General features: G+C 42.7%; 3 protein-coding genes across 12 annotated transcripts in view; 2 read left to right on the top strand and 1 right to left on the bottom strand.

Moving 5' to 3' along the window:
- NIPA1 (NIPA magnesium transporter 1) overlaps positions 1-4,283 on the bottom strand; it is an 18,363-nt gene extending 14,080 nt beyond the window's left edge. Inside the window, exon 1 of one of the 2 annotated variants that reach the window (XM_083610991.1) lies at positions 3,764-4,283. In XM_083610991.1, coding sequence (XP_083467117.1) covers positions 3,764-3,920 — 157 coding nt within the window. In that variant the 5' untranslated portion in view covers positions 3,921-4,283. The remainder of the gene's footprint in view (positions 1-3,763) is intronic. The other variant, XM_083610990.1, reaches the window with a different exon arrangement.
- Positions 4,284-13,663: 9,380 nt separating this feature from the next.
- Positions 13,664-107,592, top strand: HERC2 (HECT and RLD domain containing E3 ubiquitin protein ligase 2). Of its 8 annotated transcripts, none has more exons than XM_083610263.1 (93): positions 13,664-13,935; positions 15,282-15,393; positions 21,276-21,390; positions 23,253-23,390; positions 30,119-30,338; positions 30,704-30,804; positions 31,692-31,848; positions 32,733-32,843; positions 33,037-33,208; positions 33,412-33,585; positions 33,701-33,889; positions 34,805-34,956; positions 36,081-36,238; positions 36,348-36,461; positions 36,790-37,041; positions 37,504-37,697; positions 37,921-38,121; positions 38,671-38,899; positions 39,027-39,151; positions 40,386-40,564; positions 41,355-41,539; positions 41,748-41,903; positions 41,992-42,177; positions 42,419-42,574; positions 42,669-42,772; positions 43,493-43,643; positions 45,472-45,686; positions 48,498-48,630; positions 48,730-48,857; positions 48,958-49,153; positions 49,903-50,039; positions 50,774-50,947; positions 51,041-51,177; positions 52,148-52,299; positions 52,942-53,133; positions 53,969-54,156; positions 54,269-54,461; positions 56,184-56,363; positions 56,841-57,025; positions 57,691-57,838; positions 57,944-58,140; positions 58,376-58,606; positions 59,067-59,202; positions 60,161-60,304; positions 61,212-61,354; positions 61,935-62,202; positions 62,749-62,891; positions 63,091-63,189; positions 64,449-64,617; positions 64,717-64,842; positions 66,299-66,407; positions 66,673-66,812; positions 67,211-67,401; positions 67,655-67,760; positions 68,583-68,674; positions 69,528-69,703; positions 70,165-70,276; positions 71,292-71,373; positions 71,471-71,614; positions 72,469-72,559; positions 72,705-72,882; positions 73,696-73,777; positions 73,857-74,028; positions 74,177-74,321; positions 76,474-76,699; positions 77,630-77,801; positions 78,499-78,682; positions 79,510-79,650; positions 80,323-80,514; positions 81,628-81,781; positions 82,420-82,527; positions 84,162-84,293; positions 84,595-84,753; positions 84,845-84,963; positions 85,813-85,938; positions 86,230-86,385; positions 86,668-86,783; positions 86,936-87,134; positions 88,332-88,546; positions 88,894-89,071; positions 90,394-90,555; positions 91,731-91,822; positions 92,232-92,371; positions 93,818-94,005; positions 95,240-95,437; positions 96,260-96,343; positions 99,597-99,738; positions 100,982-101,176; positions 101,274-101,386; positions 102,705-102,895; positions 103,821-103,926; positions 105,798-106,010; positions 106,775-107,592. In XM_083610263.1, the coding sequence occupies exons 2-93, from the start codon at positions 15,322-15,324 to the stop codon at positions 107,045-107,047; spliced, it is 14,499 nt and encodes a 4,832-aa protein (XP_083466389.1). In that variant the 5' UTR covers positions 13,664-13,935; positions 15,282-15,321; the 3' UTR covers positions 107,048-107,592. The 8 variants fall into 8 exon arrangements, with proteins under 8 accessions (XP_083466389.1, XP_083466387.1, XP_083466385.1 ...); XM_083610261.1 differs by having other exon boundaries at positions 56,181-56,363; XM_083610259.1 differs by having other exon boundaries at positions 42,404-42,574.
- Positions 107,593-112,676: 5,084 nt separating this feature from the next.
- On the top strand, positions 112,677-280,379 carry OCA2 (OCA2 melanosomal transmembrane protein). 2 transcript variants are annotated; one of them, XM_083610613.1, is made up of 25 exons: positions 112,677-113,163; positions 131,928-132,223; positions 144,657-144,755; positions 144,881-145,072; positions 154,641-154,698; positions 156,585-156,657; positions 163,332-163,489; positions 164,681-164,763; positions 165,745-165,898; positions 184,823-184,894; positions 186,691-186,756; positions 188,002-188,058; positions 188,903-189,027; positions 191,713-191,851; positions 196,560-196,692; positions 206,942-207,089; positions 207,738-207,795; positions 209,959-210,067; positions 225,127-225,254; positions 230,410-230,469; positions 236,214-236,318; positions 241,337-241,430; positions 251,298-251,391; positions 275,483-277,088; positions 277,529-280,379. In XM_083610613.1, the coding sequence occupies exons 2-24, from the start codon at positions 131,961-131,963 to the stop codon at positions 275,565-275,567; spliced, it is 2,553 nt and encodes an 850-aa protein (XP_083466739.1). In that variant the 5' UTR covers positions 112,677-113,163; positions 131,928-131,960; the 3' UTR covers positions 275,568-277,088; positions 277,529-280,379. The 2 variants fall into 2 exon arrangements, with proteins under 2 accessions (XP_083466739.1, XP_083466738.1); XM_083610612.1 differs by having other exon boundaries at positions 112,738-113,163; positions 165,742-165,898.
- The last annotated feature ends 7,979 nt before the right edge of the window (positions 280,380-288,358 follow it).

Here is a 288,358-nt window from a genome sequence, read left to right as displayed (position 1 = left end):
AAGCATTATTATTCTAACAAGCTTACACACATCTACTCAGAGGTAAGTCCTATTGCAGTAAGTGGGGGTTACTCCCAGGTATATGGGTATACGATTGCAGCCCAGCCCTGGTCACTTTAGGGAAAAGAAGCAACCTTGTGCTTCTGGTGTCATCCTCAGTGTTATGACTACAGTGGTACTTTGGGTTACAGACGCTTCAGGTTACAGACTCCACTAACCCAGAAATAGTACCTCAGGTTAAGAACTTTGCTTCAGGATGAGAACAGAAATAGCACAGCAGTGGCAGCAGGAGGCTCCATTAGATAAAGTGGTACCTCAGGTTAAGAACAGTTTGAGGTTAAGAACGGACCTCCAGAACAAATTAAGTTCTTAATCCAAGGTACCATTGTATTAAATTCAAGTTTGTTCACTCTGCATCGTTTTGTAAAACAAAGGAAGAGATTTTGGAAAATAGCCTTTTTGTGCCAATGTCAAACCACATCGCAAAGGATGGTTTTCTCTTTTATTTAAAGGCAGTTTAAGAAAAGGGTGTATTTGAGCTCTTCAAGGGGGGAAGGGGGATAGGATAGGTAAGTTTTGTCCCAGCCTCAGATGAAACATATGAACCAGCAAACTTGTTTTTAAGGTTTTGAATAGAGCAGGAAGTCACCTTCTGTAAACATGAAAGCAGAAACATAACTTTTCTCCCAGCAGTCTTTGAGCAGCATTTGAGCCAAGGATTGGGAGGGGGGGGTACATTACATTATACAACATTCAAAGTTGAAAACCACACCGAAATGAAAGGCTATCTCTTCATGGAAAAGCTGGCCCTATTATATCAGTGTGCAGTTCTAAAAACAATTTCCAGACAAACATCTGAACAGGTCATGTGCTTATTTTAGGATCCCCTCATGCAGAAGAGTGGCAGGAGCTACCAACTGGATCTTTAGAAAAAACAGACCTTTCATCTGATTCTCGTTTCAACTACATTTACAAGAGAGTCTAATAACACAAGTTAAGGATTGCAGGAAATGAAAACTAGACATGTTATATCATACTGTCAGCTGATAGTGCTGCAGTTCAAGTAATCTGCTATATTTCAGGACACCCTGAGCTTAACATTAGCAGGAACAATATGTTCTTAAAGCAGTCAGAAACAGTTTTATGAGGCACACCCAATATTTTTTGGGGAAATTCTAGTTACAGCGGTACCTTGGGTTACATACGCTTCAGGTTACAGACTCCGCTAACCCAGAAATATTACCTCGGGTTAAGAACTTTGCTTCAGGATGAGAACAGAAATCGTGCGGCGGCAGCAGGAGGCCCCATTAGCTAAAGTGGTGCTTCAGGTTAAGAACAGTTTCATGTTAAGAACAGACCTCCAGAATGAATTAAGTTCTTAACCCAAGGTACCACTGTACTCAAGTATTAAAAAAACAACCCTCCTACATCCCAGTTGTTAAAAGAAAGGGTAGTGCAAGCAACCTACAATTATTATGCTGCAGTCTGTTTGTAACAAGGATGGGCAAAACTGTGGCCCTCTGGGTATGACTACAAACTTCTGAACATGCTGGCTATAGCCAATGGGAGTTTGAGCCCAGCAATATGTGGAGGCTAACAGATTCCTCACCTCTGATTTATCAACTTAACAGACCAATCCTACGCAGAGTTGAACATGTCTAAACCCATCCCAAAAAAACCAACCCCAAACTAGTAGCCTTAAGTCCATTTATTTCCACATATTTGGGCCGCTTGGCTGCAATTCTGTGCATACTCTCACTTGGGAGAATCACTTTTCTGAGGCAGGACAAGGCCAATACATTTGGCAGCCTCACATCAACTCCCACTGTGCCCCAATTCTGGCAACCATGTGTGCATGTAGATATATACACCACCTTGGTTCAATCTACTGGTAAATAATATTATTAATGTGGTCTCCGACACCCACCGATGCTTTATGTTGCTTAAGTCAGTGAAATGAAACAAAGTGGATTTTAGTACTTTTTGCCACCTTAGGTCTAATCACACAAAGAACTCGGGTGAGATTCCACTCCCTGCCAATCTTTCAGTCGCTAACACGCTATTAACATAAAAAGAGAGCAATATTGTTTTTAAACTGGACATATTATACATGATAGTTTGAAACATGTGAGTTAATTTGTCTATGTTCTGTGAGCTGCCAGTCATCCTGGTAATTCTTCTTTCTGCCCTTGCGCTTAAGTTATTCATCACAAACACCCAAATAAACTTTATATAACAGATGACAAGCTGCCGCCAGTCAGGAAACCAGGGAAATTTCCTATGTTGTCTTACAGCAAGGTCTTGTTTAGGTAGCAGAATCGGATGGTTTTGTAACAGGACCGGGGGCAGACTGAGGGCAACGATGCCCGTTCAGGCCTAGTTTCTGGAATGGAACAGCTTACATATTAGAAATGCCATGTGCCAGTATCATCCTCCTGCCTGTGTCTGATTTGAGGGTATTGTTTCTGCTCACCTCAGGTGCTCCCACGAGAAAATACAGCAACCACTGGATGACTAAATCTAAGTTACACAAAAATTGCATGCTAATTGCAAAGAGTTGTGCTCTTCAAGTCTGGTTATGCTCATTATACTTGTAGGAGAACTAATTATCACGGCAACAATCCAAAGAATGAAGCAACTAGTTACATTCTCCCACGGGGGTGGGTGGGTGTGCGCGTCCATTTTTCAAACTGTGGCAGCCTGTACATGCCACATGGAAAAACACTCTTAAAATGGAAGGGATGTTCAAAAGCAGTTTTTAATATACTATACGGGCCTGTGGTTTTTGTGTGTGCGAAAGAGTGTGTGTGTGTGAGAGAGAGATCCCACTGGAAATTCTAAAAGTACTTCTCTGAATACCAACCCCTGAGACACCTGTGGATTTTCCTTAGCGTACATACATTGCATTCACGATCATTCAAATTGTTTGCAAGTCCAATGGGGGAGATCAGCCCTCCCTCCCCTTTGTAAAATATGAAAAACGAGGAAATCATAAACACTTAACGCCTAAGCAAGTTGCTAGACCTCAGGGTTACAACTTCCTCCCCACCACTCCTGACATTTAGCTTCTTTATCACTTTCTGGAGGATAAAGCTTTTAAACTCCTCTATGGAGTAAATTCCCTGGATCCATAACTCACAGAGTTTAAAAAACAAAAACAAAACTTTCAAACGGCGACACTGACAACAAAGCAGTTTCCTTTTGGAAGAGAAACCTAATTTGGACTTAAAGGGTCGCCCCAGCCCACGGGGAGGAGTTGCAAAGACTGTAGCTGGAGAGGCTGGGCAGCCGACGGGGTTAAATTCAGGCACTGCCTGCAGCGGCCATGAACCTGCCCACAGGCTCCAAAGATGCTCTTTTTCAAGTGCAGGCGAGGAGCAGTCCTACTGCATTGGACAGAGATTTCTCTCCCCCCCCCCGTCACATTCATGCCCACACACAGCCGCACCCCCTCCCTCCAACACCCAACTCCTAGGTGTGATGGAGCATAGGAATCAAGGAACATGATGCCTGTTGGAGGAGACAGGATCGGATAGCAGGGAAATCATGGAACCCCTGAATAGCAATGGGGTGCTAGGCAGGAACACAGGGGCTGGCGAAGATGTGTTTTGAAGCATGGGGTACGCCCCCCCACGTCCACACTGGTGGGGAGGAAGTGGACCTGGGTGCAAATAATAACCGACCCACAACCGTGGTCCAGGAAGAGGGATCGGGGCGAAAAGGCCCGTAGGAGGTGTCCCCCCCCCGAATGCCCGCCCCCTACCTCGTCCTCTAGCGCGCACGATCCCTTTCTTTTGCAGCACAAACGTGGATCCATTCACCAGGCTGGAGACCACGGCCACACTTAGACCCAGCGACACCGCCGCGGGGCCTGGATTGGGCGAGCCCCCGTCCCCCGCCGCAGCGACCGTCATCCTCATGCCCGGGCGGCGGCGGTGGTGGTGCCAACCCCGAGGAGGACGTCCAGCGCCTCGCCGACCAGGCTCCTTCTCCGCGTTCCTGAAGCCGGCGGCTGATCTCTCTACGGGATCCGCCCTGAACTACGGAGCTCCTCCCCCAGTTGCTGCTGCTGCTGCAACTGAGATCTCAGCGCCCTCTGGCACCAGAAGCCCCGCAGTCCAAAGTTGAGCGGGGCTCCTGGCTCTGCCCCCCGGAGATGGACGGGAGGGGACCACCACGACGAAGAAGGTCCGTTTCCAGCATCAGCGCCCCCTCTGCAAGTTGCTGAGCGGCCCGGGCTCTGCACCATGACATCATGGCGTTGCACCATGACGTCATGCCCATGCGGGTTGGTGACGTCGATGGGGAGCCGCAAGCGAAGCTTCAGCCGCCTGGGAAGGGAGGTTGCCGCCGAGAGAGGGCGTTGCTGGCCGTTGCTCTTTTAGGAATCTGTTTTTTAGGTAGGCTCTGTTGAACTCCATGGGGTTGACCTGCAGGGGATCGCGCTGTTGGTGGTGCATTTTGTTGAAAAGTTTGTGTTGTGGGTGTGTTCATGATTTAGCAGTCAGGCTTACTGAGGGACCAAGCCCCTAAGCATTCAAATAGCCTTATTTTCAGCGGGAATTTCAGCAACTTCAGTGTGATGTATTGAGAGGGTTAAAAATAATAATTCACAGACAGAAATACGTGACACATGCTTTTTTATTTGCATTTTAAAAAACCAACCTTGGTAAAAACAAAACTTTCATTGACCAAAGGTTCGGGGTGGGGGGAGAGGGGTTCCCACGGGTCAACCAGCCGTAAATCAGAAGATTATGCTTATAACATGCTCTACATATCTTAATCAAGTGGGATTCCATTCAGCTACAAAGCTCATTGGGTGACTTTGGATCAGTCGTGGCCTCTTTGCCCCATCATTTTCGCTGAAACTAACCTAATTACAAAGTGCTCACTTCCTGATAGCTTCCCTTGACTGTTGCGGCCTTTTATAATGTCTGAACAAATTGATCTGTATTAAATTTGTCTCACAGTGTTTTCTTTTCTTTTTGTTACTGTACTTCTCGTGCTTTCTTCCAGTGATTAATGTAGGCATTTCTTTCCCTTTATAATATAATAATAATAATAATAATTTATTATTTATACCCCGCCCATCTGGCTGGGCCTCCCCAGCCACTCTGGGCGGCTTCCATAGAAACCAAAAATACAGTAAAATATCACACGTTAAAAACTTCCCTGAACAGGGCTGCCTTTCCTGTATCTTTCCCAATTTGTCAACATCCTTCTTTAATTAATGGTGCTCACAAAATGAATACAATGATATACAGTAGTGGTTAGAGTTTCAGACTAGAACCGAGGAGACCCGAGTTAAAATTCCCACTTAGCCATCAAGTTAACTGTGTGCCTTTGGGCCAGTCACTGTCTCTCAGCCTTACCTGCCTCACATAGCTGCTGTGATGATGAAATAGGGAAGGGAAGGAGAACCATGTTTAACAGGAATGGGAACGTTGTTGGTTTCCTGATGTTGTCTGAATCCAGCTCCCACCAGCCGCAGCCCACATGGCCAATGGTCAAGAATGATGTGAGTTGAAGGGTACCAGGTTCTCCAGCACTGACGTATGTCAGCCTGCTGTCATTCTGATCTACCAGCACAACAGCAAGGGCAAATGCACATGGGCAAGCCTTTCAGACAACTTAGCAATCCCACCAAATATGCATTTGTTCCCTACAAAGTATGGTTGTATGATGCCGTTGCTGCCAAAAAGAAATGATTGCAGTGACGTTTTCTTCCATCAAGCAAATTAATTTGCCTAAAATAAATTAGAGGTCAGAGCACTGATCCCAACATTTGGCAACGGTAATGCATGCACCAGTCCAGACCATTTGGCTGATTTCCATCAGTTCTAGCCACTTAAACACAACCATTTTGAAAAGTATGAAAAAGTTAGATCCTTAGTGCAAACCAGAGCAAAGCAGGTTCCCACAATATTGCAGGTGGAAGTGTTTCTACTTGGTGGCTGTTTCCCACAGTAGCCCCTTCGGTTCTACCAGCATGCACAGATCAGCTTTCACCACAAAGTTAGCCTCCATTAGGCGTTGCTAACAATGTTTGGTGGTGTCAGTGGCATAGAAATGAATCACATCATAGAGAAGGGTCCAGGATACATGAAAAGGTTGCTGTGAATAGCTGCTGAATTAAGAAATTTAAAAAATCACCATACAGTGACCATATTATGAGAAGTGATATTTGGAGCCCAATCTTACACAGGGTTATTTAGAAGTCTCACTAATTTGTTGTTGTTGTTTAGCCGTTTAGTCGTGTCCGACTCTTCGTGACCCCATGGACCACAGCACGCCAGGCACTCCTGTCTTCCACTGCCTCCCGCAGTTTGGTCAAACTCATGCTGGTAGCTTCGAGAACACTATCTGTCGTCCCCTTCTCCTTGTGCCCTCCATCTTTTCCAACATCAGGGTCTTTTCCAGGGAGTCTTCTCTTCTCATGAGGTGGCCAAAGTATTGGAGTCTCAGCTTCAGGATCTGTCCTTCTAGTGAGCACTCAGGGCTGATTTCCTTTAAAATTGATAGGTTTGATCTTCTTGCAGTCCATGGGACTCTCAAGAGTCTTCTCCAGCACCATAATTCAAAAGCATCAATTCTTTGGCGATCAGCTTTCTTTATGGTCCGGCTCTCACTTCCATACATCACTACTGGGAAAACCATAGCTTTAACAATACGGACTTCACCAATTTAAAATACATTAATTCCAAGTAAGTGTGTCTAAAATTGCAGGACTAGTTGAAATCAATAGGACTTTAGAACATAGTTAAGCTAAATCAATCAGTATTAACAGGAATAAGGCGGGTATTATTTTCTCTGCATTGTACCCTATGTGCTTCGCTTGTGCAATTATGGCAAGAAGAGCTAAGTCTTTGACAATCCATCCAGGTGCTACTTTGGAGGCTGGAAAAACAAAGTATTTTACTTACTTAACTGCTCATTCTAGAAGATAGAGCTAATATCGCCTGCCTGGAAGGGGAAGTTAATTAAAATGTTGGCCAGATATCTACCTAGAAGATGCATTTGTATTGCTGCTTTCAGTCTGAAGAGGATTCTGAAATATGTTACATTAAGCACTGTGTCAACAGTGCCAGCCTGTTGGACGAACAAAACATTTGTCCTTGGCACTGGCTGGAGAAGCTATGCAGTCATCTCCTATTCCTCTCCATCTCCAATTGCTTCTTTCCCTGGGGACTCATCCAGTGCTTACATTGGGAGGGGAGTAGAAGTAGGATGGTTTCATTCCAAATTGTGCCAGACTCAGCCATATCCTCTGAAGTGGGATGACAGTTCACACAATCCTACTCCACTTTGAGCAGTGGATTTATTCTCAAGGCCAATAATGATAGTACTGTTACACGCCATCCCAACCCCTGAGTGATGTGAGAATCTATGGGCCCAAGCACTTAGTCAGAGTTTGTGTTTCCTTTGGAAAGACTGTGGTGTCTTTGTGATACATGGTTTATTTTCACATATATACGAGCTTACAGTGGAGGGTTTAAAATCTTACACTCCCAAGAGAGTCCCGTTTCTCCCACCGCTGCAGTCTCTGATTCGAACAGGCAACCCACATTGTGGTCCACCCCCTGCATTTGCTGCATTTAACAGACTGACACCTTTTTCACTAGATCGTGCCACAGCTACCTGAAACTTCCCCCTAACAAAAATTCTGGCATTTCTTACTATATCAGAGCTCTGGGTGGGGCTTCATCCATCTGCTGGCTGGCAGAGAGTCTCTGTTGTGCTGATGGCCATTCTCCCTGTGTTTATTATTCTCTGCTAAAGGTTCACCTCTCAGGCAATCTCCAGCTATTACGAGTCTGACTTCTAGTTTAACTCTTCAAGCATTGATTAAATTCTAACACTTACTAAATTCAGGAATTATAGGTGCCTTGCACCAGCAAACTCTGGCACCCAAACTCATAACAGTACTCTAAGATAAGAATGCAAGAAGAACTGTGCTGAACCAAGGGCTGATATAGTCAAAGAATAATAGAATTGCAGAGTTGAAAGGGACCACAAGGGTCATCTGGTCGAACCCCCTGCAATGTAGGAATCTTTTGCCTGACGCAGGGCTCAAACTGAGCTATCTTCACTGCGTCCAGAATCCTATTCTCACAATGGCAAATTAGATGCCTATGGGATGTCCAGGACACGAACATGATGGAACTCACATCAAAACAACTCGTATTCGGAGGCCATTATTACATCTTGTGATTTCAAATTCCATCACTTAACAATGCTTCAATGTATGAAGTGTTAGGAGCTCAGCCTACACTCGAGTAGGACCCTGGCAGAGACACATGCCCGACTGGTGTGTTCTCTCCCTCCTGGTCGTTAGTTCGGGAGCTTCAATAGCTTTCTTCAGCCTGAACATCACAGCGACCGATGCCAACCAACACCGGCACACTTAGGGATCTGCAGAGTTTGTGCAGTTTGCGTAACAGACCTCAGCAACTCAGCATTTTGGCTAATCTACTTTATTTACATATAAACACACACAGAGCACTACAACATGGCTCCTTCTTTCTCTAGCATCAGACAGCAAAGAGAAAAAGAACAAAGGACAATAGTTCCACTTCACGGAACACAGTAACACAAACATCCTCTCTCCGTCACTTACCACTCTGTGGAGTCAAAACATATACCATCATGTGATAGACAAAAATCCCATGACTGCAATCATGGAGCAGGAATTCTAACATGAAGTAGCATTTCCGTTTGTCCTAAATCTTCCAACACTGCACTGAGGTTTCATAAGTAGAATGTGATCCTAGAAATAAAAGGAAAAGCAACACTGTAGAAAAACCCAATCTGAGTTTAAAAAGTAATTCTTGAAAGATGCAGAAACATCTTTATAACTAACAAACCAGGAACCATAATTCTTCAACAGTTGAAGAGTGGCTGTATCATCAAAAAGTTCTCAGTGCATCTCAGACTGGGACGCCTATTAAAATGAATGGAAATTGCCCAGCAGACAGCTTGGTGGATTGATCCCTCAGACTTTTATCATCATCAGTAAACAATCCAATACACAAATTGAGTCATTTTTCACTCCAGAAATGTGTTTTAAGATTTAGTCAGCTTGTTTTCATGACTCAGGGAATTTCTCCCTGTTATTTGTCATGGTATTTTTTGAAAGTCACCCAGATGGTTATGCAGTATGTGCAATTTGTGTGTCCTTCACTATTTTACCAAGCTACAAAAATACAGTATCATAATTTGTAGAAGTTTTGTCTCTGACACAGAAACTCCAGTCATCTTGAAAACATCCTTAATGTGAATCAAAATAAATAATGCAATGCAAAAAACAGGTTTTTTCTCCAAACAGGACAAGAACAGCATATTGAAAAAATATTCTCTTGAGTTTTTCATATCTGTCTTAGAAATGCTCATGGGCTTACTCTTATTTAATTTACTGTGCCATAGTCTGATTTTCCATCCTTAAAAGGAAGTTCAAAGTTTATTGCAACTTCAGAAATATATGCAACACAAAAATTATCCCAACCAAACAATACATCTCCATTTACCCCCTGGTAGTTACTGTCAAGCCTTTAAATCATATGTCACGAATTAAAAGTGAACGCTGTCCTAAACCGTTCAGTTTTCACATGCTTCCTGAGTAGAAAGTATATACTCTGGAAAACTTCCTTGCAGATAGTGCTCCACTCAAATTATTGTGCACTGTTCAAAATTCCCAGCTCTGTATCTTCATGCATATATGGAACTTGAAGATGGTCTTACCCAGGGGTCAGCAATCTTTTTCAGCTGTGGGCCGGTCCACCGTCCCTCAGACTATATTTTGAAAAATAAATAAATGAACGAATTCCTATGCCCCACAAATAACCCAGAGATGCATTTTTAAATAAAAGCACACGTTCTTCTCATGTAAAAACACCAGGCAGGCCCCACAAATAACCCAGAGATGCATTTTAAATAAAAGGACACATTCTACTCATGTAAAAACATGCTGATTCTGGGACCATCCACGGGCTGGATTGAGAAGGCGATTAGGCCACATCCGGCCCCCAGGCCTTAGGTTGCCTAACCTTGGTCTTACCCACTTGATATTGCCATGAGGGTTTTTTTTGGGTGGAGGAGTAGACTGTATGCCAAGATTCTTGTAATTTCTGGGAGGCAACAGGCTGGGAAACAATAGAGTTAGAGTGATGTTTGATTTTTTTTTTTTTTTAATCCAAGGCTCTCTTGGAATATGAAAGCTGTGAATCCCTCCATTGTAGGCTCAGGTTGTATATATGTGTAAATAAACTATATATTGTAAAGATACCAGTATCTATGCTGTTTCTCAGTCCAAAGGAAATATGAACCCAGGGTAAGCACCTAGTACTTAGTAGCAGTAGTAGTAATAATAGTAATAGTAATACTCTTACATTCTTGAAGATTTCAAGGGTTTTGTAGGGTTTTGTAATTCTAAAGTTTTACAGATCTATTTGTTCATTTATTGATATACTCTGTTACCTAATTTATTTTGATACTGGTTTTGTATTTTTATGGCTTTGGATTGAACTTTAATGCAGAATTTTTATTGGAAGCTGTCCAATAAATGTTTAACTAAACAATGCTAAATCTATCTCTGCTCCTTCAGTTAGTTTCATATTTTATTACTTTGATACTTTGTCAGTATCCTCCTAGGGTCCAAAACCTATTTGTTTGCAGTGTTTTTTGGTAGCACTTAGGGCGTTAATAAATTAACATATTTCCGCATGCTTTAACAGGAGAAGGTGTTTGTTAAGGTATGTGGATCCCAGACTGTTTTGTTCCTGATGCTATCAGTTCCAGTAAAATTTTGTGTTTTATCTGAGAACAGATTTGTGGCCTGCAAATTGTAGAGTCACAGAATTTAACACAATAGTGGGCAGGGAGCCTGGAGAGACTCACTGGTAGGTTCCATCTGTCGAGAGACAAAGAGCGAGAGAGAGAGAGTGTTAGGGAAGCAAATAATATTTTGATTCATAAGGATCAGCATGAACTAAAAACTACAGAACTGACATCAGGTAAATGCCATGGAAGATTGCACCAGATTTTAATTATCACCAAGGTGGATTTCCAATGTTCCAAGTCAAATGCCATTTTCTTTCAAATGCTCTAGACTTTAGAGTTTAAAATGGCAAAATGGTCCTAAACAAGAGAACAATGACTGCCTTGTTCTGGAATGAATAGTTCTGCCTTGCTGTTGCAGAAGTTGCTTTGTTTTGCCTTCATGCACCATATAATTATCAGTACCCTCTGCTAAAGCAAAAGAGATTATCTATACTTTGGTCCTATTTCATAATTTCAATGCTTGTTTCTGGTACATCCGTTAGCGTGGCCTCTAAGCACCATTTCACTGTCAATAAAAATAGCTTGTTAATCTATAAAAATTATTCTCGGAACCTTAGCTTCCATTACAAACACTGGTGAACACTCATGTGATTTAAGGTAAGTTAAAAATTAATATTCTTTATTTCAGGTGAAAGCAAACAACAAGCAGCTATTCTATCCATGCTTACTCAGAAGTAAGTCCCATATAGGGCTGAAACAGACATGCAGATATACTGTAATTTGTACGTAAGACCAAGGAGAATACTTTCAGGGCAAGGACCAGTGTGTGTGAGAGTGGAGCATTTAACTCCTCACTGATTATTTCCTGTAAATGCCCCCTAAAGTTATTTCCCTCAGCCCCAGCCATAATTAAATAAATTTCAGGGTTTAAGGGAGTGGAAATATCAACTAAATATCATTTGGAGAAGCTATCTACAGTACAAATTAGCAAGAGAAGAAAAGGGTTCAAGCAATCCCCTCCCATTTAACAATTCTCTTCTGCAAGTGCCCCCGCCCACCAACAGTATTGGGGGGAACCCAGGAGTTGGGGTGTGTGTGTGTGAGAGAGAGCATTTCCTCTGTTCTGCCTTACTCAGTTTACTCTCAAGGATGAACAGGACTGCAGCCTCAGCAAAACTTTTTTTTATAGTTCCACCATATGTATACCTGCTTGGGAATGGGACCTTCTTCTGAGTAAATATGAATACAGCCACATATAGTTGTAATAGCACAGAAAGAGGCTTAAGGAAACACAACTACAGCATCATATTATATGGCAGAGAGCCTTCTCGGTAGTGGTGCCCTCCCATCATATGTCAAGGAAATAAACAACTATCTGACTTTTAGAAAACATCTGAAGGCAGCCCTGTTTAGGGAAGTTTTTAATGTTTGATGCTTTATTGTATTTTTAATATTTTGTTGGGAGTCACCCAGAGTGGCTGGGTATAAACAATATTATTATTATTATTATTATTATTAGTGAGGACAGTGGGTGAGTCCAAACATGTGTACTGTCAGTTCTCCAGTTCTATTATACATAATGGCTTTCTGCAATAGTGTCAGACGATTCTATGTTTCTATGTGTAGGTTTACAATGATATAGCTAGCTGTGCAAGCAGACACAGGAACTACATATGAGTTGTTGTCTCCAGTTCTGTCTCACACACCTTCCTCTCCCATTTTGCTTTCTGCATGAGCTGTGTACTGCACTCAGCAAACGTGGCTGTTCTTGCTGCAGCAGGTGGATCTATGCTCCTACACCAATGCAGTATCCTGGGTTAGCTTGCAAAACCAGTACAGTACTACTCTTGGGCAACAAGCTGCCCTAATCCCCAGCCCTGCATAGTGATATAGATTTGACTCTAATATTTTGTAATTTCTTGACATTTTAATGAAACGTTGAAAGGCAACATTTTAATTCCACTGGTAAATCAAAGAGCTATTTGTGTGGTCCTTTAGCACCTCACTGATCTGTTCAGCAAGCATCTGGTTGGCCACTTTTGCGAACAGGATGCTGGACTAGATGGGCCATTGGCCTGATCCAATTCTCCCACCTCTACACAAGTTAAGTCCATTCTCAGTTTATCTTCTTGCTTCAAAGATTTTATGGGAGATGCATCTCTCTCTTATTTATCCTGATGGGGGCAAGTAAGAGGCAGTTGGCAAGAGCAAGAGTTGGCATCATGGTACTGAAGGTGGATAGAACACCTTTTTTTTATTTTGGCGGGGTGGTGATGGTAGTACATATATTTGCTGAGTGTGAAAAATAACCCCTAAATGTAGCCTTTCGCCGTTTTGCTCTTGCAATTTGTGTTAAATGGCATACTAAACGTTAGCCACCAAAAATGGGAGAAATTAGAGGACTTCGGTGATGAAACAACTTGCATCTGGGAGGATCACTGCTACCATCAAGACTAACTGTTCTATATAATAATTGTGGAGCGTTCTTTTCTCTTTGCCTGTTCAGAATTATACATGCAATGCCTTCTGCGCTTAGCATGCAATGGGGATTTTTCCTCCCCATTTTCTTGGGCTGAAATATGCGCCTCCATTGTCCCACAATCCGCCCTATGGGAAAGGCAAGCCCGATATATATAATATATCAACACGAGAGTGCTATTCCGACGTAAAATCCGCAGAACTGGAGGCAGCACTGGAGAAAGCCACCGCAATACACCTCAAAAGAAAGACCCGCCATCGGAAAACTAGCACCGAACGGGCGCTCCTGCAGCCGCTCCCCTACCCGCCTTCGCCCCCTGCTGCCGCCGGAAAAGCAAGCAACTTCTATGGTAACCGGAGCCCTTCTCGCCATTTCCTCTCTATGGCTTCCCCCACCCGCTGTGCTCCCGAGAGGAAAGGCGAAGTATCCCTGGGAGCGGATTGGCTGGAGCTTGCCCGGCAGCTGCGACCTGATTGGGCGGAAGGGGGACTAAGCGGTGTTTCCCGTTTAGCCCGCCCCCTAGCTCCATCCGGTTTGGCCAGGGATGTGGGGAGGGGGAGAGCGGACAAGGAGGAGGAAGGGGGGGGATTAGTTGGAGCTGCGCGGGGGCCTGACAGGACAGCTGGAGCCGCCGCCGCCGCCGCCAACTCCCGCGCGGCGCAGGCGAGGCTGCTGGGCAGGTGAGTGTAGGGGCTGCGGGTTCCGGGGGCGGCGGCAGCGCCGCCAGGAGGCCCCCGTAGACACCCCCGCCGTCTCCCTGGAGCCCGAAAAGCAGCAGCTAGAGAGGGAGGGGTGAGCTGGGCCTCTGTGCATCGATAGAGGTTGGGAGGGCGGCCAATTCACCTCCCTGTTCGGAGGCTGGGGGCGTCCTTGGGATGGAAGAGAGGAGGAGGTCTGTGCATGATTTAGGTACGTGCATGTGTGGCTTCGGTGTATTTAGAGATAACCTCCGCATGCATGCAAGCAGTGATCCCCGTTCCTCCACGGACCCCTTGTGTCTCTCCTGACACGCGCAACATGAAATATCTCGCATAAGCAACGCGTGGGGGGGGGGACGGACGCTTGAACGTGGTGGCTCCCCTTTTCGAAGGGAGCTTGGGCAGGGTCGCATGTCGGGCTCCTTTTTTATGGTGGGTGGGCGTGCGGGGAATGGATGCAAGGAGGGCTTTTGCGCCTGTGTGTGTGTGTGTGTGTGTGTGTGTATGTTTATGGCTTCCTCTTAGAGAAGAGAGAGGGGCTTTGGTGCATATTGATCCACAAACCACCCCCTCCTCCTCCGGCCCGCCGGTGTTGGTTTTATTGTTTTGTTTTCAGAGATGGCCTCGGAGCAGGCAAGCAGAAAACTGTTAAATTGTAGCCTTGCTGGTTGATGTCCAGGGTTTTAGGGTTTCATTCCCCCCCACAACAACACATTTTTGGTTAGTTTCTGGCTAGCAGAGAGGCAACTGGAGACAGACAGCAAAATGTGTGTTTATGATGACAGTAGGTCCTGCTTGTCATGGAAGTTCGTTGGTGTAGTTGGGAAAATAATTGGGTGGTGGGGGGAGACATGGAGAGTTTTTTTCTTCGTCTTGCCATGTAAACTGGCTAGCTCCCTTTCCTTCAACATGCTTTTTTTTCAGGGTGTGGAGGGATGAATGGTTTGGGTTGGTTGGCTTGTATAATCGTAGATCAATTATTTATTTCATGCACCAGTCACAAGTCTGAAAGATAGCAGCAGCACAGGTCTATCATAGTGTAGCATGGTGCAATAGCGGAGGATGTTTTCGACTTCTGGTCTGGGAGGAGGCTTGTATGGTGTAAACAGCACTCTTGTAAACAGAGTACTAATGCTCTTGATTCCCTACATATAAATGCTTTGTATTTCATAGCTCCAGCCTGTTGTAGTGAGTCTTCTCTTTCTGTGAATAATGTTTGTTAAAGGAAGATGGAAACCATATGGTTGTGTGTGTGCAGATACAGTTATATGTAGATACTGCACTTTCATTGCTTTTAGTAACACACACACACAAACATTTTGTGACAGGTTGTCCAGCCAGCTGAAAAGACTGATTTGAAAAGGGAAGATGTCTTCTGAATCATTTTGCTTGGCTGCTCAGACCCGGTTTGATTCCAAATGGCTGAAGACAGACTTACAGGTAGGAACTCCTCTTTAGTGTATATAATATGATGTGTGTCTGTGTAACTTGATACTCTCTGTTCAAATACAATGCAATCTATTCTGCTAATAAAAAACACACAAAGCCAGGAGATTGTGTATAATTTGCTTGTTAATTTCATACTGACCTGACAATTGCACAATAGAGGTGAAATATCTTTTTGTGATATTGGATATGTAGAATTTTGTTTACAGCTGGATTGAATTACATTTTATGTTTTCTGCTGAAATGTTTCAAATGGCTAGTTCTTTCCAAAGTAGACGGTATCTTAAGGTATGCATCATAAGATTACTATAAATAGTTTTGGTGTATTGCTCACTTGATTTATATATAGAAACTCTATGCTACTCTAAGACTATGGAAATCCGATGAATTGCTATAGTTAGTGGTAAGAGACTTCAACTGTCTAAACGTGAGTCTTTTGAGTGATCCACATTAGAACTGAGTAGTCTTGGATGGGCTGTGAATTTGGGTGGGTTAAGAAACCTGGAATATTGCCCCACTAGAGACCCCCTCTTTCTGTGTTAGTTGATATTTGGTCTTCTTAAAAATTTGACGAAAACTGAGATGGCTGGAATGCTATGGATTTACACAATAAGAAAAGTCTTGCTGAATATCTGTTTTTATTTTTTATTTGTATTGTTTCATTATATTCCATGTAACAGTGATTGGGTTGTATCCAATGCTGCTTTTGCACTCACACAGCAGACTTCCACTTGTACAGTGGGGTTTTCCCTACTTTGCTGCCTTCTGTGCACGCCCAAAATCTGCTCCAGGGGGTTTGGGGAGATTCTGAGGCAGATTTTGGGGACACGTGAGATGAGAGGAAGGGGAAGTTATGTTGCACAAATGGAACTCTGTTCATGCATTATTGGATACAACCCTCCTTTTAGTCCTTTCCTCACCCCCATTGCATAAAATTAGAAGAGTGAGATTGGGGATTGGGCGAGTGCTTTTTAAATTAAGTTGAACAGAACTTAAAAGTTGCATTGTGCTCCTCTATTCTATGCATTTTTAGCTTTCTGAGTAGAGGCTGGGTCAGTTTCTACAGCAATGGACATCACTTTTGTTGTTGTTTAGTCATTTAGTCATGATGGATAAATTGCCATAGTCCTTTCTACTTAGTACTTCCATGTATCTTGGACAGGATAGGAGGAAATTTTCCTTCTAATAAAGGATGCAAGGTGTACTGTAACCTGAATGGTGTCTGAATGTGATGTCTGTCCTGAATGCAAACTGTAGGTTTTGAATCTTAAATCAAGTTTAGTGTGACCTGCTTGAGAATGAAAGAGAGTCCATTGATGTCCTCTGTATTTTTGTGTTTGATAGCATCCTGATGACTTTTTGGTAGCTAAAATGAGATAGGTTTCACTTTTCTGGGCTTGTGGGATGAAGCAAATCCATTTTCAGCGATAGAATGTTTTACAATGGGTCCTCCTTATCTCTTTTGTTTATGAAGGAAAATATTAGTGTGAGCATGAAATTAATGAGATGTGCGAAGTTCATTCAGATTTGTTATTAGATTTCAGGTTTGATGATAAGAAGATTAAAGGTCAGATGAGAGACCTTGACAAACTATGACAAACTATATCTTTTGTGTACAGAAGATCCCAAGTTCAGTCTCTGGTATCTCCAGGTAGAAAGAAGGATGGAAAAGCAGGTGGCGAAAGAGATCCTGGATAAACAATTCCAGTGAAGTAGATAATACTGAGTTGGAACTGTGGGGTGTTAGACGAGGAGTAATACCTCTAGTGGGGGACATGTTGTTCTGCTTCTGGGGTAGTTTGTCCACCTTTGGTCCCCTCCCTGCACTCTGCTCTCCCCTGTAGCTCCTAGAAGCTGTCAGCGTGTGACAGCAGCCACACCCTGGCAATAGCTTCAACAGACTGGCTAAACCAGGGTAGCCAATGGGTCCCAAACCCTCGGTGAGCTAGGGACTGCATGTGAAGACAGGCTCTGGCATATTGAGTGGATGAGATCAGTGGTGGTTCCAACAATCAGAAGGTGGTTTCTGCACATGCTGTAGAGGGAAGTGATGGGCAAATGAGGCTTGTAAACTTGGGAAGGTAGTCCATCTAGGAGAATGAAAACTCTGCTCCTAAACCTCCTCTGAGTTATCTTTGAGAGAAGGTCACTTGCTCTGCTTTCCTTTGGAGGCTGAGAGGGGGAGGTCTTGTTGTCTGGGCAGCTCAGGACCTTCATACACTCTGGCCAGGGTCGTGCCCTGAGAAGGTCACCTTGGTGCAGCTAATGTAGCACTTTGACTCCATCCCTGGAGGCGCACTCCATTTATCGAGACAGATGGATGCCAACAATAACAAGTTTGACCTGTAATAAGAAAGTGTACTATGTTCCTCAAGTAAGAAAGCCTACTGCTGATAGTCAAGCTTACCATATGGTGAGGGCTACTTTCTTGGTAGGTTTTAAACTGGAAGCATTTGGGTCTCTTAAATAAAACCCAGATTGGTCTTAAGTAGACAAATGGAGATTCAAAAATCATTGAGGGAATTAATGCATTACCGCGCAGTCTGAGACTATAGGCCGCAATCCTATAGGACTTCCTCATCGGCTTTGTGGCCTCAGAATTGCATGCACTGCCCCATTCACAGCCACGAATGGGTTAGACTTTTATTTTGCTGCGTAGCCTTAAAGATTCCGTAGCATTTTCAGGTTAGAAGGGAAAATGAGGTGCATATGCCTTAATCCCCTGTAACTTGCTTCAACATAGTCAGACAATTTTCATCCATCGTGGATGACCAGGCAAGTTGGTTAATTACCAACCTGCTGAGGATGATAAAGGACTGATAGTTGCATCATAACTTAAGGTAGGCTTGGCCATGTGTCCCTGAATAAGAATAGAGATGCCAATATATCTATTACATTAAGCAGGAGAGAGCTTTATTGCCCAGCTACAGTAATTATCTGGCAGGGATGAATTTTGGACAACCAAGTCAGTGCATAGAAGCTCACAAATGATGTAGAAAATTGATTTCAAGTTGATTTGGAAGGCTCATTTGGGTAGAGACATAGGCAAATATGTTACATTTGAATGGACTGTAAACACTAATGTAAAATATTGTGCTTTTCTGTTTGATCACTTGCCCTGTTTCCTGCAGAAGAAACAACATTTCTTAGTTCTCAGATGCACTAGGAAGTATAAAACCCTTGAAAAATAAAGCTGAAGCTATTGTAATGTGGTTAAGTAATAGGGGTGAACATGCAAGGCCTCACAACGAACTGTTGCAATGTATCTGTGGCAAATGTGTGTTTGTTTGTTACCCAAGGGGGTCGAAATAAAACCCAGATGTTACCTTCAAAGACAGGCGTCCCTGCTCTAATGTAGGTTTACTTCTTGTGTCTGGTTTTTTTCTTTGAATTTTTAAAAATGTGATCATTTAAAGGTGCTTGCGAGTCAATAGAGCATGAGGCCTCTGTATGCAATTGATGGCTTGATTTAGTCAGAGGGGGACCATTTTTCAATTGACCTTTGTTGCAACCTAAGAGGTTTGCAATCTGGCTCTGAAACAATTCCCTTTCTCAGCTCAGAGAGAAAGTGAAGGACTCACATTTCTCAAGGAAGAGAAAATGAGTCAATTCATTTGTGTATTGCTTCTGTGTGTGTATGTGTGTGTGTGTGTGTGTGTGTGTGTAAGAGCGAGTGAGCGGGGGGAGGGCATGAATGTGTGTGAGAATGGCTTGTATGAATTTTGGTTCTCCCTATTATGGATATTGTCCCCATTCACTTTGTACATTTTTTGAGGGGGCAGGGAGACTTTCAATTATGGGATCTTTCATCTGCACACTGGTGGTACAGTTGAGACACAGGTTTATCACCTCATTTGCTGCTTGTAAAAGTAAGCTTAGCTGCTGCTACATCTGCCATAACGCATTTATTTTTAAATTCTTCATATCGCTGAGGTTAGTGGAACACCGATGACTCCTGTGGTGTAGATTGACAGCTCAGTTCTAAATTTAACTTATTTTACTATAGCCTTGTTTTTGAAATGTAACAATTCAAGATTCTAAACTTTGCATCCGTCTTGTATCACAGGCTCTAAAAATGTTAGAACAGTGATGCCTAATGAGCTTACAGTGGTACCTCAGGTTACATACGCTTCAGGTTACAGACTCCGCTAACCCAGAAATAGTGCTTCAGGTTAAGAACTTTGCTTCAGGATGAGAACGGAAATCGTGCTCCGGTGGCGCAGCGGCAGCAGGAGGCCCCATTAGCTAAAGTGGTGCTTCAGGTTAAGAACAGTTTCAGGTTAAGTACGGACCTCTGGAACGAATTAAGTACTTAACCAGAGGTACCACTGTATTCTCATTGTAGAAAGCTTTAATGTTCTTGAGTATTGAGAGGCATGTAAATATCAGCTTGACTTCTAGATTCCCTCCATGAACAAGGTGACCAGGTAAAGCAGCTTTTGTAAATAGGAAGAGATTTGTTTCTCTTTCAGGCTAGCAGTGTGTTGCAAACAAGTGAGAAAGTGGGCTGATAATTTTTGTGGATTTATTTGTTATAGTGAAAATGCCTATATCCTGTACATATTTCTGACGTGTAATTTTCTTGTGTGTAGGGCAGTTGTTCCCAATTAGCTAAGTACTGCAGAGCCCTGTTTTTCAAAGCCGAGTCATGGACTTTTGAAAATGTTGGTATCTCTTCGGTAGTTTTTGTTATGTGGGTGGTTCCACCTTGCCCTCTAATGTGTTCCAGTACAAAACTGGCATGTGCGTTTTTGGGTGCTGTGGTCTCACATGAGACGTGCGTCTAGCTGCAATTTCTCATTTTTTCTCAAGATTGGAAATTTAAGGACTATTTACAGAAATATTGCAAAATTAATGAACTTTGAAAGATGCTGGATTGAATTCATGTGGTCTCTAGCTGTTATGATAAAAAGAAATGGAATAAATGTTGTTTAAGTTATAAAATTCAAAAAAAGTTGATTGGAAAATAAGGTGTTAGTTAAAAGGAATGTTAAGAGATTAGGATTTGCTGGATAATCATTTTGAGCTAGAAAACAAGAAGGGGAGGTATGAGGAAGTCAAAGAAACATGTTATTGAAAAATTGTTATCGAAATTGATTTGTTTTTAATATTTTTCTTTTTCTTTTTCTTTATTGTTTGTATAAAATTGGAAAATTGAATAAATATTTATTTAAAAAAATTTCTCATGTTTTGGGGCACTGTGCTCTTGAGTGAGAGCACAGACCCCCAAAATGGGATATCCCCGACAACTGATGGGTGTGTGCCATGAATCCCCTGGGTGGGTTACATAGACCCCCAGTTGAGAACTGCTGGTGTAGAGCATTCTGTGTATCTCATGTTTATACTATCCATACCATGTGATGTGATGAGTGTGCATGGGTCCGTTTTGCTACTGTACCTGCTCTGGAAATCAGTCGCTGGAAGTCATTCATTGGAGTTTTGTACCATCTATTTGCATAATGTAGGAAATTGCTTGCACACAGATAAAATCTGTGTAACGAAATTGCCACATGTGGTGGCCCTCATAGGCATTTGTGTTGCAGCCTTGCCAGTAGATGATCTAGGCTGGATGTACTCATCGAAATCGTTAGCATGCTTGAATTCTTGGTGCTATTTCAAAAGGGGAGGTGGAACTACACCGACTAGACTTGAATCTTTAAATTTCTATAGATAAATGTCTTTCCAGCCCTTTGAATTGCAGGCAGACAAAGTTTAAAACAGTTGCTTTTATTGATGATTTTATGTGCCTTTTTTATTCTCTTGAGCTTTTATGGTATTGTTTGTATCATTGTTAGTCACCTTGAACACTATTTGGTGGAAAGGGTAAAAAAAAATCATGTTTATGATACCGCATCCCCCCCCCCTTCCTCTAAAAGCTTGCTTTCACCCGAGATGGACTCTGTGGCCTTTGGAATGAAATGGTCAAAGATGGGGAAATCGTATACACTGGAACAGAACCCTCCCAAAATGGTGAAGCTTCTCCACGGAAAGGTGAGTTTCATTGTGTTGTGTATCTGTATAGCTCAGTAAAGACAAATGTGCCTAAATTTTTATTGAGGGTTTATTTGTAATGAATTCAAAGGGTTTGGGGGCTATGCCTTCCTGCTCCCTAAATTGCACTCTTTGTATGGTGGCTTTGTAATCCATCTCTTACTTTTGGTATGCATGCCAACCATAACTTTTTAGTTTGAAGATCGTGACATTTCTAACGAATGACAACAGTGTCAATCATCTACCTAGCATCTATCTATCTATCATCTATCTATCTATCTATCTATCTATCATCTATCTATCTATCTATCTATTGGGTGCTGAGACAGACTTGAAATCCCCTCTCTGACAACAGTATAAGATTAAGATTGCAATCCTGTGCTCACTTATGTGGGAGTAAGCCCCACGGAAATGAATGGGACTTCTGAGTAAATGTGCATCAAATTACACAGTCGGTGTCAGAGCTTTATCAACTAATGGGATTTGCAGATCAAAGTGGGTAAGATGCTGCTGCATAAAATAGAAAATATGCTCATTTAAGTTAGACTTATGTGAGATAAACTTTACTGAAGCATGCCCACAGTACTGCTTCATTTCTCAGATCCATACCAACATTGGCAAGCAAGCCTACTGAATTTTGTATGGTTGTATGTCCTGAAGACTTGTCCTTCAGTTACTAATCCCTTAAATGCTTGCACTATTGTGACTCTAATGACAAATGGTATAACTATGATTTAAGAGCATATTAAATCATGTGGGGAGGGGGCATACCAAGTTTTTGATCAGAAATAAATCCTTTCTGGGAATGATGCTATTAACATTTTGGCAATAGAGTAGAACTGCTATTTTGCCCTTTAGGTAGAGGTTAAATTAAAAAAACACCTCCTTTGCCAGTAAGAAGTCCATTCCTACTTATTATCATGGTTTATCATTTCTAAACATTATAATTCCTACAAACGTCTTCAGTATTTCTGATTGTGGTAATTTTTTTCTGGGAGCTGAAGTAAAAGAATTTTCTTTCCTAGTGTCATAGATGTTTGCAGCCATACATGATATGGTAATGTCATTCTCGTTGCATTCTGATTTTATGCCTATCTGCAGTTATTTATATTATTCAAGATCAAAATGATTTGCAAGTAGTCCAGTGTAATCTTCTGCCTTTGTGTGTGGGTGAAGGAGCAGATCCCCCCAATGCCATATTGAAAACTACTTTTGATGGCACCCTCGGTTTCAAAACCAACTGGGTCTTGTGGTTTCTTGTCCCCCAAAACCCACAATCAGTATCCAAGGTTTGTTCTCTGCTTACTGTATCAGGAATTTTTTAATGTCTGATGTGCTATAATTTTATATATATATGCTGTAAGCTGCCCAGAGTGGCCATGGAAATCCAGCCAGACGGTTGGGATATAATAATAATAGTAAAAATAATAACAACAATAATTGTTATTATTATTGCAGTTTTTTGGTGCAGCAAACCATGAGCCTGGGTTGGAGCAACATGACAAGCCAGCTCTGGCTTGTTTTGTCTGTGACATGGTAGCAGCAAGAACAGGAGAGAAACAAGTCTTTCTCATTAAACCAGAGTTTGTTTTAAACTATGGTTTAATGTGACGTGCAAACTAGGCCAATGAAGCCTCTGGTTTCTAAGTAGAAGAGGTCACAATGTGACCCAGTAAAACAAGAGCTATAACATCTGTGGCAGTGTTTTCCTTTCTTCTCCATATAACTATAATATTAGAGTGAATCTGAGAGCGTAAGATGACCTTTTTCAATACAGGGGCTCAGAATTCTGATGCAAAAGGAATGGCTTTACAAAAATGATTTACTCAGTTGCATTTATGGTTCTTTTTTTTGTTCTATAGATGAAAGCATTGAAGGTCAGACTGGATCAAAGAAAGAAGATCAGAATGACAAAGAGAGGAAAGATGAAGAAGATGCACCATTACCTACATATAGAGCCAAATCAATTGTTGAAAGTTGGGTTTGGGGCAAGCAGCCAGGTAAGGTCTTTCTGGTTTTCTTTCAACATGGCATTTACTGTTGTATTACTGTGTGATATGGTGCCCAATATATATTCCACGAATATATTGTTTCTTAATAAAGTCTTAGAATTTTGCTGATAAGTTTTTACCGGACCATTAAAAAAAATCCTTTAATTTACAAACTTCTATACATCTTCATTTAAATGCTTGTGTAGCAGTTTGTTTCCTTTCAGTTAATATGCAGAAGGCAGCTAATACTGTTGGTGTTGTGCAAAGAGATTAATAAATCAATACAAAACAGAAAATTGACAACTGGCTGTCAATTGATGATGGCAGTCGGGAGTGATGAGAGGTAGCAGAAGGGATGCAGACAGTCTTTGGCCCTGACAGTTGTTTGAATAAAATTAAAGCTTCTTCTTTATTTAAGCAGACAGAAATTTGGTTGCTCTGCTCTGGGGTGTGTCAGTTATGACTTGGCCAAGATTTCTGGAAGCATTGAAGTATGTGGTCTTGTTGCCAGGGTGAGATGTTTTAGGATTCTGTCTGATGGGTGAACAGGTAATCAAGGAGCTGGTATGCCTTAAGACCCTGATGTGAGCATCATCTTGAACTCTTGAGATGTGGCCTGAACCAAGACCTATTGCAACAGTAAAGTCTCCAGTCATGCTTAAAACTGCCACCTAAGACAACCTGTGAAGACCCTGTGCCTAAATTATTTATTTTGCTACATGTTAAACTAGTTTACTTCTCTGTTAAAAAGCACTTTGGTTTTACTGAGTCCTAAGGGCATCAACTTTACGCACATCTTTTATGAAAGAGACTACTTGATAACATACTTCCTGTAAAACGGCTTCGTGTACAAGTTAGCAAGGAAAGGTGACCATTGACTTTGAAGGAGTAGTACTAGCAGCAGATATTATTTCATGCTCAGTTTTGTGGTGTCCGAGTAGCCCTTAATAGTAGTTGAACAATGACAGTTTTGGGAAAAGCCCTTGCTACCTGATGAAATGACAAAAAATGGGTTTGGGCTCAGTGTTTTTCTTCTCTGCAGGCTTTAATGGACAGTACAGTGGAGATAAAATTCTCAGTACATGGCTACATAGTCAGAATTGGTTTTGTTAATTAATAAAATGCAGGTTTTGTTGTTAGTGTTTCAACACAGCAGCTCATGAAGTCTTCTATTTGACAGGATAGAAGTGGGCTTTCTTTTGGCTACATAGTATTTTGATGTCTTCCTGTTGCTAAACAAAACAAATAGTGTCAGAAAATCACTGTAAGCACCCCATTTTAACAAAGTAGTTCTATGAAGGCATTGTAAGCAATTAGCATACCATCTGTAATTGAAATATTTTAAGGCTACCTTGAAGCAATTTTTCTGGAAGGTCCTTAGGTTGTAGCCTATATTCAATAGATTGGGGCTACATTTTCTACTACAACCAGTGGGTTCAAGTAAATGTTTTTAGAATTGGGATCCCAGTTAAAAACAGCTTATATATAAATACATGGTCACTAAGAACAAATTTAGGACGCGGGTGGTGCTGTGGTCTAAACCACAGAGCCAAGGGCTTGCAAATCAGTAGGTTGGCGGTTCGAATCCCCGTGATGGGGTGAGCTCCCGTTGCTCGGTCCCTGCTCCTGCCTACCTAGCAGTTCGAAAGCACGTCAAAGTGCAAGTAGATAAATAGGTACCACTCCAGTGGGAAGGTAAACGGCGCTTCTGTGCGCTGCTCTGATTTCGCCAGAAGTGGCTTAGTCATGCTGGCCACATGACTCAGAAGCTGTCTGCGGACAAACCCCCGCTCCATCGGCCTGTAGAGCGAGATGAGTGCCGCAACCCGAGTCGTCTGCGACTGGACCTAAAGGTCAGGGGGTACCTTTACCTTTTAAGAACAAATTTATGAATTAAACGGTATTATTTTCCCAATTAAATTATTGTATTATTTTATCTTGCCCAGGAATAGGTTACATAGGTTTTTTTTTAAAAAAGACATTACTAATCTGATGTCAGAGGTAGGTATGACTACCGTTAATGATTCTAGTATGACAAAGCACATCAATTAAAGTATTCAATACAAATACATTATGTTGAAGTGAAATTATCCGATTCTCATCATTGCCATTTAAAAGTCCAAACCCACCAATACAGTGGCTATTTATGTAATTTTTTGTGCTCTGTTGCTAGGAAATGGGCATGTTGTACTCTGGGCTTTAGTTAGGTTGTAGGGCCGATCTGGGAAGAGGGCCAAATTTTGTATCCTGGCAGTAACAAGTGAGATGCTCCTCCATATTGCTAGAGCAACTGGTCGATGCTTCTTCAAGCCAAAATAACCAGGGCTACAACAACGTAATGTAGAGGTTTGGTAGAGGCTGAGCTCAACTTTAAAAAAAACAACAACTGCAGAAGGTCCTGCTCCCAGGTACCCCACGTTATGTCTAGTTGCATCCTGTGGTAGACAAGAAATCAATTATGTAGAACCTTAAAAAAAAATTTTTTTTAACATAATCTCAATAACCTGACAAAAATAAATATAAAACAGTATTCAAATAATTGGAGGTTGTAGTCTATCTCTTGTATGCATAAGCATGAATTAAGAGTTCCAGATGGAGTCATACTGTGTGGGTGGCTCTCTGTTGTTGTCTCTTGCTAACATAGGTGATGAAATTGTACCAGACGGGCATAAATTTATCCAATTCGGTTTGACCCTTAACCTGCTTCAGTTTATACATCAGCTTTTCTGCCAGTGGTTGTGTAGAACCTCTTCTAACATATAAAAAATGACATACTTAGTAATTTTTCGTCTCACATCTTTGGTTGCTTGCTAGGTTGGGCTTTTTTTGTTTTTTTTTTTGCAACTAACTGAAAATAAATTGAATTGCTTTTCTTTTGCTGTTCACTTTTGAAGGGTTCACTTTTGAGCTTGGCATCCTATGTGTACCACACAGGAACTTTGAGTCAGCAATTATTAGGTTGCAGTGGTGCGGACCAGTCCATTTTCTTCACTTCCTAAAACAAATGTGGAGGCTGCTTCACTTGTGATGTTTATGCAGCTCTGCTTTGAAAATATTGGATGGAATTCATCATAGCACTAAGGAGATTGTTCTGTCAGTGGAAGCATGTCTGCATGCCCGATTTTTAGTGATCTCCCCTTTTCTCCCCTTGTATACTGTTCTGGAGGTTGCCCTGACCCTCCAGATAGGATTTGGGGGGAGGCACCTTTCAATCCCATGAGTACAAGTAAATAGTTTTCAGTGAGGGCAACCAAGGGTTGCTAGCTTGGTTGCAAAGTGTCTGTCCTCATTGCAGAGTCCCCAGTTGACTGAAGTGAAAGGAGTCACTGCACTTTGCCGTGGCATGTTCAGAGTGCCGGCTGAATCGAGCTCTTGAGTAACAATAGTAGGTAGCGCTTGGTGTCTATAGTATGCCAGGTGATGCCCACTACATTGAATTGACCTGCATTTGAATTCTCAGACAGGTTTATAGTCTAAGGCAGTGTTCTTCAGTCTTGAGTACCCAGGTGTTGGATCACAACTCCTATCATGCCTGACTATTGTCTAAGTTGGCTGGGCATGTAAAACTGAGCAACTTATGTGGACCCAAGGTAGACCAACACAAGTCTAAGACTTTTGCCTGGGTTTTAATGCAGTGATAGTTTTCCATGCTGGAGTGATATGCCTGCTTTAGCTAAGAAACATGCTTCTCTTTGATGGTCTTTAGTGACCTGGAAAATGGTTGGTAATACTTCAGGTAGGGTCTACCTGATTTGTCATACTTTGAGCAGACCTTTGGAAATCAATGGGATTGCATTAATCTATTGATTTCAATTGGTTTGCTCTGAATATGACTTAGTAGGAAGCAACCTCTTGTAAATAGCTCCTAAAATCATGAGAGTAGAGACTGGCGTTTGCAGCTATGTTTTCAATACATACTGCAAATGGTTAGGTTTTTAAAAATTTTTTTGAGGGGGCAAGGCGAGTCAATGCTGATACAGCTGGGCTGCTCGCAGTAGATTTGGAGCAAAACCAGGCCTGCTGCTGATACCGGACAGGAATCAACTGTTACGAAACACTGACATGCAGAAGGCCATGTGCTGCACTCTGTTCCCTTGGGATTCTGTTTACAAAATAAAGTCTGCTGATGCTATGGCTACAGCAACAAATAAACTGGCTCTGTTCTTTCATGCAGTCACACAGTTAAATTTCACTGGATGTTTTGAAATGTCCCTTAACAAAGGACTTGCATCAGTTTTAATGTTTACTATGCTAAATTCAAGGAAAATCTCATGTTCTTCCTGATCTGGTTTCAGTGTGGATGCCTCACACCTTATCTTGTACTTTCCATTAAGCTCAGTCATGTGTCTTGGAATCCAGGAATCGGGTTTACAGCACATTGCAGTCAGTGTGACTGCGAATAATTCTGAGTATACAATTCTGGTTTCGTTTTTGGGGCCACGGTTGTAAAAAGACAGTCTATAGCTAAACACAGCAGTGGAAAGGACAAATTGAAAGTGACTTGAGCAGAAAAATCCTGTTGCAAGGGGTTCCCCTGCATAAATTGACATTGAATAGTTTGCTTCATTTCACAAGATAGGAAATATGAGCGGCATTGCATAAGTCTTGGGTGCTGAACAATGAGATAAAAGTCCTTCAGTCACTTGACAAATTTTGGTAGAGAACTCAATCAGCATGACTGGAAATTCCCCCTGGAAACATAATTTGTGTAATCTGAAGAGCTATATTTAAAGTTGCAAGAGAAGCAGTTTTAATTGTTCAATGAGCCATTTTTAGCTTCAGATGAATCATGTAACTGTTCTAGACTAATATTTTGAGGTGTGGAGTTTTTCCAAAATATGGATCAGTTGGTCAGGATTAACTAAAATGATGTTTAATGTTTTTCCGATAGCAAGTGCTTCTGGGGTCAAGCTAAATGAAACAGAAGCTCCTGTCTCTCTTTAATTTATTTCTTAAGATGTGGTGGTGGTGGGAGAGCTGGCCTTCATATATAAATGACGAGTCCCCTCTGGTTTCTTTTCCGTAATGTCTTCAGGTTTAAACTTAAATTATGAATATGTTTGTGTAGTCTTCAATCTTGGGCTCTGTTCTGCAGCTTTTTAGAGTTGCCTTTTAAGTAACAGAGAACTTAAGATAATTAACATCGGCATATAAAATGCAAGTAATGCTTATTGTCCCCACATAAGCAGTGTCTTTTAGTGTCTGCCAGTGATAAAAAAACCCTGCTGTGTTTTTTTTAGAGTGCTTGAATGCTGGAGGAGATGGTCACAAACAGAAATCATAAGTGAAATGAGAAAGGTCTAGTCTTAAGGATTTACTGTGTGTGTCATTGCTGAATTGAAATTGATCAGTCATTCAGTATCTACGTTGAAGAGCACCTGGGAATTGATATAAATGCCATTTGGACCTATTTTTGTTTCAAATTATACCACTTGAAGTAGGGCCAACTTTGCTGTTACAGCTTGCTATAGCGCAAAGATTTGAAATGGCAGCAGCCTTGATGGTAAAATTGCACTCACCCATCATGTGTTGGCGTCCTGGCCGCCTGTATGCCCTCTTGTCCCTCCTTCTCAAAGAGTAGCTCAAATATCCCATTCAGGGCAGAGAAAATATAAATGTGAACACACTAAATGACCTCTTGGAAGTGGTAAACAGCTTTCCTTTAGCAACCCCTTTAAAAGAACAAGCAAATTTTCTCACAGGTGGCCAAGTCGCAGCATGGGTGCTACAAGATACAAGGCAAGTAGATGCTTATGGGACACCTCGAGAGCAGATGGCAAGTCCTTGCTGGCTGTGGCAGGGAATCAGGCCCATATTTCTGCCTACCCAGCCAATGCTACTTGGCTCAATTACTCTGAGCTGGGAGAGGGGGCACATATGTACTGCAGCTTGCTTGTAAGTGGCCCAGTCTCATTCCTTGCCTTGCTAAAATGATTAACGTTCTAGTTAAATTGGTAAGAACCTCTATGGCACGTCTTTCGCAAACCACCTTTACTGGATTTGAAGTACCTGAACGCTGCAGATCAACAAACCGTAATAGATTGGGGAAAGCATAAAAATGATAATCAAACAAAACAAATTGCTTTTGTTCTTGTGTAGTGGTTTTTCTGGTACTTTGAGCCTGCCAGATATCCTTATATCTTGAGTGGATTGCTTGTCACTAATGGGGAGCAGACCTCTAGTGTGTTTGGTGTCCATAGGAGCTATTAAAATACACTTCTTAATTTGTCTAGACGGGGAAAAAATTAGCTAATATGAAAGGCAGTTACTATACCTGACTCATCCTGGCGTTCAGTACCTACGATTAAGATTAGTTGGGGAGTGCATGTCAAGTACGTCATGCAACATCTACTCACATATTTCCAAATATACATGGAGTCCTATTGAAACTTTCTCTTGAGATGTGTGTAATCCTTTTTTATAAAGGAGTGAGTAGTATTAATGAAGGCAGATACTGAAGCTAAGCAGGTTTGCATCTGGACAGTGCCTGAATGAAAAATGTCCCATAACTTCCTGTGCTGCAGCTTGCTGGAAGAAATGTAGGATATAAATGAAAACAATGAAGTATGTGCCCTTTCAGAATTTTGGCTGTATATTGTACTGCATTGTACATCAAATGTGAAAAATTGCTGTTCCTAAAATGGAGGGTGTATTATTTCTTTCCCTTGCCATCAAACAGTTGTATGCATCATGCCGAATGTTTCAGATGAGTAATATAGTTCTTCTGTTTCTTCTAGATGCGAATGAGCTGAAAGAGTGCCTTTATGTACTTGTGAAGGAGCAGCAAGCTCTAGCCAAGAAAACAGCCACCACCACACTCTCTGCTCTGAAGCTGAAACAGAGGCTTGCTATCTTAGAGCGCTATTTTATTGCATTAAATAGGACTGTTCTTCAGGAGAATGTCAAGGTTAAGTGGAAGAGCAGCAATATTCCCCTGCCTACAGTGGACAAGAAAAGGTAGTGTCTTTCTCAAAGAAATCTCTTCCCCTTGTAGTATTGCCTGCCTTTTCCCCTTTGCTTATTGGTTACTATATCGCTACAGTTTTGGTTCCTCAGTGTGGGGAAATATCAGTTGCTTATAATCTTTATTTTTGTATAGACAAGAACATGAATGCATTATGCAGCTGTTGAAGCCAAATTGGTTGCAGAGTGGTAGAGCGGCAGTTTCCTAGCCGTATACCAAAGATGTTAGTGCACTGTTTGGATATTTTGGGGTAGTCAGGATTGATTTCTGGGTCTTAACATTTTGAAGAACATTTGTATAGATGCTTAGTTGAAGCAAGAGGTACGCTATTCTCTAATCATCTTTTTGTTGGTTACAGTCCCAGACCTGTAGGCAAAGGTGTAGAAGGTCTTGCCCGGGTAGGATCCAGAGCTGCCCTTTCATTTGCTTTTGCATTCCTTCGGAGAGCTTGGAGATCAGGTATTGTTGGAAGATGCTGTATATCTTATTAGGCTGATAAACATTTTGCCATCTAACTGTTGTGTTGCATTTAGGTATTTTTCAGGGCTATCTATATCTGTCTGTCGGACTGTCTGTCTGTTTGTCATCTGCTCAGAGTAATTTCCATTGTGTTTAATCAGATTTACCCCCAGTTAAGTTCATTCTCATTAGCAGACCCCGAACAATGACTACTTGAGAAGTTGTGCACACTCATGGTTTGGGCAGTGGTGGAGCTTCATGCTCCGGCACAGGTGGTGGAGAGCAGGCAGGGCTGGTGCGTGTCCTGGGGGCGGGGCGCCCAGCGTGGGTGAGGGGGCAGCTGCGATGGCACCCTACTGGAATCACGCTGCTGGGGGCGGTGCACGCTCCTCTTCCTCTGCCAGTGGGTTTGGGGACATCTCTCAAGTTGCAGAATGAGTGTAGGAACAGAGGAAGCGGACTTAAAATTGAGTCAGACCAGTGATCCATCTAGCTCAGTGTTGTCTAGCAGCAGCTTTCCAGGGTTTCAGATGGGGTTCTCTCCCAGCCCGGCCCATACATGCTGCCAATTGAAACTGGGACCTTATGCATCCCATTGAGCTACAGTTCTGCTTTGACAAGCACAAGCCTTGCATATGCAGAACTGGTTGCTTTGGCTCCTTAGCCTTGTTTGCAAAGTGGTTTGTGGGTGATCTTCATTCTCTCAGCTTCCCGGAAAGAAGATTTATATAACTTCCATTTTATAGATTCAGGGTTATAGCAATGATGTGGCGATTCAATTTATGGTCTGGATTTCCACTGCGTATGTGCAGATCAGTTGTGAGGGATTGCCATTAACCTGAGTTGCACTGTACTATGAAACACCCTAACATGGCTAATGTTGTTAGGTGAGGATGCAGATCTTTGCAGTGAACTGCTACAAGAATCCCTTGATGCCCTACGAGCACTTCCAGAAGCATCCCTCTTTGATGAAGGAACCGTATCATCTGTATGGCTGGAAGTTGTGGAACGAGCAACCAAATTTCTAAGGTCTGTTGTAACTGGGTAAGTCTTTCTCTAAAGAGTGCTTGAACTTTTTTTTTTTAAGCCATATTCAAGGTTTCATACTGAACAATAGTTCTTGTGTTCTTTTCTTGAATACCTATATAGCTCAGTTGGTTAGTGCATCTGTCAGCCTAGAAAGCTCAGTTGGTTTGAGCATGATGCTGATAACTCCAAGGTTGTAGGTTCAATCCCTGTATGGGACTGGTGCATGCATTGCAGGGGGTTGGACTAGATGATCCTCAGTGTCCCTTCCAACCCTACAATTCTATGATCTCTATGACCTATAAGGAAACTAGAGTTAAGCATTTAGGCTTTTTTAATGTCTTGAAATGGCAATACGGTGAATATGAACTCTGGCTTATACTTCTTTTTTAAATGGCGTACCCTTGGCTTATTCATAGAAAATATCTATCTATCTATCTATATCTATCTATCTATCTATCTATCTATCTATCTATCTATCATCTATCTATCTATAAATAAATAAATGCAGGTCAGTGTGGAGTAATAGCCTTGCTGCATTTAAAGTTTGCGTATAAAGAAATTAGTAATGGAGGAATGAAAAAAACAACAACCCCTGCCTTACACCAAATCAGACCTTTAATCTATCTGATTCAGTATTGCCTACACTGACTGGCAGTGGCTTTGAAGAAGGGTATTTCCTTTTAGTACCTGATGAATGCCGGGATTAAACCTGGGGCCTGCTGCATGTGCTCCGTGGCCTGAGCTGTGGCCCTTTCTCTAAACAGGGGAAGAATAAAATCAGCGAAGTCGCTTAATTATGTTGTGAAAGGTGTCTTCTGTCAAAGCACGGAATACAAACTGGTTTTTTACTTTCATATATTGGAATATTTGCCTTTAAAATTTTCCCCCTTTTAAATTAGGGACATCCATGGAGCTCCAGGAACAAAAGGATCTGGAAACATTCCGTTGCAAGACCAGCACTTAGCACTTGCTATTCTACTAGAATTGGCTGTCCAGAGAGGCACACTAAGGTGAGTAATGCAAGGATTTCATCAGTTCAAAATCTGTTCGTAAGTTACATCAACACTACAGTCTTTATTTCATCATTGTTAAAATTTGGTAGCAGTGGGGAGTTCTTCGTGAAATAGGAGCAAGGTGACAATGGTAGCAATGTGAGGTTTCTTCTACAACATTTCCAACTTTGGTCATTTCCCCCCTTCTCAGCCAAATGCTGTCTGCTGTCATGCTATTGCTCCAACTCTGGGACAGTGGTACACGGGAAACGGATAATGAGCGATCAGCGCAGGGAACCAGTGCCCCCCTCCTTCCTTTGCTGCAAAGGTTTCAGAGCATCATTTGCAATAAAGAGATCAGCAATACCGAAGAAGAGCTTCAGGTATGTACCTTTATGATGAGTTCATTTAGCCTGTGAGTCTGCACGCCCAGAGCCGTGCAACGTGGAACAATTTTTAATTGATGTTAAGGGAACATATTTATGTAGCTTTCCTTTACGGGGATCGAACCTGCAGCCTTGGCGTTATTAGCACTGCACTCTAGCCAACTGAGCTATTCAGCTGACTTTTCATTGTTTTGCTTTAGATGCTGTCCTACCCGTTGAGTCCAAACGAAAACTTCTTAAGGTATCTAATATTGCCACAGGACAATGAGCTGGCCATTGATTTAAGGCAAACGGCAGTTGTGATTATGGCTCACTTAGACCGCCTGGCTACTCCCTGTATGCCTCCACAGTGCAGTTCTCCAACATCACATAAGGTAACCATCACATAAGGAGCCAATTGAAAAATTAGTTGAAGCACTGTAATTTCTAGAGATTCTAAGTTTAGACAGATGTTTGATAAAAGTTCTTAAATTATGAATTGCTTTCCAGGGCTCTTTGCAAGAAGTTATTGCGTGGGGTTTAATAGGATGGAAATATTATGCCAACGTGAGTGGTCCAATTCAGTGTGAAGGACTTGCCAATCTTGGAGTGATGCAAGTTGCTTGCGCAGAAAAGCGCTTCTTAATCTTATCTAGAAATGGACGTGTTTACACACAAGCATACAATAGTGATACACTGGTAGGTGACTTCTGATTACTTCCTAATTTATTTTTTTAAAAAATAACTTGTAGCTATTAATGTAATGTTCTTGTTGCAGGTATGATGGAGCTCATGATAGCAAAATCTGCTTTTTTCACTTTGCCTGGCAATGCAGTATTCATATCTGTTTTTAAAGAAACTCCATTGTTTCATTTCTGGTGTTAATGAATACTGCCCTGAACTGTTTCCTGGACACAGCTTACTGTCTCATTTCTGCCTTTGTAATTGAGTATATGAAATGCCTTTTGCAAAGCTGATTTTGATCAGTGGATGTGTTTTCTTCCTTCCAAGCTTGACATGATGTGGAAGAAATGTACATTATTACTAATACCATTATTATTACTATTATTTATTTATTACCTTCATGCATCTCCAGTCTCCCCATTTGTAAAAAAGCAGCTGTGGGAACTCCCAATAGGGGAGGGAAGGAGGTGTGACCTTCCCCTTCACTTTCCAGTTATGTAAACCCTCCTGCTGCTGCCAGTACTCTACGCTTAGCTATGGGAAGGATCAAAGATGCAATATTATACATACCCGTCTTCTCATTAGTGGTGAATAGCAGGCGTGAAATAAGGAAAGCAGTTTTTTTTTTAACTGAACAAACAGTATTCCCCAGTGGTGCAGTCCTGATCCAGTTTGAGGCTTGGGTTCATGGATTTCCCATGTAGTTTGGATCTTAAGGTTTCTAAATATAATAGTTTCTCAGAACGTTCAGCTATTGAAACTTCTCACCTTATTAATTCAATTGAAACCTATTTTCTAAAAAAACAAAACACCAAAAAAGATATGACCTATAACTTCTTTGTATAAAGTTTCTTAATGCTCGTCTGTTTGCTTCCATTTTTCTGTAAGTCATAACATGTATGCATGTTTTGTTGTTGTTGAACTTCATAGGGACCTCAGCTGGTGCAGAGTCTTGCTTCTAGAAACATTGTCAAGATTGCTGCACATTCAGACGGCCACCACTACCTTGCCCTGGCAGCAAGTGGTGAAGTTTTCTCTTGGGGGTGTGGAGATGGTGGGCGACTCGGCCATGGAGACACTGTGTAAGTATCCTAGAATAATGGTGACTTATATGCATAATGAAATAAAATAGAGTAGGATATTTGTTCTGCTTCTGCTGTGAATTGGGTGGCATTCCTTTTAAAACTTCATTTTACTTGGCCCCCCCCCTCTTGTCACCCCTTTCCCCGTGTCTTTTCTGTATTGAGCATGCTAAATTGCAGCTGTCTCTTTCTTTTGTGGTTCTGATGCATATTGATCTACAGTAGACTCACCAGGAAGCCTTCATTCTGAATGGTTCAATAATCCAGTAGCTATCAAATTTCTATTTTCTTTGTAGAGAAGAGGTAACAGTCTGGAAGACAGCTAGCCAGACAGAGAGTGAGTGAATGAATGCGTGTTTGTGTGTGTATGACTAAGTGATTTTGATGGCTCAGTTGATATTTCAGCTTGATAGTTCTGCATTCATGGGTTGTTCTGATACCACCTTTGGCATCCTTCCCTTCCTTCCTTCCTTCCTTCCTTCCTTCCTTCCTTCCTTCCTTAATATTTGTTAATTATATTTCTATTCTGCCTTTTCTCCATGAAGCTCAAAGCAGTGTACATGGGGTCCCCCACCCATTTATTTTCATATCAACTCTGTGAGGTATTTTAGGCTGAGACTGAGTGACTGGCTCAAGATTGAGTAGGAATTTGAATTTGGTCTCCTCATTCTAAAACTTGCTCCCTTCTTTGCACACTGTGTTTAATCTCAGGAGTCTTCAGTCAATTGTGTTTTTCTGTTACATCCAAACCATAAAATGATGCTTCCTGGGTTTGGAACAAGCTAGAATCCTTGCCTGTTCTGAACCCAGGTACTATAGTTTCTTGGTTCAGACATAATGGGAAACTATGTTTAACTGAAATCTTCTGGAGCTAAACGTCTCGTGCTAAGGAAGGAAAAGAGACTCCCTATGCAAGCATGAGACTTCTTTATGTCTTAGCTTCTAAAGCCAAAATAGGGTCATTGGCCCATTTGTCTGGGCATCTCAGTGGCCTGGTTCAGACGTCACTGTAAATTGGGGTGGGTTGATTTTTCTGTACCTGGCACTTGTGTACATAGTATATATTGCCTTCTTACAATAATGACTTTCAATTCTTTCCTGGTCCCCCCCCTCCTTCCCCACAGACCTTTAGAAGAACCGAAGATGATTTCTGCTTTGTCTGGGAAGCAAGCTGGAAAGCATGTTGTACACATTGCCTGTGGAAGTACCTATAGTGCTGCCATCACTGCTGAAGGAGAGTTGTACACATGGGGGCGAGGAAACTATGGCAGACTAGGTCATGGTATGTGCTCTTCTTTCTTTAAATTGTTTAAGTTGTGAAGTCCCAAGGTTTAAACCTTTCTTGGTATATAACTAGCACAGAAGCATCTAATTTTTATTTTGTTCCAAAGGCTCCAGTGAAGACCAAACGATCCCAATGTTGGTTACTGGGCTGAAAGGACTGAAAGTCATTGATGTCTCTTGTGGGAGTGGCGATGCTCAGACTCTGGCTGTGACTGAAAATGGTTAGTGGAACAACCAATAGCATCATTAGCCTTGCCAGCTTTTAGTTACATGTGGGATATTTGGGAAGCCATGTGTCTCTTTCCTGTTTCTATTTGGATTTGTGTGCTAGCTTGAACTGTGTGCCCAACTGTTAATAAAATTGTTAGCCAAATATGCACAATGGGTGCCAGATTAATTATCTCTATTCTCAGAATATTGTGAAGCCAGGTGTGCAGTATTAATTTCTAGCTGTCTATCTGGGTAGATTATTTCTGTTTTTTATCCCCCCCCCCGGTATGTTTATTTTGTTACGGCTGTTTTTATGTCTAATGCAACCTACTTTTCCAGGTCAGGTGTGGTCTTGGGGCGACGGAGATTATGGGAAGCTGGGGAGAGGCGGCAGCGATGGTTGCAAAACTCCAAAACTGATAGAAAAACTTCAAGATTTGGATGTTGTCAAAGTTCGCTGTGGGAGCCAGTTTTCCGTTGCGCTTACGAAAGACGGGCAGGTCTACTCTTGGGGAAAGGGTGACAATCAGAGGCTTGGGCATGGAACAGAGGAACACGTTCGGTATCCCAAACTGCTAGAAGGTTTGCAAGGTAGGTGAAGAGGCAACTACCAGCCGTGTTAACTAGAATATTGTAATTTTGAGAAAATGATGAGTTTAGCACCCATTCTGTGCAAATTGGTGGGGAAAATATTTTTAATATTTGAACCTTGGTCTCCCAGATCCTAATCCTGTGCTTGAAGCACCTACACCACATTGTTTTGTGGGCTTCTTGCTGGCATTTGATTGGCTTCTGTGAGAACAGAATGCCGGACTAGGTAGGCTTTTGACCTGATGGAGAAGGGCTGCCCTTATGTGAACTTATTTTTTTAAAAAGGGAGACACTTGGAAATTTTGGTTACTGCTGCAACAAACACCACCATCCCTTGCTGATTTCCTGTTTTGTAGACATTGCTAAAGAGAGAGCTCTCCTCTTCTAGCCAGGCTTTCAGATGCGGCTGCAACACTGATCTTTCTCATTATCTGTATGTGTGTTTCCTCCCCCACCCCCCAGGAAAAAAAGTAATAGATGTAGCAGCTGGATCCACCCACTGTTTAGCACTCACAGAAGACAGTGAAGTATATAGCTGGGGAAGCAATGATCAGTGCCAGCATTTTGATACCTTGAGGATCACTAAACCCGAGCCTACTGCTCTTCCTGGACTAGATTCTAAGCACATTGTTGGCATCGCTTGTGGGCCAGCCCAGGTAGGCTTCAATTTTACTGGTTTTTTATATATCTTTAGATATATAAAAATATAACATAAAATATAAAAATATCTTTAGATATTCCCATTAGAGTGGGAATCCTTGATTGTGATGCAGTTTCTCTTCTCAGTTACTATTTGCCTTTAATTCTAGCGCCCCCCCCCCCCCCCCGGCTTGGTCTTAAGTGTAACATTGCTGCATATCTTTCTGTATTTCCTTGTAGAGCTTTGCTTGGTCATCTTGTTCTGAATGGTCTATCGGTTTACGAGTGCCTTTTGTGGTAGATGTTTGCCCAATGACGTTCGAACAACTGGATCTCTTACTGAGACAAGTGACGGAAGGAATGGATGGCACTTCGGACTGGCCCCCTCCACAAGAGAAAGAATGTATGGCTGTGGCTACTCTGAACCTTTTGAGACTTCAGGTATCTTAATGGTTGCTGAACTAAGACTGAAATTACAAAATCTGAAACAATTGTGCGGATCACATTGACTTTTAAAAGTGCAATGGCCATTGTATTTTGTGTTGACTGTTGATTCATTTGTTAGGAAAAAACAACAACCCCTGTAATTTGCCAAATACTTTGCAGTGCTGATCAAATCAGAAAGCGTTGGTTGTTACTCCAGTTTTCCTTTCTGCAGACTGCAGTTTAATTAGCAGTGAGTCTATGTTCAGCCAGGGAATTTATTACTGAGCTGGGATTGGAAGCTGAACCTAGATCTGCATAGCTCAAGGATAACACTACGTTTGCTTTACCATGCCTTACTGGACAGTTTGGAGATATTTTGCTTTTGTTTGCTAAGTAACTTTTACAGACGAAGGAAATATATATTTGGTGCTGCCAAACTGTGGTGCTTCAGCAAGTGTATGGAACTTGGAAATAGAAAATGCTTCAGAATACTATTTCGTTCCTCCCTGGATGGGTTTCAGCTTTATCACTGATAAAGAAGCCTCTCTGTGTTTTGTCTTTCAGCTTCATGCTGCAATCAGCCACCAAGTGGACCCCGAATGCCTTGGTTTGGGATTGGGCAGTGTCTTACTCAACAGCTTGAAGCAGACAGTAGTGACTTTAGCAAGTAATGCAGGTGTGCTCAACACCGTTCAGACAGCTGCCCAAGCAGTGTTGCAAAGTGGGTGGTCTGTGTTGCTGCCAACAGCCGAGGAACGAGCGAGGGCTCTTTCGGCGCTTCTACCCAGTGCAGGTATGTTTTGTGCATGATCACGTGGGTGGAGAAGGAAGATGTTGCCTAAGCCGTTTTGCACTCTCTCATATGCAAGTGTATGTGTGTGTTGGCGTTCTAGTCAAGTAAGAGTTCTGTCAATGTTTAGTTTCAGGGAATGAAACAAATGTAAGTCCAGGCCGTAGATTCATGATTGATCTTCTGGTTGGAAGCTTAATGGCCGATGGGGGTCTTGAGTCTGCACTTAATGCTGCGATCACTGCAGAAATCCAGGTATGCTTACTTTGTACAACTTGTACATTCTGATGAAATGGAAAAGATTACTGTTGGAAACCAGTTAGTTTCAAACAAGCCCCTGTTCTTTGTTTAACGGTCGTAATATAAATGTGAATATTTATTTTGTTTTGAAAGGATTAGAAAAGATTGCGTAAATAGGTGGGCATTTCATGTAGTAGATTAGAAAGCTGGCTGTGTCATTCCAGATCAACCTTTCTTTTCTGTTGATTGAAAATATCCAGAGGTAACTGTATCACTTGTAACTTTTTGTTTAAGAGTAGTCTGTGTAGAGTAGTCTCTGTGTAGTCTGACCCTGCCTAGAATTTGGTGCCTCAAGCCCTCAAAAGTTTAGACTTGTGCATGAGGGTAATCGCCATGTAATAGCTGCATATTACACATAGCAGAGCCTCTTCTGTAGCTGCTTTGAAATCTATGAAAATATCACTGGCATTGCTGTGTCTTGTGAGGAGGGAAATGGCATCTCAGCTCTATCCTGCTGCTTTCTTCCTGAATAGAAGAACTTGGTCATGACTAATAATAATAATAATAATAATAATAATAATAATAATAATAACAACAACAACAAAAAACATGGATAGTAGATCAGTAATTCTGAAAATCTTAACTTCTTATGGCCTGGATAGTTGATGTTGCCCTATAGTGGAAGGCTGTTTTCCATTTTCACACCTCTTGTTGATATTGAGAAATGTGTGGCTTATAAAACCATAGCCATCATTCTTCAGATGAAGAAATTAATGCAGCTATCTTTTTGGACACGTTTCTCCATTAGGTCCATATAGTTCACTTTGAGGAAGTGATGGGAAAAGATGGGACAGCATCTTTTCAATGACAAATAGTTCCTTTGTGCCTGATGCTTTCATTTCCACATTTATCCAACCTACATGGGTTCAGGATTCTTTTAGCAGCAACTTATTCATTATTTTTGTGTCGTTGGGTTCAGCTGCTCATTCTACTCAAATTATTTCCAGTGCAGTCTCTATTGCTTTCTGTTCCATGAACCAGCCATATGGTCCCAATACCAGTGCCGGACTGCTAACTTTACTGCAGAAGGAAAAATCCAATAGAATATACTGTAGTGTGCAGGAATGCCATTAATTCAGGCTTACGTGGCAGAACATTCTGTGTCTTTTTTTAGCGGACACGACTCCCAATCGTTTCAGCTACAGTATAGAATGTTTGCTGGTTTCACTTTCAACTTTTCATTTTGTAGGATATAGAGGCAAAAAAAGAAGCCCAGAAAGAAAAAGAAATTGATGAACAGGAGGCAAATGCATCAACACTTCACAGGAGTAGAACACCATTGGACAAAGACCTCATTAATACTGGGATCTATGAATCTGCAGGAAAGCAGAGCTTACCTCTGGTTCAGCTAATTCAGCAATTGCTAAGGTAGCTTTTCAGCAAGGCTGTTTACTGAATCATTACCCCTTTCCACATTTTATTCTTTTAAAAAACAAAATAGAAAACCTCTGTTCTCTGTTTCCTCCTATGCTGCTTTTTTGTTCCTGGGCAGTCTTTTTTCTTCTTTTTTTAAAAAAATGTTTACTGTGTGGTAATAATCAAGGTATAAGAAACTTAGCACGGAGAAACAGCAGACACATTTGTGAGCACATATTTAAGGGAGTATGTGCTAGCCTGCCATTTTGAGTGGCAAAACCGCATGGACAGTTTTCTTGCTGCTTTTGAAACAGAGGATTTTCAAAAGCAGATTGTAATATGGTATCAGGGTTAGCCGTTTTAAAATGGAAGAACTGTTCTGAGAATAGCCAAGCCCTTAAGCATACCTAAAGTAGCTTTTTGGCTTTTGGCCAGTGTGCTTTATATTTTCTAGTTTGATACTATTTTATACCTAAGAACACATATCCTACATTAATGCAGTAGATTTAAGTAAGAATATCATATTGCCCAACACTTCAGCATAGTACTTCTTTTACAGCAGCTTATTTTGTCAACACCGATGGAACTGGGGATGATGTAGAAAAATAGATAATCTTCATTTTTTGGAATACGAAACAAATTGCTGTTCAGAGACTGTCATGGTGCCAACGTAGCCAATCAAAATGCATGAGCTTCCTGACTCCCAAGAATCACAACAAAATCTTAGTTCATGCCTAGTTAGTTGTTACCTGTTTATTCAAGATGTCTTTTAAAACCTTCTTTAAAACATTATTCCCATCAGGAACATTGCTTCCCAGACAATAGCTAAACTGAAAGATGTGGCTCGCCGTATTTCTTCCTGCTTAGATCATGAACATTACAATAAAGAGAGGTCTGCTTCTCTAGACTTGCTGCTGCGTTTTCAGCGTTTGCTTGTGAGTAAGCTGTATCCAGGCGATAGTGTTGGCCAGATCCCGAATACATACAGTAAGTAGTACTTCTTTTTGGCTATTGCTAGCATTCTGTTGACATAAAAACTGTATGAAATAGCTTTTTCAAATTGCTACTTTACCCTGCAAGTTAGCTGTGTTTAAATGCTTTAATAGTTAATAATAACAAGCCTTTTTCAGGTTTTGACTTTCCAGATGTTGCTTATGATCTTTAAAAATAAAATGGTTCTTTTATTTTTTGACAGGTCCTGAGCTTTTAGGAGTTGGTTCTCTGTTGAAGAAATACACAGCCCTTTTGTGTACACATATTGGAGACATACTGCCTGTAGCTACTAGCATTGCATCCACCAGTCACAGGCATTTTGCAGAAGTATCTCGCATTGTGGATGGAGACCTAACAGGTACTGACTCGTCTTGTCCTTTGTTTTGGAGCCTGTCTACAGGGTTAACGCTTCCAGAGTTTTGCTGAACATCTCTATTTCTCCTTAGGTGTCCTCCTTCCAGAGTTGGTCGTATCTATAGTACTTCTTCTCAGTAAGAATGCTGGGCTCATCCAGGAAGCCGGTGCGATTCCTTTGCTGGCTGGTCTACTAGAGCATTTGGACAGATTCAACCATTTAGCTCCTGGTAAAGAGAGAGATGACAATGAAGACTTGGCCTGGCCAGGAATAATGGGTATGTTCTTTCTTGCAAACGTTTAGAATACTTGCTGGATCTTTCTAGCAGAGCTCCTAGCTTGTCTTTGCAGGTAGGCTTCAAAAGCTTTGTCTTGGCACAAAAACCACTTTGGACAGGTCACACAATTACGTAGTATTTTCCTTGCTCTTCGATTCCTCACTCTTTTGGTTGGACCTTTTGGTTGTGAACCATAGCAATAACATGTATTTTTTTCACCTGTTAGGTTCATTTTTTACAGGACAGAATTGCAGGAACAACGAGGAAGTGACACTAATACGGAAAGCCGACTTGGAGAACCACAATAAAGATGGCGGCTTCTGGACAGTGATTGATGGCAAAGTGTACGATATAAAGGATTTCCAAACCCAGTCCTTAACAGGAAGCAGTATACTCGGTGAGACGTCACTTTGCGAACAAAACATATACCAAACAGAGTCCTATCTTGTTCGGTTGCCTCCTTTAACAGTTTGTTCCCTGGTTTCTTTTAGCTCAGTTTGCTGGAGAGGACCCAGTTGTAGCTTTGGAAGCAGCTCTGCAGTTTGAGGATACAAGAGAATCGATGCATGCCTTCTGTGTCGGCCAATATATGGAGGTAAGAGGGTTTTCCAAACAACTGCTAGCGGGCACAAAGGACACCACGAGGTGGAATTGTGTTCCTCCTGTTGCTTGAGGCAGGGTCTTCACACCTACTCACTCTTAATCAGGGCTTTTTTCAGCCGGAACTCACCGGAACTCAGTTCCGGCACCTCTCAGGTGGGCGCCATTTCCGTTATAAGAGAACAAGGGAAGCGTTCATGGTGAGTTCCGGCACCTCTTTTTCTAGAAAAATAGCACTGCTCTTAATTAATTACCTTTGTGATTCGACAACCTATCCAGTTTTTATGAATTCCTGATGTTGAGGTCTGGTTTTTTTCTTAGTTTTTAAGAAAGGAAAGACCCGCCCACCTCAGCCTTTCCCACCCTTTTCCAAGCCGCTTGTTGATTTCCCTCATAGGCCTGTACAAAGACAACAGAGCTACATTTCTAGCGTTCAGCTGTGACTGTGGGGTAGGACAGTTATTAGTCTTTTTCTGTGGTTGGATCCCTTCCAGTCCTTTGCCCTTCGTGTGTCTCTCTCACATTACAATTGAATACCATCTTCAGGTTCCTGATGATGTTTTTGTTAAACTCAAAACTCTTCAAGTAGCTGCACATCACTTGTTTATGAAGAGGTTGTTTTTTTTCATGGATCGGGAAATTTGGTATTAGTCTTTAAATCTGTCATTCAGTATGATATCACAGCTCTTTTGTTCTTTTTCTTTCTTTGTTCTAGCCTGACCAAGAAGTGATTACTACGCCAGATACTGGTAGTCTATCATCGCCTCTCATAGACACTGAAAGAAATTTAGGCCTACTTCTTGGTCTACATGCTTCATATCTGGCAATGAGTACACCCCTTTCTCCTGTGGAGGTTGAATGTGCCAGTAAGAATATCTTTATTCCAATTAAATGTAACTAACATGAAATTGGGAATGTGCTCATAGTTTTAGGTCCCTGTTTTAATGTTAACCCTCTAACCACAGTGAGTGATTTAATGCTGTACATCAGAGGTTTTCAACCTTTTTGAGTCCATGGCTCCTTGGACCAACTACATTCTTTCTGCAGCACCCCTGTGGGGCTCAGGAGCCCAGTTATGTCACCCCTTGCCTGCAGAGCTGGCAACCTCTCACCTCTTTTTGAGCACCCTCCCTTGTGGAGTGTTCCTTTTACCTCCTCTCCTCTCTCCTTAGGTGAGAGGTCCAGTGCCGAGGGCCTTCTGGCGGTTCCCTCGCTGCGAGAAGCCATGTTACAGGGAACCAGGCAGAGGGCCTTCTCTGTAGTGGCACCCTCCCTGTGGAACACCCTCCTACCAGATGTCAAAGAGAAAAATAACTACCAAACTTTTAGAAGACATCTGAAGGCAGCCCTGTTTAGGAAAGCTTTTAATGTTTAATAGGTTATTGTATTTTAGTGTTTTATTGGAAGCCGCCCAGAGTGGCTGGGGAAACCCAGCCAGATGGGCGGGGTATAAATAAATAAATAAATAAATTATTATTATTATTATTATTATCCAGACAGCTGCTGCAGCTGTCCCTGGTCTCTGAGCTGCCCCCCCCCCCACCCCATGCCAAAGAGAAGCTTATAGCCTGAGAAGCCTATAGCCAGGGCAGCTGCAATAAACAGCTGTGCAAGCCTTGGGGAGGCAGAGATGCAAGAGGGCATCAGAGGAGGGAGGCAAAGAAAGAGGGACAGAGGGCAGTGTTGCCTGCGACACCCCTGACCATCATTCAGGGTGCCATTGAACACTGGTTGAAAACCGCTGATATGCATGCTTACTCAAAAATAAGCCCCACTGAGTTCAGTGGAACTTACTCTGGGGTAAGTGTTTATAGGATTGCAGCCTTTATAACACAACTTGCCCATCATTTCTGTGGGCCAGTATGTAAAGCTGCAAAACAATTTCTGTTCGAAGCATAATTCAGTTCAGTATTTTTTTGGATAGAACTCTGTGTATGTGCAACAAGTTATGTACTTATGTAATGAAGTGAAAGCAAGAAGCAAACAATCTTGGAGAAGGATAATTCTTCCATAAACTGTTAGTATACTACTTTGTTTCAAAACTGGCAGATGGTCTGACTTGGGAGAAATTATTGCTTTCCATGCATGAGTAAATGCATGGGCAAGGCTGAATAATGAAATAACAGGTGTCTGATCCCCAAAAGTAGCTTAGTTAGAGTACAGTTTGATGTGCATTGCTGCTGTCTTAACATTTTTTAAAACGATAGTTTGCTGTTATTGTATTTTAAATTTTGTGTGCCACTTTTTACGCTCAAGGTGGAGTAAAATAATGTGCTAAAATTTGTTGAAAATATGGGGCTAAATTACATCTATTGATTAAGATGAACTATATCAAGGTGTGGCTGAAGCTCAGTAATGCATTTGCTTTGCTTGCAAAAGGTCCCAGTTCAGTCTTTAGCATTTCTGTTTTCAATAAAACTTGCGTTCAGGTGGTAGGGAAAAGACCTGCTGCCCAAGATTTCCACAAAAAAAAAGGGAGCTTCCACAAAACTGTTTCTGAAGGAATCCTTTAAAACATACATGCATCAAATATTGCCTATAACTTCAGGGTAGACCACTGAATCCTCTTTTCTTAAGCAGAAGAATTACTGCAAAAGCAATGTGCTTCAATGGCCTCCTATTCCTTTCAAACTATTCCCTTAAAAAAATATGCTTGTAACACACTATTTTAATGTATTTCTGTTCTTCTTGTAGAATGGTTGAAGTCTTCCATTTTCTCTGGAGGCTTGCAAACCAGTCAAATACATTACAGTTACAACGAGGAGAAGGATGAAGACCACTGCAGCTCTCCTGGCAATACCACCCCAAACAAATCAAAGCTGTATTCCCATCGACTGACCTTGAGTGACCACTCACAGCCATTTCTGCAAGCGATTGCAGACAACAACATCCAGGACCACACGGTGAAGGTAACAGTGCACTGTGTGAAGGACATAGGCTGATGTTTCCTACCCTTCCCAGTGGCCATAGCTCTCTAAGTAGACAAAGTTGGATGGATTATCTCACTCTAGGTAGTGAAATGGTCAGTGGGATTCTTGGCAGTTGGGAACCTCGAGTCTCTTAGTTTATAGGAATACCAGGGATTTTTATGCAGTTGACCTCTGTACTCCTGTCCAGGGTCCCAAGGCAAGAGCTCATTGGGTGCATTGGGCCAGGATCTGCACTTTATCAACCGGCAGTGGACTTTGTATTTGGGAACATTTGACTCTCACTATTTTTTTATTAACCAGAGATGGGGAGCCTGTAGCCCTCCAGTTGTTATTTAGCTGCCTTTATCACTGACAGTTGGCTTTGCTGGCTGAGGCTTATGGGAGTCCAACAGTCTCAGGGGAGGGCATGATTTTCCACACCTGCTAATACAGATTTTTGTTACCTCTCTCTGCATTGTGAGCTGAGTAGTTCCTGGCCTCCTTGTCAATAAATCATAACAGGGCAAAGTGTTACCTTGCTAATAGGAATAGGAACACCTGAATAATTCAAATAGTGTATGTGTAGCAAATCATATAAAATGGCCTAATGCCTTTGGTTGGGTTTTTCTTCTTCCTGTTTCTCCTCAGGGCATTTTTCAGTTCTCTTTTTGGCTGGCGGCTGCTTTTAGTTTTGCTGATTGTTGCCTTGATCCATACTACACATTGAGGGTGTTGGAGTTACTGCAGCAGCTCTAATTCATCTCTCCTCCCTCCCACCCCCAAACCCTTTCTCTTCTATGCCAGGAAAATAGCATCTGCCTTCTTAAAAAAACCCAACAACACCAAACCAACCACCTCTGCAAAATTCTGCCGAATAGCAAAAATAAAACCATGTGTGAAATATGCAGTACGCTGTTCATCTAGCTGCCACTTTTTCCTTATGTTCGGTGTCTTTGTGTATTATATGAAGGAATGCAGTATCTTTTTATCCTAATTGGTTACCAGTGTGGCTTGCTTTGGGTGAGGAAAAATGGATTGTGGGTTCCCCACAGATGGAGAAATGCATCTAAGAAGGCTTCTTAAGTAACGCCTCGAAGAAATATTATTTCTTGGGATTATGCCATGGGTAGGCAAACTAAGGCCTGGGGGCCGGATCTGGCCCAATCGCCTTCTAAATCCGGCACGCAGACTGTCCAGGAGTCAGTGTGTTTTTACATGAGTAGAATGTGCCCTTTTATTTAAAATGCATCTCTGGGTTGTTTGTGGGACCTGCCTGGTGTTTTTACATGAGCTTTTATTTAAAATGCATCTCTGGGCTATTTGTGGGGCATAGGAATTCGTCCATACATTTTTTTCAAAATACAGTCTGGCCCCCCACAAGGTATGAGGGACGGTGGACCGGCCCCCCTGCTGAAAAAGTTTGCTGACCCCTGGATTATGCCATAGAAGGCAAAGGAAACTAGCATCATGTGGCTTACGAGGGATGGGTTATAATTAGTAACTTTTGGAGAAGCTTTGCCTGTTAAGACTTGTAGCTTTGTGGAGCCTTTATTTGAAATGATCTTATTCGAAAGTATAGTATACAGAAAATGTAAGGAGAGGAGCTGATATTTTTGGCTTCAGGACCAGGCCTGACTTTGGCCATCCATGTTCAAGTGACCTCCAGGTTTTACTTCTGTAATGCAGCATAAGTGCACTGCCTCTTGAAGACAATCCAGAAACCTAGATGGTTTCCAAATTTGGCTTCCAGCTTTTTGACTCCTTGCCCACTTGCTCCTGGGTTCAGTCAGCTCGTCAAAGTCCTAAATCGGGTTGGGGGTGAAAGAGACTTTGGTTCTCCAGAGGTTGCTGAACCACAACCATCAGCCCCAGCAAGCACAGCCATTCAGTGGTAGGGACTCTGGGAGTCATAGCTCAGCGACATTCAGAGGGGCCAAGGGTGCCCACACATGATGAAAGGTTTGGGGCAAAATATTAAAAGAATCTCCTCCTCCTATATGAAATTGCCTGAGCGCTTCATTCTTCATTTAAGGCCTTGCTTCAGGTAGTGTCGTGATCAGAAATGTGTCAGGTGGGTTACCCAAATCTTGAGAGCTACCACTGGAAACACCTATCACTCTCTGTATTTCATCATCCTGTTAGAAAAATTTGGGGCTGTTACAGAATACTGCCTTTTGGGGGGCGGGAGACCTGTGGCCCTCCAGATGGGCTCCATCTCTCAACAGACACCTTCAGTGCTGCCCATACTCATGAATGATGAGACTTGTAGTGCAGCTACATTTGGAGGGCCAAAAGTTCTCCACATCTGCTTTTATAGTGGTTTGATGTTGCTCCTGTTTTCAGTTCTTTCCCCTCCTTTTCTTAAGCTTGCGTTGTTTGCAATAGGGTTTCTTTTTTGCCCCACTGTTTTACAGTATTTTCTCTCTCTGCATGTGTCTACCTGTGGAGGATAATATAGATATCTATATAGAACTAGATCTATATATCTCTATAGCTGTCTCGAAATCTATCTCTCTACTCTCTATACTGTATCTCTCTCTCTCTCTCTCTCTCTCTCTCTGTATATCCCACGGTAAATCTTCAGAATGCCACAACTCTTTGCTCAGGTTTTTCTTGTGCAGCGTACACACAGCATTATAGCACTATCAGGGACTCTTAGTAGCTCATAGGGACAGAGTTTGAAATGGTTATCAGTCAGAACAAGCTAGCAAATATTTGTTAATTTTTTATTATTGTTATAAAAAGTAACGTCTGCTGCAATGCATGGATACTGCAGTGATATCTTGACTAAACGTGTTCATTTTTGTGCAGGACTTCTTATGTCAAGTGGAGAGGTATTGCAAACAGTGCCACTTGACAACACCAATTACGTTCCCTCCAGAGCACCCAGTGGAGGAAGTAGGACGTCTGTTGCTATGTTGCCTTCTAAAGCATGAGGATTTAGGTATCTACATTTGACACACAATTGTTCTAAAATTCTTACTGTATTATTTTGATTTTTTTTTCTCCAATGAGATCTCCTCTCTCGTTCCCCCTCTTAAAGGTCATATAGCACTCTCACTTGTTCATCCTGCTATGCTAGGAGTTGACCAAGTTAAACATCGTGTACTTCCAAAATCTGTAGCAGATGTGTGTCGTGTTGTCTACCAAGCAAAATGCTCGCTGATCAAGGTAAGCATCAGACCAAGGAATCACTGGTACCCTTTCTTAAGACATTAGGTGTTACTGTTACCTTACTAACAGAGGGATCTGTTTGCATTGTCGTTTTAAGACTCACCAGGAACAAGGAAGATCTTACAAAGAGGTTTGTGCCCCTGTTATTGAGCGTTTGAGGTTCCTCTTCAATGAATTGCGTCCGGCAGTGTGTAATGACCTCTCCATTATGTCCAAGCTTAAAAGTCTAAGTTCTTTGCCCCGATGGAGAAGGGTAGTTCAGAAGATAATTAGAGAGCGAAGAAAAAAGAGAGGTAAATGTTTTGAAATACAATTTCTTGTTGAAGGGAAAGAGACTATTATGCATTTTGTCAGTTTGCTTGTGAGGTAGAATACAACAGATGCTTGCTTGCTTCATTCTCAAGCAAGACTTTTGCATCCCATTAAAAAAAAAAATCCATAAATATATATCTTGCTAGATCTCACTTAGTACTATGTGGGCTCTATCTAATTGCAAAAGACATAGTGTAATTAGGAATTGGAGGGGCACAGTTCAGGGAGAGGGGAAAAGAAGGGGTGTCTGCTTGCAGTTGTGTGTCACTCTGAATTCTTAACATTTTCGTAAAGCAGTGTTTTCTACGGAAGCTACCATTTTTCTTGGTAATTAAAAAAAATAGTTTTGCTCATGCTTTTGGAAGTGGATAAAGGTGACACAAATTTGATGTACAGTGGCACCTTGGTTCTGGAACAGCTTAGTTGTCGAACAAATCGGTGTTCCAGTTTGTGAACGTTTTTCGGAAGCCAAACATCCTACGTGGCTTCTGCTTGAGTTCAGGAAGCTCTTTCAACCAATCAGAAGCCGCGCCTTGGTTTCCGAATGGTTTTGGGAGTCAAATGGACTCCCAGAATGGATTAAGTTTGAGAACCAAGGTACCACTGTGTTGAAGTAACATTTTAACTATTTTGAAACTGTATGTAACCCACCCTGGGGCCCAAGGGTGAAGGGAGCACACTATAAAGAGATAAATAAATATAGTATGTTTGCTTTATGTCTCGCTGCTAGTCCCTAAAAAATCCGAGCCGTCTGATGTGGAAGAGTCCAAAATTGGGAATGAGGAAAGTGATTTGGAAGAGCCCTGTGTCATACCTCACAGCCCTGTGACAACTGATAAAAGGCCCTTGTCAGCCAAATCACCCAAGGTATGCAGAGTATCAGGTACTAAATATGGGCCAGCTGCACAGTAGCTAACAACCATTCAGAATATGTGAATGTGGCAGCTGAGTGTCAGGCGGTATGTTTATCAGAGTGGTAGTCATGTTAGTTTGTCGCTGCGAAAACAAGCACATGAGTCTGTTGCTGCAAAAGCAGCTGCGCAAAGAGAGAAATGAATTACATTATTAACAGTGGTCGTTCACAAAACAGTAGATAACACAATATGTATGCATCTTTGTGGCATATGTGCTATACTAATACCCAGTGATTTCACAGGCGCTCTCTGTAGAGGAAAGTTGTGCATTTGGATATCCTTACTGAACCTTACTTTGTATATACATGATAAGCAAGTGTGTAAGACCTTCCTCACAGTCGCACAGAGAGGATCTCTAGTTGGGTGTTTAAGTGAACTGGCTCCAAGCCTTGGATGAACTTCCTTTGTGTCATAAATGTAGATTTTAAATGTCAGCATTGGCCTTCCTTTGTAGCTAAAGGTAATTCCTTCTACCTGTTGAATCCTACCTTTTTAAGTTAAAAAGTGTCGCACATGAATAAATGCAGTGTACTTAATTGGTCACATTTGTAAAACCTTTCTTGGTCGTAGAACTTAGTGCTCTAAATTTTTCTATATTAACGTGCCACTGTGGGGCGAGCACTATTTTCAGACTGATTTCTTAGGTTATTAATTTGAGTGTAAATGTGCATTTTGTTTTTTTTCTAGGATAAATGGCAGCCGCTGATCAACACAGTTACGGGTGTTCACAAATACAAATGGCTGAAACAGAACGTCCAGGGCTTATATCCCCAGTCTGCTCTTCTCAATACCATAGTTGAATTTGCTTTAAAAGAAGAGCCCATTGATGTTGAAAAGATGCGGAAGTGCTTACTAAAGCAGGTAAGGCATGGCTCACTTCATATGGCGGGGACTTGCTTGCGTAAAGAACTTACATAGATAAAATATTTACCCCCTTTCTCTCTTGTTTTGCAGCTGGAAAGAGCTGAGGTTCGTTTAGAGGGCATTGATACAATCCTAAAGCTGGCAACCAAGAGTTTCCTGTTGCCTTCTGCACAATACGCTATATTCTGTGGATGGCAAAGACTTATTCCAGAAGGAACCAACATAGGGTAATTTTTGTTCTCCCTTGCATCTCACACTTTTGCTTCTTCATACCTAATCTGGCTCTTTGTTGTGCTGTTTAGGTGAAACATAGGGGTTTCACAGGGGGACCTTGGAAGCTTTGATGGTGAACAAAAGCTCCTGTATGGCACAGGTGGAGCACTAGGTGATGATGTTCATGGTCCTGGTGTAGCATTTATGTGTCATAGGAGCACCTTGTTTCTTATAGTAGTAGTGGTGGGATATCTCCAGCCTGCCAGGCACCCCCCATTTGGCCTGCATTATATTTTGGCTCAAACTATAGCCCCTTTCCCATCACTTTGACATCATATAATGTCAGGCGCAGGACAGGTAAAGCCGCAGCACCAAATTCCAAAGTAAGAGTCTGCACCCCCACTTCTTCCTTTACAGTCGCGGGTTTAAATTTGAATCACCAGATGTCATATGACATTAGGTGATGGTCAGATGGGGGCAGCTGCATGCAGCGTGGTCCAGATCTGGGTTCAGCCCCCTGTCCAGATCCTACCCTTCTCCTTGAGCTAATGCAAATGTGTATAGTGGTACCTCAGGTTAAGTATTTAATTCGTTCCGGAGGTCCGTACTTAACCTGAAACTGTTCTTAACCTGAAGCACCACTTTAGCTAATGGGGCCTCCTGCTGCTGCCGGAGCACGATTTCTGTTCTCATCCTGAAGCAAAGTTCTTAACCTGAAGCACTATTTCTGGGTTAGCGGAGTCTGTACCCTGAAGCGTATGTAACTTGAGGTACCACTGTACTGGGAAAGTCTTGCAAAGGCACAGAAGGTGGGGTTCTAAGAGGTTTTGAACAGCAGGTGGGCAGCTTTTTCTGGCTTGCGTGTGGCCCCCAACCCTGTTGTTGCACTTTGTAGCAGTATCCGCTTGTGATGCAAAATAGGTGTTAAGGTAGGTTACCATTCTGAAAACACTGGAAATCATGGCTTGCTTGTTATCCACATAGGGAACCCTTAACGGACTGCTTAAAGGATGTGGATCTGATTCCGCCCTTCAATCGTATGCTCCTGGAAGTTACTTTTGGGAAGTTGTACTCATGGGCTATTCAGAACGTTCGGAACATCTTGCTTGATGCTAACAACAGATTCAAAGAACTAGGTGAGTATTACCAATACTCTTCTGTAATTTAAAATAAAAACTCCAATTCATTTACTTTTCTTTTGTGCCTGTTAGTTGAGTGCAAGTTGTTGAATTTCCACGAAGTTTCAAAAGTATTTTTTGCACATCTTGCAGCCACCAAATCATGCCTGTGTATTTGATGCTCCTTTCTCCCCCTAACCACCTATCCAAAGCTGGCTGTGAGACATGGCATATTCAGGGATGTCGTTAGGGTTGTTCTTAACGCTCTTCCATGTTGCTTCTGGGGAGTTTAATTTCTTTGGAGGAAGATGGAAGGAAGTGAGTCCTCTCTCCTGAGGTGCACATTCTGGGTGGTACTTGTCGCTTTGGCTCATAATCTCGTTCCTCCTTTGAAGATTTGGCTATCAAGCAAATCTTGTTAGTGACCATACATCCAGTGAAATGTAGTTTTGTATTTGCAAACCTTACTTAGATGAAGTGCTGTCAGGTGAATCTGTTCTTTCCTTGGGGAGCCTGCTGGGAATGTCGGAAAACAGAGGCAACTTAACTAGTAAACCAGTTCCAGAAGCAAACTAACAGTCATCTCAAGGTCATTTACTTGAGCCGATAAGCAGCCATTGCCTTGCGTGTGTCTGTTAAAATATATCCTATTTCTTCTAGGAATCCAACCTGTTCCCCTGCAAACCATTACCAATGAGAACCCTGCGGGACCAAGCCTTGGGACTATTCCACAAGCACGTTTCTTATTAGTCATGCTTAATATGCTAACCCTACAGCATGGTGCAAACACCATGAACCTTCTTCTCAATTCTGGCATGTTGGCACTGACGCAAACCACGTTGCGACTGATAGGTACGTTTGCTACTTGGGAAAGACCCATCTTACCTGTCATTTCACTGTTGGGAATAGAATGTTTGGTCTGCTTTAGAACCCTTAGAATATCTTCTACCAGAGGTGGTCTTGTAGTAAGGTTAAAGCTTACTGGGAAATGATGTACAATGAATTGAAAAGGATGTTCAAAATACCTTTTGTAAAAAAACCCCAGAAGCTTTTCTTTTGGGAATTATAGGGACAGAACTATGTAAATTGTATAGAAACTTATTCATGTATGCTACTACAGCAGCAAGAATGCTACTTGCCCAAAGGTGGAAAGAAGCAGAAGTCCCAGTAAAGAAAGAATGGATACCAAAACTTATGGAAATGACGAAACTTATCGGAATAAGAAATCAAGATAACAAACATTTTATAAAAGAATGTGGAAATGGTTTATAGAATATTTACAGATAAATTGCAAACAGATAAAAACATTAGCAGGATTATTGTAATAACTTGCAGTTTCATAAAAGTATATATTTGAAGTAGATCATTAAACAAGAAAATTAAATGAATTTGGATATGCAGAAGATATTAAAAAGTAAATTTAAGGAAGTCAAACTTTGAAATGTTAAATTGATTGGAAAACTAATGAAATGTATAAACTTGAAAAGTATAAATAAAAACTTTTAAAAAATAATTTTAAAAATAGAATATTTCCTACCGCTGAACTATGCCTCTTCGGCTTTGCACTTTGAACAAAAGTATTACATTCTTGTGGAGACTGCTTTGGAAAGCTGGAATAAGTTACTACTTTTGATATTAGTTATCTCTTAACGACTGCAAGATCTCAAGATACCTCTCATTAAATTAGGGCCTAGTTCGGACAACGTCGAGGAAGATATGCTTGCTTCGTCGCGTGGCGTTTCTGCTACAGTCCTAGAAGAGTCCAGGAAGGAGACCACTCCAGTTCAACTTCCTGTATCAGGGCCAGAGTTGGCAGCCATGATGAAGATTGGCACCAGAGTGATGAGGGGGGTGGACTGGAAGTGGGGAGATCAGGTACTGCTTGACTATGTCTGCCATATTTGCTGGATTTCAGTTCACTCTATGATCTTAATTATTGGCCATATGTTTTTAAACTTTCCTGTATTTCTGCTGCTCTTCCCTTCAGGATGGCCCTCCTCCAGGCTTGGGGCGTGTGATTGGAGAATTGGGTGAAGACGGCTGGATTCGAGTTCAGTGGGACACTGGCAGCACCAATTCTTACAGGATGGGGAAAGAGGGAAAATACGATCTCAAGCTGGCTGAGCCACCACCTGCTTCTCAGCCTACAACAGAAGACTCAGACACAGAGGATGATTCTGGTAAGGCGTTTTTCTGCTGAACAAGTGGTAATGTAGCTACCAAGCAGTAAGTGGTTTGAACAAATAGGCCTTGTTCTACTATCACCTCATTTTTCAAGAAAGAGATCCAACTTATTTAAAGAAGCCGGACACTTGGTAGTTTTGTAGTTATAGTACCTATTCCTAGAATATGCATTCTCCTCTTCCAATCATAAGACATAAGGGATGTAGAGAGAGGTTAAAAACCTAGCTATTCTGGGAATTGACATTATAAGAGTGGACGGGGCAACCCAGCCAGATTGGTAGGGTTTAAATATTATTATTATTATTATTATTATTATTATTATTATTATTATTATTATTATTAATTGACTACCTTTTAACTTTCTGAACTTACTAACATTGCTCCAGCTGCTGGGAACAGAATGTGGGGTTTAATTTATTTTGGGTTAATTTCACTTCCAGTACTGGTATGTGAGTGGCGTGTTGGTATACAGTAGCACCACCTCTTGCATGCAATTAACCCGTGCAATTTCAACCTTGCTCAGTTGAAATCTTGCAGATTAATTGCACACAAGGCAGAGAGCTCAAAAAGCTTCTTTTGCACCAGGTGTTCCTGGTGCTCAAAGAGCTTTTAACCTCTTAGGCTTGCTTACCAAGCTCTGAAAGGCTCTCGCGAGAACTTGTGGAAATGTGGACAGCCCTGCAACATCTTGTGAGAGAACATTCCAGAACCCAGTAAGCTCTTGAAAGCTCTCCGCCTTGCTTGGAAAGTAAGGATGGCTGCATGGTAGCAGTTTGGGTGTATGCATTTCTGTGTATGCATGTCATCCCTGCAATGTAAACTCCCACTCAATACTGTAATATTAGTCCAGTTATGATTTTTCCTCATCATGCCATTCTGAAGCTGTGGAAGATTAATTTGCTCGGAAAAACATTAAATTGGATATTTCCAATTTCCTTTTTTTTTTACTGGTTTTTCCAACGTTAAGGAAATTCTGGCATTTATTAAAATACTCGTAGGTTTAAAGTGAAAGTCAATATCCAGGGGTGTCTATCCACCAGTGGAACAGGCACAATTAGTGGAATGGATTCTCTCCTCCCTCTTCAGCCTCTGTGTGCCTTCCAAATATGCACACGGGAGGGTTGGGAGGGGACCCTCTAGAACAGATTTGGGAGCAGTCGGGTAGGGCTGTACTGGGAGGGAGGGAGAGAGAGAAAAGGGAATCCCTGAGCTGAAATCACCTTGCACAGTGCTTGCTGTCACCCAGCGTTAAAGGTAAAGGTAAAGGGACCCCTGACCATTAGGTCCAGTCGTGGCCGACTCTGGGGTTGCAGCGCTCATCTCGTTTTACTGGCCGAGGGAGCCGGCGTACAGCTTCCGGGTCATGTGGCCAGCATGACTAAGCCGCTTCTGGCGAACCGGAGCAGCACACGGAAATGCTGTTTACCTTCCCGCTGGAGCGGTACCTATTTATCTACTTGCACTTTGACGTGCTTTCAAACTGCTAGGTTGGCAGGAGCTGGGACTGAGCAACGGGAGCTCACCCCATCGCGGGGATTTGAACCGCCAACCTTCTGATCAGCAAGTCCTAGGCTCTGTGGTTTAGACCACAGTGCCACCCACGTCCCCACCCAGCGTTAGGAGACCTGAATTAATTTGATTGTGAAAATAAGTAGCTTGCAATGGAGCGCATCAATTTCATTGTCTTCTGTCATTTATTTTGACTCTTGTTTCAGAAGGAGAACAAGTTGAAAGAAATCTCCACCCCACTTCCATGATGCTGACAAGCACAGTGAATCTGCTGCAGACTCTCTGCCTCTCGGCTGGAGTCCATGCTGAAGTTATGCAGAATGAAGCAACAAGAACTTTGTGTGGACTGCTGCGCATGCTAGTCGAGAGTGGGACCGTAGACAAATCAGGTAGATACCTGCACCGGATCAGAGTCTTGTTTTGTGTGCCGAGTCCTTCATCCTCATATCAGTGTAACCTATTGTGGCACCTCAAATTAGAATGATTTGCCTCATCCCATGTCTGCAGCAGTGCATTTTAAAAAGTATATTTAAAAGAGCTTCACCATTTGTTAATAGAGCAAACAGGCCTTTGTTGCAGAGCGATTTTTGGTGCTTCGCTTTCTCATGTGTTTTGTTGTTTTCCTTAGGTTTTCATAGTTATCCTGTTGTGTTCAACTAAAACAGGCAAAAGTACATGATACTGCACACGCTGATAAATAAAATGAGCTATCGTTCTATTCTGCAACATGAAAACTGTTTATTCTAAAAAGCCAGTTTAACTTTAGGTGCTTTGAGGCAAATAATTCAGGTCTAAATGCACAAATGTAGTAATTTTAGGCAACTAAGAGCACTTAAGAGTGTTTCTTTTTTTAAAATAAATTCCAGCTTCTGTACCAAATACATTGGTTAATAAAGAACAGCACAGGAGCTGGTGTTCACTGGGATTCATCCGAAGTATAGCCCTCATGCCTCAGATGTGCAGCACTCTTAGTACGTCGCAATGGATAACTCTCCTAATGAAAATCGTCGAGGGACATGAATCGTTTACTGCTGCATCTCTACAACGACAGGTAATGCCTTTCAGTGCTGGAGATATCCAGTGGGGTTTTTAACCCACTACAGCTGAGTCATAATAGGGTTTGAAAGCCACACTTCATGTCTGTGGCTCGATTCAAGATCAGACACCTTTCTCTTGAAAGCGATGAAGCAGGAAGAAGACGCAGAATGGTTTCGTTGCTGCATTTTGCCTAGATGTGAAAGAGGAAGTGGAAATGTGGTTTGTTGGGTCCCTAGCAGGGGATTATTTTGTTTCACACAGTGGGTTGACATTAGGCAGTTATTTACAGCTTATATACATAACATTACAGCTTACATTTTAGGGAAGCTTTTAATGTTTGATGTATTACAGTATTTTAATGTTTTTTTGGAAGCCGCCCAGAGTGGCTGGGGAAGCCCAGTCAGATGGGCGGGGTATAAATAATAAATTATTATTATTATTATTATTATTATTATTATTATTATTATTATTATTACTACATACCTAAAGTCTTTTTTAATAAACCATTTTGAATTGTAACGAAATGAGAAAGTGGCTCCATATTTTTTTAGAAAGAGGAGCATTGGTGGTTATTTTGTGCATAAGAGTGTCTTCCTACTTGTAGAATTAAGGGGTTTTTTTCCTAGTAGCTCGAGAGACTTCTCTAAAATAGATATGTTTTCTCCTTTCATCTTTTAGATCCTTGCAGTGCACTTACTGCAAGCAGTTCTTCCTTCCTGGGATAAAAGCGAAAGGTCAAGGGATATGAAATTCCTGGTGGAAAAATTGTTTGGTTTCCTTGGCTGTCTGCTTACCACTTGCTCTTCAGATATCCCACTGCTCAGAGGTAGGAGAATATTATGCCTTCAGTGTTGTATTCTTATATTTTTAACCATATTGATGTCTGTCTATGAGTTTTCCTCTTTTTCAAATTTCCCCTTTTTTTTGGCAGAATCTACTCTGAGGAGGAGGAAGGCAAGGCCTCAGGCCTCTCTCACGGCCACTCACAGCAGTACTTTGGCAGAGGAGATAGTGGCACTGCTGAGGACATTGCATTCACTGAGCCAGTGGAATGGACTCATAAACAAGTACATCAACTCTCAGCTAACCTCCATCACCCACATCTTTGCAGGAAAACAGTCAGAAGGGGTAGTTCCCGCATCTTAAAATTAACTCATTTTTGTTTTAAATCTAGTAATCGTTAATGGATTCTGTCAAACTATTTAAAAGCTATGATATATTTTTGTGAAGTGATTGCCTTCTTTAATGTAAAATTGGCTGCAATATAAAATATTATTGCATGTTGTTTTTCTTGAACTGCGAATATTTTCCAAAGGGAAGTCCTTGCTACAGTTTCATTATGCCTGTTCTCTTTTTCCCCTAGGCTGTTTTGGAAGACTTCTTTCCTGACTCTGAGAATCCAGAAGTGGGAGGCTTGATGGCTGTCCTGGCAGTCATTGGCGGAATAGATAGTCGCTTGCGGTTAGGTGGCCAAGTCATCCATGATGAATTTGGAGAAGGCACAGTGACACGAATCACCCCGAAAGGAAAAATCACAGTTCAGTTTTATGACATGAGAACCTGTAGAGTCTGTCCCCTCAGTCAGCTAAAACCAGTAAGTGTATTAAAGTGACGTCTTGCTTAAGGTGTAAGCTGAGTACGATGCATTATACGTGGACTGTTTGTTTGTTCGTTTTGGGAAATATTCTAATATTCTCCTGGCTGATGAGCAGCAATTTGTGCATCCCAAAAAAGCTGATTTTTTTTCTTTCGAGTGTCATGCATCACTGCTCAGATAAGGTAATATGTTACCAATATTTGAGCAGCTCTTGTACAAGTCACCTTCAGTTCCACATCTTTTGGGTAGAACTTTTCTGTTTGCTTTACCTCACTGTTGTTTCACCCTGGGAAAGCAAATTTTGACAGCCCCTTCTGCATTGGTCTAGGAGTGCTTCTACCTTTTACAAGTACCCGGAGAAGGGAGGGAATTCTCTCAGGTTGGAAGCAAAGAAATGAACACAATTTACAAGGAATTTATACTAAAATATATATTTAAAATGTCTGTTTATCTATAGCTCCCGGTCATTCCTTTTAATGTCAATAATTTGCCATTCACTGAACCAATGCTGTCTGTCTGGGCTCAGCTGGTGAACTTGGCTGGAAGTAAAGTTGAAAAACACAGAATAAAGACTCCAAATCAGGGTGTTTCGGGTATGTTTTTCTTGATTTATAAATACTATGCTCACTCTAAAAGGATGCTACTCTTAAACAGATGATGTCAAAGTGTGCTGATTTGAAGAATGTTTCTTAATTGGTAGGTGTTTTATGTTTAATTTTATCCCTATTGTACCTTTATTGCACACCACTTGGAGACTTGAAAACATCTGTTTTCAGTCAATAGAGCCATAAGTTTGTATGCTGAATGATAAGAATGCATGGAAGAAGTGAATGGCATTAATGATGAATATATAAAACTAACACTGGGCTAAAGCAGTAGTGCCTCTTGGATATGATAAAAATACAGTCCAGTATTTATTTTTTCCTTTTCTTCATATCTTCAAGCTTTATTTTAACTGTGTGTTAAAATATAAAGAGTTTCTACTAATAAGCATTCCAGCAGGAATGGGAAGAAACAAAAAAGCACTAGTGATTTTTAAATGAACAGTGTAATTTGTGAGTTTTAGGGCTGTACACTCCAACCCAGTGGTCCAACCTGACCTGGGGAACACTTGACTTGGCCCCAAGTCAATGGGGGTGTGTGTGAGAGAGTGAAGTCATGCCAAAGCCATGTTTCAGCCTACCATCTTGATTCAAAATGGTGCCCAGCATCCAAATGCCAACCAAGACTGCTCCCCACACCTTGGGATCTCTTGTGTCAAGTTTGGTAATGATATATTGAGAGCTGGCAGAAACTATGCCCCCAAATGGGCAAAGTCATGCCAAAGCGATGTTTCAGTCCACCATCTTTGATTCAAAATGCTGCCCGGTGTCCAAACACCAATAAAGTCTGCTGCCCCCACATCGAGAACCCTTGTGCAGAGTTTGGTGATGTTATCTCAAGAGGGCGGCTGAGCAGACAGGCGTACAAACCACTTTCTAAAATAGATATTTGTAGATCAATTCTTCCTATTTATTTTGCTAAGAAATGCCTATCATATGTTTTGGACAGGCCAAATAGACTTGGATCTGCTCAGATGCCAGCAGTTAAAACTGTACATACTAAAAGCAGGTCGAGCTCTGCTTTCTCACCAGGATAAATTAAGACAAATCCTGTCTCAGCCTGCAGTGCAAGATGGCGGCTCACTTCCCACAGGTAATAATATTCTGCTTGATTACAAGGTTGATAAGGATTCTCTTGCTTTTTTCTACTGTTGAAGTAGGCAGACGAACAGAGGAAAGGACCGGTTTTTTGTGCACGATTGTCTTGACTTACCGTGAGTTCCTTTCTGGCAGGACATACATGGGTGTTTTTTTTAATGTTGAAAGTCAAAAAGGTGAAAGAAGAAGCATTTTCTGTCTGTAACAAGCAATTTCTTCCCAGCAGTAACGTTCTCTATATATTTTCATATGGTTTAATAATTGCATCTGAAAGCAGATACCCTGAAAGGATAGAGCAATAAAGAGAGCCACGCAGGGTCCATTTTACTTCTAGGGAATTGATATTCTTGTGTTTTATGTGGAGAGTATACAGCAATGAGTTACCCTGTTCCACTGAAACTAGGAAATTAATATGTCTTCAAGAAATCTGATACTTACCCAGTGTTAGTGATGATCGTCTCATTGCCTGTTAATTGCCCTAGATTATTATTTTTTTTTAAAAAATAATTGCATAAAATCTCAGATGGTATAAATCCATCAGTGGTTATGTGAAATCTTCCTCAAGCTTTTGCTGTGCTTAGCAATTTCAGTCACTCTTAAGTAGATGTTATAAGCGAGTTGAAGCCCTTTTTCCATTTCAGTTTAAACATTTTTATGTAATGACATAATAAAAAGAGATAATGGTAGTTCTGGAGGTAGACATTTAAATACAAAACATCTTCTCAGAATTCAAAGCTTCATTTCTTTGGAACAGAGAATGTGATGTACATGTTCCTTTTTTAAAAAAGAAGAAGAGGTGTTTACATTTGAAGTGAGACACCATTGAAAAGTAATCTGTTATTGGAAGTGTATTTCGGTTTCTGGTTGTTTCTGAAACTTAAATCCACTTTCCTTGGCTTAAGATGATGGCGTAGTGACATCACCTGATGTTGGAGACTTGTCTCCTGAGGGACCTCAGCCACCCATGATCCTCTTACAACAACTGCTGACGGCAGCAACACAGCCATCACCTGTGAAGGCGATTTTTGATAAGCAAGAACTTGAGGTAAGATCTTAGCTTTCTCCCATTAAGGAGAAACAGTTACTGTTTTATTTAGATAGACAACAATAGAATAAAAACTTTCTGCCAAGGCAATTCATAGTTTAAAGCAGTGGCTTGTAATATAATAGGCTTTTCCTTCCTGATCATGTTTATTTCAGAGACTGCCTACTGCCTCTAATCACAGCGTCCAATGCTGGTCACAGCTTCAGACTACAAGGTTCCTGGGTCAAGCCCTAGATCTCCTGGTGCTTTGTTAGTTTGAATGTGCCACAAGACCTGGCGTAAATAATAAATCTTATTAATGTTGTACAGTGGTACCTCGGAAGTCAAACGGAATCTCTTCTGGAAGTCCGTTCGACTTTCAAAACGTTCAGAAACCAAGGTGCAGTTCCTACAGCCAATCGGAAGCCATGTCGGACATTCAGATTCCAAAGAACGTTCGCAAACCAGAACACTCACTTCTGGGTTTGCGGCGTTTGGGAGCCAAAACGTTTGACTCGCAAGGCGTTCAGGATCCAAGATACGAACTGTACTTTGTAAATGTATTACAGTTGCAAAAAGATTTGTGTATATCTTCTTATAGGCTGCTGCACTGGCTGTGTGTCAGTACCTGGCAGTCGAGTCTGCACATCCCTCAACTCCAGTCTTTGAAGACTGCAGCTCCAGTGAAGCCACAACCCCTGTTACAGTCCAGCACATCAGACCTGCAAAAGTGAAAAAACGCAAAGTATCCCCTATTCCACCGCTTCCTATTGTGGTGCAGCTTATGGAAATGGGTTTCCCCAGGAAGAATATTGAGTTTGCACTGAAATCACTTTCGGGGACCTCTGGAAGTGCTTCTGGGTTACCAGGTACTTTGCTTTTGTTTGTTTGAGGTTCAAGGAAGAACACGTTGCATTAAGATTTTGAGAAGCTGGAAAGTGCTTTGACGTTCAGTGAATGAGATATTGTGGAAATAGGGCAATATGATGGAAAAGAGAATGTGAGAAAGGGAAAAGGCAGCAAAAAGGACTAAATTGCAGGTAGCCAGAAGGAAGGAAAGAAAAACAGATGACCCCCAAGGTTGCATACCTGAGAAACTGAACTATAAGGGTTAACCAACAGTGAAAAGGGATAGGAGGATATCACAGAAAATGCACAGGGCTACACCTTCCCCACATTTTTGATGTTGAATGATTGCCAAATGGTCTTAAGAGATGAAATTGAAGAGAGGTTGTGAAAAATCGCCTGAAAAACAAGAATTGAATATTTTGTTTTTTAAATCTGGGGGAATGATTTGGTGCAGCCAAAGTTGACTGTAGGGTCAGTGAAGCACAAGGAGAAAAGTTATTTTTTCTTGAACGTCAGGTCAAGTGAATAATACTGTTGATGTCTGTATTTATTACGTCTTGCTGTAGGAGTAGAAGCCTTGGTGGGCTGGCTTTTGGACCACCCAGATGTCCAAATTACTGACCTCTCAGATGGTGACACTATATCTGATGAGTATTCAGATGAAGAAGTGGTAGAGGATGTCGAAGAAGCAGAAGCTGCATATCCCGTGGTAAGCGTTAGGAATGGGATCTTAGGATTCTGAAACAACATGTAGAGAGGCCAGTGTTCCTGATATGTCAGTCACAACTTTGGGCCAGGAAACCAAAATGAACATTCTTTGCAATCATTTCGGGAGTCTACATTGCAGAGCACTTAGCATTTATAATGTGCGTCAGAGTTATGGATTTTTTAATTTTATTTTATTGCAGTCTACTGGTGCCGTTGTAACAGAAAGCCAGACTTACAAGAAGCGAGCTGATTTCTTAAGTAATGATGATTATGCTGTGTATGTGCGAGAGAACATTCAGGTAAGCTTGACTATGAAGTCTGCATTTGAACTGTAATGTTCTCTATTTGAAAAGGATGATATTGATGCAGCTGAAATGCTGACGTGGATGCACGTGGGAGGAGGAGATAAACACGGAAGCTGCAAATTGCTTTGATAACTGCAAAAAGCTGCTTTATTTAATCTCCCAGCTGTTGCAATCTGTTGTTGCTTTGCTCTATTCATAGAAGGCATTGATGTTCTTTGTTTCATGGTAACGTCAAGGGGCTACTTCCTCCTTCCACAGTGTGTTTTCAGGGATGTAACTGACTTGTACAGCATCTGTTTTACATGCAAAAGGTTCCAGTTTCAATCACAGACATCTCCTGGCAGAGCTGGAAAAGACTCATGCCTGTAATCCTGAGCGCCACTACCAATCAGTATAAAACGTACTAAGCTGTATGGACCAGCGGCCTCTGACTCTGAATAAGGCAGCTTCCCGTGTTCCTAACATTTTCATTGGATTAGAAAGCCATTAGCTTACGATCATCATAGTATTGTGTGAGGTGCTCTCGCTGGGCAGCAAGTATAGGCCTGGACTGATCCCATTTGGCTCTCCACCTTTGGAATTTGGATGAAATCTTCAACCCAAACTCAGAGCTGGAGTCTTCCTTTTTGCCCTCCAGCATGTGGTGTGGTTTATAGACTGAAGCCACATTGGGATGATTCACACAATGCTCCAAAGGCGTTTGCTTGTGCAGAGAGGGCATGTCTGACTTGCAGACATTGGATGCATTGTTGTACGTGTGAACTATAATCCAATACATGATTGTCCCCTATTTCTTTTCCAGTTTTGTTTTTTTAGAGCAGTGATTGTGTGGATCATTGCAGTTTACTTGTGCAGCCCTGGTTCAAAATAATAGAAGCAAACCATGCCCCCAGTTTGCTTGTATAAGCCAGGAATCGTGTGCCCCCCCCCCCAATGCACTAGCAGGGAGGAGTACAGAAGGCAAAATTACAGACTGTCTTCAGATGTCTTTAGAAGGTTTTGTGGTTGTTTATCTGTTTGACATCTGATGAGAGGATGTTCCACAGGGCAGGTGCTACTACTGAGAAGGCCCTCTGCCTGGTTCCCTGTAACTTCACTTCTTGCATGTTCACGGCAAGCCATTAAATGGGCCAGTGATTGCAAATTCTCCTAAATCACAGGGTAGTCTGTCTTGTTCAGGGTAGTTACTTTGATACTGCATTTCTGTTGAAGCTTCAGGTGGTAAATATTGATCCAGTTTTTCCTCCTCCTAGGTGGGAATGATGGTTAGATGCTGCAGGACATATGAGGAGGTTTGTGAGGGCGACGTGGGCAAAGTTATCAAATTGGACCGCGATGGACTGCATGATCTCAATGTGCAATGCGATTGGCAACAGAAAGGTGGCACTTACTGGGTCAGATATATCCACGTTGAACTTATAGGCAAGTCAGTTGCTTCATTCATTCATTATTCTAATGCTATCTTTTACACGCTCAAAATCCAAAGACATTAATTTCATTGCTTTTGCATTTTTTAAATAGGATTCCCACCACAGAGCTCTCCATCACACATAAAGATTGGCGACAAAGTGCGAGTAAAAACCTCCGTGACTACACCCAAGTACAAGTGGGGCTCTGTTACCCACAGGAGCGTGGGAGTTGTGAAAGGTAATGTGTATTCATTAAAAGAAAAAGTTTGTTGGGTTGGTTGCACAGAATTACGGACTTCGTTGTTTGTAGAATTGTAGTGTTGCCTGCAAGATTAATATTGAACTGTTGGAATGCTTTGCCTTTTTATAGCAAATTCTGGAAGTACAGTTGTAACTTGGTTGTTGAATGAAATCCATTCTGGAAGTCTGTTCGAATTCCGGAAATGTTCAAAAACCAAGGCGTGGCCTCCAATTGGCTGCAGGAGCTTCCTGCACTCAATCGGAACCTGCGTTGGACATTCGGGTTCCAAAGAACGTTCACAAACCATAACACTCGTTTCTGGGTTTGCGGCGTTTGGGAGCCAAAATGGACGAGTGCCAAGGTTTTCGACAACCAGGGTACGACTGTATTGGCTTGGCTCTAAGTATGTCGTTGTGCGAGCGGGAGGCACTTCTGCCCATGTAAGGTGGCAAATGTCAACATTATTTGCCAGTTATGCTTTCCCATTGCAGCTCTTCATGGCATCCCTTGCACTGTCCCAAAGACCTGGTTCACATGTCGCTCTAAGCCAAACTATGGCTTAGTGTGAATGCGTGCGTTCCCAGGAAAGAGGTCCTAGAAACTTTGCTCCTCCCTTATCAGTTTGCTGCCTCGCTATTATGAGCTAAGCCATCGCTTAATGTGGATTGAATTAGGGTTCATGGTTGAGCTCTCTGCATAACAAAGAGCAAACTTCCCCAGGAGCCTGTCTGTTCATGCTAAGTCATAGTATGGCTTAGTGTCACATATGGACTAGGCCACTGTGTCTCTGAATCCTCAGGAACAGGGTGTTTTTTGGGGGTGGGGAATGGGGACCAGCAGCAGGAAGCAGGGAGGTTGGAAAGCCCTGTTTTGTGAGCAATGCTTCAGTCACAGAATTTAGGGTCAAAGTTTTTTGGTAAACAATCCTGACATAAGACATACCTGTTTGGCGGGTTGGGGGGGATGTAATGGAATGGAGCTTGCTATTTCCATAAATTGATATTCCATTTTCATATGAAGGAGCTGTTAATAAGGAACACTATAGCTTTAAAAGTTACTTGGTCATTCTGAAAGTCATGTTGTGCTTTCCTCCACCTGACAGTTCAGATTGCATCAGGAAAGGGAGGGCAGTTTGTTGTGTTTTTGACACGAGCTTTCAAATAGAGGCAGAGTGTCACATATGCCTGCTTCACATTTTGGGTTTGATTTATTTTCAGGATAAAGCAATAGCTATTACACTTGTTCTCGAGTTAGAAGTGGTCTAAAAATCTGGATTAAATACTGGTTTTCAGGTTCACAGAAAGCTCGTTGTTTTAAAGCAAGGAATTGAGTACACCACTAAATATTTTATACCAGAAGTTTCATAAGTAGGAAATATCAGTACAGCAGTCACTGAAGTATGTGTATATCTCACAAATACTTTTTATATTTCCCATTTCTTCTCTTGTCACAGCTTTTAGTGCCAATGGTAAAGATGTCATTGTTGACTTTCCTCAGCAGTCTCATTGGACTGGATTACTGTCAGAAATGGAACTTGTTCCCAGTATTCATCCAGGGGTTACGTGAGTGTGTTTTTTTAAAAAATAAAAAACCCTTTAACCATTTTATTGTGGCTTTTTCTTTAAGTTGCATCTTTTTTCTTGTAGTGTTTCTATAACATAAAACATGGCCTGATTCCCCCCTCCCCTCAAAGATGCAACAGGTTAAAAAAACCTGAAAGAGTAGGCATCTTTGTAGTAGACGGTATAGAATGAGAATTTGTTTGGATTAAATTATGTGAACGGAATAGAAAAGCTAATGTGATAATTGAATTTTTGTTTCAATTAGGTGTGATGGCTGTCAGATGTTTCCCATCAATGGACCCAGATTTAAATGCAGAAACTGTGATGACTTTGATTTCTGTGAAACCTGTTTCAAAACCAGGAAACATAACACACGACACACTTTTGGAAGAATAAATGAGCCAGGTATTATACGTTATAGCTTAATGAAGTCTGAGACGTTTCTGCATAACTCTTTGTTGTGGGTAAAGTTTTTGGAAACCCCATTTTCTGAAACTGCTTCTGATTAACTTTCATTGGACCTCCTCTTTCTAATAAACTCAGCAGAATTCTTTATTGTGAACAAAGCTTGTAGGAAGAGCTTTGTGCTGTGTTTTAGTGTTTTTTATTGTATTTTAGTGTTTTGTTGGAAGCCGCCCAGAGTGGCTGGGGAAACCCAGCCAGATTGGCGAGGTATAAATAATAAATTATTATTATTATTAACTCTACAAATACAGTTCAGTATAATGCTCCAGCCTTTAGGACAGCATGCTCCTGAATTAAATAGTTGTCTTCAAATCTACAACACTAACTATTTACAATAGGTCAATCTCCAGTATTTTGTGGCCGCTCCGGAAAGCAACTGAAGAGGCGTCACAGTAGCCAGAGAGGGATGCTACTGGATGATTGGTCAAGAATCGTTAAAAATTTGAATGTGTCGTCTTCCGTGAATCAGGCCTCACGTTTGATTGATGGTGGGGACCAGTGCTGGCAGTCTTCTGGCTCCCAAGGAAAGGTGAGTTTTAAAGAAGTCGTTCGCGGGCTTCCCTCACATTTCAGTGTAATCTTCTCATTGCTGTCACCATCATTTGATAAAAGTAGAACTATACCTGCAGATATATATTTTTTAAAAGCAATACTGTTTTTATTATCTGAAACTACTTGCAAGTATTGTATTCTAAGAAGTAGTAGTCATGTTCACATGTAACTGTAGTCCACCGTGCCTCCAGAGAATTTTAGATAATTGCAGTCATTCCCCCCCCCCCCAGCACTGGATCCGTTTGGAGATTTTCCCTGACGTCCTTGTACACAGACTGAAAATGATTGTGGATCCTGCAGACAGCAGCTACATGCCCTCGTTGGTTGTGGTTTCAGGTATGGAACTGTCAGGGAATTGGTTTCATTATTGAGCAGCTTGTTTTGTTTTCTTGCAGTATGGTAATACAGGCAGTGTCTGCTTTAGGTGCATCTGATACGTGTATTCCAAACTTGGAAGTGACCTGAAAATATCACAAAAAGGGGTGGAGCAGGGCTTGGGCAGATCAGGGTGTTTAATATAATATTAATAATAATAATAATAGTAGTAGTAGTAATAATAATAATAATAATAATAATAAATTTTTATTTATATCCTGCCCTCCCCAGCCGAAGCCGGGCTCAGAGTGGCTAACAACAGTCAAATAATGCAACATTCTAAAATCATTTCATTATAAAATTAATTCAAATCAGATCAATGGCTAGAGTTCTGTGAGGACTGCCAAAAGAGGGAGTCAGGCTGTGCCCTGGCCAAAGGCCTGGTGGAACAGCTCTGTCTTGCAGGCCCTGCGGAAATATGTCAAGTCCCACAAGGCCCTAGTCTCTTGTGGCAGAGCGTTCCACCAGATCGGAGCCACAGCCAAAAAAGCCCTAGCTCTGGTTGAGGCCAGCCTAACCTCTCTGTGGCCTGGGACCTCCAAGATGTTTTTGTTTGAAGACCGTAAGTTTCTCTGTGGGACATAACAGGAGAAGCGGTCCCGTAGGTACGAGGGTCCTAGGCCGTTTGCTGGCTTTTACAATGGTTTCAAATATACATGATTTCACTTAACATGCGGTGCCTTGGAACATAACACCTGCATAAATTGAGAGTTGCCTGTACTGAAAAACAACAACTCCCAAATTAAAAATAATCCAGCATGCGTCTCTTTCCTTATGCTGCAGGTGGAAGTTCTTTAAACAATCTCATAGAGCTGAAGACAATCAACATTAATCCTACAGACACCACAGTTCCTCTTCTCGGTGATTGCACAGAGGTAGGTTATTGCTGGTTATAGGGAAGACTAATTAAGAAAGTTGTGCGTTGAACCCATGTAAGATGAATATTCTCTATGTTTTCCCCATGGCTTTCCGCTACAAGGTGTCAGATTTAAATGCCCGCTGTTATTGTGAAGAGTTCCTTTGTCACTTACTTTTTCGGGCGCATGAGGAATTTTTTTTTGTTTGCCAAGAAACCATGCTGTGATCTCTCCACAGCAATGTTGCTTAATGAGGACACTGGCTGGAGTTTATGTGTCTGTTGTTTAAATCTTGACATTAATGAACAAAATTAATGTTTTTGTGAGCCCCATCCCCTCCTTTTGTTGGGTATAGTTGCATATGCAGACAACGCAGATGCTGTGTCTAAAGAAAAAGTAAAAATCCATTGGAATGCAGGAAGTCGCTTGTCAGAACCCCAAGGGTCTGTCAGAGGTTAGACCTCCTATGTGGTTGAGGGTCTCTCTGTGAAAAGTAAGAGTGCCTCAGGTTTTCCCAAAGCAATAAAGGTCTTACCAAGTTAGGATGGCTCATTACAGAGCACACCTGAGCAGAATTAAGAACAGGAGTGGTTCTTTCATTTATTCAGGCTTTTTATTATTAAAAAGATTCCCTTTTATATTAATAAAACAGGAGGGAGAAGAAAGGTCAGAAGTAGGTAAAAATGGATACAAGTCCATACATATATAATTAATTCGTTTCCCTTTTCATAGTCTCAATCATAATATTAAAGCAGGCAGGCAGGTAGGCAGTTCTCTAGAGTCTTCCATCCTTTTGTCGCGTATTTTCTTATATTTGTGGCATTAAGTATATTAAGAACCAACACATAAACTTAATCCTTTTTAATTTCAGTATCATAGGTATATTGAAGTGGCTATAAAGCAGTGCAGGAGCTCTGGCATTGATTGCAAAATACACGGTCTCAGCATTTTGGGGCGTATTCGGGCAGAGGATGAAGACTTGGCTGCAGTCCCCTTTCTTGCTTCGGATAACGAAGAAGATGAAGATGATAAAGCTAACACTGGGAGGTATGGAATATTAGAGCAAAGATCTCTTGTAAAACACCACATGTAATTGCACACTGCTAAACTTGTTGGGACTTTCAAGTTCAGGATTAGGAATACTTTGTACCAAACGTTCCTTATTTTTATTTTCTTTAACAGATTATTTATTGATTTGATTGATTGATTGATTGATTGATTTCTATACTGCTTGATATATTTAAAAATATCTCTGAGTGGTGTACCAAAAACTGACGCAACAACCAGAAACTTAAATTTTTAAAAATACAGTGTTACGTAGTAATATGTTACATTAGTACAAAGCTACTACATCTATCTCAAATTCAATTCGTTATTTTCACAAAAATAGTTGTGTTGCAATTGTTGCAAATAAATAGTGAATAGATGGGTGACCATTAAAATCCTAGGGACAATCCCAATATATAAATTGGAAAGTTAACTCATTGCTTGCTTGCTTGCTTGCTTAGCCTTGTTAGAAAGAAGACGACAGGCCTGGAATCAGCAGCGACAATAAGGACCAAAGTTTTTGTTTGGGGCCTGAATGACAAAGACCAACTAGGAGGATTAAAAGGTTCTAAGGTATTGGGTGTTTTGTTTTTTTTAAATTGAAATACATGAAAACAATGTTGTGCTTCCTTTCTTCTTTGTGTGACTCTGCGTGTGTTGCAAGGCAATACCACCTTAAATGTCTTGTCATGCCTCTTTTTTTCTGGATCATTTGTTTATTTATTAAATTTACATACAGCCCTTCAGCCAAGGATTAGGCCTCTTCTTAACAGCTGCCAGTTGCTGCGGATTTAACATCCATCCAGCAGCTTCAGCCGTGTTATGCAGGAGGCCATCCTTGTTAAAAAAAACTTGTTTCTATGCAGTGGTCAGGACCGGAACACCTAAAATCCTATAAGCAATATGACATAGTAGAACGTTGTCTCCTGTCAGAAGCAGTATGGCTCTGAATCTCAGCTGCTGGGAAGGACAAGCAGGGAGAGCACTTGTATTCACTCACTGCTCGTGGGCTTGGCCAATATGAGTACAGGATGCTGCACATAGATATACTTTGGTCTCATCTGGCAGGACTTCTGTTCTTAACAGACTTGCAAAGATGGGTTGTTGCGGTTTTATTCTTGGGCTTCTTTCGGAAAGCATTGGCTTCCATTACTTGAAAGCATATGACCCAAACTTGAAAGGTATTTCAACTAGCAACTTATTTCTACCTTGATTAAGGAACAGCTGTTCAATAGCTAGTCAATACATTGTGTGGAGTGGCTTACAGGGTCCTAGTAATGTAAACAAGATTAGCATATATCGTGTCAAGCTGGCAACTGTGCATATTTCCTGGCGGCCAGGAAATAAGCCTTTGGTCAAAAGGGAGATGTGAATGCTGGTGCTAAATGAGATGCAGGGACACTTAATTCATAACTTAAAAACCTTTTGAATATAAAGAGTATTCTTTGAACGTGCGGTAAACATTCACTCGATGATCAGAAGATGACTTGCTAAGATTGGGAGAACAGTTTTAGGTATGCCATAGGCAAACCAGTGCTTTTGAAACGCCTTATGCTTGTTTATTTTCTGTATAATTTGCGTTTTACAGATAAAGGTTCCTTCGTTTTCCGAGACCCTCTCTGCCTTGAATGTGGTGCAGGTAGCTGGGGGATCCAAAAGCCTTTTTGCAGGTAGGGGAGCTCTCTGTCACGCAACTTAAAAAACGAAGCTGCTTTCGGCTGTCCCAATTTCTCCGTAATGGAACTCTGAGTTTCTCCTGTCTTTTAGTGACTGTGGAGGGTAAAGTGTATGCCTGCGGAGAGGCCACCAATGGAAGACTGGGATTAGGCTTATCGAGTGGAACCGTTCCCATTCCCCGGCAGATTACTGCTCTCAGTAATTATGTAGTCAAGAAAGTTGCTGTTCACTCAGGTACCAAATCTGTCCTTTCCTATCTCTGGGAATCAGTAAGATTATTATGTCAAATTGAAATAGGCTTCTTATCCAAACTACTTTGGAAGTCAAAATTACTTTGCATGTCAGTATTCTTCATGCTTTCTCTCTGCACAGGACTTTGCATAGGGAAGTGTTATGGGTGAAAGGGCAAGTGCCGTATCTAGTCTTAGAAACTTGTGTTAGCGGGGCTCTTTCTCTGTGCTAATACTGCGATGAATATTGCGAAATTAACTGCTGAGGTTTTATCAATAGCATCTCTTACAGTGGTGAATGGCACTATTTAGCGGGAAGGAAGCTCCATTGAAAATCCTTGTTATTGCATATTTTTACATGGCTCTTTATTTGTATATATTTTAAAATTTTACATACGGATGTTTTATGATAGCCTATATTTGTAATGCCTAATAAAAGTTTGGTGAAGTAAATAAGTAATATTGTGAAATGTAGATTAGGGTTTGAATGTGTGCCGCCATGTGATGGGGTGAAAGTACAGAGTGAAAATAAGCTAATTGAGTTGTTGTTTTGAGTTCCCCCCATTTCCTCATTTAGCAGGGTGGGAAATACTTAAATGTATTGTAATTACATTGTGGTGTTTGTTAGCAAACTGAGATGCTGCACGCAGTGGTCTCTAGTTCCTTAGACTTGCCTGATACATAATTTAATATTAGAGATATACACAAGGCATTTTGTCACAGAAGGGAGTGCAGGGAAGCCACTGTTGCTACCAACTTTTCTGAAGAGGTTTCTTTCTACTGTTTGATTCTCCCTTTCCCCCCCTCTAATCTTGGTGTGTTACCTTGTCAACCTTCTCATATTCTTATCCATTCCAGGTGGCCGCCATGCTATGGCTTTAACTGTTGATGGGAAGGTATTCTCTTGGGGCGAAGGAGATGATGGGAAACTTGGACACTTCAGTAGAATGTAAGGATGCCATTTTTGCTGCTGCTCTGAGCTTGCTGGATATTGGACACTCAGTTCATTTAGCTTGTGATACCTAATTTAAAGTTTAATTAAATAACCCGACTAAACAAACACAATGTATTTTGGGTTTTGTTTTTGTTTTCAGGAACTGTGATAAACCAAGGCTGATAGAAGCATTGAAAACAAAGCGTATCCGAGATATTGCCTGTGGAAGTTCTCACAGTGCTGCCATCACCTCCAGTGGTGAATTGTATACATGGGGCCTCGGAGAATATGGTCGACTGGGACACGGAGACAACACTACGCAGCTTAAGCCAAAGATGGTAAAATCAGAATATGTTTTCCCACCTTAGGTCACTTCAGTGCATAGGCTTGCTGAAATACAGCAAAAGTAGGAAAACAGCCCAAATGCCCTCATTTGTATATAGTAGAGGTGACATTTTAAAATAATGCTCTGGGTATCTGGATCAGAGATGGGCCTACCTAATGAGGTGTGTGAACTGTACACCCCCATTTATTGAATACCCTCCCCTCTGAGATCTGGCTGGTGCCAACGTTCTTTCCCTTTCTGTCACATTGCCTTTTGGGAGGGGGTTAATTTAACAAGTACAGCTGCTGATGGATGCATTGCCTGCTACATGAATATATTGGGTAAGGAATTCTTTTATCAACATTGGCTATTAAACTTCGGATCTCTTACCTATGTGTTATTTTGAAATCCACCCTGAGATAATGAATAAATAAAATGGTAAGTTTCTTTCTTCTTCATTGGATCAGGAGATGACTCAGTCAGTGTTGTTGCTTTCTTTAATTAATTGCAGCTTACACAGACCCAAGTTTTTGGATTGCTTTATTGTTGGTTAGCAGCAATCACAGATATCAAAGCACTCAGCCACTCTTCCTTCTTCCTCTCTTAGTCTTCCGTTCTTGAGATCTGGAATGGGAGCATGCAGACCTTCTTTTTGGGTGTGGGTGGGGTGGGGCTTAAATCAACTTTTTTCTCTTAAGTTCACTGTGCCAAATTGAATTTCTGGCCTAAGCTGGTATCCGTAGATCAACTGTATTTCTTAAATTGTGAGCAAATTGCACACAGTTCAAAATGAATGAATGAACCTCCTGTGTTTTGTGCCTTGTAGGTCAAAGTGCTCCTTGGTCATAGGGTCATTCAGGTTGCTTGTGGGAGCAGAGACGCTCAGACGCTGGCCTTGACCGATGAGGGTAAGTAACCTCTCCTCCTTATTGCCGCTTTAATAACGTATGGCTGTTGCAGCAATTAACACAAGCCTGTTTTCCTTAGGGCTCGTATTTTCCTGGGGAGATGGAGACTTTGGAAAACTCGGTCGAGGAGGAAGCGAAGGATGTAACATTCCTCAGAACATTGAAAGGCTGAATGGCCAGGGAGTCTGCCAGATAGAGTGCGGAGCTCAGTTCTCTTTGGCTCTAACCAAGTCTGGGGTGGTTTGGACATGGTATGTCGCGTTTAACAAATTGCACCCCCCCCCCAATTGTCATAAAACCAGCCAAACTGATAGGAAGAATGGAATCGTAGGGTTGCATCCTGATCAGTCGTCAGAGACACACATAATCATCCTATCAATGTTATTGTTTCATCTTCAGGGGCAAAGGCGACTACTTCAGACTAGGACACGGAACAGATGTCCATGTACGAAAACCCCAAGTGGTAGAAGGGTTGAGGGCGAAGAAGATCGTGCACGTGGCTGTAGGTGCACTCCATTGCCTAGCAGTCACTGACACAGGGCAGGTAAGAACCATTTGTCAGTCCATCACAAGACCATTACATGGCAGTAAGTTCCATGGGATCTACTTGCCATAACTTGTTCTGGACTGAATTTTGAGCTCCTGGCAATGAATAAGTAAGTGCTGGAGCACGGAATACAGCAATGTATTTGTGTGATGAATCACTTAAAACCATTGCCATTATTGGCTCTTCTTTGGTTGTGCCTCTTTCCAACAGTGCTGCAGGATGTTTTCCAGTGCAATTTACATTTCACAGTTTTTGCCACATTGTCCATTATATTAAGTGGTTCTATCTCAGCAAATGGAATAATGTTTGTCCTCTTCCTCTTCCCCTTCCCTTAAGCCAGTAAGAAAGAACAAACAGTGTGTTTTGTTTACAGTCTTCATTTAGCAAATGCAGCTATTGTAAAATGATTATCTTTGTTTGCTTAGAATATTTATGCCACCCTCTTAATCAGTGGAATTTATGAGGCACTCGGCAAATACAAAACCACAGAAAACTTCCACAAAGGTGACATTTGGCAACAGAAACCAAATACAGTAGAAGCATCAAATCATCTTAGAAGAGTAATATGTTTGGGTGCTGTGATGGGATGGTGAGCTGCTTGTGCGTAAAATCCTGATCCCTCAGAGTTTGGCTAAGTCCCCAAACCTCTGTCTGTGATGGAGCTCCTTAAGCATGGCTCCATCAATCGCTCGTTGAATCGGACAGTGGGCGTTTACGGAACTTCTTCCAGCATAAAAGCTCCTTAACGGAAACGCGTCTTCTGGACTCTCGGCGTGACAGTTTCCGCCGAGGAGTGGGTGTCCCTACGGGAGGTCCTGAAACCTCCCCACTGTTCTCGCTTGAAGTGTCTCTGAGCCCTCCCTCCGACTCACTTTCCCTTGGAACTCCACTTCTCCCCCTGCTGGTCCCCTCCTCCGCTGAGTGGTCTCTCTCACCCTCCATGAGCCCTTTCACCTCCTTTGTCTCAGATGACAGTTCCCTGACAGGTGCCTTAGAAAGTCAGCAACGAGGGAGCCTAATGAAGGAATAAGAATTATTTTCCAGAGGCATGTGCCAGTCAATTTGCTTCAAAAATAGCCACCAGGAGGCTACACTTTATGAAATTATTTTGCCAAGAATTTTAATTGCATTTGGAAACACTAGAATAAATATATCAACATTGCTAGTGAAGCAGTCAGGGAAGTAGATGCTAAAGTGGCTCACCTGCTTTTTTTGTTCCTAAAATTATTTTCATAATTGTTTGGCCTGTATTGGGACTTCATAGCGGCTAGTGATCATTGGTCTAGTTCACATGTACACTAAGCTAGTCTGTGGCTTAGCATGAATGATTAAACATGCGCACTGCACATTAGGAAAGAATTGTGGCTGCTTCACTCTTTCCCTGCTGCTGCTGCTGCTGCACTGCCAAGAGTTAAATCGGGACTTGGGCTTGTCTCCCCCAACAAGCTACAAGCAGTAAGCAAAAACCAAACCTTGCGTTGAAGTGAGACACTCCAGTAGCCCGGGTTTGGAGGTAATAGTAAGCCAAACTGTGATGTAGCTCTTGATAGCAAGGCAGCAGAACCAGCAGGAGGAGGGGAGGAGGAGCATAATAGTTCCAGAAACAAAAGTGCACTCCTTGTTCACTCTTAGCCATGCTATAACTTGAGCCACTATGTAAAATTTTTACTACGCTGTATTTCTTTTTAGTGTAGTAGCATGTGCGATGAACTGTGCCTTTCTGGAATCATTATTCAAGCCGTTTGCTCCAGTTCCATTTAGACTGAAACTTAACCTCCATTGGGTTGAATTTCAGCAAAGATAATGGGGTGTATGGATACAAGCAACAGCTTATTTAGGCGGGTCTGGATGACATGTGACCGCGGATGTGCGCACAGTGCAGAAACTGAAAATAGCCCCAAAATATCATAAAGACATCACAAAATGGGGTGGAACGGGCTTTCGTTTGCTCTTCTGATGCGTGTGGGGGTCCAGAATGTAACCCACACACAAAATGAGGATTACCTCTACACAACTGAGTTCAGAGCAAGATTCTGCATCTGTTAGATATTCCGTGGCTCAATCATTTATCCTTATTACTTTGAGTGTGCTGTATGTGAAATTTTCACTGAAAAAGAGAGATGCACAGAATGATTTGATTTATTGGCAGGTTTATGCTTGGGGAGATAATGATCACGGACAGCAAGGCAATGGGACAACTACAGTCAACAGAAAGCCCACTCTGGTGCAAGGTTTGGAAGGCCAGAAAATCACCCGTGTTGCTTGTGGGTCTTCCCATAGCGTGGCTTGGACAACCATGGACGTAGCTACACCCTCTGTGCACGAACCCGTTCTCTTTCAAACAGCGAGAGACCCTTTAGGAGCATCCTATTTGGGTAATATAAATAAATAAATGACAAATAAGCGTAAGAGAGGAAAGCGGTGTGGTGGCATTGTTGCTGTTGTGTGTGCTTAGCAAAATAGTATCGCCATAGAGAGAAAGCTAGTGGCCAGACCTCAGCCTTGTGGGATCTACTGGACCCAAGAACAAAAGACATGACACTTGAGGTTGAAGAATTCTGAGCCCAGGAATTAGTTTTGAGGAGCCAAACTGTGAATGGTGTTCACCCGCCTGCCACACAAAAATCCACTCCTAGTTATCTGGTTTTAATTCCTCCCTACTTTCTTCATTTAAACCATATAATTCTTTTTTTTTGGGGGGGGGGAGGAAGGGGGGGTGTCTGCAAGGTTTCTGACTCTCAAGTTCTTGTTCAGTTTCAAATAAGGCCTCTGCTAAAAGAGGAATGCTAACCAGGGCCATAGAGAAAGAAAGGAGTGCCAGTGCCAGCATAGTGTGGGTGTGGGTGTGTGGGTGTGTACACACACCCACACACACACACACACACATATGTAAGGATGCAGTTGATGTAAAAAAATTTTTGTGTAGTCTTCCCCCCCGCCTGGCCTTCTGGTACTAACTTGAACTGAAATTTGACATGCAAAACAGGACTGAATTAATTGAAGAGTCATTCTAATGGTAAAATATAAGTTTTCTCCACAGTGTCATCTTAAAAACACTGAACGCAGCAAAACAAAGGTGTGTGTGAGAGAGAAAGGAAGGGAGAAGGAGATTGTATGTGTATGAGGGGGCAGGGAGACAGGGAATGGAAATCTATAAACAATGAAGGAAGGAGCCAAATATCTTTCCTAGTTTATATTTGGTCCCAAACTAGCTTTGGGCTTCCCTGCTTGTTCTTCTGTGGCTGAGAAGTCTGTGTGTAAATTTGTCCTAATGGGAAACCTGGAAATCTTTTTATTTCCTGTAGGTGTCCCATCAGATGCCGATTCTTCTGCTGCTAGTAACAAAATCAATGGTGCAAACACCTCTAAACCTAACCGGCCTTCTCTTGCCAAGATCCTTTTGTCACTAGATGGCAACCTTGCCAAACAGCAGGCATTGTCTCATATACTGACAGCATTACAGATCATGTATGCCAGGTAAGCTTGGGCATAAGGATACATGGTTAAGTACATTTTCTTTTAGTATCTAATTGGGCTTGGCTCTTACACTCAGATTTTCTGATGCCTGTTGGATGCTGTGAAAGGAAATTGCTCATTTCACAAATCATATAAGTACACCATTTGGTTCAGAAGTTTGTCGGTCACTTTTCATCTGGAGTATAGTTGGTTTTTTGGGTGTGTGATGCAGATGTCCATGCAGATTGGACAGTTCATATAATAAGAGTTTTCTGTTGGGTGTTAAATAAACTTGTTAACAGGTCAGCTTTGAGTGGGTTGCGGGGGGGAAAGCAACACATGTATGTATAATTTTTCATAGCCAAAGCAGACCTGGCGAAGATATTGCTAACTTACTTAGGGTATCTTTGTTACAAGTTTTGAAATGTTTTACTTTTCCTCAGTCTCTTCTGACTTAGTCTTTCCTGCTTATCGTGTATTTAATTTTTAATTTTTAAAAAGAATTATAGGCTATATTCTGTTTTGTGGCCTTTCCTGTTAGGGATGCTTGAACTAAGAGGGTTCTTTATTTGTGCTGGATCAGGTGCCATGATTCTGTGCGACTTTATCACATTGTAATTTTTAATAAGGCTAATAATGAATCTGATGTCTTTTTTGCCCAGTGAGGCAAGTGTAATGTAACACAATAATATTCTGAATGCTTTCCTTTTGATTTTAGGGATGCTGTGGTTGGAGCACTAATGCCTGCAAGTATGATTGCACCAGTGGAATGTTTGTCTTCCTCGCCTGCTCCTCCAGACCTTTCTTCTACGGGCAGTGCACCCAATGGAGAAGATAGTATGCTAGTGGTAGATGTAGAAGAGAGACTGAGCCCAACCCCATGGCAAGACAGGAGAGTGGAGGTAATTCCCCCCCCCCCAACTCCCCACCCCCTCGACTGAATTATTAGAAAGATGGGTAGTAGAAAACTTTCAATTGATCGTCTAGATTTGTTTGCTTGCATAGAAGGTTTTGTATTGTTTGCAATCCAGCTCGCGAGATTTAAAAATACAGTGGTACCTTGGTTCTTGAACTTAATCCGTTTCGGGACTCCCAAAACCTTTCAAAAACCAAGGCACAGCTTCCGATTGGCTGTGGGAGCTTCTTGCACTCAAGCGGAAGCCGCGTCGGATGTTTGGCTTCCGAAAAACGTTCACAAACTGGAACACTTACTTACGGGTTTGCCGCATTTGGGAGCCAAGCCGTTCGAGAACCACTGTAGTCACTTGTGGGCTGAATCGCACTACACCCGGAAAAGTAAACTAGCAAGATTTTTAAGACACTAAGAGTTAGCTCACATAGCAGATGCTAAGGATACAAATTTAAATTTCTACATCTTACATAATTGTTTGAAAATGGCCATCTCAAGCATTTATCTTATGGAAGGACTCCAGAAGGGAATTTTTAGTGGAAGAAAGGCCACTGCAGAAGCTGGCAAGCCCAGCTGTGCATGTTTGGCTTGCATTTTAGTTAGTAAGCTCTTGCCATGGCAACGATCCTTTGGAGCAATGAAAATAATTGGGCAAAGGTGAACTTCTGGAAAATGTTAATTTAGGGTAGTTGTGTATGGTACTGTTGTGGTTATTGACTTGTTTTTTATACTGCTTAAACGGGATGCAAATGCTTTGCAAAGTCCTGCTGTATCTGATTCAATAAGCTTTCTTACTGTCATGCAACTCTGCTTGGCTAGGTGGCTTCTACAGACGATGCTGTGACTCCTTCAGCTGTAACTCCTTCGGCTTCTGCAGCCTCATCTCGTCCTTTTATTCCTGTTACCGATGATCCCGGAGCAGCCAGTATAATAGCAGAGACCATGACCAAAACCAAAGAGGTACCGTTTCTGTTTTTTCCACTGATGTATTGCATTTCCCTGAAAGTAACTGAACGTGGGTGGTGCTTGAGAGAGTTTATGCAGAACATGCTGCAGGATGCACCATGTGCAGGCTGGGTTGTTGGGTTGCCAGATGCTCCTATGATCATCACATTAATCTACCTCTTTATGCACTAGTCTGTATTTATGCAAAATACCAATTTTTAGTTAATGGCATTCCGTAGACCCTAGAGCAGGCATAGGCAAACTCGGCCCTCCAGATGTTTTGAGACTACAGTTCCCATAATCCCTGACCACTGGTCCTGTTAGCTAGGGATGATGGGAGTTGTATTCCCAAAACATATGGAGGGCCAAGTTTGCCTATGCCTGCCCTAGAGATAAATGCAACTTAGAATTGTTGGGACAATAATGCAATACACCACAATCTAACAGTATTATCTGTTTTGGATCCCTGAACTTGTCCCCTTCTAAAACCTTTGCCACGTCTGTCATTTTTGAAGTGTTAAAAATACGGATTTAGCAGGTAGGCTGAAAATAAGCCTGTGAGACCACAGAATCCAGGCCCAGAGATTTGCTTTCTTGATGGGCTTGTCCAGTGTGTGCTTCTGTCTTTGGGCACCTCCTTTAGGCTTCTGTGTATTCTCTTCATCTGCCTTTTCTTTTGTTTTGAAGGATGCAGAAAGCCAAAGCAAAGTCTCTGGTCCGGAGCCCCAGTACTTGGATGAGTTCACTGGTCTTCTGGTGCCAGATGACACCCGAGTCATGGTGGACCTCTTGAAGCTGGCCGTGTCCAGCCGCGCTGGAGAGAAGGGCAAGGATGTCCTTTCAGCTGTGCTGTCCGGCATGGGCACTGCTTACCCTCAGGTGACCTTGGGTTTTGCTTCATCAGTTGCTCTGTACTTGTAATGCTTCTTAAGTATACTGACATTCCTAATGTTGTTAATATACAGCTGAGAAGTCAAAGACTGCTGCAGATATCTAGGAATATCAGTGAACATTTGTATACACACACGCACACACCTGAGATGGCTAAAGATGTTTACAGAGTATTCTTCAGCAGCCCTTGCAATCTGTAACTGAATTGAGATGAAACTTTAGAACTGGAAAGAAGTTAATTTATTGAACGAGCTGGCAAGGTTGAAATTTTGTAGGGCAGGTGCATACATGCATAGCAAGTCGGTGGGGAAACCTGGTCCTTGTCTCCTCTGTTTTATTTAAAATTTATTTGTTTACATTATTTGTAGCCCACTCTTCACAGAACGTTTTCAGTCCCAGAGCAAGGGAACACAGTAATACAAATAAACTGAAAAAGAATATACAAAATCCCATAAACAGGGCCAATAAACAATGAAACAGTTCTGCCATAAGGTAAACAAGCAAAATTGCAACAGCATAAATTAGTATTTCCAATTTAACAATACTGAAAGTCAGTAAGGGCTGCTGGGTAATGATGTCCAGGTGGATTTGCTGGCCACCCCCATCTCTCTTCAATGTGATTTATTTATTTAGCGTTTCCTTTATTCTGCACCTTTTTCTTGTTGCCAGCAAATTACCTCTCAGAGGCAGCTTCACTCCTGGACTGAAGGATCAGTTTGCCTCCTACCCAATGCCACCTCGACATTTAGGCACTGGCATAGCAATGGGGGGGGGCAAGGGGACTGCGGCCCTAGACCCAGAAGCTTGGGGGGTTGGCTAGCACCTAGCCATCAGCAGCAAGGGTTGGGTAAGTGCACTCCTGCCCCAGGCGCTGGCACACAGCACTATGCCCCTGCATCTAGGGACTGTTTCACCTTCTTTTCTACTATAGATCTTGCTTGAAACAACTATTGCAAATTTTTAAAATTTACATGCCACTTCTGATAGCAACCTTAATGTTTGTTTTAAGCTTGCTATTGTTGGAACATTGATTGACCTGCAAAAAGAATGAGGAGCATCTATGTATGCAAAAAATAAATCTCATGAGATTTGTATTTTCAGGTTGCTGATATGCTGCTGGAGCTGTGCGTTACGGAGCTGGAAGATGTGGCAACGGATTCTCAAAGCGGTCGCCTGTCTTCACAACCGGTGGTGGTGGAAAGTAGTCATCCGTATACAGATGATACTTCTACCAGTGGCACTGTTAAAATACCAGGTACTAAATTCTCATAAGGTGTACACTCAAAGGTGGAAATGGATTCTACACCTTCACTAAAATTTATACAGCAAATGAATAGGGGCTACTGAAAAAGTGTGTGGTTTTATCAAGTTTTGTTAAGGTAGTAAATCATGCATGTTTGTAGCTGCTGACGTGGCTTAAATTTCCCTAATGTATATAAACAACAACAACAGAAGCAATGCAGTTTGTCCTTAAGTTTGTGCAAAGATTGCTTGATTATCCCTGGGCACACAGATGTAATGATAGAGGGCAATACTTCCATCATAGTTTCACTAATGTTTTTTGCAACACAATGGCTTTTATATCTGTTAGGATATAACTGTTTGGTGGATATTTTAGATTCATTCAGAAGTAACTGTGTCCATATTTTCCATTGAAATCATAGCATATTTCTTTAGTAAAATAATAATTTTTGTTGCAAGTGCTAGTATGCTCAGCTAAACAGCTGAAGTTCAGGTTTGGAGTTGTAAAAGGTACACACAAGCCTATGAATGCTTTGTACTTCAGATGCTTATCCTGCAGGGTTTTAAATTAACCTGTCAGAAAGATGATGCTCTTTTTTAAAAAAAGAAAAGAAAAGAAGGGGCTTTACTTCTGTGGCTTTCACCCTTTAGGTGCTGAAGGGCTTCGAGTAGAATTTGACCGTCAGTGTTCCACAGAAAGACGCCATGACCCTCTCACTGTCATGGATGGAGTCAACCGGATAGTTTCTGTCCGATCAGGTAATGAGACAATATATCAGATTGAGCGTTGTGCCAAACGCTTTATTGTTCTTTGTGTTTTATCAGCAAAAAAAGGTATTACAGATTGGTCTCTTAACAGGGGTGAGAAACCTTTATATAAGAAGGGTGGTAAGTCTATGGGAAAGCTACATTGGGGACTACAGCTGATGGAAGGCAAAGCCAAGAACCAAAAATGGGCAGACGCACCTCTTCTCTCCCCCATTCTGTTCTTTCTGACACCCCTTTCTCTTTCTTCGTTGCTGCTTTTCCGACTTCCAGGCAGTTAGCGCTCCAGCTGCCCAACAGGGATACACCTCTATCCTTCCTCTGCAGATGGGAAGGCATAAGAGCTTGTCTCTGTGCCTGCTGCGTAGTTTGCAGCTCCCAGGGGAAAAGTTGGGCGACCGGAAGCACACTGGCCGCTGTTTCCCAAGGAGCTGGGAGAGTGCCTTTAGGCAACAACACCCAATGCTCGCACTGCACCCAGAGGGAAAGACTGGGTGTAGGGAGCACGTCTTTGTTAGTCCTAGATCCCAAAGCTGCACAGAATGCATTTGGGCTTTCAGCCTTTGCTGACCTTTCTCATGCGTTCCATTGGATAGGGTGGCTGTGTGGATCGGACACAGCAGATCCCATAGGATTTGGCTGTTGGCCACATTCATCACTTGAGCCTCACATTCCTCACTACTAGATGATAGGTTGATTTTTTGGGAACAACAGCCTGGGAAGCTAACAACATAAATGGTGTTACAGAAGCATGATAATAATCATTAATCACAATCAATTTGATTGATTGTGAGCACTGGAGTTGAATATTTCCACCCAATCCTTCTGGCGTGTGCAGGTGGCGCTGTGGTCTAAACCACTTCTTGTTGATCAGAAGGTTGGCGGTTCGAATCCACGTGGTGGTGGTGAGCTCCTGTTGCTCTGTCCCAGCTTCTGCCAACCTAGCAGTTCAAAAGCACACCAGTGCAAGTAGATAAATAGACCACTGCGGCAGGAAGGTAAATAGCATTTGTGTGCGCTCTGGTTTCCGTCATGATGTTCTTTTGCGCCAGAAGCAGTTTAGTCATGCTAGCCACATGACATGGAAAGCTGTCTGTGGACAATTGCTGGCTCCCTCGGCCTGAAACCATTATTAGCGCCACACCCCATAGTAACCTTTGACTGGATTTAACCTTCCAGGAGTCCTTTACCTTTTACCTTACTATTTTTATTAATATTTTTGGGCAATTTGTATTAGCTTTTAGTTTCTAGTTTCATTCTTCATGCTCTCATTGTGCTTTGTGAAACTCAGAGTGTAGTTGGGAAACAAAACAACCACTTGGATCCGAGGACAACTTTCAGGCTTTGTAAGGCTGTTTCCCTTGCATCTCTGGTGACAGAACCAGTAATAACAGATTCTGGGTTCATATTAATTCTTACTGATCTGCTGCAGATAGAGCCGCAGTGCCACTTTGTTCAACAGCCACATTGTGTTTTAGTAGTAGCAGATACTAGTTGTTCGTAATAGTCCCCAGTGAATTTGAATTTTGTTGGCAGTGGGTACCATCATTGTGTGTGGCGCTTTAGTGAGTGACATACAGCAAACTCTGCAGCCGTTTGTTAACTCTTTGTCTCATCCAAACTTGTAGGTCGCGAATGGTCTGACTGGTCTAGTGAACTGCGCATTCCAGGCGATGAATTAAAATGGAAATTCATCAGCGACGGTTCTGTGAATGGATGGGGCTGGCGCTTCACAGTTTATCCCATCATGCCGGCGGCCGGTGAATGTTTTAATTGCTTAATTGCACTAGTATATTTGTTCCTTTGTTTTTCACAGGGATCAGGGATAGTTGTGCTAGCAAGCTAAGAAACAACTTAAGCTAGGAGGAAAGAGAGAGCTTGAGTTAAGTTTGTGTTAAAGAAAATCTGGATTCCAGGTTGAGCTGATGATTGTCTATTTTTTAAGTTGTAAGGTGCCTCAGGGTGGTTTATTTACACCAGAAGGCCAGGTCTCAAATAAATAGTACAAGCCCAAGTGTTAGACAGAGGAATGGCTAATATTATTCCTGTTTCTGCCTGTAGGTCCCAAAGACCTTCTTTCAGATCGCTGCATCCTTTCTTGCCCATCAATGGATTTGGTAACATGTTTGCTGGATTTCCGTTTGAATTTCGCTTCCAACAGGAGCATAGTTCCTCGCTTGGCAGCCTCGCTGGCAGCATGTGCTCAGCTGAGTGCTCTGGGTAGGTGCAGTTTTGGAAAAGTTTCTGATCTGTATGTTTAATGGATTGCTAAGCCAATCTGCTTATATATATGTATCTTACGCATTTTTAGCTGCTGGTCACAGAATGTGGGCCTTACAGAGACTGCGGAAGTTGCTAACTACTGAATTCGGCCAATCAATTAACATCAACCGAATACTGGGAGACAACGATGGCGAAGCACGAGCTATGGTAAGAAGCTCAGATTTCCAGTGGCAACGTGAGTTCTTGAGATTGCTCTAATGCTGGCGTAAATTGTAAGACACGAATAGCTCACAGCAACCTTCCTGTCATTAATCAAACATGTAATACCACACCACCTGGGGCTTTTTAAAGCTCTAGCAATGCTTTGAGTAATGTTTCGCTTGTCTTTTAGATACTTGACAGATGGTTTTAACACCATTTAGCAAGTAGCAGTCAGGAGAATTTCCTTCCTCTTGTACAAATCATGATGAATTTTGTGATAGCAGCCATGTAACTGGGGGCGGGGGAGAGAAATACTATTATTGATATGTTTTATTATATTACTGATATTTATAAGCTGCTCTGGGAGCCTTTTGTTTTCTAGAGTGGTGTAAAAACACTTTAAACAGGAAACAAAAATGCATTAGAGTTGGTTAGGCAGTACCAGCAAATCTTCTATAGTTACACAGATGAGTTCATTCACGACCCCCACCCCCAATCTAGTGATGTTTGGCAGTACAGTGGTACCTTGGGTTACATACGCTTCAGGTTACATACGCTTCAGGTTACAGACTCCGCTAACCCAGAAATAGTACCTCAGGTTAAGAACTTTGCTTCAGGATGAGAACAGAAATCATGCTCTAGCGGCGCGGCAGCAGCAGGAGGCCCCATTAGCTAAAGTGGTGCTTCAGGTTAAGAACAGTTTCAGGTTAAGAACGGACCTTCAGAACGAATTAAGTACTTAACCTGAGGTACCACTGTATAGGTTTACAACTTCTTCATTACAAAAGTGCAACCATTGTCAAGTGCCGCTTAGAAACTAATACTACTTTATTCTGCTTCTCCCCCCCGCCCTAGAGTTTCACAGGCAGTGCCTTAGCTGCTCTTGTTAAAGGCCTTCCTGAAGCATTGCAGCGGCAGTTTGATTACGAAGATCCCATTGTCAGAGGTGGCAAACAACTTCTCCACAGTCCTTTCTTTAAGGTAGGATGACATGGGGTACAAACCGTAGAAGCCCAGAGTGGGGTCTCCTTAGCATTACTTAAGGGGAAATTTGTCATTACAATCCTAACTGTGCTACGTGGATAAAGGGGGGGGGAGAGGGGGAGAGATGTTCCTACAAGAAAAGAAGAAAGCCATATCTTTTAAAGAGAACTTAAAAAAAAAATTAACTTGAAGAACAGCCAGAAAATATTTTAATTTGAATAGCCATCATATTACTGCCTGGTCTGGCTGAAGCCTTGTGCTTTCAAACTATGTTGTTTTTATTTGTAGGTGCTTGTAGCTCTTGCTTGTGATCTGGAACTGGATACCCTTCCCTGCTGTGCAGAGACACACAAATGGGCTTGGTTTAGGAGATACTGCATGGCTTCGAGAGTTGCTGTAGCCCTTGATAAGAGGACACCATTGCCTCGCCTCTTCCTTGATGAGGTACTTGGAGAACTGGTTCAACTTCATGCTAAAGTGTGTGTGTGTGTACACACACATAAAAAAAAAATATTATCATGGACAATGGTGCAGCATGCAGACATTTAAGTACATGTGCCAAATAAGACCACCAGGATATATCGTTTGAGAACTAACAGCTCCTTCACTCTTTCAGTGGAGATTCCAGTGCCTCATTGGCTGCTGTTACTGTCAAGGAAAATTCAAACCATGAAGAAAACTGCACTTTCTTTAACCAATCATTAAATTGTGCGGTTTATATCGCAGGTGGCCAAGAAAATTCGAGAACTAATGGCAGATAATGAAAATATGGATGTTCTGCACGAGAGCCATGATGTTTTTAAGCGAGAGCAAGATGAACAGCTTGTACAGTGGATGAACAGGTAACCTGAAAACATTATAGGTTTTTTGGGGGGGTGGGGTGGGGTGGGGTAGGGTGTTAAAGTGTTGGTACTGCATTTCTTCTTTGGAATATATGAAAAGTTTGAGGGAACACGGAATTTCAGCCCATTCACAGGACTTCTCTTCTCAACAGGCGACCGGATGATTGGACGCTTTCTGCTGGAGGCAGCGGGACTATTTATGGCTGGGGCCATAATCACAGAGGACAGCTTGGAGGCATAGAAGGTGCTAAGGTCAAAGTTCCTACTCCCTGTGAAGCCCTTGCCACGCTTCGGCCAGTGCAGTTGATTGGCGGAGAGCAGACACTTTTTGCAGTGACTGCTGATGGAAAGGTAAGACGATGTTAATGTCAAGCTGAGCCACTGACATTGAAATTGTCTGTGAAGCGGGACGGGAACATGCTCAGTGAATGAAAAGAAAGATTTGCAAGCTTGTAAAGAAAAACGTTAGCTTATTTGGGCAAAATTTGTTATGTGAGATCAGAGCTACAAAGCCAGTGACAATCACAGGAAACCCCTCTAGGTTCCAAGCTCTGCAGCAATATTGGCAATTAAGCATGAGGCACAAATCACCACACAATTCGTTTAGAGCTTTCGTTGTATCATGAATATGCAGATTGTATATTGAAAACTCTAATCTGCTAGAACTATAGTCATAGTTTTTTTGTTTTGTTTTGTTTAGACAGGCCACAAGCCACTAACTGGTTGTTGTGGCAGGGTCTTATGAGGGTGGATGTAATGCATTTTATCTTCTTTTTATGTTTTTAAATGGTTTTAAGTGTTCAAATTCAGTGCTGTTTTAAAAGGGTAACTTATTTGGTTTAAAAATAATTATATTGATGAGTGTGTTTTTAGTTGTACGTGCTTTAATTCACGTGAGCTGCCTTGAGTTCTGTGCTGGGAGAAAGGTGGGATATAAACAAACAAATGCACCATAAAAGCGGTTTCATGAGAACTACAAAAAGAGGAAAGCTGGTTCATAGCACATAAGAACAAATTCTTATTGTTGCCTGTGCGGTGTGATTGCACATTCTGTGTGATTTAATTCCCTTGCTGTATCAATTCATATTTTTAAAAAAGCAATCAGGTGAATGGCAAAGTTATTTTCTTGAAATCCCCCCTGTAGCAGTGTTGTGGGGAAGAACTAAATACTCCCTCTATTCCTTACGGTTTCTGTCTGAAACTTGACCATGCAGAAGAGTTGAGTGTGCTCCACAGAGAACCTAAGAATCAACCCAGAATATGTAGCGTAAGAAGGCTGAGAGCATCTGCACAACACAGATAATTTTTGCAAACAAATAGCTACAAAGCTCATCCTTTCCATGTGACTAATAATGCAGGTCTCCATAGAACTGTATTCATGCAAGTAGGGTTTCCTCAACCCCACCTTAAGCCTCTTGATCCCCTCTTCTTGTGCATAGGTTGTGCTGATTTTGCTGCATAAACAACGACACTCAAAGCATGAATAGCAGAAACAGAATGAATGATACAACAAACTCATATGATTGACAGATCCTTTTTTTTTTTTAGTTATATGCCACAGGATACGGGGCAGGTGGAAGGCTTGGAATTGGGGGGACAGAGTCTGTTTCTACTCCAACATTACTGGAGTCCATTCAGCACGTGTTTATAAAGAAAGTTGCTGTGAATTCTGGAGGAAAGCACTGTCTGGCGCTGTCTTCTGAAGGAGAAGTCTATTCCTGGGGAGAGGCAGAGGATGGCAAGCTGGGTCATGGCAACCGAAGGTAAACACAGTAAATTTTTAACCGGAGAATATATTTAAGTACATAGGAGGCATTGCAGAATCATAAAACAGAGGAAAACGTGTGCCTCTGTCTGGAACTTTGGCTGAATGGACTCCTGCTCCACGCAGTCTCTCATGCCATTTCACAGGATGGGAATGGAATGAAACATTTGACCTCTGTGTTACGATCCTCTATTTGCAGACAAAACGCTTGTTTAGGGGGGTGGTTTATGCTGTGAGATTTTCTCAAGCTATGATTTAATGATTCCCATCACCGTCAGTTACTTTGCTATATTTACACTATATAAATAAGCTGTGTACTCATTTTCATTTTGTTTTCTTTTTTAGTCCTTGCGATCGTCCTCGAGTCATTGAATCCCTGCGGGGCATAGAAGTTGTTGACATTGCAGCGGGCGGAGCGCACAGTGCATGCATTACTGCCGCAGGGGATCTTTACACGTGGGGCAAGGGAAGATACGGACGACTTGGCCATGGGGATAGTGAGGATCAGCTGAAACCGAAATTGGTGAGATGGTGTCATATGCTTCAGTCATTTTTTAAAAAAATGGTTACAAAAGCCTCCTATTTATTACGGTGGATGATGAAGTTTTCAGATTGGGCTATTCCTCTTGCACAAGACTGAGGCAGGAGCAGAGAATTATGGGAGGTAGACTGCTTCTCCTCAGTTTTTTTCTTCCTGCCTGGATGGAGCAGTTTGACACTCCCGGCTCTCAGTGTTTTACTGTTTTCTGATCAGTTAAGTCTTCTCATTTTCTGATATTCCTCTTTATTTATTTATCTCTCTGTTACTTTGCCTGTATTGTGGTTCCCTTCTGTGTCTTTCCTTACATTGGTCCACCGCTGAGGTAAAATTAAACAACAGCAACAAATATTTCCTCCTCCTCTTTCACTGTCCTGGGTTCATTGATTTCCTCTCGTTTCTTACTTATTTCAGTTCCTTTATCATTTCTTTTATTTTTTTCTTCATTCCTTCTCCTTCTTTGTTGGCCATCGCCACTTTGGCACTTAAACAGCCATTTACTTCAGTGAAAAAGCCTGCTGACTTTTGGGTGTGTGGGAACCACAGGCCTGTTCTCAGCACTTTGGGGAATAATGCGTCTTCTAGTCTCGGCCAAGCTGAGCAGGGTTTTTCTCCTGCACATAGCTGCCAAGTGGGGGTTAAATCCTTCTGCTTGGGCTGCCCCTTGCTGGGAACAGGCACCCTCCCACCCACCCTCCCACCCACCCACCAGCTGACATAAGTGACACCAGCTTTTCATAGATAGCAGAGTTTGTTCAGTGTCCAAGACCCTGAGGTGGCATGAGGCATATTTGGGGGGAGGGGATCCTTACTTTGATTCATGACATTTTGTACAGCTCTTTGCTTATTATTCATTATTCCTAGTATAAACTTGCCTTACTAGAAAGACCTAATGATATAACAACAACAACAAATTATTTATACCCCGCTGATCTAGCTGGGTTTCCCCAGCCACTCTGGGCGGCTTCCAACAAATATTAAAAATACATTAAAACATCAGTCATTAAAAACTTCCCTGAACAGGGCTGCCTTCAGATGTCTTATGAACGTCAGATAGTTGTTTATCTCTTTGACATCTGGTGGGAGGGCGTTCCACAGGGCGGGTGCCACTACCGAGAAGGCCCTCTGCCTGGTTCTCTGTAACTTGGCTTCTCGCAGTGAGGGAACCGCCAGAAGGCCCTCGGCGCTGGCCTACATAAGGATGAGCGGACCTACATAAGTTAGTGTACGTTTTGTTTTATTTTTTGCTGCCTAAAGCTCAGGTTATCGAGATTTCTTTCCTAAAAAACCTCTTGCCTATCTTCTAGGTGGAAGCACTCCAGGGCTACCGTGTGATTGACATAGCCTGTGGCAGTGGAGATGCACAGACACTCTGCTTGACGGATGATGATACTGTTTGGTCATGGGGAGATGGAGACTATGGGAAACTTGGGAGAGGGGGCAGTGATGGCTGCAAAGTACCGATGAAGGTATTTTGAGTTTCAAACTTCTGTAATAAGAGAGACAGAACTCGACAACCTGAAATAGAACAGATTTTATTTTACGTTTGGCATAAGCTAGCTGAGTTAGGGAATTATAGTGAATGCTAAGACTTTTATATGTGCTGTTGAGTTAAAAGTATTCCATGAAAATATTTTAATTTTTTTGAGATTCTTTGCTGACATTTCAAAATTTCCTATTAGTGTTTGAGTATGAAATTGCCATGCCCTTGATAAAAGGGACCATAATTTTTGCACCATGATTAAGAATCACTCTGCTATATATTACTTTTTAGGTTAGAATGATCCATTAGCTGTTACAAATCAAAAGTTATGCAAGTGTCTTAACAGCATGAATTTTGACATACTGACATGCAGTGGGGATTTATTGTTCCACCAGCATAGTTACCAAGATATTTCCTTCCATTTCTTAAACAATACACATAAGAGGAAGTCTTAAGAGAGGCGCAATGTCATTTCCATCCAAAAAACATCTGTATACCAATCTGTTACTATTTCAACAAATTCTAAGACTTTGACAGATTGATTCTCAAAATGTGATTTATAAGAGTATGCAGAAGTCTCTTGAGGGTTTCATCCTCCTTTTTTTGTTATTAAAATATTTTGTCCCTTTGGGCCTGTACATCCCTCTCCAAAAAGTTTAAATCAAAATTTCAAAATCCACCATAGTGTCCAGTTAAAGTAGTCAGAAAATTTTCCTCGTTTTTGGTATATTTTGCTTGTTATATTCCCACTACTTCAGTAAAGTCAAGCGTATCCTTCTCTTTCCAAATCTCTAATGCACTTCTTGTCAAGTTTCTTTGTGAGATTTTACCATATGCTATCGCCAACCTGCTTGGAGATCACTTTGGGAGAACAACATTGGCAGTTAGTCTCCAGATGTTGATTTCATTTGCTTAGTTTATTTTTTCTGTGGATGTTTGAATAGTACCTCTTTAAAACAAGCCCTCAGGAGAAAATAGAGTGGTGAGAATCAGATCGTTTAAAATTATTTCTCTTAAGTTACTATAATAAAAACTTATTTTAGTCAACATTAAAATCATTATCTGACTAAGAATTCCAGTTTATTTTTAAGCTGTGTCTATATGCTGTGGGCTATGAAGCTGTCCTATCCTTTGAGTTACGTTCAAACATTTCTTCCCTAGATCGATTCTCTCACTGGAGTTGGAGTTGTCAAAGTAGAATGTGGCTCACAGTTTTCTGTAGCCCTTACTAAGTCTGGAGCAGTCTATACCTGGTAAGTGAGCCAGTGATTGCGGATGAATTCATATGAGAAATGTAAAAACAGTTCTTTGTGGTTCTTGGTTTTCTTTCTGCAAAAGCACCATCAGGTTATACTGGTTTTGATTTCACTTAACTTTAATTTTAAAAATGCTATTTTGAAAAAAAAAACCTTAAAGAACAAGTGCTACTTTATCTTAAATTTGTTCCCAACAGATACTGCATTGCAAAGCCACATTTATTTAATACGAAAACTAAGAGGCTTTTGTGAACAACCTATCTAGCATTTTGCTGGTTAATTCTAGGAGAGGAAACTTAAGATCTGAGTGCCCTAATTCACCCACGTCAGGCTAGTCTGACTAAGAATTGCCAATTGATTGAAGAAAAAACAAATGCACTGATTGAAACTTGTGTTGCAATTACAGGGGCAAAGGAGATTACCATCGATTAGGGCATGGATCAGATGATCACGTCCGGAGACCTCGCCAGGTCCAGGGGTTGCAAGGAAAGAAAGTCATTGCTATTGCAACTGGCTCTTTACACTGTGTCTGTTGCACTGAAGATGGTATGTAAAAAACCAAACAAACCCCACCCTCTTCCGTCCTGTCTCCCATGACTGCTTTTATTTTGAACGTGCTAGCGAGAAAGGAAAAGATGTTCCAATTATGAATAATGAAGCATCTTTGATGCAAATATATAATTGTGATATAAGAGAACAGTGTACCTCTGATCAACAGTTGCTACGAGATAAAATGTTGGAAGCAAGCCTTCAAGTCTTGCTTTATAGGCTTCCCAGCAACATGCCAGATTTGACTGAGATATTCCTTGCTCTGATCTAGTAGGTTCCCTAAGCTCTCAAGGGGGACCAAAGCCATTACATGGCAAGTTTTGTATAAACATCTTAATGGGTTGGGGTTGGCTTTTTAAATTAAAAGCAGCATTAGGAGGCTGCGACAGGAAAGAGGAGGATGGCTGTTTAACAAGCGTACATGGGATGCTGTTTTATACTGATCCAGACCAACTGTCCATGTAGCTCAGTATTGCCCACACGAACTGGCAGGACATGTCCGTGGCTTTTGGGCAGGAATCCCTCCCAAATTTACCTGGAGACACCAGGGATTGAGTCTAGGACCTTTTGCATGCAAAGCAGGTGCTCTGTCATTGAATGGAGGCTCTTCCACATACTCACAAGCACAAATAAGTAAAACAGATGTGGCCCATTTGAACATTTCACACCCAGATTATCTCTCAATGACTTTGTATGCAAACTCCATTACGTTATTCCCACTCGATTAGCACTCTCCCAGCACAGTCCAAACCTGGGCTCCACGGGGGTAATAAAGTTTGGAGTCAGCAGTTCTTGTGCTTTCTTGGCTGAGCTGTTATATGTCCCTCCCCCCAGTTCAGCAGGGACTTAGCCACTAGAACAGAAGTTGCAGGAACTTTACACCAATATAAGTCCCCAAAAAGAAGTGCCCTGGGACATGGCAAAGAGAGATGTACACCAATTCCAAATGTGGTTCAGTTCAGTCATGCAACTTATGACCGTATCAGCAAAATTTGGACCCACACTCAGCTGCTGATGGTAGCTCCTCCTGGAGGCTCTTGCATGGAGTTTTGAGTTAAGGGCAAAAGCCTAAGTTACACCAGCTTCCTGTAGTTAGCATTGCTCTGCAAATCCTTTCTCTGCATTCAACGATTTATTTCAGTTTGTTTTCCACATAGGAATATAATAGCACTAAGTAGCTCTAAGTACCTTTTAAAAGTAAATATAATAGCACTTTTAAAAGTAAATATAAAAGTAAAATAATAGCACTAAGTAAATAAAAAGTAAATATAATAGCACTAAGTAGCTACTAAGTACCTTTTAAAAGATTGTGCTTTTTAAAATAATAATAAAAAACATTTAAATGTTGATATTGGTATGTTGAACTGATCTACATTGTCTATTCTTGTGACTTTTTATACTGGTCATGATTTGGTGGCGAAATAACGATCTTGATTGTCTTAGGTGAAGTATATACTTGGGGAGATAACGATGAAGGGCAGCTTGGAGATGGAACAACTAATGCTATCCAAAGGCCACGCCTGGTTGCAGCACTTCAGGGCAAAAAAATCAATAGAGTGGCCTGTGGCTCAGCACACACCTTAGCCTGGTCCACCAGCAAGCCTGCTAATGCAGGCAAGCTCCCTACCCAGGTAAAATTATGCTTTTTAAACCATATGTCTAAGCCAGGTGTGGGGACCCTTTGTCTATCCATTTGTTGCTGCACTGCAATTCCCATCAGTCCCAGTAAGCATGGCCCAATGGCCAGGGATGGAGTGGGTTCAGCAACATCTGGGCGACCAAATATTCTCCACATCTGGTTCAAACTCTTGGGGAAATGTATAAACTGTTAGCACTCAATGGCTCTGTGTAATTATTGGTTCCCACCCCCACCCCCACTTACCCATCGGTAACATCTTCTTAGCGGTTGCCTACCGTGATGGTTAAGGCTACGCCGAGTATTTTCCTGTTTCAGCTTTTTTGGTCAAAAGTAGATTTTCTTTTTAAGTGGTTGAAAAGCCTAGGAGTGAGGCGGCACCATGTTGCTACGTCGGTATGAGATGTGGTTTTGTTACACCACTGAGGACAAAGCCGTTTGAAAATGAGAGCAGCGCACCGTTGTTCCAAGTCAGGAGACACATGCCTAACAGGATACAATTGCAGTGCTCCAATAGTCAATCATATCTGGCTTTGTGGTGACTTCACTGAGGGGCAAGTGAAGCTGAGGGTAAATGAACTAGTTAAGAATTTTGGAGACATTGTTGAAAAACCACTGAAAGGTTGTGCATGGGTTGGGTTTTTTTTACATTGCAATAATAGGTGCAGTGAATAGCTTGGGCTCTGCTGTGTCTTCCCTGAGGCCCCTCTTGTGAGTTTTATACCTGTTCACACTGTAAAGCCATGGAAACTTCCTGAAAACTTGCATAAATCAAATGTGAGCTTTTGTCAATCCAAACTGCTTTGCAATGACTAATATGATGGGAGGAGCAACATCCGTGCCCTTGGATATCAAGAAATTAGAAAAGTGCCAGAAGGATGTTTAAGTTTTACAACAAGAGCCATGAATATATCGATGAAATATGGGATGGATATTGTGAGGGAGGGCAGAAGGATTGTTTTTTGATTTTTTAAAACATTCTGTGTATTATGCAGTGTAGTCGTAATTTCACCAACACTGATAGGATACCTTTCCTGGCCCCTAACAGTATTCAAAAATTCCTTCTTGGCTATGCCACGTATAAACCTTTGGAGATAACAAATCTCAAGCAAAGGCAATATCTGGATATTCAGTAGATAGGCTAGCTAAATGGACTGTGCCTGATACTATCTCATTTAGCGTATGACTTATTCAGTGCTCATTAAACCCTAACAATGTGCTTGTTCCAGGTTCCTATGGAGTACAACCATCTGCAGGAAATTCCTATAATTGCTTTAAGAAACAGATTGCTGCTCCTTCACCACATCTCCGAACTCTTTTGTCCTTGCATTCCCATGTTTGATCTCGAGGGACGCCTTGATGAAACTGGCCAGGGTCCTTCCGTGGGCTTTGATACGTTACGTGGAATTTTGATCTCTCAAGGAAAGGTATCTATCCCAACTTCAGCTTCTCCACTAAAAATGACCTTCTAAGAAAAATATGTCACAGTAATGACATGCAAACGGTGCCCTAAGTTCTCTTCAGGTCTTCTGTACAGACCCAATTATCTTCTGTATGAACTTCACAGGTACAGACGCAGGGAATCTAATGACAAAGTTTTTCCCTGTTGTGTTTCTGTCCATATCCGCTTAACAGCATTTCACATTTTTACCAGAAAGCAGACTGCATCTTTTCCTCCTGAGTGAGTCAGACGCTAAGGGGAAATTTACATCTTCAGAATGTGATTGCCATTGCTTTGCTTACTTACTTAGGGTACGTGAAATCAAAATTGTAACGGTTGAGGTATCTTGTGGGTGTTCGTGTCCAGAGTCCTGAGACAGGGTGCCTGTAAGGATTCTGAGAAATGAAGTGTTGTTCACATGCTGCTCCTTTTTGTTTTGTTTTCCACTCTCACATGTTGGCTGTTTGGAGATGGAACCCTTGTCGCTATATCTTTTGTCACTGAGTTCCTATCTGCTTGCTCCTTGTTTTTTCCTGACACATGGGGACAGGGACATCGGGACAGTCATTTGTGGCTGCACAGTTGGGATGAGGGCAGTTGTATGGAGCTTCCAATTGAACAATGGGAGTTATTTTTTATTTAAAAAAACCACGTTTGCTACCTCTTTTGCCGACATAATGTTTATGCTGCTTGAAAATGGCTGTGGACTGATCCCAAGGAAGTTTCAGTAGCAATGCCAACCCCACCCGGCAAACATAACTCAAGAATAGGATTGCATTCTCAACACCTTATTTTCTCCTTTTTCTAGGAGGCGGCTTTCAGAAAGGTTGTGCAAGCAACTATGGTGAGAGATCGCCAACATGGGCCTGTGGTAGAACTCAACAGAATTCAGGTCAGAATGCTGTGCTCTCTGAGTGCCTTGAATATGAATCTGTTGTTGTGCAAAAACTTTGCAGGGCTTTGTGCTCAGGCAATAGGCATGGTAGTTGTTATCATAACTGATTAGAAAAAAGACGGCCCAAGAAGTTATTAGCATTACAAGTGCTAACTTCGTGTGCTGCTCTCTTCTAACAAATTATGATGACAGCAGCCACATTATGGTCCTTTGGAAAAGCTCCAAGTTGTATATTAAAAAATGTTTTGGAGGCAATCAGACACCTACGCAGATGCGATTCCAGCTCCATTTATGCGTGATAAAGGACTGAAATTGTGGCTACCTGATGCCCCATAAACAGGGTTTTATGTACATATACGGCCTGAACTTAATTCATTTTGTTAAAATATTCTCATCTGCTGTTCATTGTACAACAGGCCCAGAGCAGGGTACACAAAGCATTATGAAATAAAACACCTATAGTAAAATCCCAACAAATATATTCCCAGCCTTAACCAGCTGGTAAATGGCTGGGCCAACAAAGGCTTCGTCAGCTGGTGAAACTGAGAAAAGTGAAGCCCATCTTTATAAGTGATGCACCTCAATGGTTGTGAATGGTAAAGATTGTGCAGATCAGGCTTTCTAAAGTTAGGTTGTGTGCCTGGGTATCTCCTCAAAAGTGATGTTCAACAGACATGTGGCACCAAGTGGGCTGTGGCAGGTGAATGCAGACCTGATCTTTCACCAAATAGGATTTCAGTGTTTGTGAGATGAAACCTTTTCTTCCAAGCCTAATTATGACCTCCTCTTTGAAAATCTCTCCCCTGCATGGCTATTAGGCTTTTAAGAAAAAGCTTCCTTAGTGCCAATAGGAATTTTTTCAATGACTAATGGTTGTATAAGTGTTAGAGTGTGTGTGTGTGTGTGTGTGTGTGTGTGTGTGTGTGTGTGTGTGTTACAGCTGGGGAAGGTTATCCTTCTACATGCCCTCCAAATCCCTCCCCAATGCAGCAATTAGATTTGTTTGGAGGAAAACTATGTGCTCCCCACACCCCCAAAGCTTAATTATTATACAAGGAGAGGTGAATGTCAGGAACAGTGATAGAGAATGGAATGGATTGATGGGGATGTGAGAGAGGGGTGGGATGGCTGTGTCCCCTACCACCATTGGTATGCTGCCCCCACAACAGATTTCTTCTGAGGAAATGCAGCCATTTTTTTGTGGGGGTGGGGAAGGGTCCCAAGCCTGACTTATAAAGTACTTAACGCTTTGAGTTAACATGCTGAAGAGAGTGCTTCTTAACTAATATCCAGTGAATGGCTTCGATCTTAAAATATAAGTGAACAAGGGCAAGTCGATGTAACAAAAGCTTGCCATTCCTTCCTCTCCCATGCAGCCATTTTGCTCCCTGAGGTACAGGGGATGAGGGGTATCCTGGAAAATATGCAGTTGGGTAGACAATAATAATCATTATTTTATTATTTATATCCCGTCCGTCTGGCTGGGTTTCTCCAGCCACTCTGGCGGTGGCTTACAGAATATGTTCACAACACGTGATGAGGTGGATCAAGAGGGAGTTGCCCCCAAATCTCATGGGGCTGCTCCTAATTTTGAATAGTTCCTCCCTCTGTCAGCAACCTCTAAAATCTCACAGCAGGGAGGAGCAAATGGGCAAACTTTTCTTCCATGAATTTTCTACTGTTCGTGTAATATTCTTTACTTATTTGTGAAGATCATTTGTCGTGTTGGCTTTTATAGTGTGCTTGTTCTTTGTTTTGTTTTAAAAAAGGAAAGCTAACCTGAAAAGAACCAGGGAAGCCATCAAACGGCCACTCCTGTACTCTGTGTGTAGCTTTTTTTTTGTTAAAGCCCTGGAGTCGGATATGATATAAAAAATGTGCATTCTCTCATCTTTGTACGTTTTATTCCCACATGATCTTGGGCTGCCTTTGCTTACATAGCTCGGGAGAACTTCAAATTGCCTTGAGTACTCTTAAGGCCCAGGAAACAAACATTTGGGCATCACATGGGGTCACATTGAGGAGGATGTGGGTTAGGAGAAGAACTTCCAGTGACGCGGGAAAGCTGAATGCCAAGCCTCAGGCCAAATGTGCCTTTTCAAAAGAAATTTCTTCAAAGGCTGAATATGAAGTATTGTTTTAATACACTGACTAAAACATAGAAAGGAAGCTTGGCTTACTTTTGTGATAATGTGGAGTATATTGCCAGGTCTACCTGAATGACAGAGTGGCCAGTCTGCCTGCCTGCCTGCCTTTGTGTCATAGGGAGGGGTGGGAGGACTGAATTTATGGCAGGGGTATGTTGGGAAATGCTCTAAATTTCGCATATGCTGTTAAGCGTAGAGGAATATTTTAACACCAACACTGCATTGGGATTTGGTCTGTCATGAAGTTTAAACATTGTAATAGCCTTACTGTGGTTTTCAAAGAGAGGTCTAAGATATGAGATGGAAAAAGCGTTTTTCCATAGGAAAACGTGAATGTTCTAAGGAACTGCAGAACACTAAATATCTCTACCTCTGTCCGTATCCCTCTACAGTCGTACCTTGGTTTTCGAACAGCTTAGTTCTCGAATGTTTTGACTCCTTAACGCCATAAACCCGGAAGTGACTGTTCTGGTTTGTGAACTATTTTTGGAAGGTGAACGCCCGATGGGGCTTCTGCGACTTCCGATTGGCTGCAGGAGCTTCCTGCAGGAGCTAATCAGAAGCCACACTTTGGTTTTCGAACGTTTTGGAAATCGAACGGACTTTCGGAACAGATTCCGTTCGACTTCCAAGGTACGACTGTATAAGTATTGTTGACTCTATCCAGAAGTGATGCTCCTGAATCTCAGGCAGAGTGTTCAATCCATCTCTGGAGCCATCTTTCTTAACTGGGAATGCTGAATCTGGGATCCAAGCAATTGCGGAGCATTTATTGCAGAAAAACAGTTCAGGGGAAGTTGCAAGATTGAAAAGCAACTCTTGTACTCTCCTAAAAGAAGTTCTAGGGGTCATCATTTCACTACCTCTTTTTGGTCACAATTTCCTCTATGTAGGTGCTGAGCTGTTTGTTATTTTTTTTTCCATAACATGTATGCCTTCAAAAATTCCTTCTGAAATAAAGTCACTCCCTTGAGATGCACGCGCACACACAGAGATTCCACATTGCTACAAGTATCCCAGTACTGTTCATTAAGCATCAAGTGTTTGGTCTGTGAAATTTGAATTGTGTGATTAAGGTGTGCTTTCTTTCCTTTTACTATCAGGTAAAGCGTTCCAGAAGTAAAGGCGGATTGGCTGGCCCAGATGGCACAAAATCTGTTTTTGGACAGATGTGTGCTAAAATGAGCTCCTTCAGCCCAGACAGTCTTCTCCTACCTCATCGTGTTTGGAAAGTCAAATTTGTGGGTAAGTATTCCCTCCCCCCCAATATGTCTTAACTTGTCCAGCATTTTTTCCCCTTTTTCTTCAATAGTGTGTTTTGCAATAGAAGAGAAAAGTAGAAACGTAAAAAATGCATGAACAAGCCCTGGCAATTATACTGGCAATTGTACTGGCAATTGTACTAAAATTTTGTAAACTAGTTATCAATCAAAATGCTTCCATACTTGTCATATTCAAATGGAAAGACATGCCAGCTAAACAATAGTTGTATAAATCATACTCGTAGCACAAATGTGCAGTGCCTTATGAATTGTATTTCACTTTGTACTAACGGTGGGAAAAAATGAATTTCAGATTAAATCTGAAATTAATTTAATTTAGGGCTGAACTTGGATTCTTATAGCCATGATGAAATCAATTATGCATATTGTAAAGTTTTCCTTTGGTATTTTATTTAATATGTTGATCTGGTTCATGCAATGCAGAAAGCTGCATGAAAGTGCAAACTCTTGGAGAGGAGCTTGCAACTGCTTTGCTCCCAATCCCCCTAACCTGCCCTTCTTTCTGCAACCCTATGTTTAGCTAAACCAAGGATTGGCTTAACATGTTGTCCCAACCATTGTGGATAAGCCTTTTCCTCATTAACTGTGGGCTATACCTAAGGCTTGTTGACAGTTACAGCTTGTTGTTGTTGTTTTGTTTTATGGGAAGCTATTTGCTAATTAAATAAATAATAACCCCTATTTGGGGACTTCCCTGACTTTTCTGGCCCAGTCTGGATAGTTGGTCTTGGTGAAGATTTGACGTTTTCTCCCCCCAAACAGTTTTTGATCTGGGCTTCCACTGAAATGAGGCTGCATTTTAAGTAGTATTTTAATCTTGTTTTTAAGTTGTATTTTAATCAATTGTTTTTAAAGCTGATGTTAGCCGCCCTGAGCCTGGTCTTGGCCAGGGAGGGTGGGGTATAAATAAAATAAAATAAATAAAATAACAGAAAACAAATACTTCTGCAACATATGAGTCCTGGCAGGACTAATGCATTCCTATGGCCAATAAATTCTTTGAAATATGTGACCTGTTCTGTCCCTGGAGATTGGAAGTGAGGCCACAACAAACCAAAAAAACAACACATTTGGGAATTATTCATTTGCACTCCATGTAATCCCCACCTGCAACCTGACATAGCTGTAAGTGGCTCTCAGGTTAGTTTATCCTTAACACTGAAGTTTATGCCGCTTCCTCCCTCTTCTTCTTTTTTTTGCCTTAGGTGAATCTGTAGATGATTGCGGTGGAGGCTACAGCGAATCAATAGCAGAAATGTGTGAGGAACTTCAGAACGGGCTGACGCCGCTTCTGATTGTGACTCCCAACGGACGCGATGAGTCGGGAGCAAACAGAGATTGCTTTCTCTTAAACCCTGCAGCAAAGTCTTTGTTGCACATGAACATGTTTCGTTTCCTGGGTAATTGCCACATCGACATTGCAACATCTTTAAAGTCTGTGCAAAGCTTTCGTTGAATAACATGTACAAACTTCTCTCTTTGTCTTAAAAAAAATAGGGGTTTTGCTGGGGATTGCCATTCGGACCGGGAGTCCCCTGAGCCTCAACCTTGCAGAACCTGTGTGGAAACAGTTGGCAGGAATGAACTTAACCATCGCTGATCTCAGTGAGGCAAGCATAAGTTTATGTTCATCCGTGTAAATATTAGTGAAATGTAAGACCTTTGCTTGGTCTGGTTATTGCTACAGCTAGGGGAGCATGTTTATTGCCAGAAGCCTACTCTGTATTTGAATGGGTAAGATCCTTCTTTCCAGCTGTGATAAGAGATGGGGTAGGAAAAGAGGGAGGGAGCGACGGGCGAGTGAATGTGAGTCAGTGGCACACCCCACCTTAAATCACGTTGACAAGTTAATGTCTGACTAGTGTGTAATTGCAGTTCACATTTGTGGATCTTGGTTACCCTTAGTGTGTAGCCTAATACAGCTGAGTAGGGTGTGTGTGTGTGTGTGTGTGTGTGTGTGTGTAAGAATAAATTTCTGCTCTGCCACAGGTCAGCCCTCAGTTAAATTGAATTTAACTTAATCCAGACTTGAATGTTTCTGCTGGTGGTTCTGCCACTGGTGGCTTTCTGGGTGGAGAAGATGGTAGCTGCACACCAACTTTTATAACACAAAATGGCTGCCATGGAGAATGTAGGATTGCACAAAATTGGACAACTTTATGCTTACCGTGGGAAGTCAGTTATGCCCTGTTGTTCTGATTATGGAGATATCACACACACACACGCGCGCACACACACACGCACACACACACACACACACACACACACACACACACACACACCCTTGCTGCTGCTGCTGTCGTCTTAACGACAACGGGAAGCATTCCTTAGTAACGGGAAATATATACAAGGTGTCCATGCCACTCCCATTTTACAGATGTTGCTTAAAAAGGACCCGCACATCTTGTCCCATAGCTTTCTTTCTAGGAGGACTAAAGGCTCGCTGGTTTTTTTTTTTGAAGAAAATAAAATTCAGAATCTGGGGCGCCCTTCCAGGGGCAGTATGTGGTGCTTGGCAACCCTTGCTGAACACACATCCACTGTGTCTTCTGGATGTCATTTCTTAGAAAATAACTTCCTTACGAAATAATTTCTTTTTGGAGATTTTTTGTTTTGCTCATATCTATGTGTATTTTCATTCTCCTATTATACTTAACAATTGCTGGAGCCCAGAATAGCTCTCCTGTAATCTTCTGTACTTCAGTGACTGTCTGTGTGCCAATACTTCCCGGGTAGGAATCTTCAGGTGACTCGCAAAAACAGGGTTTTATAACATCTCTGGCTGGTTTTTAGAAATACTTTCCCACTATCTCCTGTGATTCTGCAAGCGTGCAAGCTTGCTTACAGAACCATGAAGAGCCCATGTTGGATTTAGAAGTATTTTGTGGGAAAGGTTTTACGTGGGTTTGTTTTTTTTTCGTTTGAAAGGTTGATAAGGATTTCATTCCTGGGCTTATGTACATCCGAGACAACGAAGCTACTTCCGAAGAATTTGAAGCCATGAGCCTGCCTTTCACAGTGCCAAATGCGAGCGGTCAAGACATTCAGCTTAGTTCCAAATATGCCCATATTACCCTGGATAATCGTGCGGAGTATGTGAGGCTGGCGATAAACTATAGGTTTGTGGAACACTACTATTCTCCTGCTTTCCTCCCGTGATCATTTGCATTTCCCCTAGAGCCCTGATCATGAGTTATCATGGGGGAAGTCTGTAGCTCAGTGGCAAAGCCTCGTGTCTTGCATGCGAAGAGACAGAGATTCAGTCACTGTCATCTCCGTGTGGCGCTGAGACACTCCTGCCTGGAATCATGGAGAACTGCTGTCAATCAGTGTAAATAACGCTCACCTAGGTGGACCATTGATCTTACCCAGAGTTTCTCAAACTTGGGTCTCCAGCTACAGTTCCCAACATCCCTGACCACTGGTCCTGCTAGCTAGGGATGTTGGAAGTTGTAGTCCCAAAACAGCTGGAGACTGAAGTTTGGGAAACCCTGACCTGACCTGATATATAAGGCACCTTCCTATGTTCCTAAAAGCTCTCGGGATCATAGACCAGTTTATTATGAGTACTTGCTCTAGAATTCTTTTAAGCCTCTTTTCATTCCTCCTATAAGGTAAAGGGACCCCTGACCATTAGGTCCACTTGTGACCGACTCTGCGGTTGCGGCGCTCATCTCGCTTTACTGGCTGAGGGAGCCAGCGTACAGCTTCCGGGTCATGTGGCCAACATGACTAAGCCGCTTCTGGCAAACCAGAGCAGTGCACGGAAACGCTGTTTACCTTCCCGCCAGAGCGGTACCTATTTATCTACTTGCACTTTGAAGTGCTTTCGAATTGCTAGGTTGGCAGGAGCAGGGACTGTGCAACGGGAGCTCACCCTGTCGCGGGGATTCGAACCACCAACCTTCTGATCGGCAAGCCCTAGGCTCTGTGGTTTAACCCACTGCGCCACCCCCGTCCCTTTATTCCTCCTATAGATCCATATAATTAACAAGCATATCTATGACTATCCCTTTCACTCATAAAATGTGTGTATTTTGGCAGACTTCATGAATTTGATGAGCAAGTCGCGGCAGTTCGGGAAGGGATGGCCCGTGTTGTTCCCGTTCCTCTTCTTTCCCTTTTCACAGGATACGAACTGGAAACAATGGTATGTATGTGCAGCCATCACTACTTTGGGGCAGCTTAGTAAAAAAGCAGAAGGCAAAAGCACAGGCCAAATATTAGTACAGGTGACTCCCTATTTACATGGGGTTTACATTCCGGCCTTCGTACAAAAGTGAAATCTGTGTAAATGAGGAGCACCTTCTGTACCTCTCGTGCAAGAGATCTTCCTCAGAGCCCAAACGGGACATCGTCTTTGGGCTCTGAGGAAGGTCTCCTCATGGACTGGAGGCGTAGCGGAGCTTTGTTGAGGCTCTTCAAGTCTCCCCTCCGCACCTCCAGCCTCCTGGTATGGCACATGACTTGAACGCACGTAAATTGGAGGCTGGGCTGCCTATATGTGCAGAGGCGGTTTTAGGGCTGCACGACTACTTCAGCTGCAGGGGGCGGCACAACATCGCTGGTGGAGCAGAGCGTGAGACGGGGGGGGGTGCAGAATTTAACGGTGCACAGGGTGCCAATGAAATTTGAGAGCCCAAAGTATGTGAATCGGGACATTTCCTTGAACTTGTTATGTAGCAAAAGAGTTGCAGTAGGTTATGCCTTGTTATTGGCCAAAGGTTAAGATTACTCTGACTTACACAATTGCCCCATCGGCATGTGCTACAAGGGTTGCTTTGTGCACTTTTTTTTTTTTTTTAAAAAGCATGGATTAAACTTTGGGCCAAGTCATTGGCTTGCAGTCTTAGCGGTTGCTATATAATAGAGTGGGGGGGAGAATTGGCACAAGTCATCTGTTACTTCTGTCGGGAACAGTGAATTCCTTTTTGCTCCTTTTGGTTTGTAGGCCATCCTCAAAGGTGGGGTATGCTTATGGCTGTAAAGCCAGGCTCTCCTGTGCAGTGCTAGTATGGCTACTGTGTAATACAGCTTTGCAGATACGTTTAAAAATGGCAACAACATATAGCTCTAAATATGCACTAGCTTGAACATACTTGCACACAGGTGAGGTGAGGAACTAAAACTGAGGACCTGGTAGGACTAACGGCAGCAATCCACTCCACGTTTTTCAATTCCTGGGCTCTAAAAATGGAATATGACATTCCAGCTTCAGGAAAAAATGCAAAATGTGAAGAGTAAAATTGAGTTAGGCTAGATGCTACTTTGAACTCTGATCCCACATATTTTCACATGCAGTATTAAGAATATGCATTCTCTGTTCAGTGGTCCTAAAAATCCATGTTTACCTTTAACATTACAGGATTTCAGGAAATAGTGGGGCACTTTTTTTAAATAGAAGACTCTCTTGTTTTTGCTATATTTTGAGCGATTACAAATTAAGAAACTTTTTTTTAAAAAAAATCCCAAATACAGACAACCCCCCATTCACACAGGGGTGTCAGTGAAATTGTGTACGTTTGAGCCACCATTGGAAAAGCCTGCAAACACCTTGTTCTGTCCCTGCTCCATTCCACCCCTTTTTGTGATGTTTCCTGGACGCTTGTGGGTTCAGTGTGATGTGTGTTTGCGCACATGTGTAAATGTGCGTACACAATTCGAATGCTTAGACACATAAAAAAATACAATATAAATGCATTGGTTATTTAATGCATTCGTTGAAAAAGAATTCTTCCTCTACCGAGGGTTTGTAGACATGGCTCCAAATTTTGGGGACTGGGGGAATTTCATATACACAACATTATCACTCATACTCACCTGATCTTAATGCATCACTGCAGACTAATCATTGTTATCAGTTGCTAAAAGCTCTCCATTTCTAATGTGCTTTAAAACACAGTCGTGATGATGCATAATAGTAAGCAGTAATGTTCTCACTGGGAAAAAACCAACATGAGCACACACTCATTTATGATAGATTCCCTTGGCATTATTCTGTTCTCTGCTTCCCCCCCGCAGGTCTGTGGAAGTCCAGATATCCCTCTTCATCTTCTTAAATCTGTGGCCACATATAAAGGGATCGAGCCCACCGCTTCTCTTATACAGTGGTTCTGGGAGGTGATGGAGTCCTTTTCCAACACAGAACGTTCTCTCTTTCTGCGCTTTGTGTGGGGCAGGACCAGGCTACCCCGAACAATTGCAGATTTCAGAGGCAGGGACTTTGTCATCCAGGTACGACATGGAGAATTCCAGATGGATTGTGGACTGCAATGAGCGCTAATGAAATTCCAGCCTGTACCATTTTTATTTATTTATTTTATTACCATTGCTCCTTTTTCTCTTGGATTCCGCATGTACTGTATGAAATCCTTGTGTGTGCGTGGTGCTCTACAAGAAAAGAGCAGGCAACTCTTAACCTCCAGAATTGCCTGGAAAATTTGTACTTTTAGAGATTTTCTTGCTACAGTTGCAGTTTGCCCTTTCCTCTATAACTGCTGTTTAAATTTAGCCTGAATGCACTAGCTGGCTCCAAACTTACTGTACAATGCATTGTTTGTGATTACAGCATTAACAGACATTTCTTGATCTTATGATTTTTCTACTGAATAGGTGACTTGTGTTTCCACTGGCAACAGTTGCCTACTTTGAGGTGAACTTAAAAAGTTAAATATTTTTCGTGAAGGATTATTATTTTTTCATATTAATGGCTTCAGTCAGCCAATGACAAGGAGAGAGAGAGAGAGAGAGAGAGAGAGAGAGAAAAGGATGGCAAGATAGCATAGGCCGAAAAAGTTCAGTTTTTCAAACAATGTTTAAGAAGGCATGTGATGCACATAATAAGGAAGTGAAAATACAAATTGTAAGGGGCTTGCTTTTCTTGGCGAGAGGGTGAGGAAAAAACACCCAAGTGTGTTCATATGATTTGCTGCAAAGGTGCTGTTTGTGGTGGCTGATTCAGCAAAACTGACATTTCCATTTCTCTTTTGACCTGACAGGTTCTCGATAAATACAATCCTCCAGACCACTTCCTCCCAGAGTCTTATACGTGCTTCTTTCTGCTGAAGCTGCCTAGGTATTCTTGCAAACAGGTGTTGGAAGAGAAACTGAAATACGCCATCCATTTCTGTAAATCTATAGACACTGACGACTATGCCCGAATAGCGCTGACGGGAGAGCCGACCGCTGACGATAGTAGCGATGACTCGGACAACGAGGATGCAGACTCTTTTGCTTCGGATTCAACACAGGACTACCTGACAGGCCACTGAGCAGGGGGAATGCTCCTTGCCGGAGCTTGATGTTACGAGCACTGAGGCCAAAGCGCCACAACACGTAGCATTGAGCGGCGGGCCGTCGTAGTGAAGAGAGCAGAGAGGCATATAATAACCAGAGAACTACTAATTATTAACTGACCACAGGGAGCTTGCGTTACTCATTGTAGGAATGATGGCTGATAAATGAAGTAACTTCCTTTTAGAGTAAATGGGTGCCGTGAACGGGCACTGAACTGTCTATTTTGATAGCTGAAGGGTCCCCTTCTCTCCCCCCCCCTTTATGCTGCACTGCAGGTAGAACTTTGTGTTTACTGATGTGTTGTAAATGTTTATAAAATATTACTAGAGTAGAATTCCAAAAAAATTGAAAAAATTTAAATTGTGGGTGCAATAGGTTTTTTTTTCTTCCAAATTAAGTGTTGTGTTCTCTGCATCTTCTTGATTGTATATTGGAACTACTGTGCAATGACTGAATAGTATTATAAATATTTCAATTAACTTTACTAGTTGTTTTGTTTATTAAAAGAAACTTTTTGGAACACTCCGTTATCAGTATTCCTTACGTTCACAAACTCGACGCCTCATTAACCTCACTCCACTTTTCAGTGTCTATATTTTAGCTTCTAAATATATACATAAATATATATAATGTATCTTGGACTGATAACTTTCTGTGCACTCCAGAATTCTTAACATGGGAAATTTACTGTACATAATTGTGCAATGTATATGCAAAAATTATAATTTCCCGCTGAATAAAACATCTGTCACAAACAGTTTAGTAGGGCTTTTTAATGTGAGAAACCTTCCATGGGATTTTGAGGTACCTAAAGATGGCTTCTAAAGAATCACTAGGTGCCTACATGAGACAAGTCAGATTGCTCAGCTAAAACTTAAAAGAATGAGACAAATCCAAGCTTATTCCTGAGGTTAGCTCCGAGACTAAAAGGTTGTGGTAGGCTTAGCTGTGAACTGGTGAGCTCCCATTCCCCAATTGTTTTTACTGGTTCTAAAACAGAGTTTTTAAGGGAGCACTGTTTGGGAAAAATTGCTATTAAAATTTCTTATCCCTACGGCTACTACTTTGTACTTCCCAGATAGTGTCTGGATTAATCTTTCACCAAGGTTTATTCAGCTAAATTTGAGGCGATTGTGCTCCTAAGCTATGATTTTGCGTGTTTCTTTTTAAGTCTTGCACATCAGTCACATGGCAAAATCAAATCTTCTACTTACTCCATGTTTTAAGTTTTTCTTTTTGGTTTTTTATGGAACTGTAATTTGGCCATTATCAGTGATTTGCCTAGAGCTGTCAAATGGACACTTAGCTGGTATATAAATCACACTGTTCTGGCTTCATCATCTCAATTGTTTCTGAACCCGTGCTTTCACTAACAATTTCTCTTAATTTTCTGTAGTTCAGGCACAGGAATATTGGACTGCTGTTCTGATGAACTAAACAATTTTTCTTTTTAGACTCTTTGGATAAACAAGCTGTGATTGTTGATCAGGAGTCTGATCTCTATAGTAGAATGTATTTTATTGTACTCTATAGTATTATGGGAATGGTAGGTTTGCGGAATGTAGGTTACTATGTTTTCATACTCAGAGTAGACCCACTGAATGAAAGGTCATGGCTTATTAAGGTCCATTCATTTGAATTGGCCTACACTGAGTATAACTTAGTTGGATACAACCCATGGTAATCTTGCATATTTTTTTCCAATTAACTCTGAAATTGTTGACAAAAGGGTATTATTTATAAAATTTATTATATCTTGTCCTTCCAGAGGAAGCCCGGGTGGCAAGCACACATGTAATAAAAACATAATCAAAACTTTTAAAACGTTTAAAACCACCTGAAAACAATGAAATGCATAAGACATTTAGTCAAAGTGAATTCTTGTGAATGCACCCTAAAATGTGTTGCAATTGTAGCATGTGCTAAAGATAAAAGAATTTTTTTAAAAAACTGGCTCCCACGGCTTCAAAAAATTATATATACACAAAGCAGTGCATCTGCCATCTGTCAAAGTCGTGATTTGTAATTTTTTTTTAATATCAAAGACAACCTCAAAGAAATATGCTGTCAGGTCAGTTAGAACTCAGCATTGTTGGAAAATAAAAAAGGATCCCTTGATTATTTGAAAAGTGGAACAGTGTTTTAATCTTGGTGAGAGTTCTTCTTTTTTATTGTTAAAATTTGCCTTATCTGAAAACAAACAGCCTTATCGTATCCCAGGCCAATCCTTAATTAGGGCTCATTGACAAAGTTCTGCTTTAATAATTCTTGCCTTGTTCACTTCTGGTACATTGCAATGAGCTTCCTAAGAGCTCCTTTAAAGCTTGCTAATCAGTGCCTATCATTTGACTTTCACTGTGTTGGATTATTTTGCAAGAAGGGGTGCCGTTATTTTGAGGCAAAACTGGAAGCCATGCAGTAAGATTTTCCTTAACCATCTTAGATTATCACATTCTCTCTCTCTCTCTCTCTCTCTCTCTCTCTCTCTCTCACACACACACACACACACACACACACACTTTGATATTGGGCCAAGCAATGTGAGGCCCCTGCATTCACTATAAGGGCAAATTCCTCTGGCTTTTCAAATGCATTAACTTAAAAAACAAAACAAAACAATGCCTGTTCAGTTTCCGCCTTGCAAAGGAAACTTCCGGGCCTTAAATTGTGGAAGACTTAGTTGAAAATTCAAAGTGGCACAGAAGGGAGAGAGATGACCATTTTGGTAGCAGCTGGATCTGCTGCAGACATTGCTATTGGAAGAAATGTTTCTAATATCAGTCATAATACCACTTCCTGGCGGATTAGTCCAAAGGCGGTGTGCTTTTAAGAGCGTCTGGCTGGGAAGCTCGTAAACTGGGCATTGTGGGCAAAGCTACCCTGTGTGTCTGCAACGTCTGGTAATGGAAATGTAACCCAATGAAAGCAGGAGACAAGTTTTAGATAGCATGGCAAATAACTATTTGTAGGCCTACTTTTCATTATTTGTCTAATTTCTTCTTTAAAGCTATTTAAGTGAGTAAACATCACTTAAGCAGGGCTGGGGAGCCCGTGGCTCTAGATGCTGGACTCACAACTCCCATCAGGCCTAGATAGCATGATCAATGGTTGGGGATGATGGGAGTTGTAATCTAGCAACCACCCCTTCCCAAACCTCATTTCAGAGTGATCATAGAATTGTATGAATTCTGTGAACTCGATGTGTGTTGTAATGTGCTTCCTTTATCTTGCCTTGAATTTCCTGTCACTTCATGAGGAGACCTTTGAATGCTGTATTATTATTATTATTATTATTATTATTATTACTACTACTACTACTACTACTACAGTGGTACCTTGGGTTACAGATGCTTCAGGTTACAGACTCTGCTAACCCAGAAATAGTACCTCGGATTAAGAACTTTGCTTCAGGATGAGAACAGAAATCGTGCGGCAGTGGCACGGCAGCAGTGGGAGACCCCATTAGCTAAAGTGGTACCTCAGGTTAAGAACAGTTTCAGGTTACGAACGGACCACCAGAACGAATTAAGTTCTTAACCCGAGCTACCACTGTATTATTATTGCAAGATAATCTTTTATTAGTTTTGCAAATTTCATACTACACATACATATATTCTATTACATTTTACATTTATACTTGCTCCTAGGAGCTGACTTCCCTCCTTCCTTCTTCTGACTTCTTTATATCGCCTCTGATGCTGTATTATTATTGTGATTATTACTGTTTTTGTATATGGCACATTGATCCATGAAAGGAGGTACCTTTTAATATTGTTATTTACTTATTTATTGCATTTTTATGCCAGCTTTTTCTCCAAAGAGCTCAAGGCGGCATACATGGTTCTTCACCTCCTCATTTAATTCCCAAAATAATGCTGTGAAGTAGGTTCGTGCCCCAAAATCACCCAGTGAGCTTCAAGGCTGAGTGGGGATTTGAGCCCTAGTCTTCCAGGTCCTAGTCTGACACTTTTAACCACTACACAACACTGGTGGTTAATGGAGTTCAGTTAGAGAACTGAAAAAGGGCCATGTAGCCATCTTGTTGTTGTAATGTTTGAACTAGGCGAATGCATCCCATCTGCACCCAGAGTTCAGGTAGGTGTTTTATCACCCCAGAGTTTCTGGTGACCTACTAGTGGAGGAGAGGAGGGAGTTTGCAAGTTGGAAGAGACAGGCCTGGGCTTTAGTTGTAGGCTATAGCTGAAGTGTGAAATGTTGCAGGCAGAAAATACTAGCAAGGGTATTGAGAGACCAGGCTCTGGATATTTTTTATACCTGATCTGGCTACACCTGAAACAGCATGCCCCTATTCTGTTCCTGAAGATACCTAAGCACACACATTCATAGGCAGCTCTCATAAAGTCTATCCATAACTAACTGGAGTAAGTTATAAGCTAAGCCCTATTCCTTCTATATTTGAGAATACTGATGTGTAGGAAGATGTATCACCTTTCTATCCAAATTTTGTTATATGTCCAAATAATTCCATTTTGTATGAGATTTTCTTTAAGGTTGGCAGACGCAATGTGGGCCCATGGTTTCCCCAAGGTCACTCCCATGGGAAACTTTCAGGGCTTAGCAGCTGCTTTATTCACTTTCTGCCACTTTGGTCTTATTTCTAGTCCGTTGACTGTAATAAATTGACCATGACGACTTCCTGCATATAAAGAAGCCTTATGCACAGAAATTTTTCCTGGTAGTTATAGGGACCAGCTACTGCCTCTAACATAACTGCCTAGGGGACATGGGGACTTTGACCCCCAAAATAAAATATTTGAGGTGGCTGTCCCCCCCTCCAAGTTAAAGGGTATTCCCATTCAAATGGTGTGTGCTCGCTGCATCATGTGATTAATTATGTGGGGCAGGGCTTACCTGAGCCCCCACAATATTTTATTCAGGTGGGCACCCCTGGCCTCTAACTAGCCTAGACCGTTTAATTTCCTAAGACAGGTGCAAAGCCATGCCTGCCACTCATCAGGAAAATGACAAACTCACACCTCCAGCCATGAAAATACTTTAATCCGACTGCCAACCATTGATGTGTGCTTTGATGAGACTGTCCTATGAAGTTGCTCTCGAACACGTGCATATTCAGTAATAATAATAATTATTAATTTTCTGGAAGGATGTAAACATGATGGGGCCTGTAGGTTTTTCTGCTTCTCTCCTCCCTTCTTATCCTTCCTGCTTCAAGGCACAGAACTCAAAAGTCTCTCAGGAATGCAGACAAAGTGTTTTCACTCCACCCCCTGGCATGTTTGCCATAAGGTACAATTGGGACCAGTTCACAGTGAGCCTCGCTCCCTGTTCCCTCCTCTTACATTTCACCATTTCTGACAGGGCTCAGTCATTCTCTGCTGATCTAGCCCAGGAAGTTTTATCAACCATCCCTCAAGACCAAATAATACACTCTTCTTTGGGAAATTATCCTCACAGCTTGTCCTGATTTAAGAACTGAGCACAGACCTTAGAACTGTCCCAGGTGAAAAAAATTACAGGAGAATTAAGCACACTCATGCTGGCCCCCCTAATTTACCTCAGGTTTTTGTTCTTACTCAAACAGCTGCTGTCAAAAGAATATTTGCTCAGAACTTCAGTTAAGATGGATACTCTGAAGGTACTATTGTGTGCTGTTCAGTACTTTCTCCTAAAGTACAATCGTATCATGAACCTAAGTTGGGTGTGGGGTTTCTCCACCTCCTGACAGAACTAGCGTCAATCCATTTGCTCTTTTCCTCCCTTACCCTTTGTAGCAACTGAGGGAGGATTAAAAAGAGCCTTGTTAATGCAGTGAAAATTGCTAATAGCAGTCAAAGCAAGCGCCAGCGTCTATGTTTGGTGTCACATGATGGTGAACCTAGGAATTTTTGTTTCATTCCTGTGTGCAGTGCATGGAATGGACACTTGTAGAATCACAGATGCTGAACCCAGTTCTTCTGCGAGCCATTTCATTTAGACACAGCCTTTACACGAATGGAAAGTTTTGTGCTGCTTATTGCTCTTTTAATTGACGAAATCTGATAATGAACTTACGACCTCCATTTTTTTGTGGCATTTTTTGAGAAGACGGCAAGAAATCTACAGGTTGCAGGTAAAACACCATTTTTTGTTTTGTTATCTCACTGATAGCATATTCTTTAAAATGTACTGTTGAATATTCTGAGACAACTACTCACCGGTAAAGGTTGCCCTGATACAAACACTTGAAAGTGCATGTTATGTTTACTGTTTGATAGTTGGAATGTACTTATAAATGTGTTCCACTTCTTTGAGCGAAACGAAGGGAATTAATTTTTTCATCCCCAAGGCAACTCAAACTTAATTTGAGAAAAATTAGGCAGCAATGTTCCTTGAAAAACATGGTTATGATAACTATTTGGAGTTACTCTGAAATAGCTGGATTGGAACAATCAGCTTTAGACTTTTTTATTGAAATGCTGTATAGTAGAGGTCAATGGAGCTTTGGGAACGTTAGCGCTTTCTTTTTAGGTTTTCAAAGTCAATGACTCAAATCTGATGTTGTGTGTGGCTCATTGAAACCAATATGACATACTTTAGAGTAGACTTGTATAGGATTGTATTTGCACTGCAGACACTCTACCACTGAGCTGCAGATAAATGATTGTGTCGGAGATATTTTTTGGCATAGAAGGCATCCCTTGTGTCACAATTGGGTTTGAAAAATGCCACCTAGCTAACAGAAAAGTCCTAACTTGTGTCCACTCAGAAGGAAGTCCTATTGACTTGGAGTTATTTATTTCTTTTGTTGCATTTATATCCCAACTTTTTCTCCAAGGAGCTCAAAGTTGGCATACATGATTATCTTCCCTCTCTGTTTTGTCCTTGAAACAACCCTGTGAGGTAGGTTAGGCTGAGAGACTAGGAATGGCCCAAGGTCACCCAGGGAGTTGCATGGCTGAGTGGGGATTTGAACTCTGGTCTCCCAGATCCTAGTCTGACACTCTAACCACTACACCACCCTGCCTTTCAGTTCAGTGGGGCTTACACACAGGTAAATGGGGCAAGGATTGCAGCCCCAGCCTGCATGCCATGTCCTATGTTTGTCAGTTTAAAATATTTAGAACTGGTCTTTTGATTACAAATTTCCACAGCAGTTGAAAATATAGTGTTATGACAAGCTTTAAGATATAAGCCAGGCTAGCTTCCTGAGTTGAGCTGAGTGCTTGGGTCATTAAGGGAAGCAGAGGAATGGAGTCTCTGAGGCGGCAAATGGATGGAGCCCCTCTCTCAACTCAGAGATAGTGAGAAGGACAAAGCATGAGTTTAGAGTTGGGAGTTTGCAGTGATGTGAACTAGCGGAGAAAGAGAGTCGGAACAGTATTTGAGATTTGTGTTTGAATCCAAGGCTGTGGCTAAGGGAGAAACAAGATCCTTTTGGTGCATTGATGCCTTGAACATCTCAGGCTCAGGTTGCAGATATGTGTAAATAAACCAGATATTAGAAAGACACCACAGTCTCTGCTCTCCCTCATTTCCAAAAGGAAACACGAACCCTAGGTAATCACTTTGAACCCCAGGAATCTCATACCACTCAGAGATTGGAGTGAAACAATATTAACAATAATGGGTGGGTCCAATGTATATGAATGGAAACAGTTTCTTTTCACAGAAATGTTTCACTCCATTGTGCTTGCGTTTCTAAAAATTACGCCTTTTTTTTTTGGGTCAAACTTTTGTGCTCCAGGCGTATTGTGGAATAAATTTGTCACCTCCTATATTTTCCTTTACCATTTAGGTGGGTAAAGGCCACAGAGCATTAATTTTATACTCTAAAGGACTGCAGTTGGTGAGATAAGGAAAAAACAACAGCACCCCGCTGTTTAAATGGGAAGCAATGCTTGGAACTTGTGTCAGCCCCAAATTACCCCTATTTGATTGTTTCCAGGTAGCTATTAGCCTGAGTGCAAAACGGGAAGCTAGTGTTAGCGTATTACTCTGGGTTTTGTGTCAGTTGCCTTTCTAATCTGGTTTTTAAAGAAACATCCCTGGTGTGCTTGAACAGGAGTTGAGTAATTACTTTGCTAGGATACCTGGTTTCCATGACAGCGATGCATGCTTTCCTGAGCAGAAGATCAGGGAAGTGACCGAATACACTAGTAAGCTTATAAAACACCTGTGTATGATGTATAGCCATGACAGACTGAAGCACTGGTGGTGGAAAACATGATTGCTGGTCTGGATTGAGATCTAGCCACCAGATTTGGATGTGTAATTCTTGTTGTTGTTGCATCATTTTTGGAGCCCTGATCAAGGGCCCAAATTGGGTCTATTGAAATGGCTCAGATTTCCCTCACCCCAAGGGATTGGAAACCAAGGCACGGCTGCCGATTGACTGCAGGAAGCTCCTGCAGCCAATCGGAAGCCATGGAAGCTGCCTCGGATGTTCAGGTTCCAAAGAACATTCACAAACTGGAACACTCATTTCCAAATTTATGGCATTTGGGAGCCAAAACATTCAACTCGCAAGGTGTTTGGGATCCAATGTACGACTGTATAGTGTTATGAGTTTGGGGGTGGGGGAGGAAGTTGGCTGTATGTGAGATTCTTCTAACCCCTGTGATCTCTGAAGCATTCTATCTTCCAACCACCTACACTCTGAAGCATTCTATCACTTTGTTACTTGCTGTAGGTGGAGACAAGGCCTGTTAGATGGGATCATTACATGGATCCTGAAGAGGCAGGGAGAAAAGTCCACTGGGCAGACCCCTTAGGAAGAAGTTTATGAGCTACTGCTTCTGAAAAGTTGTGGTATTTTAGGACAGTACAGCAAATATTTTAACACTTTTTAAGTGCATGCATCAAGTGTACAGAAAGAAGAGCAAGTAGGAGTGGCAAGGATATGTTTTCCCCTTCCCTTTTAACTCAGGTGATTAACTCTGAACCACCAATTAAAAGTTAGTGCTAAATCCCATTAACGGCAGAAAGTGGTTAGGGATTAATCCTGAAGATTTAAAAACATCTGTTTCACATAGCAGAGGGTTTTTTTTTTAATCTGTAATATTTTGACCCAAGGTTGCTGCATAGCTTCTGCACTTCAAATTGGATTGTATGGTGAAATGTGAGCAGAGTGCTTGCAGGCACCTAGCTGCTGTTTCAAACCGAAAGAAGTAAAAAAGCGTAGCTAAAAAACCCAAAATATGCACTGTACAGCCCATTTGCTAATCACATTGCTTCTTTCTCAGTATTATTTCAAATCCTTGCAACCCTAACATGCCTTGAGAAAATTTTCAAGCAGCAACATTTGCACAGTCAAAGCCGAAACAATGGCCTTACCAGCTTATTTTTGTCTTCTCCTTAGCACTCCTTAAGACACATTTTGCTTTCCCAACCACTAGATATTGAAATATAAACCAATGCTTCCAACTGCATCTACTCATGTCAGCATCACTCCCCGCCCCGTTTATATGTGATTGTGATATTAGCTTCTGTTCACACTTGCATTATTAACCTGGGATTTAATTCTGTGGTTTTTAAAAATTATATTATTTGTTTATTAAAATTCCTGGGCAGTGCCAGGAGCTCCCCACTAGTCTTTCAATGAAACAGTAGTATAAAAGCCAATATAATCTTTGCATATATCGGTGTCACAGGAGCTGGTCAGTAATCACACAGTTTAAAGATGGAGTTAACTCTTATTAGCAAAAGCACAATCTCCACACTCGATGACTGCCTAATGAGCAGAGCAGCTCATTCCCGGTGGTCTTCCTCCATAAAAATCAGTTGCTGAGACTCCCATCTCCTCAGGGCTTTCCCTGAGCAATTGGAGACTATGCCTGCATGCAGCCAACCTCTCCTTTGCTCTTTTCATGCCTCTTCTGGTTTTGGGAGACAAGTGGGGGAGGGGAGATTGTCACAGCAGGAGGGGGAGACATCAGTGACTCTTCACCAGCGTAACCCATCTCTGCCTCTTGGCCTCCCTCATCTCACTTGCCAGCTTCTGCCTCTGATTCTGGCCTGCTCTTTGCACATACTCTCCAAGCTCACTTTGCCAGTTTAGTTTTTGACACCTCATCTCCTCAGTCGTCTCCCTCTTTTCACTCTGACCACTCATTGTTGTCCCACCACCACTCCGGGGGCTCTGAGCCTTCTTCTTTCGGAGGTTACCCAACTGTTTCCTTCCACCATTCCTCTGCGTCCAACCAGTCCATGACATCAGGCCTCCTGAGTTTTTCTGCTCTGATTACTTTCCCTCTTTTTATTTAGATTATGCTTATTTAGCTTTATTAATGTGGACAGATACTTTATGGAGAGTTAGAGCTAACTCACTTGAAACAGGAATCTTGTGATCAAAGCATGGTCTTAATTCATTCATGGGCATATGTTTTCCTTTGTTTTGTGCACAAAACTTCCATTGATATCCATGAAATTTCTGTTGTGTGATTTTTTTTTTTTAAATTCCGTTCATTCTTGCCTAGAAATTAAGTTTGGGTTGTAACCTATAGAAAATAGTTGTATAACTCTTAAGAACAGGACAGAGAGCAATGAATTGCAGCATGTATAGTGAAGGCATCGCCCCATTGCTATGACCTGTAGGGAATGCATTCGAGGAGTTCAATATGCCTTTGTGCCCTGTGGGGTTACCAGCACAAGGGTTTGAGTATAGATTTTTCCCTCCTTGCTCAGCTGTGTTTCCATGGGCTACATGGAATGTAGGAATTATAGGGATGCGGGTGATGCTGTGGTCTAAACCACTGAGTCTCTTGGATTTGCCAATCGGAAGGTCGGCGGTTCGAATCCCCGCAATGGAGTGAGCTCCTGTTGCTTGGTCCCTGCTCCTGCCAACCTAGCAGTTCGAAAGCATGTCCAGGGGTCCTTTAACTTTACCTTTTTTTACATGGAATGAAATAAACTCAATGTAATTGGAGACAGCAGCAACTCAGCTTCCACCTATGACAACAAGGTCATCAAAGACTGGCTGCATCGCGATCAATGTTCCTTCATAGCAAAAAGAGGGCAAATGTTGTGTGCAAAAGGTCTCTGGTCCAACCCTTGACATCTCCAGTTAAAAGGAATGGCTAATGTGAGAGACCTTTTGCTGTGAGGCAATCAAAGTGTGGGAATATTAGGATAGATAAGACAACCTGCCCAATCTAGTAGTAGTCAGCTCCACATGTTCCTATGCACACGCTTGTAAACTCACATCACGCTTTGCATTTTAGCTTGCTACATTCACACTGAACGTCCTACTTGAAAAGTGGCCCTTACACACCAAGCTTAAACCACAGGGAATAATGTTTTAGTAATGTTAATAGAACACACTTGCCAGATAAGAATGCTTATATGATCACAATTAATTTTAATGGAAAACTTTAATGGAAACTTCAGTTTAGTTTAGGAACGCTGGAAACATTGGAAATAGAATTGTTTAGGAACGCTGGCAATACTGGCTCAGAATTGCCTACACCAGGGTTTCCCAAACTTGGGTCTCCATTGGTTTTTTGGACTACAACTCCCATTATCCCTAGCTAGCAGGACCAGTGGTGAGGGATGATGGGAGTTGTAGTCCAACAACAGCTAGAGATCCAAGATTGGGAAACCCTGATCTACACTGACTGGCAACACCTCTCCAGGATTTCAGGCAAGAGACTTTCACAACTCTACTTGGGATGCAATCCAGAGTCTTTTTCATGCAAACCAGACAGAGCATGCCCTACTGAGCTATAGCCCTTCCCTTAATCCATATGCAAACAATCACATTCTAAAGAGTGATCACCCAAAATGGGTTTCACTATATTTGTACTTTTAGATTATCAGCCTCGGTTAAATTAATAAATTTGACATTCACTATTTTTAACTGGCGCATTTAAGTGAATACTTGGAAAGCTGGTTTCAAGGGGCTTAAACAACTCACTGGGATAATTAAAGAACAATCCCATTCTTTTGGATTTTTGTTTTATCCCAGTTAGTTTGTTTTACAATGCCACGCTCAGTCAGCTAATGTATGTTTAACACGGCAAATACAATTTTCTGCTGCAAATTATTTTTCCATGGCAAATTAAAACTAAGAAGTGAAGTGGTACAACACACACACACAATTACATCTGAATTGAATGTGGAGATGAACAATCTGCCTTCTCTGAACTGATAGCTGGCAGGTCTTCCTGTTTTTTGGATGACTCTTCATGTGACAAATTTTTACAACTATGCTAGTGGAAGACAGCAACTGGTTTTCAGTTTTGGGGAAACGTAGATGCAAGGCAGGTTAGCTAACCCTCTCATGAAGCAGTATGAATAGCCAGCTGTTATTCAGAGCACTCCCTTGTCTGTCTGGGAATTCTAATTAAAATCTCTGGCAACTTTATTTAAGCCCCAAGTCAGTCAGCTGAGAGACACGGGAAGCCAAAATATGTGGTATCTACACTACTATCAAAGCTCTGGATAAATCTTTCTCTTTTAGTGTGCTTTGATATCAGTCTTCTAGACACTTTTTGTACTCTAAATAGGGCCCCAACAGATTACCTCCCAACCCATGATTTCTTTCCTTTTTTTTTAACCCTCTATTAGAAGGATGTGGAAACTGTATCTCTCCAGATGACAGGGATGATGGGAGCTGGAGATGGGGTAAAAATTAAATCCAGTTTACATTTAATGGGAAATCTACCTAATTCACTCTTTTTTTGGGAAAACTGAAACACAGCGATCTTCCAAAATTTGCACAACTCTGAATTTTGCAATGAAGTTCGCCAGCCAAGTAATGTGCACACAAATTCATAGACTGTGGGAAAGTGTGCGTAGACATACATATATGGTGAAAATAACATGTAAGAAGCATTCTACCAGGGGGAATTGCTTTACTAAAAAAAAAAAGCAAGCTTATTAAGCAAAATTGAATACAAATGTGTATATTATGAAAAATTAGCACTAAAATGCTGATGAATTTTCAGGAGGACTTTTAAGAAACAAATCAAGAAGAAATGTGGGAATCACCAGAATGTGATACTGGAGAAACCAAAATGGATAGATTTGCCCATCACTCACTGTAGTTCAGGAGCACCTTGAAGGGCCACAGACTGGTTTATGTCATATTATCCTATAACACTAACAGCAAACTCAGGGCACTTTCAGGTTGCTGCTATTTTGGGGTGGGATTTCAATCACACACCTGCAAATTGCAGCTTACTGGCAGGTCTTGCACAACAAAGCCATTTCCTCGCAAATATTGTTTATTATTATTTATGATAAGGAAAATGTAGCCAAAAGTTTGGGAAAAGACTTGCTTTGATGCAACATTGCCGAGCCTCCCCACAAACAAATCAGACAGGGTGCTCATTAAACAGCCAACATCATGGGATCTCCCTGCAAAATCAGGATGAACACGTAATTAATAGGTCTTCTCGTTCTCCAGGCCAGAGCTAAAATGTCACCACCCGTGTGCAAGAGGGGAGATGTCAGCAGGCTTGTTTGGAACTTGAGGTGTGCAGGAGGCGAGACCCTACAGACCCTACCAAAACAGGACAGGGCTTGGGATGGTGACTGGTTTGGGTCGGTGGTGGAATGGGAACCTGGGTGGAGCAGAAAGAGCTGTGGCTTGGTAGTAGAGCCTCTGCACTACACACAGAATGTCCCAGGTCCAACCCCAGGAATCTTAAGGTAGGGCTGGGAATGTGACCTGTCTGAAACCTTTGAGAGATGCTGCCAGTCCGTGTAAGCATTACTGAGCTGGATAGAACCCTGCACGAGGCAGCTTCCTTGGTTTCTATCCTGGAAGGAGGGCAACATAGCTAGGTAGCTGGCTGGTTGGTAAGCTGAACAAAAACACTCCAAATGGCAACATTTTGTTGCAGGGCCCACTTGTAGTGTTGTTTTCTTATTTAAAAGAGAAACAGAAGGAAGAAGAGGAAAAAAGCAAATTCATGAAGTATGTGTGTACAATTAGCCATGACAAAGGATTGGTGTGGGTGGGTGTGGGGAGGGTGTTGGAAAAACGCCCTGGGAAGGCTGAAACTTCCCCAAGTCTCCGGAGCGTCCCCTGGTGGCTCTCTCTGGCTGTAAATCTTCTTCGGTCCAGAGTGGCCAGTAATAAGCGACTCTTCTCTTCTGAAAAGAGCATGCCAGTCTTCTGGCATATCATAGCAGAAGAAAGACTCAATCGTAGTTCTAAAACTACTTTATTTACAGTCTTATATACAGAGACTCGATCAGTATATCTGTGCTCTCTGAACACCAGTACAGAACTGCGACACACACAGAAGTGAAACCAACTTCCAATAGTACTCAGAAGGAAGAGATAACACAGACTTCCTTTCTCACGCTCACTCAGACACTCACATGATGTATACAAATCATGGTACCACTTGCTGGAGCAGCTCGGATAGATAAAAATCCTAACGGGGAGGGGGGGACTGGGCCCTGCCCTCACCAAGCCTTGCTAGTGAGCTTCTAGAAGCATTTGGTTGGCTGTTGATGGGAGCCATTGTAGTGCAGTAGAGTGTTGGAGTGGGAATTGGGAGACCAGCATTCAAATTCTCACTGAGTTGTGAAGCTCATTGTGTGACCTTGGGCCAGTTACTTCCTCTCAGCATGTACGTTTTGAGCTCTTTGAGCTCCTTAGAGGAAAGGTGGCAATTCAAATAATATAATATAATGCTGGACTAAATGGATCTTGATATGAAACAGCAAGGCATTTCTTATGATTATATTTGTATCAAATGGGCAATATTTGCTCCAGTTTTCAAAGTGCAATCTGAACTGAACTGAACTGAACTGCAACACAGTCATGGAATATTCCTGAGTTCTCTTTAATGCGGAGCATCCCTGCAATTTAGGATCACATGCTGATGGAGGTGATTAGTCTTGCATTCCAATTCTGTAGCAAGATCGTTTTCCTGCCCATCACTACTCATTCCGGCTGTTTGGAAAGGAAGTTCAGCAGTCGTGCGGTTCTGCTCAACCGAGCAACTTTGCCCCAGAACTTCTTCCAGCTTATTATTCATTTCCTCTGATAGAGAATTGGTGCAGAAAGGATTCCTTACTTACGTTAAAATGACTATTTCAAAGTAGTGGTGGGGAGTGAGTTTAATAAACAATGCCAGAATGCAATTCCTCCTCAAGAGAAGTTAAGGCTATGTCCCACCCCCCTTCATGAATTTAAAAAAGAAACACACCTAAAAATGAAGAAGGAAAACTCAGGAATGTAAACCCCAACCACGTGGTGTTTTTACTTGGCCCCATCAGGCTGACCATTTTCATAGTTCTGCTGTACCAGCAGCTCTTACACCAGCATAATGCAATGTTCTTGTGTTCTTCTGCTTACCCCATGGTAAACTGAAATGAACCTAAGCATGGACTGGCTCTTTCAGAAGAGAGGTTATTACTCTCTGTGGCTGACCCCCTCCACTAGCCCAGATGTGTAGAACAAAGTGATCTGACTCCTGCTCCACCCACATCACTAACCAAGGCATAATGTATATGTACATTTACATATATATACATGTATATGGTGAAGTGTATGTCTTGAAAGCAGATTTTCCTATAAGATAGCAAGGAGTCAGCCATGAAACTTGAGAAAAGTCTAAAGGAGCTGTAGACAAGTGGCATGACTTAAATTTAAGCTAACAGAAAGTGAAATCTTGTCCCAGTATGTGACATCTGGATGAATAAAAAAAAGGTGAGATTACCAGAAGTATATAATTGCCTTCCATTGCAAAGAGTGAACCAAGCAAGACTTGACAAGCAAGACTTTACAACAGATCTTTCCAAACTGTGTGTCACGATGCCTTAGTGTGTCGGCTGCAGTGTGTAGGTGTGTTGTGCAAACGCTCCCTGTGCTCCTTCTGGGGCTGGAAAGGGGTTAGTTAAACCTCTGGTTTGCCAGTAAAACTGAATTACCCTGTTGTGAAATGATGTATGTCTAAAAAGTGTGTCACCAGCTTGAAAAGTTTGAAAAGCTCTGCTTTACAAGAATAATAAACAGATATATTGTCAAGGGAAGAAAGCAAGGCTGGCTACATCTGTAGGGAGAGAGAATTGTGGGAGCTATGGACTGGATATCCTCAACTTAGAAGGCTATTATGGACAAGCATCTCAAACCTTCTATAGGTGTCCAAGAAAGAATAGGAAGAGTTGGTACAGTGGACAAAGTTAAATAGTTAATGTTGGATTAACAATATGGGATAATCAAAGCACATTTCTAGCACCCAGTACATTGCTTATAGCAGGCATAGGCAAACTTGGCCCTCCAGATGTTTTGGGACTACAACTCCCATCATCCCTAGCTAACAGGACTGGTGGTCAGGGATGATGGGAGTTGTAGTCCCAAAACATCTGGAGGGCCGAGTTTGCCTATGCCTGGCCTATAGCATTTGTAACAATGACAGAAGACAAAACCGATGAATACACTTGCGACGACCCTTGCAGCCCTCAGGATTGAACCCTCTGGTCATCAGCTGGAGAGCAGAAGTTTCAATCCTGATGGTATCTGCTCCACCAGAACATTCCCTGTGGGGAGTGCACTGGCAAAGCAGACCCTGCAGTCAGCAGATTTGCACTCTTCACTCACCAGCTGATGAGCAGAAGCTTCAGTGCTGCTGGGGGCTGCTTTGCCAGTGGGATTGAACCCTCAGTCTGGAGGTTTGAAGAACAGTAGTTCAAAGAAAACCAGAGATTCAAGGAAAGCCCTTTTGCAAACAGCAATCTTGGGCTGCCTCCTGAACAACAAGAAAAACAATGTGCTGCCCCCCCTATAAATTATAATAGCCCCTTAAAGATTGACTATGGAAACATGGTATTAACAGCAGAACAACATAACTGGTTCCATCAGCATATGATGGGATGGCCCATGAAAAAGATGGGAAATCACTCTGTGAATTGAATCTTTTGGGGATAAAGAGTTCGTCTCCAAACATCACTTCTGTGAAAAGGGAAGAGCTCTAGCTGTGGTCAAGTATAGTTCTTGGTATCTCCAGCTATTACTGTACTAGGAGTGACACCTGCCTGAAACCCTGAGAGCTGTTACCAGTCAGTATACGAAGCTAGGTGGACCAATGGTCTGACTCTGCACAAAACTGCAAACACACTATACCTTTAAAACATATCTGAAGCACATTTCCCCTCCTCAAAGAATTTTGGGCACTGTCGTTTGCTTCTCACGGAGTTACAGTTCCAAGCAACCATTAGCAAACTACAGTACCCAGAGTTCTTTGAGGTGGGGAATGTGTTTTGAGTATGCTTTAAAGGTATAGTGCATGTTCAGCCAAAGACAGATCCTGTGTTCCTACACTCCTGAAAAGGAAACATAGCCTCTATCAGGCTAGGGATGTGCAATGTGAACCGTTGCTATTCATTAGTATGCTGCTGTGGAGCTGCAAACTTGAAGCACCTGCCGTTTATCAACTTAGACATAAGAAAGATTGACATCACTGAATAACAATAATCTGGAGATGTCACTCTGGGTACAATAATACATTTTTCTGAGATGTGTTTTAGAAAGCTTGGTTCTCAGCTTGAAAGGCTGCTGGGTAGCTTCTAGACAGGTTTTAAAGCCATTGTTCTCTTGGAAGCCTAACGCATTAAAAACAAAACGGGTGGGAGGGAACTGACACTGATTTTATATTTCTGCAGAGCTTAACTTCTAGAAGAAGAGAATGGCAGGGCTCAAGCCTGCCTGGCAATAAGTTAAACCCCCCCCTGACCTGGAAGTCATTTTCTCTACTCCCTGATGTTGAGGGACCTCAATGGTGCACTTTTGGGATGAGGTTCAGGGCCTCATTCAGCAGAACGAGCAGTTTGGGTCTGTGGGTTCACTAGATTTGTGTATGAAGTAATACACATTACCACATACAGGAGTGGCTTCAAGCCCACCCAGTGAGCTTTGTAGCTGATGATCGATTCACACCAAGATCTCCCTAGACTAAGTCTGGTGTTCTAGCCCTGGGATGGGGAACCTGTCCAGATGATGTTGGACTTCAACTTCCATTGTTCCCAGCCAGCCTGGCCAATGGTCAGGGTTGATGGAGAGTTGTGGTCCAGCAGTATCCAGAAGGCCACAACTTCTCCATCTATGCTCTAGCTGCTCTGGCACACTGGGTTCCCAACGCGAGTATCCTTGGCAGGATGTAGAAGTCTGTGTGCACATAGAAATTGCAAACACAGTTCTCTCTGCCAGGGCTGCTTATAAAAGTGATAAAGACTTAACTGTTGGATGCACAGGAGGAGAATGAAGGGTTGGCATCAGCCCCTGCTGCTTCCTCTTTTCATACTGAGAGATACTTCTTAGGGCTTTAGTTTATTATTATTAAGCTCCCTTCATCTGTAGCCCAGACTGCTGCTTTGCATGTATCTATCTTAATAGCAAGAAGGCTCTAAGCAGTTCACAAAATACAAATTACATAGCATTGTAAAAACACATTGGGTCAGGGTGTTTAATGTATTTTATTTTAGCTAGTGTTCGCAAGGCGAGGTGGATGTTCTCTTCATAAGTCTTACTGCTTCTTCTGCTGTGTTGCGTTATCTTGTTTTATGAGGTGTAATTTAAACCACGGATTGAGATCTTATTGAAATCCATACTTTTCTCAACCAGTTTTAGCTCTTTAACTATGCAGGCAGTCCAGGGAGTCCATGCAGACTACATGGCAGAACAGAAATCAGAGAAACAAACAAACAAACATCTCTAACACAAAGTTACAAGGAGAGGGTGGGGTGTGGGGAAGAGAAGAAGCTAACCTTACTGATTTCTAGATTCAAGATCCAATTTTAACATCTACTGACAAGATATGAACCACTTTTATTTGTTAATTTTGTATATTATTTTTACCTTTGCTGTGTCTATCTGTTTAGCCCACCTGCTTGCTCAAGGGTTTTCTCTCTCCAAAAAGATGATTATGGGACAGACAATGTGACCCATCTCCGCTAAGATTGCCACTTAGTTGTAGCTTGTGAGGGTGACCCACCAGTTGAAGACCAGTGCTTTGTGATGGTTGTGCAAAACTGAACTTAGTTGGCAAAGTGGCTGTTCACATTAATATACCCACAAGGCAGAGAGATCATGCCATTTTGGTATTTTGTACAACTTCCCAACAAACCATGGGAGCAGCAGTAGCAGCCGGCCGCATTGCTGCTGTGGCAATTGGGCAGTTGATTGGTGGCTGCTGGCAGCTAGCGGGCAGATGATTGGTGGGTTTGTCGATGTGTGTGACTGACAGTGGTGGTCAGGCAGGTGAGCAATTGTCATCAATTCCCTCCGAAGAAAGCTCAACAAAGTCTGGGCAATCTCCCCCCATTTCCATTTTGAGTCCCCCCAAAATAGGGGTCATCTTATACACAGGGGCGTGTTATACACGGAAAAACATGGTATGTAGTGGTGGAAATAGATCTGACCCACATGTTGGTAGTTAACAAAAGAATTAGCTGGGTCCCTAGATTCAAAATGCAGGGCTTTGTGCCGCCAGCAGAGTTAAAAACACTCTCAGAATTATGTAGCAGTATAGCGTGGAACAAGACATGGGTGGCGCTGTGGGTTAAACCACAGAGCCTAGGACTTGCTGATCAGAAGGTCGGTGGTTCAAATCCCTGCGACAGGGTGAGCTCCTGTTGCTCAGTCCCTGCTCCTGCCAACCTAGCAGTTCAAAAGCACATCAAAGTGCAAGTAGATAAATAGGTACTGCTCCGGCAGGAAGGTAAACAGCGTTTCCATGCGCTGCTCTGGTTTCACCAGAAGCGGCTTAGTCATGCTGGCCACATGACCTGGAATCTGTACATTGGCTCCCTCGGCCAATAAAGCGAGATAAGCGCCACAACACCAGAGTTGTCCACGACTGGACCCAACGGTCAGGGGTCCCTTTACCTTATAGCATGGAACATAGGTTGTTAAACCCTTTCACATATCCCATTTAGTCTGCTTTAAAGCTCTTGCCCCATCTCTTTACCCCCTTGCAATGAACAGACCACACATTGTTAAGTAAGTGACTTACTAAATCCAAAGGTCTGGTTCATGTGTTATTCCATGTAGCAGTAAGGAGAACACAGGTAGATTACTGTTGGGTGCAAAATACAGCATGTAGTTTCAAACACGAGACTGTATCAAGTTCAGACATGTCCATCCTGGTGGATTACATGGCTGGAAAAGAGTGAGGAACAGTAAGAGAAGCAGCTTCGTTTCCTCCTTCATGGAGGTAAGGTTGTGTGACCTAGCTGAGTCTAGGAACAGACCTCTCTGGTCTTAACCCCTTGATGCACTATCTAGCATTTACACACAGTTATGCTTGACTGCAATTTCCCACAGGAACAGGGAGCAGGGGAAATGCATTTTTCCAGTTCTAGCAATGTCTGGGCTACAGTAAGGTTTACAGATACTAGAGACGGTATTTCATAGCTATTTATTTGAAATTTCATAGCTGACATGGGCAAGGCCAGAGTCCTGTCCGCCCAATAAACAAGGCAAACTTTATCTTGTTTCAATGTTGTGTTTTTATGGTGCTACTTTTTAGGACTTATTTTTATTTGTTCTTGGGCCTGGGGATGATTCCAGGAAACAGTGCTGCTCATGTCCATGATGCCAAAAAACCCCACAGCCGACACTTTTTTTAAAAAAGAAGTTTAATCCAGATTTCACTTTACAGTAGAAAATCTGAAAAGTCAAAGTAACTGTGAAATGTCTGCCGTCAGTCACTGCTGGTGAGGAAGCTACATAGTGCAAAGCTGTTTGGATGGCCATTTGTCATGTGGCTGATCTCTAATGCCACAGCCCTACTTCTATTTGCTCCTCACCTGAGCACAACATAGCTGCTTTCTTTCCAGAGAGCCAGTGTGGTGTAGTGGTTAAGAGCGATAGACTTGTAATCTGGGGAACCGGGTTCGCGTCTCCGCTCCTCCACATGCAACTGCTGGGTGACCTTGGGCCAGTCACACTTCCTTGAAGTCTCTCAGCCCCACTCACCTCACAAAGTGTTTGTTGTGGGGGAGGAAGGGAAAGGAGAATGTTAGCTGCTTTGAGACTCCTTCGGGTAGTGATAAGGCGGGACATCAAATCCAAACTCCTCCTCCTCCTCCTCCTCCTCCTCCTCCTCTTCTTCTTCTTCTTCCAGAAGTCTCCAATGCCAAACACAAGGCACTTGTTTCCACTGATTGTTGCATGCCCCATTTGGAGGAGAAATTTCCAAAAGTAAATACCACCAGCCTTATCTGAAGTTGCCATGTTTTACTATGGGCAAACCAGAGGCGGGTGCAATATCTATTCCCATTTGCTTTTTTGTTTTTAAATCCTGTCTTATGTTATATCTCTCTATATTATTATTTTTAAAAGCCCAAAGTATATACTGTGTTCATGTTCTCCCAAGTACGGTGGTACCTCGGGTTACAGACACTTCAGGTTACAGACACTTCAGGTTATAGACTCCGCTAACCCAGAAATAGTACCTCGGGATAAGAACTTTGCTTCAGGATGAGAACAGAAATGGTGCGGCGGCAGTGGGAGGCCCCATTATCTAAAGTGGTACCTCAGGTTAAGAACAGTTTTAGGTTAAGAATGGTCCTCCAGAACGAAGGAACGTTCCTCAGCCGATCCTGAGGAACGGCTAAGGGAGCTGGGCATGTTTAGCCTGGAGAAGAGGAGGTTAAGGGGTGATATGATAGCCATGTTCAAATATATAAAAGGATGTCACATAGAGGAGGGAGAAAGGTTGTTTTCTGCTGCTCCAGAGAAGTGGACACAGAGCAATGGATCCAAACTACAAGAAAGAAGATTCCACCTAAACATTAGGAAGAACTTCCTGACAGTAAGAGCTGTTCGACAGTGGAATTTGCTGCCAAGGAGTGTGGTGGAGTCTCCTTCTTTGGAGGTCTTTAAGCAGAGGCTTGACAACCATATGTCAGGAGTGCTCTGATGGTGTTTCCTGCTTGGCAGGGGGTTGGACTCGATTGCCCTTGTGGTCTCTTCCAACTCTATGATTTTATGATTCTATGATTCTATGAATTAAGTTCTCAACCCGAGGTACCACTGTAATTATTTCTCTGCATGCAAAGTATGGTTCCCTCCACCAAAATATGATCTCTTCCACGAGTTTCTTTCTAAGATTTATACCTCTGCACAATGTAAGATCTCTCAACCCAGTAATTTAAAGTCCAAAATGAATTCAAAAAGTGCCCTGCAGATCTGGATCAGTAGAGGGGCTGGGCAAAAGTCTTCTGCTAAGCCAAACACAGGGACATCTTTTCGCCTTCCCCCATCCCATCTAAAATTTAAATTGTCAGCTTGTCAGGGTAGGCACCTGCCCTTTGCTGTTGTTATTGTGGAAAAGCACTACAAACATCAAGCTATAATTTTAATGCATGCTTACCTTGGAGTAAACCCCACTGAACACTGTGGAGTTTTGCTTTGATTAAACATGTGCATGTAAATGTTATTATTGAACCCATTTCGCAGAGAAACATTTTACACATGCCCCTTACCGGGAGTGGGGAGTTAAAGAAACCTCTGCTTATTTGCCACAAGAGGTCAGTGTGTGCTTGTGTGTGTGTGTGTGTGTTTATTTAAAAATCACATTGCTACAGTGTATGATGACATTAATGAACGACACACACTGCGAGGTGGGTGAAAAACATCACAGTTCCAAATTTATAGCATTTCATGCCTTTCAGAATGCCACTGTGCCTGGAAGCCCTTTCTGTGAATCATTGCTTAAATGTGTATTTAATGCTGCCTTGTAAAATGGACAAGCTTAATAAAATACTACTTAGCTGTGGCAATCAGTTTACGCGCCCACACAGGCACATCTGTTAAGCATTGTATGTGCCCTCAGATATACTGACAGGCACACACACAGACACACACATTTCTCATACAACACAACTCCTTGTTAAGCAATCCATTCCCAACATTTTGCGTGTGCATGTGTGAAAGAGAGAAAAGAAAGTGAGCATTTCATCAGCATATGCATACATAGATCCAACTACTTCTGGTTTCAGGGAGTGGGGACATTGATTCAGCTAAGATCTACAAGAGTGAGCCAGCCCTGATAGCTATTGAGGCATGGCACACAGGGCCAGCATTGACTATACGATCCATATGGCCAGCTTCCCTCACTCTGGGGTCCTGCTCACCTCCTGGGCAACTTCATTCCTTTTCATTTTCCCTGTGAATAATCAATACAGGAATATTGCCAGATTATGTGTGAACCGGGAGCTTCCTTAAGTCATTTTCAGACGTGATCTTAACACTTTGCAACCGCCCGTGCTTTCCTCGGAGGGAATAAGTCCCATTGAGCTTGTGGCCTCTATTACAAGGAATGGGTAGCATTTGCTGTCCTACAACAGCCAAGAAACTGGAGTTGGATCAAGGAAATGCTGTATGTGATTCTGTCTTTCTTGCTACTACATGCTACCATGGGGGTGATAGGGACTGACAGAAGCGACACATTCCCCATAATGTTTCCTTTTACCCCGAGGGAACATAAATAGAAGGGGGAACCAACATGGTGCCTTCTTGATGTTGTTGGACTATAATTCTCATCATCCCTGACCGTTGTCCATGCTGGCTGGTGCTGATGGGACTTACAGTTCTAGAGGGCCCTGGCCTATTCCTGATACATAAGGGTTAGGCTATGAAATCGTGCTAGGCAGTTATTTTGTGCTTTCCCCCTCAAAGTTGAAGGTGGTATGATAAAGCCATCGTTGTCCAGGACTTGCACATCCATTTGTTTTGTTCAGCTATCATCTCAGACCAAACAGGCTTTGAAGGTTTTCATGCATGGTCAAATCTTGCAAAATCTATTTGGTTGGAGATGATAGTGGAAGGAAACCCTTACATTTCTATAGCCTATGCTAAAATCAGATTACTTGCAAATGCACCGACATCATTGTCCTCAAGATGTACCTGCCAAAGCATCCACTGTGCATTGCTTCTGTACCAAGGAATCCAGACTTGGCCAGAACCAAAGCATAGGAACATAGGACTGCCTTATATTGAGTCAGGCCATTGGTCTAGTTCAGTATTGTCTACATGGGTTGGCGGTACATCTCCAGGATTTCAGGGATTTCTCTAAGTTCTGGCTACTGGAGATGCCACAGGATGAACTTGGGAACTTCTGTATGCACGCAGATGATCTACCTCTAAGTGATGGTCGTAGTCCAAGCACTTAACTCCAGATCTGCACTTATAGCGTGTAGTAAATATCTGTTGCCTTCCATGAGAATGGTCATACATGCAAGTTGTGTGACCTGCAACTTGCATTATCCAGTTGAACAGGCTTACCTGAGGAAGGAGGTGATTGCATGACACATGCTGACTGGCAAGAAGCACATTCAAGTCCAATGTGAGATTTCAGTTCTAAAAGCAATACTAGACATCCTGGAACTGGTCAACTCCCCACCTGATGATGGCCCTAATATCTTTTTTGATGTTCTATAATTGCAGTGCAACACTTTATTTATGGTTTACCAATGCACATCACAACTTATGTCTACAAAGGCAATGCAGCCTTAATTCACATGCACCACTTGTACATTTTGGTACAAATGGATATGCAAAGGAATGGATATCCAAAGGAATATTAATAGGTTAAATGTAGATAAATGGCTCATCTATGTGCAAATGCTTGTTCTGTTTTAGACATCAGATCTCAGGGAAGCCTTGGAGTTTTTGAAGCCTGTAGGAATTCTACACAGCCACTGATTTTAGTGAAAATGGATCAAACATGACAAGCAGGTAGCAAACTGATGATACCATGACTTTCTCTTGACTAGGGTGTATGCAAAGGTACTCTGCACTTGGCTTCGGGAAGGTGATGGATCATTTTTAAGAACTGCACAGTCTCATGCAGGCACAACACTTTAGATTTCTGTACTTGCAACAGACTTCTGTATTTATTGACTCCTGCTTGTTTTATTTTTGTTGCTTTTCAGGCAAGAACACAGAATTCATCAGGCAACAGAGCTATGTACTTGGACAACAAAGATGACAGCGCCATGTCTAGAAAAGTAGATATGGAGCTGACCCAGGCCCCTATCCCACACCACGTGGACTTGCTCGGAGGTGTAGCAGCAGAACCGATTCCGAACAATTTCAGTGAGCTGGAGCTGTTGAAGGAGATGATGGCTGTTCAGGGAGAACCACACAAGCCCTACCCAAGCAGTGCTCCGGAACAGGAATGTTGCATTACCCTGGGGAAAGATTTCAGCCCACTCTCCATGCAGGGAAGGTAAGGAAAACCAGAGTCAACAGATTCTGCTTCAACTGATGGCATATTGGTGTGGTTGTTTTTATTCTCTGACTCAGTCAATAAATGTTTTATTTAATGTCTTCCTGCAATATAATTAATGGGGAAGAGGCTTAGTTAGGAGGTTGGAGTGGCCAATTGCTGGGAAAGGATATTCTCTCAGCAGGTTTCAGAACTAATACCTGCTTTTATAGCAGCTGTGTTGCATGCATTTTTTTTTGGGGGGGAGCAATGTTTTCTGATATCTTGTTTTCCTTACTGATGTTTTATTTAAACCAAATGCTCACAAAAAGGATGCCTTTGTACTGCTTAAAGTTGAAACATAAATGGCCAAAGTAAAGGAATTAACTCTCTAATTATGGTTGACTGCTCTAGTTGTAAAAATGATGCATTGTACTCCTGTTACGAAAGTTTGAACAACAGCCATTCTTTCAGAGTTTGATTACATGGGGCAAAGTGCACCTATGGTGCCTCCCCTTGGGGCTGATTGGTGTGGTAGCCAAGTTCGTCAATGACACCAAATTAGTCAGATTGATGAAAATCCAATGAGACTGTGAGGTGCTCCAAAGGATCTCTCCCAACTGGATGAATAAATATTTCTATTTATTTATTTACTAACTAATTAATTAAATTTATATACCACCCTTCAACCAAAGGTCACAGGGTGGCTTACAGCATAAAAATTCAAACTGAAAATACAAAATGCATATCATAATAAAAAGCCTGGTTATAGAATTGCTGCTTAATACACATCAGCACCAAATACATTCTGCTGTCACCTGGCTATTGCCACTTAACTGGTCTCTGATGCAGAAGTGGAAGAGCCTCCAGGTAAAGTCAACCAGTGGAAGATGGGAGAGCAGGTGGATCTCGTTCCCCCTGGCAAGTGATGCCCAGTGTACGTGAATGCCAAGCAATACATAATGGGGCAAACAAATAAGGAAACCATAACTTCACAAATAGATGAGTGGGATATGAAAAGGAAAAAAAGATACTAAAAGGAAAAAGATAGTGGTGTCATGTGGGATAACTTAATATAAGCAGCAATTCCACGTCTACCAGTGAACAGAAAGAAGGCAATTTGCTATTTGAAAAGGGAGTGGAATGCTAAACCAGTGAAGGTCCTGTGTGAGTGTCCGGAGGCGGTTGGAGGATGGATGGTGGCTAACAGATTGAGGTTGAATCCTGACAAGACAGAAGTACTGTTTTTGGGGGACAGGAGGCGGGCAGGTGTGGAGGACTCCCTGGTCCTGAATGGGGTAACTGTGCCCCTGAAGGACCAGGTGCGCAGCCTGGGAGTGATTCTGGACTCACAGCTGTCTATGGAGGTGCAGGTCAATTCTGTGTCCAGGGCAGCTGTTTATCGGCTCCATCTGGTACGCAGGCTGAGACCCTATCTGCCCGTGGACTGTCTCGCCAGAGTGGTGCACGCTCTAGTTATCTCTCGCTTGGATTACTGCAATGCGCTCTATGTGGGGCTACCTTTGAAGGTGACCCGGAAACTACAACTAATCCAGAATGCGGCAGCTAGACTGGTGACTGGGAGTGGCTGCCGAGACCACATGACACTGGTCTTGAAAGATCTACATTGGCTCCAGTACGTTTCCGAGCACAATTCAAAGTGTTGGTGCTGACCTTTAAAGCCCTAAACGGCTTCGGTCCAGTATACCTGAAGGAGCATCTCCACCCCCATTGTTCTGCCCGGACACTGAGGTCCAGCACCAAGGGCCTTCTGAAGGTTCGCTCACTGTGAGAAACCAAGTTACAGGGAACCAGGCAGAGGGCCTTCTCGGTAGTGGCGCCCGCCCTGTGGAACGCCCTCCCACCAGATGTCAAAGAGAAGAACAATGACCAGACTTTTAGAAGACATCTGAAGGCAGCCCTGTTCAGGGAAGCTTTTAATGTTTAACAGACCACTGTATTTTAATATTTTGTTGGAAGCCACCCAGAGTGGCTGGGGGAAATCCAGCCAGATGGGCGGGGTATAAATAATAAATTTATTGTTATTAAATACGTAGTACCTTGAAAGAAATCTGAGGTACAGAGTCACAATCAGAACATCTGAAGATAGGAGGCAGGCTTGTAAATGCCTCTGCTCCCCCAGGCTCTCTTGCCTCTGTCACCAGGAGGAGCAGCAGCAGCCCTGGCAAGGGTGTCCCACTTTCTGAGGGACTAGTCCCCTGGCTAGTCTCACAAGCATTTCCAGGATGGGGCTCTTTCCTTCGTGTAGCCCTGCAATTCAGGAGGAGGATGGCAGTTTGAACACCTGAGGACTTGGAGAGGATGCTAAACCCTTTTGCTCTCCTAGCTTCTCTTGGGTCTTCCACCAAGGGACAGAAACTGCATGGACAGTGACAGTCTAAGGATGCACCCACTCAGTCCTAAAAATCCCAGCACCCTTAACAAACTAGAATTCCCAGGATTCTCTGGGGGAGAAGCCATGTGCTAGAAATGTGCTTTAAATGTATGGTGGGATGCAGTCTTAAAGTGAGAAAGCCTTGCTGTGTGAAATACTAGTATCTGTCTGATCTAGCAACCATCTTCTTTGAGATCAGCTATTCTCTTGGAGCCATAGCTCAGAAATTCATAAATTGCCCAAGTACATCTGAAAATCTGAGGATTTGTGTATGTGTGTGGAAACTTGCACACATCCTTCCCCACTGCCTAGTAAGTCTTGCCTGTTTTATTATTTACTACAGCCGTTACAAACCTGGTACCCTCCAGATATTTTGGAGTTGTGAACTTCCACCAGACTGCTGGGAGTTGTAGTCTAAAACAGCTGAAAGACACCAGGTTGCTGAAGGCTGGCATTTTGAACTTGGCTTGAAAACTTGGGTTAGTAAGCATTGATGTGCCTATATCTGAAACCATCTGAGCCTTCCATCTCACAAAGGAAGATACTGTAGAGTTCAAACATTTTGTGAAAGATGCGAAAAAGGGGGAACACAAAATGTTCACCTTCTTTATGAGAAACGTTAAGTCCCTTGAGCCTTTTTTTTCAGTTTTAGACAAGGCAACCAAATGGCGCTGCTATCATCATCATTATCAGCCTCTTGAACTTCTGACACCATTTTGGTGTCCAACGCTGCCCCTCTGTACTGACTGCCTCTGTCCATGTTTGATCCCTGGCAGCTCCAGATTAAAGGATTGGGAGCAAGAGACTGAAAAGGCCTCTCTCTGGCACAGAGCCTGGAAAGCCAGAATAGACAATACTGGACTGGATGGACAAACATTTTGGTTTGATATACGGCAGCTTCTTGTGTTAGTAAGAAGGATCCACAACACATAATGAACTTACAGAATTTACTGCCACAAGATGTGGTATTGACAAAAGATTTACACGGACTTAAAAGGGGATTACAACTAGATTTTGAGCCATTGCCTTGCCATTCAAAGGAGGCAAAAGCAAGAGCAAAAAGTGTTTTGTTGGCTTCAGTAATAAATGAATGTTTTGTTTCGTATTTTCCTGCAACGTAAGGAGTGGGAAAGTGACATTGCGAAGGAGATCTAACAGTCAAGTGCCTGGAGAGACACATTCTCCTAGCAGTGCTCAGAACTATCTCTCTCACAAACATGCCATATACCAGGAGCTGTGCCCCTGATTTCTTCCCTTGCCACCCCCTGCTACTCGCACCGGCTCAACAATGCCCCCATTCCCCATAGATCTTTTCCAGCTTCCCTTAGACCTCATAAAAGCCCCCACCCCCTTACTGACCTCACCAGCTTCCTTTAGACCTACTCCCCTTAGACTTGGCAGCAGAAGGGTTGGATGAGAAGTTGGCCAACATGCAATGGTGGCGAGGAAGAAGCATGACTTTCCTGTGCCCACCTTGGGTCTCAGCAGTCAGTCAGCAAAAGGCTGTGGAGGGGCTGAAGTGTGGCCTAGGGACTTTGGGGGTGTCCCTTCAGGCAGAGGTGCCACTCCAGAGACACGCTCCCTTTCCATGCATGCTGCTGACTTATGTGTGCTGTTTGGGATGTGGTAGCAGTGCCCACTGTTTCTGGTCACCTTCCTAATTGTCTTCTTGGGACGAGGTGACAAAAACAGCAGTGGATCACCACACTGGCCAGGGAGGAGGAAGGTGACCAGTGACAATGCTAGCCACTCTGGGACACTGGATCTTGGGGGCAGTAGCACCTGGGCTGGCAAGTGGAGAAATGGAGCAAAATCTCCATGCCTTCTGCAGAGACGATTTATTTGCTTTGTGAGCATTTGAGAGGCATTCAGAAGGATATATGAGAGAATAAAACGCCAGTTGCTTTAATTCATCGGTTTGCCAAACCTAATATGTTTCCTGCGTGCAACTTTTCTTCTTTGCGCTCAAATACATACGTATCTAACAAATAGGTTTGCTAACCTTGATTCTTTTCTGTGAAGAAAATCTGACTATTTATGTTTCTCTCTCTGTGACGACAACAGAAATGCAAAGCTGTATTTTCCAGCATTTCACTGCGGCTGTGTGCCCGCCCCCCCCCCCAGCCTCCCTAAAGATATCTGGCTGCTCATGTTGGGAGACTGACTGCATGGCTAGATGGTCCTGCATGGCAGTTCTTATGCAACAGATGCCAGTAGCATCACCAAAGAGACATTTCCCCAATGGGTTTTTTTGTTTTTTACTTGCATGTGAGGTGAGCCATTACTCTTGTCCCTTGTGAAGAATGTTCTATGTAGTAGAAAACTCCAGCAAAGGATCTGCAAGCCTGAATTGATTCATCTTTTCTATATTCTTAGGATGAGTACTTCAGCCGCTATTGTTGATTTACGTAATGTGCATTTCCCAAGGTTCTAAAGAAATAATAATAATAATAATAATAATAATAATAATAATAATAATACCAGCAGCCTCGGATAGATCCAGACATTAATCTTTATAGGAGCAACTTCACCCGCTTCAGTCATGCCACCGACATGTGAGCACCAATCCTCTTTAGGGTTTTATTGACAGCTGTTTCATCATGTAAACCTCTTAGAGTGAAAACCATGAACGTGATTTTAATGAATATGTCTGATAAAAGGAATGGTAAAGCCAAGGTGGGGTGGGAGGAGGAGAGTTGGAAAAGCAGTTTTCCTTTGAATTATTAGTTGTATTTATGTTGGGGGTTTTTTTTAATGATCAGCGCTGCAAGGAATATGCAGATTGGATCAGCAAAGATCCAGAGGATCTCTCTCTCTCTCTCTCTCTCTCTCTCTCTCTCTCTCTCTCTCTCTCTCTCTCTCTCTCGTGTGTGTGTGTGTTTTACACATTGCTAGGGCATTTCCCCTCATGATACAGGATAGTTACATTTGCTTCAATTTTCAAGAGAAAATGCAGAGTGGGTGCTACTAATGCTGGCCAAATCAGAGTGTGATTTTGAAAGCTTGTCCTCTTTTATCCAAAGAAGTTGGATTAAATTAAAAAGAGAATCCTTTCCCCTCTTTTCACGTCTCTTGTCTGGATTCAACATAGCAGCCCCATTATTATTACTATTACTATTACTATTATTATTATTATTATTATTATTATTATTAGCCCCAGTTTGGTTTCTGCTTTTTTAATTACTCTTTTTTCTTTAATGGATTATGAAGTGCATTGGAAACTGCAGTACCTATACCCCAAACGTGTTGGGTAAGCTTACAGGGGAAAAAGAAAAGAAAATTTTAAATGGCAAATCTTTAGAGAAACCTTTTAAGGAGCTTCTGTTTCTTTTACCACAGGTTGAATAGCAATGTGTATCCAGAAGGTTGCTATTCCAAATCTGTTCATAGTTGTATAACAGTTTTAAAGAGGATTATAGAGCCAGAAATATTTTCTCTAGTCTATTTAGTTAGAAATCAGAATATCTCATAGCCCATATTTCAAGAAATATGGCCAATTTTATATACATTTCACATGTTTAATCTATAGACAACACCTCTCCCCTGCCTTGCAACACACATAGGTTACATTAGACAGCCAATCTTGCATTTGTTTTGGAGCATCACCTTTCACATATATGTAAACCTAATTGAGTTGTGTGAAGTCACGGGAAAGACTCTGGATCCAGAGCTTAGCTGAGCCCTGTGACATGAGTATGTGCAGAGTGCATTTCTTTTCATTTGCATTAGTATTACAACTAGTTCCAATTCATCTAATTGTAAAGGCTTCCTGGGCAGGCTGTGGCTTCCAGTGCAGCTTGATCTTTGCAACTTCTCATTTTAGAATTGACGACTGTGCTGTGTTACGTATAATCCTGGCTTGCTTAACTACTTATTGGCTATAATGCAGAAGCTGGTGACTCACCCAGGATCATCTGCTGTGTTTAGGGACTTTGGCGGGATTTGAGTGCCAGTGTTGTTGGCCTCCCTCGGACCTAACTCTGATTTTGTTTACAGTTGCCCCAGTTTGAGACAATGCTCTCTATAAAATGGCATTACCATTGCATCATTTAATTTCATTTATAATGGTATTTATAAACCACCAACTAATAAGAAAAAACATGAGGGTTCATTGGATGAACTGTGTCTAGTCAATCAAAATGCTGCTTTGGATCTGATTTCTTCACTTAGTGCTCCATTGCTTGAGGATTCCCAGGTAAGATCCTCCCTCTATTGTGTGGGCAGGTAATCCCTCCCCTACCTGGCCTGGTCTCCTTGGCAACGCTTCCCCCAGGTGGGATTGGACAACTGACTGAGGTAGGCGGAGACCTCCAGGTATCCCACCTGAGGGAAGGCAAAGCCAAGCCTATGCTGTTGGAGCCGTTCCAGATCTAGGGGCTGCACGCGTCCACGCAAAGGGCGCCCCCCGTTTTAAGCGGGGAGTGGTCATTGCTTTCACATCATTCCAGATGTGAGGAATGGTACATGGGATGTTTTCGAATAATTCAGCCAACATGGCAGGGTGGGGGAACAAACATGGAAACTGAATGGTTGGAAAGCTGGTGGCACTGCACATATCCCATCTACTGGGTGTGCGAATGCATTTTGGTGAATGGTAGATGAAATTGGGAACAGAGGACTGTGAATTATGAATATTTTAGAGCTGGCACATTTTGTAACATTGAACACCTGCTTTGCCAACTCTCCATTTACTCTATAAATAAATTCCCAATATTGTGTTGAGCCAGTTTGCTGCTTAGTCTCGTTCCCACCTGACCTCTTTAGCTCACTCTTCAATGACTTCCAGAGACATTAATTAGATTTGTGTCACTGATACTGCAGAGGTGACATTAAAGCAATGACCTGTGATTTAGATCAACATCTTGTGCCTCATCTGAGAGGAGCATATAACTTTTGCTTGGCACCAAATTATTAACAGCAACAACAGTGTATCTTGGGCTCAACTTTTAAATCGTCTTTTAAGAGGTTGTTGAGTTTCCTTATGCACCTCAGCGCAACGGCTGATATTCAACTGTAAACTTGGCTTGAAAGTGCATGTGTGACCCACCAAGCCATCCACATTGGGCAGCTAAGTGCTTGGTTAGCCCCATTTTTGCTGTCACACAGAAGCAGAAAAACCATACATGAAATGGGCTTGTTTGCTTTGCTACAGAAACGGTACAGGTTAGCTGTGCACCTTTCCCCTATCTAATAATAATAATAATAATAATAATAATAATAATAATAATAATTTATACCCCTTCCATCTGGCTGGCTTTCCCCAGCAACTCTGTGTGGCTTCAAGCACTTATAAAAACATAATAAAACATCAAACATTAAAAACTTCCCAATACAGGGCTGCCTTCAGATGTCTTCTAAAAGTTGTGTAGTTATTTATAACCAGGTTGGGATGGCTGGGATAGCAGGCTTGTTGGTTTTTGAATGTCTTATGTAGATTTTTCAATTTCGTTGTTCTGTATGGGACAATGACAATAAAGATTATCGTATCGCATTTATCTCCTTGACATCTGATCGGAGGCTGTTTCACAGGCTGGGAACCACTGCCTGGTTCCCTGTAGCTTCACTTCTCGCAGTGAGGGAACAGTCAGAAGACCTTTGGAGGTTCTATATAGTCATGTAAAAGTCATGTGGATAATGGATATATATCTGTTTGTATAAAACTGGGCTTGGAATGGGTCCCTGTTAAGTTTTTTAAGGGGAAGGTCTGTAGTCTTGTATGCAGAATGTCCCAGAATCTATCCTTCAGCTGGGGCTGGGGAATGTCTCCTGTCAGAATCACTGAAAAACTTCTGCCGGTCAGTGTAGACAACTAGATGGAACTAGTGATCTGACTCAATATGAGGCAATTTCCCGTGCTCACATTAGGAATTGATTTTTGCCTTTGTCTGTTTAGCCCAAGTGGCAAGTGTTACAGCCACAATAAAGAACTCTAGTTTAGCCTTGTGTTTTGCCCTGGAGGAAGTATGGATTGATTTTATGCCACAAGGCAATACTCTCACTTTAAATGTGACAGCTACAATTATAATTAACGGTTGTTTCTTGTCATATGTTCTCTCACCCCCCACCCCTTATCTGCTACAAAGTTGTAGGGAGAGAATCACCTATCTCTGATGAATTTGTAATCCGAACAGTGTAATATTTACTGAACAACCCTACACATCAGTTACACTGAGGAGATGCACTCGCTGGTGCAATGGTCACCACATTCTATTGTTATATGCCACTCCCAATCTCTGAGCGGTGCATGATTCCTGAGAGCTCCAGAAGTGGTTCACCCAGGGTCTGTGTTTCCTTTTGGCACAGCAGAGACTGTAGTATCTTTATAATAAATGGTTTATTTACACATATATACAACTTGAGCCTCCGATGGAGGGGTCCCCAGCATCCTGCTCCAAGAGGATCTGTGCAGGGACATGACTGTGATTTCATAGAATCATAGAGTTGGAGGAGACTTCCAGGGTCATCTACTACAACTCCCTGCTATGCAGGAATCTCAACTAAAGCACCCAAGACTGATGGCCATCCAACCTCTGCTTTAAAATCTCCAGTGAAGGAGAGTCAACAACCTCTCAAAGGAGTCCATTCCACTGCCAAACAGCTCTTACTGTCGGAAAGTTATTCCTGATTTCACTGCCCCCCACAACATTGTGGATGTCCTCAAAAGCACACATGCAACCCAGAAACATGCTCCCGAGATTGCTGGTTTGAGTTCCTACAGAAGACAAGACCTTCCCTCCCTCCTCTCTGTCCAGAGAACTGGAAAAATGATCACAGCAGCAACTTCCCAAAGAAGCCGAAGCATAAGACAATACATAGTTGTCTTCACACAAAGTTTCAAGTCCTGCCAGAGGCTGGGAACCCTCCCTACTCCCAAGACTGAGAGACAAAGTTCCTGGTCTCCCATTTGGTCTGCATAGCTTTAACACGACCCCAGATGTAGGATAAGGTTCTCAAGCTGCCTGTAGGATTCATCTAAAATGGAGTGGGAAAGTTTTGAAGATTTCCAGTCCTCTTGAATTTCCTTTCTGCTTTCTAGTTTCATCCAGCTGCCCTTCAAGTCAACAGAACACTGTGCAGATTGTCAGTGAGCTTTATCAAGGCTTGTGTTTCCTAGGTACTTGAATCTTACCCCATCCCCTCAGTCCAAACAACAGCCCTAGCGATTCTGAGTGTAGCGAAAAGGTCTCTGGCTCCATCTCCCAGGGAACAAAGGCTCTGAATATGATTAATGTTCTGTCAGAATCCTTGAACCAGTTTGTTGAATAAGCATTTTAAAAGGTAATGTTATAAAGCCGAGGAGCAGACTCTGTGCTGAGGTTGTGTTTAGGGTTTTTGTTCACGCTCAGGCAGTTTCTGAGTTCTGACATGTGAAGAATGCTGGATTAATTTATAAGGCCTGCAAATGACCAGCTCATGATCAGATGGTTTTCATATATTAGGAGTTGTAATGCAAACTCCATTAAGGTCTTTTCAAATGATTCATTTGGAGGAGGAGGGCTTGAAAACACACCTGGCGCAACTGGACGAGCAACGAAACAACCAAGCCATCTGCCTGCCCCCTCTTCCAAGGGGAATAATAGATGGCTTCATGTAGCTAATGTTAACACGGAGAAGCAAGAAAAACATTATCCCACCCTGCAGAGTCTGGAAAGTCTCTTCTTCACTGCTCTCCAAGACCAAGGGCTGACGGCGATTACTTAATTTCAGCAAGCCAATGCTCAAAATTGCCTTCAAATGGATCAATATTCTGAAACCAAGTTTCGAACACATTTTCTGGTGTTTTTTTAAAAAATGTATGCATATTATTTAAAAATATATTTTATGGTAAATATATTACAAATTCAGTAAAGCATATAGAATTGAATTCGTATGTTTTGCATGTTTATCCAGCTGAATAGGTCCTCGGCCTGAAACTGCAACCCCATAGTCACCTCTGACTGGACTTAGCTGTCCAGGGGTCCTTTACCTTTACCAGGTGAATGAAATGGGTTTTTAGCTTAGTTTTAGAGCAATGGATAGGAAGCACAGGGTGAGATATTATCTCCATTTTTGTCATTCTAAAAATGTATAAATAAAGCCCACCTTCAGTAAAAGTTTGGGGGTGTACCAAAAAAGTAAGAGGGCGGTTTATCCCTAGGTAGACATTTATCTTTTGCCTGTATTCATTAACTCTTTATTAATACTAATAATGATCATTATTAGTGTTCCTTGTGCAGGTCCTGCAGCAGCAGTGCACCAAGTAGGAGGGGGTCTATTTCTAGGGTTGCCAGGGGGCACAGCATCCTCCTACTGCCCCCCCGGTTACCTTTCCTGTCTCCTCTCTTTTCTCTTCCTCAGCTTCCCTTAGCTCCATTTAATTCCTTGCTCCCTCCATCTCACGCTTACCCTTCAATTACCCCTCTTTCCTCCCTTCTCCTCCACCTCTTTCTTTCGCCACTTCTTTCCAGCCACTGTCCCTCCCCTCTGCATACTTCTATCAAAAGCGGGAAAAGCTGTAACCCTAAATTCTAAAATTTCCCAATAGTGAATGTGTGGAGGGGAAATGAAGAGGCGGGCGAGTCAAATCGGATAGCCTTTGTAGCACCTTTGACCTAGGCAAGCTGCTTTGCAAAGTGCCAATTCTGGATCCGTACAGGAGTGCCAACCTGGCCCCACAACAGCCTGTGGGTGCCATGCAGCGTGCATGGCCCTGGCACCAAAATTTGTGGGTGCTTGGGCCCCAGGGAAGTTGGCACCTATGCTGTATCTTCTGATCAGTTCACACCCCTAGTACACATACCTTGAAATTCCCTGATGCAGTAGGATACAAAGGCAAATGCCGCTCCCTTTTGTGATTCTTTTGTGCATTGTCTCTTCTCCTGTCAGTGATAATGAGCAGGATTCCAGGTGTGCAGCACAGCAGGTAAGGGAGAAGTCTGGGGACAGAATAAGCTGCTACTGCCTTGTCCTTCACTGTACTGGGAAATTAAAAGCTACCCCCTTGTTCTCCAGTGTGTGACTGGACAACTCTAGTGTCTTGTCTGCCCCAATTGCTCCCTCATTTCAACAGAAATGAACAAACAGGTATTTAAAACTATGTCTGGTAATTTTATGAATATCTCAGTGGGTGGCTTTTTGTAGCATCTGAACGCCTGCAAGAAAGATTAGTTTCACATATAACAAGAATTCAGTTAGGTCCAATAATGAGCTGGGCTCTGCATAGTTAATGTGTTTCTGAGTCCAAATATTTTGAACCTTGATCTGCTGGGAAGCTCTTATGACATTGACCTCTGATTTCATCCGAGTCCTCCTCCTTGCATCTGAGGACAATAATTGTCTGGGGATGTGCTCTTTAAGTGCACTTAACATCCGGAGAAGTTCCAAAGTGAACAATGGAGATGATTTTGCTTGCCTGCTGTAACACACACCTTAGGTGAATTCATTAACTTCGTCTAGCATCTAATTGGCCTGGTTTGCACAACTTAGTAAACCAAGCTATGGGACTGAAGGAATGTATGGGCTCACTTCTTTTCCACAGTCCTTTTGGCTGCTGCTCTGCAATGAGTTAGGCTAAGATTTGGGTTCGTGTGCTTTTAGGTGTGGCAAAATCTGACAATTCTAGTTCCTCATTTTTTCCAAACATAAGTTCAGCCCTCTACATTTTCACATCAGTTTGCCTTAAAAAAAAATAAAAAATTGTTCTCTGGAAAATTTACCAGCATTTTGGTGCAAAGCAATTTCTCCATGTGTATTCATTTCTAGGTGCACCTTATTCTACTGTATACATTTTTGTACACATTGCTTGCCTGGAGAACTTGCATTGCAAGATTAAGAGAACTGTGCATTTTGAATGATGGCTGTGTTTCGGTTTCATGCATTGTTTCAGTAAAAATTATAGGTTTACCTTTCACTGCGAACCAAATGTTTTCCCTATTCTTAGGTGTCATCTAAACCAGGACTAGTGGTTAAGTTCTCTGCTCACTAACCACAAGCAATGGTTTAAAAAAACAACCATTTGTACAGCTTTGTGGAGGTGAAATTGAAATTAACTACTTGTTTTTCCTCGTTGTTTTTTTTTAGGTATCACTTCTCTTTGCCCAAATTCTTCAGCACAAGATCCAAAGATAATTGCTTTACGGAGAGGACGCCTCTGCTGAAAGTTTCCCCAGAAGAAAATGGGTGGGTAGGAGATCAGCTTTTTGCTGTTGCTCGATGTCTCAGGATTCGCATCCTACCAATGGCATGGAATCTTGGAACAGTAGAGTCTATGGTGTGTGTTGATATTTGTCAATGGTGTTTTTCAGGTTAAGATGCATGGCTGTTCATAACACAGATTTCACCACAGATGATGACTCTTGGGAAAACAGCTCTGCTGAGTTTGAGCAAAGGTCCCATCTGGGAAGTGAAATGCCCAGCTTGTCCAGATCTGCTTCCTCCTCAGAGAAATGTGAAATGTTGGACAACTTCCATGTCAAATTCAATTTAACCAAGATGAGGTATGAGCCAAACCTTTTGTTTTGTTTTGCCAGTATTGAGGGCTAAGGGAAATTGCCAAGAAATGGATCCCCCCCCCCCGGTTTCAACAAATGAGTAAAATAACACTCCATATTTTTGTGTCATATCTTGCCATTGATTTCAAGGATATTGCACCAATGAAACTGATGATAAAATCTGTTCAGATTTATAGGTCCATGCAACAGTAGAGGCTAAGCAGGCAATCACTTCTAAGCCATGATAGTTTATGTGACTAGAAAACCTGGTTCTCTGCAGATTTTCATGTTTGGAACTAGTGCTGTCTGTATTTCATCTTGTGATCTGTCACTTTATGCTTCTGTTTAAAACTCAGCTTCTTAGCTTTCTTGCACAAAAGCATCTGTAACTCATGAAGGGAGGAGATACATGTGTAAGACAAAGTGAACAGTCTTTTGAAGTAGGAAGTTTTTGTGCATCTAGTTCAGAGATGGGGGCAGGGGAACCTGTGGTCTTCCAGATGTAATTGGAGCTTCCATCATCCTTGACCATTGGCCATGATGGCTGAGTCTGGTGAGAGATGGGGTTGTATCCAATGCTGGCTTTCTGCTTGCACAACAGGCTCCTGCTCTCTCAACAAAACTTTGCCCTGCTCTCCTCTTCCATGCTGCCCCCACTAAAAATCTGCTCCAGGTGGTTGGGGGACCCTTTGGAGCAGATTTGGGTAATGGTGGTTGTGCAGGGAGACAAGGGGAGGTGGAATGCTGCTCACTCCCTATTGGATACATACAATCCATGGAGTGTTATGCATTCAGTGGTCTGTGTTTGCCTGAGCTTGAGTTTGGACTAAAGATTCTGAGCTCCTGGGTTCTGATTTGATACATGATGCCTAATCACAGAACATTTCAAGATTTGGGCCTCTGCCATTGGCCCTTGAACTCTTGAGTCATGATTCACAGCCAATCACATTTGGAGTGGGAGTGGCCCAGGCTTTCAGGAATGTATATAAGCAGTTTCTTTGCCCCAGTTTCCCAGTTATGTAGTTCAATAAAGGTTCTTGCTGTTATCACCATGTCTTGCCTCATGGGAACCCACCTACACTTCAGAAAGCCACAGACTTCCCATCCTTGATATAGTGGGATGGTTCCAAACAATACACCCCCTCATTTTTAATCTGAGCAGTAAGAGTGGTAAAGGTAAAGGTAAAGGGACCCTTGACCATTAGGTCCAGTCGTGACCGACTCTGGAGTTGCGGCGCTCATCTCGCTTTATTGGCCGAGGGAGCCGGCGTACACCTTCCGGGTCATGTGGCCAGCATGACTAAGCCACTTCTGGCAAACCAGAGCAGTGCATGGAAACGCTGTTTACCTTCCCTTCAGAGCGGTACCTATTTATCTACTTTGATGTGCTTTCAAACTACTAGGTTGGCAGGAGTAGGGACCGAGCAATGGGAGCTCACCCCGTCAAGGGGATTCGAACTGCTGACCTTCTGATCGGCAAGTCCTAGGTTCTGTGGTTTAACCCACAGAGCCACTCTACCACATCTGATGAACTAACCGGAATACAGTCCATACTCCATTCAGATATAATAAATGCAGCAGCTAATATTTAATTTGGTTAATTGCTGATACACACGCACGCACACACTAGCCCAGTTATCCAGAAGGAAGATTAAAACCCTTAGTATTTGCTAATGATATGTATTGTGCCCAATATTTGTGTGTGTTGGTACCTTTCCTTCTTAACCTTCGCTTTTCTATTTTCATTATGGATATATGAATGCATTGGAAGCAGCAGGCTATTTCCTTGTTCTGTATCATTGCTGTGTAAGCACAGTGAGATGCAATTGCCCTAGTTACATAGAGCAGTTGGCAGCTACACCGGCATTGTTTCCTTTATGCTGCAGCAGAAAGGTGCTTCTGACAAATTGCTCCCCAAAATATTTTCGATCCCGTATTATTGAATAAACATACTAGAGCTGCCAGTTGCTGAGATGGCCTAAATCTGCAAAACTCGATTGAGTGCTTTGAGGCATGCATGCTGAAGGCCTAAAGAACAAGAATATTAGCTAGAGATCAGAGGCCTTGAAGGAGCAGAGCAAGCAGAGTGAATGCCTGACCCCAAACACCTCAGATGAGCAGCCGTGTGCTTTTCTGCGGAGAACAGTTCAATGGGAAGGGCAAGGGAACAATTCCTACCTGTTATAGGAGGCTCAGGAGAACTACACCCGCACAAATGGGAAAAGAAAAGATGGGGAAACATGTATTGGTTGGTGTGCAAGGATAAGGGTGACTTGGACATCTGTTCATATCTCTCCTGCAGGTTTAATGTCTTGCTGGCTCAGATTTTGAGGTCTAAAGTAGTACTTTCAGGAGAGGAAAGAGCCCCAAACCTCTTAAAAGTGCTGCCATGGATATTAGAGAAAAATAGATTTGCTATTATGATCCCAGAAGTCTCTCTGCTCATGCTTAATGCATCATTCCATTTTGTTAAAATGAACCTTGGAACATTCTTTGCTTCTTAAACAACTTGCCTAGTCAACATAGATATTTATTTATCTGCAATTCACTTGTTTTATTCCTATCCCTGGAAGAGTAAGGAAAGACTTTTAAGGAGCTTAAGTATTGTCAATAAGACTGCTTGCTAGCATGATCACATAGCGACAATAATTTTATATCTTCAAGGCTGTTACGGTAAGCATCACAAATAAGAAACTCATTCCTGACCTAAAGTGAAGCATTTTGTTTTGAACCTTGTTTCTAAACTAATTGTTTAGAAAATGCTGGCATGTATGTGATAAATGGAACTTTACATGGTGCGTTATGCATGATGATCCAATATATTTTTTTTAAAAAAAGAGAGAGATTCTGGCTTATCTATATCATATAATTTCAAGGTTATAAAATTTAGAGCCAGTTCAGACAAAAATTGAGGAAACCATTGACACCTTAGCACCCCCCTCCAATCATCTTGGCTTCTTCCCTTTTCCTTTTTTAGGAAAGACTTTTAGGTTAGGGTTTTTCCTAATCCTTCTTAAAGCAATCCCAGCCAATCAGGGATCGCATGATGAATGTGGTGGTGTCACAATACTGCACAGATGTTCAGATTTGGCTACATGGTAATGCTACCAAAGGCAAACAAATTCAATTTAGAAGTTGAGGGCTTCCCCCACCATATTCTTAAATTCATATACAAATACGCTGCTCAGCAGAAAACATTATTCAGACTTCTTGCTCAAGAACACAGTTCTTACTTACAGATTACAGCGGTACCTCGGGTTACAGACGCTTCAGGTTACAGACGCTTCAGGTTACAAGCTCTGCTAACCCAGAAATAGTACCTCAGGTTAAGAACTTTGCTTCAGGATGAGAACAGAAATCGTGTGGCGGCAGTGGTAGGCCCCATTAGCTAAAGTGGTACCTCAGGTTAAGAACAGTTTCAGGTTAAGAACGGATCTCCAGAACAAATTAAGTTCTTAACCCGAGGTACCACTGTACTGTTCTTTTAGCTTATCATTTGTTGTTGTTTTTTGCAGGGGCATACATGCAATTTCAATAGAAAAGCTGACTAGTGTATTCCAAAGCAGGACACAAGTTGGTGCTAGAAATATGAACAACTGTATATTGACTTCATTCTGCAGTGGAATACTTTGAATAAAGCTGGTCAAGTTTGTTTATAACAGATGAGAACTCTGCCTGCTTGCCTCCACATTTCCCTGTGGAGGTCTGAAGAAGAGACACTTTCTGCGGTTGGACGTCCTGTTGTGGAGAGTCATTCAAGTTGCCAACTTGCACTTAACTTGGTGAAATATACTCAGAGTCGCAAAGTGATTTCAGGCTCTTTATTCAGCTCATAGTGGTGAGGAGGAATGAATGAAAGTCCCCTCAAAGTATCTGCTTTATATACATTATTTACACAATGGGCTGCACATGATTGGCTAATTCCGGAATTCTACTGTAAGCCAACCAGGTTGTGGATTCACTTCTATCTGGAGCATGATTGGGTGGTTCCTGCCAACCAATCATACTGCTGCATTGTTCTAGGACCAATCAGACTGCTGCATTCTGAATCCTATTGTTCTAGGACCAATCAGACTGCTGCCTTTTGAATCCTATTGTTCTAGGACCAATCAGACTGCTGCAGTTTGGATCCTATTCAACTCAGTACATAACACCCCTCCCCTCTAAGTTCCAGTCCTGCCCGGGAGGTCGCATTCATAGTCCTCGAGGTACGCCGGCGGCCTACGTGTGCGTTGCGGCCTGGGGTGTTCCCTGGTCCGGGGTTCAGGTTCTGGCTCGTGTTCCAAGGATGCTGGCTGTGATAGGGCTGTTTGGTCTGGCGCAACCGGCTCGCTCTGTCGTGGTTCTGGTTCCGGTGTCCTTTCGGCCTCACGGGTCCCCTCTGTATTTACTGATTCTGCCTCTCCTGCTTGCCCCTGCTGCTCTATGGGCCTCACTGCCCCACTGTTCCCTGACCTGTCCTCTTCCTCCTGGTTTTCTCCCGGGAATCGTCGCCGTATCTGGTCACAGTGGCGGCGCCAGCATTGCCCCCCATCTGTTAGCACCTCGTACGACACGGGGCCAGTGACCCTGGTGACTGTGGCGGGTACCCATGCAGGGCCTGCCCCAAAATTCTTTGCGTACACTGGGTCCTGGGCCTCGAAGGTCCGGGGGTTCCTGCCTTTCCCCACCACTAGCTCATCCTGAGCTCTATCGGGGTGAAGGCGGTCCAATCTGATTGCAAGGCGCCGACCCATTAGTAGTTCAGCGGGGCTCCGGCCAGTCGTTGAGCTGGGGGTGCTGTGCTGTGCTAGAAGGAATGTGGCAAGGCGGTACTCCCAATCCCCTTGCGTCATGCGGCGAAGGGTGTCCTTGGTGGTCCGCACCATGCGTTCTGCTTGGCCATTGGTGGCAGGGTGGAATGGCGCCGAACGGATGTGGCGGATGGCGTTCTGCGCTGTGAAGGTTTGGAATTCTCCTGACGTAAATGCAGTCCCGTTGTCTGAGACGAGAGTGTCAGGGAGCCCGTGGGTTGCAAACAGCCTGCGTAGTACCCGGATGGCTGCGGACGTAGAAGTGGACGGTACCAGTGCGACTTCCAGCCATTTGGTGTAGGAGTCCACCACTATGAAGAATGTTTTCCCCTGAAAGGGGCCAGCGAAGTCCACATGCAGGCGTGACCATGGTGCTCGGGCGGACTCCCAGGACTGGACTGGGGCCCTTGGGGGATCTGGGCGGGATTCTTGGCAGGCCTGGCAGTGTTTGACCCAGGCCTCTATCTCTCCGTCGATCCCCGGCCACCACACATAACTCCTGGCAAGGGCCTTCATTCTTACTACCCCTGGGTGTGTCTCGTGTAGGGCTGTGAGGACCCTTTTGCGGAGGGGCTGGGGAACAACGACCCTGCTTCCCCATAACAGGCACCCCTTGTGGGCCGACAGTTCATGTCTGCGGGTTGTGTAACCGGCGAATTCTGGCCCGGGGCTGCTGCTGGGCCATCCCCTCCACACCCAGTCCAGGACCCGGGAGATGACCCTATCTTTCTTGGAATGGTGTGCAACTTCTTGTGCCTGAATGGGGCGGTCAGGAAGCAGCTCCAGGCTCATAACCTCTTGTGCAGGTGCTGGGTCAGGGCCTGTTTCCGGTAGTGGTAGCCTGCTGAGGGCATCTGCATGGCCCATCGCCTTCCCAGGGCGGTGAATCAGTGCATACTGGTAGCTGGCAAGGAAAATTGACCACCTGAGGACGCGAGGAGACAGCACTTGGGGGGTCTGCTTTTCGGGGGCAAACAAGCCAAGCAACGGCTTGTGGTCAGTCACCACGGTGAAGGGCCGCCCGTACAAGAAATCATGGAATTTTTTTACTCCCTTCACGACTGCCAGACCCTCCTTGTCGATTTGCGAGTAGTTCCGCTCGGTTGCGTTGAGTGTCTGGGAAAAGTATGCCACCGGTACCTCTCTTCCATCCGGGAGTTGGTGTCCCAGGACAGCGCCAATGCCATAGGGCGAGGCGTCGCATGCTAGCACCACTGGCAGCCTCTCGTCGAAGTGTGCCAAGACCGAGTTTGAGACCAGCAAGTCCTTGACTGCCTGGAATGCGGCCTCCTGGCGCTGGCCCCACACCCAAGGGGCCCGCTTGTCCAGGAGTCTGTGTAGGGGCTCCGCTACCGCCGCCTTGTGGGGAAGGAAGGAATGGTAAAAGTTCAATAGTCCCAAGAAGGCCTGAAGTTCAGTCTTGTTCTTGGGTGCTGGGGCATCACAAATGGCCCGTACCTTGTCCCCAGTCGGGTGAACCCCTTCTGCGTCCACCATAAATCCCAGAAAGTCCACCTGAGGCACTCCTAGTAGACATTTTTCACGCTTCACCTTGAGACCCGCCGTCTGGAAACGGTGCAGAACGGTGCGGAGGCGGTCCTCAAACTCCTCTGGTGTGGGCCCGGCAATCAACACATCATCGAAGAAGGGGGTGACACCAGGAATCCCTTTAAGGAGAGAGTCCATTAGATTCTGTAATATGCCTGGTGCCACGCTGACACCGAATTGCAGCCGCTTTACCCTGAACGCTCCTCTGTGCGTCACAATCGTCTGTGCCTCTGCTGTGGCCTCATCTACTGGCAGCTGTTGATATGCTTGGGCCAAGTCCAGCTTGCCAAAAATTTTCGACCCAGCCAGGGTGGCAAGGACATGGCTGACCACTGGCACTGGGTATGCATGGGCCGTGAGGGCCTTGTTTATGGTACATTTGTAGTCTGCGCAGATGCGGACCGAACCATTAGGCTTGACGGGTGTGACGATTGGGGTTTCCCAGGGGGCATTAGGCACCGGCTCCAGCACTCCTTGCTCCACGAGTCGGTCCAATTCCTCGTCTATACGGGGTTTCAGAGCGAATGGGACCCGGCGGGCCTTGAGCCTGACTGGTCGTACTGTGGGGTCAAGCTGTAGAGCAATGGGGGGGCCCGTATACTGTCCCAATTTCCCATCGAAAACCCCCGGAAATTCCTTGCATATGGCGTCCACGTCCACTTGTAAGCTTGTGTGGTTCACCCCGGTGACGGCTAGCCCCAGTGGTCCAAACCATGCCAATCCCAGTAAGCTAATGTAGGGGCCCTTGACCACAAGCAAGTCCAGTTGCCGCGTCCGCCCTCGGTATTGCACCCTGAAGGTCCCCACCCCCATTGTGGGGACCTTACGTTTCTGGAAGTCCCGGAGGGTGAATGGGGCCGGCCTGAGTTTGGGACCCCCAGTAGGACACAGTTTCCTTAAGGTCCTTGCCGAGATTATGGATAGAGTTGAACCCGTGTCAAGCTCCATGCGGCATGGGGCCCCCTCTATCTGTACCTCTACATAAATTTTCTCTACGTTGGGGTGGGGCAACTGGTATACCTGGAAGTCCGTGAGCTCCGTCGAGTTGCCTTGGTGTGTTGGGCCCCGGGACCTGGGGCTCTTGGATTGGTCATCTGATGCCTGGCGTCGGGTGGGCCGAGCTCGACACACCCGGGCGATGTGTCCCAATTTTCTGCACTGTCTGCACTCTGCGTTGCGGAAACGGCAGGTCCTCCTCTCGTGACTTTCCCCGCAGCTTGCGCAGTTCCCTCCTTCTCGTCGAGGCAGCTGTGGTATGTGGGCTGCTTGAGTGCGCTGCTGTACTCGGTGCACCTCCTCCTTGTCAGATCCTGAGTCGTCGGTGAGGTCTTTGTGGTGGACCCTCGGTTGGGACGGCTGGCTCGGCCGTGCCTCTTGCGTCGACCTCTCGGCAGCTTCCGTTGCCAGGGCCTCCTCCAGAGCGACCTGGAACGTTAGGTCCTTCTTAGCGTAGAGGCGTCGTTGCAGCTTCTCATCCTTCAGGCCACCGACGAGGCGGTCACGAAGCATGTTCTCCAGCTCTGAGAAGCTGCAGAACCGGGCAGCTTGGCGGAGAGAGGTCACAAACCCAGTTATGGTTTCCCCAGGGGCTTGCCGCTTTGCGTAGAAGGCATTTCGACAAGCCACCACTGAGGGCTGTGGCGAAAAGTGCCCCTTCAGCTGTTCCATTATTGTTTTGTATGGAACAGTAGCAACGTCTTCAGGCGCAAGGAGAGCCCGGGCGATTTCAAACGTCTCCTCTCCGCAGACGCTGAAGAATATTGCCCTCTTCTTGGCATCTTCTTCATCGGTGACCCCTTTGGCTTCTAGGAGGAAGGTGAAACGGGAGGCGTATGCTTCCCAGTCTCCAGATGCTGGGTTGAATGGCGAGAAGCTGCTGTCGGTTGCCATTCTGAGTTCCTTGTGTCCCGGAGCTGAAGCCTGGATACACGGTGCGAGGCAGCGGTGCGGCAGGTGGCGGTGCTGCGGTGCTGTGTGTGGCAGTCAGCTCAGCGGGATCCCACCTTCGTCACCAGTGAAATATACTCAGAGTCGCAAAGTGATTTCAGGCTCTTTATTCAGCTCATAGTGGTGAGGAGGAATGAATGAAAGTCCCCTCAAAGTATCTGCTTTATATACATTATTTACACAATGGGCTGCACATGATTGGCTAATTCCGGAATTCTACTGTAAGCCAACCAGGTTGTGGATTCACTTCTATCTGGAGCATGATTGGGTGGTTCCTGCCAACCAATCATACTGCTGCATTGTTCTAGGACCAATCAGACTGCTGCATTCTGAATCCTATTGTTCTAGGACCAATCAGACTGCTGCCTTTTGAATCCTATTGTTCTAGGACCAATCAGACTGCTGCAGTTTGGATCCTATTCAACTCAGTACATAACACTTGGAAATTAAAAAAATGTGGATGTGCAACCCCTTTTTTGCCACATCTCACTTAAACTGCAGATGCTCCGTTGGCTTTTTAAATTTCCCTAGCTTTTGTCACAGGGTTGCAATGCTATGTCAGATGAAAATTGCTGTGAGGGTCATGGGGACAGCAAACGTGTGCAAGTCAAGGTCTGACCATGGCTAGTTTGCTAAGCTGTTAAAAGCACAGAATCCATAAAAGTCTAAGCACCAAAGGGTGGTGGTTGTTGTTGGGGGGGGGGAAATGCTCTAAGTGCTACAGTTTATTAATAAAATTGCATTCCCCTCTCCCAGTGTGAGCTCTGCACGGCATTGTGTCAATTTGCCAAGATGACTTAGTTGTTTAAGGACAAGCGCTTCTGGACTTTTAAAGGATTAATGTAATGGTTCCTCATTTTGGGTGCCTCTTTTAGTAACCATAATTTTAATCTTATTTGGAAAAGATTAAGTCAGCCTTGTATTTAATATACTGCATGCAGTTGTAGTTCACATAATGACATTTGTAAAATAAATACGTTAAATGTGGGGAAAAAAACCCATACAATTATAATAAAAGCAGATGCTTAAATATATGATAGGGAACCTTCACATAAAGTGAAGGCAAGTAACTCTATAACTCTATAACTCTATACAGTAACTCTGTAATTTTAATATATGGCTGCATACACCCCACACATTTAAAACATTTCTTTCCCCAAAGAATCCTTTGTATGACTTAAACTCTGTCTGCTGGCCTTACAAGTTTGTGATTAATAGAATTATACCCGCATCTCGTAATCTTTCTCTGTGAAACTCTTCTCCATTGTTTCTTTTCTTTTTTTCAGATGCTGTTTAAGATTCCTAAAAGTTTCTGGGCTTTTCATCTTTGTAGTTGTATGCTCTGTAAGTACTGGGTCTCCAAAGTTTCAGAGTAATTTGGTGGGACTTACCAAAGTTGAATCTGATAATACAATGGGGCATACAGCAAAAACGTTGCAGTGTGCTCTTGCTATAGTCAGTCAGCAGTGCCCATCTCTGTGATACTCCATTCAATTCCCCCTTTCCACCCACTCTTCCATTCCATTCTTCCCTGCCCTAGTGGGCATGCTCAGTTCCCATTGGTCTGTGCTTGAGTTTCTCCTTAGGGTTCTCCCCCCCCCTACATCTGCAAAACTTGGGGTTTCCCCAAGCCTGTAAATGTTCTCTTTTGTGCATGGTTGGTGCTGTTTTGGCTATTCAAAGGCATCTGCACTCATCCTGAACATTGGAAGTAGGACCATGATTTTAAATAGGATATACCATGTCATATGAAACCTAGGAGCATGCCCATCTGTTCTTCACACTCCCAGTTGATGCTGGAAAAGTGTTCCTTTACCAATGCAGTGCCCTTTCCCCTTGGCTTTCAGATCTCTCTGAACCGATGCAAGTTAAGATTAACCACACAGAAGAATTGGATGTCTCAATTCCCCTAAAGGCAGACAACCTAAAATGGAGGTACCAAATGTGATGCCCTCCAGATGTTGTTGAACTCCAATTCCCCTCCCCCCCAGCCAAGATGACCAACAATGAGGGATCATGGGAGTTGTAGTCCAACATCATCTGAAGGGCACTGTGTTGGTTAACCCTGGTCTGAAACATCCTTTTAGCTCTTTCCCCCTAATTTATATCTTTCCAAACATCTGGTTTGGACTAGGGGATAGGGATGACAAGCTAAATTAGGCTGAAACATCCAGCAAGGGTAAAGCTATGGTGACTTGGGTGGAATATACACACACATTAAAAAACCTGTTGTGAAAATGGGTTGTTGGTTTTTTTAAAAAAAAGTTTTGAAAAATACATTGACTTTGCCATAGCTCACTTCGCCATCTAGTGTCATATTTGTATATTGTGCTTTACAACACACTTGAAACGTTTTATTTGCAGCTGTATAGCTGAATCCCTGGTACAGGACGGTACAACTGATTAATTTAAAATGCATTTCAAAAGACTGAACTGCTAGATTCAACTGATACTTTATTAGATGTGTAAGTTAAGATAAATTTTCAAGTGACACAAGAGATTAGTTGCAAGCCAGTTCAGATAAGAATTACAAATACAAAAAAAAAAAATCTGTATATAAAATGCAATGTATAGTTCCCTCTGCTTTTCCTTTAAACATAGCATTAGGAACTTTATACAGATAATATCAAAATGGCTTTTCTAACTTCCTGTACTTTAATGTTACTAAGGGATTATAAAGGAAGGGAGAAAATGAGATCTGGGAGTGTTTTCATGCACGACACTGAAATCCACTTTGCTTTTCCGGATTCTGTCATTTGAACATAAAAACTTTATTGGCTAGAATATATAAAAATGACTATCCTCTGCTTTTAATCCCTTGTTCGTAAGACTCATGTGTGAACTCAAGAGTGTGTATGCAAGAGGCTCAAAGGTGCTCTTAATGTTATATAGAAAGTTAACTAACAATGATGATAAAAGTAAATAATGTGTGCAATCCTTCATTCATATGCCAATTTGGTATGCATGGGTTGCACTTCTGTTCAGAACAGACCCACTGAAATTAACAGACCTAATTTAGTTCTATCTATTTATTTCAATAGGTCTTCTCTGTGTATGACTAATATTGGATACAATCTTGTAAGTTTGGGATGTAAGGCTAAGCAACAGGACCCTGACTTTAGGAGTTTATAATAAAAGCAACAACTCCTTTTTGCAGGTCTTAACTTTTTTAGAGGCAGATTGTTTAACAGTTCGGCAGTTTCCCACATAACCTTTTAATGTGCCCTCAGATTTTATTTAGCATTCACCCTGAAAATGGAGCACCTTGGCAGATGCTGGCTGTGTCACCTATGGACGTCTACAGTATCCTTTACCAATTACTTTTGTTGTTGTTTTTAAAACAAAACGGTGGAGCAGCTTAGTAAAGAATCACTGACAGTAGGCTGATTTCAAGATGGTTGATACGAAATGGCTGACTCGTTGCTTGCTAAATTAAATCCTGACAGTGATTTATTTCTTGTGAGGCCCTGACGCTGCCTCGTGGGACCGCTTCTAAACCAGCAAATTAATTCATTTGCAAATCTGTTTCCCAAGTTTGCTATCCAAGTGATAATGAAGACTGCAAAGGTCTGTTTTTTCTGTTATATCTCCTTTAGATGCCTCCTGCATCTCTGTGGGAAAGTAAAGTGGGTGAAAACTGAAGTGAAATTCCAGAAGTGTAAATTTTGTGAGGTTGTTTGTAAGTGTGGGTGAGAGCAACGAAACAAATGGGAACAGCATGCAGTTTTTGTCTATGCTTATGTAACACTGGTTATTTTATCTTGAACAATGCTTTCCACCAGTTTTCTTGGGACAGATGTTAAGCTAACCAGAATCCTATGAACGATGCTCCTGAATAGGCTACTCTCACATCAGGCACAAGATTTACATGGCTACAGTCTCTGCATATGGGTTGACTACTGGTAGCAGGGCTGCCATTGCTAAGTCGTGGCGGGTGATGGGGAAAAAGAAGAGAGTTTGTGCACATCCCGGAGGCTGAACAGTTATGGGGAACTGGGACAGCCAAGCCATGAAACACATGTGTTGCATCTGTGTAGTGACTTCTAATGATTTGATTGGAATACTGGCTCCCCCCCCCCCCTTGGCTGCTGGATCCAGTGACTTGGATGTGTGGTCAACATGGCACTGTAAAGTTTATCCCTCTTCCTCCTTGCCCCTTCACTCACTAATTAGCAATGGCAACCTGCCAGTCTGATAGGAATCTGAGCAGGCTGTGGTGGGGCTGGTGCAGGACCCAAATCCAGTTTCGACATGTGAAAGGGCAAGTTCATAAGCATACTGAATGTCTTCATTTTGAACAAAAGTGTTTTGTAAAGTTAGGCCCACAGGGGACAGGCTTCCTCTCGATACAGTGATCTATACTGAGTTTTGCTGTCTTCCACCCTACCTTGTGTTCCCCATAGAGTTTGAGGATCTGACGCATCCCTCCATCGGAGCCAACTCCTAGGGGTTGAGGTCCCTTCACCCTCTCATGAAATATTTGAGGTCCAACCCCCACTAACGGGCTTTGCCATTCAAATGGTGTTCATGTGCCATGCTTTAGTGATTGATTATGTGTTGTGGAGCTTACCTGCCCCACCCCCAATATTCATGTTGGCATCCCAGCATTCCTCTATGCTAAACCAACAGTTTCTTTCACTCATAACTAATCCTCTCCATACATACTTTTAATGTTATTGTTTCTCCCTCTTCTTCTGTTTTGTGAATCAGTGTGGTTGGGTAGTTGAATTGAGGAAGCCAATATCCTTGTGCTACATAAAAGAATAAGGGACGCGGATGGCACTGTGGGTTAAACCACAGAGCCTAGGACTTGCCAATCAGAAGGTTGGCGGTTCGAATCCCCACCACAGGATGAGCTCCTGTTGCTCAGTCCCTGTTCCTGTCAACCTAGCAGTTCAAAAGCACATCAAAGTGCAAGTAGATAAATAGGTACCACTCTGGCGGGAAGGTAAATGGCATTTCCGTGCGCTGCTCTGGTTTGCCAGAAGCGGCTTAGTCATGCTGGCCACATGACCTGGAAGCTGTACGCCGGCTCCCTCGGCCAATAAAGCGAGATGAGCGCCGCAACCCCAGAGTCAGCCACGACTGGACCTAATGGTCAGGGGTCCCTTTACCTTTACATAAAGGAATGGTGAGAATAATTCAGAGAGGTGGAACCGCCAAAGTGTCTTATGACACCTTAAAGACTAACATGGCTTGTGGGCTTCCCACAGGGATCTGATTGGCCACTGTGAGAACAGGATGCTGGATCAGGTAGGCCCTTGACCTGATCCAGCAGGCTCTTCTTATGTTCTTATATGGATGCTCTACGACATGTTATTATGGCATAAGCATCCAGGGACTACTGTAATAAAGTTTGTTAATGGTGTCAACAAACCACTTCATTGCTTTAGCTGCAACTGGCCAACATAGCTACCGCTCTCGAAATGGTTACATACAGAGAAACGTGTTGGCCGAACATTTTTAAAAAATGTTTGCTAATCACTGTTCTGTTTTTAACCGAGAGTGATCTTCTGGAACATTTCCCTTCAGCCAACATCACTGTGGGAGATGGTCCATTTGTGCCATGATTAATCTGGCACGGCATCAAATCACCTTGTTCTCTTCCTCTCCTCCCTCCCCCCACTATTATCAATCTTCATTGATTTGCCATCCCTTTAATGCATGCTTGGTCCTCTGTGCTGAGGTGGCTTGGCTGCTGCTCTCCAATGTGAAGCCAGCCAGCCACGCCTCCTCCGACTCTGGCCTACAAATGCTACCTTGAACCGATGGGAATTTTCCATGTCTATTAAGATTTTGCTCTGAATCTATTTTGGTCACAAATGCATTTGAGTTCCACCTTGGCAGTGATTCAAATTAAATAGCTTTAGTGTAATTTTCTGAAATGGCGAGGTTGCTGTTGTTCCTCTTTTCATCTGTGACTTATTGGCTTAAAAGCTCAAAGACTTTATGATGGGAAGTGTTTGGTTCCAGTGTGCACAATTGCAAGAAAACGCTTTTACTGGACAGAGAGCTTGCGCTAGGAGTGTTATTTGCAAAGTATTTTTGGACAGATCAATCCAAGTATCTATGCTGAACATGAAGCACCAGTAACTGAGAAAGGAAGCATCTCTGAGAATTGGAAGGAGATCCAAATTCTCCCCTTTAGTCAAGAGCAGATTTTCCCTCATATAGGACCACCAGGATATAATCACCTGATAATTCTCAGTGATCTCGGGGCTGGTAGATTTAAAATCACCACCAGTGCCTCAAATGCTTTGGGCAAATGAATTAGAGGAGACTGTAAAATATCTCTGCTTTCTGCCATAATGAAAGCAATTTTTAGTTTTATTGGCTTGTTCGGAATTACTTGGTCTACTTTCCTATCCATTACCGCACTTCCTTTCATGCTGTGTCCCTAATAACTTCTGCTCTAATCTATGCTAAATTATAATATTTTATGCAGGCAAATGGAGGACCGAGGGCTGGAACAAGCCAAATTGCCATATTAGAAATAGACTCTCTGAAAAGAGAAGGTAATAAGGATTCTTGTTTGTTCATAACGCCTGACTGTATGTGCAGACTTACGGACTTGTTTGCAGGGTTAGGGATTCTGCTTTTTGCAGTCTGTATGTTAAGCAAATAAATGCTAGCCTTCAGGGATGGGGCTGTTTGTTCCACTTCTATATGCACTCAGTGAACCTACCTTGATTGTCTGAAAAGCCCTCCTGTACACAATCACCAAGCACAGTGATGCATGCATAGGTTGTATCCAGCCCTTCAGCCGAATATGTCAAAGTAAAGGTGCAAGGACACCATGTAGGATCCTGTTCCCTCCCTCCATGTGTGAAGGTCTGAGAGGTGATTAAATATCTTGGGGTTATAAGGAAGCAGGACAATGGGGAATGCAAAGGTTATGTCCCATAGTGTCATGAATGCAAAACAATACATCATTCACCTTTCTCTGTGCAAACCCTGCAAGAATAATTGTGCAGAAATACAGTATACTGAAAAGAAATAATTAGAGGTGTGGGAGAATTTGCATACGTATTTACACACAGAGATTGATGCTTTTGCATGAGCCACTTGCATGTGGAACCTAGTTAAGCTTGTCTAGGCTTGCCATACGTCAGGAATTTTCCTGACATGTCCTGGTTTCCGGGTGTAAAAATGGCGCCGGGGGAATTTTGCCGAAGTGGCAAAATGCCAGGGGAAACCTGGATGTATGGAAAAGCTCAACAATTTTGCAGGTATCAGGAATTTAACTTTTTGAACTATGGCAACCCGAAGCTTGTCTCATTTACCACTTAACCAAAAGGCCTACTGGTTAAGCATTTCAAAGTAGGTCTGCAAAGGACAGACCATTTTATATGTGTTACAAGGTAAGAGCTTTCAGCTCACTCTGTATTGACCACTTTGTTTTATATGCGTAAGACATTGTAAAAATGAAGTTTGCTTTTCCTTCTGTAATTTTAAGTTTCCTTTGTTATGGTTTCTGAACATGGCATTTGTGTAATTACAGGGTATATTTTAGTCATATTGTGAAAAAGGAAGCGGCTGTAATTATGTGCACCTGAAGCTTTTTGCAGATACAAATTATTGGCTGTACTCATAAAACTGGCTACAGGCTGTCAAAGTGTCCCAGGCCATTAGGTTAATTAATATAGGCCAGTGAACCATTCTGAAGCACAATTCAAAGTTGAGATAGGATTTGAACCGTGGAGTCTCCAACTCATCTGGCCCTGGAAAATGTAGCAATTATTCCTACCCCTCTTAAATATTGCAAGATTAAACTTTTATAGTGGACAGTTTTTCAAAATGGGTATAATTATTACTGCCTGGCTGCATTCTTAATCTTTTTTTTATATAGCAATTCAATTTTTCAGAATGAAAATACATGACTACATCTACATAATACATTTAAAGTGCATAGCTTTATATAAGATGTGTGTGCATTATATATGCTTTAAATATACAGTCTAATTCTGTGCTCCACACTCCTCTGGTGGTACTTTTAAACAGATTTTGTTGAATATAATGGAAAAGAGGTGGCATAAAAAAATGATAATAACAGAATGATTTCCCACCATATTATTGTACAAATAAGGACTCAGTGAAATTCAGACAGGACTGTTTGGAATTTATTGCTTTACTAATTTTCTCACCCAGGCTAACATCATGGTGTTTCATAGTGGATATTGTTTTGATCTTTTTTGACTTGAAGAAGCAAAATAAATAGCTTGAAAACTTTAAAAAGCATCACTTACCAGCAATATAGCTCAATAAGGAAGAGACTGTTTTAAATTGTTTTTTGTCTTATTTAGGCAACTTTGGGACATGCATCATGAGACTCCACTCCACACAGCTGGTGGTTTTATTTTTGACATTTATATCCCACTTTTCACTCTCAGGAGCTTAAGGCCATGTTGGCTGGGACTGGTGGGAGCTGGAGTTTGGGATGTTGGAGAATTCTGACAAAAATGGAAATGGGAGAGGAAATTGCCAGTGTTCACCTACTTGTCTCATGTCTGGGATAGAAATGAATCTGGAGAATACGAGTAGTGTTCACAGACCCTCCAAGTGTCCCTATTTTCCAGGGATGTCCCTGATTTAGAAAAGCTGTCCCAGTTTCTGATCTGATCCCGGAATGTTCCACTTTTCTGTAAGATGTCCCTATTTCATTGGAGATATGTTGGAGGGTATGGAGTTATCCAACCCCCAAGCCACCTGAAGGCAATCCTGTATAGGGATTTTAAAAAAATGTTTAATGTTTTATGATGTTTTTATACATGTCGGAAGCTGCCTGCAGTGGCTGGGGCAACCCAGTGAGATGTGTGGGGTATAAATAGTAAAATTATCATTATGGAATGGGACATCCCTATTTTGATTGGAGAAATGTTGGAGGGTATGTGTTCACTGTCATTGCTTATAATCTGCAAATGATACATAATTATATTCCCACCCCCGAATCTGCATTGCTTTTGATTTGCATTGAAATGGATGGGGTGGAACTATGCAATTACATACCGTATTTTTCGCCCCATAGGACGCACTTTTTCCCCTCCAAAAATGAAGGGGAAATGTGTGTGCGTCCTATGGGGCGAATGCAGGCTTTCACTGAAGCCTGGAGAGCGAGAGGCATCGGTGTGCACCGACCCCTCTCGCTCTCCAGGCTTCAGGAAGCTATCCGCAAACCTTGCGCGCCCGGGGGGAGTTCCCGTGGGCTCACAAGGCTTGCGGGCAGCACCCTGCAGCCTGAAGCACTGGGCGCCCCGTGCTTCGGGCGGGTGTGCGCAAGCCTTGTGCGCCCGGCGGGAGGTCCCACCGGGCGTGCGAGGCTTGGGGCGGCAGCCTGCCGCCCAAAGCACGGGGAGCCCTCCGGAGTGCTTGGGGCGGCAGCCACAGCTGGGGGGGGGAGAAATAATTTTTTTTATTCACCCCCCCCAAACGAGGTGCGTCCTATGGGCCGGTGCGCCCTATAGGATGAAAAATACGGTAATTTACTGAATCAGTTATGGAAATTACATAAGGTATGTAATTTTACCACAACAGACAGCAAGACAAATAGCGTAGTTTTTGAAGGAAGATGAATTGCAGCGGAATGGAAGCAGTGCTGCAAGTAACAAACATTGGACGAAACTGAAAATGATCCCTCCAAATTATCTCTAGTTGGATTCCAATAACACGAGAACCAGGCTGCAAACACATGCTTTAAATGTTTATATCCAATCATCAAGGATTGGTCAATAAGGTTTGGCATAGCATGTTTTTATATAGGCCTTTTAGGATGTTCTTATTTTGAATCCTTTGAAACGAGAGCTCTTTGGTTTTTCAACCTCTTAGCTACATAGGTATTCAAGCCATGTTGAATTAGTTGGCATTACTGTAGAATGCTGGCACTGCTGTTGTTTTTAATTGTGGCATCATGGATGAGATAATCCCCCAAAGGCTCTTCCCTTCAGAGACAAAATTGCAGTCCTTAACTGTCTTGCCAACAGCTATGAACTTCAGCAATATTCGCGATTCTGCCCTTCTAAAGGTAGAACTGGCAGGGCCCTTTGTGGCAGATGTGGCTGGTCGGCAACCAGAGGATTACGTTGTAGTTCAGATAGGACAGGTAGAAGACTCTGGTCCAAGAAGGAGACGTCAGCAGCAGGTAAAGTTCAAATACCCTGGACTGCTTTCATTTTATGGTTATAAGACAAAAGGAAATCTTTCTTATTTCACTATTATGTTTAAACTCCCTTTGCAAGACAGTGCAGAGCAGGTTAAAATCTATATCTATTTCAGAGGAAGGTTTGTGTGTTCTGCATCCAAGGTTTGTTTGTTTTTTGCTTACTAATCATGGACTGCTTGCATGAAACAAATCATGATCCCTGGTTTGGAGAGAATTCTAAGCCAGGGGTCATGGTTCTGTTTCTCCCACACACAAGCGAGGAGGAGTCAGTGGCGTAGCAGGGGTCGCACAGAGGCAGTTGCCCCAGGTGCAAGATTGTTAGGGGCGCAAAATTGCAACACCCAGCGCTGCCTCTGTGTGCTTCTGTTGAAAATGGCTTCTCCGTGCAGACCAGGAAGTAGCTTCTCCAGACAACGTAACAACTCTTCTTCTTTTATCTCTGTGGCTGCAATCTCCTGGGTGATGTGGATGCTGTTTGGTAGTTGAATGTGCATGCACACCCTGTCCATTTCCCTCCCAACCACCTTCTGTGTGCCCCTGGACACTGGCAACCCACGCTATGTCACTGGGAGGAGCAACGTAGCTGAGATTAGCACATTTGCAACAAGCCATTAACTATGGTCACATCTGCACACGATATGCCTAAAGCCCTCCTATGGCCATTTGCCAGCCATGGCTTCCCCCAACAGATCCTGGGAACTATACCTCATCACCATTGCTGTACCTCATCACCATATTTGGCTTTGTTAAGATGTTGTCCTCCAGCCTAGTTCACTTCCAGGCTTGGGAAAAAGTTACTTAGATGGTGTCAAGTTAAAACAGAGGAGGTCAGGGTTCATTCCTCTCCCCTGCACGCTGCTTTTGATATAAAAGGTAGACCTCACCCATGTTTTATAGAGCAGCAAGAAAACAGATGTTTAATGAACACGCATAAGTGTTTGGCCCTTTGACATACTGTACCTTGTATCTCCCTTTGTGCTAACAATAATCCTTGTGATAGAACAAAAAGCTGAATAACACCCAGTGGTTGAAAAGTTCTCCAAAAGTGTCCATTTATAAAGAATCTCCCCCATCAAATTAGCAACTCGTAAAAATACATTGTGGTAGTGGAAATCAAGCAACAGCATTGATCTCTAACTTATTCATGCTATGTCTTTTCTTTTTTTGCAGATCTTATACAATTGGACCCTGCCTTTAAATCTGAGAAAAAATGAACAAGTTATTGTGTCACGAACTTTTGAGATGTTAAGCAGGTTGGTTTGTGAATCCAGAAAAAAAACCACTTGATTTTTTTTTTAATGTTCATTTACTTGGTGCTCAAATCATGGAAACAGTGGGGGATATCCAATTGTGGATCCCTGCTTGCACAATGGACTTCCTCATGTAGCAATCTGTTCTGCACCCCCAAAATCTGTTTTGGAGAGTTGAGGGGGGAATCATCATCCAGAGTAGATTGTAAGAAGTGTGAGATGTTGAGGAAGAGAGGTACGGAAGGGAAATCTCATTGCATCTCACAGAGTGACATTGGATTTCACCCATGGGTCTTGCCTTTCACTTTTGCATAATACTACTGCACAGCCATAATAGCCCATCCAATCATATGTACAGCAACTTTTCAGAGCAGGCTTCCTCAACCTCGGCCCTCCAGATGTTTTGAGACTACAATTCCCACCATCCCTGACCACTGGTCCTGCTAGCTAGGGATCATGGGAGTTGTAGGTCACAAACATCTGGAGGGCCAAGGTTGAGGAAGCCTGCTTCAGAGGGAATTCAGTCCAGGTAACCAGTTGTAGCAGAACCCTGTCTTATGGGACCTTTCCTCCACTGTTCTTCCTCTTGGGAAGAAGATTTGCCACCCAGGCACCTTCTTCTATTTCCCTAACCCAATAATAGCAAATGCTTCAGGTAAGAGAAAAAGAAAAGAAATCTATCTTCATGAGTGATGCTTAAAGTGTATGTATGTGTTTGCATTTTCTATATGACTTCTATCCCACATTTGTGACTTTCAGAAGTTTTGTGTTCTGGACTAAGAGGTGTTTGCATCGTTTGTGAAAGTGAACTAAATCAAATTCTTAATATTTTATGATCTCAGTTTAAGTCATGATGTTGCCTGTAATAGCTTTGAGAAAGCTATCTGAAAGTAAAGTGTAAAAAAAATATGATAATGCTTTCTAGCATTTCCACTTCGTTCTGTCAAATAGTGTTGTTTTTTTTTTTTAAATATCTTTCAGCAGTAAAGAAACATCCATAAGTATTCAAGCTTTTCTCCAGGAATTGGAAACCGTTCCTCTTTCCATGACTCATCAATATCTTCATGCAAATGTAGAGGCTCAAGTCACAATTGCTTCAGTCATTTTAGCAGGTGTTTATGTGCTCATCATATTTGAGGTAAGAATATTTTTTTTAATATAAAAAAACTCCAAATAGTCGAGATGAGAAATAGGAATAGAATTGTTTTGAATAGTTAATGTATTTCAGAAATACCAAGAAGAAAACTTGCCTGTCAGTTCGTTGCTACTAAGCACATCTACTGCGTTGTATCGGGCTCAGTCAATTTTCATCGTAGCTCCAATTCAATTCCAGTAACCATTCAGTTTTTAAATCCGCCATTTCTATGGGATTTGAAACTTGAATGTAATATCAGGTCTCAATTCCATGACAAATTATACTCAACTTAAAAAGCATTGATTGAGTCCCGGCATAATCCCACACATCTTTGACAGGAACACAGTGACTAAATGAGAATTTGCTTAAACACCTCTGCCTGCTTATAGTCACACTGGAATCTGTTTTGGTTTTAGCGCTGTGGTCTAAACCACAGAGCCGAGGGCTTGCCGATCAGAAGGTTGCCAGTTCGAATCCCCGCAACGGGATGAGCTCCTGTTGCTCAGTCCCAGCTCCTGCCAACCTAGCAGTTCGAAAGCACGTCTAAGTGCAAGTAGATAAAGAGGTACCACTCTGGCAGGAAGGTAAACGGCGTTTCCATGTGCTGCTCTGGTTTTCCAGAAGCAGCTTAGTCATGCTGGCCACATGACCTGGAAGCTGTACGCAGGATCCCTCGGCCTATAGAGCGAGATGAGCGCCGCAACCCCAGAGTCGTCCACAACTGGACCTAATGGTCAGGGGTCCTTTACCTTTACCTTTTATGGATCAGAAGGGTGTCAAAGTTGTAGTGCAAGTCCGTGAGGAGAGCAACCGAAGGTACCTGCCTCAAGAAACCATGTTGCTTGTGCCTTCCCTCTCTGCTCATAGCATGTCATAATCTACTTGATGTAGGGAGCTATGGCTTTCCTCTGGTACCTGCATGAGGCTTGAAGCTGAGGTATCCAGAGCACAGATTTCCATTTTGAACACTTTTCCATCAAGGCAGGACAAGTAGATCAGGGATAGCCAACATGGTGACCTCCAGAAATTGTGGGACTACAAATCCCATCATCCCAACCAGCATGACCAATGCACAGATACTATTTAATGATTTAAGTACTGCTATAACATAAGGAGAAGAATATTGAAGCAGTTCACAGCAGTAATACATAATGCATGCCATAAAAACTATACAAAAAAGAGGGCAAAAACGGACACCATTTAACCATTGTGGATTATGGGAATTGTAGTCCCATAACTCAGTTAGCTCAGTTGGTTAGAGTGTGGTGCTGATAATGCCAAGGCCATGAGTTTGGTTCCCATACGGGCGACCTCTGTATTCCTCCATTGTAGGGGTTTGAACCAGATGACCCTTGGGGTCTCTTCCAATGCCACAATTTGATGATATTGAGGGCACCATGTTGGCCAGCCCTGCAGTACAGCATAAGAGGAGGCTTGACTAGGCTTTTAGGAAGCTATGTGAAGATGAACTACCCATCAGTATCTGGGAAACAACTGTGGGAGAAGGCTTGTGTCTTGCTTGTGGGCTTCTCCTAGGACTGAGGAACCTCTGGCTCTTCCTATATTGTTGGAATACAACTCCCATCATCACTGATCATTGGCCATGTTGTCCGAGGCTGATGGGAAGTGGAGTCCAACAACGTCTGGAGGGATGCTGGTTCCCTATCCCTGCTGTGGATGTTTGAATATCTGCTACGGTGTATAGGATGCTGCATCTGGCGGGGGCTGCCTTTTTGTTTCATTACCACAATAAGGGGTAGATCTTCTACTAAATACACCTACGGGCCGAAATGAAATAAATGGGTAGCTGGCCAGAATCTGCCGAAATTGCCCCCCTGAACAGTAGTGAAGCAGCGCCTGGTTTCTTTTTTGGTTTCAAAATTAAAATCTCCTCCTTCAACTCTGTACAGTACAGTGGTACCTCGGGTTACAGATGCTTCAGGTTACAGATGTTTCAGGTTACAGACTCTGCTAACCCAGAAATAGTACCTCAGGTTAAGAACTTTGCTTCAGGATGAGAACAGAAATCGTGTGGCAGTGGTGCAGCGGCGGCAGCAGGAGGCCCCATTAGCCTAAAGTGGTGCTTCAGGTTAAGAACAGTTTCAGGTTAAGAACGGACCTCCAGAACAAATTAAGTTCTTAACCCAAGGTACCATCCTTCACCTTATATCAATTAACCCCCAGCTTCTATCAGCTTCTATCAGCAAAAGGACACTGGAAGCTGACGGAAGACCTCTCAAACCTTCCTCCCTTCCTCCCTTTTCCTGCACCACCAAAGAAACATATTGAGAATCAGTGCTTGCTGATGAGGTAAGCAGGAGAAAGCTGCAGATATTCCCACATTCATCCATCGGTCCTATAAATTAGGTAGAAACACTTGGGGACAACTGGCTTTCTAATTGGAAGACAACTACCCAACATGGTTCTCACCAGAAAGATATGTAAGGAGTTGGGTATCTTGCCAGATATGCCACTTAGCCCCCCGGGACCCGGAAAGAGACAAAGTAAAATTATAAACTATTTCCCTAAGAGAGAGGAATGCTTGAGCGAACAAATTGAACTAATTATTGACGAAGTCACTCCTCCCCCCCCTACTTATCTCGAATGGTCGCATTACCTCAAAGAGCTTCAACAAAACTCTGGAAATACAAATTCCCCAAGAAGCTTGGCGCAAGAGCTAGCTCTAGCGGAGAAACTTGAGGAAAATATTTCTGTCACCTGTAATCAGCGGCCCCTGGCAGAATTAACAACACGCCACCAAGACCAGGCGCCCACTTCTAAATATACTCAAACTGAACCGAGTGATGGCCATTTTCAGGCCCACCTCCAAGATATAAATATAGACCTTTTCAACATAAAAAATTACTTGTCAATAACAAATGGGTTATTGCTGACCCTTGTGGAAAATTTTATTCCCCAACCAAAAGAGACAACAGCAACTGATGCACCCCAAGTGCATAAACCAGATGAGCTTGTGAACAACCCAGATGAACCTGTGAAGATGAGACAAGCAGTAACAACCAAGAAATTGCAAAAAAATAGACCAAAAGCCAGGGAAAAGAAAACTAAGAATATTAAAGCATCAAGGAAAGTAAAGATAAGCCGACATAAACAATGGCAGAAATTATTTAATCTACTCCCATCGGACTCAAACAAATCTGCTGCACGAGATAAAAAAGAGAAAGGCAGGAAGGGGAAAAAGAAGTCATCGCCACAGCTAATGGCCAAGATGGCATCTCCGAGCCATAGTTCAGAACTAAATGGGAGGATGGAAGCAACGTCCCACAGCTCTGGTAACAGTTCACTCAGTGAGCTAGAATCTGGGAGAGAAGTGGTCCCCAACAATGAAGGCAGCAAACCGCTTAGCAAACAGAGAAATGGGGACGATGCAATGCCCAATCGCAATGACAACATTATACAAGATGGGCAAGCCTCTACTCAGGCAAGATGTTGGAACTTGACTTTAAATCCCCAAAAATTGGTATTTACAAACTTCCCAAAATCAAAGGGCTTCCTTTCAGGGAAAGAGCGAAGAATGAGCTCCTTGAACATTCTGAATGATATATTGCCAGGAGCAGTAAAGCCTTATGACATTACTTCTGTAGATTATTTGCATCACGATGGTTGCTCAATGAGAGCAATGATTACATTTAGAGATCAGAACCTGGCCAGGTTTATCTACAGATCAAGATATATATTCTTAAAGGCCCAGATAAAAATTCTCAGATTTTTTGAAAACAAGGCTCCACCGAATCCCCTTCTGGAAACTAAACATGCAAACCATAGTAAGGAGAAACAACCTCCCAGAACCTGGCCCGGTCTCCAGAAACAAGAGCCTCAAAAACTAAAAAGGAAAGATGCTCACCTGCAAGATCTGCGATTTCAAGAGAATGAAGATGAGGACTTTTTTTCCGTGGAAGAAAATACCTTAATTAGGCAATTTTGCCATTTTCCATCTCCAATACAAACTGAAATATTAGAAAGACTAGATTTGCTAAGAGTTAAGCTGGCTGGGAGAGATATAAATAAGGAAATTAATGTGGACGCCCACAATAAGGACCAGACTTCCTATAATTTGAACCATATACAAGAACAAAACCCAGCGGCCTGTCGGCCACATTACCTTCAGACAATGGCTGAGATTAACCTACCTCCAATCAAGGAAGCCCAGCACACTGAAGAGAACACTACACCACCTCCAACAAGGAGAACCATCCCCAAGGTGAACTCACCAGGCTCTTGGGACAAGCTGAGGTACCTAGACGAGGCAGAATTAGGCCATAATCAGGTACCGGAAGAATACTTACGGAAAGAGACTTTAAAGGCCCGGTGACCTCTAATGTCAGTATTCAACACTTAACAGCCGAAACTATAGAACACTTGGCTAGTTTGCCATGTATGGAGAGTAATGGGCCGGCTCGTATAAGAGTAATCCCTAAAAGCACCTTGGGAAATAATTGACAAAGATCAGACCAGAGGCAAACACCAGCCGGCTCTCTATCTCCGCGGAAATTCGACATCATTAGGTATAAACAGACTCAATCCTTACCCACAAATCAAGAAAAAGCAGTTCCTTCCTTTAAAGATGCATCCAATCCTTCCCAGAGCCTCAAAATTGTCTCCTGGAATGTTAACGGCTGGGCGACAAAGCGAATGGATCCTGAGGCAATAAACTTCATCTCCTCTTTTGATATTGTGTGCCTTCAAGAGACCTGGTCCCAACAAAGTATCGCTCTCCCTAATTATTGCTCCTTTAGCTCCTGTGCTCGTAAACTAACCAACAGGGGTCGCCCCCAAGTTGGCCTCGCCTGTCTTATTTCAACCAACTTATCCCTCACTATTTGCGAGGAAATTAAATCTTCCCCTTACTTTCTCACTATAAAGATCCATCTTCCAAAGACCAAAAGCCCATGGTTGATAACTACAGTATATCTGCCCCCAGTAATCAATGATTTCGACCGCAATGAAAGGTGGTCTGAACTTTCGTCTTGGCTCCATGACCTCCAAATAACTAACCCAGGACTTCCCCAAATCCTCTTAGGTGACTTTAATGCAAGAATAGGTCCTAACGACGATGATATATTATCTCCCGCAGCACTCTTGGACAATCCCCTGCAGCCCCCCTGGGGAAACAGATGCTCTCTTGATCCTGTAACAAATGCGTCGGGGAGGCTGATGGCCCAATTGGCCATGGAAAATGATCTTTGCATTGCGAATGGTAACATCACTCCCTTGTCCTCGCAGCAGTTAACGTGCATCACTTCCCGGGGAACCAGTGTGGTCGACTATATTTTATTGTCGCCGGAGCTATTCTCAATTTCTACAAAAATGGAAGTGGCTGAATACTTTGGTGGTGACCACCTCCCATTGACTCTATTGTTAAACCTAATAGAGCCATTTTCAGCCCCCTCAAACTATAGTTCCACGGCACAAAGTCACCCAGTATACAAAACAAAGAAATGGACAAGCCTCAGTTCCTCTCTAGCCCTGGACATACAAAAATCATTTGATATGTCTGCTGTTCTTTCTGACCCAATTCTGCCCGCTGACCAATATCGGAAATTAATTGATGCTTTCTCAACAACTTTCACAACCACCACCTCGCCTATCCACCAACGCCTCTTCTCTGAATCACCTTGGTTTGACAAGGAATGTAAAGCCCTCAGAAGGCGAATTAGGAAAATGGTCAGAATCATCAAATTTTCCAACGACCCCCAAACCCGTGTAAAGCTCATAGATATTAAAAGGACATACAGAAACATGATCCATTGCAAGAAACAGCAGCACATCTTAGAGGCTTGGTCCACTCTTCGTTCGGCTGTAGAGAGGCATGACTCCCGCTCCTTTTGGCGCTTAGTTAGACCTTCGGCACCACTCAATTCAGCTACCCAGATCTCCGCTGACGAATGGATTGCCTATTATTCAACCAGTTTCGCCTCTCCAAATCATCTCGTAGATCTCCTTCACCCCCCGTCGGACTTCTGTTCCAGTTCTCTTAGTCCCACTTCTTCAATAAACTTTACCTCAACTCGCATCTTCAACATCATAATGTCCATGCGAAGGAATAAGGCCCCCGGCCCAGACATGGTCCCGTTGGACCTTTTCCTGACTGATCCTATTTGGTGGAGCGAACAGCTGACTCCTGTATTCTCCGCTATCTCCTCCGCCCTAGACATCCCCGACTCCTGGAGAGAAGCTATAATAGTTCCGATCTTCAAAGGCGGCCAGCCAAACATCCCTAGGAACTATCGCCCCATTAGTTTATTATCTATTCCGGGAAAAATATTTGCCGCTGTTTTACTGGAAGAACTTCTTTCATGGGTCCAGGAGAGGAATATTCTACCGCTAGAACAGATTGGCTTCCGAAAGTCAGCATCAACCATGGACCACTGTCTAACTCTTTATCACCTTGCCAGTAAATACACTGCACCAAGGCAAGGCCACTTATTTGCCGCTTTCATGGACCTGGAGGCCGCCTTTGACTCCATTCCTAGGCAGAGATTATGGTCCAAACTTGCCCGTCTGGGAATTGATCCACACCTCCTCTCCCTAATTATTTCCCTTTATTCAAACACCACAGCTTGCGTCCGAAGTGGTCCCAACGGCTCCCTTACCACCCCATTCCCAACGGCCAAGGGCGTCCGACAAGGTTGTCTCTTGGCCCCTTTACTGTTTAATCTCTATCTTCATGATGCAATTTCCCCTTTGAAGCTAGCAACTAAGTATCCACCTCACTTAGCAGGTCACCCCATTGCTTCCCTTTTCTATGCAGATGATGCTGTCATCTTATCCAGAACAGCTGCGGACCTAGCAAATGCAGTTAATGCATTTATCGCCTATTGTAAGGCGGAAGCTCTTAATATTAATTATAAAAAATCAAAAGTCCTTCACTTCACTCGTTCTCGCAAACTCAAGCTGGAGCCGCTTAAGATCACAGGTGGCTACTTAGAAAAGGTAAAAGCCTTTAAATATCTAGGCTTAATATTCACTTATAATCTCTCCTGGACTACCCATCTACAATCTGCCTTTTTCGCCGCAACCACGACCTCCAATGCCATTGTCCGATTTTACCACCAGAAGGGCGGCAAACACCTTCCAGCAGCAATTCAAATATTTAATGCTAAAGTTGTTCCTAAACTATTATATGGCTGTGAAGTATGGACTACAGCAATATCAGGTAATTTGGATCACCCACTTCATATGTTTCTGAGATCTCTTTCCGGTGTCCCGAGATGCGTCTCAGGTGCAGCCCTACGACTTGAGTTCGCCCAGCCCTCAATTGTAAAACGAGCATGGTGTCGAGCCATTTCCTATAGCTCCCACCTACTAGCATCGGATGCTCGAATTAGAGGTGGTTTTTCCAACCTGATCCTAAGAGATATTCATAATTCCCCTTGGAAAACTACAATCAACCTCAAACTCCGCTCTCTTTCTAATCTGAATTGCAAAACTGTTCTTAAATTAGAGTGTATCAGTCCGGCGGCCCTACCTTCAATTAAAAAGAAGTTACAGCTACTTGACTTCTCTAACACAGCTGCCGATGCAAGAGGGCCGTGTTCAGGCCTAGCCCTAGCTATTCCTCCCCCTGAAGGAATCCCTCTATACTGCTTCACAATTTCTTCGGAGGCTAAGCGAAGGGCCTTTACCTGTGCCCGTCTCAACTGTTTTCCTACAGCAGTTCTGTCGGGTCGTTATTCCAGAGTCCCCATCGCAAACAGAACATGCAACTGTAATGACTCGGCCCTGGAGACTATGGAACATGTAATGCTCTTCTGTCCCAACTGGACAGATGAAAGATCTCGGTTTTTAACTCCTCTCATGAACAAGCTTCATCTCCCAATCCAGCCCTGGATAGTGTCCCTCTTTTTGCAAGATTCTGATTGTTGGATCACCGAGATGACAGCTAACTTCCTGCTCAGTGTGATGAGGAGGAAGGCTGCACTGGCTTCTTTTTCGGCACCACAGCTGTAGTCGATACTCTGCACAGTCGGATGAGGTTCCAGGTAGCTTTGTAGTGCAAGGACGGTGGAGCTGGGACGGATCCGGGGAGCTGAAGGACCCCTTTGATGATCCTCCTCCAGCCTCGGCAGTTTTTTGTCTTTTTGTTCTTGAACTATCGGTCATTCGGTGTTTTGGATCCCCTGTTGTTTCTGTTATCTCCTTTCCCCCCCCTTTGGGTATTTGCCCAGGACGATGTCTGCCTTTGCCTCCCCACCCCCATTTTATGTTATGCTGTTATTTCTATGTATGTTGTGCTATGGCCACACGGCTAATGCAATAAAATCTATATATATAAAACCCAAGGTACCACTGTATCAAGCAATTCTCCTTTTTTGGCTGAAGAGACTTTGGAAAACATGGAATCTGGTCCCTGACCTCTGAGAGGTGTTTGGATTACAGGGGCAGTAGGGGAAGGGAATGTTAAATTACCGTATTTTTCGCTCTATAAGATGCACCAGACCACAAGACGCACCTAGTTTTTGGAGGAGGAAAACAAGAAAAAAAATATTCTGAATCTCAGAAGCCAGAACAGCAAGATGGATCACTGCGCAGTGAAAACAGCAATCCCTCTTGCTGTTCTGGCTTCTGGGATAGCTGTGCAGCCTGCATTCGCTCCATAAGACGCACACACATTTCCCCTTACTTTTTAGGAGCGAAAAAGTGAGTCTTATAGAGCAAAAAATACGGGTTGATGCTGTTTCACTTATACCTACCTACCTACCTAGTGCCCCTCTAAGTTTTACATTCCCCCTCCCCACCCTGGTTGTGTTATTTTTTGTCTGGGCACTTCACAACTTTTTCAGCAGCCCATCCTCCTGACTCTATAAGTAGATGCAAGATTTTTCTGCTCTATAATTAGGATGGCAGCCCTGACTCGGGCTGAAAATTCAGAATGCATTTAACCACTGGGTGGCGCTGCTTGCTGTTCTTAAATCTTGGATGCTGCTTTCAGATCTCGCTGTAAGCTTTAGCTGGGCTTTCTCACACAGAGGCTGTTGTTTTCTGGCAATAATCAGCAAGGTGCCATTTCTTTGTGCCGGGAAGCTGAAAACCAACTTTCAAGAGTGTCCCATTTTTATATCTTCTCCTGCCTTATAAAATATTGAAAAGGGCCACGTTTCAGTATGAGCTGTGCTCGTATCAAAACGTGACCCATCTTGCATCATATTTGTGTTTTCTTGTTCTGATGGAGGCAGCTGTGGAATATTAGGCTGGGTTAATTGAATGCTACTGTACTCCTTCCAGCCTGCCCAAGGCTGCCTAGGGGAAAGGGAGCTGCAAAGTCTTAAAAACGTAACAAAGCGCAAGAATACTCTTCGGCCCATGCGCTTGCATGTGCATATGGATGCATGCTTGTGTGGTATTCATTCCCATGCATCCAAACTTTCAGAACTTGTTTATTTGGCAGCATAGGTTTTCTGGGGTAGAAGAATAAACGGTAGTAAAATGAATAGCTGTGGAGGAAATGAGATGATAAAAGACTTAACAATAAAGCTAAAAGGTACATAGGCAAACTGGTTGAATTGAAGAAAGGCAATACATTAAAAAACAGAGAGCAGGCATTTCATGTAAAGCTGAATATAAGAGAGAACAACGTTGCATCTGTTGTAGCTCAGTAGAACACACAGCATTCCAAAGGAACTACTAAAATTGCGTGCCTTGATGATACAGATTAATTAAATACAGATGTTTAGCTTTTTGAAAGCCTGTTGTTGTTGTTTTTTTGCCAAAGATGCATACTTGGTATGTAGCTGTGCTTGATGTATTTTAATACATTTTTTGGGGGGGAGGGGGGAGTGAGGTTGGGGTTGCTTTTTTAAATTTAGGTCCTCTATTTTCATTTATTAGGAAGCAGTTTTATTTTGCAATTTCCTTGAATACCCTTCCTTGTAGCTTGGATCTTGGCCAGCTTGTATTTTTCTGTCCACTCTTGCTTACAAGCGCAGCCAGCTGAGTTTTGACCCAGAAGTGTTTCAGTAGCTTAGGCTACCCAAAGCAGAAAAACACAAAACAAAACAAACAAAACTGAGGTGCCAGTTCAGCTTTATATACTGGCCTGCTTGTCACAAAGAGTTGTGCTTTTATTGAAGTGGCTCTGACAGAACAAAGGTTCACCCCACCACCAAATATGGTAGACCTGAACAACTTGTTTTACCCACCCAACTGCAGCCCACCAGCCAAGGATTTTGGCTCACCAGGTGATTGACAATTCAGGGAAGGGCTGCAGCTCAGTGGTAGGGCAGCTGCTTTGCATGCAGAAGGTCCCAAGTTCAACTCCTGACATTTCCAGGTAGGACTGGGAATGTCCCTTGCCTGAAACCCAGGAGAGTCACTGTCAGTGCAGAAGGCACTGATTTGGGTGGACCTGGTCCAATTGACTCAGTATAAGGCACATTCCTCTTTTTCCTCCTTTTTTTTCAACCTTAGGCCTTTTATCAGCTGCCACATGTGGGTAGTAGATTGCCTGTTGTATAAACCTGAAATATGGTGATTGGCAGTGCTTTTTTCTGGGGGGATGCAGGGGTACACATACCCCTAAACATTTTGTGAATCTATGTTTGGCTTCATTGAGGGGCAGTATTTCAATATGAGTAGGAAAATGAGAGTACAGTGGTACCTTGGGTTACATACGCTTCAGGTTACATACACTTCAGGTTACAGACTCCGCTAACCCAGAAATAGTACCTCGGGTTAAGAACTTTGCTTCAGGATGAGAACAGAAATCGTGCTATGGCGGCGCAGTGGCAGAAGGAGGCCCCATAAGCTAAAGTGATGCTTCAGGTTAAGAACAGTTTCAGGTTAAGTACGGACCTCTGGAATGATTTAAGTACTTAACCCGAGGTACGACTGTACCCCTAAACATTTTTGTAGAAGAAAAGCACTGATGATTGGTAGAATGAGGATTGACGGCCTAGTTCAGGCTTCCTCAACCTCGGCCTTCCAGATGTTTTGAGACTACAAATCCCATCATCCCTGACCACTGGTCGTGCTAGCTAGGGATCATGGGAGTTGTAGGCCAAAAACATCTGGAGGGCTGAGGTTGAGGAAGCCTGGCCTAGTTGGATGTAGCTGCAGCAATAGCCTCCCAGCAGGAGTGTTGCTGAGTTTGGGACTGTGTGAGCACACCAGCAGAGCCAATCGGGTGCTTGTTCGGGGGACACTTGTTCAACCCCCCAACCATTTGTCAGGAGCTCGTCTTACTCTTGAGTAGGACCCTGGCAGAGACACATGCCCGACTGGCATGTTCTCTCCCTCCTGGTCTTTCGTTCGGGAGCTTCAAAAGCTTTCTTTTGCCCGAACATCACAGCGACCGATGCCAACAGACATCGGCACACTTAGGGATCCACAGAGTTTGCGCAGTTCGCGTGACAGATGTCAGCAAAACATTTTGGCTAATCTACTTTATTTACATATAAACACACACGGAGCACTGCAACATGCTTCCCCCTCTCTCTAGCATCAGACAGCAAAGAGAAAGAGCAAAGGACAATAGTCCCACTTCATGGAACACAGTAACACAAACATCCTGTCTCCGTCACTTCCCACTTTGTGGAGTCAAAACATACACCGTCATGTGATAGACAAAAATCCCATGACTGCAATCATGGAGCAGGAATTCTAACACCCTTCCTCCTCCTGGTAAGTGACAGCAGTGCAGCTGCCAGAGTCTGCTGCCCCACTGGATGAGCTTCTCTTGGTGATCAGTCAAACTTTGGAGTAAATCCCATGAACCAAGTCTCTCCAGCAGAACTGTTATTGATCACAAGCAGGGCTGCCTAGCTGTTTTTTCAGCTGGATGTTGCTCAAATGTTCACTGATGAAATTCTCCTTTAACAGCTTTTGTTTGTGCTCCTGTTGCAAGCAAATGAAACTTTGGGTTCTGAATGTTTGATGATAGCTCTGAATGAGTCTGAAAATGGGTTTTTCCTCAAGATATATTTGGTTAGTGAGACTTGCTTCTCTTCCCCCCTAAAGGTTCGCCCCCTTTGTCCAAAGCAATCTGAAGCTGCAATATTGACTATAGTGTTCTTTTTATGTGGAATTTGGTGGGTTGAGCCTGCTTTATGGAGATGAGTTGAACATAATTGTCAGTTCCTCCATTGAACTAGTGCTTTTACAATCTGTTGTAAATGAAGTAAAGCTCCCTTATGAATTTGGAAGGGTTTTGCATTCTTGCAATTAATCTTTTTCACTATTGCATAGTAACCTGGTAATGTTTTAGATCTGGGATTATGATCACTCTTAAGAGGGATCACCAACCCTATCAGTGGCATTTACAGCACTTTCTCCAAATTCAAAATGTGCCCACTGGTCCAAAAAGGTTCACAACCCCTGGGATATAATATGACAGTCCATTGAACAGTGCAATGAGGTGATGAAGATTCTCTGGAAGAATTTTTACCAAGTTGCTTAAGATTGTTGCAGAATATAATCAAAACATGTTCAGTTTGTGGTCTCTGTGTGGGAACTGGTAAACTGGTCATTCACATTATTTGACTGTTGTTGTTGTTGGGGACAGTATCTTTCAGCCTTCAAATGTCAGAGTGAACAGGAATGATTTTTTAATTCCTCCTGAAAGCCAATAATGATGGTAACAGATATACCTCACCAGGGAGGGCATTCTACAAATGGGGAACTGCCACTGAAAAGGCCCTGCCATGGGTCAAGGCCAACCAGGGATTTGTAGGACCCCTAAATTATTGCTGCAGTTTTAAGCAAGGCTGCTAGGAAGCAGGGACTCAGCTACCTTAGTCAAAAAACAGTGTTTTGAATGTGTTATAAACATGCAGCACCAGATGGCGCTGTAGAGCAGAAAACTCTATGCAATTTTAAATGGCGCTTCCCCCCCTTTCGTTATAACAATTTAATTTCTAGCTGTTTCCCCCCCTGTGTGTAGATCCACCCTAAGTCACACTGAATTCATTGGCCACATTATCATTGCTCACAAGTCTCATTTCCTTCAGTGGTATTTCCAAAGCAACATTCAAAGGATAGTTCTATAGGCTGGTCAGGACATGTTTCTGCTTCATATATGTGACCTATAAGAACTTTGGCTCTTTGGGGCACAAATTGACATTAATAACCTTCACTTTTTGTTCCATTAAACTTCTTTTTAGCACATACATTGCACTCGGAATGTGACAAACCTTTGCCTTCTCTGCATTTTTCTTCAGGCAGAGGTTTGACTGATATTGAGTGTGAGTAACTTGGTATGAATTCTGAGCAGGAATTTAAATTCTCTAGATGGAATACATCTATGGTTCTTTGTTTGAGAATTGCTCAAGTCTTGCTTATTTTTGCCCCCCCCCCCCAACAATCCATTGAATGCATTCTTACTTGTTAAAAGGGACCCCGACCATTAGGTCCAGTCGCGGACGACTCTGGGGTTGCGGTGCTCATCTCGCTTTATTGGCCGAGGGAGCCGGTGGCCACCATGACTAAGCCACTTCTGGCAAACCAGAGCAGCGCACGGAAACGCCGTTTACCTTCCCGCCGGAGCGGTACCTATTTATCTACTTGTACTTTGATGTGCTTTTGAACTGCTAGGTTGGCAGGAGCAGGGACCAAGCAACGGGAGCTCACCCCGTCGCGGGGATTCGAACCACCAACCTTCCGATTGGCAAGTCCTAGGCTCTGTGGTTTAACACACAGCGCCACTCGCGTCCATTCTTACTTGTTAGTCAGTCCCAATGGGCTCAATGGGGCTTATTCCCGAGAAAATATGTTTTCTGTGAATTCTGTTACAAAGATAAATTTCTATCAGAGCTTCAGTCATTAGATTTCCTGAATAAATTAAGTTATAAAGAATAAACCTTGAGGGATCAGCTGCTTTTTTCTTTATGGTGAAAGAGCATTGAACAAACAACATAAAATGTATAGAATGTAAGCTGACATTGTTGGTTTAGAAATTTCCGTCCTGATTGCTTAGTCCTCTATAATTTCCCCCCATTATTTTTTAAAAATCATTACACACCTACCAGAGACCAGTTCTGCTTTGACCTTTTGCAGGCTCATTCTCACAGAAAGGGCTTCATGTGAGTGTATTTGTGAGAGGGGTAATTTTATTTTTCTTAATATACAGCAGTGGTTCTCAAACTTTTTTCCTCTGAGCCACAGTTTCAGAATAAAAATTTGCTTGTACCACACCATTTTTTTTAATTGATAAGAAATACATTGGAAAAGAAAAAAGAAACAACTATCAGTGCTCGTTTATATCACAGAACACAACTACTTTATAATACGATTGTGGAACATCCATAATATGGGTCACGGGACACGGTCACAACACAAGAAAATATATTGTCTGGGCAACTGAATAATACTCACTGTACTTTGCAGTACAGCACAGGAAGTTAGGGAGACTCACACTATTATCTAAATGAGTGATAACATTGTCTTTTATGCTGTGTGGTGAATACAGTGCTAGAACATATGGAAATCCACCCCCCTTTGTTTTCTGTGGCTGCAGTATTTGTAAAAAGTAACAGAAGAAGTAAACAAAATATGTTTCTGAGTGAGCTCAAGGGGTTCCCAACATTTGCTCAAAATTCAGCCCAAAGTGTCAGTTTGGTAATACTTCAACTCAGCCTTGTGGGTATACTACAGTGATTTTCAGTTAATATAAATACTGCATAGATGTTATTACTGCCCAGACAATTCTTTTTTGTTTGTTTGTGCGGGATCTCAATTTTTTGTTTGAAAAGGGCTCTGTATTTATATGAGTACTGTACATGAAACCCTTGTCAGAGCAAAACAACAGGATCTTCTCAGGTTTTGTTTCTATGACTACTTTCTCAAGAGTACCTCTTTTGTGTCTGGGGTCATCCACTTAGGTTGTTTTATTTATTTATTTCCTGGGACATGTCTTAAGGTACTTTTATATACCATGCTCCACTGCTTGTAATAGAGAAACAAAATGAATAAAACATAGTATGTTATTTATTCATACTCTACCAAAAGAAGCCTAATACGATGTTCATTAGAAAATGTTCTCTATGAATAGGTTTGCCATATTCCCCAAAGTGAAAATCTGGACAAAGTTGTTGAGCTTTTATTTTTTAGGAGCATCTCACAAAAAATTAAGTTTTGGGGCTTTTGGGAGATTTCTTAATTGCCCTATTTGTCATACGTCCGGGTTTTCCGCCTGGACGCCATTTTTCAGCTCGATTCCCAGATGTGTCCGGGGAAACCTGGATGTATGGCAGCCTTATCTATATCTGCCTGAGGCAAAGGACAACAAGGCAACTAGGCTAGCAGTTGACTTTTACTTCAACTGGTGATTGGACAGAGTGCTCCACCATGACTGAAGAAACCAGTCTAGCTTAGTGGGTCTGGTGGTACACACAGTTCCTTTCTGCTAACATCCTGGTGTTGCTCCCTGCCCCCTAGTATTTGCTGCCTGAAGCTGCTGCACTCTGTTTAACAGTAGGGCTGGCGCTGTTAATTTCCTCATTAAGTACAGTGGTACTTCAGGTTACAGATGCTTCAGGTTACCAGCTAACCCAGAAATAGTATCTTGGGTTAAGAACTTTGCTTCAGGATGAGAACAGAACTCACTCGCCGGTGGCACGGCGGCAGCGAGATGCCCCATTAGCTAAAAGTGGTACCTCAGGTTAAGAACAGTTTCAGGTTAAGAACGGACCTCCAGAGCGAATTAAGTTCTTAATCCGAGGTACCACTGTAAATGGATATAGGGTAGAAGATTGAAAAAGAGCAAACAGGAGAGCTTTCCTTAAATACTAATTGTCAAAAATCCATTGAACCTCTTGCATTACTTTCTCTTTAGTAATGGCAAATACAATCATAAATGAGGGGGAAATGTTCTTTTTTAAATCGCCTTCTGGATTATCTCATATATCTCAGAGTACTGGTGCTTATGTAGTCAAAATGGAACAATCCATGTTCAAGTACACTATATGCCACAATGTGTAACATTTTTTCAGTTTTGTTGCTATCAGCAACTGTTTTGACCCCTTCTGGTGTCCTCTGCCAGATGGCACAGTATAGCATACTTCTTCAACATAGTGCAGACTTAAAGCATAAATTCAGAAATCAGCAATCAACTTCCTTATAGTTCTTAGTCTTTGAATAAAAAACTGAGTGGACTATCAAAAACATATATTTTCTGGATTTGGGTTGGGAAGGCATTCATTGTTTTAAATTATGAGACTATTCTTGGTTTGGTTCTTAAACAGCCCTTTACCACCTGGGACTCCCCAGTGCTACAGCCTTAGAACAATGAATTTTAGAATGAAACACCCCCAACAATGTATGGAATTGTCTAACGAAATCCACTCAAGCTCTTTCTCAAAAGGAGTAGGAAGCTGATTCTAGATTATCTGAATTTCTGCTTCAGTCAGTCCTATTTTTTTAGAAACTATGTAATCCCACACTGTCTGGCAGAAGTCACCAGAAAAGAATAAATTAGCTGTTGATAACAAAACACTGCAAAACTTTACATAGAGTGGACAAAACAATAACAGCACAGTAGCTTTCAGACATTTGAAATCTTACCTTACTGCAAGTGATTTATGGCATGTTAAATATCCATTTCAAATTCCTGTTCTGTTCCTCAGAAGGCCTTGTGAGAAGATGTTTCTTCGTCTCAGGGAATTTCGCTTGAGGAGAGGTTTAAAAGTAGATCTTTACAGTATTTTTTTTACAATGAAAGAACTAGCTGTTGATGGTTATCCTAGGTAAAGGTAAAGGGACCCCTGACCATTAGGTCCAGTTGTGGCCGACTCTGGGGTTGCGGCGCTCATCTCGCTTTATTGGCTGAGGGAGCCGGCATACAGCTTCCAGGTCATGTGGCGCTTCTGGCGAACCAGAGCAGCACACGGAAACGCCGTTTACCTTCCCGCTGGAGCGATACCTATTTATCTACTTGCACTTTGACGTGCTTTTGAACTGCTAGGTTGGCAGGAGCAGGGACTGAGCAACAGGAGCTCACCCCGTCGCGGGGATTCGAACCGCCAACCTTCTGATCGGCAAGTCCTAGGCTCTGTGGTTTAACCTACAGTGTCACCCGCGTCCCGATGGTTATCCTAGACAATCGATATACCAGTGAATTCTGAAATAGCAAAGGAAATGCTGTGGATGATGTAGGATGTCTGACACCGTATCTTTATCATTATGTTACTGCCATACTAAGTCAAACCCTTGGTGCATCTAGTTTGGTATTGTGTGTAAGTCTGCTCAGCCTCCTCTGTGAGATGGCAGTTGCAGCACAGCACCGCCCTGCTCCCATTGCCGGGATCCTTGGGCCAGTTCTCAATGCCTGGTGGGAGATGTCCCAACCTCTCCCTCTGGCCATGGACATTTGAATTTGGCCTGCCTGCAAACTGGCCAATCACAGGAGGGCCTTGAGGCAGGTTTTGGATGGGTAGAGCTGACTGGGACTCCTGCTGGAGCCTTCACTCAGGTGCATTCCATGGGCTTAAATAAGGACCACCTCCTGGACCCGGCACCACAGTCATCTTTGGATCTCCCAGCCACCCTCCTTGGCTATATGACTCACACCACTCACTATTGAGGGTGTTGTCTTTGGTATGACCTTGCTATGGAACTTTCGTATTGCTGTATTTAGGGCCAGGGAGGAATTTATTCCTCATACTAACTTGGGATTGCAGGGTTCATGAGCCCATGGAGGGAGCTTGTGGTGTACAACAGACTGGTGCTATGCGTGCATATACAAGTTCAAAGAGCCATGGCCATTGTGTGTATTGGTGTTTAGGGGGCAGAGATAACCCCTACAATGCCTTTTGTACCCATGCTTGTGTGTAATGAGTTTAGGGAGTCTGCGTTGAGTTCAGCTGCTGTGCATTCTGTGATAGGTCTCTGTCTAGGATTAAAATGGAATACTGCTGAAATCTGAATTCAGATAAAACGAGCAACAGAAGCTAAACCTTTTATCAAGTTTTCACCCTATTGTGACAGAAACAAAAAAAAAGAGTCACAGGGGTTGCTTTATTACTTTCCGTTCAGCCAAAGACATTCTAATGAAATTAGAAGTGAATGAGCTTTTGTGGAATGATGCTTTCATCAGAAAATAAATCTGAGTAATATTTTAAGTATTGCTAACTCATTTGAAGGTGATTCGGTGATAACTGTAAATTCTTTCAATTATATTAAACCTTTTGCAATTGCATTTCGTTTAACGCAATTACCCACTTGATGGCTAAAGAAGAAGAAGAAGATTGTTTGTAGAACCAATCTTGTGGACATCCTTAATCAAGTTGGCATGGAGGCCTTAAACATTTATTGAGATATTCCATCTTGCCACTTCCCTCTTAAATATTTGCAAACAGGCGGCAAAGTAATGAAAACTGAATGAAATGCTTTATCTTGGTTTCCACAGGGGGGACATCTATGTAAAAGTGTTGCGATTGTTGCAATTACAACACTCCAGCCACTAGAATGTGGTTGAGAGAGAGGAAATTGTGTCTCCTCACAATTCAAGGTTTCGTCAAAAGTAGGGGGATTTGACATTCTTCCAATGTGGGGACAAAACATGCATGTCCTTGTAGATCTAAGGATGAAACCCTAAAGCATGGCAGAACTAAATTATGTTTCCTCTCTCACAACTTCATTTGAACTCAGTTGGTTACTAGTTAGTAAATTAAATTGTAAACACGAACCCTAAGCTACCAAATAAGTGATTCAGGACCCTCAGGGTGGGGCTGCATGTTGAAGTGGGTGTGGCCAAAGCATTAAAATAGGTGTGGCCAAAGTGTAAAAGCAGGCAGTAGAACCCTTCCAGATGGACTTCTGATGTTGACGTGCCAGTATTTGCCTTGAAGACGTCTCTAAGCAGTGTGTTCAAAGGACCAAGATGGGGAAGATGTGACTAGATCTTTACATCATATGGAATAAGAGTTAAAAGGACAACAACTGGACTAATAGGGTTGGTCCCTCCTGTTGTTGCAGATTGTTCACAGGACATTAGCGGCGATGCTGGGCTCCCTGGCTGCCTTAGCTGCCCTTGCTGTGATCGGTGATGTAAGTAGCAAAATCTCATATGTTCCTTTTACAAACTCCCAATTCCTAAATCCACTTACAACCTTGCCATGATCAGCAGCCGTCTTTGGAGGGAAGGAAACATTTCAGTGAAAGTGTCTGTAGTCATCCACACTATTTAGCATAGGCACAAAATGGCTTGTGTTGTGTGTTTGCATGTGTGAATCAGGACAGGGACCCTGAGAGTTCTTTGCAGGTGTAAGAACTACACACACACACACACACACACACACACACACACACTTATAGTTATATAGTTCTTAAGTGTGCCATCTATATATATATGATTGCCTCATATAGATGATACACTTAAGTAGGCTTCTTAAATTCATTATGCATAATGATGGGGCATAGGAGGAAAGCATCTCTGAGATGTGCTGGCCACAAGCTGTTAAGGTCTTGATAGCCATGTGACAGTGGATAACTAATTTAGATTTCTTTAAAATGGGATTAGACAAATTCATTGTCAGGAGCTGGAGTCAGGCGTAGGTCAGCAATAAAACAATAAAACATCGGATGGCAGTGAAGTTAACTCTTTATTCAAAGAAACAAAATAGCTCATCCCTAGTGGTCACAGCAACCTTTCCCAGTAGGTCTTGCCCCAATGAGGCAGCTGCAAGGCCTGAAGGCCCTCACCTTCCCACTGCTCTCTAAGGCTCTTCCCCTGATTAATTCCCCAGCAGCCTAAGGCTTCATCATCTTGTCTCACGTTGCTCCACCCTCTTCATTTCTCTCTGTGTTCTGTGAGACTGGCGAGGGGGGGGGGAGATGGTTGCAGCAGGACTGGGAGACCCCTAGGATTCTTCAGCAGCCTGCCTCATCTCTGTCTCCTGAACCTCCTCCTCTCCTGCCTTTGAGTCTGGACTGCCCTCTGCCACAGCCTCTTCCTGCTCACTAAAACCTGTTGCCTCTTCAGTTTCTGACACCTCCTCCCCCTAGTCTGCTCCCTCTTTCCCCTCTGACCCTTCACTGCTGTCCAACCACCAATCCCCTGGCTCTGAGCCTTCTTCCCCAAAGGTTCCCCAGCTGGTGCCTCCCACCATTCTTCTGCATCCACCATGGCATTCATGGTGGATGAGGCTATCAGTGCTCATAATAGCTCTATAACACTTCCAGGCAGCATGCCTCAGAATTCCTGTTACTGGGTAACGGAAGTGGAAGCCCACAGGTTTCTGTCTGGTCACTGTGGGAAAGAGGATGCTGGACTAGAAAAGCCTTTGGTCTGATCCAGCAGGAGTGCTCTTATGTTCTTAACAATACACTTTTTGTTGTGATTTTCTTCTTCCTCTTCATTATCTGTTCAGTTCTTTAAATTATTATAAACATTCTTAGCACAGCACAGCGGACAAATCCTTGCCAAATCAACATTGTTTTTAAGAAAAACTGTTCAGTTTTGTCTCTTGGTTCTTAAACTTGAAAATTGTTTCTCCCTGAACTGTCCACAGAAAGAACCTGCACGATATTATCTCATCAGCAAAACAGCAACCAAAGGAGCCCAGTATTTCAGTTTTCATTTATGTCTATAAAGGTGCAGTAAGGTGTAGAAAAACAAAAATAATAAGACAATAGAAAATGCTTAATGTAGGCACCTTGTAAATGAGCCCTTCAAGATGTCTGCGTTTTACAGTGCCAACAGAGAAATTCTTGCAAAAAGACTAACTAATTTCCGTCAAAGTGCATTTTAATAGTGTGTTTTTTTAAAGAGTTTGCATTTGCAGAGCTAATCGCTAGGTAGGAGATCTATGGGATTAAATGATAATTGCACTCTCTAATTGCAGAAGCCGAGCCTGGTCAAAGTAGTGGCATGGATTGATTATGAAACTCTGGCGCTTTTGTTCGGAATGGTAATTAAAAACTTCTATATATACACCTTGTGCCTTAAGTGTTCTGGAATTATATCAAACTTAATTGTTGCTAAACGTTAAAAAAATATGCTACATTTGAGAGCAGCTACAGTCATATTAGTTCCCTTTGAAGCTTTTCCAGTGTAGGAATTTGGAAATTTAATGCCTCTTAATGTCACTGGAAGCTTCTGGGCAAATTTAGGGTTGGCAGATTTTGAAATCATTTTGGTATCCTCCATTGGCTTTTGGGGTAGGAGAAATAATTTCATAATGCAGAGGAGCATGCATTCCAACAGATATGACTTCAAATTTTTGCTTTGTTAGTACTGACCAGGGCTTTTTTCCAGCCAGAACTCACCAAAACTGAGTTCCGGCATCTCTTTGGTGTGTTCCAGCACCTCTGTAGCGTGGCAGCATGCTGGCATATCAGCACGTCGCTGGGGGCTGCGCGACAGAAGCTGCGGGTGGCATGGTATTCTGTGTTGCGTGACGGAGGCTGCGGGTGGTATTGCAGAAGGCAGCATAAGTCTCCCCCCTTTAAAAACAAGCTCAACAAGTTCTAGCACCTCTTTTTCTAGAAAAAAAGCCCTGGTACTGACTATCAAGTGACAAGCAATAAATAGATCCTTAACAAACTGGGAAGCAGTTTGCACTGAATCTCTGATCATTTTTGATCTAGTAAAGATTAAGTTTTGGGGCCCCTCCAGATGTTTTTTTTTTTTAAAAAATATATTGTGCATCCATGATTACTTGTGCACTTGCAAAATATTTGGACTGGATATACTGCTTCATTTCCGACGAGTGCATGTCCTTTAATTTCCTGGTTACATTCTGTAGCTTTTTATACCACAAACATCGTGGTTTATTTTTATTTTTGTTGCACTGTGGTTCCAGAGTTCAAGTAATACAGTGACACTGGGGAAGCATATCAGAACAACTACTAAAATGGAAAAATGTGTGGATGGTCCAGTATAAATTGACCTGCGCTATTATTGCATCTGTGGCACGCTGCAGGATACACCCATAAAAATACCTCAGTGTGGAGGGTGCCCTGGTGAATCCCTCTATTCCAAATGAAAACTTGTGCATTCCCTTTTAAGTTTAGTAAGGGAAAATATATGTGCAAATTTGAACAGAAGGATTCTCCAAAAATGGGAAGGGGTGGGTGCATTAAACCATTCTTTATTGATGAAAACTAACTGTATAGATAGTAAAATATTTTCTTTTTTTTTAAAACCTCCATAGATGCTTTTAGTTGCCATCTTTTCTGAAACTGGGTTTTTTGATTATTGTGCAGTAAAGGTAGGTCTGTTCCTCCCTTCTTTTTACTGGAAAGCATTTATATACTATTTAGCACTAGAATTTAATAATACTTTGCCATCTGTGCTATACAGAATAAAAAAAAAGCATGCTTGAGTCCATTTGACTGTCTCCCTTCCCCTCTCAGGTCAATTACTTATTTCTAGCCTATTCGTGCTTTGATCCTTACTGGCAGACCTTGCAAAAAAAGCAGCAACATTCATCCTGTAATTTTCTAAAGGTTTTAGCAGATGGATGACGCTTTTGGCAAAATTATCTTAGAAGTGATGGGTAAGGGCTATAGGCACAGTGCTCAACTCTCTTAAACCCTCTTTAAATTAATGGTACTTAAATGCCATTAGTATCAATAAGGCAAAGACGACCACTTCTCACATTAAGTAGTGGCAAATGGTGAATGCCTGCCGCAGCATGTACTATCAGTGAACGTGCATTGCTATAATATAAAATGGACTCCTTGGGAGGAAGAGCGGAATATGTATTTGATTTTTAAGAAATGACAATAAAACACACCTTTGCAGCATTTTACATGTACTCATAAATTTTAATGTTAGGCACGATTTGCTTTGGCTTCATTGTATCTTAGGGAATGTATGATAACACTGGCTTTTGTCTTCTGAAATACTTAGATTCGTAAGGTTCCCCCCCCCCTTTTCCCATTTTGAAAAACTGGCAAAAGTCACTTTACCACAGCTTAATAAACACTGTACCTCTTGGTATGAGGTGATGCTGAATGACAGCCCCACATCTAGTTGCTTAGCAAGAACTGTGATGTTGTCCATTGTGCTAATCAATTCCATCATATTTCCTCTGTGTCTGTTTTTATTAGGCTTACAGACTCTCTCGAGGCAAAGTGTGGGCCATGATTATCATTCTCTGTCTTATTGCTGCAATCCTCTCAGCCTTCTTGGACAACGTTACTACAATGCTCCTCTTTACCCCAGTCACCATAAGGTAGTTCTTCAAAAAGCAAGCAAGCAAGCAAGCAAACAAACAAAACCTCATGAAGGTGGAATGGGCAGGGGATTCAAACCATTTTGAGTGTCCTAATATGCCGTCTGAACACAGGCAGGTGGGAGGTCACCCCTGACCATGTGTTCACTCAGGTCGCCTCACCTCTCTCTTGACTTTAGCCAGGCAACCCATATGGTCAGCTCCAATGTGGGCTGTTTTCTTACAGTCCCAAGAGGCTGGGATTGTGTTTGTCTTTATTGGAGGAGGGAAGGAGGGAAGGAACGAGGAAGATAGACCTAACAGGCAGCCTGTGGGTCACCAGGATTTTTGCGACAAAGCAATGGTTGGGAGAAAACAGACCCAGGGAGGGATTTACCTGGAGATCTTCCAGAGAGAGATGAGTCATGATGAGAGAGATGGTGTGGGCAGCAATGTTTATTGATTCATGTGCTTGCCCCATTCATGCATAAAGGTGGAGGCGGAGGCTTGACCTTAGACTACCAGGCATTTGTATGTGTCATGGTAGCTGAACCCAACCTTATCTCTCCATGCTTTATTCTTTCAGACAGTTCTGCTTTATTCTTGCTTCAGTTCTGAAGTGCAGCCCACTTCAAAACTGAAGCAAAGTGCCTGCAATGATGGGTTTTCAGTTGCCCTCACCACTGCGTAATAAAAACTTGACTTTCCACCCCTAGCTTTATTTGAGGACTGACATATAGATGCACACCCTCAATATACTGACACTCCTTTCTCCTGCCTGCTGGTTTGTGAGTTTTCAGCTGGAAATTAGTCTTGAAGCCCAAACAAAAGTAATTGTACTTTTCCCTCTCTCTGATATTTTATTAGGCAGAGCTCCACCTTTCAGCCCATAATGGTAGAATTGTCCCTGAGTAAAATAAATATTGCCAAGGTATTGGTTGTTTCAGATATGCTGCAAAATGTGGAAGTTGACTTAACTGGTAATAATTTATGTGCGCATATATTTTTCATATGCAGATGTCATGGCGACATGACTTTTAAATTTCCTTATCTGGAACCTCTCTCTCTCTCTCTCTCTCTCTCTCTCTCTCTCACACACACACACACACTGTTTTTAAACAAGCTCTGTTTCCTCCCCTCCCCTCTCTCACTGCTGTGTTAGTCATTCACTTTATTTTGTTGCTGTCTTCCTCAGACTTCTTCAGTCCAATTTTAAAATGGTATTCTAAGCTGCTATTACCATGGTGATGCAGCTTAGTAGAAAATTCTCCTGATTCCTTGACAATAAGGCTTTAGCCCTTTACCAGCGGTGCATGAAATATGATCTTATTTTCTTGTCACATTTTGTGGCAAACTCAGTATTTTGCAGGCGTTACCAAGATGAATCCCAATCATCTTACTAGGGGTGGACAACCTCAGGCCCAGGAGCCAGATGTGGCCCTCCAGGCATTTCTGTCTGGCCCCTGGGTTTGTCCCCAGCCAGTGTCCCTTTCCTGGGCCACACCAGTCAACATTCCTGCTCTACACCCTTCTCAAGTGCTTTTATGCACTTGGCGGGGCTAAGTGTCCTTAAACTATGTGACTGCGTCCTGTTTGCCTGGATGGATGTGTAGAGTAGAAACCTTTAGCTTTTTCTGTGGCTGGAATGTAGCTCCCATCAGTTGCTCTGTTATGTACTGAAGTTCTCACCCTGGGCCAGCAGTGGAATACTGTAGATAGTTTTCACTCAGGTCCGCATATGCAAATAAGGAATTGAAAGTGACATTCAGTGATCGGTTACAGAAAGTTGTTACTGTTGCGTTGTAGTTGAGCTCTATATAAGCAGGTTGGCTGAACCCTTCAGCCCAGTTCTGTTCTGGCCTGTGAATAAACAAGAGCTGTCTGAAGAATCACTGTGTCGTCTGATATGTTCACCCACAACTTAACACGCTCTGTTTACTTTTGCATTTGACCCCATCACATTTGCCTCTGGCCTCGCCTACCACTGGCTTGTGGCCTCTCTGCTGTAAAATGGTCCTCACCCCTGTTATACACCAACCCATTCTCTAAGGGGGGGCGGTCCTCCATATAGCTAGAACAGCACCATCCATGCACAAAGCAAGCTGGTTTGCAGAAATACAAACAAACACCAAACCAGTCCAGTTAGGCCTGAGCATGGAATACTGACTTGTCTGTTGAGAGGAAAACATGGGGCAGGTTTGGGAGGAAATGGAATGGAGTGCCTCGGAAAAGGCATGGCTGGCTGGAACCCTGGAACAGGAGCACTCCACTTCGCAACATATTGTCGCAGGGCCTGCTTGTGAATACTAGTCGTCTTGCTTTTGTCAATAGGAAAAGGGATTTAAGGAGAGGAAGTGGAGGAGCAACCCAAGCAAACTGCAAGCAGATCTGCATCTATTATAATTTCCGCTAGATTCCACTGTTTGAACTGTTTGTCTGTTCTTTGCAAATCAGGTCTGTACAAGAAAGCTGCAATCTAATATTCAGCAAAGTGAGGGACTATTATGTGAATGCTCTTCTTATGATAAGAGCGAAAAATGATTTGCTCATTGGGGTGTGGGACACGATATTTATTTTTATCTATCACAAATACTAATGGGCTCTCTTTCTGGCGCATAGTTTGAGCTAGCTTTGGAAACATAAACCAGCGATTTTAGAAATCATATGAAAAGGATCAGATTGTATTTTTGATCTGTGTCTTTGCAGGTTATGTGAGGTGCTTAACCTAGATCCCAGGCATGTCCTGATTGCTGAAGTAATCTTCACAAACATTGGAGGGGCCTCTACAGCTATTGGGGACCCACCCAATGTGATTATTGTTTCAAAGCAGGAGCTCAGGAACGAGGTATGTATTGCTGCCTATTGTGCAAATGGAAAATAAATACAGATGCTCTATTCAGCAGTGCTTATCTGTTCTTCCCACTGTGCTGAAAGATAAAAGACTGCACCTGTTCTGGCACAGAACCAGTTGTTATTTTTTTTTCCAGGCTGATGCTGTAAGGGATAATGCAAACCTGAGGAAAGAAAGAAAAACACCCCACACTAATACATAATACATATGCATCTCATCTCTGATTAATATAAATTCTACTTTACTATAAAGGCTGCAGTTCCAGATACACACTTACCTGGAAGTAAGTTCTATTGAATTCACTGGAACTTACTTCTGAGTAGATACACATAGGTTTGCACTGTAAGTGATGGAAATTATGGGATTTGCAGCTGGGTAATTGGTTTGTTTGTTTGTGATTTTGCCATCCATTTAATCAGGCTTTTTAGTTGTATTGACCATTGCCTTGTTTTCTCCCTGGGCACTCCCTGTGTGCTCTCTGGGCACACACACACACACACACACACACACACACACACACACACAGAGAGAGAGAGAGAGAGAGAGAGAGATTTAATTTTTCAAGCATACAAATCCAAAACAACAAACAACAAACGACATTATGGATGCAGTATTGATATGGGAACAGTTTAAAATATATATTTTCCTCAAACATTTTATACTTAATGTACAGAATACACTTTCCCCTTAAACATCAGATACTCTGTATGCTTTCCATATGCACCTTCTGGTTTTTATAAACGTAACAGTAGCTTTAATATATCACCAGTATTATAACTTCTGGTTTGTTGCGTTTGCACAGAGACGCACTTTTATTGCCATGTCATGAACACGGATGGAGGGATTTGTTGCTGTCCTGGGATTTTCCCTTCTCTTTCTTTCCCACAGTTGAGCTTTGTATGACTTGTGAAATGTTAAGACTCGTCTCCTTTACTTGAGGATATCCCCTTCTTTTAATGTTTAAAACATGACTTTTGAAGACCAGTGACTCCCCAAAATATCTCAACTTGATGTCATTTATACTTGAAAAAGGTCTATCATGGTCGTTGACATTTTTATTGGCTACTGAAGCTTCTTCCAGTGTTAACCTCAGTTTGCACTGACACTGTGTGAACAACATGGTGGATAATGGCTGCTTACCTGGTCACAGGGTGGGCAGCAGATGTGGTCCATCATATCAAACTCCTTCCTTTTAGGAGCAATGCCAGGGCTAGGCAGTCGGTGGTTAGGGAATTCCCAGGCCGGCCACTGGAGATTGGCGGGCTTTCCCGCCATCTGTTATTTGAATCCTGGCCAATCCGGCTGGACTATGTGGGTGGGGCTTGGGACCCGATAAAGGCTGGCTGCACTGACCTCCAGTGACACAGTGCATTAATTTAATACAACCCCAACTGATTTTGGGGGGAGTCACTTCTCTATGTATGTGTGGCACATGAATATATATACAGTGGTACCTCGGGTTAAGTACTTAATTTGTTCTGGAGGTCCATTCTTAACCTGAAACTGTTCTTAACCTGAAGCAACACTTTAGCTAATGGGGCCTCCCGCTGCCGCCGTGCCACCGGAGCACAATTTCTGTTCTCATCCTGAAGCAAAGTTCTTAACCTGAAGCACTATTTCTGAGTTAGAGGAGTCTGTAACTTGAAGTGTATGTAACCTGAAGCATATGTAACCCGAGGTACTACTGTATATACTTCTCCTGGAGATCCTGATTGCTCCAAGGTGATACTTTCTAGAAATACATTGGGTTCTCGCTCTGTGTGTGTTTTTTAAAATGTTTTCCTCAGACAGATGAAATACAGTCTTCAAGTCTAGATTTTTAAACATTGGGAATGGAAATCTGAAAAGCAGCTTATTGCCTCAAACAGAAATAAAATAATACAAAAGCTGTATTTTATGTTAGGCATCGGTTTACTGTGCTTGATAGATCTCTTTCTCTCCTTTATAGACTTCATCTCTTGCTCGGCTCAAAGACTGTTTGAATGCATTTAGACTTGCCACAATTTGTTCATTAAAAACACAGAGATAAGGATGTACTTTGTAGGAAAATGCAAGTAAACTAAAACGGGAAATATTTCCCAGCAGTGATTAATAGCCCTTCACTCCCACTCTGCAAAGGAATAAAAATTATTGGTACCCTCTTTACGTAACAGAAGAGGTATATTTCTTGTTCTCTTTGTTCTTCATTGCTTAGATGGGGAATATGCATTAACAATAAGTCTATCAGCTTGATCTTCTAGAGTCAGCAATGGCGGCTTACCCAGTCACGGAGGTGGGCAGCTATTGCGGCCCGTCGTGGGTCCCTCAACCCCCTATGGGACCAATGTCAGGGGGCTAGGTGGCTACTCATGGGTAATTCCCTGGCCGGCCACTGTGGATTGTTGGCCTTGCCTGCCACAGGCATATTTTGAATCCTGGCCAATCCGGCCGGGCCATGTTTTAAGACTCTGGAAGCAGGGACTGCTAGAACACAGTTGCCCTGACATTCCAAGCCAATCAAGGATGACATACTACGACAACATTTTACTTAGTTACAGAGTCATTTAAAATACAAGCTATCCAGATTCCTGGGAAAATAAAATGTTTTAACCTGACCATGCCCAAACTGTAATCCAGTGTGCACCAGCCCAGCCAACATTAACTAGATGGGGCGTAAGATCGGTCTTCAGTGTTGTTGTGTGGCACCCAATTGGGCAGATGCCAGGACCTCTGCTGTAAAAGGTTATGAAAAGGATGGTCACATCCTTTCGTTTCTCGCCACCATTTAGCATTAAGAGCTGTAAGAGACCCAGTGTAGGTAAAAAAATCAAGCACCTGGTAGTAGTCCTCTGTATATGGCTGTGGGCTGCATATGTCTTGGAAAACCACAAGTCTATTATTTATTTATTTCAACATCTTCTCAAAGGAGCTCAAGGTGATGTACTACATTTTTCAATGTAGTATTGGAATGCTGCACAGTTTATTTCTGTAACACTTTAAAACATTTCCCCAGGAATCTTAGGTAAAAAGTTGCCCGGTTTAATTATTTTTTAAAAAAACACACAACCAAATGTTTTTATTTTTGTGGTGCAGGATTGACTACCTTTGTACCCATAAATTTTCAACATTTGTGACTTTGAGGCTTCAGAGATTATAACAGTTTCCTATCTTAGCTTTACACTGCCTGAGAGGTCATAAACTAGCAGACCATAAAGTAAAAATGTCGCCTAAAGTTTCAGAGCACCCCCTCCCGATAACTCCATAAAGTTTTCTGAAACCTTTTAAAGCTTAAGCTCTGTTATTGCGTTTTTAAAATGTTCTTGTCTTGTGTAGTCTTGTCTTGCTTGTCATGATTTCCATTTTCGCAAAAAGCAATGACTCTGATTTTTAGCTCATTTCAATACGTTTCCTTTTCAAATTAAGCATATTTCTGGAACATTTCCAGTTCTGTTCCACATGGAAGCAAGAATGTTTTCCTAATATTAGCAGCCACCTCTATATAGCCGAAGGACTGTCACACACAAGATGGGATTATCTTACTTATCTTATGTATGTAGTATATGGCTCTTGAAGTAATTGTGGAAAGAATAAGTTACAAAATCTTGGCAGATGCTCCTTTCTTAGGTGATGTAAAGGGAAGCACTGACTTCAGAGAATGCTGGATGCTTGAAATCGTGTAACACATCTTAATCAGCAAGAGATTCACGTGCCAGCAAGAGTTCAAAAGTTTAATTTAGTGCTACATGAATGAGACTTTGCTGGGTGAGTCTTCCCTTCCGCTGGTGCAGCCTCCAGAAGATCAGAAGCTTCTGCTTCTAGGGATGGAGAAGAAATTCAGTTCAGCATGCATTTCAAGATGAATGCAACAAATTCACACTTTCTGAAAGCTGATCGAAAACACAAAAAGGAGGGAAATGAATTAATTATAAATTATATATTTATTTGAAGTTAGTCATTTTATATCAAAAATAAGTTTTACAATCGGAACCATCCGCCTTTGACTCGTAGGTGTGGTCCAGAAACCACCTGTCAAAAAATTATTTAGTTGAGATTCCTGCATTGCAGGGGGTTGGACTAGATGACCCTTGGGGTCCTTTCCAACTCTACAATTCTATGATTCTGTGATTAATCATTACTACCTTCATCCCCCTCACCATGCATTGAAGAGCTATTTAGGTCGGAAGACAGGAAGAGAAACATAATAATAAATGTTAATTGCTATCATCATCACCTCAATAAAACAGAGTTCAGTGGAATACCAAGTTTGATTATTGCAAATAAAATAAAATAAATTCCACCATCCTTTCTGGTCACATCCACACCATACATATAAAACATGTTTAATGCACATGGCTTTCCCCCAAAGAATGCTGGGAGCTGTAGTTTGTTAAGGCTCCTAGGAATTGTAGCTCTGTGAGGGTTAGACTACAGTTCCCAAGATTCTTTGGAGGACGCCATGAATGTTTTAAGTGGTATAAATGTACTTCAAATGTATGGGGTTTATGTCAGTGGAAATTTGCTGAGCATACACCTAACTTCTCAACTGAAATCAAGGAGCTAAACGTAGTGCTATATTTTGGCTGGATTATATTGCCAAGTACAGAAGGAGACCTGCACTGTTCTGCTAAGAAGAAAACTACAATAATATTCAGTGCCGTTTTATGTATCGCACTGAGAGTTGCTGTAATTGATTCTACTTCAATTATATATCTTTTATTCCCAGGGAGTGGACTTTGCAGGATTTACAGGGCACATGTTTGTTGGGATCTGCCTCGTGCTTCTTGTCTCCATTCCTTTCCTAAGACTTCTCTACTGGAACAAAAAGCTTTACAACAAAGAGCCAAGTGAAATTGTTGGTGAGTTTGAGCTTCAGATTATATATTGGGGAAGGGGAATAGATGCAATAACCAAATGAACTCATATAACACCCTTGTGTTTTTAATTGTATGAAAATGCCTTAGTCTAGCTGCCAAGTCCCTTTCCCTCTTTGTTATACTAATGGACCATTGCTTGTTTTCTTTAGCCCTCAAGCCATTATTTCCCCTTCTTACATCAGAGATTTGTTGCGGAGAGCATATGGTGCAAAGTGTATCAGATATAATGAATCAGGGTCTTGGGAACTGGACCTGTTCCAGTCTATTTTGTTAAATTTATTTAATGCTTAATAGAGTTCTAAGCAGTTTCTAAAATACAAAGCTAGTTATACGAACATTAAAATATGAACATTCAGAATTAATCCCACGTAGAATTCTTCCTGTCATAGGCTGCCTTGGTTATTGAATGGAAAAGCGGAACAGAAGTTCTGAAAATAAACACATAAAAATCTGTGTGTGGGTCTCTTCAACAACAACCAGATTGAAGAAGACTTCATAAAAGGCCATTAAGCCTTTTTAATATAAGGCTGAGAATCTCTAGCTGAGATTCTTTCATTGCAGGGAGTTGAGACTAGATGACTTTCGGGGTCCTTTCCAACTCAACAGAGTGGCTGGCTAATAATAATAATAATAATAATAATAATAATAATAATAATAATAATAATTCCAACTCTAGGTTGTAGAAAACATCTTTTCCAATCAGTACCTTCAGATCTTTTCTAACTTAAAATTCTGGTTATTTCACTGCAAGTTTTAAAAAATGCCTTTAATAGTAAATACCATTTTTTCCCGTGTATAAGACTAGGGTTTTCCCCTAAAAAGAATGTCAAAAATTAGGGGGCATCTTAAACATGGGGCCATCTCCCCTCATTTTCTTAAATCTGAGTCCCCCAAAATAGGGGGCGTCTTATACACGGGGGTATCTTATAGACGGAAAAATATGGCAAACTTTAAAAGCTGGCAAATCGCTAGAGCCCAGGTCACACAATTGTAGATCTTTAAATACTGTACTGTACATTGAGTGAAACAAGGGGCTAATGATGCCCCTCCCCCACATATGAGGATGCAATATGTGATGGAGTTATATGTGCATACATCCGGCAAAAAATAATAGATTTCCGTGGTCCTCGTAAACCTTTCATAAGGATTGTGGGGATTAGTTGTACATACCCATTGATGGGTATATAATATGCACAGGATTTTAGTGCCTTAACGCGATTGGGGGCCACTCTTATTTAAGGTTTTCTTCTTAGAGGTTTTTCACTGCTTTAAGGTTTGTTTGTTTGTTTGTTTACAATTTTCTGAAATAAACAATTTTTTTTGAATAAATGGTATTGTAAAATGACTGGTAAAGGTAAAGGGACCCCTGACCGTTAGGTCCAGTTGCGGACGACTCTGGGGTTGTGGCGCTCATCTTGCTTTACTGGCCTCGGGAGCCGGCGTACAGCTTCCGGGTCATGTGGCCAGCATGACTAAGCCACTTCTGGCGAACCAGAGCAGCACACGGAAACACCGTTTACCTTCCCGCCGGAGCGGTACCTATTTATCTACTTGCACTTTGATGTGCTTTCAAACTGCTAGGTTGGCAGAAGCAGGGACCGAGCAACGGGAGCTCACCCCGTCGCGGGGATTCGAATTGCCAACCTTCTGATCGGCAAGTTCTAGGCTCTGTGGTTTAACCCACAGCGCCACCCGCGTCCCTAAAATGACTGGTAAGGATGAGCAAATCTGCCAATTTTGGTTTCTCTCAGTTTCTTGTTTTTCCCCAACATTAAATTCAGTCCTCCACATTTCCACATCAGTATGCATTTTTAATAGAAAAATCCTCATGAAAACTCCTCATCATTTTAGTGCAAATTTCTCTGAATATACACATTTTTGTATGTGATATATTACAATGTGCACATTTTTGCAAAGCAAATTTCCCTAATAGGGTGCATATTTGCATGTTAGATTTATTAATATATGCATACTTTGGTATACACGCTTTCGTACACTTGACTTGCAATTTGGCATTAACAGTGTGAATTTCAAAAGATGCCTGTGTTATTGTTTGTGTATTGTTTCAGAAAGCACAAATTTGACAGGCTTGCCTTTCAACGCAAACTGAATTTAATTCAGTCTCCAGTGGCTAGCATAGATTTTGACACACATGCAGCCTTCATATCTGATTTTCCATATGCAAATTTTGCACTGGGGATCTGTACCCGAGTACAAGGCATTGTAAGAAACGACATTCATTTAATTGGTAATGAGACACAAGGCTAAAATCCCAAGGCATTTACTTGGAAGCAAATCCCCCTGGAAACAAAGGGAGGGTTGAACTCTTCCTCAAGCTTGGGTTATTTATTGAAAAACAGAAGAGAAATGGAAGGACATGCTGTTGTTTAAAAATAGCATAATCATCCATACAAAAATGGTATATTTAACTAGCCAAAATTCTGCTGCCCTTGAAGAAACAAGCATATTCAGGCTCAAATTAGACTTGTCATCTGTGGTACTCTGCTGCCTACTATAGTCAGATTCAGCAGTTCTCGTAATTAGCAAGCAATCTCCTTTTTTCCCTATAATCAGCAACAAGCTACATCATGATGGAGCCAATCAGTACCTGCTCAATAAAAGCAAATACTAAAGTACTAGATCTATTAACATTTTCTGTAAAATGGGATGGGAGAGGTGATCAAAGAACATTTCATTAAAAGGGAGCTGGGGCAATTTGGCTTCAGAGAAGTAACAGAATGTCTGCAAGATGTTTTAATGGGTCTTTTCGATCTCTAATTGCTGTGGTTTTGCGATAACCTTCAATAGATTGTTTGAAGCAGCTGTTTCAATCAGCTTGGTGTCTGCTATGTTGCCCTCTGATTACCAATCAAACAAGCACTGAATGTATATATAAAGAACCAGTTTACTGTTCTCTGCTGCTTTGATTTCCTTCCTTGTCATATCCTTTTGAGTACTGCGTGTTGCTATTCAGCTGCTTAAATTAGAAAGGATTCACAAGACTGATCTTTCCCACTGTAATGAGACTACTTGCACTCTGTAGGGATGTTCATATGTATTGCAGACTTTTCTTTTTTAATTAACTGTTTATTGAAGGCTTTTCAAGTTTTGACAGAGTATAGAATCATAGAATCGTAGAGTTGGAAGGGACAACAAGGGTCTTTTGTACACTTGACTTGCAATTTGGCATTAACAGTGTGAATTTCAAAAGATGCCTGTGTTATTGTTTGTGTATTGTTTCAGAAAGTGCAACACACTTAAGAGCAGTTGATTCATAATCTGGTGAACCGGGTTCGCGTCTCCGCTCCTCCACATGCAGCTGCTGGGTGACCTTGGGCTAGTCACACTTCTCTGAAGTCTCTCAGCCCCACTCACCTCAGAGTGTTTGTTGTGGGGGAGGAAGGGAAAGGAGAATGTTAGCCGCTTTGAGACTCCTTTGGGTAGTGATAAAGTGGGATATCAAATCCAAATCCAAACTCTTCTTCTAGCACATCAGATTGCCACCGAACTTCTGCTTAAAAACCTCCAAGGAAGGAGAGTCCACAACTTCCCAAGTCGGAGACCGTTCCACTGTCAAACAGCTCTTACTGTCAGAAAGTTCATCTTGATGTTTAGTTGGAATCTCCTTTCTTGTAATTTGAAGCCATTGGTTCGAGTCCTACCCTTCAGAGAAGGAGAAAACAAGCTTCCATGTGACAGCCCTTGAGATATCTGAAGATAGCTATCATATCTCCTCTCAGTCTCTTAGCCTCTTTTCCAGGCTAAGCATATCCAGCTCCTTCAACCGTTCTTCATAAGGCTTGGGTTCCAGACCCTTGATCATCTTGGTTGCCCTCCTCTGCACACGTTCCAGCTTGTCAACATCTTTCTTAAATTGCAGTGCCCAGAATTGGACACAGTATTCCAAGTGTGGTCTAACCAAGGCAGAATAGAATGGTACAATTGCTTCCCTTGATCTGGGCACAAGGCTTCTGTTGATGCAGCCTAGAATAGCATTAGATTTTTGTTTGTTTGTTGCTGCTTCTGCATCACATTGTTGACTTGTGTTAAGCTTGTGGCCCCTAAGACCCCCCAGTACTCCATGGTTGCCCCACCTTTGCAGCAAGTTGGCTGTATTTCCACAGCTGCCTTTCCCCTCTTGTCCTAATCCAACAATTTTATTTATGGGGTTTTGTACCTGGTAGGCCACCTGCATGCAGATGGTCACTGGTTCAGTTCCTGGCATTTTCAGATAGGGCTGGAGACCCACCACCAGTCAGTGTAGATCAGGGTGGGGAACATCCTTTGGCCAGTGGACCAGATCCTTACCCCTGCTACCCCTTGTGCATGGAGAGGCCCACCTGTCAACCATCTGATGTAACAATGACACCAGGACTTCAAAGCACCACCCAAGATATGCCAAGAGCCCTGAGTATTGCTTTGAAGCGTCGCTGATCAGCAGGGTTGAAATCACTACCTGTCAGATGACTGGTGGTGAATTCAAGCCTGCTTTGTTCAGTAGATCTGATGCATAAATCAAGTTCCCCATGGGGAACGATGATGCAATTTAGAATCGAATGAAACCAATACTTAACACAGCACCAAAAATACAGTTTAAAGCAGAGAGTAAGCATATATAGTACCTAATGGGACATGCTCCCTCAAGAACTGAGTCTCAGACAGAACGGCGGTGCTGCTTCTGCATTAGATGTAGCAAAACAGCTAAAAGAGGAAGCGGGTTCTTCAGCGGTAGGAGGAGAGGGAGGTGGCGGCAGTGGCAGCAACCTGCCACCTTGTGTAACGCCAGGTCTTGTGCCAACCCTGGTTCTGGTGCCAGGGATCAGTGTTTAAAGGGTGCTAGCATATACTTAATATACATGCAGGCATGTCTGGCTATAAATACAGATCAGGCATCGAGGTATTTTGGGAGCTGAAGCAGGTGGAACTAAAAGAAACTAAAGGGACCTCTAATATTTCAAAACAGACAAGTGATTGGTGGTGGTGGTGGAGAGAAGGGGGCCATGTTACAAGTTTGTATTGGCCCCTGAGAGATGATGATTGGGCACTGTTTGTGCTGCAGAACATATGGCAACTCTGTTGAAATTAATGAGCTTCAAATAAATGCTCTGATTTCCCCACTGAACGTTCTTGTTTGCTCAGCTGAAGGCTGCAGCTTTGCAATCATCTCGAAATCTGAGGATCTGGCACTACTGCAGTTCACAGTCTCTTTTACCCCCCCCCCCCCGCATCCTTCAGCTGCTTTAGTGAGCTGATAATGATGGGTACATCTCTTTTTCCTGTGATGTTTCCAAATTCCGCCAGGGATACATAGCCGCCTTTTGAAAAAAAATAACAACTTCTCTTTTGCAAGAGGACAACTGAGCAGCTATAGAGATCCTTCAGATTTCATCCTAATTCTGTCATGGATGAAAAATAATTTGACAAGGTGGGACACAGGGAAATTCACTGGATAATGAGAGAGAACTGGTTTTATGTGAAGCCTGCCCTGTGCATCTAGGTTCTCTCAGATTCTTCCAGTGATGTAGAAGCTGCCCCCTTCACCTGCAAAATGCCCTGACAAGCATAGTGGAAAGAGTAGAAATATGAGTTGTGAATCCACTCTTTGTGTTTCTGGTGTAAACTTCTGAAGGAGGAATTTTAGGTGTAGAGAAAGGTCATAGACATCAGCACGCCAGGACGATGTTAACTTTCTTTCTTTCTTCAGACACTGTGTGAAGAATGGAGGTCTGTGACACTAATCCAGGGATGGGGAAGATGTGCCCCTCCCAATGTCACTGGGTTCCAGCTCCCATTATCCCTGACCATTGGTCATGCTGGGCTGGGTTTGATGGGAGTTCAAGGTAGGCATCAGACAGGGACGCTGTGGTTGTGTTCTGGATTGTAGATTCTGAAAAGAGAGTTGGACTAGAACAGTCTTTCCCAAAGTGGCCAACACCCCTGGGGGGGGGGGCACTGGGATGATCCAGGGAGCAGTAGTAGCCTCAGATGCATTGAATAATAATAAGGGGGTGGTGGTGGAAGCATAAAGAAGAGAAGAAAATTTTGAAAAACCATTTGTACATGTATGGGTGTAGCCAAGGGGGGCGGCAGGGATGGGCAGCTGCTCCCCCCCCCCAATCAGTAAAAATACTTAGCTAACTGAGGTTCTGCCCCCCTAACAAAAATCCTGGCTACACCCATGTGTACATGTGTCATCTGTTGTGTAATGACATTTACTGCCAGGTTGGGCACCATTTTGGGATGGCAACACCTCCCCTGGACCCGGCAGTCATGCTGGAGGAAAGGGCTTTTCTGGGCTTGAGTGAACCCCTTTTAGCTTCACCTAGGACTGGGAAGTGGATCACAGCTTGTCCGCTTGGCCAATGGCAGGTGAGCTGTGGTGCTGGCTCCACCCCTGGGGCAGATCAGATTGATCCGGCAGGTTTTTTATTCCAGTGCCTAGTCCACCTCCTTGTCTATTTTATAATTTCAAGCTTCAAGGTGTCTTCTTTACAACAACATCTTTCTTCACTAGGTTGTAGGATGTAGGTAGAAATATAGAAACATAAAAGAACGGAAGTTTGTCACTGCATCTTTCTGTTTGCTTGCTTAAAGAAAGTAGATTTCCAGGGGAGCGCTGATTAATTTCCCCCCCTGAAAAGTGGGCGGAAGGCCAAATAAGTTTGGGAACCTCTGGTCTAGAGGATCCCAGGTTCCTTCCAAGTCGATCATCCTGATTCTGTTCAACACATACATCCCTGTATTTGTGTTTCCACTATAATTAATTTCATTAATGTTATTTATATCCCAAAGAAATGTCAATATTAACAAGGTATAGTTACACTAAAAGCATTAAGTGAAATATTAATTTCTCAAGATATTACTAAAATGATTTTCGAACTCTCCTTCTGAGAGCAATTCCACACTTCATAATAGGCTATTGGCTATTGTGTATATCAATTGCAGACAGCTGGTTGCATCAATCATTCTTTACCTGACCCCATCAGTTTTAATTGTGATTTTTTTTAAAGAAAGAAAGAAAGAAAGCAGGGTGAAAAATGTATATGTGCTTCTGAAATGAGTATAATGAATTGCGGAGAGATTTCTTTTTCTCTGGACAGTTGGCAAAGCGTAAGCTTATCCTTTAATGAAAAATGTTGGCTAACTTGATTTTGGAAATGTTGTTGACCTAGAAGCCTGACACTCTGAGTTACGGTGTCTTCGTAGGGAGTAAATGGAAATTGTTTTGATAGATTTCAAAGCTGATGCAATTTTCTCAGCAACAAATTACATTGTCAGGACTTTAGTTGAGTGAAGAGCAGTAATTTGTGATTTTGAACTTGCTCTTCTGACGATGTAAAAGGACATTAAATATACAATACTATTGTGAATAGAAGTGATTGGTAGGTAAATAGGTGGTGAAGCAGTCTGCTTTTTCTTTTATCCACAGATATTTCCTGGCTGAGGTAAATATTCAGTGGCAATAGGAATTAGGTACATAATAGGCATGCCTTCAAACATGAATGGACAACAGATATTGCATTACTGATACTATATTGGAGTTTTATAAACCAAAGAATGGAAAATTATGTATACAGTGGAACCTCGGTTGCCGAATGTAATCCGTTTTGGAAGACCGTTCGACTTCTGAAATGTTTGACAAACGAGGTGCAATTGCTGGCCGGCAATTGCAATGGAGAAAATGGAGAAACGTGCCTTGGGAGCCGTTCGATTTCTGAGGTGCGTTCGAAAACGGAAGCATTCACTTCCGGGTTGTCGGCATTCAACTTCTGAAGCGTTCGACGACTGAGGTTCCACTGTAGTGCATTAAGTTAGGGATGGGGAACCTACCAGATGTTGTCAAAGTCCAGCTCCCATTATCCCTGACTATAGACCATGTTAGCTGAGGCAGATGAGAGTTGGAGTCCCACAACATCCTCAGTCCTGAATGAAAGTGCCGCCCACAACTCTATGGGAGACTATGGGGAAAGGCTGGCAGCAGTTACAATTCTTTGTAATGTCCCCCCTTTCCTCATTAGAAACATTTAATCCCAAAAAGTCTAGAAATGTGACATATTGCTACATTTGTCCATGGTAAACCCAGAGTCCCCACAGGCATCCTTTTTATTGTGCGTTCATGATGATGCTATTGGAGCGGTTATATGTGATCTTGCTTCCATATGCTGTTTGTGCAGGAGAAGTTTTGAAGCAGTCACATCTCTTGATTCCCAATCAGTATTTATCCCATACCTTCCTGCTGAAATCCTGTAGCTTAGCTTAGAATACTGGAATTATACCCCAGAAGGCCCATGTCTATACATTGAAGGGGTGGGATTTTGAAGCAGGCAGATTTATATGGGAAGAGCTGCATGCGTGCGCTAAACCATTTTTACAGGTCAAAACCAGTGTCTTGAATTGTGCCGAACTGGAAACCAGCACTGCTTGCTTAGTAATAATAGTGGGTCTATTGATTCAGGAGACACGCTGCAACTCCTTTTTTTCCAGCTGGTTGGTATTAATTCCATCATATTGAGGATTTTATTTTAAAAAAAATCAATTCCTGTTTTAGAACATATCTAAATTCTCTGCAATATGTGGAAAACACATTGAAGGGCTTCATGCCAGACAAGTTAATATGACAAGGGTGCCTTGAAGGCAGAAAGCTTGAAAAATCACTGGCAGAATATATACAGACTATTTATAAAAGACCTTATCTATCACAGCTTCTAACATAAAGATAGTTAGCCACATTTTTTTTTAATAAAAAGGATCCATTTATGTATTGGGTAGTTTTGCTGATTCTAACAGTGCAATACTATACATGTCTATTCAGAAGTTAGCTTCACTGAGTTCAGTGGGACTTTCAGATAATAGGACAGCATCTTAAAAGTCATAGCTGAAGCAATTTTTTTAAAAAATACACACAACCCAAGTCTAATGCTTATATGCGACCTTATTATATTGACAATGGCATTATATTTGATTAACCAAGGATAGATCTGTGTTAGACTAAACTGCACATTAATCTTTTATACATTGGAATGATCAGGTGCTGGGAGAAAGACAGGGATTTAAATGTTGAATAAGATTTCAGAGTCTCAGTGCTCTCTTGGTAAAGTAATTACACAAGTTGACATAGCTAAGAATAATGGTTCCATGAATATTTAACCTATCTGAGATTATGAATTAAGTATACCTATGAGCAAAATGCCTGTCAGAGCATATTAGTGCTGAAAATGCTCTAAACCAGCTTCAAAATTTTCCTAGATGTACATTTGAATTTCTGTACATGTGATCCCTTGAAATGGACCCCAGTGTTTGGCAACTGAGTGCAGAACACCCTTATGGTGTAGTGGTTAAGAGCGGTGGACTCGTAATCTGGGTAACCGGGTTCGCGTCTCCGCTCCTCCACATGCAGCTGCTGGGTGATCTTGGGCCAGTCACACTTCTTTGAAGTCTCTCAGCCCCACTCACCTCACAGAGTGTTTGTTGTGGGGGAGGAAGGGAAAAGGAGATTGTTAGCCGCTTTGAGACTCCTGAAGGGGAGTGAAAGGCGGGATATCAAATCCAAACTCTTCTTCTTCTTCTTCTTATAAAATGGTTTATAGACACAGTGGGGAAGGGCAGCCTTTGCCCTTCTCCTTTGTCTGAAAGGTGCTGTGAACCTCTAGGCAATCAACTAGTCTGTACTGGATGAATTGGTCTATGCCCTACCACTTGATATCTAACTCCAAAGCCTTGGTTGTGTATAGAAAGTGAGAGTGAGCCAAACCACTTTACCGTGGCCTTACTGACATATATTATTGATATAACAGTTTGCGTTCACACGGGGAAGTAAGAAGGCAAGACACAAGGGCTGGGTGAATTCAGCCACATTTTAAAAACTTAACATAAGGTCTGCAGAAGGGAACTTAGGTGCGGGATAGTAAATTGCACATAACAAACTGGGCGAGCTAACCCTATCAAGGGGAAGAGGCAATGTGTCATCTACCACTTCCTCTAAGACCCATCCTTTCAGGTGAGTAGGAAGGTCTTACTGCTTCACTCCTCCTCTGCTGAGTGCAACTCTGGATCTGACCCCTGATGCATAAATCTTTCAGTGAACGATGTTAGCCACTATACAATTTTGTTTTAGAAGCTTCACTTTTTGACCCAGGATACCGTGTGTGTGCGTGCCATCAGATATTTTGCTGTGATTTAATATGTCGTGTCTTCACTTTCAGCTAAATAATTATATTCCCCCCCCCCTTAGAGCTGAAACATGAAATCCACGTTTGGAGACTGACAGCACAGAGGATTAACCCTGCCAGCAGAGAAGAAACAGCTGTAAAGTGCCTCCTAATGCAAAAAGTTCTTACTCTGGAGATTTTGCTGAGGAAAAAGCTGAAAACATTCCACAGGTAGGTCCATGACACTTAACGCGACATTTTACAAAAGGTCACTGAGCTCATGGGAGGTCATGCGTAGCAACGTGGTTTAGACATGCAATATCTTGCATATAAGAAAAAGTAAGGCTGTTGTCACAATCTCCCCTTCCTCTGTTTTCTCCTTTGCCAAAAATTAGATTGTAATTTCCCCTGGGGAGGGGACCTGTCCCCTTGTACTTTGTGAAGTGCCATGCACATTGACGGCACTAAACACATAAAGTATCATTATTTAGTGATAATGGTGATGATAAAAATCATTACCATGCTTTGATTATTTTTTTATAATTGGCTGCAAATTGGCAACATTACCACTTTTAAGCAAATCTCATTTCTCTTATGCTTTGCTTGTATAACTTAGGAATACCCAGATTTTCCAAGACCAGCTTAAGTCTCCATTGAGGGCTCCCTCTCTCTCTTTGGAAGAAAACAGATGCAGTTAACAGACCCTGGAAACTTCACATTACAAACACCCTTTGTAACAAAATGATCTAGGGCTGAGCACTAATAAAGAGACTCAGATTAATTTCGATATGATTTTGCTTAAGTGGGTACAGTATTGCAACTGCCATAGTACAAGAGCTGTCCCATCCATATGAATCTCTCTGTGGATTTTTATTTCAGACAAATCTCACAAGAAGATAAAAACTGGGAAACAAATATCCAGGAGCTCCAAAAAAAGGTAATGTATTGCCTTCATACCATTGCAAAACATTGCCCACCATATTCTATTACATTCATTTTACTACAACACTGCGTGCCTTTCAGTGCACAAATTGCTCTGCAGTCCATAACTTCCAAACAACTAGTTTTATGTAGTTTAGGTTGGACTTAATGTGTGAAGCCAGATAGGAACATAAATCTTCTGTTCGAAAATCTACCATGATCCTCCGCTTTCAGGGTTTAGAAGTATCGCCATGTAGAAATTATAATGTGAACTTTTGACTTGTTCCTTATAGAAAAAGCAAATGTCACAGAACAAAGATGACTTGGAACAGTACTTAAACTACCTTGGTTTGATAAAGGGATCCTCCAGACTATCAGTATTTTCCTGGAGGGATGCAAGTGCATACCTAGGTTGATTGATGTGCCTGGGTGAAACAAATCCACTATAAAAAAAAGGAAACTGACTTTTTATGGTTTGGAAAGTAATGCAAGAGGCAAATGCAGCCGGCTTATATCTGCAAGTGATGGACTGAAGACTTCAGCACTCTGGTCTGCTGCTCCAGCTCCACCCACCCACCTGCCCCTGATCGGGAAGTTCAGATATTTGGTTTAGGCTGGCTATCTTGCCATGCACAGCAGTTGACCAGGGATGGATATAATAGCTGGCTGCAAGTATAGTCTTTCACCCGCCAGGGGGACTAGAGGAAGCCCTGTGACAGGTGGTTCTTCTTCTTCTTCTTCTTCTTCTTCTTCTTCTTCTTCTTCTTCTTCGGCGATCACTCATAGCTGAGTAAGATTGTCTTCCATAAACACGGTTTTAACAATGAGTCCGTAAGTGACTGTGGAGGCCAATTCGGGACCCACACATCCTTCCACAGTGGGGACATTGATTCCTGGGCAGGAGTTGATCACTGTGTGGATTTGCCAAGCGTACCTTCCTCTTAGCACGTTTCTCCCTTGCGTTCTGAGTTTGAGTGTCTTCAAAGTCCATGACAACTTTGGTAAAGGCTGTTCTCCAACTGGAGCGCTCACAGGCCAGTGTTTCCCAGTTGTCGGTGTTTATACTACATTTTTTAAAGATTTGCCTTGAGAGAGTCTTTAAACCTCTTTTGTTGACCACCAGCATTACACTTTCCATTTTTAAGTTTGGAATAGAGTAGTTGCTTTGGAAGACAATCATCAGGCATCCACACAACATGACCAGTCCAACGAAGTTGATGTTGAAGAATCATTGCTTCAACACTAGTGATCTTTGCTTCATCCAGTACACTGATATTACCGTATTTTTTGCACCATAACACTCACTTTTTTCCTCCTAGAAAGTAAGGGGAAATGTCTGTGCGTGTTATGGAGGAAATGCCTACGGGTGGCATGCCTACGGATTTTCCTCCTCTAAAAACTACGTGTGTGTTATGGTCAGGTGCGTGTTATAGAGCGAAAAATACGGTAGTTTGCAATATTAGTTTGCTGATTGTTGTATAACCTCTCCACAAACTAATCAGAATAAATGTTCAATGAAGAGTGGACATCATATGGTATGTATGTAGCCCAAGTCTACACTGTACAGTGCTCAGGTGAAGGATAGCCATATGTGAGTTTGTGAGGTTCACATTGTTTCCTAGACAAGAAGTTGGAAACTGTAATGAGTGAAGTGATTCTGAGAATGGGATGAAATAGTAAGGGCTATAAAGAAACAGGAAAAGACTGATGCTAGGAACAGAGCCCGCTGGGGCACACAATCCGAGCCTAAAAAGGTATCAAGTATTTATGTTGGAAATTGCATTCCAGCCTTACTGCTCCCGTTATAAGGAAAAACAAATTTAATAAACACTTTTACTTCCAGGCCCTGTAACTGATAAGACATAAAGCTTCCTTTTATTTGTGTAACTAAGATGAAACTGCACCTTAGGGTCGCTGCATCTGCCTCTATACTGTTCCTTAGACTGCAAACAGAGTTGTTCTGAAAAACGTGTTAACATTTGTGGAAACAAGACACAGTTCCTTTCTAAATTTAAGATATTGTTTCACACCTCAGGCATTTCCTCTCTCACTTTAATGAATTAGACCGTATTGTTGTTAAAAACTGTATTTCAAATAATATACATTTAAAGCATGCTGATATATCTGAAGGGTGCTTCTTCTTGTTGATACGGTTTCTGTATTTTCTGCTTTCCCACAGCACAGAATAACAGACAAGGTGCTTCTCATCAAATGCCTGACTGTTTTGGGAGTTGTTATCCTCATGTTCTTTCTCAATTCGTTTGTTCCAGGGATTCACCTGGATCTTGGTAAGCTCAGCTCCTCTTCTTTCATTGTTGGGAATAGAAAAAGCTGCATTTGAACATGGAGTGTTTCACGCAGCTCTTTGCAGAGGTCTATCTTGACCATGCAGTCTAAAGGCCTGTACGGATACCGTATTTCATTTTTTTGAACAACAATGGCATATTTGTAACTCTGCACTCATGATGGCTTCCCTCCAGATACCTCCGCTTTTGTTGCTGGGAACTCAGAAAGCACGCAGCTGAAGACTGCTCGTGAAATGCAAACCCCTTCCCAACACTGCCATGTTGCTCCTTTAAAAGAGACCCCCCGCCAAAAAAAGAGAGAGGCGTTGGGAAAATTGGTAGAATCTGCAGTTCTATGAATGCTTAACCTGAATGTAAACCCTGTTAATTAGTGTGACTTCCACAGTAACATGTAATAGTGCTGAGTTTCAGGCATTTATATAGAATTTTAGAAGGTTTAAAGTGCTTCATGTACTAGATGTTTCATGGAAGATCGAGGAATGCATCGCCCAGTGTAATTTCTGTCTTCTAAAAGTGGCAGGGGAGTGAAACCCTATGCTGCAGAGCCAACTCCAGGCTGCTATTAGCTGAAGTGTGGAAAACAAGCAGATTGAATAGTTGCCTGTATGTTTTCCTCTCTGTAGCTAATAGTAGCTTAGGAAGAAGGATTTGGATCAGGGCCATAGCACAGGATGGATGGATGGGCTTAGACTCATCTCCCTATACAAGGGCTCCAAGGGAGCTTCTGCAACTGCTTTTAGGAGAAGAACATTATATTGGGAGACACAAGTCTTTGGTCTGTTTTTCCCGGAAATCTTTCCAATGGAAAAGATTGTGGCCATCATGCCCCATGAAACAACACAGCCTATGTGTGAACTGATTATACAGCAGCATACTAGGTAACAAAAGTATATGAAACTAATGGAAAACAAATATCCTGATATGCTGTCTAGCTGTGTATTTCTCTAATTCTCTTATCTATAGCGATAGGCACTTTAAGTAAAGGCCTTCATTTAATACCAACTTTCTACACAGTGCCTTCGTTATCTTGCTTTTATATGGCTTGGACTGTTAATTTTTTTTATTGCTTACAGGAACTGGGGGGATAATCAAACTTTGATCAAATATTTTCTTTTAGTACAGCCAATACAACAAATCATTTGAATTTCAGAAGAAGCGGTTTAATGGCCTGAGGAAGTACATGGGTGCCTGGGGAAACAGTGAAATGGAGGAGCCTGGAAAAGAATCATAATCTTGTTCAGGATTGGTGCCTTCCTCCAAAAGAAGTTCTGTGCACTTAGAAATATCTATGGGGTGTTTTTTGTTTGCTTGTTTTGCATGGGTAGGAAATCTCAGGCCAGGCAACAAATGTGAAGCTCAAGGCTTCTCTTTCTGGAACTCACCCTAGGCAACAACCTCTCCCCAGGCCAGAGCCCTCCCGGGCTGACTGAAATGTGCCATTGAATTCCAATAATGCCTCTTGCTTGTGCCTGGAAGGAGTACAGAAGGTTTTTGTGTGTGAATGTGTACTACCCTACTGTATAATAATAATAATAATAATAATAATAATAATAATAATAATAATTTATTATTTGTACCCCGCCCATCTGGCTGGGTTTCCCCAGCCACTCTGGGCGGCTTCCAACAAAGATGAAAAATACACTAAAATGTCACATATTAAAAACTTCCCTGAACAGGGCTGCCTTCAGATATCTTCTGAATGTCAGGTAGTTGTTTATCACTTTGACATCTGATGGGAGGGCGTTCCACAGGGCGGGCTCCACTACCGAGAAGGCCCTCTGCCTGGTTCCCTGTAACTTGGCCTCTCCCAGTGAGGGAACCGCCAGAAGGCCCTCGGAGCTGGACCTCAGTGTCCGGGCAGAACGATGGGGGAGGAGATGCTCCTTCAGATATACTGGACCGAGGCCGTTTAGGGCTTTAAAGGTCAGCACCAACACTTTGAATTGTGCTCGGAAACGTACTGGGAGCCAATGTAGGTCTTTCAAGTAGGTGTTATATGGTCTCGGCGGCCGCTCCCAGTCACCAGTCTAGCTGCCGCATTCTGGATTAGTTGCAGTTTCCGGGTCACCTTCAAAGGTAGCCCCACGTAGAGCGCATTGCAGTAGTCCAAGCGGGAGATAACCAGAGCATGCACCACTCTGGCGAGACAGCCTGCAGGCAGGTAGGGTCTCAGCCTACGTACCAGATAGAGCTGGTAAACAGCTGTCCTGGATACAGATTTGACCTGTGCCTCCATGGACAGCTGTGAGTCCAAAATGACTCCCAGGCTGCTTACCTGGTCCTTCAGGGGCACAGTTACCCCATTCAGGACCAGGGAATCCTCCACACCTGCCCGCCTCCTGTCCCCCAAAAACAGTACTTCTGTCTTGTCAGGATTCAACCTCAATCTGTTAGCCGCCATCCATCCTCCAACCGCCTCCAGACACTCACACAGGACCTTCACCGCCTTCACTGGTTCTGATTTAAAAGAGAGGTAGAGCTGGGTATCATCTGCATACTGATGAACACCCAGCCCAAACCTCCTGATGATCTCTCCCAGTGGCTGCATGTAAATGTTGAAAAGCATGGGGGAGAGGACAGAACCCTGAGGCACCCCACAAGTGAGAGCCCAGGGGTCTGAACACTCATCCCCCACCACCACTTTCTGAACACGGCCCAGGAGGAAGGAGCGGAACCACTGTATGACAGTGCCCCCAGCTCCCAGCCCCTCAAGACGGTCCAGAAGGATGTTATGGTCGATGGTATCAAACGCCGCTGAGAGATCCAGCAGAACTAGGAAACAGCTCTCACCTTTGTCCCTAGCCCGCCGGAGATCATCAACCAGTGCGACCAAGGCAGTTTCAATCCCATGATGAGGCCTGAATCCCGACTGGAAGGGATCCAAATGGTCCGCTTCTTCCAGGCGTGCCTGGAGTTGTTCAGCAACCACTCTCTCAATCACCTTGCCCAAGAATGGAAGATTTGAGACTGGGCGATAATTGGCCATCGTGGCCGCATCTAAAGATGGTTTTTTAAGAAGCGGTTTAATAACCACCTCTTTCAGCGGGTCTGGGAAGGCTCCCTCACGGAGGGAAGCATTCACCACCCCACGAAGTCCATCGCCCAGTCCTTCCTGGCTAGCTTTTATAAGCCAGGATGGGCAAGGATCCAGGAGACAGGTGGTTGGCTTCACTCGTCCAAGCAGCCTGTCCACATCCTCGGAGGTAACAGATTGGAACTGATCCCACACAACTTGACTCCACCCGCTCTGGCCCGGCTCCCACGGTGGAGTCTACTTCTTCCCGAATCTGAGCGATTTTATCTGCAAAAAACTTTGCAAAATCATTGCAGGAGATCATGTGGCCCATACTGGGCCCCGATGTCGCAGGTGGTTCCGCTAAATTGTGAACCACCTGAAAAAGTCTCCTGCTGCTGTTTTCTGCAGATGCAATAGAGGCGGCGAAGAAAGTCTTCTTCGCTGTCGCTATCGCCACTTGGTAGGGTCGACGTTGAGCTCTAACCTGTGTCCGGTCAGATTCGGAATGAGTTATCCACCACCGGCGCTTTAGCCGTCTCAACGATTGTTTCATTGCCCTCAGATCCGTGGAAAACCACGGGGCTGTCCGGGCTCCATGCAATCGGAGAGGGCGCTTCGGAGCCAAACAGTCAGTAGCCCTGGTTAACTCCACATTCCAGCGGGCCACCAGGGAATCAGCTGAAAGGCCATCAACATGGGATAAAGCATCCCCAACCACTCTCTGGAAACCATTTGGATCCATTAAGTGGCGGGGGCGGACCATCCGAATCGGTCCCACCTCCCTGCAGAGGGGATGGGTCGCAGAGAAGTCCAGTTGCACCAGGAAGTGATCTGACCATGGCACTTCTTTCGTTTCGCTTTTACTTAGTGTCAGATCACCAACATCCATAGAGGTAAACACCAGGTCCAAGGTATGTCCGCGGCTATTGGTTGGGCCAGACTTATTCAGGGACAGCCCCATGGAGGCCATGCTTTCCACGAAGTCCCGAGCGGCCCCTTGTAAGGTCGTGTCGGCATGGATGTTAAAATCCCCTAGGACAACCAAGCTAGGTGTCTCCAGGAGAACATCCGCCACAACCTGAAGCAGCTTGGGCAGGGAATCCTTGGTGCAGCGGGGAGGTCAGTACACCAAAAGGAATCCTGTACTGCCCCTATTGCCCAACTTCCAGAACATGCACTCGGAAAACTGGGTCTTCCCAATAGGACGCCTGGTGCAAACTAATGACTTCCTAAAAATCACTGCACACATGACCTGGGTTGCTGTGCGTAAGAGAAACCTGGTGGACAAGCGGCGGCAAGGACAGGCCCATCTGCTTCATCCAACCAAGTCTCTGTTACACATGCCAGGTCAAGTCCTCCATCCATGATCAAGTCATGGATGGCAGTGGTCTTATGAATCATTGACCTGGCATATAAAGGTAAAACATACATTTAAAGGTAAAACATATAAAGTTAAAACATACATTTGTTTCTCCACCCAATTTGGTCTGTAGAACCTACCCACCGCTGCCACATGCCCCTTGGCAGATAGCCCAGAAGGGAATGTGATATTCAGGCTGAAGAAGGTTCCTCACCCCTGCTCTAACAGAATGGTCATTTTTGCTCTGTCAAGTAGGTAATCAAGCCTGTGAGAATGTTGTAGGCCTTTGAGTTGCCTCGCTCAATGCTCTTGTTAAACCACTGGGTGCTGTTGCACAAGGGTAAAACAGTCTAAGCATGTTCTGCAGTTTGATCTGTTGGAAAGGCCTATTTCTCACTATTTTGGCAGGTGCCCTGGACATTCTTAAACAAGCACAGCTTGGGGTGGGGTGGGGGTGGACACATACCCTAAGGTTCATGACATTCCTTTTTGAAATCCATACAGATTTCTGGTTTCTGTGTGCTAAGTTGGGCTATTTCAGTTGCTGAATTTCACATTTCCTAGCTCGGAAATCTGAATCTCAGCTGTTTATAAATGTTTGCTTCAAATATAAAATCAGATGTCACGGCCCTGAAATCCAAACCAGAGAAGAACCGAAATCCTCATTGATCTTTCCTGTTAGGTTGTCTCCTAAAATGGAGCTTTGTATTTTGAAAATGGAAGCCACAGATAGAAAGGTCACTATTGGGTAGGCTCATCATAGAAGTCTCTCATAGTACTGATGGATGTTGACGTAGCAGAGAACTGGATGGGAGGCTATAATAGCTTAGTTAAGGTGCATCTCCCTCCCAAATGGTTGATTAACATGGTGAGTATTCCCTGTGAAAATATCTCACAGCATTCTGGGTGTTCATTAATGGCTATCTGGTGTTAAGTCTGAACCAGCTGTGCAGTGACATGAGAGTATTGCTTCTGGTGCCACTAGATCTGGTCAGCACAATTTGTCACCCATCATGCTAAATGCAGTCCACTGGGGCTTGATAAGACCTGCTGAGATTTCTGCCTGTCTTTGACTGTAAAAATAAGGAGGATGTGAATGACTTGTTATGTCTGACAAGCTACTCGTAGCTTGCTGCGTTGTGCGGACCGAATCTAGATCATATGGATTGTCCCAGTTTCTCATTTTATTTGGCTGGTGCTGGGTTACTGAAAGTGACATGTTAACACATATCCCTTCCAGCTTGCAAACCGCCTACAGTCATTTTATCTTTGGCATTTGAAGTGTAATTTTAGGTCTGAACCATAACTCATACACATCATTAGAAATCTTTTCATCTCAGATGGCATACAACTAAATGTGTGGTCTTCACGGTTTAAAAGCAGTTTGTCTGATATAACTTGTAGTGATAAGAAAGTTATTTCTATAGTGTTTGATCTGTGGTGGTTTGAGCTGGAGGTTTTGCACATGCAAATCATCGTGTACAGAAATTAAGTGATGGGCGTGCACATCTAAACTTATTGACAGTGGAAACAGAAAGGCATTTTTTAACCTATTATATGGGTTGTGCTGGAAGACAGTGTCAATGCAACTCTAGGCGTGTTTACTCAGAAGTAAGCCCCACTGTGTTAAATAGGGTTTACTCTTAAAAAATTACAGTCTCAGAATTGTGGACTTGACATTCAGGTGGTAGAATGACATGAATGATGGTGGAAAAGTAGGAATTCTTGAGGAATTTGCTGTTTGAGAATTCTTTGCTCTTTGTGAACATGTTGACTACCACTGATGTACATAAGCACGTGTTTATAAACTGCCATTGGAACCTTTCTTATTTGGGTTGCATTTTAAATATGTGCCTTCAGCACTGCAATATGTCTTTATTTTACTTAATCTGACATCCAATTCTTCAGCAAAATGTATTATTGCCATAGCATTCAACTAGAATTGCATTGCACCACTCTGATTAGAAGGCCCCCTGTTTTATTGTTATTCCTTTCTGTAAACCGATTGGTATATTTATCGACTAATTTGCATAATATGTAAGAATTTCGGGGGGGGGATACACCAGAGAAATTAACCACCCTAATTGCAAAGGGCAGCAACAGAACCCCCTCAGGCAGCACTCCCAGTTCCTTAAACAAATGACATTGAAATGCATTATGTAAATTGCCAGGGAAATTGCATCTTAAAACACAAACAAATGACACCTGAGGAAGTGGCAGGATTTGCACATGTAATTCCTCTTTATTTCTCTGTCCCTTGATGCTTAGGTAGTCATGCAGGATTGCTGGCTTTAGCAGTGACTTCCATGGTTAAATGAATGAACATAACAGGCTGGTAGCTGAGTAGCCATGTGTGACCCTTGCCTGGAGTACTGTCTAGCAGTGATAAAATGTTTACATTACTCTGGGGGGTCTCATACGCTCAAACTGAAATTACTTCTGAAGTTTTAAAATGTGGTGTAGCGAGAGCTGTAGCAGTGCTTGTCTTGCTTAAAATTAGCTCCTTGCTGGAATCCATATTTTGTGATACTGTTTGTTACTTGCATTGAGTTGCTTGTAAGATAGAGTAGGAGTATACTGTTTATTATTATTATAATAAAAAATCTGCTTGTGGCTGTGAATTCTCACCAGAAGCAGCACATAGGTGATTGGGGACAACTGCTCACCATCTCCTCTCCTTGCTGTGGGGAGAAATCCTGCAGCACTTTCCACATTTTTTTCCAGGTTCCCTGAAAAAGGTGGAAGAATCAGGTTTGGTGCCTACCCTCCCCCTGCATAACACAGGGTGTTAGGAACAGAACAAAAATCAAATGGAGGACCCAGGACCTCACTGCAAGCCTTATCATGGATGGGGACTGGGTAGTGTCAGGGTACCCTGGTGGAGAACCTGGGACCACAATCCATGATGACCCCACTCAGGAGACTTGCAGAAGGAGGGCGCCTGATGCCTCCTGACTAAACTCTTCTCCCTAGTTTTGCTACCCCTTACAGCTCAATAGTAGAGATAGGAATATAGGGAACTGCCTTCTACTAAATAAAACCTGAACTTGGGACCTTCTACATGCAGAGTAGATCCTCCACTGCTGAACTATGGCCCATCCTCAAATGGAAACAAGTCTGAGCTGAAGATTGGTGGCATGATAACTTCGCAGCATCATCCATCCTATTTCAGAGTCCTTCTTGGAAGGAGGCTGGAGAAACCCAGCCAGATGGGCGGGGTGCAGTTCTTCTTCTTCTTGTTGTTGTCATCTTAAGTTTGGTGAGAATCAAGATCTCACTAAGGCACAAGGATGGTGTGGCAGCCAGACTGATTTCAAAACCTGGCCATTGTGACTTGGAAGCTGCTGGTGCTATAATCAGGTCCTGGTTTCTAGTTCTAGTAACCTCCTGGACAGCATCCCTTCTCTTTGGGCCTTGGCTGTGTAGGCTTCTGACTTGATAATCCAGTTGGTGCTGCTGGACAGCTCCGCTGCCGTTCAGCTCTTCAGTTGTAAAAATAAATAAATGAAGAAACTTCCTGGCTCAGCTGATCTGCTTCCCTTGCCTAGATTGTAAGACTGAAACAGATCATGGAAATGAGGGAGCATCTTTCTCCTTTTTAAAGCACCTGTGCAGAGTAAAAATATTGCTATCATTCTCATTTTCTGCCTTCTGGCAGATTCAAACCACAACTTTGATGACTTAATTGTGTGTATGCGCGCGCGCACACACAAAAACATGACAAGACCATTAAGGTTGTGATTTGAACCTGCATGTTACACAATTCTTTGATATAAACCAGGCCTCTGGTTTAGAGCTTCATGTAGCAGAATTGTGTTCTCTGGAACTGGAATGGGAGCAATTAAGTCTAGATGAACCATATTGCTAAATATACAGTAGAGTTAATGTGGCAGCTGATCTGGTCATTACCATCTGGTCTAAGAGGAAGGTGGCAGGGTTGTGTGGGTGGGAGTGACAGCCAGAGCATTCATGTTGCCCTCTTACTCCCTGAGCTATGTGAGGTTTTGTTGTACTGCCACAGGCTGAGCCAATGTTGTGACTGCTGTCTCCACATGGCAAACTCAGGCTGGATCAGATTTTGTTGCACTTGCTCTAACATGTTCAGGCTCAGCTGAGTGCAGAAATCCAATCTGTGATGAATTAGGCTCAAACTGGACATGATGCTAAATGTGTCATTGGCAACCATCTCAGTTTTTATATGTACATAAAATTAATAACACATATGGGAGGCAATTTTCATCAGGTACACAGCACATAGAAAGGGGAGTTTTACCCCTCTCCTCCCCAGTCAACAACAACACAACAACAACAACAAAATTCCCTAGCAAGAATCTTCAAAGAACAAGATCATCTATGTATAAAAAAATAAGAAAAAGGTACCATACTGGTGAAATGGAAACAGACCTACCAGGCAATCTGTTGAGGTAGATTTTCTTCTCTCTCTCTTTTTTGCTTTTTAATCTTTTATGTTCTACATTATAACTGGTTTTCTCATTACCTTTTTCATGCGATAAGTTGATTGAGAAGTGTTGAGACTGTAAAAATGAAATTACGTGAAATAATTGATTTTAGAAAGTAAACAAAGAAATTCCCCAGTGCTCAAAAGAACAGCTTTCTCTTATCACATGGCATGAAAACAGGATTTGTTTTCATTCAGGGGAAAGTACAAAATGTTGCTCGAGTGAGCCACAAAGTAACTGCCCAATTATATGAATGATTTTGAGACTTCGACCTATCTCTGTGTGCTTGTGCTGGCAAACGAAGGATGCAAATGCAACACTGGGCATTTCCAGATCATTAGGTTACTGTGCTGAGGCCTACAGAATCTTTGGGTGATCAATGGCGGCATGGGGACTAATTGTGGCAGCTGGCCAAGCCATCTGGTTGTTTCCCTTTAGACTTGGCCAAAGTATAGCAAGGAAAGAAGCTATAGAACAGTGGCTCCCACATCACACAAATAATACATAAATCAGGACCTCAGTCTGAGTCATAGGGCAAATGTAAGGGGAAATCATGCTGTCCCAATATCCTTGGAACATCTAGTCCAGCAGTCACTTAACCTTATATCCTGCTGACTTGAAGCATTCACACAATGGTGGGGCTGAGGAAAAGCTCAGTTAATGATGCCAGGACATGAGATCCATCAGATACCCATTACAAATGTGAAGGAGAGAAGTCATTGTGAGGCTGTTTACAGTGACAGGCCTCTGCTTGTTGTAACGAGTACCGTAGTTCTGCCCTAAGTTCTTGTTCTCACTGGAACTCTTCATGAGTTTGCTCAAAAGATCTGCTGTGTACCAATATGAGCTTTAGAACCGTATTAAGCCCCGTGCACTTAATACCATCACTGTGCTCGCAAGCAGAAGCAATTACCATTTCCAGTGAAGTGCTCATTATTGCAAGCACAATGAGGCAAAAATGGCAGTCACGATGGAGCAGGGTTAACTATCATTACACTGTGTTCTACACCTCACTGGCGCCTCCGAAAACCAGTCTAAATATATTTACTAAATAAGTTTGTGACCAGCCCTCTAATTGGCTCCAAGTTCCATGGGGAGGCATGAGCAAGAAGGATGATTCCGAAAGGAGTATTAGCAGCAATCAATTCACGTACCATCGAGAGTTTAGTGCCTTGTGAAAAGTTATTTCGCAGACAAAGCCTATACATTTGCTTCTGTTGGAGGGGATGACTATTATTATACCCCTGGATAGCATGGAAGAAAGCCTTATACTCTGTAAAAGATTAAAGAGACTATATCACTTTTTACATAATGCTGTATATGGAAATAGGATATGAATACTGAATGAACCTGGGGGATTTTTTTCTCTTTGGCAAGAAAGCTCTAACCTTCTTTAACCCATGTCAAACAGGCAGAATTGCTACAAGCTTTTACAGAATATTTGATGAAGATTTCCCCTATAGTAGCTTCCCCAACTTTAAATAATTTATTTCAAACCACTTGCCAAACATTTTGGAGGGGGCGGCGGAATACAGGCTGGCACAATCCTCCTTTTTATTATCGATCCATTACCTAAGCATCTTTTTTAAAAAAATCACCTTGGACAGAACATTTGTGTTTAAAACTGCAGTGGTTTCTGAAGATGCAGGCATGCTTGGTTTAAACAGAAAGTTTCTGGCATCATTAAAAAGGGGAGTTTAAAGAAATGCATGAAGGCCCAAATATTTTATAAGCAATGCGCCCATGTTTGTTATTGGGTATCATGGATGAAGATTCTGGCCAGAAAGAGACAGTCATAAATCAGCTCTAGTAGTTGTCAGAAATCACTAGGATGGGTTGTTTACTTCCATGCATCCGTCTGAGAAGCTGAGCCATCAAAGAGAGAGTGCACTGAAGATGCTGGGTCCCATCTCACCAAAGATGGCTCTGCATCTTCTCTGGGTGGGAGTCTACCCTAGTCACATATAAAGCAGGCAGTGAGTTTGTACCCCGTTGTAAGAGCAGGTGGTGTGGTGTATGTGCAGGGCCAGATTTAGGTTTCATAAGGCCCTAAGCTACTGAAGGTAATGGGGCCTTTTATATGTTCAGCTGTTCTTTGTCAACAACAAATTGTCACTGCTTTTTGTGTTGAATATATGCTATATGGTAATTTATGGACCTAATAGGTATCAAAAGCCATTTGCACATATTGCCATGCAACTAGCAGAATGTAGGCACCCTATATATGGAAATGAGCAAACCAGTGATATTTTAGGGAGCAGGCTAGCAGGTGGGCCTCATTACTTACATCATAGAAGCCTACACAACACAAAACACTGTTGCTGTATGTAGGTTTTATTTTATTTTATTTTTATCTTATACAGTCATACCTTGTGTTGCGTTTGCTTCAGGTTGAGCGTTTTCAGGTTGCATCCCGTGGCGACCCGGAAGTACTGGAAAGGGTTACTTCCGGGTTTTGCCGCTCGTGCATGCACAGATGCTCAAAATGATGTCACATGCATGTGCAGAAGCGGCAAATCGCAACCCGCGCATGCGCAGACATGGGTTGCATTCTGCTCATGTTGCGAACGGGGCTCCAGAACGGATCCCGTTCACAACCAGAGGTACCACTGTATTCTGGAAATGTAAATCCAGTTTTTTTCCTTCCTTTAATTTTTATTGGGGCTCCCCAGAGAGTGGGGCCCTAAGCTATAGTTTGTTTAGCTTATACGTAAATCCGCCACTGGTGGTGTGTGTATTGTGCCTCCAGTCCCAATGTTTGTCTTCTTTGCTCCATTCTGATATCCTGGTGAAACTCCTGGCTCAGCCCTGACAGAGAGCACCCAGGTCACACACTGTATGAGAAGACTTGAAGGGGGGGGGGGAAGAAGCACACCAAATAAACATCCCAAATCAAGTCACTATTCAGTCTGACCTAGGAGCGAAAGTGATTTCAGTGCACTGAACCTATCCACTGAATGTTTTCCCATTGAGCCCTGTACAATGTTGAAGTAAACCTGCCCTTGGGTTAATGGCATGTGCAACTCAGAGAAGGGTCTGAAGGCATGCACAGCGTTTCTACTGATGAAGCAGAGTAAATCTGGACCATGGAAGTGGGGTGGGAGACTGCCTGGGAACTGTGTGTAAAACTGTTCTGAGCTCCTCAGAGGAAGAGCAGAGTATAAATACAGTGGTACCTCGGGTTACATATGCTTCAGGTTACAGACGCTTCAGGTTACAGACTCCGCTAACCCAGAAATAGTGCTTCAGGTTAAGAACTTTGCTTCAGGATGAGAACAGAAATCGTGTGGCGGCGGCACGGTGGCAGTGGGAGCCCTATTAGCTAAAGTGGTGTTTCAGGTTAAGAACAGTTTCAGGTTAAGAACGGACCTCTGGAACGAATTAATTACGTAACCAGAGGTACCACTGTAAAATGAGGACACACTTCATATTTTGATTGGAGGAGATGCGGTGTGTGTGTGTGATAATGGATTCCCTACCTCCTCCCCAGGTGTCTTTTGTACCCTCTTTTGATCAACAGAACAGGATTGCTGTACACAATCTTATGTACATTGCTTAGGGTTTTTTTGTTTTTGTTTTGTTTTACAAAGCAGTTTATGAATACAGTACTTTTAAATAAAATGAAAATTCTAAATAAAATTAATATTAAGTAAGTCAGCTATCCACTATTAACATGTATAGAATGGTGAAATCAAGAACATCACAATGCAGGTGGACCTATGTGTCCAATTTTCTTTCTTTCTTTTTAATACCCAGGAAAGATGTATTTGTTTTAACAAAATTTATATACCACTCGATTGTAATAAAACCTCTATGCAGTTTACAATAAATATTAAGACCATCAACAAAACAGTAAAAAAACACCAATTAAAACATTTAAAAGATAATTAAAAGAAACTATAAAAAAGATAAAAATGCATCAACACCTATGTTTCTGGATAGGCTTGTCCGAAACAAAAATCTTTTAAGAGAGTATTCTGGAGAGGAGGCAGTTCCAATAAGCTTGTCCACATTGCCAGGTTGCACTAAAAGGAAAAAAAATTGGTGCCTTACTGACAACCAGGACCAATTCTGATAGCACCATGACATTCAGGTTTCAACTGTTCTCCTTACCTAGAAATGTCATAGGGGATGCTTGGACAAAACTTCTGGTGTGTTTGAATGAATAATTTTGCTCTAGTATCCTCTGTGACAGGCATCCCCAAACTCAGCCCTCCAGCTGTTTTGGGACTACAATTCCCATCATCCCTGACCACTGGTCCTGTTAGCTAGGGATGATGGGAGTTGTAGTCCCAAAACAGCTGGAGGGCCAAGTTTGGGGATGCCTGCTCTGTGACATCGCAGAGGATTCTGGAGTGCATCTCTTAATTTGAATACCAGTTCACTGGCACTTCTAAAATATCGCTGCCCCAAATGATCAGTTGCACTATTTTTTGCATTCCGGTTATCCCTCCTAATAATCTCATTATTTTCCAGCTATGTGTGCTTAGTGGTATACGAAGTATATTTCACAAGCTTTACTTTGCTACAAATGTCATTTAGGATTTTAACAGGTGGCACCATGAGCGCATATTTGATAGTTTCCACAAAAAATAATTCATTTCAAGTTGTAAAGCTTTCTAACTATTTCAGACCCCCCCTGGACCTTTTCATATGAGCCAACCAAGAGCCATCATATTAAAGGAGGCAGCCTTTTATTATTAGTCATCTTGAAAGACTGCAGCTGTTCCCACAATCTTTTGTTTACCCTTTATTTGAATTTTGTTGTTTCTTGCTTGCACAGTCCTTGTTTAGACATTTTCCTTCATAAATTCAGCATTGACACTGATATCTTCAGAAACCTTATTTTTTTCTGGGTAAGAAAACCACAATATATTAAAAATACAAAAGTCTCAAAAGCACACTTGCTATTTCTGTTACCTATTTATTTCCTCTGAGACTGCACAGTATATGTAAACCCCCTGTGTAGGAAGTATTTCAGAATTCCACATAAAGCATAACATAATAAATGTTGCTAGAATTCCTCTTTTCTTGACACTCATTGGAAACTGTCACAGAAACTTATATACCAGTTCTATAAAAATGAATACTGGCAACAGCCACAGAGTGGCATGCACTACCACAATGTTTTCCAGCATGTGGTAGAATCCGCTTGGTAACTGGTCTGTGTAGGAGCAATCCCAAAGGACTATGAATGCTCCCCTTACTCTCCTCAGGATGGGATATTTATGACAAGGAAATGTTGTGTTTTCCCCAGAAACTGAAGACAGCACAGTTTTAAATGGGCAACACAAATTGTGCGATGTATATATATTGCCTTTCGCTTTTATATCCAGCTGGGTGTAAACTTGCAATTATCAAATGAAGTTAGTGCTGTATATTAAAGGCAGCTGTCTTATTGTAGAGCTTCCTTCAGGGGCTTCAGAGCAGCTGGAAACTATATTTGTGAAAGATTTCTGAAAGATAGGGGATTGGATCGAATGGTGTTGCTTAGCGGATGGTAAGGCTTCCGCCCGTGAATTGGGGAGGGAAGCCATTTTCATCCATTTCCCCTCCCACCTGTAGCTCCACCCCTATATATCTGACCTGGAGGGTCTCCAGAACAGATTTAGGGGAGCATAGGAGGCTGGAGGTGGGAGGAGAAATTACTGACAACAGCTTCTGCTCCACTGTTCTGTTGATGGAAGTCTTACTGTTGACTGGCACTGCTGAATAGATCCCTGTGCTGCCTTTGTAGATGCAGAATACACCAAGTCAATCTGTTGGCTCTGCCAGCTGGAGAATCATAGTTATAGTCAAATATGAACCTCTTTATTCAAGTGCAGCCTTCATAGGTGTTCGCTTTTGGTTCACAGCCAGAGACATTGGATATTGGGTTAAATACAAGACTAGGGTGAGTTTAAGATTGCGGCCAGTTTCCTGGCTCCTTTGCCTCCAATAGGCAGATATTCAACAGGATTAGTATGGAGATGCAGAGACGGGAGAAATTCCATTTGCTGAATTATTGCTAGATGTGAAAGAGCCCTGACAATTAACCCAAAAAATTGTAGCAAACTGCTTCTGAGTATGTGTTATTGCACAACATAAACATGCTTTAATACACCTACAAAGAAAATTAAGAACTGCCTGTCTTGAAGAAATTCAGGTAAATGGTTGAAAGTTGATAAGGCTGTATTCATGCTGTTTTTCCCCTCCTTTTATGCAGGGTGGATTGCTATGCTGGGAGCAATATGGCTTCTCGTGTTAGCCAACATTCAGGATTTTGAGATGATTCTGAGTAGAGTGGAATGGGCAACACTCCTTTTCTTTGCAGCACTGTTTGTTTTAATGGAGGTAAGAAGAAGAGTTACGCCCCCCCCCAATCCCTGTAAGTTTTGATGCCTTGAAGTCGATGGTAGAATAATAGTGTGTTAGGAGATCTTTGCACGCTCACACAGGAGAGGAGATTGCAATAGGCCATTCCTTTGAAATTGAAGAGGCGTGTATGCTACAGCACTCTTGTTAAGATGAGATTCTAGATTTCATTGTATATGCAACTTCAGTGCCTATTATTGTGACAAGCGGAATATGCCTGGAAGGAAGTCTCGTGTACCCATCCATTGGGCCCCAGTCAGTGTAGCCTTCACTGTTACCTTTTAGCCCAGGAGTGAAAAAGAAAGCTTTGACCACCCTCGCAATGTTACCCTTACTATTCCTCAGAAGGGAACGGCAACCATTTCTTTGCACTGCAGAAAGTAATCGGATGAAGTCAGTGACATGGTAAAGCAAGGCCAAGGCTTTGCTTTTGCTGCTTTTGATGAATCCATTGCTTTGAAATGACAGAGACATGAATGCTATAGGTCTCTTTTGTTAACATGAGTTTCTAGATTCCATTGTATATGCTACTTAAATGCCCATTGTTATCACAAGTGGAACATGTGTGGGCAGAGGGTTTGTATATCGCAGATTACCATGCGCCGGTGCCTCATTCTTCACCAGAAGTTAAAAACCAGCCATTTAATTATACTGTAGAGAGTAAACGGGTTCGGTCAGGGACAGTGGCAGAGCAAGCCGATTGGGAACCTGGTGTGGTGTGCATGCCCTGCGCCCAGGGGTGGGGCCAGCTGCCCGAGGGGCAGGGCGGGACGCTCCGTGTGGCCTCCAAGGAGTCTGCCTGCCTCCTCCCACTCAGCTGCCCTACAGCTGAGGGGGAGGTGGTGGGCGAACCATTTCGGGCAGCATGGAGCCTGCAGGCGCCCAAGCCACCACGTCACTCCCAGGAGAGACACATGGCTCAGGCGCGCTGCAGGCCCCGCGATGAGTGCTGCCCACCATATTGTCACCCCCCTCAATGGTGACACTGGGGCGGCCCCCCCACTGCACCCCCTTCCTCCGCCCCTGGTCAGGGATCCACTAAGGTAGGGCTAAGGCTTTCTTTGCTTCTGGTAAATCAACTGTCTGGGATAGGTTTTCTCCCTCTGCCACCTGTGTGCCAGATTGCATCCCATTGACTTTGAATTCAGTGGAAGCCACTGAGAAATAAGGAAGCCTTCACCTGCATATTTATCTTTGTTCTCTTTCTTGGTGCCATAGAATCTGGGTTTTAAGAACCTGATAGAAAGAGAGAAATCATGTGAATACCTTTCAGGAAGGGAGGAAGGTGTATGGAGGGACACATTGTACAAACACCAGAATCCTTGTCATTGAGTGCCAGCATGTGCTTTACTGCAACATGTTTGCTTAACCACAGTGCACTGTTTTCATGGAGAAAGTAGAGGAGGATAGTTAGGACAGAACTGAGACAGAGGCTATATCTTTTCCAAGTGACCTCAGCTGTTTGTTATCCAGGGCCTATGTGTCATGTTCACTCATGTTTCTACTATATAGATGCATGGACGAAGGGACCATTTTGTTTCCCCAATGCTGAAACGGGGCCTGAATAGAACTGTGCTCAGTGCATACCTTGTGTGTGTGTGTGTGTGTGTGTGTGTGTGTGTCCTTAGCAAGTGTAGTAGCTCTGATGTACACACAAAACATATGCAAGATTCCTTATTGAAAAAGAAGGGCTAACTCCATATTTGTTGTGCATATGGAACTGTCATCTCCACTGAAGTGACTAGAGAAGTCTGAATTGGCCGCAGCTGCAGATGTCATTCTGAAGACCACACATCCAGTTGCAGCATAAAGGAGTTTGCAGCATATCACTGTCTCCTGATAAAAGGATGGTGACCCTTAAAAGGAGTCTATACCCTTTAGTGTCATCAACCTAAGTTAGAAAGACTGCAAGACGATCATAATGTCTGTTCAGGCTTGAAAGAGCAATTTCTTCACAGTAGATTTACCAGTTTCAGTAAATATTATTTGCACAAATCATATAGCCAGCTTGAGAAACAGAGCTCAGAGACAACACAGGGCATTGGCTATAGATGTTTAGTAGAAATAGAAACTTTTCCTGTGCTTGCCAGTGTTCCATTCCTATGTTTCTAATGGGAAAAAAATTAAAAACTGCAAGGGGGAAGCATTTTTCAGGGGGAGCTGTTAACCACTCTGCTGATTCTCACCTTTAAGAGTCATTGAGTACCTAGACTGGCGTTAGGAGAGCAGCACAGGGCTGCGAATTCGGTATTTTCCTTGCAGTGTTCTAATCTATCCTTGAGAAACAAGCTGGTTCAAGAAGATGGAATCAGTATGTGTGTCTATACAACTCCAGCAGATGGAGTGTATTAGGGCTGTGTGCTTCCCCCAGAAATCTTATTCAGGACCCAATCCAGTGTTTTGAAATGAAACTCAAAGTGACTTACAAAAACGAACTCGAAAAACTAGTATAAAGACAAGTATACAACAACCTAAAATTGACAAGTAAGAGTGAGATATATAAAAACAAATTCAGCTGCACCCCACCCCATCCAAAGATAAAAGACTAGAGAGATGCTACTGCATCTTATTCTTGCAGGGGTGTGACAGCATGAGAAAGCCAATTCAGAGTGCTTTCATCCATTGTTCTTGAATCATCCTTGAATGTCGATATGACCTCCAACCCTAATTTTTATCTAGGAATTTTGAAGATGGAACCTTGAGAGTCTATATTACCAGCTAAGCCACACTAATAGCTTTTAGCTGGTTTTTTTTTGGGGGGGCAGACATTCTCTGTAGGTCTGACTGCTTATGGCACTCAGTTGTGGCTGGTGGTGTTTTCAATGCAATTCCTCACTGAGTATTCAGCCCTTGACCTAACAGTGAAACAGAGAAAGAAAGTTCAACAGGTTCGAGCTACATGTGTCATAGAAACATCTGTAAACCCAGTCTGCCATATAAAATCTAAAGCGTGATTCCGCTGTTATTTCCAACATAGGCAACAGCTGGAAAGAGCATCCATGTTAATTCCCATTGGATACCTGATGATGATGATGACCCATCCATCTGTCTGGGTTTCTTTAGCTACTCTGGGCAGCTTACAGCATATCTAAAAACATAATAAAAACACCAGGTGTTAAAAACTTCCCGATACAGGGCTGCCTGGAAACACTGGGTGCAGATTCACAGCAGTGTATTCAAAATGGACAACCCTCTTAAAAAACAAACAAACATTCAAAACACCATTGTTTGGGTGCCTGAGATATCAAATAATGGTAAAGAACGTTCTGACTTAGGATGAAAGAAGAGTCGGTAATAGAATGTTTCAAGTTGATGGAGCTGTCTTGAGGGATGTGGAAAGTTCTTTTGTTTAGAAGAGAATGATATTTGAGATTTGTGAGCGTCTGCATTTCAAATACTAATTCTAAGAAAGTAACTGGCTATATACTTTTTTGCTACAGACCACTAGCTACCTTTACAGATGTGAAAGCTTTGAACCTAAGGCTTTTGCACAACTCCTGAGCTACACAACTGGGATTACTTGAAACAACTATGATGTCTGAAACCACTTGTGCACAACGAAAATACTGGAACAGAAAGGGCTATGTAGAGGTCCCAGAAATTTACTTTAGAATGCAGGTCATCTTTAGGAGTATCTCCTAAAAACTACAGACCACATGAAGACATTATAACGATCTCTATCCTGGAAATCCATGTTCTTATTAGTTTTAGCAAGGAGTGGGAACCCTCCCACCAAACTATATTAACAAGAAATGGGGGAAAGCCCCCTAAAAGCCAACTAATAAATAAAAAAATAGGAAAGAACATAATTTCCCAGAGTCCTTGGGTAGGAATACAAATCTGCTCATGGTTCTTCCTGGTATATGAATGGATTTGGTCAGGTGGGACTGCCTGGGTTATTTTCAAAGGTGGAACTTTACGCGACTCCCCAGTGATTAGATTTCAAACAGTGTTCCTAGAAGAAGAGATGTGATTCTTAAACTTTGAAGTATTGCTTCAAATGGGAATAGAATGTCTGCATTATTGCCTTTTGATTAAATGTGGTTTCCAGAGCAACAAGTACAAATCAGTGTATTTTCTGCTAGGAGTACTAATCTTTTCAACGCTGCTAGTTATGCTACATTTTAGGCTGATATATAGCAATGTAGGTAACAATTTGTTTTTTGCTGTTCTAGAGTTTCTAACTTCCTGGGTTATGCCAAATCAACAACTTCATCACATAATCATAGCTGCAGCTTCCAAGTTCTTGCTGTGAATTTTGCCCATACTGAGGTGGACCTGCCCAAAGAGAGGAAAACAAAAGAAAGGCAGGAGCCCCCCATTATTCAGGGGCTCTTAAGTGCACGTTTAACTTGATTTAATATGACCAAGCCCATCCTTTTGTTAGTGAAACTTCATATGCTGATGGCCCCAAGCCAGGGCTATTTGTCCTGAAGGCTCTATGGCCTTTCTGTTTACTAGATCTGGAAACTGAGCCAGAACTCTGAAAACTTCTCTGAAGTTGTTGACGAGATAACTAACTCTGAAACTGGGAGGAGAACCCCAGAACTTTCAGCCTCTCTGGGGAGCTCTCCCTGGTCCTGCAGAACCTGAGTCCGTTACCCATAACATTTGCCTATTGCCAGCACCTGCCAACTGCTACTGGTTGAGTGCAATTGAAGGTCAGTGCCTATAAGGTGTGGTATAGTGCCTCATGGATTCCTCTTAAGCTGCTAGAATAGGACCCTATTTTGGCTAAACTGAAAAGCTTATTGGTTGCATTCTGGCTCAGTTAAGGGACAAGGTAAATGTGGACCATCGCAGTTATTTTGTGAGGGACAAAACAGGCAAAGTTATAGCTTTAATAATTACATTAATAATTGATAGTTAACTTAATAATTAAGTAACCAACTTTTAGTATAATTCTTACATTGAGAAGTTTGTTCGATGAAAGTTTAATTGAACCAACTTCTCTTGGTAAGAATTGTAATAAAAGTTAGAGGATCAAATATTGCCTTGCTTATTGGTAGAATATCTGTTTTGAAGGAAGGAGTGAGCCACCAAAACAGCAATACAACTCTGTACTAAGGGCTATTTTACACAAACATTTAAAGTGTGCATTTTATAACTGTTGATTTTTCCTCCCCACATCTAGGCTTTGGCTCACCTTCATTTAATAGAATACATTGGAGAACAGACAGCTTTATTAATAAAGGTACCATTTATAATAACATCTTACAGTGCAGAAATGGAGAAACCTCTTTGTTGCATATATACAAAGTCTTATATTATTAAACTACAGTGTACATTCTGATGTCAGGGATACAAAGAGGATGCCTTGGGCTCTTTTATGTGTTACATAGCGTGGACAGGCGGATTTCTCCCAACCGCAGGCAACCCCCGAGCGGAACAATGACTCAAGACAACGTGCTATGGGATTAAAATTGGCCACAACTTTATTAAGTTTCAGATGTAGGGAGACCTTGGCTCAGGCATTGGGCATTTATCCTTCCCAGTCCCCAGCTGGGGATCTGGGAGACATCAGGGTTATCCAGAATGTGTGGGGATTGGGCTAGCTCTGGAGAACATATGTTCAAGCAGAGAACCCACCCCCCGTTTCGCCACAACGGGAGAGCAATGACAACCTCTCGGCGTATGGCCAATGCCTCCCCTCAAGACGCCTTTAACGGGGAACCCTGGGATCACCGCTGCAAGGGGGTGTGGGTGTTCGAATGAGTCAATTACGTCCAGGGGTCCGGCACACTTCTCTGCGCCTCCTCTGACCCTTCCCAAAGACCTTTGACTCAGCAGAGCGTAAAACACAGCGGAAGTAGAAGCTTGAAACGTTCTGTCGTGTGGTGGCAATAACTCAGGCTGACACGCAGCTCTCCTTATCTTAAAGTCTTTATTCCTTAGCAAAACACAATAGCTATAAATCTCCTGCCTGGCGAGAGTTCGCCCATGTTGCTCCTTTCTCCATAGAGCAAACACGCAGACTGAAAGAACACAGGGAAACCACTCCCTTTCCGTGTTCTATGCCCGCCCTCAGAATGTGAGGCGTCATCACTCAGAACTCTTAACCCTGTAAGTTCTGAGCCTCTATTAACACCCCCTCTCGAATCACGTTCTGAGGGGACTTCTGAGTGTTCACCACCTTCCCCATTGCCTTCCGCCCCTTCCTGGCATCGTTGTTAGGCACCTGTTGAACCTCACAACCCTCAGGTTCGCACTGTGCGAAACCAACCCACGCATTTGTGACCTGAAACCTCTCAGGTGGAATTCCCTTTGTTGCCCGTGAAGACCGCCTGGGCACAAACTGGGGTTCTTCTCCTGACCCACTGGGGCCAGCTTGTGCGTCTTCCTCATCAGAGTCCCCCTCTGACTTGACACGTCTGTGAGCTTTCTCCATTATGCGCACAGGAGATGAGGGCTCACTCTTGGACACTCCTTTCACAACCTGTGGAGACGCCTCCCCCTGGTCCTGATCCTGATCATCGACCAGATCATCATTACCTGGCTCTCCCTCCTGCTCAGATTCGGATTCAGACAGACAATCTGAGACAGTGTCATGGCTGACTTTGCGCCTTGACCTATTTCCCTGCTGCTCTTTGAACTCAGCATGCTTGCTGACCAGAAGCTTGGTCTGATCACCTTCTGGGTATGCAAATCTCCACCCCTTTGTCGCGGGTTCATACCCACAGAAGATCATTTCCTGGTACCTTGGACCACCCTCTTGCTGCAAACACTTTGGTACAGGCACCATGGCCCTGCAACCAAACGAACGGAAGAAATGCACCTGTGGCTTCTGTCCGTTGAGCAAGAAATATGGGGTGTCACCTACCACTGCATTGTAGCACCTGTTCATCGTGAAATTGGCCGTCTTTGCTGCCTCCCCCCAAAAACTGTGAGGCAAACCAGAGTCATCCAGTAAGATCTCGGATGCTCGGACCAGAGCCTTACTCCTCAGCTCTGCCACGCCACTCTCCTGAGGCGAAGTCACCTTGTGACGTATCCCCCTCTGGCGAAAGAAACTCTTTAGAGCAGACCCAGTGACCTCAGAACCACGGTCAAACTGGAAACCTTGCACCTTGGTGGAGAACCTCTGTTCCACCTCTGCAACCCAATCTTTGATCAGTTGCGCTGCTACCTCCTTAGCTTTCAGCGTGAAAGCCCATGCGTTCCTAGTATAATCATCTGTCAGCACCATCAGCCACTTGGCCTTGCCCAGACTTGGCTGTGGCATACCTATAAGGTCTGCATGCACAAGCTCAAAAGGCCTTGTGGTCACTCTCTCTACCCTGGGATGGCTAAATCCCTTGTTTCTGGCTTTCCTGCAAGCCTTGCAATTCAAAGGTTTACCACATTCTTTTACCTTGCAACCTTTGGTGCACTCTGATAACATCTGGACGTCCTCACAGGACCCATGTGACATCCTCTTGTGCCACACGCAAGCACACGACACATGAGTGTGCCCCCCTCCCTCTAGAGGTGATTCCAGAACAAAAAGATTGTTCTGATTTTTCCCAACACGTACCAGTTGCTCTCCACCTCTGGAAATGGTACAAACATTGTTTTCAAAACTCACAGAATATCCCTCCTGTAAAAGGCACGGTACAGATAGCAGGCAATGTTTTAACTCAGGGAGAACATAAACCTTCAATTCAGCCTGTAAAAAAGAGACAAACATGTTAGAAACATGGGTTACACGGCCCTGTGAACCTGTAGCAAATCTAACTGTTTTCTCAGTGGAAACAGCCTTGTAGTTCCACATTTGTCCATCAGGTGGCGCTGTGACCAGATGGGCATTCGCAGCCGAGTCAACAACCCAACGTAGGACTCTCCCCCCTCTGGAGTTGTCCTTCTTTGTTGCCTTAGCAACTGCCTTCCTGCAGGTGTTGTTGTTGTCCAAAACCACCATCGAAGCAGTCAGCTGATAAACGCTCTCACGCCTGCTCCCCCTGTTGCCATGGAAACCCGCCTGGTTCCCATGGGAAATGTCCTTGGGACTTTCCTGCCCTTTGTCTCGCTGTGGACAGCTTCTGCGCAGGTGCTCCGGAGAACCGCAAACAAAACATCTCCGTGGAAAACTTTGCAAATTTGCCTTTGGTCTTCTCTGCCCCCCCAACCTTTTCAGCAGCCCTCCTCCTTGAGGCTTTTCTGCTGTTGGGAAAATGGCTTTTGGCTTCCAGCTCTGTGGTTTCTCTGCAAACCCCTTCCAGCTCCTGCCAAACAGCCTGGGCACTCTCAAGACCCTTGGAATGGCTTGCACCCCCATTCTCTGGTGCAAAGCTCCTCTCTTCTCTCAGCCGCTCTGCAGCATGCAGCTCACGTGTAGGGGCATTCCGGCAGCCCTCCAACACAGTCCCAGCCCCCTCTGGGCCTTCTGGGCATTCCTCAGCTTCTGTGCAGCATCTGGCCCCCTCTGGGCGTTGCTCAGCCCCTCTTGGACTTCCAGCCCCTCCTGGGCTTGGTGCTTTCTCAGAGCTATTCTCAGCCCCCTCTGGCCTGGCTCCCACTGCTTTCTTCAGTGCCTGCCTTCTCTCGGCCCAGGGCTTGCTCCCGTCCACCTTATCAAAAGGGATTGACGACTCCTGGCTGTCTGCCATCTCTCCCCGGGGGCCCAGCTTACTTACAGGTACCTCCCGGTCCGATAGATCAGATCCTCCCAGCGAACTCCTGGCTGGCACCAGCTACGCCTTAGCTGGCCTCTGGCTGCTCCTCAGCCGATTCTGCCTGCAGTTTCACTTTCCCAGCGTCTCATCGGCTGGCCTTTGGCTGCAGCCTCCTCACACGCACGAACGTTGCTTATCTTTATTGCTGATACCCCATAACCTGTTCGAATGAGTCAATTACGTCCAGGGGTCCGGCACACTTCTCTGCGCCTCCTCTGACCCTTCCCAAAGACCTTTGACTCAGCAGAGCGTAAAACACAGCGGAAGTAGAAGCTTGAAACGTTCTGTCGTGTGGTGGCAATAACTCAGGCTGACACGCAGCTCTCCTTATCTTAAAGTCTTTATTCCTTAGCAAAACACAATAGCTATAAATCTCCTGCCTGGCGAGAGTTCGCCCATGTTGCTCCTTTCTCCATAGAGCAAACACGCAGACTGAAAGAACACAGGGAAACCACTCCCTTTCCGTGTTCTATGCCCGCCCTCAGAATGTGAGGCGTCATCACTCAGAACTCTTAACCCTGTAAGTTCTGAGCCTCTATTAACAGTGGGTCACCGCTTCACGCCGCCCCATTTAGGAAGATAGATTAAAGGATTTTGCCCAAGGCCTGAAACCGCCAAGTTGTGACATTTTGCTACGGGGAAGGCAAAACCTGCCAATGCAGGAAAATTCCTTTCCAGCCCTTCAACAGTGACCCTGACGTAGCAGCGCCTGCGTACCTGTGGAGAAGAGGTTAACCTGCAAAAGAAGACTTAACTGAGGGAGGGGAGGGTGGGAGAAGCTCTGGAGCTGACTGCCGCTTCGCAGGTAAGATTCACTTTCTGTTGTGTGGGCAGAACGGTTCTTCCCCTTACTTGGCCAATTCTCTGGCAACGCCTCCCCAGGCGGGATTGGGTGATTGGCTGAGGTAGGCGGAGACCTCCAGGTATCCAGCTTAGGGAGGATGAAGCCAGCCCAAACTACCAGGAGTCGCACTGGGATCCAGGGGGCTGCGCATGACCACACAAAAGTCGCCCCCCATTTGATGTGGGGAGCGGTCATTTCTTCTATCTGACCCTGGATGCAACAAAATTATGAACACTTTCAGCAGTGAAATAATGGATTCCCCCCTTTTGGATATGTGGTGTGAAGTAAGCTCATTACAAAGAGATACAGACTGTTTCCTATCACAGATGACATTAGCGGTATTTAGCACTAGGAGACTATTAGTGCAACTGTGCAGAGAGCCAATGTCAGGAGTCTGCACTGTTGGGAATCCAATGCGTCCTGTGCCACAACTCAGAGGGCACCTGTCCTTTGAAAACCCAAACACGTCCCTTCCACCCCTTGCTTTGCTCTCTTCAAGAGAGAGTGAGAGAGCAAGGAGAAGCATCAACCTTAACCAGACCTTTTCTTCTCCATCTTGTTGGTGCTGTAGATGGAACCCAGAAGGAAATGTCTGCACAACAGCAAGGTGGAAGACTTGGGGCTGCTCCCCCTTCCCTGAAACAGGAGCTCACATTGACTTTAGATTCACTTAGGGAGAGCTGTTAAGACCTTGATCAGAGGTGGGGAACTTAGGACCTACAGGCTTCATTAGGCCTGCTGTGTCTCCCTGTATGGCCCACGAGGCCATTATGGCCACACCTTACCCAACTGCCTCCAGGTGTGGGGCTGTTAAAGTTGCGGTGGCACCCGCAACTCCCCTTGTTAAGGCGCTTTGAAGGCCTAACTACCCAACTATTGTTGGGTCTTCAAAGTGCAGTGCAGGGCTCTGTGCAAACACTGATGATGAGCTGATTGTTGGTGCTTGAAGAGAGCCCAACGCATCCAGCCAGCATCACCTGCCAGTTGGGGCTTCGGAGACCAGCCTTGATAATCAACAGGAATTGTCTGGGTCCACCAGGAACTTCCTAGTGCAGCTGAAGGGACTGGAAGATGTCACTTGAATTCAAAGTCCTTTCTTGAACCCTTTAAATCTAAGTCACTACCCCTGGTAAGAGAAGAAGAAGAAGAAATCTCCATTTACAAGCTGGAATTTTCCCCTCTCTCCAGAGGAGGTAGTTTAGTCAGACAATTATTATACTGTTTTTACTTTTTATGCACTTGGAGGTCACATCTGTTTTAAAGCATAGGGTTGATTTATGTGGGAAATCTGCACAATTTTGGCTTTAGTTAAAAAAGAGAAACCAATGTGGCAATTTTGGCCACAAAATAATAGCTTTCAGGGCAAAGGGGACTCTAAATTTCTTTCTTTCTTTCTTTCTTTCTTTCTTTCTTTCTTTCTTTCTTTCTTTCTTTCTATACCAGGTGGTCCCTGAAGACCAACGCTTGACAGTTGCAATCATTTTAGTGCTCTGGGTCTCTGCCCTGGCATCATCCCTCATTGATAATATTCCATTCACTGCTACAATGGTAAGTTGCATTTTCTTCTGTTAAGGGACTGGAGGGGAGAGAAGTACAAAAACAGAAGTGTATACCTGGGCCAGTGAAGGTTTCCTTCCAGTCCTCACAAATATCAGTTTACAAAGCCTGTTTGTTGCCAAGGGGTCCCTTTTGATAATGCTTTGGGACGCCAGATTTAAAAGTTATGGTATAATAAAAAGAAAAGTGTTTGAGATGCAAGCTTAGTGTCTTTCTTTTCTTGACTACCTTGAAAAACTGTATCCCACACCATGCAGTTTCACCTGCAGACTTCTAGTACTTTTAATTATACTCTTTTAACCTTGGGCTAAAGGTCAGAAATTCCAGTGTCAGTGCGACACAGTCATTCAACAATAACAAGAAACAGATATTCCAAATCTGAAATGTAATGGAGAAAATGAATAAATAAGCTGTTGCATCCAATGGTGTCCCTCAGCTGGTAAGGCTCCCTTCAGAAGAACAGGGAAGGGAGCAATTTTCAACGAATCTTCCTTCCCCTTGCAACCTCCCCATGCCCTAAATCTGTTTTGGAACAGATTTCAGACAAAGTGGATGGCAACAAGAATTGCTGGAAATTGCTTCCTTCCCCATTCTGTTGGTGGAAACCTTATTGTCAGCTGAGCAATGTGGTTGGATACATCGCAAGCGGTGTTTTGAAAGATTGATTAAAAACATGGTGGAAATGGAGCAAAAACTCTTTCAGGGTCAATGTCCATTGCAATGCTAGTTTGGTTAAAACAACAACATGGTGAATTAGAATTAGGAGAACCATCACTCCGATCATCACCAGTTTTTCAGAGCACATCAAAGCAGTGGTGCTGTTAGGGAAGGATTTTGGGGCAGAAGTCCGGGACCTCATTTTGCAGGGCGAGCAGTAGCACCCCCAGATGCAACCAGGGTGGCCTGCCACGCTTTGAAGTATATGAAGTAATACACACAACCTTCTAACACAGAGGGTCCCATAAGACCATGAAGTCCCCAGGACCATGAAGTTCAGAGTCTAAAATTACCTACCTGAAGCACTGCATCAGTCAGGGAATGACAGATAAGCAAAGCATAAAGATTCTTGTAAATACAAAGGAAAAGCAGTATAAAGTCAGACAAGGAAATCGATGGCTACAAGTATTCAAGATTTATTTAAGACATGCCTATGCCACAAAGGGAGAATCTAGTGTTGGAGATGGTAAACATGGCAGGTGGGAGACAAAAGTCAAACGAAAGAAACATGAGATTATTCCTATATTGCCACTTAAAGGAATGGGGTTGCTATTCCAGATCCGGCTAACATATGATGCCTTCCAGTGTGTAGGGAATGAAGGGTGCTGCTGCATTTGAGGATCATGGCTACAGCGGAAATCATAAGCCAAATATTTTTGGATTATGCTCACTGCCTCTTTTAAACATTTTCATGGATATAGTTTAAGCAACTGTTGGATCTTTTATTGGTAACCCAGTTGTTTTTAGTATCCACTACCAGTAATGAATTAAGAGCTTTTGCAGTGGAAAGATCTATCTAGTGATTCCTTCAGCACCAGATCAGAACTAATATGGTTCTTATATGATTAATCAGATTATGGCCTAATATGAACATAGCCACATTCAACTCTTCTTGATAAAGCTGCCTTTTCTTTTTACAGGTTTACAGTTGGCATTTTAAACTAGGATAAACATGATAAATCCCACAATATGTGCTTTCAATTTAATGAAAGTTTTCTGATATTTTCCACTGTATTTTTTTTAACTGGAAAGGCTCTAAACCAGGTTCCAACATCTAAATTATTCATTTAAAATATAAATGGAATATGATTTTCTTAGCTTGATTAACTTAATAGTTGGTAATACATGACAACACTTTATTTTCAACATTGTCTGCATTTTAATAAACCATTATTAACTAGGCTGCATATATTGAAACACCTGTTTACATTTTATTACTAGGGTCCATAAATTCATTTATGTTAAATCACTGTTTAGGTCTTTCCTCCTAATGCAATGTATTGAACCATTGTACCAATTTAGCCATGCCCAATGTGTTTGTGGTTCGAGGACCCGACCCCGCAGTGTGGAAAGAAATACACAAGGACACGTTATATAAGGTTAATGGGCAAGGAAAGGCCACAACTTTATTGATTACAGCAGTGAAAAGGTATTGGCTTAGGCATTGGATCTCTCAAGCAAATGGGTTTATTCACCAGTAGGTGGAGCCTGTTGATGCTCATCCAACTATAGGCTCTCCCCTGATGTCACCGGGGGTCGTGCCATGGCCTCCCGCCAAGCAGGCATCGGACAGAAATACACGACCGCCAGATTCCTTTAACGGAATACCCCTAAATTGAAGGCATAGGCGATGGCCACACCTAGCTCTTCGACACACCACAACACATTATTCCAATGCCTAACCTACCCACCAATACCACAAAAGTTGTGACGATTGCTACGAGGTAGGCGAAAAAACCAAAAAGCCTAATGCCAAATGGAAAAACTCCTACCAGGCCCCCTAGACAACCAGGGCGACCAACCTAAGGTCCATAGCAAGGCCAATGACCTAAGCCCTAACTCAAGGGAGTGGAGGGTGGGTGACTCGCGGTGAGACGACGAAGAATGAGGCCGGGGAGAGGCTGGCACCGCAGCAAAAGGCTGCTAAGCACGCCCCCTCCCAGGCACCTGGTTGGATGCCTGCCGAGGGGGCGTGGGCGCCAGCCAGGTGAGGTGGAGGCAGGGGGCTAATGCCCCCTGCTAGGGGCGGTGCTCGGCTCCCGCCCACAACCACTCCCCTCTCTTGCAGGGAGGAGAGTCCTTTCTGCAAAAACTGGTTTTAGGTAAAAGGGCAATTGATACAATGGGGTGTTTGTTGTTCTCATTAATGTGGATGGCCGTTGTTTTAAAAATGTATGCCTTGCCTTATGCCAAATAGGTGCAAGCACTAAAATGTTAGCTGACAACCCAAAAAGCAATTACAGTTAAAAAGTTTTGTTCAGCTCAGAACTTTAGGGCTGCAGGAATGGTGCTAGGATCCACCCACCTTTCAAAGCAGGCAACTGGTGGTTTACAAGTGTGGGTGGGCCTGCCCACCTGACAAAGTTGACCCACAGGGATGGCGGAGATAAGAATCTGGCCTGGCCACTGGATCCCATTCCCACCGCTGGTATATGAGGATAGATTGATGGGCAAGTGATATAGCATGCTTGAAATCTTTGCCATGTGTGGCAGAGTACAAGGAGTCATAGAATCATCCCTTGGATCAGAAGACCAGCAGTTCTTTGGACTATGCAACCTCTTTTCCTATTCCTGTGTTTGCATGTGCATGTGCATTTCCAGTTTAGTACTAAATCACGTTCAAGTCAAGGCTACCTTCCTGATGCCGATTACAGCTCTATTTCACTTAGTGACACAGACAAAATTGTGGCATGGAGGCAGTATTGCTGTGGCTTTTGTATTGCTTTTAAATGTAGAAAACTGCGTTACAGGGCAGCTATAACTTCATAATGCAGAATTTGAACAGTGCTGTTTCCGTTGCTTGCAGAAGGAGAGGGATTAAAGGCTAACAGCGACTAGCATCGCATTGAGAAGTCAGACACATAATTGCAGTGTTGGATACGTAGTTAGAGAAGCCAGCCTTAAGGACCCTAAGCCTAGTGCCTCAGAGAAAATCAATTTTTCAGATAAACAGAGATTGATCAACTGATACGGAAAGTCTTCCAAGAGCAAGCTATAAACAATAAGACACATGGAGAGAGAGGGAGAGAGAGAGAGAGAGAGAAAACACATTTGAAAACAGAATGGCCACTGTAAATTAGTTTTCTTCCTCCTCCCCATTGTGTAGGCCCAGTTATTGTATATACCCTATCATCAATGAGCAGGAGGCATATAGCATTCCTAGGGCATTTCCTGTGACAGGAAGCATCCATGATCCCCACTGTTGCACTTCCAACAGCTTTAACCTCCAGTGCAGACCCTAATTTGGACTGTCTTCCTTATATACCTTAGCCATGATAGGATGTCCTGCTTGCTTTCTACTCAAATGTTAAACCTGAGTCTACACAAGGAGCCGTTCTTTTCAGTACAGTCTCTTTTGTGCTAGTATTTGCTGAGGGACTATTGGTCTCAGAGGCGAAGGAAGGGGAGTGTGGTGGGGGCGGGTCACCCCGCGTGTCACCAGTGAGGGGGGTGACAAAATGCCTGGCGGCACTCAGTGTGGGGCCTGCAGCGCACCCGAGCCACGAGTCTCTCCTGGCAGTGACGTGGTGGCTTGGGCGCCCGCAGGCTCCGCGCTGCCCCAAACGGTCCACCCACCGCCTCCCCACAGCTGTAGGGTGGCTGAGTGGAAGGAGGCAGGCAGACTCCTCGGAGGCCCCGTGGAGCATCCTGCCCCGGCTTGCCCTGCCCCACAGACGGCTGGCCCCACCCCTGGGCGCAGGGCAAGCACGCCACCCCAGGTGCCCAATCGGCTTGCTCCACCGCTTAAATGCTCAGTCCATGAAAAAATAGTAACCATAGGATAAAATGTTCCCCACTTTCCTGTCAGGATCAAGGATTCAAACATAGCCTTTCTTGAAGTTATGGTGCTTTGTTAGCATTTGGACCAGGGAGAACATTCATTCGCATTTGGGATCCTCCCAGAATTTCCGTGAAAGAAGCCTACCATGATTTTTCCTTGAATGTTTGACCCAATGCAAATAGAAACACCATCACTCTTTTTTTTAAAAAAAGGAACAAAAAGTTAGACACCAGGCTCATTCTGGTACAACCCGCCTCTACTCGATTGTGCTGTAACTGGCCATCAGGTGCGATCGATGTATAATAATATTGTGTATTTAATGTATATAATTTAAATCCCTTGCCATCATCATGTGATCTCAGGGCAAATCGTAACAATTTAAAATACAATACCAATACCAATAAGGACAAAACAAGTAAAATATAACTATATAGAGGAGTAGTAAGTCATTTGTTAAATATTACATTAATATGGAATATTTTAATCAATATTTCCCACTTATTGCCTGCAGATTCCTGTACTTCTCAACCTCAGTCAGGATCCTGATGTGAACCTACCTGTGAAGCCCCTAATCTTTTCACTGGCTATGGGTGCCTGTCTTGGAGGTAAGCTTTGATGTCAGGCTGTGATCCTGTACAGAGGTGATTCTACTGTCTTATCCCACATCCTGATGGACTTGAGATAGCCTGGGAGAAGGCGGGGTGGAAAGATGATTGTGTGTTTGTATGTTTCCTGGTTTGTTTGTTTGTTTGTTTACATTTTCCCTCACATTCAAAACAATGGGAGACAAAGAGGTGGGAGAAATGTAGCCATGCTCAGAAACACATGTCTAAAGCTATTCCCACTGCACAACAGAAATTTTCCCCTGCACACAGCCTGTGTCCTCCTCAGATTTGCTCCAGAGGGTTCGGTGAACTCTTAGAACAGATTTAGGGAACACGTGGCAGCGGGGAGTTGAGTTCCATTGCAGAAGTGTAAATCCTTGCACTGAAAGAGCACATTAGTTGAATACCACCCTGTGTGGATATGATGGACACAGAGTTCTTTGGAAAATGCCACCTCCAGTGTGAATGTTTCTTTGACAAAACAAAACAAAACAAAAGAGGAGCTGCATGAGCCAGATATGGACTGTGGTATGGGACAGGTGTACTTCGGCTGACTGTGATTTCTGAGGTTGGGCGCAGCCGACCTTTATCTGCCAAGGGTTAACCAGAGTGAGGCCTGCTCTTCTCCAGTCTGCTCCGAAGTCCCACCCACTCACCTTGGCCTGGATTGGCCCATAATTCAAAAGTGAGCCGGCAGAAAAGCCTGCCAATCAGAGCAGCCAGCACATAGATTCCCCAGCTGCTTCCCTCCTGACCCTAGCATTGCTCCTGGGTGAACTGGAAACCACTGCACTGGGCCGCAACAGCCAGCCAGCCCATTAAGCAGCCAGTTCCACCAAGCATTTCCCTATGAAGCTGTGACTTATCCCCAGAGGCCAATTGAATAAACCCTGAGCAAGGAAGGGTGTAATTTTTCGAATTAAACTTAAACCCGCGAAAAGCTTTTGACCTGTTTGGTTTGTAGGATCTCACTGCTTGCTGGGCCAGAGCTTTAGATTAAGTGGGTTTACATCCTGCCTGATTTTGTTATTTGAGCAATCCCACAAAAGGAGCGTTGTGGGTTTGAGTTCATTTGCAATTTAGAAGAACAATATAGAAGAGCCATCTGGTTGCTTTTTAATTCATCTTCATGCTGATTATTCCCTTTCATATTCCATGAATATTGGCTATGAATAAGTTAGAACAGCAAAACTTGCAAGGACAAAACACGTAAGAAGCTTTTCCCCCTGCCGCTCTCCAAGTAAGAAGTAAAACAGTGAGCTAACTGCTGCTTTTAGAAGAAAGAATAATTACTATTACGTTGAGTGAGTTTAATGAAACATTCTGAAATGTTTTTGAATTATTTTGTCCCTCCCTCCCAGTACAAAAGAGCAACATCTCACTCATTCATTTGAAATCAAATATGACCACCAATTTTCACTGGAATATTCTTTCTTCAGAGTTCACTGTAGGGATGTTGGAGGAATCTGTTGAAAGTGGATTTATTTATTTTACATTTACATGCCACCTGATTGTAATAAAACCTCTAAGCAGTTTACAAAATAAACATTAAAACAATCAACTAAAACAGCTGAAAATGGGCATTTTAAAAACATTCAAAAGATAATTAAAATAAACAGTAAGCAAAAACACATGTCAGCATTCTACATGTCAGTTTAGGCTTGCCTAAACAAAAATGTTTTGAGCTAAGGTGCCTGTCTAATGTCAATAGGCAAGGCGTTACAAAGTTTAACTGATGCAATAGTAAAATATTGATTTCTTACAACTGTGGAATAAGTTCTGCAGATCAGTGTGGTTGGGGTAAGGTGAGCTCACAGGTAAACTGGTCCCAATTAATAATAACCACCTTGAACTTGTCCTGAAAACAAAATGGCTGCCAGACCAGTGAAAATTTCTGAGCAGAGATATTATATGGTGGCAGCATACCATAAAATATACAGTATATTCTAAATTGTTATCTGGTGATATTAGTTTAGTGGTATAAATATGTATGTACTATGTGTTCTTTTCTCCTGTACCTTTATTTGCTTCATAACTTTTTTGCCTACACTGTTGTAGGTAAGCAAGCAGATCTGAGCAGCCATTTTAAAGATTCCCTTCCTCTCAGATCTGCTCAGTCAGTCCCTGCTAACTGTTTTCCTCACAGCTTCCTTCTCCTGACACCTCAGTCAGTGCCTGTGCATTATCACATCAGGAGGTTGGGCACTTGCGTTTATTATTATTATTATTATTTCCTCCATGCCTAGTTCTACTTTGTGGAAACATTGATGGAAAAACAGATTCTCTCTGGGCTCATTTTTCTAGCACTTGTGCCAAACAGGCAGCTGCATTCCAGAAGTGAGTTTACTCCTCAGGGAGACATACATTAAATGTGCCGGGCGCTAAATGTGAAATAGTTGCCTTCATAAACAAAATGTCCCTCCATTAATAAAGTGGTCAACAATGTGGCCTCGTCCATGGAATAAATATCTGGACCAGTTAATGCCTTTTTCTTCTATATTTCTGTTTCCTAGCTCCTCTGGAGTTGCTAGTGTATAAATTCCTTCTTCTTAGCCCCTTCCCACTGATTATATGTGTTTGTACATATTAAAATTTACATTTACTCAGATTTATAGCTGCTATGGTTTAGGGTGAGTAGTTGCATTTTAAAAGCAGGCTATTCCTAGTAGGTAAGGAAAGATTAAGCCACATTTTGTCTGCTGGGCTGTGCCTGGTAAGGAGAAAGGCTGGTAAGGCCATCATCTCCTGCAACAGTGGGGAACTTCTGGTCCATGGGCTAAATTAATCTCACAAGGCTGTTTTCCCTAAGCTACACCCACCTGATGTCATATGTAATGCCCATCAGCAACCTTTTACTGCAGCCAATGAGGGTCACCCTCAGCATAGCTGTCAACTTACAGATTTGAAAATAAGGGACCAGCAGCCTTGGAAATAAGGGATCAGCAGCCAAAATAAGGGATTTTCAGAGCACAGGTATGTTCGACTTCTGAGCCCCTCCGAGCCAAAGGCAGAAAGCCCAGCCAGCAGCCAAACGAAGCCTCAAGTGGTGGTTCCCACAGTGTAGCAACCTGGCAAAGGGGATGTAGCAAGGAAAACCACTGTCACCTCTCCGTTGGAAGCGCTGAGCAAAGGCGAGTCCCCAGGCAACGCGGCTGATTTGATCGGCACAAGGCATGCAAGCTCCACCCCCCAGTCATTCTTAGACTCCTTATTGGGTGAGCAATGCAGCCAAGCAACACAGTTGGAGCCTCCCTCCTCCCTGGCCGGCAGGGAGGGAGGGAGAGGAGCTGCTTCCTTTGAAATCTGGGAAATTTAAGGGACATAATCAATAAGGGACAGCAGTGGGACACGGCGCTGGGATAAGGGACTTTCCCGCCAAATAAGGAACGGTTGACAGCTATGACCCTCAGTGCCACTCAGCTGAAGGTGATCCCCTTTGAAGTTGTCACCTGATGTTATAATGGTATCAAGTGAGTGGCAAGTAGGTGACCACTCCCACCTGTCACATTTGCCCTGCAGCAGGGGGGGAATGAGAGCTATCTCGTGTCTGTTCTTTTAGTTGTTTATGGGGCGTTATAAAGCTTCGGAAGAACCATCATCCTATCTATTGCATCTCACCTTTTACAAAATAAATGTTCTTGCAAAAATCTCCCTATGTTTTTCCCAAAGCCATTAAGTTTCCAGTGCATTTGAAAGGTTGCTGAAAAGTCTGTCCTGGATTTTCCATCCCTCAGGAAAGTGAGAATGAAATCCTTGTGCCAGAGTTGGCAATTGCTTTTACGAATTTTGCTATACTTCACAGCTACAGAGATATAATACATATTTTGCATATTTATTCACACAATAAGGAAAGAATTTTGTTGATGTCAGCATTACACTCTGTTCCCAGGCCCATATCAACCAGTTTGTCTTGGTTTTTTCAAATATATATATATTTGAAAAATCTGACTTTCTTTCTAGATTCTCTGTGCCTGTTTAAATCCTGCCAATAAAACATCCATCAAAGGATCTGTGTTTGCACTGACTGTCTCGCTCCCTGTTTCTGTAGTGGTACTGTACTTAAGCTAACATCACAAGTCTCCTTTTGTAACCTATCTTGCTCTTCCTTTATTCTCAATTTTTGCCTAAAAATGAAACTTCATGGTCCAGTGCTTGGCTGGTGCCTATTCAGTAGAACTCTTCAAACCTCTCTTACATGTTTGGTGCTTCTGTCTTTTAACACTCCCCTACCATCTGAATATAAGGATTCCTTGTTTGCATCTGTGCTTTCTCATCCATTTTTCAAGGTACTCCCATTTACCTAATGGTGTTCTGCCCATGTTTTAAAATTTAATTTGGTCCTTATTTAATGTCCATCCTTTCTACCTATCAGTTATTCTTTCAGTTCGAGGTATAACTTTGTTCTTGCCTCTCTACCTCAAGAAACCATTCATCATCTCAACAATAATTTGCTTCCAGTTTAGCCAACCTGTTATCTGCTTTGAAGGCCATAATGCATCTGGGATGTAGTCTCCAAGCTTTGAATTTCTGTAATACTCAGCCAGCTGTGCTTTGAACAAGCTTCAGTATTTTGCTCTGCCATATTGTTTTCTTTCTAGAACAGAATGTGGGGCTGCCCTTGAAGACTTCTTGGAAACTACTGGCCCATAAACTGGCAACAACCAGATTAGTGGCTGGGATTCTATCTAGAACTATCTAGATTCCTCTGTGTCAGCCCCTAGAGTTGTTGAATTTTTCTGATGTGTCTAGTAACTTCATTATGTAATTTTCAGTGTATGCTGAAGATGCATGTTTTTACTCTGGCCATTGATACCTGAGATATATATTTTAGAACCTATCTGGTGCATGTCCTCCCTTTCTATTTTACTGCCAAACAACTTTAAAAGGAAGATAACTTGGCTTCCTTTTAATCATGCAATCTTTAGGTTCGCAAAGATGCAGGCTGTACAATTTCTCTTTTGGATAGATTTTATTTGCTTGGTTTCTCTTGTAGCTGGGAGCCAATGGCTGCATAGCTCCTTGCTTGTTCCTGGAAGCACATAGAGAAGGAAACCTGCTAAGCTCCATCCCCACTCTGGTTAACACTTTCATGTACACAAGTGTGGGTCAGTAACTGTATATTACAACACAGTCTACAGCCATTATTCAATCTACAGGGGAAGCTCTGTCCTCCCCATCTGCAACTCTCCTAATTGACTTCTGGGGCCCTGGGTTAGAGAATATGCACATCCAGGACTTTTTTTTCAGCTGGAACTCACTGAAACTCAGTTCTGGTACCTCTAAGGTGGGTGTCATTGCCATTCTAAGAGAACAAGGGAAGTATTCATGGTGAGTTCCAGCACCTCTTTTTCTAGAAAAATAGCACTGTGCACATCGGGTCTGAATTCAAGCTTGACTACCCATGACTTTGGCCTGTTGCACGAAGTATTACCAGTTATTGATGCAATGATGAGAAAGTGTTGCTGCTGTTAGTATGTACATAGCCATTCCCGGCTATCTTCTGATACATTAAGGTGCTTTGCATTACGAAAAGAGGAAGACTGTAAGAGAGCAGAGATGGAATTTGTGTCCAGTCAAAGCCAAGTGTTACTTGGCATCAATAAATCTGGATAGTGGTAAGATGCCAGAATGTATATTATATAACACAGATTTGCAGATTTTAAAAATGAGAGCAGGAAAGATGATGGAAAAGCATCCATCCATAATGGACCGGAAACCGGAAACCAGAAACCAGATGAAGATAGAATATGTGATGGCCTGGGAATCTGATTCAGAGGCTGAACTGGAGGAATCCCAACCTGCACAGGAGTCCCCACCTCCAGGGCCGGCTGAGCTGGGGCAGGGCCTTGAATCTGAAGTGCCTGCACCTGTGCCGGATCCTCAGGAGCAGACACCAGATGAATCCACTCTGGCTCCGGAGGTGATTGAGGACCCATTGCCTACAGGTGCGCCTCTCCCAGCCCTGTCAGGGGAAGGTGAGCCTCCCCCTGGGTCCAGTAACCCTCCAGCCTCTCCTGAGCTGCAGAGGCTCAGGGCAGAGAGGCGGAGGGAACTGGTTTCTCTCAGGAGGAGTGCTTGCCTTAAGGCCAGGAGAGGCGGGTCACCTGTGGGCTCAGAGTCACCCTGGACTCAGAGAACATAAAGGCCAGTCAGCCCGGTCCCAGGTTGCGGGAGCAACGACGTTGGAAACCTGTTTCTGCCAGCACCCAGACCTGTCTTTCCGGAGTTCCCGACCACGCCCGGCTTTTTGCTTTGAACCCAGCTTCCCCCTTGGTGAACAGTCTCCAGACCCTCGGCCCAGAACCGGACTTTGACCACGCCTCACGGTAACCCCCCGGGACCAGCACAGAATAATAGTGAGACCGCAAATGAAACATGTCAAGTGTACAGTCACCGAGAAGCATTAGGAAAATATTTCCTGTTAGCAAATTCCCTGCCAAGTTGCTAGAATTCATATGTAAATGTGAGCATGAAGATGGTCTTAAAGTTGTGTGGATGAATGTTTGTCTATTCCATTTTCCTTTCTCATTTGGTATCGGCTCAACTTTCACATCATGTCCACCTCAACTTTGGGACCCTCATTTCTTGCTGCTACCTCATTTTAACCTTACCTCCGGCTCCTGCATGCTTTCATTCTCCTTTTCAGTCTTATTCAGTTGTAGCTCAGAGATGCTAGCCACAGGGAAAAGTAGGGGAAGCTGAACAAGTTTACCCCATCCTACTTTATTTTCCTCCCCATTGCAGAGGCCTATCAAGAGGTCCGCCAACTTCAGCTTTTTCCAGCTTGCAAGAGAATAATGTTCAAATTCTGTCCAGAGGCTACAGAGTAGGGAAACCAAATTGGATGTAATAGATTTTCAATTACTACTGGGATTAGTGCTATTCTCAAACTGTCACAGACTTTTCACACGCACAGCTGCCATGGCGCTAACCTCTTGCTGATCTCAGTGTTCCAGTCACAATTTCTTTGCAAGATGAGATGCTGTAGCTGCCCTTCATTTCATGTCACAAATTGCTAGTTTCTGGTCCAAGCCTTCCCTGCTCTTGTCAAGATCATGGCAAAGGCCCTTATTTCAGATTTCGTTCCAGTGCTCCCTTAATCTAAATCAAAAGCAGCCTGTTCAGACAGCAATGAACGAATGACACAGCTCATCTTGAAGTTCAGAGGTGGATGACTATAGTCTTCCACCAATTTGGAAATGATGGAGGCACTGGCACAATCTTCATGATTTTTGTGGTGTTTGGTCTTCTAAAATGCCCAAGCAGCAATGTGGTAGGTTTGAATGGCGTGTGTGGGGGAGTCTGTGGGAGAAAGTATTCCTATCCTTTGTTGTTAACTCCTTAAAGTTACTCCTTACAGCAGCTTTTCATTTAAGGAAAAAGTCAGGGCTTCTGTTTATTTGCATTTCTCCCCAAAGTAGCTTTTAGAAATAATAATTAATAATTAATAATAATCACCTTCACGATAGAATCAGATGTGTTGAAATTAAGAAGTCTGAGGGCATGTGGTAATATAGGAACATATTGTTTTTCATGCATGGTGGGAATGTAAATTTGTCCACACATTCTGCACAAGGGTCTTCAATATCAGTTCCAAAATTGTTAAACAACCTCTCTCACCAAATCCAGCTTTAGCCCTTCTCTCATTAAACCTAGATTCTGATTTTACTATTCAACATAAATATCTAACTTTCTTTTCACTGACGGCTACACATCTGGCATGCTCTGGTCCGTGGGGTCACAAAGATGCGGATACGACTAAATGGCTAAACAACAACAACATATTTGGTGATAGACTTTTTTTTTAAAAAAAAAAATTAATCCCAGGCTGAGCTACCCTTTGAGGTACGGTTCAACAATATCTGGGATGGCAAAAATCCGCCAACCGCATACAAATCGATCTGGACAGCCTGATACAAAAACACCCACCCCATTCACACACACAGGAAATCAAAGTTCACCACAGCCAATCACAAACAAGCAAACACACCCTAGGCCCACCCCAACCTCTCTCGCCATCAAAGGAACGCAAGTGAATAGTAAAGAGAACCCGCACAAGTGATGCTGACACAAAACCCCACACATACATTAAGTAGAATAGAAGCATTGCCACCCAACCCCAACCCCACTCACATGCCCCCCTCCACCTCTTTCCCCCTTTTCTTCCTAAGGTAACACTAATGTCTCAACAAATGAAACTGATCTGTGGAAAATGTAACTAGAAAAAAAAGACATTGCATATACTTTTAAATACATCTTTAATTAAAAATACGTTTTTTTAAAAAAAAAACAATATCTGGGACAGGGCTATTTCAGAGTGACTAGCTGGGTAGCAAAAGTTGTTATAAAGAGAGACACCATAGAAAATTTCTTCCACTAGTTTCGCAAACATGTCTATGGAGAGCCTAGGCTGACCATTAATGCCCTAAGATTATGTAAAATGACATTAGACTCTTAATGCTATGTCCCCCCCCCCCCCGTGGACATTGTATTTGAAATATACTCAGAGTCGCAAAGTGATTTCATGCTCTTTATTCAGCTCATAGTGGTGAGGAGGAATGAATGAAAGTCCCCTCAAGGTATCTGCTTTATATACATTATTTACACAATGGGCTGCACATGATTGGCTAATTCCGGAATTCTACTGTAAGCCAATCAGGTTGTGGATTCACTTCTATCTGGAGCATGATTGGGTGGTTCCTGCCAACCAATCATACTGCTGCATTGTTCAAGGACCAATCAGACTGCTGCAGTTTGGATCCTATTCAACTCAGTACATAACAGTATTAAATCGGATTTAATAAAAAAAAGAAAATGAAAGAAGAAAAAAAGAAACTAAGAAGGGGAGAAAGCTTGTGCTGCTGCAACCTTATTCTTCTTCAAGTAGACAAAGAAACACCAGACACTTAGATCTACAACTCACATCAGCAGCCAATACAGATTTTCACGTGGAAAGTCAAGGAAGCAAAATTACAACAGAGTTAAAACAATTCAGTTGCAGTTAGAGGGGACTCAGGGCAGTGGCGTAGCGTGGGGGGTGCAGGGGGGGCCGGCCGCACCGGGCGCAACATCTGGGGTTAGGGCAAATCCATGGGTTAGGGGGCGCAAATCCATGGGTTAGGAGGCGCAAATCCACGGGTTAGGGGGCGCAAATTACTTGCCTTGCCCCGGGTGCTGACAACCCACGCTACGCCACTGACTCAGGGTCATACTGCACAATGCTGTCTAGCACAAAGTACATCTGCATGTGCAGCAAGGCTGTGTGTGTTGGGGGTAGACCAGAAAGGCTTGGACCCCTAGTTCTCTGCATTGGGCCTCAGAACTCTTGTCATTTTAGGCAACTAGTTGTGCTCCAGTGTAAAGGACACATTTTGAAAATAAGCACTTCATTCTATTGTTCTTGCATGCATTTTTGGGGGGGGGGGGGAGAGGGAAGGAACAACCCATCATTTTTCATTATTCCTCCAATCAATAGCCCAACTTGCTATCAGCAGAGATCTGTATCCCCCCCCCGCCCGCTTCCTATTCTCACTTTCATTTTATCTTACTCATACGTTTTTGTTTTTGAAACAAATAACCAGCAAGTTTCTCAGAATATTTGCAGAAGGTGTTGTTTTGGCAGCACAGCTCTCTCACACTCTCTCTCTCCGCCTTCATTGAGGACAGAGACAGGTCTGCCTCTGAAAACCTTCAGCTATTTATAGACAGGGAGGTTATTGTTCAGGTGATATCCTTTCAGGTGCATGTGAAATGATTGATTTCCCCCTCCTTTGCATCTAAGTCTGCTAGCTGATCTAATTGAGTGGCAAAGCCAAAAGATAAAGAGCCTCGATATCAGCTGGAATTTGTTTTTGTTTTGAATTACAGGTAATGGGACATTGATCGGCGCATCTGCAAATGTTGTTTGTGCAGGAATTGCAGAGCAACATGGCTATGGCTTCTCTTTCATGGAATTTTTCAGGTACCATTTTAGACTCGGAACGAATCTGTGTTTAAATTTGCCTCTAAAAAAGTGGGGATTTGCTCTACAAACCAAAATGAGCCAGGCAGAACAGTCCATATGGCACAGGGGTGGGAAATCTGTAGCCTTTTGGATTATATTTGACTTTGACTCCCATAAGCCCCAACTATCATGATGATGAAAGTTGTAGGTCAGTATTAACAGGTGGGCCACAGATTCCCTAGCTCTGATATAGTATTTAAGCCCCCCCCCAAAAGGGGGGAAGCCAATGACATATAAATCCATTTTGGTGACACAAATGGTATTTATTTCAGGGATTGTGTTTGACAATTGAAACGCCTTCATCTCTCTAATGAGAATAACAATAAATGGAGTGGGCGAACCCTTTTCATGTAATTGTTTTTTTCTGCATGAGTTGTTATAACACAGGATTCTCATTGCTAACGTTAAAAAAATCTATAAAATATATATTCTAATATTTTAAAAATATTGTCAATCATAAACATGGAGGGGTGGGATAGCAAATTTGCGAGATCATAACGAGGGCTGAATTATTTACGATCTAAACTGATCTCTCTTTCGGCATAACTTAAAAGATTTCGGTGGTGTTTGGCACAGAATACCTGATTTAGTTTAATGCAGCAGTCCTCCAAGATAATTATGTTTATCACTGGCTTGCATCGCTACTTCTGCCTTATGATCAATGAATGCCTTAACTATGCCACACAATCAAAAAACAAAAACAAAAAAACAACAAAGCAAATTAGTTTAAGTTTGCTCTGCAGACATAGATATGGCTGTTCAAGATGGTAGACTATTAGGTGCTAACCACCGCAAAATTAGATTTGCTTAGCTGTATACAGAAGATAGCTTTTCTGAGGCCAGGGCAATATGATAGAGGCATCATTACCCACAGTTTACAGTCCCCTTTCCCAGTAGCTCCCTTGTAGTGCTGATCTGTTCTCCCTTCAAGAACTTATGGAAACTGTTTAACTGTGGACCAATGAGCATGTGTGCCAGAGATTTTGCTCAAATAATGCTAGTATATCTTACCACGATGAAGTCTCTGAAAAAACAACCATCAGCTGCACTTAGCTGTTGATGTATGCTAGGTTGTGCCAGATAACATTTGGTATAGGATTAAAGGCACATGGTGAGATATGAGCTTTTTACCATATTTGCGTTTGTTTGCTTAAAAAATAACAATTGCATTCATTTATGCATTCCGACTCTAAAAATAAATAAATCAGGGCACAGTTGTCGTAAAGTATGAGAAGATTATTGATGCGTTCAATGAAGCATGTTCTCAACCATCCTTTCTAAATATACCCCACCAGGGAAATAGACGTCTAATAATATTTTGATTTAATTTTGGATGACGGCCACCGTAAACACTTTTCTTTAGAGAGTTACGTTTGGGCACTTGTTTCCCCATTGTCATCAGTTTCAATATGTTATGTTGGAATCACAGTGTTTATCAGATGATAGCATACCATAATATTATAGGACCACCGTTGGATCCCTACTTTCAAGGTGTTAAAGATGTGGTGTCAAATCTTATGGTTAGCTTCTGTTTCATCACTTCCTGGGAGGTGGGTGGCTGTCAGTGACAGACCCATGTCCCAGTTTTGCCCATTTACTGGAATGAAGTCCATGCAACTGAAGCTACCATTCTGGGTCACAAGCACCCTACTGGTAAACAGTACTATCTGCCGAGAAGGATAGTGTTGGAAGGGATCTCATGGTCACCTAGTTCTGCCTCCTGCCATTGTGAAGTGCATTTTCTTTTACCCAGTTAACGTAAGAGACATTTGCACAGAAACTGTAGCACTATGATTGGTCCTCCATTTGCATTTCTCACAAAAGGTGTAGAATATCAAATTGCTGCTAGCCTCTGCTTTAGAATCCTTTCTGAAATAGCCATGCAGACGGTCAGTTCAGATATAACCTTTTCCACATGTATGCTTCCATGAGAATACTTTCATAAGCACTTCCATGGACAAAAAAGCCCATCATGTCAGAAAAGGTGATTCTCCCCCTGTGATTCTGCATTTGGAGTAAACATGTTTTTGTGTGTTAAATAATGCATAGCCAAACAGTAAAGGTCATGTGGATCATTATACCAATGTGCTTGTCATTACTATCATTTATGATCATAAGCAAAAAGAAAAGTCTGTTGAAAGAGAAGAAAGGTTTTTGCTTTTAGTCAAAAGGAGGTCAACTCTTTTAAGAAATTAGGTAAAGCTAACGGGACTCCTGACCGTTAGGTCCAGTTGCGGATGACTCTGGGGTTGTGGCGCTCATTTCGCTTTATTGGCCGGTGTACAGCTTCCGGGTCATGTGGCCAGCATGACTAAGCTGCTTCTGGCGAACCAGAGCAGTGCACGGAAACGCTGTTTACCTTCCCGCCAGAGCGGTACCTATTTATCTACTTGCACTTTGATGTGCTTTCGAACTGCTAGGTTGTCAGGAGCAGGGACCGAGCAATGGGAGCTCACCCCATTGTGGAGATTCGAACCACCGAACTTCCAATCGGCAAGCCCTAGGCTCTGTGGTTTAGACCACAGCGCCACCCACCACTTACTCCCAAACTATGTTTTTGCATCTAACATGCAATTATTATTATTATTATTATTTTAATTCAAATTATATCAACTGGGGGTGGTGGGACTGATAATTAATGGGATCAGAGCCCTGCTTTCATCTTGAGGAAAATCCCTTTCTAGTTCAAAACTGCTAATACCACAACACAAAAACACAAGAAATAAGCATCAGATAAAAATACAGGAAACCACAAGATCTGTAGCAAAAAGTGGATGAACCAGCCAAAGAAAGTTAGCCAAGACTGAAGAAAAAAGCTTAAAAAAGAAACCAACCAAAAAGGGCTTACTGTGTTTACATCATAGATGGTCAAAACAGCTCTCCTGAGAGTAGACACTACAATGAAGACAGCCCTTAAAAGTGCTTGTGCTGAGTGCATCTCAGACTCTCCTGATGACCTTAGTGGACAAATTTAGGATCAAATAGGAGGAGGCAGTCCTGTAGGCATCCTGATCCCAAGGGCATGTAGAGCTCTAAAAGTAAACCCCAGCAACCAGTGCAACTGTTAATCGAGTTACATGATCCTAAAATCTGGTCCTGGTCTGCAATCTACCTCCAAGGCATGTGATGTAACCAAGGCAATGTGTAACCACAGCCAAGTCCATCTTTCCTTGCAATTGGTGCAGTACTGTTGTTAACCTGATTTTCAAGGGCAGTGCTGCCCCATCCAAGAGAGGCTGAATCTACTTGGTCTTCCTAGCTAAGAACACTTCTGTCTCATCTGGATTAAGGGAATGTCATAAATTATAATGCTGTATTCCATTAAAAATGGAGTTTTTATATTTTGAAAATATGCCACCCCAGTCCATTCCTACTTAAAGTATTTCCGGGACATCCAAGTTTTAAAAAATAAATTATAAATAAAGCTAAGGTTATAAACTATTTGAAGATAATTGGCAACATCATATTATGTAAAATAAATAGGGCCATATTGATCTGGCAGATCAAGTTCTTCTTTAAGATTCTATTCCCATCAAGGCCTCAACTAACATATGGAACCCTAAATAGAATCCTGTATGATGTAGATCTTTGTGGGCTTTGACTGCTTCCTGTCTCCTCACTCTATTATGGTGGAAAATGAGGACCACTGATTTGCCAAGCTGGAAGACTTTTCAGGGCTGTGTTCATGAGTGCTTAATTTTATTTTTTAAATATTAAAGATTTTACAGCGAATAGTCGAGGGCTTTATGTGGCAGCAATCAGATGCTTCTGAATAGAAATGAAAGCTTTTTATGGACAAGATTTTTACGGCAAATATGCCAATACCTGTCTGAAAGAACATGGCACATTAAAGCCTGTACAAAGAATAACTGTCTTTACACACATCCAGCTGTGTGTATGTATTGCAAATCTGTCACAGGACTGATTAATCGCATGCCGATGTAATATTAGAGATGTCAGAAACCCTCTTGTGCTCAGGAATAATGCTTCGGAGTTTTTGTTAAAAGGCCCTCCTGCAGGTTTATTCTTTTAGCTGTGCCATTTCCTACATTTGGTACAAGTGTTTCAAAAGAAAATTCTAGGAGCTTAAATTGAGATCAAAGGAGAAGCTAGCTTTTATCATACTGAAGGCCAAGAAAATGAAAGATCCATTTCGATGGTTGGGTTAGCTGCTTGCTTTTATAAGATGGGATGAATCTACCTGAGATCGGGGGGTGGGGGCGGTTTGGAGCTCATAACAACAAAAGAAAAATGGTCACAGACGAATCTCAACACAATCACATACCAAAGGGGAGGGGGAATAAGAAAGAACTTGCTATAGAAAGAAGATGGGAAACAGAGAAAAGTATTTTCATAATGAAGTTGCCACAGGCCAGATATGTCACCTAAAATAGGGATGGAGGGAAAATTGATTCAGTTCACATTTAAATGATAAATCACATAATAAGCACTTTCCAAAACAATATATAAACTGAAACACCACCATCCTTTGAAATTTACTCTTTCTGAATTTTGTCTCCTGACAATTAATATGTACACAAATATGTACACAAGAGGAACGGGTGACTCTGTGGTCTAAACCACTGAACCTCTTGGGCTTGCCAATCAGAAGGTCAGTAGTACAAATCCACACAACGAGGTGAGCTCCCGTTGCCCGGTCCCTGCTCCTGCCAACCTAGCAGTTCGAAAGCACGTCAAAGTGCAAGTAGATAAATAGGTACTGCTCTGGTGGGAAGGTAAACGGCGTTTCCGTGCACTGCTGTGGTGCGCCAGAAGCTGCTTAGTCATGCTGGCTACATGACCCAGAAGCTGTACGCTGGCTCCCTCAGCCAATAAAGCAAGATAAGCACCGCAACCCCAGTCATCTGCGACTGGACCTAATGGTCAGGGGTACCTTTACCTTTACTATGACGATGATGACTACTACTAGTAATAATAATAATGGCTGTTGTAAGATCAGATCAACTAAGAGTGAGAGTAGGGTTGCCAACAAAATTGGATTTTTCAACTTCAGTCAGGAAAACCATATTCTGCAAGGTACTTAGTACTGCGCTGAGTGAAAATTGTACATAGGAAGTTCTTCTGGGCCAAATAGTTCCTGTTTCTAGCGAGGACAAAGTTATTGATCCCCTTAATGGAAATTGGCAATGCTAGAAACTAAACTGCAGGTGTTGCCTGAAGTGTGACTGGTTGGAATGTTGAGTTCTAGTTTTGTGCTGTAAACCCAAAACTTGAAATATTCAGTTGAACTCAATGGGATTTGCTTCCAAGTAGACATGTATAGAATGGTACTCTTAGCTTACATATATACATGGGGACTCAATGTCCACCGGATACACCTGTTGTTTGGTTGACAAGGTCTGTGTCAATGTAGAGGTGCATATAAGCCGGTGAGCTGGATGAAAAGGCTCTGCAAGCCTAATTTGGCCCAGAGGTTGATATTTCTCCACTCCTGTGTTAAATACTGTACTATTAAAAAACCCAAAAAACTCAATTTAACATTTCTTCTCTTTAACACACTAACCCCAATATTTTCTAGAATTCAGTGAAGAGCTTGTGACAAAAGATGCCCTTGAAAATGAGGACCAGATGTAGTCAGTATGACAGGTCAGATAACATGGCTTTCTGCAGCCTACCTCTGTAAATGCCTGCTCTGCTTGGAAACACTTAATAAGATTGGTGTGTAGGAAGAGCAAGTTTCAAAATGGGATTTTTGCTTATTAGATATTGGGATTTCAAATTATCTAATATATCTTTTAAAAATAGGTGGTGAGAGGAAGAGGTCTTATTTCTGAATTTGTTGACAGCCATAATTTATCTTGTTTGTGAGGCTGGCTTTGAAAGAAAGTGCACTCTAGAGGACCTAATGGAGTGATTAATGTTTCTGCAAATCAAATGTGCTTTGCTTACTTTAACTTGCCATCCTGTATCTTAATATATATTGTTTCCAGCTGGCATTAATTTGACATCCAGGCCACTCAAGAGACATTCTAGTCTTCAGGGGAAACAAGGCTGATTATAGCTTACCTGTTTCTGTTCAGCAGCTATCTGTTTCCTCTTCCTTTGCTGGGAGCCTACTGGCCTTGATCTGGGCATATCACCCACAGAAAAGATAGAAGCTAATAGAGTTGTTATCTGTTGATTTAAATATTTTTGCCATTGAGTGTTAAGTACTGTACTTTTTCTTTCCTGATGGAACAATGAGCAGCCCCTGCCTGAAATGGGTTGCATCAAATGTTAGCCCTACTCAGAGAAGACCCATTGAAATAAATGAACCTATTCATTCATTTTGGTGGGTCTGCTCTAGGAAGAACTACCCTTGTATACAGTCCCCAAATGTTTCTCTGAGCACAGGTAGGGCATGCATTGTTCACAAATGGACATTAGAACATTTAAAGAGACGGACAAAAGTGGATTTAGTAGCGAACTAGATAGCCCTCTCCTCTAGCCCCGCCATTTCCTGATCTATCTCCCCACGCCTCATTTACAGAATAATGGGGAAAGCTGCTTTAGTTTAATATATTTTTGATAGTTGGCCCTTATCTGCCAACTGGGCTGAAATATTTGACCATGGGTGCTTCTGTTGTGCAGTAACCTTCTGTACTTCCATTTATTTATTTAACAAAATTCATATAGCACTTGATTGTAAAGAAACAACAGCCCATGCCTCTAAGCAGCTTACAATATAAAATAAAACCTTAAAATCATAGGGAAAGGGTATTAAAAATGGATATTAAAAATATTCAAAAGATTATTAAAATCAACAGTCACTAAAATAAATAAGTAAGACACGTGTAACTTTTGCATATCTGGATAGGCTTGCCTAAACAAAAGTGTTTTGAGGTTTGCATGCATAAGGTATGCTAAATTTTGCAAATATTCAAGCACAGTGAGCAGAACCATAGCAGAAACAATGGGGGGGGGGGAGAGACACAGCTGTCCATCCAAAATGCAGTTTAAAGCATAAGAAAAGAGACAAGGAGAGGCCTTCAAGTTGCCCAGTGACACTTGGGCAGCAGATGCAGAGTAGGCCCACAAGCCACACTCTTCTCCACTATGTTGAGATGAAATACATTTGCATTTAAATTACAGAAAGTTTTTATACATTTCATATATAGATAGAAAGTTATAGATATGCCTCCTTTTGTCCTGTTTCCTCAGGTGGATGTGTTTCCTCCTTTTCTGGCGACGTGATAAGCTGCCACTTATTTCTTTTTCCATTTTCCTTTTTGTTGCTGGTCCTTGTGGTTCTTCATCTTCAATTATGGAAGGTTTGCAAAGAGTGACTCTGTGTTGGCTTAGCGCAGGGGTAGTCAACCATTTCATACCTACCGCCCACTAATGCATCTTTCTTGATGGTAAAATTTCCTTACCACCCGCCAGTGCTCGATGGAACCTTGTGCCGTAGAACCCCCTACCTAGAATCTTGAAACGCCCACTAGTGGGTGGTAGGGACCAGGTTGACAACCCCTGGCTTAGTGGAATGATATAACCCAGGAAGTGAAACAATAACTGTAAGAGAATACAACCCCCCCTTTGCTGTTGCCAGTGGAAGCAGAACTTGATTAGTGGCAGATTGGCTGAGCTGTTTATAATTCAACACACAGTTCTTCCAGGCAGTTGCCTGGAATTGTTATCTAGCTCAGCATACAGTAGTGTCGGTATTAACATCCCTTCGTTTGTTGCTGACTCCTGCCAAATCTTTCTTTAGGAAGATAATCTGTGCTTTTAAGTGGGTAGCCCTCACTGTAGTATACCACAGTTTGAACGTCCCTGTCTATCTGTAGACCTTTGCATCTGCCCTAGTTTTATCTGACTTCCTGTTTGCCCCTATTCTCTGCCAAAATGTGTGTTCTAGACATTGGCAGTATGGGCTTGACTTGTCAGGCAAATGTTTTTGCTTGTCTGCCGTTCTCATGGGTTAGTCACACTTTCCGCTCTCCCCTCATGTGTGTTATGTTTCAGACATAAACAGGTAGTGGTCCATGAGAGAGGTAACGACTCTTTGTGTACAACGCTGACTTTAAAATATACTGTGGGGCTATGATAACATGAACAACAGTCTATGGCTTAGATCCTTAGGTGAGCAAACTAAAGGAAGTTCATGTAAATTGAGGGACACCTTTTTCACCCTGAGATGTGCATTTCCTTAACAGTAACTTTCTGAAGGTGACATGCCAGGGGCTGGCAGGGCTGGAATCAAAAGTGGGAGGACCAATGGAAGTGGGTCTTACTTTTGTACAGTTCCAAAATGTCAAAGGTTTCTCTACACATTCACCTACATCTCCATCATCTGTCCAGGCAAGCAGAAGGCATTTATCCCAGTTCAATGACACATTCCAGCTATTGCAGGTTATGGGGATGCAGCAGGCAGTCTAGAGACTCTAACAACATGTAGATAGATAGATAAACTTTATTTGCATTAGCCACCGGCCATAGCAACATAAAACAAGCAATATATACAAATAAAAATACAACAATGGGTAAAAAGGACAATCAAATGACCAAGATTATCGTTTAGATAGTGGCCCTTAATCTCATTGCACCCTCGATAAACCTAGCAACCTTTGCCGTTGTCTGATCATTTTGATCTGATAAAAGAAAGAACAATGTGGCCACAGATGGGTGGCCTGGGATGGTAAGTAAGAGTGGGGTGATGATCTCATTCCTCAGATAAAGGGGACAGGATAGGAGAACATGAGCCACTGTTTGCAGATTGCCATCTCCACATGGGCAGAGTCGTTTCTCAGTTGGAATCTTTTGGTATCTGCCCTCAAGTACGGCAGAGGGCATCACATCCAATCTGGCCAGTGTGAAGGCATGCCTGTATTTTGGGGTAGTTAATTTATACAAATATGGTGCCAGGGAATCAAACTGAGAAGGGGGGGGAAAGGCATACCAAGGACAGAGTTTCTTTATAATGGCCAGATTGTTCTGTTGCTCTTAAGTCCTTCAGACGCTGTCCAATTAGCCTTTTTGCTTTAATAGACCCCATCGTGAGAAGCTGATTTGGGTGGAGTCCGCAGGAGAGCAATTTTTGGTGCACTATTTCTGACCACGCACTTTTATGGGGGGTCTTGTGTCACTAAGGGCAGTAGACTGGGTGGATTTAGATTTAGACGGAGCCAATAATTAAGAGTTCTTTGCCAGGACTGAGCTTCTACAGAAGGAAGACTTGCCACCAGTCATAATGCTGCAACAAGTAATAATAGTGGTGTGGCAGCAGCAGAGTAATAGGAATAGGGCTGTTATGAGCAGTGAAAGCTTATCCATGTGGGCAAATGGGGTGCTGCCCCACTAACCTCTACCTTCAGCCAGCCCTCACTTGCTGCCTTTCATATCTGCCATCAGTTCAGGGAGTGGCTGTCAGCTTCTTCCTCCTTAGTCCCAGGGATGCGGGTGGTGCTGTGGTCTAAACCACTGAGCTTCTTGCGCTTGCCGATCAGTGGTTCAAATTCTCGCGACAGGGTGAGCTCCCGTTGCTCTGTCCCAGATTCTGCCAACCTTGCAGTTCAAAAACATGCCAGTGCAAGTAGATAAACAGGTACCACTGTGGTGGGAAGGTAAATGGTGTTTCTGTGCACTCTGGCACTCATCACAGTGTTCCGTTGCACCAGAAGCAGTTAAGCCATGCTGTCCACATGACCTAGAAAGCTGCCTGTGGACAAACACTGGTTCCCTCGGCCTGAAAAATGAGATGAATGCCATACACCATAGTCGCCTTTGACTGGACTTAACTGTCCAGGGGTCCTTTTCCTTTACCTTAACTTAGTCTCAGTATTGCCCTTGTGTCGGGGTTGGGGTGGGGAGAATGGGGACAAAACTAGAATTAGTTGGTTCTGCCTGTCTTTGGCTCTGGTTCTTCCCTATTTGGTCTCCCTGCCTCACCCTTACCCATTCTCTTGTGTACTGCCACCACTGGCTATGAGATGTGTAGTTGTCCATGAAGAGGTAATGTCTCTTCGTGTACGATGCTGACTTTAAAATATACTATGGGGCTATGATAATATGAACAACAGTCTATGGTTTAGATCCTTAGGTAAAGGTAAAGGGACCCCTGACCATTAGGTCCAGTCATGGCCGACTCTGGGGTTGTGGCACTCATCTCGCTTTATTGGCTGAGGGAGCCGGCGTACTTGTGTACTGCCACCACTGGCTATGAGATGTGTCTCTATTTTCAGCCGTGTATAGGATTAACTGTTTCCTAAACAACCATTGGTTTTAGAGGTACACTCACTTCCATGTATGTGCAGGATTTGCTCAAACCTCAGAAATTTGGTTTGTTAAACTTATTGTTGTTTGTTTGTTTGTTTGTTTGTGTGTGTGTGTGTGTGTGTGTGTGTAAATATATTACACACACCATCCTAAGGAAGACTTGCCTCTTTTCAAACAGCATGGCTTTCTACAGTGTGATAAATTCTAGTTACTTCAGAATGTCCCAGCTCTACAGTTCTCAACAGAAGAAAGAGAATAATCACACTGTGTCTTTTCCTCCCCCCCCCCCACTAAAAAAACCCATTTGATCTGGCAACTGTACCTTGGAGCTAAGTGCTGCAACTATTCTGTAGGAGGAATTCAATTTAGAAATAAAATCCACAGAAGTTTAAAATAAATTAAATATAAAATCAATATCTCAGTACAGCCGCTTCTGCGCTGCTGGTTTGATGTTAAATTCAATTCCTGACTTTTCATTCACACAGTTTTAGATTTTGTAATGTCAAGGGCTTCTGTACAAGGGGCCCATGATGTAAGGAGCTGATATGTGCTTGGGAACAGAGGAACTAGGCAGACACGTTTTGAAATGTCACACAAAGCACTTTGATTTGAAACATCCAGAAGTTATTTGTTTAATTTGTGGGACATTATTGCAGTCAAACCAACAATTCGTGTTTTCCAGATAGGCACACGAAGAAGCTGAGGCTCACAGAGCTTTCCTGTAAATTTGCTAGAGAGAATTCTATGAAATCACTTCCTTTGTCTGTCTTGGCAGGAAGCCGTAACACTTCCTTCCTGCCTGGGCACTCTCCTCTTTCTTTATCATGCTTTCAAGCCGACCACATGGGAATGTCTGAGCTCTGAAGCTCAGACACCATTTCTGAAGTTGCATTTTGTAATTAGTAACTTAGATAGAAATTATAAACCTGCCTTCATTTTGCTACTGCAATTGCTGCTTCCATGCCTAGATTATGTAAGTAAATACTACTTTTATTTCTTCACAAAACAATTTGTGCATTACTGTATTTTTGTGGGGGGAGGGAGGGGAAGAAAAAGGGTAATACCAGGAAAATCCAGTCTACAGTACTTTAAAGCATCCTGGATTACTGTTCCTAGAAGGTTAAATCAACCATTTTTTAGCTGCCAGGTTTAACCTGCAAAGGATGGTACTCTCCTGCTCTCACTAATGTGAGCAATGAAGGATAATAACTAAAGTTACTAAACAATATATCCACTTCTACTGTCAAAATCCATTCCTACATTATTGTGTTGTCTCTGTTGCTCTGCCCTTAGCATAAACATATTATTGCTATGATGTAGTTAGTTCTTAGCATCTAGAGAAAGTGTGCCAATGTGGAGCCCCCCCAGAGGTTGTGGACTACAACTCCCATCATCCCTGTGCATTGGCCGTGCTCAGTGTTGTAGTCCCAACAGTATCTTGGAAGCTCTGCATTAGCTACTCTGGGTTTGGCTCAACCACAGGGAATATTCTTCGGATTTTCTTCATAGCCAGGATGCATCCTTGACAGCATTTGTTCTATTAAAAGTTGCAGGCCAGGACTTGCTCTGCGTAGTTTATGGTCTCATTCCATGGCAAGTCACAAAGTCATGCGAACTTCCAGTCGGTCAGTTGGCACCTGCTATTTCTTAACAGCCCTCATTTTACTAGCCAAAAAATTGCTGCCACTCTATATAAGGTTTCCTCTCCTAAGCCAGCCTTTAGTTATTGTTCATCATGATTTCCCTGTATTATTTAATCCCATGAATCACTTAAAAACAACAACAACACTTTCCCTGTTTCCACCAAACTACTAAAATAATCATGGGGAGGGTCTTGCTGTCAGCTGTGGAACTTGCACTTCAGTGAATAGATACAGAATTGCCTGCCTTGTTAAAAAGAGGTCTTGTATATTGAGCAGCTGCATCGGAAAGATGGCTGGGATCCAGGTAATCTTTGGCTGCTTTTGCTGAGGTTTTAGTCTCTTTCCTTTCACTCTTAGTTTAATTCTTGGTCCATTGTCTACTTAATTGCAAAACATTACAAGATGAGACTAAACCCCCATGTCTTTGAAATTTTGGGCCTTTTCGGGTTGAGATGTACCAGGTAGGATTTTGACCGAGGTGAACTTGTGGAGTATTCTCCAGCCCCCACAAAACATTCTCCAGCCCTCACAAAGCAAGTCATATCGACTGCTGTTAAAGTGCCCTCCCAGGATGTACATGAAATCTTAAGTTCTTTTCTTTCAGTGTTCACACAGATACTACATTAATCTGCAAAGCTTTAAAGACATGGAGCGCTTATGTGATAACATCTTAATTCAAACATTCTTTTCATACCTTTGCAGTTCGGATTTAGAAATTCCTTCCACAGACAAAGCTTCACCCATACGTATAATAGCTGTCATGTGTCAAAATAATAATTACATAAATCACATTGAGTTTGTATAGGGTTATGTTGTTATTAGGAAAGCATTAGAAGCACACAACCATGCCTAATAAACAAGGGAAATGTTGGAAGCCCTGTCAGTTTATGTTTTCTTGAAAGCCCAAGTTGCCTTAGCTTGCTGTGAAAAAACAAATCAGCTTGCATGAAAAGAGAGAGGGAGAATAGCTTGGGGGAGGCTTGCAAAGGTACTTTTAAGAGACCATCTTGTAAAACATAATGATGAAATCTTGAGCAGCAAGAAAAACATGCCTTTTCCCTGAATCATACTAGAGACTATTTCCCTCTGGTGTATCTTAAAGTTATATTATTCATGATATTTTGTAATTGATACTTGAAAATGATGTAAAACTCAAGGACAGATTTAGTCCTAAGATTTAGTAGCATCCAAATAAGTTAAAAACCCTTCCTAGTAATAATCCCCTTAGAAAATCAAAACAGTTTATTTCAGCCAATAAATCAAAATCTATGTTCTTGGCCCCAGAAAAGAAATCCTTATTAAATTAGTTAAAGAAAAACAAGATACAACCTGGAAGCTGTTGTTAGCACAGAATGAGGTTGGTGAGTCCTGAAAATGCTGCGTTGGCTGCCAGTGAGTTCCTGGGCCCAATTCAAGGAGGTCTGCCTGCCTATCTATGTGTCTGTCTGTCTATCTGTCTGTCTGTCTATCTGTCTATCTGTCTATCTATCTATCTATCTATCTATCTATCTATCTATCTATCATCTATCTATCACCTATCTATCTATCTGATTTATATTCTGTCCAATCTCCTTAAAGTGATCCACACTTTAAAAACAAAAAAGCAAAACAAAAGCATTCTAAACAGTCAAAACTTCCTAAAAACATCTAAAAACTGTTACACTTAAAAACACCATCCAATGATCTTGAGGTTGCCAAGAATGATAATCTTCAGCCACCAGGTGTTTGTGTAAACAAGAACATTTTCTTCCTGAAAGTGAATGATGGAGACACTAGCGTAGACCACCAGTACTAGCGTACAAAGCCAAAGCAGGTTGGGACCAAAATAATGTGAAGAACACTTCTTCCCAGTATCAACCATCTCAGCTTCCTGTGATCAGTGAGGGAGGCCACCACTAGGTGCTGCCAGGTTGACACTGAGCAATGACAGAGCCTTCTTGGGAGCAGTTCCCTGTTTGTGGAATGCTGTTGCATCTGTCTCCCTCATCATGAACTTCCAGGAGGAATTTAAAAACACTCAGGTATTTGATGGCTCAGATATACTATTCTTAGTAACCAAAACAGGAAATGAGACCCTTGATATTCTGGCTGATGCTGTTAGGTCCTGATGATGCCTGAGTGGATATGGGGACAGAGTTGGCATGTGGGTTTGTTGCAAGGTTTGGTCCCTGTGTTTGTGTTTTTGGTGTATAGGTTGTTGCTGCTTTTTGGGGCACATTTTAGGCTATTTCTGCACTGCAGCAGAGTTGCAGCACACATGAAGAAGTCCTTGCTGTACGGGTGGGAATTTAAATGTGTTATTTCAAGTTTGTGTGTATCCTGAGAAAGTTGCTGCAAACTTAGTGAGTAATGTGTGGCGTCAAAAGGAACAGCTGGAAAATCCACTAACTAAAAAAAGTCCTTGACCTGCTCTGATACACCAGCATATGGTATATAAAATTGCCTCTAGGCACTTGCAAGTATAGGTAGGCATGCACAATTGACTGCTTAAGTATTAAATATCTGTCTTGACTATGCATTTCTAGGCTTCTGGCAGTTCATTTTTGAACCGCAACATGTTCCAGTAGTATTGCCCCCTTCTTTGGGGTTTTTTCTTTTCCTCTGGAGCAAGAAAAATACAGTCTTTTAAGTGCACTCAGCTGAATGAAGTACTAGAAACAAGTAGGTGTAGAGCAATCTTAGTTTTAGAGGACTCAGTAGATTTCCGCAATATTGAAACTCAGGAAAAGCTACTTATGGCAGATAGCTGCCTGGTAAAATTGCTTGAAGAATCCCTAAAGCCGTGTGTGATGGAAAATATAACCAATGGCTGCAACAGCTTGGGTTTTCTTCCCCATAGCTTTCAAGATAATCTGAAAAATTCTACACTGTTTCAGACTGTGTCTAGGAGATTGGTGGGATGCTGAAGTGTGATATATGACATAGCATGAATTAGTACCCTCAAAATGCAGCAGCTGTGAGCATATTAGGCCTGTGTATGTTAAGGAGGGCCCACTGCATGCTGTAAGGACCCCCATTTTTGGCCGTTCGGTTACATAGGGACGTGGGAGGATGCCCCTTACCAAATCAGACCACGTATGCTCAGCATTGCCCACAATAACTGCCAGTGACTCTCCTAATATCATATCGAGAGTAAAATAAATAACAATAGTGCCGGGATGGTGTAGTGGTCAAAATGTATTAGTGTGCGCCATCTGGTGTAAATAAGCCAGTTAATAAGTCGAGCAATGCCCTCTGGAAAACCTCTAAGCGATTGAGACTAGGTTTAGTTGATACCACATTCAACACTCTTCTAAAACTGTTCTATAACATTCAAACTTGCAGTATGAAATCATTATCCATCACAGCATTGGGTTTTTATTTGGTGAATTATCTGCACTTCTCTGAAAACGTATAATAAATTAATTCGGATGACCAATGGCATTCCGTTGAATTACAGTCTGTGCTATCAAATTCTTGTTGCTTTGTGCACATGTTTGAATCACAATTTGCTGTGCCTTAATTTTTAACTTCATCGTTATCAGCTGGATTCATTCATTTTGTATGGGGACTGCAGATTTTAATTTCACACTAAGGTCATTTGATTCCCCAGCTGCAGTTGCGATTTCATCATCGTCTTCTCTTTTTTGCTTGCTTGCTTTTGAAATTGCACATACTGTGAGCTTCTTCATGCTTTAACTTGGTGCTCTTGTACTATGTTTGATTTCTGAATCGCATGAACTACATTTTTTTTTATCCTTTGTGAAACTTTTAAGAGCTTTCAAATCATTGTGAATAGTGTTACCAGGTGTCCTGAGCTGGCTTGGAAGTCTCCAGGTTTGTCTGGTCCCCTGCATGTGGCAAGGGAAAGCCTTGAATCTCCAGGTGGCCAAGAGTGCCTTAGAAATATTATTATTATTATTATTATTATTATTATTATTATTATTATTATTATTATTACTGTGCGCGCAGCTTGCAAGCATAGATGGTGGGCTCATCTACAATTCTGCTTATCACACTGCTTTGGGAAAACCCACTCTTTATCACTGAATTGGAGCAAATGTTAATTGGGTTTTCTGCATGGATTCAGGGGTACAGAGTGGGTTTTCCTGGGGAAAGCAGCGGGGCAAATGGAAAATTGCTCAGATCAGACCCATGTCTAGCAAGCGCATGCAATGCATGTAATGTCTTTCATTCTACACTTGTGTGATGTGTGCTGATATTGTATTGTGATGGCCATTGGCTATAAACAATTAAAATCTATTGATTGATAGTACGCACAGGAGAAGCAGACAGCCTGTCGGGCCCATGCTTTCCAGGCACGGGACAAGTGAAGTGTGGACGAACCCTTTTCAGAGGGTATTTCCATGTCCTTTTCCTTCTCCCCTTTCCCAATTAACCTCCATCGCCAGGACTTGGTGGTGGGAGGGAGCAGAGGAGAAGAAAAATAATTGGGCTGGGCTCAAGAGGGTTATGAGTGTGCATATACCTCTAACCATGACACTACACTGGAATTTAATGTGAATTTTTTTAAAAAAATAGCGTTGACTACGGCTCAGTACTGGGCTGGGCCCCTGCTGTCTAGGGAGGGAAAGCTTGACCTTTTCCCTTTGCCACTGCCCTGACAAAAACTGCCCTCCTTTCACATGGGTGCCAATAAGAACTTACCAACCAGAAATAATCAGTGTTGTGGGGTGGTGGCAGGATGAAAGAATTTCCACTGGAATCATAGTAAGGAGGAAAGTGCTCATTTCCCCCTTCCTGCCTACTGTGGTTCTGATCCTGCTTCAATAACTATATTTGTTTGAAAAATGTGCATGTTAAATGCAGTAACATTTAGTGACACATGTTGATTAGCTCTTATGACATTTCCTAAACAAAGAAAAGCTGAGGCAGAGGTACCGTATTTTTCGCCCTATAGAACACACTTTTTCCCCTCCAAAAATGAAGGGGAAATGTGTGTGCGTCCTATGGGGCGAATACAGGCTTTTGCTGAAGCCTGGTGAGCGAAGGTTGCGCAAGCTCCCAGAGCGATGCCGAAGCTGCGCTCAGCTTCGGCATCGCTCTGGCTCCTGTTCTGGGGGCTGGGGAAGCTCGGGCTTCCCCCGCCCCAGCCCCGCGCCTGGGTGGGGGGGGGGCGAAATAAACATTTTTTTCCCTTTATTTCCCCCCCCCAAAAAAATCTAGGTGTGTCCTATGGGCCGGTGCGTCCTATAGGGCGGAAAATACGGTAGATATCTTCGGGCAGCATATTATTCCAAAGAGCTAGAATTGGGCCCTGCTTCACACCGCAGCAGATTTAACTACTTTGATGAAAGGAAGTCAAAGCAGGTCCTCCTTTGAAGTTCTTAAAACCTCATGCTGGAACATGCAGTCCCTGGACTACGCTGTGCTCAGGCTGCATAGAGGTTCAAAGGATTAAACCAATATTTCAAATAGTACCCAAATATAACTGCAAATTCCTTGCAGCTCACCTAGACTGGAATACACCTGTTCCTATCTCCCTATTCTTCTTAAGGGGTGAGTTGCTGTGCTTTGCACTAGCTGTAGCTTCTGTCTTCGCCATCCAAGACAGGAGAACACAATGCAGTAATCAATCCTCTTGGTTACAAAAGAATTGCTGTGCATAAGGGAAGTCACAATCTACAACCTTCCCCAAGCTGATAACCTCCATATATCTTAGCCTGCAGGTCTCGTCAGCCCCTGCCAGCATGGCAGTACTGCCAGAGAATATGGGAGTTCTGCTTTAGCAACGTCTTTAAGGATGAAAGCTCAACACCCAGGCAGTTTGCTGCTAATTTTATTGACAGTTAATTTTGTTATTTGGAGCTTGGTGATTTTTTACATGACTCTTCAATTGGTGGTCTTAATGGGATAGTGAAGAGGGGTGGTTTTTTAAATTTTGATTTTAGTGTATGATCACTTTCAGTGTATGGCTGTATTTTATAGTGTTGCATTTCCCTCCCTTGTCTGGTGTATTTTATAGTGTTGCATTTCCCTCCCTTGTCTGGTGGATGAAAAGTGAATTAGGACTTTAGAGAATAATAATAATAATAATAATAATAATAATAATAATAAAGCGATAAAACATCAAACATTAAAAACTTCCCTAAACAGGGCTGCCTTCAGATGTCTTCTAAAAGTCAGATAGTTGTTTATTTCCTTGACATCTGATGGGAGGGCGTTCCACAGGGCAGGCGCCACTACCAAGAAGGGCCTCTGCCTGGTTGCCTGTAATCTCACTTCTCGCAGTGAGGGAACCTCCAGAAGGCCCTTGGAGCTGGACCTCAGTGTCACAGCTGAACGATGGGGGTGGAGACACTCCTTCAGGTCACCAACGTTTTTAGGCCTGTGGACACATTTAGATTTTTGAGTAAGTACCATGGGCACTACCTACTCTGGTCACTTATCTTCCCTCTCCCTAGATCGGTCCGCCTTGCAAGACACAAAAAGAGAATGTGCATGCGCGTGTGCGTGCATGTACACACACACACACACACACACACACACACAGCTTTTCCAAGCAATCTGAGTAAAAGTCAGATCCAGGAGTATTAATCTGATCCTCTGAAAGCACATAGGCCTAGAGCTGAAAGAGTAAGTCCTCCTTCCAACTTCCTCCTTTAGCTCTATGTACTTCTTAAGAGAGAAAATAATCAGGCTCACCATCTCATGACCAATGGGACAGTGAGGGTATGTTTGTCTCAGAGGCCTTGCTTTGCTCTAAGGCAGGCATGTCCAAGGTCCGCCGGTTGGTTTAATCCTGCCCCTGTGGTAGTTTATTTCCTGGGGTAAAATCCCCCAAAAGGATTCACGCATGTTCACTTCATCAAATCTGTCCCTCTTTGAAAAATGTTTGGGCACCCCTGCTCTAAGGGAAGAGCTGGAGGGCATCCTTCGCTGCATTGTTGTTCACCTGGGCACCATGTTGATGACCTCTTCTATATGATAATGATGATGCCACCATCAGGTTGGAGAAAGCTAATCTACAAATTAGGTGAAGCAGGTAAAAAAGTTCTTCCCTACCACTTCTGGTAGGAAACTGGTGGCAATTTGATAGGAACCAAAGTTCAAGACTAGATACCTGACAGCGTGCAATGGGAAATGCTTTCATGAGGAATCAGAAAGCTATCTGTGGGAAAGGATAGAGGAAGAGATAACGCTTTCTGGGTAAGAAAATGTGCGCATGATGTTATAAGGGCCAAAAGTTTACTGTCTTAATAGGAAGCATCTGGCAGCTGTACTTTCTCTAGAAGGTCAGTATAATGTTTAGCACATATTTTGTTTGAAAAAATGAGTGCAGATTTCAACAAAATAAATCCGGCAGGATTTTCCAAATTTGAAGAGCAAAACCTAGCTTTTAATTTGTCTTTCTTGAGATCTATTCTTCCACCTCCACCCCCCACCCCTGATGTGTGGGTTATTGCTAACAGCAGCTAAATGTAAAAATCTGGGCACAGACTCAAGAGACAGAAATCCAGAAGTAATTCTTGTAATTTTAGCAATCAGAGCAAAATAGGATTATAGGTTTTATTCAGTGTTTTCAGATCCTTGGTGACTGCCATGTATGATTACTGGTAGGTAAGCATGCAGTAATTCTCATGCAAATCTAGGCTGTCTGGAATCCACAGCAATTTTGATGTGGCATTAAGGATCACAAAGCAAATTTAGCCACCTGCTGTGTCTGGCACAACAGGTGCCCAAAATTTAGTGGATGTTCTGGACATCTCTGAAATGTAAGGGGCGGGGGGAATGGTCTGTCTGTATGTTGTTGGAAAGAGGTGTTTTATAAGATATGTCTATGAATTGTAGATGCCCACATCCCATAGATGCCCACATTTAATAGATGCCCATGGGAAGGCCATAAGCACCAAAGCAGTCTCCCTATTAGCAGATCCCTAACAACTGGTAATCAGAGACATAGTACATCTGATTCTGGAGGTAAGATAGCCATCATGACTAGGAGTCCCTTGATAGCCTCATCCTTCGTTAATTTGTCAAGTCACCCTTTAAAGCTGTGGGTGGCCAACACTACATATTCCAAGTCTCATTTGGGATCATTCCTTCTATGCTTGGTAGCCTCATCCACATTGTCAAGGACTTGCTTCTCCAGAGAGGAGAATTCCAGCAGAACAAGGATGAGGATGGGATGGAAAACCTCTGTCTGAGGACCCAAGCCTATGTTTGCTTTTCCTGTTTGCGGTTGTTGTCGTCAAGACAATGGCGCCACAATAGCTTGAAATTTGGATCTGAAAGCACATGCACAAAGGCTATCTTGGTCATTTACAGTGCATATATGTATAATGCTTGCTTGTTTATGTTGCACGGAAACTTAATTTTATGCTGCACAAAAAAGGAAGCTCCCTGTTTCTTCCTCTTTCACAACAACCTCTGAGGCCCATCTCATGTTCTTTGCAGGGGGCCTTGAAAACATAAGCTAGTTTTTTTTCAGCAGCCATAGGTGACTTGCAGAGAGGAAGAGGACGAACTGGAAACTTTTCTTCTATGAATTTGCTTAAGTTAATTTATCTTAGGATCCAGACCATAAGTTGTAAAGTATAGTCCACTGTATGATGTGCTAGAAACAAGTAGATACAGAATCATTTAAGTTTTAGTAGATAATGTAGATTTTAGGAATATTCAACATGTATACAGCTGCTTTTTGCAGATAGCTGCCTAGAAAAATTTCTTGAAGAATCTCACACCAGACATTTTGTGTGTGTGTGTGTGTGTGTGTGTGTGAGAGAGAGAGAGAGAGAGAGAGAGAGAGAGATAGAAAACATAAACTATGAACAAAACAGTGATATACAATGAACGGACTCTGTCTCTTTCCCCCCTGCCCAACTTTTAGGTGAGTTATGGCACACATTAAAAAGTAATCTGAAGAATTCTGTGCTGTTTCAGTCTCTGTCCAGGAAATTGGTTGGGCTTCAAGGAATGATATATGTATCATAAAGTCTTATCCTCAAACTACAGCAGCACTGGTTTGTTGCTATTGGGCTGCGGGCATATATTGTATGTCAGAGGGCCCATGGCTCAGCGTAAAAGCCTAGATTCAATCCCTGTGATATTTTCCAAGTAGTGCATCCCAAGAGAAGGTCTCTGCCTGATTCCTTGGAAAGCTGATGTGAATTAAGAATAGTGGAGTGGTGTCATCTAGATACTGTTGGTCTACTCTACATCTTCAATTAGCTTCAGCTAGCATGGCCAACGGTTAGGGATGATGGGAGCTGTTAATCTAGCAACATCAAGAGGGTACCATGTTGGTTGCCCCTGGATTAGATGTACCAGTGGTAAGGCTCAGCAGAAGCCGCTGAGGATGCACACGTGTCTAAACACTACCCTGGAGATCCTCAGGTTGCCAGGTACGTTTGGGTTTGGTAGAAGGACACATATACAGGTCTGAGGTCCCAACTCTGTGGCAGCATAAATTCAGAGACCAGTATCAATGGTTAAAGCATCGGGGGATAGCAAGTGGATGTCGGAGGATGGAGAACAAGCAGACAGTGGGGATGGTGAACCCTTCACCCTGCCATTTGTTGTTGGGATACAGCTCACATCATCCCTGACCATTGTTCATGCTGACGGGTTTCTTGGGAATTGGACCTTCCAACAACATCTGAAGGTCCGCAGCTTCTGCATCCCTGATCTAGGTGCATGTGCTTGCAGATCCAAATATATATATTTTTGTCCCATTCTCAAATGATACAACTGTTTGTACATCAAGGCAAGGCATCACGAGAAAAAGAATTCGTGCCACAACCGCCAATATATTTATATCCTACCCCTCCATGTACACTGCTTTATTTGAATGTCTTTAAATGGCTATGGTTTGCCTTTTTGTTCGATTTTCCTCTCGTCTCATTTGGTTAAAAAGAAGAAAGCATGCTTTTTTTAAAAAAAATGTAGGCTATGAGATAGAAGGCAGTAATTTTTCTTGTGTGAAAAGTAGTCAGATGTAACCATTTAATTAATCTTTAGCTCAATACAGCCACCTCTCTCACATTTGAAAATGGTGTTTAATAATTGCATTATTTTAGTCATAATTTTGTGAAAAGATAAAGCAGATTACCATTTGGAAGCCAGGAAGTGACCTGTGAGATAAGGAAATGTAAGGACTTTCTACTTAAAAATCACTACATGTTTCAACTGAATAAAAAAGCGCAAAAACTGTACTTAGCAATAAAAAGGCATAAAAAGATGAAGCTGCTTAATGATTAAATCAGGTGACGAGCAACTTTATTCTCATTAAAATTACTTGAAGTTTATGTAATTAATTCAAATTATGAGAAACAAATTAGTGTCACATTATTATAATTTGACTTATACACTACTTAGATGCCAATACCCACACGCACATAATTAAAATACATTTTCTATAGTTAAAATGATGCATGCCATTTTTATATAGCTTTCCTCTTAAAACTAAATTAATCAAACCTCAGAGGCCTGAAGGCTATAAATTTTTATTCTTTGTCATGAAAGGCAAATATCCTAGGATCACTTTATGGTCTAAAAATACATAAAGGTCTCTCAGAGTGGAATATAATCAATGAAACAAAAGGCAGCAGGATTCAATATGATCATCTTTCCAGACTTTATCTGTTTGGTCCAGTCACTCCTCATAAGCCCTGTACAAATTTTAAAAACATATCTCTCTTGCAACATGGTGACGAGGCCTTTGTACAACACCAGACCCTCCAAGTGTCCCTATTTTCCAGGGACATCCCTGATTTAGAGAAGCCGTCCCGGTTTCTGATTTGATCCTGGAATGTCCCACTTTTCCTTAGGATGTCCCTATTTTCATTGGAGAAATATTGGAGGGTATGGAGTTATCTGACCCCCGAGCCATCTGAAGGCAGCCCTGTACAGAGGTTTTTTTTAATGTTTAATGTTTTATTATGTTTTTTATATATGTTGGAAGCTGCCCAGAGTGGCTGGGGCAACCGAAAAAGATGTGTGGGGTATAAACAGTAACATTATCATTATGGAATGAGACATCCCTATTTTCACTGGAGAAATGTTGGAGGGTATGCAACACACCCTTTAACTCCCCTTGCTTTCCCCCCATTTCAGATTCCTCCATCTTCTGCAGCATGTGAAAGAAACTAGTCTATGTTTGGGAAGACACCAAATCAAGAAATAATCTGACATGTGGAAGGGTAGATCAGAGCTGGGGAAACTTTGGCGCTCCAGATGTTGCTGAACTATGACTTTGCGTCAGCTCCAGCAAGAATGGTCAATGACCAAGGATGACAGGAGCTGTAGTTCAGTAGCCTTTGGAGGACCAGAGGTTCCCCACAGCTGGGGTGGAGAAACATATTTCAATCCAGGCAAATCTTTCAGAGGTCTTGGATAAATGTGGTGCAGCAGAAGAAACAGAAACTGATGATGATAGCTTGGAAAACTAAAGTGATTAAATTTCATGTACTATTCCTTGAGTCTAGGTCTCCCCCACAATTTTTCTCAGCTCTTTTAATGGAAATGAGTGCTTTATGTCTGCTTGACATTGTAGAGACCTACAAATTTCAAGAATGTATAATAATTTGTGTACTATAATGCTGATGGCTAATTCCATTTTTATAGGTTTTTTTTTGCCTTTTCTGCATAAACTGGCAAAACCAAAGAGACAGTTTGGCAGTTCTAGAATCCTTCTGTTGAGGAACACTGGTAAACCTAGTACATGCCTTGGTGACATCTAAATGAAATCCCTGAGTTACTGCGTTCCAAATTACTGCCACAATCCAGCACAAGTTTGCTAAGGTTAAGCCCCTTGAAATCAATGGTACTTTAGATGAGTCTGATTCCCAGGACATTGTTTTCAATGGCTACATTTTGCTCACTTGTAGTTTTTTAGAGAGATTTGATGGACTGTAGATGTATGAATGACTCTTGCATCTGTAAAACTCTGTGAAGAAGTCATGTATCCTCCTCCTCTTTAGATTTAATGTGAAATGTGCATTGCCTTCTTATTCAGCATTTTTAGAAAATATAAGTGATACCTCATCAAGTCAAACCCAGAGTAAACCAGTTGAAACTAATGGATTTTATCTACTACACTGATTTCAATGAGTTTACTCTGGCTAACAATGGATATTGATTAATAATACCTTGGGTCTGAAAGTTACTATGTGTATTTGTGGCTGATTGATTAATTTAGAATTTCAGCAAGAAAGTGATGTTTCTTCAATTATCTTTTCTTGTTGTTTCAGGTTGGGTTTTCCCATGATGATTATGAGCTGCATCATTGGAATGTGCTATCTCCTTGTTGCTCACGTTGTATTGGGTTGGACCTAAGAATGTATATATTGATTATATATACTGAAGACCAAAAGACATTTTTCATTCTTTTCCAACCTCTATTGCATTTTTACAAGGCTGTATGAAAACAAAAAGCTTTTATTTGGGGGGCGGGGGGAGTGGAATCATTCATGCTGCTACTCCTGTCCAGCTTTCTGTTATGAACATGGAAATTCATCTGATGCCTATATGGAATTTATCCACTTGGAAATGATGCCCACATTCATTTCAGTTGAGAGAACCAATTTCTGTGCACATTATTTTGTGTGTGTGTGTGTGTGTTTGTGTGTGTGTGTGTGTGTGTGTGAATTGCCTACCTCTGCTGAAATATTGACAGGGACCATTGTGAATGCAAGAGAGATATGTGCTGATATCTAATGCACAGGAAGCTCTGGGCCACAGCTGTATTTAATAACTGGCAGCTAAACAGCTGAGACACAAAATCAAAACCATCTCATAATGCACATTTTGATGGGCTGTACCATTTTAGATTAAAGGTGGAAGAATTGTGTGAATGCCATACAGAATAGAAGCTAGTGTGTCAACAGAAAAAGCGAAGAGTTAGATCCTTACTGATTAGTTTTATATATGAAGAAGCATTCAAATGTGAATCCCCCCTGCAGTCTAAAATTGTATAGCAGAGGGAAAAAATGCACCATGTGACCCTTTAGATAATGTGCGTCATTGTGGGCTTATGTTCTTTGACCAGCTTATAGAGCAGAATATTGTGATTTAAGTTGCACAAATGGTCTTATGGTGGAACCAAATTTCTTTAGGTTCATTTTTCAGCTCGAAAGTAGTGATTTTGCTGAGTCCTCCCAGATCTTTAATCCTATTATTATTATTATTATTATTATTATTATTATTATTATTATTATGAGAAGCTTGCCTGATACTCCTCAGAGGTCCTTTGCTTTGCTTCCACTTCAGTGGACTTTTTAAGGAAACAACTCCTGGTGGGATTCAACAGAGTTGTTTCATGTGCAGAACAATGTCAGCTCATGCAATGAGATCCCAGCCCCTCCTTCCTCCCATGCCTTCTAAATCTGTTCTGGAGAGTTAGGGGAACCCCCCAGAACAGTTTTAAGGGGTGAACAGGAGGAGTAGAAGGGGGAAAGTGCCATTGCATGAGTGGATCTTGTTCTCCATGCACATAAACCACTTGAGTTCCCCCCAGTTTCATTCTTACTTGAGACCACACAATGGGCACAATGACATCAGAATACCAGGTAGTTAATCAGATTTGACTATTTGTTGTAACCAATAATAGTATTAAATAAAGACAATTAAATAAAGACAATTATTGCCCAAGAAGGGAGAACCCCAAACCAGTAGGTTCAAATGAAGAGAGGATATTGTTAAGAAACATTTTTTTAAAAAACAAAAACAAAAACAAAAACCAGAGTCTCTGTTAGTATGAGTTGTCTGGCTACTGGAACAGACTTCCTCAGAAAATGGTACACTTGGCTCCATTGTAAGTTTTTAAGCAGTGGTTTTAACAATGAGATTTGAACATATGTCTTTGTCAGGGAACTGCCATCAGGGCCGGAGGGAGAGAGCGGGCTCCAGAGGGACTCCAGAGAGTGCCCCGGGATGGGGAGAGGCAGCCCATCTTCTGGGGAAGAGAATCAGCGTAGCACCAGTGGAGAAGGGGGGCAGATGGGGGAAGCGGCGAGGCAGTTCCATGACTCCTTGCTGGGAACCAGCGGGGAGAGTAGGGGTCCTCCACTGCCCACATCCTCCTTGCGCAGAAGGCTTCCGCGCAGGGAGAGTAGGCAGAGACTAGGCGTCAAAGAGCTTCTTTGCTGGAAGAACTTCAAGAAACGCCCACTGACGGATTCTGCCAGCGATTGAGACAGCCACGGGCGAGTGGCTGTCCGGACAGAAAAGGTTCACTCAGGCAACCCAGCCAGGTGTGGCGCCGGTTTACGCACGAGCAACCCCTAGAACCATTACAGTCCTGCATCAGCAGATGGTTGGACCTTTACTGTCCTGTCCAACTCTGTGAGTCTTTGAAAATGAACACTTTTACAGCCCCTTAGCAATGATTCACCAGAAACTGCAGAAAGAGGGAGACTTCTTTCAATTCCGATAATGATCCTTGTGAAAGTGGTGTCCCTTTTTAGCTCAGCCCTAATTAATATCCAAATAAATGCTTTTTGAGATGTGAGTATTCACAAGGGACTATATTTTTATCCTAAAATTATGTTTGCTTTGGTCTGCATGTACTCACAGATGAAAACCTCACTTGCTATGTTCAGTAGTTTTTCTTTCGGTTTTCAATTTGCCTGTCGATATATTCTCTAATTGTATGAAAGCACCTGATATTCAGCCAGTGTTTGCTTTAGTAGATAAGTAAATAGGCAAACTGCATAATGAATGGTACATCATTGTCTGTGTTTTAAAATAAACACATCCAGAGTGGAAACAATAATCCGGCTCATGGTTATCTGCAACTAAGTATTTTCATGGGAAATATTATCATTCGACACTTAAATGGGTTTATATAAATTAAATGAGGATAAATTAGTCTGTTAGGTAAATTTCAGAACTGTTTACCTATGTGGGGGATACAGTGATTTCAGTATTTTTGGTAGTAGTCAAGGCTATGTACATACTTGCTTTTGGTGTTGCTAATCAGTGCCGTTGAAGGCACTGAAGCAGTAGGGCAGAATCATTTCCCACTATCTAAGTGCAATCTTATGGGTAATGTGATTGCAAATATAGAACCAGGGCAGCTATAGAGAGAATGAGTGCATCTGGAATAAAAGAACATCTTCTTGTAAATACTTCCCAATATTTGGAAAAGCTTGTCATCTCCTTTTCTAACTGCCACAATTCAAAGAAGGAGTAAGCTGCCAATCCTGAGATAAGCTGCTGTTCTTTTTTGTAATACTACAATAAAACAGTATCCAGCATGTGTAGGTTTGCCCTGCATACACCTAGTCCTCCTTTGGACTGTGCCCAGAGCCTTTTAACAGCTGTATGATAGGGAGAAATCGAGGGGACGCAGGTGGTGCTGTGGTCCAAACCGCTGAGCCTCTTGGACTTGCCAAGTGGAAGGTCAGCACTTCAAATCTGCATGACGAGGTGAGCTCCCATTGCTCTGTCCCAGCTCCTGCCAACCTAGCAGTTTGAAAGCATGCCAGTGCAAGTAGATAAATAGGTACCGCTGTGGTGGGAAGCTAAATGGCGTTTCTGTGCGCTACTCTGGTTTCTGTCACAGTGTTCCGTTGCACCAGAAGCAGTTTAGTCATGCTGGCCACACGACCCAGAAAGCTGTCTGTGGACAAATGCCGGCTCCCTTGACCTGAAAGCGAGATGAGTGCTGCAACCCCAGTCACCTTTGACAGGACTTAACCGTCCAGAGGCCATTTACCTTTTTCACCTTTACCAAGGGAGAAATCCAAAGTATGCAGCGTTTCCTATTACTGTGGCACCCTGAGATGAAAAACTCTGTGTATGAAGAGTAAAGAACTAGCAAACGTAATTTCTTTTAATAAGGATTCTACTGCAATCTGTTGGTTATTAAATAATTTTAAAAAAGAGATACTACCTCAACAGTGAAATTATGAATTGTCTATGCTTTGGTATCTTTTACTATCATGCCGTGACAAACACACACACAATGGCTGCTTGAAGAAATCAAGTAGATTACTGTCTGTTAAGGCCCTTGATTATGGGAGGGGTAGCCAGCGTGGTCCTCACCAGATGTTTTGTTTTACAGCCACCATCAGCTCCAGCCGCCAGTTCTCAGGGGTGATGGAAGTTGTAGTCTGAAATATCAGTGAGACACCATGCTGGCTTGGGTCTCCATTCAGTTTTTGAACTTGTTCCTTGCATTTATTTCTCTGATTGGTTGAGACAGCAAGTTACCACCTCTTCCCTTCCATTAAAAATAGCTTGCTGGAACTGACAACCTCCAAAATATTTTATTTTTAATTGTGGGAGGTTTTACTTGTTCCATGTAATCAGAGGGCCAAAACCTACTGGTTTGCAGCATCACTTGAATGGAGTTCAGCTTGGGATGCTGGTGGATAGAGAGATGAGAAGCATTTTCACTGAATTTTATTTCCATATGCCACTCCTGCCCCCCAGCACCACCTCCCATTGTTCTGGAGTGTCCCTCAACCTTCAGAAGCAGATTTATTTCAGTGAGGTAATAGAGGGCCGCAAGGGGCAGGGGAATAAATGAAACTAGCCTACTCCCCAGTTCTGCCAGTGGGGTTCCTTTACTGTAGAAGCCTTTTGCAGATGAAAGGAACTCTTTTGGTTGTGGAAAGCAAATCCAACCCATTGATACTTACTAGTCATAAGATCACTATTAGTTCATTTCTTTTTTTTTAAAAAAAAACCCCACATTGATCTCTGGATGAAACACAGACAGTTATATAAAACAAATGCTGAATATTTTCTTTTTTTACTGAGCGCTTAATAGTCTGGTAAACGCTAGTCTGACAAGTTCAAGAGGCATGCTGAATACATGCATTAGTTTCTCATTGTAACCTATGTAAGTAGTCTACCAACATACTTTTCACGAAAATGGAAGCTATTTCCCTTTGACATCCCTTGTAGTTATCCTAGAAATGTCCTCCCTCATCACTATAGATGAAATAGTCTGGCATGACAATATGCATATCCCAAAATGTGTGTGACTTTTTATTTCTGTCTTACCACCACACCAAATATATTGGGGATTGTTGGGTTTTGTTTTGTTTTTGCTCAAAGGATGAGAAAGAAACAAGTCAACTGGAAAATTAATTTCTCATTCAAATGTGTGTCATTCAATAAACATAATTTTTGAAAGCAGGCATGATGATCATTCCAAGCATGGCTTCTGTATTGCCTTATTATATTCCACAATGTTAAAACTCAATTTGTGTCATCCTACTTCAGTTAAACTCAGGGAAAATGCACTTCACTTGACAGTTACTCAGATTTCCCCCTGGAACTCATCGGGGCAAAGCAGCTGTCAAATAAGACACCCAAAGAACTTCATTATGGTGGGAAGACACATACTAATATGCCTGGCTGATTGGCATGTGATGGATTCCAGCATTTTTAACAGTTAACAAATTTTCCTACTTGCCATGGGAGTGGAATTAACAATTAGTGTGTGTGTGTGTGTGTGTGTGTCTGTGTATACCGTATTTTTCGCTCTATAAGACGCACCAGACCACAAGACGCACCTAGTTTTTGGAGGAGGAAAACAAGAAAAAAAATATTCTGAACCTCAGAAGCCAGAACAGCAAGAGGGATCGCTGCGCAGTGAAAGCAGCAATCCCTCTTGCTGTTCTGGCTTCTGGGATAGCTGCGCAGCCTGCATTCGCTCCATAAGACACACACACATTTCTCCTTACTTTTTAGGAGGGAAAAAGTGAGTCTTATAGAGCAAAAAATACAGTATATAGCTGCTTTATAAATCATATGGATCTTTCTAAATGGTTACTGGCAATTTGTATGGTCTATCGATATCTGTGTATGTAATATATCTGAAACTATCATTTTAACAGCATTAACTCTGCCAACATTCACTTGATGAAAATAGCAAAGTTTGAAGTAGCTTATTGATTTACAAGTACTCCTTTGTTTTATGTAGCTCATGCAAAAAATCCATAAAGCACAATATGCACATGGGTACAAATTTATGCATGCATTTTGTCTGGGTTGGTGAGTGCAGGTGGCGCTGTGGGTTAAACCACAGAGCCTAGGGCTTGCCGATCAGAAGGTCAGCGGTTCAAATCCCCGCGACGGGGTGAGCTCCCGTTGCTCGGTCGCTGCTCCTGCCAACCTAGCAGTTCGAAAGCACGTCAAAGTGCAAGTAGATAAATAGGTACCGCTCCAGCAGGAAGGTAAACGGTGTTTCTGTGCACTGCTCTGGTTCACCAGAAGTGGCTTAGTCATGCTGGCCACATGACCCGGAAGCTGTACGCCAGCTCCTTCGGCCAGTAAAGCGAGATGAGCGCCGTAACCCCAGAGTCATCCACGACTGGACCTAATGGTCAGGGGTCTCCCTCACCACAACCGAAGCTACACATACAGAGATCCATGATGGAAGAGAGCACAGCCCAAGTAATGGCAGTGGGCTTTGAGTGAGATTCGGGCAAGCATCTGCCCAACTATGTCTAACAAATATTTGGTGTGGTCAGAACAGAATGATCACTTTGGTTTTGAGAAGGGAAGAAGCGTGGATGTTACTGACTGGAGGCCTGCTCTTTCTAACCCCTTTATTAAGTGATCGCCATTGACACCATCTGTTTAATGGCTATAGCACAGATGTTTTTTTTTTACGGGCACCTGTGACATCGTAGCAAATGTAGCGCTGTGAGGCCGTTAACAAAATCACATGGTTCAGAAGTCAAATGGCAGTAAGAACAACTGAGAGTTCTTCTTTGCAGTGACAGCAAAGAAGAAAGGAAATGGTGCCGAGAAGCAACAAGAACAAAGTGAACGAAAGGGTCTAAAGAACACCAAAAACAATGAAAACATATTCTCAGCAAGTTGCTTGGAAATGGTAGCCGTGGAAGCAAACATGAAACTGTAAGTAGTTTGAAGTAGTGCTGGTGTTTGTGTGTGTGTGTGTGTGTGTGTGTGTGTGTGTGTGTGTGTGTGTGTCAAATGGGACTTCCATTAATCAGATGTTGGTATGTTGCTTCCTGTGCTACTAGAGCTCTGGTTTCACTACAAGCCTGACAGGCCAAAGTTTGCACTTTGTGGGGGATATCATCTGGACCATAGATGGGGAAACTGTGGCTGCCATCAGCCCCAGCCAGAATTGCCACCATCTGGAGGGCCACACATTCCACAACCTGGGTCTAGACTGCAGTACCAGCCTGACTGAGCATTGTCAGCTGACCCTAAGGATCAATACCTGTCCACCATAAATCTACAGCCCCAAAGCTTGCACCTTAGTCCAAGCAACTTGTACTCGGTGCAAGGGGACAACCTATGTTCCTTCCCCCTTTTTGTGATGGTTGCCTTGGATCATGATCTTGCCTGGCTTTGACTACACATTCACCTCCTGCCCCTCTGATGCTTGTTTGCTGCTTTGGAACTTGCCAGCTTTGGACCACACACCTGCTTCTGGTCCACTTAGATGGACAGCCACCTCCACTTGGTCTTGGAGCCTGGCCTTTGATGAGATCTGACACTAGTTCAACACACACAACAGATAAAGCAACCATTATCGCATTTGCAGAACGTGACTTCAGTTGAACCAACCTTTCTGCATATAATTCCAGCAATTTTATCTCCATGTATCAGAATCCAGCACACTTATCACTCAAAAGCTTAGCATTCCCCTGTGAAGGACTAATCAGGATTCCAATATATGTTCTTCATACCATGTCTTCCAAAATCACTATTTCCCTCTTTTATAGCCTTTTAGAATTCTGGGATTCTGTTCCTCTGCAGGGGCTTCACAAGAAAGGAAGCTGCAAGAGGAAATGATTCATTGATAAACAAAAGAGGTTTAGCACTTAATATTCCTACTCTGACCAAGCAGGATTATTGAAATGGTCATGAATGGCGCTCTTTATAATGTTCCCATTAATGTGAGAGGTGGATCCTATCTTGATTCGATCTTTTATTTATTTTCTTTAAAATAGTCATTACTCTTCATTGCAGCAGCAATCTCAGAACAGTGCGCATAAAAGTTTAATTACTGTACATCTAATAAAATAAAAACATGTCAATCCATAATAATTAGCAGTAAGGCTTAGGCATTGCCAACAAAGATCTGTATAGTTAAAGCCATAGTTTTCCCAGTAGTGATGTATGGAAGTGAGAGCTGGACCATAAAGAAGGCTGATCGCCGAAAAATTGATGCTTTTGAATTATGGTGCTGGAGGAGACTCTTGAGAGTCCCACAGACTGCAAGAAGATCAAACCTATCTATTCTTGAGATCAGCCCTGAGTGCTCACTGGAAGGACAGATCGTGAAGTTGAGGCTCCAGTACTTTGGCCACCTCATGAGAAGAGAAGACTCCCTGGAAAAGACCCTGATGTTGAGAAAGATTGAAGGCACAAGGCGAAGGGGACGACAGAGGACGAGATGTTTGGACAGTGTTCTCGAAGCTACAAAGATGAGTCTGACCAAACTGCGGGAGGCAGTGGAAGACAGGAGTTCCTGGCATGCTCTGGTCCATGGGGTCACGAAGAGTCGGACACGACTAAACGACTAAACAACAACAACAAAGGTTTAGGCATTAATGCCTAGCAAATGCCTGAGCAAAGAGCAGTGTTTTCAGCTGGCACTTAAAACTCAAAAGAGTTAAAAGGAAGAAGAAGTAGCTAAACACACTTCTAGTCTCTCTCCAACATCCACCAAATGTAGACAACTGTCTTGTAAATTACAGGGGCACCCTGGAGTAAGGTGAATGTCAGTTTCAGTTTGTCTCTCATGAATTTTTTAAAAACCCAAATAATTCCAGTCACAAAAAAGCTCTTGAGGAGATAGCCAAGAAGGACCATAGAGGAATGGGACCTGAGAGAGTCCTGAGAGCCAGGACCAGAAGTTCCCCACCGCAATTCTACAGGCAGAATGCTAGACCTGATCAAGCCAGGCAATTTTTATAGTCCTAAATTGCCCCAGGCTGAAATTTACAGCTGCTGATACTGCCATGGCAGTTGCGTGTGCCTTCAGTTGGAGATACTCTGTTTAATTCGACTGGACAATCAAATGATATTTAACTAAGGATATAGCTGCTTGAAAATCTCCATTTATTCAGCAAGAAAATGTCCGAAGCAGCGGGCATAATGACTGAAAGTTACAGAAGGGGCCCTTGTTTTGGAGGCAAGCTCTCGGAAATAAATTTGGTCCATTTTCCAAATAACTGTTTTTCCTCCTGCTATTTCCCTTGAATGTAAACTAGTGTGTTTCCTGAAGCATCCTTGCTGTTTCATAATGGTGAAAATAGGCTTATTCGAAGCCTCTGTGTCAAGACAAATAGATGCATAAGATGAAGCTGTTTGTTTGCATTGGATCTTCCCCCGCTCCAATTATAATCTAACTTTCAGTGACTGAAAGAAGCCTGGAGAAGGATATATGAACATGTACCCCACAACCCTCCTTATCTGTGATGCTTGGTTCTTGAAGTACACCAAAACAAAGATACAATGTGCTTCAAACAATTCAAGATAATGCAGCAAAATGCAGTTTGCAAACTGAATGTAACTGCAAATTCCATTGTAATGGTAATATGCCTATTAGCTGAAGCTGAGCATCCCCAGTGTTCTATGCTATAATTCTTACAGATCATGAATTAAGCAATATAAATCATTGGTTGCATCCAACATAGCGCTAAATAAGCTTTTCTCCTGCACAAGAATTCCATTTGCACAATGGGACTCCCCCCTCTTACCCCACACTCTTTATATCTGTTTTGGGGGATCCTTCAACACACTCAAATCCCAAGCAGATTTGGGGAGGATGTGGGGTTGGAAAGTAACAGTATGCAATAGGAAAGCCCTTGCAACTAACAGGCCACATTAATTGGATGCCAGCTTAACTTTTTAGTTAGGTAACAGAAAGCAAATCTGAAAATATATGCCAATTGTTAAGTATGTCAACAGCCTCAAACAAGGGGGTGGGGGCAAAGATAGTATCAGAATTAGAGGTGGGAAAACTTCCCTCCTGTTGCCACTCGCATCAGTTTGGATTGGAAATGAGGGAGGGCAAAAAGAGAGCAAGTGAGCGAGCAGACAGACAGGTCTTTCCCTTTCCCTTCTCTCCATTGCTGCTGGCCAGTAAGTATTCATGGTGAAGAGGGAGACAGTTCGGGGAGTAGCTGGTTAGTAGGGAGAGCTTTTTAGTGGAGTAGCAGGGAGGGGGGTGGTAAACTAAGAACAGTGATAGGTAAGAAATTTGATTCAATTTGTATTTAAGAGGTGGCCATACGTAATGTGTACAGTGGTACCACAGGTTACAAACGCTTTGGGTTATAGACTCCGCTAACTCGGAAGTAGTACCTCGGGTTAAGAACTTTACCTCAGGATGAGAACAGAAATCGCATGCTGGCGGCGCAAGACCCCATTAGCTAAAGTGGTACCTCAGGTTTAGTACGGTTTCGGGTTAAGAACGGACCTCCGGAACAAACTAAGTTCTTAACCAGAGGTACCACTGTAATCTCCAAAACAACAGCAATCCTTTGAAATGCATACTTATCTGAATTTTGCAGCACAGTTTTCTAGCCAAGTAATAAGTAAAAAAACAACAACTAAAGTGTGAATGGAAATGTACATATTAGTGAAAACGGGAGGGGGGAGAGTGTTAGGAGAAATTTGCACTAAAATTCTTACGAATTCTCATGATTAAAATAGTAATAATTCACAAACCAATGTGAAGATGCAGTGATCTGAACTTCAGAGCAGAAAAAGAAGAAACGGAGAAAATGAAATTCACAGATTTATCAAGGATTTTAATCTGAGCCAAATAATAATTAGAGGGTTTGTAAAGCTCTCCCCTTCTTTGATACGATCTTTACAAATCTCTGAAGCACATATCTGAACCTGAACTCTGCCACCTTGGCCAGCATTTCTAGAAAAGGGATGGAGCTGTCTAGATGTTTTTGGACTACAACTTCCTTTACCATTCCAGATGGGACTTGGATTTCAACAACGTCTGGAGGGCCACAAGTTCCATGTTCCTGTTCTAGAAAGATTCAATCACACAACAGGTTTAACTAAATCCAAATCTCTGCTGCAACAGATGATAAGGCAGAGAAATCATCTTGTATGAGAGAACAATATTCATTAAGGTCTATTTATTGGCAGTGCAATTTCACACAGCACAACATCCTTTCTCTCCCTCTGAGGTGCCCAAATGAAAACAATTCTGTGAGGGGATCACCCAGAAGGTAATTGGTACCAGAGGTGGATTTGGTGGTTCTGTTTAGATGAAAATTTGAGGAATTCCAAGGGATATAAAAATACTTTTGTTAAAACACATCAAATTCCTCTGGAGGGTTCCTCACCTCCCTTACCAAATTCTAACTTTGAGTTTGCAAGCATATCAGCTCAAGAATGGCCATCCATTCTTTGACCTTCATTTTAAAATAAAATAAAAATTGAAAGCTTAAAAATCCAGCTTAGTGTGCCAAGAAGAATTTTATTGTAATTGTTACATGATTTGCATTGGCATTTTAAGTCAGACAGAAAAGACTGACATCTGTGAGGTCTCACTACACTTGACCTACAGATTTTTAAGCATCAAGGATAATATTTCTTACGAACATCAGACACTTGAATAGTTTCATGTATAAATTACACTTAATAGTAGATTAGACTGTGCAGGGGGTAGTTTCTTGTGGGAGATAATTTTTTAAAAAGCAAAGTTTAAGTTCCGTTTTCTGCTGTCAGCACTATAACATGTTGCAATAAATGTCTCATGTTTTAAAAAAGGTCAGATCAACTGTTGCAATTAAAATTCTGATCTGGGGAATTCAATGGAAAGGAATGTAAGTGAAGATTATATAATACTGTACTTGGATCTGGGAGAACAAAGAAGCCAAAGAGATAGAGGGAGAAAGAAATTTGTTATTATCCATCGATAGCTCAGTCAGCAGAGCATGAGACACTTAATCTCAGGGCCGTGGGTTCGAGGACCGCATTGGGCAAGAAACGTCTGCATTGCGGGGGGTTGGACTAGATAACCCTCATGGTTCCTTCCATCTTTACAATTCTACGATTCTCTTAACTTGATATTGGTAACATGTAACAAAGACGATTACACAAATTTGGGGAGGGTAAGGCTGCCAGTGATCACCGAAGAATTGATGCTTTTGAATTATGGGGCTGGAGGAAACTCTTGAGAGTCCCATGGACTGCAAGAAGATCAAACCTATCTATTCTTAAGGAGATCAGCCCTGAGTGCTCACTGGAAGGACAGATCATGAAGCTGAGGCTCCAATACTTTGGCCACCTCATGAGAAGAGAAGACTCCCTGGAAAAGACCCTGATGTTGGGAAAGATGGAGGGCACAAGGAGAAGGGGACAACAGAGGAAGAGATGGTTGGACAGTGTTCTCGAAGCTACCAGCATGAGTTTGACCAAACTGCAGGAGGCAGAGGAAGACAGGAGTGCCTGGCGTGCTCTGGTCCATGGGGTCACGAAGAGTCGGACGTGACTAAACGACTAAACAACAACAACAACAAGGCTGCCAGTGGCTATTAACCATGGTTAAAGAATGTACACAAATAATTCAAGATGAGAGAAAAGCTGTTCTGAAGAGGTGTGTGACCTGGGGAGACTTCTGAGGGCCAGGCAAAGACATATAGAGGGCCACATTTGCCTCCTGAACCAGGGGTCCCCATCTCTGACCCAATAGCTGATCAGAGCTATCAGATTTGATCATTTGATGGCCAGGCAACAATAGATACACTTCACGCCAGCTGTGGTTATGCAGTCTGCTGCTGCTGTTGCTGTTGTATCCATGCATCTCTCGCTCAGGGCCTCTGAGCACAGTCTCTAGGTGAGAACAGCACACTGCAGACCTAGTGACTTCAAAAGTACATTGGAACGTGGCCATAACAAGCAGAGTGGGCAAATCATGATAAAAGGATTTATGAGGCTAGGTCATTACATTAATTACCTTGTGGCATATAAGGCATAACAGTCTGAACCGACCCATTTTTGAAGCCTGTTCTCTGTGAGATCATTCAAAATGATTAAAGGCTTAAAAACAAGTATTTTGCAGCAACTGCTGCCTAAAGAAAGCAAAATGCTTTAATATAGCTCCTGTATTGAAAAACAGCCAACCAAGAGAAAATTGTTTTGGCAACCCAGGCTTG

The sequence above is a fragment of the Podarcis filfolensis genome (genome assembly GCF_964270895.1).
Source record: "Podarcis filfolensis genome assembly, chromosome: 4".
NCBI classification, from domain to species: domain Eukaryota; kingdom Metazoa; phylum Chordata; class Lepidosauria; order Squamata; family Lacertidae; genus Podarcis; species Podarcis filfolensis.
Note: the sequence above shows the minus strand (reverse complement) of the source record. Positions and strands in the feature narration are given on the sequence as shown.

What these genes read in the sequence shown, in the direction of transcription:
- HERC2 (XM_083610258.1), top strand. Translation starts at nt 15,322, where the DNA reads ATGTCTTCTGAATCATTTTGCTTGGCTGCTCAGACCCGGTTTGATTCC. An exon ending in GTCCAGAGAGGCACACTAAG is followed by an intron (nt 32,844 to 33,036) that starts GTGAGTAATGCA and finishes CCCCCTTCTCAG; the next exon opens with CCAAATGCTGTCTGCTGTCA. An exon ending in TGTCTGTTGCACTGAAGATG is followed by an intron (nt 92,372 to 93,817) that starts GTATGTAAAAAA and finishes TGATTGTCTTAG; the next exon opens with GTGAAGTATATACTTGGGGA.
- OCA2 (XM_083610612.1), top strand. Translation starts at nt 131,961, where the DNA reads ATGTACTTGGACAACAAAGATGACAGCGCCATGTCTAGAAAAGTAGAT. An exon ending in CCCTTGCTGTGATCGGTGAT is followed by an intron (nt 184,895 to 186,690) that starts GTAAGTAGCAAA and finishes CTCTAATTGCAG; the next exon opens with AAGCCGAGCCTGGTCAAAGT. An exon ending in TTGATTATTGTGCAGTAAAG is followed by an intron (nt 188,059 to 188,902) that starts GTAGGTCTGTTC and finishes TGTTTTTATTAG; the next exon opens with GCTTACAGACTCTCTCGAGG.